Genomic DNA, 271,348 nt, shown 5'->3' on the forward strand with positions numbered 1-271,348 from the left:
ATCTATACCCTTGGGTAATACACTGTAATTAGCCATCTCAGAACCCCTCCTACTAGGCAGGCCCTTTAGCTGCTGCAGTGCCAAAGCACATTGTGTAGGGTCCTGGCTGCCCGTCAGAGTGAATTACATGACCCTCACACCCGGTAAAGGGTGAAGGGCCTTTTTAAGGGGGAACCTATCAAGGATTTATATTCTTCCCTCCCATTTAGTTAGTTATCTAGCTAACTCAAGGAAATTTCATTTCAGTTAGCTTATAGTCGGCGCAATATGGCGGCGAGACAGTAGGGAAAGTATTTGAACCAGATAATAGCCGTTAGCACCAGTGTGGGCAGCATGGGGAGTTCCAAACCGCTCTGATCCTCAATAGGCCTGCCTCTTTCAACCCCCCGGCTACCAGAACATACCTAGATTTCCCCCCCTTTTTGGGGTAATGTTTTCAAAGTAGGCCCAGGGAAAAAATAGACGTTAGGGCGTAAGCCAATCGGGGGAAGCTAGGACCTAAACTAGGGCTCATTATCTTTAAGACTGCTATTCCTTTGACCTGTTTTACTGGCAAAGCACCCACCTTCTCAGGTGGGACCTATGGCCCGAAGCCTGCTCGAGGAAGCAGGCCAAGCAGATTCACCCAGTGTCTATCCTGTTCACGCTTGTCTCCAGGTGGTGGCCCAACCTACGATTCTGGACGGCCGAGACGAGATTCGGAGCTCAAACATTCATCTGACATAGGTATGGCAGTCACCCACCGTTTCTCTCTTACTAAATTCCTTCCATTTCTCTCATTCATCTCCCAGTTTAACTCTTCCTTCCCAAACTCCTCTGTGTGACGGTGATCACATGTTTCTTGTTTCAAAAGCCCAATCGAAACCGATCCCATAACAGCGATTTTCTTATCATTATCTTCTGGGCTACAGCCATGGTTAGTATTTAATAACGTGCATTGTGTAATATTTTATAGGTAGACTTTCTCTCAGTTACTGAGCAGGGCTAACTCATAAACTCTCTTGCCAGGAGATATCGCCGGTCTGGCGCTTCTGTGTATGCTAAGCCTGACTGCCACTCAAAGTTGAAACCATTCCTGTCGCAGCACGATTGCAAGATTCCGTTGCTGGCCTCAGACATTTACATGGATTTTATTAGGCCTGAGTTCCCTCTCTTATGGATTACTCTACGAGACAATTTAATGTAGTCTTGGCCTAACCGTTATTATTATTATAACGGAATAATTGTATTGTACATTGGCCCTTATTAATTAGCTTACTCGCTGTCAATCACGCATTATTGCTCACTGTATATAATTCAAGAGCCTGGCCATTGGGTACCATTTTGCATTGCTTGGCTCCTTTGCTTAATTGCTAAATCTCTGTAAATAAACCCTTTAAATTGTAAAGAATTCTAATCTAAATGGCGACCTTACTCATTTAATTGTAACCAGGGAAAATCTAAGATAGGTTTCAAATAATCCTTCCTTTGTCTATAATCTGGGTGCACTTGGTTCCTTTGCAGGCATAAGTTTTAAATTTGTTCAATTCCTTCCCAACCATCGACGACCAGTTTATGACAATATATAAACATATATAAACATATACATATATATAGGGGTATATATATGTATATATATACATATATATACTGTATATATACATGTGATATATATATATTAATATATATATATATATATATATATATATATATATATATATATATATATATATATATTATATATATATATATATATATATATATATATATATATATTCTCAAAATTACGCGAGGTTAGGGTTCCGATACCCTCAAGTGTACAGAATTTTCTTCGTTGCAGTTTGGCATGGTCTTTAAAAATGCTAATAAATGTTTATTTCCAGAGTTTAAGTACTCAAATATGACCCTAATCATGTCCCAGTTGTTAAGCTAACTTTAAATAAACCAAAGTTAGTGTAATTTTATTTAAAAATTTAGCTTATTACCCTAAAAGAATACAGTAGATGGTTGATGATAATAATTGAGTACTGCACAGTTTCAAATAGCGATATACAGTAGCGACGATACCAATGCACCCCTAACTATGGATAGCTTTGTCACTGAGGTGTCAGTGCTTTACAAATACTAGGCAAACATCATGTGTCAGTCATAACAAAATTATAATCTACAAAATATCGAAAACATGTACATAGCTATTCAGAAGGTAGTACAGTGCAGGTAAAATTCAACTAATTCAAAATTATATACTGTGTTATAATGACACAGAGAAATAATAAGTTGTAAAAGTATGTTTTGAGCACTAATCTACGAGAGAGAGAGAGAGAGAGAGAGAGAGAGAGAGAGAGAGAGAGAGAGAGAGAGAGAGAGGAGAGAGAGAGAGAGAGAGAGAGAGAGAGAGAGAGATACTGTAATAAAAGTGAACTGCACTGCTTTTGTATCGCATTTTATGCAAATATATAAATACAAATTTTCCACTTGATTTTACATCAAAAAAACACGAAAAACTTAAAAATTAAATACACTTTGTACAGGTATCATCTGAAAAATGCAGTAACTAAGGGTATCTCATCTTGTAAAGTACACCAACTGAACATGCTGTACCATATGCACATACAGATTGCACCAGTACTTTTCAAGGTGAACAGAGAATTTTCAAAGAATGACACTTATACAACTCTAGTTACATCTCTGATATTACATTAAAGAATTCATTTTATCAAATGAGCAATGACTGAGAAACCTCATCTCAAGGTCATGTAAAGTCCTTGTGACAAAGACTTGCAAATGGATATACTAATGGTATGATATTTATGTACAGAAATATAAATATAAATTTTCCATATCGATTTTACAGTTAAAAGCATGAAAACTTATAAATGTACTTCAAACATTGTAAACACGCATTTTCTGCAGGGTATCATCTTGAAAAGTGCAATAACTTTGCAAATGGGTATCACATCTTGTAAAAGTACACAAAGTGAATGTGCTGAAATTACCTTGCATCATATTTGTGCATGTACAAAAATAAAAATAATACATTTTCCATACACTTTACATGAGTTACGAAATGCATTTTTCATAGAGATTTTACACATTAAAACATGAAATGCATTTTTCATACAGATTTTACACACAAAAGAATGAAATGCATTTTTTCATACAGATTTTACACATAAAAGCATGAAATGCATTTTCTATACAGATTTTACACATAAAAGTTGATGAAATGCATTTTTCTTATACAGATTTTACACATAAAAGCATGAAAACTTGTAAATTACTTCAAAATTAAACATCCACTTCTTGCAGGGCTTCTCGAAAATTTCTCTGCGGTGTCTGTGAAAAATCGCTGTATGCCCATTAGTCAGGTTCCAGTGAAAAGTTCTTGTGTGTGTGAATTCAAGCGCAACTCGAATCGCAGGTAAGATCAAGTGACACTGTATTGCGAATGTGGACCTTTCGGATTATACTGTATGCTGTCTATGGTGTGTTCTGGGTATATGAATATGTTTTTGATAAATACTTTAAGTGTATATAAATTCTCATTTTATTCATGTCCAAAGAGGAGGTAATTTTAATATTAAAGGTTAATGTATATTTATATTTAATGACTCAAATAATCTTCTAGCTCTAATTGGGAAAGAAGGTGGATGATTGTTTATAAACACATCTCTTAGTCCAAATAATTTTTTGGTTGGAGGATCATTTGTCTGAATTCTCAGAGCACTCTTCATTGTTACTAGCTCTCTATGGAGAGAGAGAGAGGTAGTTCACCACATTCAACTTGTAAAGAAGATGTTGGTGATGATCAGTGCCCTGAACATATTCTAAGGCCTTCATTAAGAACTGTGTCTAACAGCCAGTGTTGTGTCTGATGTCGAGCCACATTTCGCTCCATAGTCAATGATAGATGGTGCTGTTGCCTTTTATACAGTACTGTATGGTATGTTATCGGCTCCCCAAGTAGTGTTCAATAGTTTTTAATTAGGTTTAATGCTCTTTTACATTTGATTTCATGTATGTTATGTGGGATTTACAGTTCAAGTGAGTATCAAATACTAATCCCTGATTTTTAAATCTATTTCTTCACCTTTTTTCCACTTTTTATTTTTATAAAACATAGTGCTTGAGTCTTATGTATAGAAAATGTTAAAGCCCTACAGATGAGGACCATTCATCTATTTTTATTATAGTTTTATTAATGATTCGCTCTGCATGTTTTATGAGATGCTGAATAATACATGGCAAAATCATCCATATATAAGTTACTTTTAATTCTGATAGGTAGATTATTACTGATATCACTTATTGCTAAGTAAACAAGTGCCTACCAAGGATGCTTCCCTTGTGGAACACCATTTTCAAGTGGAAATGTACTTGACAATACATCATCAATTCTCACTTGAAAAGTGTGATTTGTCAGAAAGTTCTGCATAAACCTGGGTAAATGTTCACAAACGCTGTTTTTATGTAACGTTTTTAATACTGGATATCTCCATGTAGTATCATATGCCTTTTCAGTGCCAAAAAAAGACAGCTATAGTATTTTGTTTTCGTTCAAATCTTCTTCATATGTGGTCTTCCAAGTTAGATAGAGAACCGATGTAGATCTGTTACATTTTGACCTAAACTGAGTACCTCAAATGTGCCATGTTAGTCGAGCATTTACTATTTTCTCTAGTAATTTGCATACACAACTTGTTAAAGAAATTGGTCTGTAATTGTTTACATTACTGGGATCTTTTCCAGTTTGGGGATAGGAATAATTATAGCTTTACGCCATTCACCAGAAAATAAATTTCGAGGCCATAAGTGGTTATAAAACTCTAATAAGTATGTCTTTGCCAAAGGTGCTAAATGGCAGATCATTTCAAAACAAATACTGTCACCTCCAGGGGCAGATTTATTGCAGTTCAACACAGCAAATTCCAATTCTTCCTTATTAAATTTTCTATTATAATATATATCTTCTATTGTTTCAAAATTTATTGTTATTAATTCTACATTATTTTTTATTTGTGCAGAAATGTTCATCTAAATTTTTGTCACAACTTACTTTTGCTAAATTTTCCCATATTACATTACTTATTTCTTTAAGATCAAGTATTCTTTTCCCATCTTGTATTATGGCATGTCTACGTGGTTTAACATGAGTACTATTTATCTTCCTAAATTTTTCTCATATTTTTTGTATGGGAGTATTATTAGAGAGATCTGATATATATTTTCTCCATGAAAATATTCTTCCTTGAGTTACTTCTCTTTTAAATTTTGCAGATATTTTGTTATATAGAGGTTTTAATGTATCAATTTCTAATAATAATATCGTCATTGTTTGTAAAGTTCCTTCTAATATCGGTAATGTTTTGTTTATTTTACTGAACTTTCTATTCAAATTATCTAACTGTCTACCAATTTGGTGTTTTATTTTTATTAATGCTGTTAGTTTTTCAGACCACAATGGGACTTGGTGTTTTGTTGGGTGAGATTTTGATTTTGGTACTGCTTTATCAGCAGCATTTTTTATGAAATCAATTGCTTTATCAGCAGCATTTTTAATGAAATCAACAAGAAATTTATTAGTTTCATTATGGTCTTTCAAATATTCAAATGGTGGGATATTCCTGGCATGGAATTCATATCGCTCCCAATCTGCTTTATAAATGTTACAGTACACTAAGGAGTTACAGTATATTGAGGGACATGCTTGGTGGGGATTATTTTGTAATAATGAAATTATTGGGAAATGATAACTGTATGCAAGTCGTCAACTGTATCCCAATCCAATCTGTCTACTATGTTTGTTGTACATAGAGTTATGTCGATTGAGGAAAATGTTCCATGTGTTTTAGAAAAATATGTGCTGATTTTGTTATCATTTATACTGCACATGTCATATGAATCTATGAATTATTCTATTTTACTCCCTGCTCTATCTGAGTCTGTACAATTACAGTTCCACTTCAGGTTGTGAGGCATTAAAATCACCTACTATTAATATAGGTTCCTTGGCATTATTACATAATTTTTAAGTTTGTCAATGTCGTAATTTTTATTAGGTTGGTTGTATAAATTATAAATTATATAATTATCTTTTTTATTCAAATTTTAATACATGATATTTGTAAGTCAGCAATGTTTACAGATACCTTGTCATAAACTACTTTGTTATGTACATATATGGTTGTACCTACATTTCCTTCTTCTCGTGATGTTGATGCTAAAGGTATATTTACCTACTGTTGATATTGTTTTGTTGACATGTTGTAAACATAATATCACTGGTTCAAATTCTTTAGTAATCGCTGTATTTCTCTAGGTGTAATCTGGTCTGTAGACCATTTACGTTCCATTGTATAATATACCTACTATTAATGTAGGTTCCTTGGCTTTATTAAGTAAACTGGCCTGTAGACCTTTTATGTTCCACTATATAATATAGCTATTGAAAATATTATGTTACAGCGGTCGAGCTTTGCTTTCTTTTTGTGTTATCAACTTGGATTTTTTCTGATAATATACTCACGACATTCATTTGTTTTTCTTTATAATATACTAAGTGCTCAATGCACGTGCAACCTTTTTCATGGGTACCCAGATCTGTTGTTTCTTTTTTTCTATATTTCATAAAATTTCTTATAATGTTTCTTAAGCCATCTTTGGTTATGTTTTTGTTATTACTGCACAATTCTACAAAACAATCATTACATCCACATGTGTTTCCATGTACATTCCTTGCTTCATTTGCTCTTGTACCAATTATTGGTGATGGAGTAATAATCTCTTCTCCCTTGACTTAAACATTGTTATCTTCAACTTCAGTGTTTTGGATATCTGTATCCATAGGTTTTACTATTATTTTAGGAGATAAAGGTATATTCTTAGTTCGTTTTCGTTCTTGCTCCATTTTCTTTGTCTTTGGTTTAACCGATGTTGCTCTAATTATAGTTGGTTTTTTTGTTTTGGGTGGCATTCTCTCCAAAGGCCTTTTTTCATCTTTAATTTCCATTCCATCAAGACTTTCTTCTGCTTCTTCTGTAGTAGTATCATCATCTTGTGCTATTTGCATTAACATTTCGAATGAGTTGGATAACATGTTACCCATATCCTTTGCGCCTGTTTCTTGATTCTTTGCCATTTTAGTTTTTTCTTTAAAGCATTATTTTCTTCTTGAGATTTATTTTCCTGTGTTTTGTTACTTCTATCTGTAGGTATTTTTGTTTCATTACTAGTTCTTGTTACTGAGGCATATGCAAGTTTCTTAGCAGGATCTTGAATTCCTCTCACTTTCAATTCTAATTTAGCCTCTCTAATAGACATCCCTGTTCTTTCTTGTAGCATTTTCAATTCCATATTGTATATGTAATACATGCATTCTTTGGATCTTGCATGATGATTCTGCCTGCAGTTTATACATTTTGGTTCGTTGCAATTCCATTGTGTGTGACATGTTCTTCAGATCCACAATAAGCACATACAGATTCGTTTTGACAACATTTTTTGCATACCCATATTTACTAGTTTGGACACTGTAGTGGCTTTGGGACACGGCTTTATTTCTCTGCTTTGACCTAACACTTTTATTTTTTGGGGTAGATCTTGACCCTCAAATTTTATTTTTGTGATTTTTTACATTTTCTTATTATTTTGCTTACTCAGCATATTATATACCTCACAATCTTGGACTCTGGGATATCTTTTTAACCCTTAAACGCCGAGCCTCTATTTATGAAAGTGTCTGCTGTATGCCAACTGCGTTCAGGAGTTAGCGCCGAGTGGAAAAAAGTTTTTTTTTAAAAATCACAGCACGCTTAGTTTTAAGATTAAGAGTTCATTTTTGCTCCTTTTTTGACATTGCCTGAAGTTTACTATGCAACCATCAGAAATGGAAAAATATCATTATCATATATAAATATTGAAATATATGACAGCGCAAAAAAAAATTTCATATATAATTGTACACAAATCGCACTGTGAGCAAAACGGCTAAAGTTAATTAGTTATTTTTTTTCTTTGTATTGTACACGAAACTGAAATGATTTTGGTATATAACAAATTTTAAAACGATCAAAGCAACACAGAGAAAATATTATCACAAAATGATGCATGAATTCTTAATGCGCGGACGTAAAAAAGTTTTTCAAAAAATTCACCATAAATAGAAATATTGTGCTAAAGACTTTCCGTTTGTTGCAAAAATGAAGGTAATTGATTGAATATTACTAGACTGTAAGTGTTTTTGGCTTACAATTGCAGTTTTGACCATTTCAGTCGAGTTAAAGTTGACCAAAGGTCGAATTTTTCTATTTATCGTGATTTATATGAAAATATTTCAAAACTGATGAAAGCTACAACCATGAGTTATTTTTTCTTGTATTTTACATGAAATTGCGCACATTTTCATATATAAAACTTTATGTAACGACTCATATAAAACGGTGCAAACATTACGACAAAGTGACAAAAGAATTTCTGAGATGTTCGGCCGAGTTACCGCGCGGGCATAAGGAAAAAGTTTTTTTCAAAAATTCTCCATAAATCAAAATATTGTGCTAGAGACTTCCAATTTGTTGCAAAATGAAGGTAAATGATTGAATATTACTAGAATGTAAGAATTTTAGCTTACAATTGTGTTTTTCGACCATTTCAGTCGAGTCAAAGTTGACCGAAGGTTGAAATTTTTTGTAGTCGATGTACGGTACATCCGCTTGTCACCCGACAGACAATTTTAGTCGACTTACGATACGTCAAGTCGGCGTTTAAGGGTTAAGAGAGTCCAAGAGAATATTCTTTTTGATTGGTTCATCACTGTTCTCAGGAAGCACAATGGTACCCTGAATGCTATTCACAGTGTCATGTTTTTAATTTTTACATTTATACTATCTATTGTTGTTATAGACATATAGCCCTCAGACTGACGCTTTTTGTGGCTACTATAAGCCACGACTTTTCTCTTAGCTGTCTAAACGACATTTCTGTCGTTGAGTGTCTGTGTAATAGGTAGTTTTCTAACTTCAGAGCTGAAATTTTCCGTTCTGTTTCAAGGTTGGGTCAAGATGATATTTACTTCTTTTGGGTTTTTGTACTGGAGCATAAGGTTCCAGTGTAATTACATTATGATTTTGTTTTGATTTTTCTAAAGAAAGGTTGTCAGAGGAGGTTCCAGTGGTTGTCAACTGTGACGAGTTGCTACCATTAAAGGGTCCAGTGGTACTCAAATCCTTATAATGACTTGTTATAAAGACTGAGGGGAGAGAGAGAGAGAAAAAAAAAGTAAACCTGAAAACCTTAAAAAGATATCATCAGCCTTTCATGGAGTTTGTTCTCCCACCAATGGCACAAGTGAGAAACAACTCCCTAATGTCCACCCCCTACCCTACCCCACAGGGGGATGGCACAACATGATTAGAGTGGCCCAAGTGTAAGACAAACCCGCTTGCTAGGACTGAAGTGTTACAAGAATACAATCGTCCCCACCCTAATCACATCATGGGCAAACCTAATGGAATGCCGAGAGCTCTATCCCCAGAACCAGACCCCTTGGAATCCGTGGTCCAGCCCTAGTGAATAGTTCCGCCTTTGAGATATCAATCTGATGACTCTCAGGTCCAAACATTATCAGGCAGTTGATGGTTCCACCACAGTTCCCACTATTTAGCTTCGGATAACTGATTAGTTTTCACACATAGCTGTAAACGATATATTTTTAAGGGTAGTATTGTAAGAAGACTTTGAAATGATATTAAAGTGTTTTAGGATGATACTTTAAGGTATATTTGGTGTCTGAGCTATTAAAATAGGCAGTAATAAGCATTTTTAGAGGGGGATAACTTATCCCAGATTTTGCTTTTCATGGGTGGTTGTGGTCCCAACCCCAAAATTACAGGGGACACAATGCATACCTTTGGGGCCTTGATCCCTGGTCTGGAAGTGCGTCGGATAATCTCGAGTTCCAGATAGAGTCAACCCTGGTATACATGGGGAATAGGGACCACAAATGCCCACGAATAGCTGAAACCCACAAATACTTGACATTCACCTCTAAAAATGTTTATACTGTAACTGGCTATTTAAATAGTTCAAAAATCAAACCTCCCCACTAAAAATATTTATTTAAATAGTTCAAAAAACCAAACCTCCCCGCTAAAAATATTTATTTAAATAGTTCAAAACCAAACCTCCCCACTAAAAATATTTATAACTGCTTATTTTAATAATTCAAACACCAAATGTATACCTCCAAACTATCATCCTATACTGAATATACCTTAAACTATCTTCTAAAACACCTTAATATCATTTTAAAGTCACGTTATAACATTACCCTTAAAAATACTGTATATGGCTTACTGCTAAGTATGAAAACTTTCAAGTTACCACTGTTTTCAAGTACATCCATTTTCTCTCATACCTTAAACTATCATCCTACACAGATTATATCTTAAACTATTATCTAAAACACTTTAATATAATTTTAAAGTCATCTTAAAACATTATCCTTAAAAATATATGGCTTACAGCTAAGTGTGAAAACTATTCAAGTGACCCTATTTTCAAGTACAGTAGAACCCGGTCCTCGACTGTACTAGAACTCGACATAATCGGATTTCAACACGAAATGTTGAGTAAATTTTACAAGCTGGAGCTCAAACAACAAAAACCGGAATCCGACCCGATGAATCATATGATGTTTGTAGAAAAAAGAGTTTCGGGCAGCTGCCGCTAGTTGGCGTTGTTGGTGGCGTTCTTCCCATGCTTATTTTAGACATGTAAAGCCCACACATGCTGCTGCTGCTGCTGCTGTTGAAAAACAAGCCAGATTATCACATTAAATTAATAATACAGTATTTATAAGCCGAATTACTGTATGTCTGTTATCATAAAATTAAGAAAAATTTCCTAAATTACGTCGAACTCGGCAGCTTGTGACAGATATAAACAAACCACAGCCACCCTGGTGGTGTATCGCGTACTAATTACATAAACATTCAATACTTATGGTAAATTTCATACGGTCTACTGGAATAGTGTACAAAATCACTGTAAAACATCTTTCAGTAAATATTTGTTTATATCTGCCACAAGCTGCCGAGTTCCGAAGTAATTTAGGAAATTTTTCTTAATTTTATGATAACAGACATACAGTAATTCAGCTTATAAATACTGTATTATTAATTTAATGTGATAATCTGGCTTGTTTTCAATGTTATCATTATTAACAACAGTTTTCATGTGTACCCGTTGCAGTACATTCTGGTAGTGCCTATAGGCTACCTAGCCTAGCCTATGGCGCTCAGTCTATCATCAGTAATGCGGCCGCATTGGTCATAGGCCAATTTTTTTTATGCAGTATGCATTTAAAAATGTAAAAAGTGCTTCTGATACGGTAAGTTATTCAATTCTAACTTATTTAATTGTAATTTGTGTAAAGTTTTGTATAAAAAGGCAAGGTTGGGGTAATGACTGGTGGTCAGGAATGGATTAATCCATTTTCAGTTATTTCTTATGGGAGAAATTAACTCAGAATTCGACAAAATCGAATCTCGACACTTCTGGAGCAAATTAGCGTCGAGGACCGAGGTTCTACTGTACATCATTTTCTCTCGTACAGTATTGAAGCAGTACAGTTTTCTCTGTACAGTATAAAAGGAGACCCTGGAAAGTTAATTACTGTATACAGTACCTTAATATTTAATATGCATTGAAAAAAGAATACAGGCAGTCCCCGATTATCAGCAGGGGTTCCGTTCTGAGGGTGTGATGATAAAAAATTGATGCTAACCGAAAATCGGCAATTTCGGCGCTTTTTTGGGGCTTATCAGCGCCGAAAAGCACTGATTTTGGTTATCAGCACTTGGTTAGGTATATATCGGCGCCGATAAGCGGAAATCATCAATTTTACGCCAAAAATTGCCAATTTTCGTTGCTAGACAAGCGCCGTAAAACCGGATCGCCATTAACCGGGGACTGCCTGTACATTTTATTGATAGTTTACAGTGTTTACATAAATATTAATGTCTGAAAATTAGTAAATAATTTTTTACCATAAAAAATGTATTTAGCCATGAAAATAACATGAAAATACAGTAATTAGTGAATATTTCTAAAAAAAAAATCTGCAAATTACTGAATTTTTTGCAAATTCAGTGATGCATTCAACAGAAGCATCCACGAATAGGTGAAGGAGTGAATCCTGAACCGTGAATAGGCAGGGGTCAACTGTAACGATGATTCGGATAACCAAAGGATTAATGTACAGATTATGGTTCTTTTGCATGCTGAATATTTTTTAGTTTTACGGAATGTTTTTGTTGAAAACAAACTGTGCTTGTGCATTTACGAGAGCAAAGCTTAATTTCCGAAATCCAAAAATTCAAGAACTGAAGTGACATGCAGTACCACCCTCGTAGCAGCTCAAGAACTCTGGCGGCTGATTCGAAAACGTCCTGGATCATAGGAGTTGCCGGACCAAGGAGTGCCAGATTTAACAGGTCAGACAGTAACACTGTTTATTACCCTTAACCCTTTCGCCACCGGGACGTACACATGTACGTTTTTTACGGTACAGTAATAAAGACCGCGACGTACGCCTATATGTCTTTCATCCCTCCTCGAAAAGCAGAGCTGTTTTCTTCAGCTTGGATGGGTTTCAGGCATAGCATTGTGTACGAGAGAGGTGCAGAAGCTCCACCCACTATTCATTCTAGCCAATGAGTGTCCGATGGTCGTCGTGACGTCATATTCATATGGGATATTATAAGGGGTATCGTCCAGCAGCACATATCAGTGCGCCTCAAGCTGTTATGTATGAAACATTGTTACGGTCTTGTGAGTAAACCATTTGGATTCGAAGGCTAAACTTTTTCTCCTTTTGATTGCAGTTATTTTACAGGTTTTTTTTATTTTTCAGTATCATGATGTCGGATGATAGTATTTCAGATCCTGGGTAGGAATACCTGCCAGATCTGTCAGATGATTATAGTGATAGTTGTTATAGTTGCTTAGAGGATGACAGCGACACCGAGATTTTAGAAGACATTGAACCCATTGTCAATGAAGGTTGGCAGTTCATAACAGATCCATTTTGTGACAAGCGCCCAGACCCACCCCCCGATTTCACGGAGGGTGACAATGGGATCTCTGTTTGCACACCCGACTTCACCTGCCCACGAGATGCATTTTGTTTCTTTTTTTGTGATGATGATATTGACAGGCTGTGTGAATGGATGAATGCTCGGGCAGAGGAGTATTTTCGGTCAACAGGAAAGTGTACTATGTTTTTTGAAAACTTCTTTCAATTTTTTTTTACACTAACATGTAATTTTTATTATCATTATTTTTTCTGCTACAAGTTGTAGTAGTAGTGGTATTACTGTTGAATTTTTTATTATTATTATTATTATTATTATTATTATTATTATTATTATTATTATTACCAATGCCATAAACATTCATTGATGTATACTAACTGTTTACGTAAGAAAACTAGTATATACTGCTATTACTACTAGTGCTATTTTACTAATGCTTTACTACTTTTTCTGCTACTTTATTTCTACTACTTTACTACTATTTCTATTTCTGCAATTACTTTTTCCACTAAATATTCCTCTTTTTCGATATATATATATATATATATATATATATATATATATATATATATATATATATATATATATATAGATATATATATATAAATAAATAAATATATATAAATATATATATAATATATATATATATATATATATATATATATATATATATATATATATATATATATATATATATATGTGTGTGTGTGTGTGTGTGTGTGTGTGTGTAGATAGCCAATGTGGTGAAAAATATTCATTGGTATGTACACAATGTTTTCACATAAGAATATAAATGAAAAATATGAATAACAGAAAGTTTAGTGGGACCAAATGATGACTGATATACTTGCGGTCTCATGCGGTATGCAAGCGTTATGGTCAACAGGCCAGTGGCGAAGGGGTTAATGCAAGCAGTACATATGCAACCAGCTGTTGAATTTTATGGTGAAAAGATACAGAAGGGGCTACCCCACAACCTCCCACAACCTCCGATGGTCCTCGAGACTTGAGGATGCAATGTCCACCCAAGATGACAGCACTAACCCTGTCTGCTTAACTTGTCTGCCATAATACTCATCCTCCCAGGCATGAACTGTGGAAGGAGAGAGAGAGATGACCCTTTTTCTGATCCTGCTCGTAATGAGAAACAAGTACTCAACCTTGTACCTCCTTGGTTTCTCAAGTAAAACATGGTGTTTTCTAAGAATAACACCTTTCTGCTTTGAACTAGCTCTTCTTGAGCCACAAGAGCTTTCTCACCACTAGTATCTCAAGATGATTTATATGGAGCTCCCGCCCTCTGAAGACCAAACCTCTGTGACATCAGCCTGCTGCAACTGCTCCCCAGACTTCAGTCAATACGTCTGAATACAAAGTGAGGACTGGCCTCTTGAAATGGAGGGAGACTCCTTGTAAGAGATGAGGTCAGTGGCTCCACCAACTCAGAAGTTCAGACAACTCTCTGGGTACTTGAACCTGGAAGGAGTCTGGATGCACTTTCCTGTCCCAATGCTTCCGGAGATGAAATTGGATAGGTCTCATCCTTAACCTGGCTCCAGGCATCAGCTTCTCTAGAGATGCTACCTCTTGGCTGGCAAGGGAGTAAAGGACAAAAATTCATCAAAGGTTGACAAAAAGTTGCCTACATGCCTCTTTTTTCGGAGAAACACACAAAATTCTTGGTATGTATCAAATATCATCCATAGATACATAACAATTTGAGACAGTCAAGGGTGACTTCTGAAAGTTTATCATTATCTCCAGTATACTGTATTTGCCAATTTCAGTAAATAATCTTTTGCCCTCAAGATACCCTCCAGACTGGATGTGAGATCCATACCAATGACCAGAGGGTGGACCCATTTCTTCAACTGGGACAGGATTCTTATAAAAACTTCATGGGTAGGGCTGTACAAAGCACTTCACCAGAAAATGAAAACTTTCCTTGGAAGACAAAGCAAGGGTACTTTAGCTCTTCAACTAAACAGACACCTTGGGGTCTGCCTTCCTGAAAAGTAACGAAGATCATAAGTTATAGCCTGCACTTGAATACTCTCCAAATATGTTATGGCTAACAGCAATTCCACATATTTCCCAACCTAAACTAACATTCAATTCAAGAAATTTATTCTAAAATGTACCATATCTCAGATGGTAGCAAAGCAAAAACTAATCAAATTACTGTAGCTGATAAGTACAAAAGTCCGTTAAGTTGAAGTATCACTATATCCCCTTGAGGTGGGTTGAATCAGTACATAAAAGTATGTATCCATCATATCTACAGATATCATCCACTCTTCTTTCTGTATAGCTGCAAGAACCGAGTCATTGACTCCAAAGTGAACGGAGTCAGATGAATGGAAAGGTTCAATCTTCAGATGTCCCAGACTGGTCTCCAACTTCCAGGGGCTTTTAGAACAAGAAAAAATTTATTGGAAAGAGAAACCCACAAGATTCTTGTGTATAACTTGTTTACTGGTAAATATTTACATATTACTTTGATCTCGAGCACTTTCAGGTCCTAACTGTGACCCTTTTTCAAGAGATGAGGTCAGGCTGGTTCAAGGCCCAGCAATCTTCTGGAACTTCTTCTCCCTGTGCTGTCATTTATATGATGGCTGTCCTGGTTTCATTCTCTTGAGAGTTGTTAATCTCCTCATGTCGGTTTGATATCCTGATCTGATGGTCAGTGGTATTAATCCTTGTGGTATGTGAGTAGTCACCATTGGTCTGTTGGGCAGGAGACCTAACCTCCAGGTCAGAAGGGTCGATCTTAGCTTCTTTTAATATTAAAGATCGGCTTATGGGATCTTCTGAGGTAAATCCTTTGTTTCCTTCTATCACTTTAATCTCTCTGATGAGTGCCCCTTCCACTACCCTCCTATGACTGATGTTATTGCTTTTGTATATAAGCCTACTGTTTTTAAAATCCATCCTATGGTCCTTTTCCCAACAATGCCTAGCCATAGCACTCCCCTGTGAGTTGAGTTGTAATGCCCTCCTGTGTTCTTGGATTCTAGTCCTTATTCCCCTACCTGTTTCACCCACATATTTGTCTCCACAATTGTTGCAATTAATTATGTATACTCCCACATCATCTGCATTACTATCTTCTCCTTCCAATTTATTTTTACATACTTTGTTTTTTACGGTGTTGTCAAAGGTATACACAAATTTATATTTAATTTCTTTCATTTTTTATGTAATTTGTTTCATTTTAGGCATATAAGGGAGGGCAACTATTTCTGTGTAGGGACTACAAATAATATCAATACAGAATTCAATAGCAAGATTAACTACCTTAATGTTGAACAACACAGTGATTTAGCCCTGTTTCTCAGAGGAGTGATGATAGGGAGTAATGAAAACAACCTTGGAGATATCTTGCAGTGAGATTTAGCACCACTCTACAGAGATTAAAAGTTACAAAGATATTAGAATTATGAAAGCTGACAAAGGGGTAGCATTGTTATCATGAATAGTTCAGAATATAGGGAAAAATTTACAGGCTACTAGATGATGAAACTACACTACGCCAAAATAGAGAATCCTCCCACAGTCCAAAAGCTTCAGAATACCTTCAACCAGAATGTGAAGAAAATAATCAGTAAACTATGTAATGGGAAGGACACACTATGCAATAAATTATTCTTAAGTAAACTAACTGAACTTGTTCCCATATATGGCAGCCCCAAAATACACAAGGATGGCTGCCCACTATGCCCTATTGCTTCTTAGTATGAAATCTCCCAACAAAACCTAGCTGTGTGGTTTGCTGGAGAACTAGGAATATACTTAGGTAAATTTTCAAAATCACATGTTAAACATTCAGTAGATTTCATAGAGAAAGTTAAGAACAAGAATATAAAGGACATATGGTTAGTTTTGATGTAGTGGCTTTAGTTACTAATGTCCCCTTAGATAAAGTTTTAGAATTTTTTACAAACTAAGCATAATGAGGGCATTTTCAATCCAAACACAGAAATAAGTGTCTTCCTGGAGTTGATCAAATTATGTGTTAGTGATACTTATTTTACATTTGAAGGACAAGTATACAAACAGAAATATGGAGTAGCTGGGGTCCTCATTATCACCAATACTGCTAATATATATATGGAATATTTTGAGACTAATCTAGTTCCTAATATTAATGTCCCTAACTTGAAATTGAAAGGTTGGTGGAGATATGTGGATGATATTTTGCCATTCTGCAGGGTGATGAAAGTGAAATAGAAACTTTTCTAGGCGAACTCAATAGTTTTGATAACAATATCCAATTCACTCTAGAAAAAAAGTAACGATAATAAACTGCCCTTTTTAGACATCTTGATAGAAAGGAAAGAAATAGGATATGAATTTAGCACATAGAAAACCCACACACACAAACTCATATATTCATTTCTTCTCTTTCACAGTCATGATATAAAAATGGGTGTTCTAACAGGTTTATTTCTCAGGGCAATGAGAACGTGTGACCCTTGTAAGATAGATAAAGAAATAAATTACATTGATAAAAGCTTTGATACATTAGCATACCTGGAATGGTTCAGAAAAAGGGCACTCAACAAAGCTAGGAGGATTTTGTACAGGGAAAATACGGAGAGTACATGGAATACAGAAAACAAGAAAATAGTTTCCCTCCCTTATATGCCTAAAATGAAACAAATTACATCAAAAATGAAAGAAATTAAATATAAATTTGTGTATACTTTTTTGACAACGCCGTAAAAAACAAAGTATGTAAAAATAAATTGGAAGGAGAAGATAGTAATGCAGATGATGTAGGGAGAGTATACATAATTAATTGCAACAATTGTGGAGACAAATACGTGGGTGAAACAGGTAGGGGAATAAGGACTAGAATCCAAGAACACAGGAGGGTAGTACAACTCAACTCACAGGGGAGTGCTATAGCTAGGCATTGTTGGGAAAAGGACCATAGGATGGATTTTAAAAACAGTAGGCTTATATACAAAAGCAATAACATCAGTCATAGGAGGGTAGTGGAAGGGGCACTCATCAGAGAGATTAAAGTGATAGAAGGAAACAAAGGATTTACCTCAGAAGATCCCATAAGCCGATCTTTAATATTAAAAGAAGCTAAGGTCGACCCTTCTGACCTGGAGGTTAGGTCTCCTGCCCAACAGACCAATGGTGACTACTCACATACCACAAGGATTAATACCACTGACCATCAGATCAGGATATCAAACCGACATGAGGAGATTAACAACTCTCAAGAGAATGGAAACCAGGACAGCCATCATATAAATGACAGCACAGGGAGAAGAAGTTCCAGAAGATTGCTGGGCCTTGAACCAGCCTGACCTCATCTCTTGAAAAAGGGTCACAGTTAGGACCTGAAAGTGCTCGAGATCAAAGTAATATGTAAATATTTACCAGTAAACAAGTTATACACAAGAATCTTGTGGTTTCTCTTCCATCTTCAGAAGAAAACTGAAAGAAGTTTTTGTTTGGTTTAAAAATTTATTGTTAAACCCCAGGAAAGAACAGCCTATCTCTACTAACCCTTCTGTCATCAGAGAATCCGTTTCTTGCTGTATGATCTGGAGCTTCTCTTTGTAGAGGTAAAAGGGATGTCTATCAGAGCAGCCACTAGAGGAGGCTGGGGAAGAAAAGAAAGTTTGTAATCTTCCCTCAACACCTTCACCATCCAGGAATCCACCTCTAATCCTGCCAAACCAAATAAAAGGGGGTCAGCCTTTCTCCTACAGGGGCCTGAGAGCTTAAATCCTCCCTTCTGAGCAATAACTGGATTTTTTCCAGGACATTTTACATAATTTTTGGATGTCTGAAAGGACTGGCTTGAGGGAATGGAAGCCTTACTTCCTGGCCTACTTGAATTTTTTGGACTTTTAACTGAGAGAAGATAAAGTTAATGATGCCTAAATATCTAAGAGTAACAGGTCTAAGAATTGGTTTCTGATCTGATTTCTTTGCACAATAGTGCCTGAAGCTGAAGAATCCAACAACGCAGATAATGAGTGTTATGCAAATATATCAGCCTTCTGAGCTGGAGAAACAGAACAGGTGAGGAAGGAGCAAAGCTGCTCCTGCAATTTAGTTATTAAATTGGTGAAAGGGTGAAAAAACTCTCTGAGCATGTTGGATAGTCTTGTCTATACACCCCAAAAAGGTCATTTCCCAACTGTTGCCTCTCTAGAGGAACAGCCAAAACTATTTTCCAGAAAACTTATCCATATCTCTATAATCTCTCCACTTCTTACATTTGCAATAATTATATATCAATGACACTACCCGGCCAATTAATACAATCACTACATCAGTCACCGAACAAACAACCCTTACTCCTGTACCTGATGCAAAGTTCATGACTGTTGTAAGCCAACAAGTAAAGGCAGGCGATACACCCACTTACCTTACAAATTCTAGTGTATTTATCAATGTTATCCATAGAAAACATCCTAAAGAATCCACAAAGCCAATCAAAATCAAACCAAAATGCAAAACAATCCAGTCAAGCAACATACAAGCAAACTTAACAAAACTGTCCACTGGTCCCCTTACCATGATGACAAAAAATAAAACTTAGAACAATAGACACATGAACCAGGCAAAGAGAGGCAGTCAATATACAGAAAACGATCTCCATAAAATTTTGTGTTTACAATTTGTCATCCTCCTGACGGTACAAGACTTAACAGCTACCATAATACAGAGGTGAGATTCATTTAAGAAAGATAACATATTTTCACAGTCATTCCTAGTTATTTTCAAGTGTTTTGTGTTCTACGTACATTTATTCAATGATTAGAAAAAGTTAAGTCATTAGCTAAAAATTTCTCTACAATATCCACGGTGGACAATTGCTCAACACAAAATTGTCATCTATATATCTCTTCCAAACTGTAAAAATTAAGTCAAGAATATGAATGCAGAGTAGCAACGAAGTTGCAAATTAGTTAAACAACAAAGTTAATTTATCAACACTATTACAGTAACTCCTACAGATAAAGGGCATCAAAAAATTAATCAATCTCAACACTTACCTTGTTAAATCCCATAAAAAAGAGTTCATCAAGATGATTTTTGGTGCCACCTTATTTCCTTTCTCTGACATCTTTGAGCTCTTGAATCACATTTTCACTATAAGCTCTTGTCACAAATATGTATCGCATCAAGATGTTGTCTTTCTGAAAGAAAATGAATCTAGCTCCAAGACCAACTGGTTAAAACAAGTCATACAGCATGGAACCAAGGTATTTAAAGTACTGTACTGTATTAGGTCTACATTTCCTACAGAATACCAGTTCTCATAACAAACAACACCACAGGTTGAAAAGTGCTGTTTCAGATCAGCCAGGCTTTTAAATGTGGTGAAAACATCCAAGGCAACTCAGAAGTTCCTACACTTCTCACAAGCCACAACGGCCTTTCTTCACCAAACTCATACATAAAAAGTTACATTTTTTATAGCATAGTCGCTTGTTTCATCCTCAAGGAGTTACTTCCATGGTCTACCGAAGCTCCATGGTGACCAAACTAATATCAAAGAATTCTCTTCTAGTTGGTCTTTTTGGCCAGGTACTGTGTCGTAATGATTAACATTATAACACGTGCTGGAGTATATAATGGACTCAAAGATAAGAAGGCACTTTCTCTTATCTTCAGTGAAGCTTAACCCAGTTTTTCCAATGCCAAAAGAACCTGCAAGAAAGAGAAGTGACTACTGCGCATGTGTGTCTGCCCTATTGTTTACAACCAGGCCATTAAAGACCAAGGAGCTATTACTCTCTGCTGGTCTATAGCGAAGTCTGAAAAAATTAGACTTTTTTTCTCCAATTTCCTTATCGAGGATCATGGAAACATCAGAAATAGCAAGATAAGTGCTTAATATTAACTTCTAGTTAAAAATTTTAGTTTTAAAAATTGTTTATAAAGTCGGAACCCGACCCTGCTCGTTGATTGCTAGTTTTGTTTTGTAAGCAAATTGTTTTAAATAACTAAATGTTTCTAACTAAATGTTTTAACTAAAAGAAATTTCCACAACTAATACAGAAAATCCTTTCAGATTATATGATGTCTACAATAATCTAGGCAGTAAGTGAGAATAGCTTAGACTTGATTAATCCTTGCTGTCCAAGCCTCTATTTACAAAGGTGTCTGTCGATGTATCTTAGGAGTTAGGCCAAAGGGGAAAAAAGTTTTATTCAAAAAATAACAGCATGCTTAGTTTTAAGATTAAGAGTTCATTTTTGGCTCCTTTTTTTTTCATTGCCTGACGTTTAGTATGCAACCATCATAAATGGAAAAAAATATCATTATCATATATAAATATTGGAATATATTATGAGAGCATGAAAAAATTTCATATACAATTGTATACAAATTGTGCTGTGAGCAAACCGGTTAAAGCTAACGAGTTTTTTTTTTTTTTGTTATATTGTACACTAAATTGCGATGATTTTGGTATATAACAAATTGTAAAACAATCAAAGAACAGACAGAAAATATTATCACAAAATGATGCATGAATTTCGTAATGTGATGACATAAAAATCTTTTTCTAAAATTCACCCATAAATCGAAATATTGTAAGGACTTCCCGTTTATTGCAAAATGGCGGTAATTGATTGAATATTAGTAGACTGTAAGTGTAATAAAAAATTGCAGTTTTTGACCATTTCGGTCGAATATTAGAAGTTGACCGAAGGTCGAATTATTTCTATTTATCGTAATTTACATCAAATATTTCAAAACTGATAAAAAATGGCTACAACCATGAGTTATTTTTTGTTGTATTCTACATGATATTGCGCACATTTTCATGTATAACACTTTATGTAAGGCCTAATATAAACGGTGAATAAATTATACAAGGTTACTAAAGAAATTCTGAGATTTTCAGCAGTCACTAGGTGGAGATAAGAAAAAATTTTTTCAAAAATTCACCATAAATCGAAATATTGTGCTAGAGACTTCCTTTGTTGCAAAATGAAGGTAAATGATTGAATATTACTAGAACGTAAGAGTTTTAGCTTACAATAGCGTTTTTCGACCATTTCCATCGAGTCAAAGTTGACCTAAGGTTTAAATTTTGCACATCATGATTTATATGAAAATATTTCAAAACTGATAAAAGATACAACCAGCAGTTATTTTTGTTGTATTTACATGAAATTGTGCACATTTTCATATATAAAACTTTATGTAACGGCTAATATAAAACGTTGCAAACATTACGACAAAGTGATGAAAGAATTTCTGAGATTTTCAGCCGAGTTACAGCGTGTACAACATAAGAAAAAGTTTTTTTTAAATTCACCATAAATCGAAATACATGCTAGAGACTTCCAATTTGTTGCAAAATGAAGGTAAATGATTGAATATTACTAGAATGTAAGAGTTTTAGCTATACAATTGCGTTTTTACCATTTCGGTCAAGTCAAAGTTGACTGAAGGTTGAAATTTTGGCACATTGTGATTTATATGAAAATATTTCAAAACTGGTAAAAGCTACAAACACGGGTTGTTTTTTGTTGTATTTTACATAGAATTGCGCACATTTTCACAAATAAAACTTTATGTAACGGCTAATATAAAACGGTGCAAAAATTACGACAAAGTGAGGAAAGAATTTCTGAGATTTTCGGCAGAGTTACCGCTGAGGCGGATGTAAGGAAAAAGTTTTTTCAAAATTCACCATAAATCGAAATATTATGCTAGAGACTTCCAATTTGTTACAAAATTAAGGTAAATGATTGAATATTACTAGAATGTAAGAGTTTTAGCTTACAATTGCGTTTTTCGACCATTTCGGTTGAGTCAAATTTGACCGAAAAATTGAAATTTTGGCATTTATCATATTTATATGAAAATATTTCAAAACTTATAAAAGCTACAACCATGGGTTGTTTTTTTTTTGCTGTATTTTATATTTGAAATTGCACACATTTCCATATATAAAAATTTATAAACGTAATAAGCTAATATAAAAGGTGCAAAAATTAAAACAAAGTGACAAAGAATTTCAGAGATGCATTGCTGATGCTTTTATGGAAAGAAAGAAAAGATGTGCAGCTGGGTAACGCTTGTAAACAAAACAACAGCGTGATCCGTGAACCCCAGCATCCCCAAGGCATTGATTTAAAATCTTTCGAAAACTAGGCTCTATAACTATTTTTCCGTGAATATTTAAAAAAACTTTTTTCTAGTCGAGACTAAACGCCCACTCGCAACACAACAGATGCAATTTTAGTGATTATTCATTTGTCCAGTCGGATATATTTAAAATAGTGAATGTTGTCTGTAGCCTCAGTCCTAGGATTACGTTCCTAAGTGGCCTATCTTACAGCGCAGAATGTTTCAGATAATAACAATATCTGGGCAAAATAAATCGATAGCCAAACAATAAAGCTATGTTAGCTAAATTTTTTCCTTTACATGCCTGTGCACTTAAGCATGATCTAAAATAATCCAGGACTAGCCTAGGTATTACCTTTTTAAGTGATAACTTTTTACAGAACATCCCATTTTTGACAAAACTGTTGGCTTCAGACCAAATAACCTAGGACTAGATGAAATAGCAATCTGTGATGGATGAGATGGTAACCTTTATTCAGGCTACTTAAAAGTAATTATGTTTTTTATGTAACCCCTTTACCCTTAAGTGTGAATTGAATAATCCAAACTAGGCAGTGGCCTAGATTAGAGGTTATAGCCTGGCTATGAAATGGTTACACTGGCATAGTGAGTTTTGTTTTATATTGTAGACCAAATATCCTAGGATTGGATTTAAACAACAACCTGGGTTACACAAAAATAGCACACTGACTATAAAATTACATATTCATAAATTTCTGTTTTTATATAGCCTATACATTTAAGAATGATCTATAATAATCTGGATTAAATAATTCTGCTTGTGCATACAAACAAGAAAGAAATGTGAAACCTAGGATTGTATATAAACAGTACCAGGGCCATAAAATAACCTAGTTTTTTACTCTTGGGCCAAGCATATCTGTAAGGGGTAATACTAGTAGGGTCTTATGTAGTCTATATCCTTAAAGGCCTACAGACAATAAACCTAGAACAAGCAGTAGCCTAACCAGATTAAGTAGGAAACCCTTTTAAGGAATATCCTACTATTAGCCTAAAACAGCAATGGCTGAATATCAGCTAAAAGGGTAGTCTTGGCCAACCAGACTCTAAGAGGATTATTTTAAATAAGCCCAGAAAAAGGCAGTAAGCCTAGAATAGGCTAAGCAAGAACCTTCTAAGAAATCCTCTATTTTTAGCTTAACGTAGATTATATTATATGTATTAACCTAAGCTAAATAAAACAGTAGCTTGGGTTAGTTAAACAAATTAGTTCATAGCAGTTAGTCTGAATGGCATGACAATTAGAATTAAAAATTTCACTTAACCACTTTGCAAATGGACAAACAGTGTATAGGTAATACAGCCATATACAGGAATGAAAAAACTAACCTAAACCTTAGAGGGTTTAAGTCAACATAGATATTTAATTAAATGTACTGCAAACTGCCCAATTATAAACAAGTTAACCTGTAATATGGAAACTATATGAGAAACTACAGAAGTGTCCTCATTAAAAACAATCAATGCTAACCAGCTTCTAATAACAACTTGTTTTATATCACTATAGGGACACCATTAGGCAGCATCCTGAGTTCAAGTGTTCAGTAGCAAATTGCTTGGTTCACTTTTTTACCAGTTGGTATGGCCCATACCACCTGCCATGAGCATAGTCCTTGTAAAAAACAATGAAAATATGCTTGGTCGCCAGATGTGGGCATCATAATTTGTAGTATGCTCCTGGCAGCAAGTTTTAAATGGGCAAACAGCTCCTATTAAGCAGTCTCAATGGGTCCTAGGGTTCAGTAGGGGTGAGGAAGGGGGAGATTATATCTTTCTGGCAGAACTCTGGCAGCAGATATTTAACCCTTTCTCAGAACAACATCAATGTTTGGGCCAAAACCCAGTAACAACAATCCCAAGTACCTTGAACGTTAACCCTCCCACAGAGGAAGTAGAGGAATCTTTAAAAATGGGGCTGACATTCTTACTAAAGAATATGAGGTGACATTGCCAATGAAATGGCCCTGTTGAACCCAGAAGGCTCCATGGAACATAATTTAGCTGGCCAAGGGAGAAACCTTCCAGAAGGAATTCTATTCCCCATGCAGCTATCACTGCTGAATAGGATCTTCCCCAAAAAAGGTACTAGGATCCACCTAACTCTGAAACCATGACTAAATTTTTGGAAAATTACAGTAACTTACCTTTCTTCTGCCCTTGATCAACAGGCAGTTACAGTTCAGTTGCTGAGGCTCATTTAGATTGCACAAGCCCCAAAAAGGATAAGATTTTGTGGCAATTGATCAATTCGGCAGAAACTGAGTACCATTAAAGATGCCCTTGTTTTGCAAAAACGTCAATATATAAGGGACATAAAGTTGATTAGTCAAAAATAAAGTAAGTCTTTCATGTATTTCCCAAACAAAGTGAAAGTGCAGCAACATCCTGTAACCAAAAATAAAAATTTCTTGATACAAATGCTACCCAAACAAGGTCTAATGTTAGAAGTCCGACTGAAACAACAAAATGGCCTTTTGAATACAGAACTTCAGATCAAAACATAATAGGGCTCCAGTACTCACCCCTGATGATATTGATAATCTTTGGGAAGAAGCCTCAATTTGAAATTTCTCCCCAATGGCAAATATGTAATTAATGAGAAAATAACTCTGATCGAAGTTGTACATGTTATTTAGAAACAAGGCAGCATTCCCTAATACAGAATGGCACCTGGTACTCATCTTCACCAGACATGGAGAAACCACTAACAGAAACAGTTTTTTATCTGTCCCTATAGCATTAAAAGCTATAGAAATACCTTTTCATGTCAATGAAAATGGATCTCTACTTCCATTCTGAATAAGACCCAGTTGCTCACCAGGTAGCCCCCAGCCTTCTGTCTCTTCACTTTCAAAATTATTAATCACGGAAGACAGATTTTCAGAATTTGTAGTGACTAAAAACAGTCTTGACAATGGGAGAACTTAAACCATCTTATTGGTCATCCCAGTTTCAGGAAATTCCACCAAGGAATGGGCAAATCAAAAACCAAGTCAACGAAAAAATCGATCTCTACTTCCATTTAGAATAAGACCCAAATTGTTCACCAAGTACCCTCAGCCTTCTGTCCCTTCACTTTTGCAAAATTATTAATCATGTGAAGACAGATTTTCAGAATTTGTCAGTGACTAAAAACAAGAGACAATGGCAGAATTAAAAGCATCTGCCAGGGTCATCCCAGTTTCAAGAATTCCACCAAGGAATGAACAAGGTTACAACTCCCTTTTAAAACAAAAGCTCCTTTTAGATTTAGCTATTTTTTTTTTTTGGGACCCCTATGAGAAGATTCAGAGGGGACTTTTAGCATGGAAAACTAGAATTTTATGCTAGGCTCAAACTATTTTGGTATTATAACCTCTAACACCTTGCTAAAAGTTGCCACCAAAAGGCTTCCAGAAGATCACCAATCATTTTTGCTTTAGAGGCCAAAAGTCTTATGAGAACCCTATGGGAAGTACTCTTTTCTTCCTAGAATTTGAGGATAAAGGCAATGGGAGCACTGGAGGGCTACATCAAATCACTCTCAATGTCACTGCATTATTACATTCTAAACCCTTCTGTAAGAACCTGTTTGAGGAGTCTGTTGTGGCTCAACTCAACGAGCATGCCTGAAACAGAGTTGTACAGTGAACACTTTTCTGGAGAGGGGAAATTCAGAGGAACAAAATAACCCATAATTTCCTTTTACCCAACCCAAAAAAGGCTTGTCTTTGATCAGTAAAAACCATATAAGCCTTCAGTCACCCCTCCAGTTTTCCTCAAAAACAGGTAGGAGGTCAGAAGGGACGATTCTATGAAGGACAACAACAATGACAGAAAGGATATCCTTTTTACAAGGTCCAAAAGCCATCTTATAGGGAAAAAGGAAAAGCAACACCTGGAATGTCTATCAAAGGCGAAGGCATAGGAAGAGGCAGATACCAACAGGAATTATATGGTTGGAGGTCAGGGGTTTACGACATCACAGACAATGGAATTTTCCTGTGGGGACAGCATTATTTATATGTGCAAAAGGTCCAGTTAAAATGGCAATAGAGAAACATGCATATATTCGCCACCAAGTAACGATCTCTTCAGTGTCCTCAAAAGGATTCCTCCAAAAGAAGAGTGATCCTTGTCCAATCAACATTGAACAAGCACATTGTTTGCCAAAAGTTTCGGATAATTACCATTGCCTGCAAGTACATCAAATCATTCCAAAAAGGACTTGACAGTTTCAAAGATCTGAAAGCTGTATACAGGCACATCCCTATAGCCATTCCCCCTGCCCTTCCTATGTTCTAGATATGGAAAGACACGTTGACAGATTCTAAAGTCATGCCCTTTGACTAAACATTGCCTAAAGAATATTTTACAAAATCAGCAATGGTATTCATTCGAGAACACTCAAAAAAAAGAAATACCACTAACAGCCTGACCTAGACAACTGGTTGAAGTAAATGTAAGAAAAAGAGTGCTTGAAAACTTAAAGAGAAATGGTCAACGACTACAGTCAAAAGGTTTTATAATAAATTTGAAAAATTTTATCACGGGATTTGAAGACAATTTCAGTGGCTGGGACTGTGTTGAGATACTCTTCACGGTGACAGAAGAGCCTGTGATCTCCCCATCATACTCAAAACAGAATAAGGCAAGTTCTCAAAAGGTTCCTTGCAAAGCCCAGAGTTTCAGATGGCAGGAACATAAGATGGGCCTGCTGCAGTTTGCATCAGCAATAGATCCAATGCTTAGATTGCAAAATAATAAAAATGTGAACAAAATCTGGCTATCACATGCAAGAAAAAAACGATGCAGGACCGACCTCATGAAAAGATTTTAAAAGTTGGGGAGATACTTTGGCCTTAGATCTGGAAGGAAATCCTAAACAGGTCACCATGACTCCTCTGTTTCTGTGCGAAAGTGACACAACAACAAATGCCTCACTGACAGGTTTGGAGGACATTATAATGATCTTTTATGAGAGACGGAAAAGATCAGCTGATTTGAGTAATTCTAATATCAACTTTTGGAGTTGATGGCTGTCTTTTGTCTCGCAAAACACTGTGGCTCCAGAAGGGAAAAAACAACATAACTACAAAATCCTACATCAAGAGGTCGGATCATGTTCACCTATTTTCAATATGATAATGCTAGCCATCCTCTGGATGGTGCAAGAAGAAGTGGCACATGCCTGCAATTCACTTCATACAAGGGGTCTCCATTATAATAACAGACTCAATGGATTAGGAAAATGACAGCCTCAAAAGAGTGGATGTTGGACGACCATTTTCAAACAATAGCCAACATGCTTCCACAACCGGAAGAAGGACCTTTAGTTCGCTTTATATGCACATACGAGAATCACAAACTCCTAACATGTGTCTCCGAACTTGGACAGTCAAGCAACAGCAAGAGATGCCTTCCTGGAAAGACTGGAACAAGGAATAGAGGACGATATCTTTTTTTGATCCACTGTTCCAGATTTTTGAAGGTTTTGATAAACTTAACCTTCATAGGAACAGCTTACTTATAGCCCCAAACTGGCCAAACAGGCATTGGTTCCTCTTACTTCAACAACATTTCAAAAAGATCAATTCCACTATCATCCTCTGTTCTATCCCAGACAGTATGGAGGGAAAGTTGTTGGACGCACCTCCTTTCTGAGCCAAGACCTTTTACTGTATGGATTTTTAAAAATAACTTTCATGAAAGTTACTGACCCAAATTGCTAGGTACCTAGTGCTAAAATTTAGATGACATCATCTATCCAGCAATACCAGTCTGTACATTTCTTGAAGATATGGTTGAAACTGATATCCATGCTTTGAGCCCAGTTGAAAATTTAATATAGAAACACTTAATTTTTCTTATGCAGCATAAATCTCCCCTGTTTGACAGTATTTGCAGGATGCGTACTTTTCCCACCAAAAGCTAAAATACATGAATACTTAAAACCCTTCTAAAAACACTTACAACTGCCTATTTTGATAGTTCAAACACACAAAATCTCTGAAAAATGCTTATACAGATATTAGTAATTACTCATTTTATGAGGTTCCAAAAACCATCAAGTTTATTGGAAAACCTATCTAAAAATATAGCCTTGCCTACACTAAAATAGTTGACTCCACCATGTACTGTATACATCTATATAGGTAGCCTAGCCTACACTATAAGTTATACTTATATATATACTTTTGGTCAGTAATTATTAATATCAGCTAATTCTGTACAGTACTGTACTTTATATTCACATATGAATACCATAGATACACACATCAACATAATGAATATGCATCTTTTCATGGATCTTTTTTAAAATGTTATGTTTACAGTCATCATACCCTGAACTTAATCTCTGAAAATGAGTTTTTAGGTTCCAAAACCCTAAATTAATGATATCAAGGTGAATTTTTCGCTAAAAGTGGAATGGTCTCTGAAAATGCTAATAAATGCTTATTTCCAAAGTTTAAACGCTAAATATGACCATAATCATAGTAAAATTATTAAAACTTTTAATGAAATTAAAGTTACTGTAAATTTCATTTAAAAGCTAGGATTAATACATTAACCCTAAACAAAGAAAAAATGTTTGACATAAAAATAGAGAGTTGGAAGATCAAAACCATCTATACTCTCCCTTCTGACCGATCTATTTTTATGAAGTCTTCAACCTCTTTTTTTGTATAACTTTTTATTCTATTTTTTCTCTTTGTTCTGAAAATGCTTTTCATGAACAAACAGTGTTTTTTATTTTGAGTTAATACAACTAGTAAATATCATGAGATGCTTTGTTTTAGAACGTATTTGCCACACTGGTGAATTACACTAGACATATCTCAGGTAAAATTAGATCAATTTAAACTATCTACTCTGTTTTATCATAAAGACTGACCTCCAGAAAAATAACTTGGAAAAAATGTGTGAGCAACAATATCACCTATGAGAGAGAGAGAGAGAGAGAGAGAGAGAGAGAGAGAGAGAGAGAGAAAGAGAGAGAATATTGAGAGAGAGAGAGAGAGAGAGAGAGAGGCCAAATGATTACTTTAGAGACAGTTGAAATTATTTATCAAATTACAATTCAGAGACTAAGAGAATAACATGTTTTCAGAGAGAGAGAGAGAGAGAGAGAGAGAGAGAGAGAGAGAGAGAGAGAGAATATTGTCATTACCTCTGAAATATCAATCCAAATTATTTATGAATTATTACGGAGACAGAGAGAACAACATATGAGAGAGAGAGAGAAAGTTATTCTTACAGTTAGATATCAAAAGATGGAGATTTAGCAGTAAACTAACTTTAAATGAAATTAAAGTTACTGTAATTTCTTTAAAAGTTAGCTGAATTTAAACTATCCTACAGTACTGTAGTTATAAAGACATACAGAGAAATAATAAGTTGTAAAAATGCTGAGTGCTAACTATGAGGAGAGAAGTTGTACAGAGAGAGAGAGGTGAGATTGAGAGAGAGAAGAGAGAGAGAGAGAGAGAGAGAGAGAGAGAGAGAGCTGTCCAACACTTAAGAGAGTGAAATTATTTATCAATTATTACAGAGAAATATTTCTAAGTAACAATTAAGAGAGAGAGAGATATAAAGTTCTCCTAAAAACAGTGAAATTATTTATCAATTATTACAGAGAGAGAGAGAGAAGAAGAGAGAGAGAGAGATGAAAACAGAGAAAATTTGTTTGAGAGAGAGAGAGAGAGAGACTTTCTTACTTGAAATATCAAGCTGAGAGAGAGAACCATTTATTTTCTTATGTTAGATATCAAAATTGGAAATTCCTATTAAATGCTGGTTTTAAGTGAAATTAAAGTTACTGTAATTTCTTTAAAAGCCTAGCAAATAACATTACCCTTACAAAAAAAAATAAATGGTTAAGATACCAATATATAGAAATTTTGTGAAGATTAACATATACTATATTTTTCTCTCCCATTCCACTGAGTTAATTTTTAGAAGTCTTATCAACCTCGTCAATAAAAATAGAATTTTAATTCTGTCTCTTTCTGTTGGTTCTGAAATGCTCTATGTCTCCAAGTTTTAGATTTACGCATTTACAGTTTGTAAACGGTACAGGTAATAAAATTAGATCAATTTAATTATTATCTACTGTACAGGTAAAGACATATCCTGACAGAAAACGGTAATATGTAGGTTGCACTAACTACGAACAAGAGAGAGAGAGAGAGAGAGAGGTTACAAGAAACCTGACCACTAATCAGCAACAATTCCTTCTTGTCATGTTAAGGTGACACGTCTGACAGCTGATATTCAGCTCTACAGAAGATGAGGAAAAATATTTGTTTGTTTAAAATACAGTGAACCTCAAAAAAGCTACTTGAGGTTCGACAATCGCCATGATTCAAAAAAACTTCCTGATTTTTTCCATTACATTCATGTATATTATAAGAAAATATATAGCGATTTATTTTCCCATCTCAAAAATAGTCAGTTGATAATGAAGACCCAAATATTTCATTAATTCCATTAATAAAGGGATTTTGACAAAGGAAAATCTATTTCTGAGGAAGGTCCCGTGTCACCCGGTGAAATTCCATTACAGCACGAATTTCTAGGTATAACCTGCTAGATATACCAGAGAAAAAGAGCTTTCAGGAAAGCTGGGGTTACTACCCCCAGTCGAGCGTCTTCTAGGAAGACGTCGGTATAAGAAGGGGTGAGTGAAATACCACTACCACGGAAACCTACTCGAAAGATCTCTCCTTATCAAAACCCCGAACAGAGCGGTGAGCCGTTACAGCCCCACACCAAACACCCGCCAGGACGGCGACACCAGCGCCACCCACCTCATTCCATGCTAGCACTAACCCCAGACTTGGCATGTGCAAGAGGGGGGGAGTACTAGGTGATTCAGGGGAGGGTCACGGGTGACACGGGACCTTCCTCAGAAATAGATTTTTCCTTTGTCAAAATCCCTTTTCTGAGTCCAGTCCCGTGTCAGCCGGTGAAATCGTGATAGAGAATCATGCCAAGGCTGCAACTACCAGGAAAAAGAAATGGGGGGTAATCTGAAGAAAAAGGCAAAAGTTTTACCAAAATAATTTTAATTAAGGAATCTCTTCTGTGAGCAAGAATACTAAGACTAAGGCATACTAAATTTAAGGCACATTAAAAACTTAATACTATGAAAACACTGGGGAGGTCCCCGGCACGACGGAGAAGAAAACCCCAAAAACCTTAAAATTACTTAAAGCAAGGTGAAACATGAAATGTGCACAAAATAACTGCAAATATAACCTTAAAACTATACACGTAAACTTAGGCTAAACACGTAAGAGACAAAATCAATGAGCAATAACATATATATATATATCTGGGGTACGTGGAGCCAAATAAAAACTGTCCAGTACCCCATAAGAAAAACAATCATGGCATGTCAGATTACACTTTTTCCAACAACAGGTACAAGAAACATCAATATGAGGAGCCAGGCAGTGAGGCATAATCAACCAGGAGAATAAGCAGAAAAGTAAATGAGGCAGGCGGGCGGGGGAAAAGGAAAGGACAAGGATATGATTAATTAAGGTGGGGAGATGACACTTCCCACAGCTATGGTAGAAAATTTCAGGGCTTCGAGCGATTTTAAATAGTGGCGTTTAAACACTAGAGGTGATTTCCAACCCGTAAATTTAGATAACTTCTGAAAAGTCCATATTATGAAAGTAATTAATGGAAGTAGCAACTGCTCGAATATCATGAACCTTGGGAACTGAATCTGGGTTGGCTTGTTTAATGAAATACAGAATTTGTTGTCTTATAGCATTTAGTGAAAGAGTACCACCTTTCTCCCTGATAAAAAGAGGACCCGACTTACTCTGTGGAGTTCTTAAAAGGTAAGATTTAAGTGTATAAACTGGACATAAAGACTGGTCTTGAGGAAGGGGCACCACCTTCCAAGGAGACCACCTGTCCTGTGGGTCTTCGTTCTTAGCTAAAAATCTAGGGTCAGGGGAAAGGAGGACCTCTCCAGACGGGAGGAAGTTCACATAATTATCACCTCTAGTGAGAGCCGACAGCTCTGAGATTCTAGCACCTGAAGCCAAGCTAATCAAAAATAAAGTCTTCCTTAACAGATCCTGATAAGAGCAATGAAAGTTATCCATCTCTGATGCTAACTTGAGGACGTCATTGAGAAACCACGTAACAGACTGTGGGCGTGATACTGGTCTCAGACGAGCGCATGCTCTGGGGATAGATGAAAAATAGGAATCTGTAAGGTCGATTTTAAAGCCGAAAGAAATACTTTCTTTAATGCTGACTTGATTGTGGTAATAGTGGCCGGAGCAAGGCCTTTCTCAAACAATGATCTAAAGAAGGAAACTCCTAAATTAGCTGTCATGATTTTGGCTTCAGATGCTTTTAGGAAGGAGGCTAATTTTTTGACTGCTGAGTCATACTGTCTAATAGTAGAATCTCTTTTATCTGATTCTAAAACAGAGTGTTGACAGGGTCAATGTTTGCTCCTTTTGGGCTGCGAATTTTATAAAGTCCATAAAACTAGGGCATTCTGAATTCTTGAGGAAGCTGACACAGTCTTGGTTTGTACTGTCTGAGTCAGAATGGGCTTGGGAATCCGAAGACTCCAAATCCCAGTTCCTGAAGAAGAGGGAACCAATTGCTCTTCGGCCAATAGGGGCTACTAGGCTAATTGACCTTTGAATGTCCTGAGTTTGTGTAAAACTTTCAGCAGTAAATTTATTGGGGGAAAAGATAAATCTTCTCCCAATTGTTCCAATCTACTGTCATTGCGTCTATGGCGAACGCCTGAGGGGTCCAGGTTGGGGCCACATAACAGGAGCTTGAAGTTGCTCTCCGTTGCGAACAGATCCACTTGGAGGCCCGGAACCCGGCGGCAAATCCATTTGAAAGATTCCACGTCCAGGGACCACCCGTCTCCAACGGAGTAGTCCTGGACAGGGAATCCGCCACCACGCCCGCACCCCGCTAGGTGGGTGGCTGACAGGTGCCAGCCGTGCTTGTTCGCCAGGAGAAGATAGCAGCCATTACTTGGTTTACTCGGCCTGATTTGGAGCCGCCCTGTTGATGCAATGAACTACCACTGCGCTGTCCAATACCAACCTGATATGAATCCGGTTGGGGGCGGATTTTCTTCAGAGTTAGAAAGACCGCCATAGCTTCCAGGGTATTTATATGGAACTGCTGAAACATTGTGGACCACGTTCCTTGTACTTTTGTTTTGGTGAATATCCCCCAGCCGCTTAGGGAAGCGTCTGTGTGAACAACTAGTGCCGGAGGGGGAAATTGAAGCGGAACTGTATTGGACAGGCCCTTGACCGAGGTCCAAGGTCGCAATCTTGTCTTTAAGATTTGAGGAATGGAGGAGACCTTGTCTCTGAGCTTGACATTGGCTCGACTCCACCACACTCTGTTTATGTCTTTTAATTTCGCTTTTAAGAGCAGGTCTGTCACTGAGGCAAACTGAAGAGATCCCAGGACCCTTTCTTGGGACCGGCGGGATGCTGATGGATTTTTGAGGAATCTCCTGGTGAGAGATGCTATCTCTTTCCTCTTGGGAGGCGGAAGGGACAGCGTGTGAGATGACAGATCCCACTGGAGACCCAACCACTGAAACCGGGACTCCGAGTCAGGCGGGACTTCTCTCTGTTCAGTTGAAAACCTAATGACTCCAGGAAATTGATGACTATGGACGTAGCTTTCTGACACCCGAACTGTTGGTGCCCAAATTATCCAATCGTCCAAATATGCTGCTAGGGATATCCCTTGAGACCGGAGTTGTTGTACTACCGTGTCCGCCAGCTTTGTGAATATCCTGGGCGCAATGTTCAGACCGAAGGGCATGACCCTGAAGGAGTAGGCTTGATTCCCGAGTCTGAAACCGAGGAACTGAGAGAAGTTCCGCCGCAACCGGGACGTGATAATAAGCGTCTGAAAGATCGATAGAGGTGGTGACGGCTCCACGCGAAGTAGAGTCCGTGACCTGAGCTACCGTAAGCATGCGAAATTTGTCGCATTTTATGTAGAGATTTAGACGCGACAGATCCAGGATCACTCTTTGCTGATCGGAGTCTTTTTTGGGAACAGTGAATAACCTGCCTTGAAACTTTAGGTGCCTTACTTTCTTTATTGCTCGTTTGTTGAGCAATTCTGTCACGTAATCCTTTAGGATTGATGTGGGTGGCTGGTAAAACCTGGTTAGAGGAGGAGGGTTTTGATCCAGCTCCATCCTAGTCCTTTGGACACAATGCTGTGTGCCCAAGGGCTGAAGGTCCATTGGTCCCTGAACCAAAACAGGCGACCGCCTACCTGTGTTCTCTCAGTGGGAGGGAGCGGGTTTATTCCCCCTACCACGTCCAGGTCTTCCCCTTGGGGTGGTGTTGGGCTTCCTCTGTGAGGGGCTTTGCCTCTTCCTCCCCTTGCAACCCTATTAAGGCCGTGAAAAACCACGGCCCTCATATGTGGGGTTATGCGCCGGTGAGGCCATAGGAGGGTGCAGCTGGTTGGACCAGCACATACTGTTGGGGGTGAGCCTTGGAAGTAGAAGGCTGTGCCACTGCCGAGACCGGGACGGCTTGACTACCGCCTGATGGTGGGGCCTCTTATGCCTCCTGAACGTTTACTCCTCTCGATTGGGGGCGGCCGATTCTGGGGTCTTGCGCTTATAGGCCGAAATGCCCCAGCGAGAACGAAGACTCTGGTTGGCCCGTAGCCTCGGCCATAACATTTTGTGACCTCCTCTTCAGGGAAGAGGTTAGGTCCCCAGATCGAGCTTTTCACGAGCTTGTTAGGCTCGTGGCGGATAGTTGCATCGGCAAAGATGAACTTCCTGCATTCCAGTCTGGCCATGATAAACTCAAATAAGTCAGACTGGAAGCCTGCCAGCAAGGACTTAGCCAAAACCTGAAAAAAGGCTTCGTCCGAGCAGGAGACGGCAGTAGCTTCAGAAGGCATACGGAGTTCAAGGACCGGGCTAACTTAACCCGAGCATCAAACTCCGCTTTCAAAAGAGTTCCGGCAGCTTGGGGAGCTGCTCACTGAATTGTGTGGAAGCGCAGAAGGGGTCCAGCTTCCCGACAGTGAAAGTGGACGGGCGCTCCAACCAGAACTCATTACTTCCTGGGAAAACCAGGGAAGTAGGGTCTGTCTCCCTCAGCTGTGGTAACGGATTACCATCGAAAGCACGCTCGGGCCGTAGCCAGAGCGACTTTGTCCAAGCAAGGGGTGGGAAGGTTGTCTCCCAGGGCAAACATAGTGAAGTTGCCCTGAAAGGAGTCAACTTTTGTGTTCACTGCCTGCCACTCCGTCAGAGTGCGAGAAGAGCCGACTGAGCTTGGTCCCTAGGGACGATGACAGTCTCCTAGGAACCTTGTCTGACCGAATCCAAGCTTCCTCCGTAAGCCTCACGGCCTGGGTAAGGGGGCAGGAGATCGGGGGAAGAACTCCACCCTCCAACCGTCTCGTGCCAAGACCATCAAGTGTCAGTTTGCCATCATGTTGGATGGCCCGGAGTGCAAAACGCCAAGGGTTACCGACATCGAACGGCGGAGGTCCGCAGTGTCGGGGATAACATACTGTGGTTCGGCTGGGGTGGGTGAGCCATTCCCGCCAGTATGTTATCATGACTGGCCAACTTCTCGGAGATTTTGTTAAATCTCGAATCTAGGTCCTCCGTAAACGCTTATACAGCTGATTGGCAAAGGCCTCTGCGTCAAAAAGAGGCTGGCGAGGAGGGCTTGGTTTTGCAGCCCTCTTACTCGCGCCTTTGCTGGAGGAACCAGACTTGCTCCCGGAGGCTACAGGTCCTGAAACCTTAGCCTTCGACGGGGAAGGGCGATGCCTTCTTGGAGGTCGAGGACTTGTAGCCCTTCGCCTTCCATGAAGTCTTCAACTTCAACTTGGGGATAGCAGACGGAGCTCTATCACCCAAGGAGGAAGACTTCACAAAACCTGCAAAAGAAGAAATTGATGAAGCAGGGGAGTCAAATAAAGGGGGGGCGCCCCAACAACCTCACTTACCTCACCACTTACCACCTGGTCCTGCTCTATGTTCATTGGTTCCAGGTTAAGATCCATGGCGGCTACATCCTCCGAGACCTCAGCGAGAGGATATCCACTTGGGGTGGCTGGGTCGCATCCCGGATCTGCTGGATGATAGGGGTGGCAAGGTCTTCAGGCACTGCGGCCGCCACCCGTGCGCCGGGGTAGAGCAAGTCCTCAACCTGGCGTCGAGGACGTAGGGCTTCCCGACGGAACATTCCTGCCAAACCCAGCCACCCAGGCCCGGAGGGATTCCAAGGCAGACTTCTTGGAAGCTTCATCCGCCTGTAAGAAAACCAACAATTAGCTAAGAACGAAAACCATTCCGGGAACCTCATAAACAATATACAATATACAATATGAGGAGCATAAAGCAGGAGTAATGTAAAGACTGTCACTTACCGACTCATCCTGGACAGTTGTGCAGAGAGCGAAGCAAACCTCACAACCATCAGGGTGCCAGACAACCAGGTCATCCAGTCGGACCGCACAACCAGCGTGGGTCCGGCAAACTACGTGACCGTAAGGTTGTTGGAGGGAGGCGGTGCACCCCTCCTCACAGCGAACAGTCTGTAAGGTAGAAAAGTACATGAACCTCCCACCCTAAGCAAACTAAAGCTGGCAGGCCGGGAAACTCAACTGCAACCGAATACTCCGGCGGAGAAGAACTCCCTTATCATAAACTGGGCCAATAAGCTCTAAATTACATAGAGTGGAAGGTAAAGATTTCAGACCCCGGAGTACTCCGGGAATGAAGGAAAGAGAGACCAGGAACCAACCATAAGGGCTGCCAGTAAAATAACGGCGGAGCCCCGGGTATAGGACCGACTCACGATATAATATATATAATGAATAAAGGAGAATACTCCTGTAGATAAACAGACTTATCTAAAAACAAAAAAAAAATAATAACAGTAACAAGTGATGGTAAGAACTCAAGAGGACGGAAGGATCCGCTCCTCTATAAAATGAAAAACCTTCCGCCCTTACTTCCCCGCCGGAGAAACAAGACGGGTAAAATGCTCGTATGTTCATAACATAGGCTGAAGCAATATTTATTACCGTATCAACGTAACCCGACGGGGAGACGAGGAGTGACTCGAACACGTTCGAGTAAACAAACCACCAACCCCAATACAGCGATGCTAGGGACGATATGGGAGGGAGCGAATCCCTCAACCAACAGGAGAAGTCCCTGAACTCGGAGAAAACGCCATCTAGCGTCACCCGCACGAGTAGAGCAAGGCTGGAGAGAGGAGGAGGGGGGGGGGGGGAAGGAGGAGGAGTAGGCTACCAGGAAGGAACAGGAGACGGGGAGAAGCTCACCCGCTCAACTGCACCATACCTCCCAGACGATGAATCTTGGAAGGGTAATATGACTGGAAGCAACGCAACCCGAAGCCCGACTCCTACCTAGGCGAAGCTAATATGGACCTAACCTAATATAGGCTAGGAAAAGGAGGGCAGAAGGGAGGAGGAAGCAACAGGGAGAGAAATTTTGTGCCGAGAACCAACCGGGATCGAGAATGGCGGGCAAGGGGGCGACTAGCCTAGAGGAAACACATCCTAAGAACTCGATTCCCCCCAAATGGAGGAAGAGAACTAAGGGGCTCACTCTGCCCACCGAAAAACGATCCCGGAGGAAACAGCAACAAAACTCCCTCAACCTGAACTCCCCACCCAGGGCAAGGGATGGAAGCAAACAAGCCTACTCCACAAAATAATCATCACTCATAAAAACTAAAATGTGCTCAACAGAGAGCGTAGCCTACCACGGGAAGCGGTTAGATCTGAGGCTGCCGCCAACACCCGAGGTAAACAAACCAATAAAATAATAAAAAACATAAAACTAAAAGAGAGCACCATCTTCAAGCAAAAAATAATTAGCCTAGTAAGACCAAAAATAACAGGAACCCAACCTGGAGGGGGTACCTGGACGGGCATCACTCTCACAAAGGCCAGTAGGCCAATTGAAATAATTCATAAACAAAAAGGGGGAGCCACCGCAAGGAACCACCAGGAAGGGAACCAAGGGGGCAAAATCTATCTATAACGACGAGGAGACAACTCCAACTGAAAAGAACAGAAGGAGTCGCCTCGCGGTCGACATGGCTGGCGGGGGACGCCGTGGCGACATAATAAGATCTCAATATTTATGAAAATACGAGACCGTAACAGCCAAAAAATAGAACAAAACCCCACAAGAAGATGGTACTTAACTTGGAAATGGTAAAGCTGCTCGACGCCATCGCAGAAAGCAGAAAAATCCAAAATAATGGAGACGAGCACACAAAACAAACAGCGATTTCACGTGCTAGAAAATGGAATGAGGTAGGTGGCGCTGGTGTCGCCGTCCTGGCGGGTGTTTGGTGTGGGGCTGTAACGGCTCACCGCTCTGTTCGGGGTTTTGATAGGGAGAGATCTTTCGAGTAGGTTTCGTGGTAGTGGTAATTCACTCACCCTTCTTATACCGACGCCTTCCTAGAAGACGCCGACTGGGGTAGTAACCCCAGCTTTCCTGAAAGCTCTTTTTCTCTGGTATATCTAGCAAGGTTATACCTGGAAATTCGTGCTGTAATGGAATTTCACCGGCTGACACGGGACTGGACTCAGAAATTATTAATATCTGCTAGTAATGTTGGTTCATTGCATTATGACATATAATTCAGTACAAAATGAAATTAAACAAAAGATGCTTCACTGCAAATCGCGGATTTTTCAGAAATATTCATCAAAAATTAAAAATTAAAAGTAGATAAGCCAATTCGGGCAGCCATATTGGATGGAAAACAGCGATGTTTCATCATGTTACGTGAGAAGAACGGCTTACAACTAATGCACAAGACTGAAAACTTGAGATAATACCCACAGGCACTGACAAAGCACGTTGGAGTGGTACATAAGAGAATATCTTATCACTGAATGATGTTTCATCTAAATCACTGTAAAATTAATTAAAATCCGAATTTCATAAACGTAAAATATCAACTCAAGGATACTGTATACAGTCTCGTCCTGCTACTGTGCTGTACAATACACACCATTTCAATCTCTCAAATATGAATTACTGTATCAATAAACTTTTATGTACAGAATTAAAAATAATTTCATTGATAAATTTGTTTCTTTAGCAACTAAAAATTATTTTCCTAATTCTTTCATTAGTAGTGAGCAACTTCAGTCAGCTGATTCTCAGAACGTAAACATTACAAATATGGGACTATCTTTTTTTATGCATATTACTGTGATAGGAGATCAAAATAGTAATACAGGCACTGGGACAAGGCACGTGAGTGGTACATAAGAGAATATCTTATCACTGTTGATGTTTCATCGTAAATCACTGTAAAAATAATTAAAATTGATTTCACACGTTAGCAAACAAGGAATACTGTATACAATTTCATCACCAGCTTGTCAAACTTAGTCAAGACTTAGTCTCGTCCCAAGCTACTGTGCTGTAAGCAGTACAAAATTTCTCTTCACAAAACTGTATTTTTCTTTCTCTCTCTAACTTTAAGAGTCTCTCTCTGAATGAAATATGAATTACTGTATCATAAACTTTTATGTACAGAATTAAAAATAATTTCATTGATAAATTTGTTTCTTTTAGCAACTAAAAATTATTTTCCTAATTGTTTCGGTAGTAGTGAGCAGCTTCAGTCAGCTGATTCTCAGAACGAAACATTACAAATATGGGACGATCTTTTTTATGCATATTACTGTGATAGGAGATCAAAATATGTTTCAATACAGTAACCAGTGTTTAAGTGCATAGGAAGTGTTTATAACCAGTGTGGGAAAGGCTTACAGTAAAGCCTTTAAATATATACCATGTATATACAGTATATGCCTCCCCCAATGGAGGGGCCACTGCTACTTTAGCAGTTTCACTTATCATTCTGGCCCCTATTATCCGGATAGACGATATCACTGTGTAATGTACATGAGAATTTGCATTTATAGTTTTTTTATTATTATTATTATTATTATTTTAAAATTAGTACTTATTATTAGGTGAAAAATTTATTTATCATACAAAAAAATTAACATATACATGTACATATAAAAATTCATCTTGGTAAAATAGAGAGAGAGAGAGAGAGAGAGAGAGAGAGAGAGAGAGAGAGAGAGAGAGAGAGAGAGAGAGAGAGAGAGAGAGAAAATGATTACTTTTATTATTTAATGTTATTTAATTTACACATTAAAGCTTGAAAACTTATAAATTATATAAAAAATTAAACATACAGTGAACCCTACAGATTCGTGGGGATGTGTCCCACACGCCCCCTGTGAATAGGTCAAATCCAAATGAATGCTTAAAACCCTCTTAAAAACACTTAGAACTGCCCATTTTGATAGCTTAAACCAAGAAAACCCTGTAAACATGCTTATACCTGAGTATTTTAATAGTTTTATCACAAAAAGTGCATTTATTCATGAAAATTATATGAAAATACAGTAATTAGTGAATATTTCTCAAAAAAATACCGCTAATGGGCAAATTTTCCTACAATGATGGCTAGATATGTTCCACAGCTAAACCATTGAATGCGTGAGTCCGTGAACCATGAGAATGCGAATACGGGGTTTACTGTAATCACTATTGCATTGTTTCTCAGTATTCAAAAAAATTCGCGTGTTCAGAAAAAACTCAATGACAATTAGTTAGGTTCCAATGAAAATATTTCGAGTGTCTCCAGAATTTGCGCAACTCGAATCGCATAAGTTCGGGGGATTATGAATTTCATGTATCCAATAATATTGCATATCTTATTATACTGCCTTTGTATTATATATTATATCAATATTTTGGTTTGGAAATCGATTACGCTGAAATTCATTTCGCCTTTATTTAAATCGACATGTAAGTTTATTTTTCATGATGAAAAACTCAGTTCTGAGCGCTTTTTCTTGCATTTTAGTTAGCATAAATGAATCTCTAGATAATTTATTTATATGGGGTAAGTTACTTTTCATTATACTAGTGTTTTTAAGTCAAAATATAACTTAAATATGTCTCATTGTGACATTAATTTAGCTATTTTTTCGTTAATAGATGATGATGGCCATTTGGGAGCATGTTTGTTTTGTGTAAAAAATCAAGATTCCGTTCTATTTTCACTTTATTTCATCATAATTCGAGGTTTACATATTTATATTTTATCGGCATGAAAACAGCAGTAATATGTGTTCTTTCGTGTTAAGCAGTTTTGATTAAAATACCTTTCTCCAATTTTATTTACGGGTTAAGTTTCAACCATATTGCCAATGCACGATAATTTATGGTCATTATGATGGTTGAACACTGTTTTCAGCTTCAGCTACAACTTGCAGCTTGAATTTAGCAGTCCTTGGTGGCTGCCGGTCTTTTATCTGTAGTGAAAAAAGGATATAATGTAAAAATATATCAGTCCTATGCTACATAACGTTACTTATAACATAACTACCGTAATGATGGAGGAAAAGAAGATGGTCTATTGTAATTTGGTCTCTCTCACTGCCTGATTGTACACTGCTGCCTGTGCCCATGCAAAATTTAAAAATATTTTATAAATATTGTCATATTATTTATTGCTTACCCCATCGCAAAATCAATTATCAGTAAACTGAGCACTACCTGGTTACTCTGAGTATTTTAATAGTTTTATCACAAAAAGTACATTTAGTCATAAAAATATGAAAATACAGTGATTAGTGAATATTTCTTAGTGAAAAATACCGCGAATGGGCTGCTGAATTTTCCAGAATAATGCATATATACGTTCCATAGAAAAATCCGCTAATCGTTGAGTCCGCTACATTGTGAGAACACTTTAAAATGGGGGTTTACTGCAAACCCTTTAAAGAAAAAACGCCTTGCAGTTGCAACAGACGGCATACAAGGCTGCATTAACGGAACCCTTTGCTTTATGGATTCAGGATTGACTCCAGTATAGAATCCGGATAGAAGTTGTCATTTCCTTCTGCAGTCTTTTCTCTACAAAGGCCTGCTCCCAAAAGGATTCTAATTACTTGGTACCTGAACAAGGTGCTTAGACTTCATCAACCTCTCAATTCAGCGGACCAGTACAACCTCAATGCACATACTACAAAAGGAGATCTTTCTTTGTTGCATTTGCCATCTGGAGCTCGTATTAGTGAACTGGGCTCTTCTTAGATGGGGACAATGCATCATTTCTTTGGCAGCTGACCATCAATTATTGTCCCCTGGCCCATCATTTCCTGGCCAAGAATGAGGATCCTTTAAAAGGAAACCTATTCTTGTAAAAAAACTCAATTTAGCAGACAAGACATTATGCCTGGTTCAAGCATTTAAGGTTTACCTAGAATTCACGGCAAACGTCCCAGAGGGTCCTATTTTCCTACACCCTAGCACAAAAATAACCACTCTCCCTACAAGGGCTGAGAGATGATTGTAGTGTCTCTCATTAAAAGGCAAATCCACACTACTTTCCTAGGTCACATGATATTAGAAAGTAAGTATGTTGTTGGCCTTCTTCAGAAATGTCTCTTCTTCCAAGTCTCCAATCTATAGGGTGGTCATCCGATAAATTACTGCCATGCTCAAACAAATTCAACTGTAGGTGTCATGGTTAGTCCTAACCCCATAGGTGCTACAGCAGAAAACCAGGGTCATATTGATAGTGAGTATGCTAACTATGGCTGGAGAAGGCCCACAGTACTGCAGCCAAACCCACCATGATTAGGTAAGCCACTGTAGAACTACATCCTACAACGTAAGTTCGTGTATAGTTTCTTGTTCCTTGGTACCAAAACCTTCCTGAAGAGTATTTGGTATAAAGAATGGGACTTGACATCTGTGGCTTGACCATTTACCAGAAATGTTTTTTCCTTTGGGGTGTTGGGATTAAAATTTGAGAGCTTGAGAGCTTAAGCCTTTTTTTGTCACGTCAATTTCTTTGTAAACCTCCTGAGGACGTAGAAACAAGTGACTATGCTATCAAAAAAACAGGTTTTGATGTAGGAAAAACCTATTTTTGGTGGTTGCTGTTGAGCCCTTAAAACCCTCCCACTTCCCTGACAAAAAGGCATGGGATTTGGGCAAGATATCACCCTGCATTAACCAACAGAGAGTAATGGCTTATTGGTCTTTAATGGCCCAGTTGTATACATGAGGGCAGATGCACATGTGCAATAATCACTTCTCTTTCTTGCAGGTTCTTTTGATGTTGGAAAACTGGGTTCAGCTTCACTGAAGATAAGGGGAAGTGCCCTCTTATCTTTGAGTCCATTATATACTCCATCATGTGTTATAATGTTAATCATTATGACACAATCCCTGGCCAAAAAGACCAACTAGAAGAGAATTCTTTGATATTAGTTTGGTCACCATGGAGCTCCGGTAGACCATGGAAAGTAACTCCTTGAGGATTCAACAGCGACTACCAAAAATAGGTTTTTCCATTAGTCACCAAAACCTGTTTTATTACAGTTTAACAAGACCGCCTAGTCCCACTATAATAATGCTCTGTATAACATGAAGAAGCTGTGAGGGTGCAACTCCTATCACCATGTTTATCAAACAGACGAAGAAGGACCCCTAAAGCCGCCCCAAATCCCTTTGATGTCCCCCCATCCCCTAAGCACCTGAAGAAGTGCCTCCCATGTCACCTGAAGAAGGGGAACAGGCACCCCCAGAGGACAAGTAACATCCTCTGCTTTGCTGTGCAGTCATATCTTCATCGCCATTCATCGGACTGCACTGCTATTTCATCATCATCATCTTTAATCAAAAATCATCACTGGTGAGTACCCATATGACTTACGTAATCTTAATATGAAATATTTTTTATGTGCCTATGTATTTTGTTCTCTCTCTCTCTCTCGAATTGTTGCCAACAAAAAGGAATGGCTTGAATAGTAACTGTATGAAAGAAAACATGCATGTCTGAATACAGTATAGTGGGTAACCTGATTAATTTTCACGTTAGCTGTAGCAAATCGCTTCATTCATTTTTAAAATAATGCTGTAAGATGACTTTTGAAATTATATAAAAGTGTTTTAGGATGATAGTTTGTGTATTTGCATAGAATGATAGTTTAAGGTTTACATTTGGTGTTTGAATTATTAAAATAGGCAGGTATAAGCATTTTTAGAGGGACATGCAAGTATTCGTGAGATTTCAGCTATATGCAGGTTGTTGTGGTCCCTGTCCCCATGAATCCTGTGGGTCAACTTTAACTCAAAATTAATTTCTGTAGAACAATTATTCTTACTGTTTCCTGTACAGGACATCCTAAAGAAAAGAAAATGAGGTCACAATACCATGAAAACTCGCAAATGGGTAAAATACTAAATGAATGCACGCATGCACCGGCCTTCAAGACAACAAAAATTCTGCCAAGAGCTTAAACATTCTACACACACACACACCTGGTGGAGAACAGGTGAACTAGACAGTCCATTCCAGAAAGTCAAGCATTCTTCTTCTTTTTTCTTTGAGTGTCTATTGCACCTATGGTGTACCAATGTGAGCTAACTTTATCCATAGATAAAATTCATGCACAATAAAGAAACACTGCTTGAAACTAATGACATTAATACAGTGGTAATAGAATAAAAAAGATATGGATTCACTGGCACAACCTGATCAATGTGATGCAATTTCATACCTGCTACTAACATTTCCATTTATACCAACTAGCTAAAGCATTAAAAATGATGATACTGTAATTACCTGGAAATCACGAATTTCATAATAATCTCTTCCATATGATCTGTCAGTTATCTTGATGACTCTATCTCCCATGTACGATTTGTTGACACCCTGAAAAGTCATTCAAAAATCATTGGTAGAAGCAAAATAATTACGGTGCAATAATTAAAACTCCAAAATGCTCTGCAACACTTTAAACAAAATATTCAGGGGGAAAAAACACTGGCATTATCTCATTATTTACCATTATCTCATGATTTATTACTTTGAGGATATCATTTACATGACCATGCACAATATCAAGAAAAATCTCCTAACACATACATATTCACACAATTTATTCATTATTTCCAGCTTATGCTATTACAGTACATATAACAAATTTTGAACAAAAAATCTGCATTTTCCTAGGTATAAATATCACAGCCTTTTACATTATAGTTTTCATTGTGAGCTGGAACTGGTCAAAACCTGGTAACAGGGTAGCTAACCAGGTGGAGATTAGGGTAAGTGAGGGAGTATCTCTCACTCACCAACCGTTGCCTTCATGGTTCAGTGGGGACTAAAATATAAAAGGCTCTGGATGGTTACCCTGGAAAAATACATATTTGCACTTAAAATTTATTTGTTCCTACAACAATACAAACCATCACCTTTTACATAGGAGACTTACCCCTGGGTAGGAGGTCAGTGCCCTTCAACTGACTGGAGTTAAAAGCTACCATGGAACTGACACGATCCCAGTTCCCATGCAAGCAGAGGAAGACATGGCTCCTGTAACCTCCTACAGGTCTGATGAAATGGCTGGCAAGAGTAGTAGGACCCTGGGCCTGAGTGCCCTTCTATAGCATGCAGGAATGTTTCAGAGAATCATGGAAGGCAACTGAGTTCCACTATTACAAGTAAAAGGTTCAGGACTAAACTCTACTGTGTGACTTTCTCCCTCCCTATAGGAGAGAGGACAAGGGTGACGCTACCCTATCACAAATAGGGAAAGGATACCCAGAGTGTACTAACCTGTAACTAGTCTGACTCCAGCCAGCAAGTACTTGGTCCGTGATGTTGCTCCCAAAAAAAATTGAGGAAGGGAATCCAGTAATTCCACATTCACACCTCCAGACTTATGCCAGACCAAGATACATTGCATATACTGACTCTGTCCAAATGTGGAGCTCAGGTGACTGCACAACCTCTTGGGCAGCTACCACAGGTCCCAAGCAAAAGGCCAAGAGGAAAACCGTCCAAAGGATCAGGTCATGGTCCAATGCCTTCTTAAGGGGCTCATAGGGCATCCGTCTCAGGCTGGCAAGGACCTTGGTCACGCCCCACTTGAGGGGCCTCAACTCTGTGAGGCATGCTTCTTTTGAAAATGTTTTAACATGGCTGAAAGTTCCCAAGAAGCCAAGAGGTCTATACCCAAGGTCTGAACACTTGAGCAAGGGCAGCTCTGTAACCCTTGATCATATCCAATACAGAAAGGGCCTTCTCTGGTGTAAGAAGATGAGAAAGTCCGCTACTTCTTTTACAGTTGTCTTGAGTAGATTAAGACCATTCTCACTACACCAATGATGGAAGACCTCCCATTTCCTTGGTACACTCTCCTAACATAGGATGGGTGAGGGGGTTTTCTGAGGAGCTGCTTGTCTGTAGTTTCCTATTAATAAACAACCTTAACAATAGATGGAGCACCTGTAGCTCAGGCGCTTAAATATCCGGAAGGAGTTTTGTTTCCTTGTTTCATAGGCGATGAGTGAACGTAAAACTCCCATTGTTAACTACCTAGGCAGCCCTCCACTAACCAACTTGTGGGTTAAATGCTCTCTTTAATTATTATTTACTTTTATGTTAATTACTTTAATGCTATGTATGTATACAGTTCAGTATACTATCTATGTATTGTCCACTCATTATTCTGGAAATACTGTTAGAGAATTTTCATGGACTCTTAAATAAGTGTTCATATAAGTATTTCCAGAATCCCTCTCTCTTTGATACTCCATATTTCACCTGATGACCCACTGCGCTATACATGATGATTGCTGATAGTTTTCTACATGTTGTTGGCCATTTGGGTACTCTGCCTACTGTGGATTCCTAGGCAACATGTCACTTTGCCAACTGACTCCATAAAAGTGCAGATGCTATCTACTGCTGATTTTGTCTGATAGCTTTGCTTTATGTTGGCTCCAAGCGACTTCTCTTCTTTAATCATTCTGACTAAATGTATTGCTCTGCCCAATTATAATAGCTTACCATCCTTATTGTACGTGATTAATGTATATCTGTACAAGGGCATATGATATATATTTACATAAATATACGTATATCTTTATATTTCATTTTTCTAATTAATACCCAGTTTTTGAACCTATGTCAATGGCCCATCTAGAGCCGAGGGAAAATCTCTAAATCATCACTCAAAATCTTGATAAGTGGCGCAGAGAGTAGGATGTTTTTAGATTAACGATTTCTTTCTTTTTCATGTACAGTGTCATATGAGCAATACCACTGTAATGGAGTGGTGAGACAGCTGCTTTGTGTAAGACTTGTGTAAGACCTTGATTCATCTTAAGGTAAGGTGAATTTCACATTTTCACTCATATTAGGTTAGTGGAGTTTCTTTTAATCAAGAGAGAGGTGGTTTTGTTTTGTTCTGTATTGATTTAATGGTGAATATCATAAGCCTTCTGCAAGAGCAGTTTTCTTAATTTGGTTTGGTAGTTGTTTAAAGTGTGGAACGTGTGTGTTCGGGCAGGAATGAATAACAACCTCGCTTTCCGATAATACTTATTTTACCATGGTCATAGGATCCAGTTGCTTGTTAGGAATATGTAGGATGTTAATACTCTGGGTTTTTGTCTGATGATAGACACACCTGGTATGATTTCCTTAATTGTTATAATTTCATAGTACTTTTACAGTATACAAATTATGAATGACAGGTGATGGTCTTAGTACCCAGGCTAGTAATAGTTACTTATAAGTTTGGCTTTGGTGAAATTGCTTGCCATTAAGCTGAATGCTTTTGTGCAGCGATAATTTCTAATATTCTCCTAGCTTGTGAACAAGTAAAACCTCATTTTTTCTGTGAGATATAAATTACTGTTATTAGCTATGGATGTTTCTGCGTTATTGGATAAGGCTATTCCGCTAGATTCAGAAACTGAAGAGGCTCAGGTATTTGTTAAGGAACAGCTGAAAATTATGCATGATAGGGAAGATAAGTAAGCTGAAGACACGAGAAGGAAAGAAGAGATGGCCAAGGAGAAGGACATGGATGAGGAGAAGGATAGGGTTGAGAAGGATAGGAAGTTTAAGCTAGAAATTGCTCAGAAGGAGATAAAGGAGAGAGAGAAAGAGATGGAGGAAAGAGAAGGAGAGAATGCATGAAATAGAACTAGCTAAATTTAATGCAAGTGCCATTGATAGTAGTTCCATTGAAGAAGGTAAGCTCGTTAAACCTCTACCCAAAATTCCCCCTTTTACCACAGATGAGATAGATAGATACATACAAAGATTTGAAAGGATTACTGTGTTTTATAACTGGGACAAAGATGATTACCCCATGTTATGAGGATTTAAAACATGAACTGTTGAAGAATTTTCAGATTAATCCTAATGCTTATAAGAAGAAATTTAGGAAAATTGCACTGGAAAGTGGGGAAAGTTATGTTCAGCTTGTTTGTTGTATGCATCAGTACTTTGAAAGATGGTTAGAGTTATCTGACTTTTGAAGGGTTTGTGATTTTATGGCACTGGACCAGGTACTTGCTAATTATTCTATGGAATTAAGGGAATCCCTTTTAGAGAAACAGTTTTCAAGTGCTCATGAAACTGCTGTTTCTACTGATCGTTATATGATAGCTCATGGTCCTGTAAAATGTAAGAAGGTAAAATCTAAGACTACTGTCAATAAGGTAAAGAATTCAGATCTCAAGAACGTACACATAGTCATTTGTGTGGTCAGTCAGGTCACATTAAACCCAACCGCTCTGATAATCCAAGAAACTTTTCGAGAGATAACGGTAAGCCTCAGTCAGGAGTTCCCAATACTAGTGTTGCTTTATCCAGGGAAGAGAAACTTTCGAATTGCATCACTGACATCAATGGTAGCCTTTGGTTTTCTGGCCGAAGTGATTTTTGATATTGGCTATAATACCACTGTAACCAGGGAAGATTTGATTCCAAAAACACTATAAGTTGGGAAAAACTACTAAAGTTTATAATTTTCTTGGTATTCCTAGGTATCTACCTCACGTTAAGTGTACAGTGTGCTGATTTGTTAATTGGTTTAATTCCTAGCTTGAATAAAAATGTAATCGATGGATTAAATATGATAAATGGAGGCTATGAAAGAAACTCTCATGTTAGTAACTATGTCCCATAAGTTACGGTTGGCTAAACCAGTTTACCCTTGGTAAATAGTGTGCCAGTGTTCCTTATGTCACTATAGACCCTGAAGAATTTGCTAAAGCTCAATGTTCATGTCAGTCCTCAGAAAATGTCAGGTGGTGTGTGGAGTCAAAGGAAGAAATATCTTGCTGGAACAGAGATCTAAGATATGTGGAAAATAATGGTTTGATATACCAAAAATGTGTAGAGTAAAAATTCTGAAGATGTGGGACACAGACAAGTGCTAGTTCCTTCTAAGTTCTGGAATGCTATAAAGAAGCTTGGTCATGAATCCTTAATGTCTGGCCATTTTTCATCTAGAAAAACAATACATAAAATATCACATAAGTTCTTTTGGCCAAGCGCAAGGGCGGATATTTCTATGTTTTGTCAGTTATGTCATTCTTGTCAGAAATCTGGTCCATGGCATGTGGTGGCATGTGTTAACAGAAGGGGGCACCATCTTTCAGGAGTTAACAAGCTACCTCTGGAGATGGACAAGTGGTAAGAGACCTATGGACTGCTGCTAAAAGTCTGGTACATCCTGAACAAGAAAAACATGGCAGACTAGTTAAGCAGAGCAGATTAAGCAGCATTCTGCAGGTCATCAGACCATCACCTCTTCACACATAATACCTGATGAGCTGACAGGTTCCTACTGACTGCTAAGAACACGGATATGCCCCTGCCAACGCAAGCTCTGGTCTGGGATGCATACTCAACTTTCATGCTGAGTGAAGCAATGCCTGTCTAACTATTCAAGGACCAGAAGACACGGTGTTTGCAGACACTCCTTCTTGGCCCTGAGTACTAAATGAAGAGTCAGTCATAAACACAAATCTGAGGTGCAGAGTCCCCATAATATGATATTTTAATAATAAAAAGTTTGTTCATACTTACCTGGCAGATATATATATAGCTGTATACTCCGAAGTCCGACAGAATTTAAAAAAACTCACAGCACACGCAGTGGGGCCAGGTGGTTAGTACCCATTCCCGCCGCTGGGAGGCGGGTATCAGGAACCATTCCTGTTTTCTATTCAGATTTTCTAGTGCCACTGTCTCCTGAGGGGAGGAGGGTGGGCACTATGATTATATATATCTGCCAGGTAAGTATGAACAAACTTTATTTTATTATTAAAATATCATTTTGTTCATGAGACTTACCTGTCAGATATATATATAGCTGAATCCCACCACTGGAGGTGGGAAGAGACAGAATAGGATTTAGAAACAAATATATGTAGGCGATTGACGCCTTGGTTCCTTACCTGTTAGCATAGCTGACTTTGTGATTACTGTCACCCAAGCCTGCTTCTGCTTTACCAGAGTCTCCAGCAAGGTAGTGACCTATATAGCTGGTGAGTTCTAGATGATCTGTCCACGGGGCGTGACCACAATGGGACTAGATCATAAGACCATACTGTGAGGGCAAAAGGAGCAACGACCAACCACCTGACCGAGCCTAAGTAATAAAACTTAGTATAAGCTAAAGACTGGGACGTCCACCTCGGTGGCTAACCCAACAACCATAAAAACACAAAATCAAGATTAAAAATACTTCCTAACCTCTAAAGGATAGGAAGAGTATTGACAGAGCCCCAACATATGTTAGCATAAACGTATGGTCCTAGCGAAGTAGCAGTTTTCAAATGTCGTCTTCACGTCCCACAAGAAATGTGAAGCTAACACTGAATTACTTCTCCAGAAGGTGGTACCCAGAAGATCGCTTCAGGACATATTCTTCTGAAAGCCACCGAGGTCAGCGATAGCTCTCACTAACCAGCCTGACTTTCAGAAGTCTCATGTCGCTGTCTTGGCAGGAGAATGAGCCTCCCTGAATGTACTTCTTAAAAAGAATGTCAGAGCATTCTTGGACATTGGAAAGTCCGGCCTTTGACAGAACACCACAGATTGTCCGACGGGCCTCGGCCTTTCTTTGTCCTATCTAAGAAGAAAACAAGAGCCCTGACAGGGCACAGGACTCTCTCTTATTCTTGCTAAAGAATTTCTGCTAAATCCTTTGATCTCAAAACTCTTGGGCCAAGGGGTTGAAGGGTTCTTTCTTGGCGAGAACACATAGGGCTTTAGGGAGCATAAGGCCTTATGCCCTCTAAAGTCTATGTGCTTGTTGATGGCTTGAACTTCACTAACTCCTCTTCGTTGTCGCCAGAGCAGTTAGGAAAAAGCCTTCCTTGTCACATTCCTGAGGGAAGCCGAATGAAGAGGCTCGAATGTAACCGACTTCAAAAATTTCTAGGACGATATCCAGGTTCTAGAAGGTGTCCACGGATGAGGTACCTTAGAAGTCTCAAAGGACCTCAAGAGATCGTGAAGATCCTTGTTGTCGGCACTAAGTTAAGTCCAACTCTATGTCTGAAGACTGCCGAGAGCACATTTCAACGCCCTTAATTGTCGAGACTGCCAGCTTTTTCTTCTCCCTAAGATGAAGAAGGAAGTCTGCTATTTGTGGCACAGAGATCGAGGTTCAGGAAAATCCCTTGCTTCTGCACCCTTTCCTGAAATTGGCCCACTAAGATTGGTAGACACCAAATTGGAGGAGGGTCTCCTGGCGCCGGCACATGGCCCTTGCCACTGCTCATGAAAAACCCTCGCTCTCTGCCAATTTCAGATAGTCTGAACGCAGTCAGACTCAGAGCGGGGAGGTTTTGTGGTACCTTTCGAAACCTACATGATGTCTGAGCAGATCGGTTCTAAGGGGAACTTCTTGGGAAGTCCACCAGGAAGGAAATGACCTCTGTGAACCAATTCTGCCGCTGGCCAAAAGGGGGCGATCAACAGTCATCCTTGGCGTCCCTTCCGACGCTTGAAAACTTCCTGATGACCTCCCAGAATCTTGAAGGGAGGAAAGGCGTAAAGATCCAATCCCTTCCAATCCCAGAGGAGGGCATCTACCGCTACTGCTCCTGGATCTAGTAGGGAGAGCAGTAGAGAGGAAGCCTCCTTGTCCTGGATGTCGTGAAGAGATCCACCAAGGGACTTCCTCATAATCTCCACAGCTCCTGACACACCTCCTCATGAAGGGTCCACTCGGTTGGCGGAAGATGACGCTGCCGACTGAGAAGGTCCGCGTGGATATTCTCCACTCCTGCCACGAACCTCGTGAGAATCGTGATACCCCGAGCATGCGCCCAAAGCAGGAAATCCTACGCCAGTACAAACAGGGACCGGAGTGAGTTCCTCCCTGTTTCTTGAGGTATGCCAGGGCTGTGGTGTTGTCCGAGTTTACCTGTATCACTCGGCCTGACAGCTTGGCTCTCGAGGAAAAAGAAGGGCCAGCAGAATCGCCCCAAACTCTTTTGAGATTGATGTGCCAGGACACCTGTTCCCCTCTCCAGGTGCCTGACACTTCCTCCCCCCCTAGTGTTGCTCCCCATCCCTCCCTGGACGCGTGGAAAACAACACTAGATCAGGGCTCTGAAGGTGTGAGAAAACCCCTTCTGCCAACTTTGAGGGGACAAGCCACCACCTCAGGAGATCCTTGACTACGGAGAGATCCTCAGGGACTCCTTTAGATCCTCCTTGTTTATCTAGTTTTCCGCCAGGAAAAACTGGAGGGGTCTGAGATGCAGTCTTCCCAGGGAAACCAACTTCTCCAGCGAGGAAATGGTCCCCAGCAAACTCATCCATTCCTCACCGGGCATGTTTCCTTCCCCAGGTAGGATGGGACTTTTCCAAAGCATTGCTTGCCGTTCCTGGGATGGAAAAGCTTGAAAAGCCACTGAATCCATCTGAATCCCCAGAACACGATGGACTGCGTCGGGATCAGATGGGACTTTTCTTTGTTTACTAAAAGTCCTAGGGACTTTGTCAACTTCAAAGTCGATTTCAGGTCCTCCAGACACTTTGACTGTGAAGAGGCTCGAAAGAGCCAATCGTTCAGGTAAAGCGAGATTCGTATGCCCGCCAAGTGAAGCCATCTCGCCACATTTTCATGATGATCGTGAAGATTATGGGGCTGTGCTTATCCCGAAGCAAAGAGCTCTGAATTGGAACACTCGTCCCCCAGTACAAAGCTCAGGTACTTCCTCGACTGGGGATGTATGGGAACATGAAAGAAGGTGTCCTGTAAGTCCAGAGAGACAACCAATCTCCTGGTCTTAAATGCTCCTAGAACAGACTGGGACGTCTCCATCTTGAACTTCCCTTCGAAATGAAGCGGTTCAGTCCGCTGACATCTAGGACTGATCTCCATCCTCCCGACTGCTTCGAACTAAGAACAGTCGGTTGAAGAATCCTGGGGAGTCCAGCTCCAGGACTTGCTCCACAGCTTTTTTCTTGAGCATTTGCTCCAATAGGTCGAAAAGGGCTGTTGCTTCTCTTGATGGTAGAGGGCGACAGATCCCTGGGCGACGTGCACAGATGTGGCGTGTCGAGAAAGGGGATCTTGCATCCTCTCTCGACAATTAGAGGGACCAGGAGTCTGCCCTCTTGCTCTCCAGGCTCCCGCAAAAAAAGAAGCCTGGCTCCTACAGGTGTCTGGAGGCGCTGAAGGTCACTTTTTCCCCTAGGTTTAGGCGGGGCTCCGCCTCTGGAAAGAACCTCTTCCTCGGGGAGAGGATCTAGAGGAAGAAGCTCCTCCACGAAAGGGCTTCTTCTTCCTGGAGGTCTGAACTGACGAAGACGAGAAGGGACTTGGAGGCTGGGCGTCTTGACGAATGGGCCAAGAGATCTTGAGTGGCCTTTTCCTTCAAGACTGGCGGCGAGATCCTGATCAAAGACAGGGGAAGAGATGGCTAGACAACAGGGCGAACAGCAATTCTGCCCTCTGCGACGGAGAAACTGACTTAGTGTAAATTACAGTACAAGGCCCTCTTCTTCAAGAGGCCCGTACAAAGGGAAGCCAGTTCCTCCGAGTCATCCCTGACTGCCTTGTCCATGCAGATCAAGACGCTGGACAGCTCCCCAGGCTGATAGAGAAGAACTTCTAATCTTAATGCCTAAAGTCCCCAAACACCAGTCCAGGAAATAAAAGACTTCCATGGGACGAAAGAGTCCTTCAAATGAGATCCGTCTCTGACAAAGTCCACGAAACTTTGGTTGCAGATAGGAAGGACCTTCTGGGCGCGCGTCGACAAGGCTGGCGAAGACCCCTGGGACGACGAAGGAACACTTGAGCCGACGTCCTCTCCGGTCTCATACCACAAACCTGCCTTGTCGCAAAGCTTGGATGGAGGCAGGCAAAAGAAGTCTTGCCTTGGGTCTTTCTTTCCTCAATCCAGGTGTTAACCTTCTTGAAGGCCTTCTTCGTCGCCAGAGAAGAAGTCATCTTAACAAACCCCGACGCTCTCATCGTCTTGGACGAAGCAAACTGAGAAGGAGGAGAGAGAGGAGCCGAGGGTTTGAACTTGTCGCCAAACAAGTCCTTTAGAAGACCAGCTAACACCTGGTAGACCGTCGGAAGACGAGGAAGTAGGAGGCTGCTCAAACTGCAGGCTCCGACTCACAAGAGACTTCTCTCTTCAATGGGGAGAAACCAGAGAGTCTCCCAAGTCCTTTAGGAGAACGAAGACCTTGAGGTCCAACACGCAGAGAGGGATCTTCTTTTCCCAGCAGAAAGATTGCTCTGAAGCGTCACGTTGAACAACCAAAGAGGCGCTCTGATGAGCGCCCTGGCGAGCGTCCAGCCGAGCGTCCAGCCGAGCAGCGTCCTGCACAGCAGCAAGAAAGCGTCCCTGACGAGCAGCCACAGAAGCGTCCCAGGATAGCTGCTTGAGAGCGTCAGGCTGCAGCCGATCACCCTGGATGGCGATCCAGCGAGCGGTCTTTGATTGCTCTGAAGAGTCACGACGAAGGCAACCAAAGAGAGCGCCCTGATGAGCATCCTGGTGCGTCCCATCCGAGCGGAGATGGCGACGGCAGCAAGAGGCGTCCTGAGGAGACAGCTTCAGAAGCATTCAGGACAGCTGCTTCAAGTCCACGCTGCAGCCGATGGAAAAGCGTCCTTCACTCAAAGAAGACGAAAATACAACTGAGAAAGAGGACTGCGCCCTCTTCAACTGAAGCTTCTTGAAGGAGAGAGAATCATTCCAGGGAGTTCCACCCCTGCAAGCGGGAGAAGACGCCTGGGCGAGGGGAAACCTTTCTTCCTCATAGGAGCAAGAACGCACGATCCTTAGCAGCCTGGGGAAACGCTCAACAGATCCTGGCGAAGGGACGCCAGATTGGTGGAAAGCCCCAAAATAACCCTCTTGACGGAGAAAACTCGACATGTCCATTCCCAGAGTCCTGGGAGTCCGACAGAGGTCCAGGCCTAGAATTCGTTATGGGGGAGGATCTGAGAGGACGAAAGCAGTCCTTCAGGATACGTGTCTCGCACGCCGCACGATCCTCTGGCAGCCTGGGAAGCGACAACAGGTCCTGCCGAAGGAACGCCAGATCGGTGGGGTCCCCCTGTAACCTTCTTGAGGCTTTCGACTTGCCCACTCCCAAAGTCCTGGGAGTCCGACAGAGGTCCAGGCCTAGAGGCATTATGGGGCCGATCTGACGCCCCCTCCACTGCACTAGGGGATCACAACACTTACTGCACTTTAAAGAGAAATCACTTTGTTTCCAGAGCACGGATGGTGTTTATAATTTGTAACGTTCAACTTTTAGTATAAGTACCCTCCAAGCAAGTACACAACAAAAATAAATTAGGCCCCTTCCGCTCCAAATTGTCTTAAATTTGGATCAGGTGCAACATCAGAGAAGCTCAGGTTTACAGGAGAGGAATAAATATGACTCTTGCACAGCACTCCTGGAGGAAGACCTCCAGATCCTATCACGCTCCAACTTGTGGAACATAGGCAACAAACACCTTCCAGCTTGCATCCGACAAAGGTCTCACACTCCTTGCAGCGATCATTTAAGACAAACATGCCCCTACACCTCAAACAAACAGTGTGAGGATCTACCAAGTCTTCGGTAGCCTCACCTTACACTCATTCACACAACATACTCTGAAGCTAGCAGAACTAGATCCAGACATCATTCAAAGAGCAATCAAAATCAAAATCAAAACACAGTCCACAAAAAGCGTATGCCAATTCACAATCCAATCACGATGCAAAATAAAAACCAAAAGTCAAATCGAATACTTAAGTGAAAAAATAACGAGTTTACGAAATCCAAAGACAGAGGTACTGAAAACAGATGTTGACAGTACCGGCTACAGAGAAAATCTGAATAGAAAATGGGAATGATTCCTGATACCGCCTCCCAGCGGCGGGAATGAGTACTAACCACCTGGCAACCACTGCGTGTGCCGCCGAGTTTTTGAAATTCTGTCGGACTTCGGAGAAATACAGCTATATATATATCTGACAGGTAAGTCTCATGAACAAAAATAGAATTTTAGCATCCAAATAGGACACAGTGGTATCTTGCACAGATCACTGTCGAAAAGTCCTGTTGGAAACCAATGAGAAAGATTCGAACTGATGAGACTAGTAGTCCATGAGTCTCATTATTATAAAATCAGGACAACTTCAATCAAGACAGCATCCTCCCAAGTGTCAAACATCATGAGAGCCCTAACCCACCTGTTCCTACATCGATGTCAAACAAAAACATAACTAGAGTCAGCTCCGTCTGATGACTGACTTGTACAAACTAGGTGTTGAAATCCTAAGGACAAGAGTCATGCCCTCCAAAGAAGAATAAGACTGTTCACAGCCTCTTAGGAGTGTAAAAAATTCTCCCTTGAAGAGGTGAGATCTACTCAGTCCCAAACCCTTGGCCTATGGTTGAATCTATGCCTTGACAGCCAGGACCTAAAGAAGCTTCTTACAGCTAAGACTGGCAAGAAAGTACCATTACTGTTGAATAGGAGCTCTGACCCAAGAGACACCTCATCTCCAAAAATATCCATTGGAGACAGTCTTATCTTGGTACAAAGATGCTTGGGAAATGAAAGTATTCTGTAAACTCCTACATAGCCTAGTCTAGAGAGAGAAACCTCTCATCAGAGATAGTAGATACCCTCTAGTCATGAAGTGCCAGGGATCTCACTACCCAGTGATACCTCTCATGGGTGCCTGAAATTGACAGTTGTGCCAAAGAGGAAAATCAAAGGCACCTTGGACAACAGAGCTTTCAACTTTTCTAGATATCACTCATCATGGACATGTGAAAACCACCTGAGTATGCCTGACAACAAGAGGAAACCAACATCTTGTTGATTACCTTCTAAAAGGCAGAATGGCAAAACCTCAAGGTTATCCTCGGCAAGTATGAAAAACATCCTCCATGCTACTAAATCCAGTTATGGAGGGAAAACACTCAAGAGCTTCTTGCTGAGCATCAAAAACAAATAGCTTTTTAGCTTAGAATATGGGAACCTTGAACTACTCCTTGCCATACAGGTGTTTAGGGCCACTCCATCCCGTTACCTGTCTCTGAAGGTTGAACTGGTGTCCAAATGAAAATTTGAAAGCCCAAAATATACCTGGCCATCAGCTCCATAGTAAGGACTTCTCAACACTACAGAGCAATAAAAAGATGTGCACCTCCCCATCATTGAATGTATCCAAAATGAAGGCATTTCTGAGGAGGCACTACCATTGCAAACCTGTCATTCAGCCAGTCTTAATCTTCGAAAGAACCAAACTTCTTGAAACCCTAAGCCAGATGGGGGGAGATACCCCAAGGGCCAGCTTTCCCACGACGACAGATGAATTAGAATGAGTGCCAATGCTCAGATGAACTAGAACGAGTGCCAATGCTAAGAGGATTGTTCCTGAAAAGACAAGAACCTGCATACAACCTCCTGAATTTGCCAATGCAAGACTAATGAAAGATCCACTGCTGCCCAATCTTGTAGGTTATTGCAACTATCTCAAAGAGAGCAGTTGTCCTAGTGGCAAGCTATTTGTTATTCAAATCATCCAGACTGAATTACCTAACATAGCAAATAAAAACATCCCTTTACAAAAATGAGTTCAAGCTTTAACCAGCATAAACACCAAGTAAGACTTGGGGAAGGGGCTGCATGCCCTGAATGAATGACTTCCCCTCTCACCAAGTACAGTGGAGGTACCTCTGAGACAACCTATGGATGTGTTTATTTGAAACATTCCCATCCTAAATCCTCCCAAAGAAGAAGTAGCTTTCTTTTGACTCTGTGCCAGTCCTCAGCATTGCACACACCCTCCTATTGAAACCGTAGTCCTACTATATGCTGGGAACCTAAAAATATATAGAGCAGAAACAAGAGTAAAGGGTGTTGAGGACTCAGAAGGAGAACTCAGATACTCTTCCTGTAGGGCATCCACTTCCTTAGATCACCAACAAACGTCACTGTCATGCTGTAAAGTGACTTACAGGCACCCTCTTTCCAACAGCAGCTGGAGAGAAGAATGCTGCCTTTGCATTCTTCCGGGGAGCCTCAGGGCACTGCCTAGCATGAGCAGATGCTATTATTCAATTGCACTTCCTCTGCCACACTCTGCCATGTTCAATAAACGGACAAGTGAGCTGGTCAAATCATCAGTATCAGCACCTGACTCAGTGCCAAAATACCTAGGGATTTGAAACAACAATGTATCCCAACCTCCCAAACACAAGTTGGTCCCCAGGTTGATAGTGCCGCTCAAGCCCTTTCCTAATCCTGGGACCCAGGCCCTTCCTAGAAAAAGATGTGAGGAGAAAGAAAAGAGCACCTGCATGCTCAATTTTCTTGCTCACACTGGGTCTTGCTGACAAACTGCATGGCACCCTAGCCATTCTAGCTAGCCAGGCCAGTACCAGTTACACCTGGGTCCTGGGAGACCCCTGAACATTGCACCTGTGTTCAAAGTGCCAGGTAATGCTAGTGTGAGTCCCTTCTAGTCTTCCACAGAAAAGGCCATATGCAATCAGCCTAGCAGCCTTCTTACAGAAAAATCCACGATAAACTGCATCTGTCTTCATCCACTTGGAAGTTTTATTAGAGGAAGGAGAATAATTGTGGGAAAAAGCACAAATACCTGTTGCCACCAAGAAACCCAGTCTGAAGATAGTGGATGAGTTGTGCCAAAGCCCTGAAGAATCACTATAAAAGAAAGCGTAGGATTCCCTTGTCGCTTTGGTCATCCAACTGTGGAAGTACAAAGAGAACCACTAACACTTTGCACCCCAAAAACATTCAAGACCAGGCACAAGGGAAATAAGATGAATGACTGGGCCATGTTTAAACTTGTATGACCTGACCCAATACAAAAATGGGGTGAGAGCAGTTGCAGTGTTCCCCTGTTCCAGGCCATACAAACCCAAGACAAAGAGAAAAAACCCAACTGCCACATTTAAACCCCAAATCACAGTCTGGGCACACAAAGTAAAGAAAATAGGTTGCACTGCCGGCTTTTTTGCTACCCTGATTTACTGGGGTGAGAAGCGCTGCAGTGCTCCAACCCTGGCCTTATGGCTGTCATAAACAGAAATAACACTACTTGCTACTCCATAACCTAAATCAGAGATCAAATAACAGATGCAAATGACCGGTGAGAACAGGTCACCCAACTCCTTCCCTATGCAATCCTGAAGAGTCACTTAAGAGGAGTTGTAGTGCTCCCATTTCAGAATGGTGGTGGACAGCCCCAATAGACAGAAAGAACACTATTACCTGGCTGCCCACACAAACCCAAACCATATACTGTACAGGCAGTCCCCGAAGCCAAGCACCACTAACTGAAAAGCTTAGCTTAACCTTAAAAATACCGCTTACTTTCAAAAATCGATTTGTTCCAGTCGACCCCTGGCTATTCACGGACTCACAATTTACAAGGATTTTTCTTGGAGGAAAATATCTATAAAATTATTTGCAGAAAACTGACTGGATTCATGGATTTTTCGTGAGCAATACAGACAGTCTCAAGGTTACGATGGGCTCAGCTATGAAAACTTCAAGTTTAGTACTCTTCAAATACAGTCATCAAAACATTATTTCCTAAACAATGCATGTTCCAGGTTTACAACACTCAAAACACCAATCCAATGGAAGAAATATGGCTCCAAAATGGCAGAATGGTTTGTATTTTGGCAGGCGTCTTGTTGAAAAACTCAATAAAAATGCAGGATACACTGCTTTCAAGACACCCAAAGGAGTAAAAATGAAATTTTTATGATAAAATAACGTTTCACTTATACTTACCCGGTAGTTACATATAGCTGTCGTCTTTGACGTCACGGCAGTATTCAAATTTCGCGCTACCGCTTATCGTTACAAAAGGTGATCCCTCTACCCCCGCCCTCTATCGGGGTATCGGGAACCGTCCCAAGAACACGTCATAAGTTTTTGCCCAACTGCCCAGGTGAGGGGAGGAGGGAGGGTTATGATTATGTAACTACCGGGTAAGTATAAGTGAAACGTTATTTTATCATAAAAATTTCATTTTCACTTATACAACTTACCCGGTAGTTACATATAGCTGATTGGCACCTTGAGGAGGTGGGGCACTGGCAGCTAATAAAATTCTTGGAATTATCTACTTGCAACAAGTTAGACATAGGTTCCTTACCTTTAAAGGTAGCTGACTCAGTGGTTACTGCCTCTGTAGTCTGCTGGCCTTTATATTGTGCCGAGAGGATATAAGGGATCCGTGTGTCGGACACAATAAAAAAACAGTACCTGCCGTGAGAACATGGCTGCAAATGCGGACAAGTCTGATGCCCTTGATCAGGCGCAGTACAACGAACAACAAAACGAGGGATCACCTAACATTACCATAAAACCAATACCAAAGATTAAAACTGGAAGATACTAACACATCATGTATCTCCAGGCAACCTTAAAAAACAACAACCCCAACACCAAGGTGAAAATGTTAGTTAAGGAGCGGACTCCTTTTCACCCTCCCCCAACACCGTGTCAGTCGCAATAAAGGGCCCCAGCGTACTGCACTCTTCGAAAACAGTTTGCACGTCCACTAAATAATGCGATGCAAACACTGACTTGCATCTCCAAAAGGTGGACTTAACCAAGTCCTTCACAGATAAGTTTCTGCTAAAGGCTACAAAAGTCGAAACCGCTCTAACCTCGTGCGCTTTTACCTTAAGAATACTCATCTCCGAGTCAGCACACTGCTCATGAGCTTCTTTTATCAGGCTTCTCAAAAAGAAAGAAAGGGCATTCTTAGAGAGAGGCCTAGAAGGATCTCTAACCGAGCACCAGAGGTGGTCATTGGGACCTCTGAGCTTCTTCTGTTCTCTGAACATAGAACTTGAGAGCTCTCACAGGGCAGAGGTACCTTTCGGGTTCTTCGGGACCGACCAATTGGGAAAGGTCCTTAATTTCAAACTCTCTTGGCCAAGGTCTAGACGGGTCTTCGTTCTTGGCTAAGAAACCAAGAGTAGACATACATACTGCCTTCCCTTAGCAAAGCCTACTCTTTTGTCAATCGCATGTAGCTCACTTACTCTCTTGGCCGTAGCCAGAGCTACCAAAAAAGAGTCTTTTTCGTGAGATCCTTCAAGGAGATGTTCGCCATCGGTTCAAAGGACTGAGACCGTAACCATCTCAGCACTACGTCAAGATTCCACGCCACTGGTCTCTTCTGGTCTCTCTTTGACGTATTAAATGATCTAATCAGATCTGAAAGGTCTTGACTCAAAGACACTTCAAGACCCCTATGTCGAAAGACCGAAGCTAACATGGCTCTATACCCTTTAATGGTAGGTACAGCAAGCTTTTTCTCTCTGTGGAGGAACAAGAGAAAATCGGCCATCTGGGCTATAGACGTCGAAGAAGAAGACACGCCTTCTCTTCGACACCAGGACCTAAACTGTGTCCACTTCGCCTGGTAAACATTGTCAGAGGATTCTCTTCTTGGCTTCGCGATAGCTTCCGAAGCCTCTCTTGAAAAGCCTCTCTTTCTGATGAGTCTCCTGACAGTCTGCAGGCGACAAGATGAAGAGCGGACAAGTTTTGGTGGAACCTCTGAAAGTGCGGCTGTCTGAGTAAATCTGGTCTCTCTGGCAGAAGTCTCGGAAAGTCTGACAGTAGGTTTAGAAGGTCCGGGAACCACTCCCTGGACGGCCAGAATGGAGCCACCAGAGTCATCCTTACGTTTCGATGGCTTGAGAACTTCGAGATGACTTGCCGCAGGATCTTGAACGGGGGAAAGGCATACAGGTCCAGGTCCGACCAGTCCATGAACATTGCATCCACGAAAACCACTTTGTTGTCTGGAACTGGAGAGCAGTAAAGGGGCAGCCGAGTTGTTTTGTCGGTTGCAAAGAGATCTATGAGCGGACGTCCCCATATCTTCCAAAGCTCCTCGCAAACTAGGGGATGTAAAGTCCACTCGTTGGATAGGACCTGGTTCTTTCTGCTGAGAAGGTCCGCTGCTACATTTTCTCCCCCTTGAATGAATCTCGTTACTAGTCTGGTCCCGATCTCCTCCGTCCAAACTAGTAGCTCCTCGAGGTCTCGTAGAGGACCACGAGTGAGTGCCCCCTGTTTCCGAATGTATGCCAGAGCGGTCGTGTTGTCCGCCTGGACCAAGACGATTTGCCTTCCACTTCTTTTGAAAGGCTAACAGGGCTAAGTGAACCGCTTTTAGTTCCTTTCGATTGATATGCCAGTTTCTCTCTTCTCTTTTGCCACTGGCCCGAAACTTCTTTTGTCCCCATAGTCGCTCCCCAGCCCTTGTCCGAGGCATCGGAAAAAGAGTTAGGTCTGGGTTCGGAAGCTGAAGAGGAAGTCCTTGTGACAGCCTTCCTTCTGACCTCCACCAACGGAGGCACTCCTTTATCTTTTCCGAAATGGGGAATGTGAAGGAGTCCGGGAACTGTTTCCTGGGCCACTTCTCTTGCAGGTAAAACTGCAGTGGTCTCAGGTTCAAGCGCCCAGTTTTACAAACTTCTCCACTGAAGTTAAGGTTCCCACGAGGCTCATCCATTCGTTCGCGGAACAAATCTTCCTCTGCAGAAAGTCGTCGATCTTCTGCAGGCATGAGGCTATCCGTTGGTTGGACAGAAAAAAGCCTGAAAAGTCTGAGAGTCCAGACTCACTCCCAAATAGACAATCTGCTGACTGGGAGTAAGGCAAGACTTCTTCTCGTTGATAATGAGGCCTAGAGACTTTGTTAATTGAAGAGTCTTTGATAGGTCCTCCAAACAGCTCTCCTCGAAGCAGCTTTGAGCAGCCAATCGTCGAGGTACATGGAAACTCTAATTCCTTCCAGGTGAAGATGTCTGGCTACTGACAACAGGATCCTTGTGAAAACTTGCGGGGCTGTCGACAGACCGAAGCAGAGGGAACGGAACTGATAAACCTGTCCCTCGAAGACGAACCTCAGGAACTTCCTTGAAGCTGGGTGTATCGGGACGTGAAAATAAGCGTCTTGGAGGTCTATCGAAACCATCCAATCCCCCTGATGTAAAGACGCCAAGACCGACTGAGTTGTCTCCATGGAGAATTTTGTCTTCTGAACGAAGACATTCAACGCACTCACGTCCAGGACGGGTCTCCATCCCCCTGATGCTTTCGTAACCAGGAACAGACGATTGTAGAAACCTGGAGATAGAGGGGCATGAAGCAGTTCTATCGCTTCCTTCTCCAGCATGGCTCGGACTTCTGAGCGAAGGGCGTCTAGTTTCATGGAGTTGTGCGAGTACGCCTGTAAAGAAACTGGAGCCCCCACTAAAGGAGGTTTGGAAAGGAAGGGGATGGCATATCCTTCTTTTAAAACTTGGATCGTCCAAGGGTCTGCCGAGATCTGTTGCCACTCTTGCCAGAACCTTTGCAGTCTGGCTCCTACAGCTGAATGGAGGACAAAAGGTTCATTTCTTCTCTGGGGCCGTCGAGGTTCTAGGCGTGGCTTTGCCTTTTCCTCTGGCCCTGCCAAAAACACGTCTAGAGGGTCTTCCTTTATACTGTCCATACGAGAAAGCAGGAGACGAAACACCGCGCACAGAAGCGGTAGAAAGCACAGGTCTCTTTTCGCTTTCTTGGCAGACTGCGACAAAAGATCCTGGGTTGACTTCTGGGCTAACGCCTGGGAAATTGCAGCAACCAACTCTTGCGGAAACAGATGAGCCTTGTTTAAAGGAGAAAACAAGAGAGCCGACTTCTGGTTTGAAGAAACACCTTTTGCTAAAAGGAGCACCAAAGTTGCCTCTTTTTGAGAACCCCTGTCGTAAATAAAGAGGCCAGTTCTACTGCACCGTCGCAGATGCCCCTATCAATGCAATCCACTACTCCTACCACATCATCCAAGAGCTCGGAAGGAAGATTAAAATCCTTAATCTTCCTGGCTAAGGCCGCAATCGCCCAGTCCAGGAAGCTCACTATTTCAAGAGTCCGAAATACGCTCTTGAAAACTTGATCCAGTTCGGAGGACGTAAAGAAGACCTTCGCAGAATTAAGTGCGGTCCTCCTACTGGCATCCATGAGACTGGAGAAGTCCCCCTGTGCGGAGGCAGCCACACCCAGGGAAAACATTTCCCCAGTCTCATACCAACTCCGGTTACGGAAGGAACGACGAGGAGGGGGAAGACAGAAGACGTTCTTTCCAATTTCCCTCTTCTCGGCCAGCCAAGCATCCATCTTCTTAAGGCCTTTCTTCGCCGAGACGGACAGGACAAGTTTGGTAAAGTCCGAAGAAGAAACAGAAGCCTTGTCCCTCTTGTACTGGGACCCAGGAGACGGAGGAGCCGCAGGCGAGAACGAATCAGGGAAGTTCTCAATAAAGAACTTCAAGAGCTTCTTGTAGAAGAGAGAGTTGCGGAGACTTCTCCTCCTTACACTGCTCCTCTAAGCCCGAGAGGAGTTCGTCAGAAATTGGGGATAAGTCCAGCTGGACAACATCTTCATCCAAGTCTCCTTGAACTGAAACTTGAGTTACACGAGCGGGGGCTGGAAGGCTCGTGACATATTCTTGCTGTGTCACCGAAAGAGTTTGAGCCTGTTGAGGAGCCATCGGAGGCGCCAAAGGAGGCGCAGTTGATACAGCAACCGAAGGTGGCGCCAAAGGAGGAGCCGTCGGTACCACAACGACAGGAGGCGCCAATGAAGGCGCAGCGGCGCGCTACGGAGCGGCAGACAGAGTAGTCGAGGCGGGCGCCGCTGGTATCACAGGAGGCGCCAAAGGAGGCGCAATCGGCACAGCAGCCAAAGGTGGCGCCAACGGAGGCGCAAGCGGCGGCGCTACCGGGGCGACAGAACGAGGAGTTGAGGTGGGCGCCGCTGGCATCGTAGGAGGAGCCAAAGAAGAGACTTGATTTTTAGACAAAAGTTGTAAAATCGAGTCCAAACGGGCGTTAATTCCGTCAATCACAAGCTGTTGAGGTTCATCGAATGCTGGAGCAGGCGCCACAGGAACAGGAGTGACAGGAGTCGCTGGCGCCAAAGGAGCAGGCCTCTCAGATGTAACCGTCTGATAGGGAGGATCAGCCGAAAACGAATGAGACGAGTCCGACGAAGAAAGCCTCTCCGGTTCTGCCCAAAAGCTACAGGAAGGGGTAGGATCCTCCAGAAGAGCCTTCTTCTTAGGAATCTTCAATGGTGAAAGCAGACGAGACCTCTTCAAAGGTCTAGAAGCGTCGCGAAAACGCCAACCTCTAGGCGGGGAGGAACTCCAACTGGATCCACTCGACACTCTCCGCTCCTCACCTTTTCGGTGGTGAGGGCCAGCAGCCTGGGAAGCGGCAACAGGACTGCTTGAGGGGGCAACTGCTCGGGAGCAGGTCCCACTCACCTCCTTTCGGCTTTCGGCATGCCTTCTCCCTGGAACCTGGGAGCCTGACAGGGGCCTAGACCTGGGAGCGTGAATGGGCCGAGAAGCTACCTCCTCCACAACACTTACACAAGGCACAACACTTGCATTATCACTGCGGTCTACTAACCGCTGCAAATTGTCCCCCATTTTCTGCATGGAAGACATAAACGCATTAAGGACTGACACGGTATCAGGATTGGGAGAAACGGTGTCCGGGGTAGGTAAAACTACAGGAACTACAGGGGGAGCAGGGATAATAGGATTTACGAAAACCTCTTGACTACCTCCTGACCTCGAAGACCTAGAAGAGGCCTTCCTAATCCTATCTCTTTCTAGCTTCTTCATGTACTTCCCCAAAGCACTCCAGTCAGACAAAGTTAGAAGTTCACACTCGTTACAAGTCAAATCAGCAGAACATTTTTGCCCCCTGCATGAAAAGCACGAAGTGTGCGGATCTAAACTAAGCTTAACAAGCCTGGTTTTGCAGCCTTTGCTGCAAAACCAGATACCACTAGAACCAGAATCAGACATAATAGTCTAACTAATAATAACTCTCAAGCAATAACTAGCGCCAGCAAAAACAACAAACCGAGTACTTCACCAAAAAGGAATTAGAAGTTCGAATTGTTGAGAAATACTACCAGCAGCAGAACCGTATTACCGGTTCGGCACGGCAAAAACTAATGACGTGTTCTTGGGACGGTTCCCGATACCCCGATAGAGGGCGGGGGTAGAGGGATCACCTTTTGTAACGATAGCGCTAGCGCGAAATTTGAATACTGCCGTGACGTCAAAGACGACAGCTATATGTAACTACCGGGTAAGTTGTATAAGTGAAAGTATGGTTTTCTTACGATTTTCGATGGTATTTCAGACGACACCAGTCTGATATCGATCGGAAGAAATATGCATCCAAAACGGCAGAATGGTCAATATTTGGAGGGTTTTTTAAATGAAAAACTCAATAAAAATGCAGGATACATTGTTTACAAGACACCCAAAGGATTAAAAGTAAGGTTTTCTTACAATTTTCAACAGTACTTCGGATGACACCAGTCCGATGCCCATTGGAAGAAATATGCATCCAAACCGGTGGAATGGTCAATATTTGAAGGGTTTTTTTAATGAAAAACTCAATAAAAATGCAGGATTCGTTGTTTTCAAGACACCCAAAGATTAAAAGTAAGGTTTTCTTACAATTCTCAATTTTTATTCTATTTTTGTGACTAAATACATTTTTAATGATAAAAAAATGATTTACTATTTTCAAAGACTAATATTGTGGTAACCATAGCAAAATATCAATAAAATTTTAAATTAAAATCCCATGAAATCACAAAACTGCTTACCAATGTAATCACTTCATTCAATCTCACTCTCTCTCTCTCTCTCTCTCTCCCCTAATAATTCATGAATAATTTCACTTTTGAGATTTAAGGCCAACTGCCCATATTCTCTCTCTCTCTCTCTCCCCCAAATAATTACACTCTTGAGATTTAAGTAAACTGCCAACTGCTCTCTCTCTCTCTCTCTCTCTCTCTCTCTCTCTCTCTCTCTCTCTCTCTCTCTCTCTCTCTCTCTCTCTCTCTCTCTCTTTGTACTACATATATCCTTCACAGAAATATGGATTACTGTATATAAACATAAAAATATACTAAAATGCCATCATCGGTTTGTGTTACAATTTTTTTATTGCTTTGACGACATGATAACGGCTCGAGGAATTAGAAGTAGCTAATAACAGAGCTCATGTAAACCCCCTCTCCATGACGATAAACTATTGGCCAGAAGGACTGACGGTAGCCAATAACAACTTGTAACAACCGCCCCCTCCTCCACCTCTCGCTCTCCTTGACGACATGCTATTAGCAGGAAGGGTGAGATTTTAACCAACCACAAACCTTGTACCTCAAGGCCTTTGCATACATTAAAAGGAGGGTGAGTAGTATTTTTCCTCTCTGTCTTTCTGTGATAAGAGAAAAAGAATTTTTGACAAATTTTTGACAAATTTGTGGGAGATAGTGAGGATTAACCATGTTTTTTTATGATAAATAAATGACTAATCTAAAAATAAGTACTAATTTTCAAATATTAATAAGATTAAATAATAATAATAATAATAATATAATAATAATATACTGTAATTACAACATTTACACAGTTGAAAGTACTTTATTTCAATTTTTAAACAAAGAAATATCACTTCCGGTCTGCCCAAAGCTTTGAAGCTATGGTTTGTGTGCGTGTGTGTGTTCAGTGTTTTAAAAATGCGTAAATGTAGTATAAGGATATAACTAGAAATTCTAAATAAAGGGACAAAGAGAGAGAAACCTTTCAGTGATAGACATTGATAAATAGACAGAGATTTTAAGAAACGAACAGAGAGAGATAGAGAGAATAGAGAAACGAACAGAAGAAAAGGAAGAAGTTTGGAGTTTTGACTGTAATTTCATGAAAAAGCTAGACCTGACTGCTTATTCACCTTGTATCGAGGCCAACAAAAGGTGTTGTGTTTTAAAAGCCTGGGTTCAGTGATGTTTTGGAACATAAAGCAAAACACGAGTAAAAATTGTGAGTGTGTCGTGGTTACGAAGCCATATGACTGCTCTTAATCGAGTTCGTAATCACAAGGAATTCATAACAAAAAATTACATTTTTATTCTAAAATAATGTTTAACACATACTTACCTGTTAGTTACATATAGCTTTAGTCTTTGATGTCACGGCAAAATTTCAAAACGCGCGGCAGCGCCAGTCCGAATATCGGGTGATCGCCCTTACCTGCCCTCTGTTGGGGTACCAGGAACTATTCCAACATGCTTCAGAATAATTTGCCTACCTGTCCCCGTGGGGAGGAGGGTGGGCTTTCGTATATCTAACTAACAGGTAAGTATGTGTTAAACATTATTTTAGAATAAAAATGTCATTTTAACACATACAACTTACCTGTTAGTTACATATAGCTGATTGACACCTTTAGGAGGTGGGGCAATGACAGCTAAAAAGAGTTGTTGGAAACATCAAGGTTATTAATGTAGAAAATTTCTTAGTTCCTCACCTGCTAAGGTAGCTGATTCCACAGTTACTGCCTCAGTAACCTGCTATCCTTAGAGCAACCGCGGGGTATAATGACCTGGTCGCAGATTGCTTAAGCTGGGTATCAGTCACCTAGGACATGGCCGTGACAATACCACAAGTATGCCCCTGCTCAGGGCGCAGCACAAACATAATGAATTACAAAAGGGGTCACCCAACACCAAAGAAAAAAGCATAACCATAAAAACCAAAACCAACTGTGGGGTAAAACTATCCAACACTTACCCTCACAGACAACCGTAAAAACCTTCACACTCCAAAAAACAAGTAAGTAAAGGTAGGTTAATCCTCCTTTACCCCTTTACCCATTACCGTGCCAGATACAACAAAGGGCCCTAACGTGCTGCACTCATCAAACACTGTCTGCACTTGCGAGAGATAATGCAAAGCAAATACAGACTTACATCTCCAGTAGGTTGCTTGCACAATATCTTGAAGGAGAGCTTCCTTTATAAGCGAGAGAAGTAGAGATAGCCCTCACTTCGTGAGCCTTCACTTTACACATTTTCAAATCATTCTCTGAAATATTGGAGTGAGCTTCAGAAATCAGATCTCTAATAAAAAGGACATGGCATTCTTGGACATCGGTCTAAGAGGGTTCCTGACCGAACACCATAAGGAATCTGAAGGACCTCTAATATCTTTAGTCCTTCGCAAATAATATTTCAAGGCTCTGACTGGGCAGAGGAACCTCTCCTGCTCCTTACCTACCAATTCCGACAGACTCGGAATCTCAAAAGAGCAAGGCCACGGTGCGAAGGGGTCTCGTTCTTGGCCATAAAAACAGTTTAAAAAGAACAAATTGCTTTTAAAGCAGAGAATCCTACTCTCTTATCCAAGGCGTGGATCTCACTGATTCTCTTAGCTGTAGCTAACAAAACTAAAAAGAGGGGTTTCCTTGTAAGATCTCTTAAAGAAGAAGAATCCATAGGTTCAAATTTCTCATCAAGATTCCTACATCAAACAACAACTTTAGCATCTGACCTCTTAGAGGTACCGAAGGATTTAATAAGGTCCGTTATATCTTGGTTATTAGAGATATCCAAACCTCTGTGACGAAAAACAGTAGCCAGCATGCTACGATAACCTTTAAGTGTGGATACAGAAAGGTTCTTATTCCCGAGGAACAAAAGAAAATCTGCAATCTGCGTCACCGAGGTTCTGGAAGAGGAAATGTCATGATCTTTGCACCATGAACGAAACATATTCCACTTGGACTCATAGACCTTGATCGAAGATGGTCTTCTGGCTCTAGCGATGGATTGAGCCGCTTTCTTGAAAATCCTTTGCTCCTGAGTAGACGTTCGATAGTCTGAACGCAGTTAGCCGCAGACTTGACAGGTTTTCGTGAAATCTCCTGAAGTGGGGCTGTCTGAGTAAATCTACTCTGTTTGGAAGGCTCCTCGGAAGTCGATCAAGAGATCCATGAGAACTGGGAACCAATCCCTGGAAGGCCAGAAGGGGGCTATCAACGTCATTCTGGTGTTGGAGTGGTGCTGAAATTTCCTCAACACCGCACCTAACATCTTGAACGGCGGGAAGGCGTAAAGATCCAGACCCGACCAATTCAGTAGCATTGCATCCGTCTGGAAGGCTGCTTGGTCTGGGACAGGAGAACAGAAGATTGGGAGCCTGTTCGACTTGTTCGTCGCGAACAGGTCTACCAGAGGTTGACCCCAAAGTCTCCACAGCGACTTGCACACTTCTTCGTGCAAAATCCACTCTGTGGACAGAACCTGATGCTTCCTGCTCAAGGAGTCCGCTCACGTTGAGGGCTCCTTGAATGAATCTCGTTAGGAGCAGAATCTTGTGCTTCTCTGCCCACAAAAGGAGGTCTCTTGCTACCTCGCTGAGGGAGTAAGAATGAGTGCCCCCCTGTTTTTTGATGTAAGACAACGCTGTGGTGCTGTCTGAATGAACCAGAACTGTTTGTCCCTGTACGAATGGTAGGAAGTGCATGAGACTCAGGTGGATTGCTTTCAACTCCTTCTTGTTGATGTGCCATTCTTTTTCTGTCGCATTCCACAAACCTGAAATTTCTTTTACACCCATCGTCGCTCCCCATCCTACTTCTGACGAGTCTGCAAACAGTTCGTGGTTCGGGTTCGACGGAAATAGAGAGAGACCTTTCTCTAATTTTCTTCGATCTAACCACCACCTTAGATCCTCCTTGATAAAGTCCGAGATTGCAAAGGAAAAGGAGTCTGGAAGCGTTTTCCTGTTCCATTGCTCCCTGAGGTAGAATTGAAGGGGCCTCATGTGAAGTCTCCCCAGGGAGACAAACTTTTCTATTGATGCCAGAGTTCCCAGGAGGCTCATCCAAGCCTTTGCGGAACAGGTATCCATATCCAGAAAGTTCTGGACTTTTGCGAGACAGTCCGAGATTCTTTGATCTGACGGAAAAGCCAGAAAAGGAACTGTCTCCAGTCTCACTCCTAAATAGATTCTGGATTGTGAGGGAGATAGGTGAGACTTCTTCCAATTGATTAGAAGTCCTAGCTTCTGTGTCAAGTCGAGAGTTACTTTTAAATCCTCCAAGCACTGAGACTGAGACTGGGAACAGAAGGAGCCAATCGTCTAGATAGAGAGAGATCTTTATTCCTCTGAGATGAAGAGCTTTGGCAACAGTGGACATAACTCTTGTGAATACTTGAGGGGCTGTGGACAGACCGAAGCACAGAGTCCTGAACTGATAAGTCCTCTCCTGGAAAACGAAGCGAAGAAACTTCCTGGACGCGGGATGGATCGGAATGTGAAAGTAATCGTCCTGCAGATCTATTGAGACCATCCAATCCCCGGGACGAAGAGAATTGAGGACGGATTGTGTCGTCTCCATCGAGAAACTGGTTTTCTCCACGAAAAGGTTGAGAGAACTTACGTCCAGGACTGGTCTCCAGCCGCCTGAGGCCTTTGGAACAAGAAAAAGGCGGTTGTAAAAGCCTGGAGAGTTGACTTCTTCCACGATCTCTATCGCTCCTTTTAAAAGCATGGAGTCTACTTCCGCACTCAGAACTGAGCATTTTTCTAAGTTGCTGGAATATGCTGTCAAAGCTAAAGGTTCTGTTGCAAGAGGAGGCCTCTTGAGGAAGGGGATAGAATATCCTTCCTTTAGCACGGACGTGGTCCACTGGTCCGCTCCGATCTCCTCCCAAATTTGCCAGAACTGCTGAAGTCTGGCTCCTACTAGTGCATGGAGGACATGCAGATCACTTTTTAATTGAGGGTTTGATTGCCTTGGAGACAAATCTTGCTTTGCCCCGGAAACGAGATCCTGTACGGTTGAAGGGCCTGCCACGAAAGAGCCTATCTTGACTAACTTGAGTACGAGTTTGCGCTGGCAGAGAAGGTTGAGGAGCTTTTGGTTTACGAGTGGATTGCGCCAAAAGGTCCTGTGTGGACTTCTGAGTAAGGGATTTCGACACTTCGGCCACAAGTTCTTGAGGTAAAAGGTACTTCTTATCCAGAGGTGCGAAAAGAAGAGCTGATCTTTGAGTCCTAGAAACTCCACGAGTGACAAAAGAGCACCAAAGTTGTCGCTTCTTAAGAACTCCTAACGTGAAGATGGAGGCTAACTCAGACGCACCGTCACGAATCCCTTTATCTAAGCAGGACATAACAGAAGAGAAATCATCGAAATGCGCTTCTGAAAGACCAAAAGACTTTACCTTCCTACCCAAAGCGCCAATAGTCCAATCCATAAAACTGATGACTTCCAAAACTCGGAAAACGTTCTTCAAAAGGTGGTCCAACTCTGAAGGAGAGAAGAAAATCCGAGCCGAGTTCATCATCAGAGAACGACAAGTAGAATCAACGAGACTGGAGAAGTCTCCTGAGAGGAGGCAGAAGCTCCCAGAGAGAAAACTTCCCGTGTCGTAGCAAGCCTTCGTCTTAGTAGAAAGCTTGGAAGGAGGGAAGCAGAAAGTATGTTTTCCCTGATCACGTGTCTTCCAACCAGGAGTTCATTTTCTTTAATGCCTTCTTGGCTGAAATAGAAAGCACTAACTTCATAAAGGAAGAGGTAGAAGGCTTCGAGTCTCTTGCGTACTGAGAGAGAGGGGGAAGCCGGGCCGCAGGTGCAAAATCCTCAGGAAAATTATCAATAAAGAAGCGAAGAAGCTTCTTATAATCCGAGCGAGAGGAGTCTGCTTCGTCTACAGGAAACTCTTCCACAACTTCTTCCTCAGACGAAATAGGAGAAAGACCTTCCGCTTGCACATACACATCTTGTGAAGGAGGAGTAGGAGCCTGAATAAGAGCTTGAGGAGGAGCCTGAGCCTGAGTAGGCGCCACAAGAGGAGCCTGAACTGGCGCCACAAGAGGAGCCTGAACTGGCGCCACAAAAAAAGGAGCCTGGGATGGCGCCTCACCTGGCGCTACCTGAGGCGCTTGAGCCTGAGAGAGCGCTAAATCTTGAGGGAGCGCCTGAGCCTGACTAGGGCGTACGAGCCTGATCCTGAGCCTGAACAAAAGGAGGATCAAGAGACACAGATCGAGGAGGAGCTTTCGTACTGGGCGCTCCGAGCTCGAGACGAAGGAGGAGGCATCAAATACGCTTCAGAAGGCTTTGCTGGAGAAGAACCAGGCCTTCCGAGCCCGCAAAGAATGCTTCCAAGTTTCTTGTGCATCACTCGAAGAAAGTCACGAGTGCGACGAGGATCCAACTGGGGAACGATGATCAGCAGAGCCAGGATCGTGAAGAGGAAGAGGCGCAGAAGCCACAATAGGTTTACGTGAAACCAAAGGAGAAACACCGGGAAAGCTGGGCAATACCGAATGGGAAGTCTTATACCTCTTATGCACATGAGCCTTGCGCCTGGGAGAAGACTCTTCTGACGACGAAAATCTCTCCGGACTCTCCCAAAAACTACAGGAAGGCTCTGATAAGCGAAATGGCTTCTTCTTCTGAACCGCTGAAGGCGAAAGATTCCTGGACCTCTTCAATGGTCTAGACTCGTCGGGAAATCTCCAGCCTCTGCGAGGCGAATCACTGGAGCTTGAAGAAAGACACTTCCTTGAGTCGCCTTTCCAACGGCGCTCCGAAACAGCCTGGGAAACAACAGGACTGTTCGAGGGGGCAGCTGCTCGTGAGCAGACCCCACTCACCTCCCTTGGACTTTCAGCATGTCTTCTCCCAGGAGCAGGGGAGCTTGACAGAGGCTTAGGTCTAGGAGAACGAGTAGGCCGAGCAACCACCTCCTCCACCACACTAACACTTTGCACTGCACTTAAATTATTCACAATATTTTGGAAAGAATCCATACGCTCATGAAGGGATTTCACATTAACGCCAATATCCTCCATGGCGCCCACAATAAGGTTAAATCTGGCGTCCATCTGGACTTGATACTCAGACACGGTAACGGGTTCAGGGATATCAGAGTCAGGAATAGGAATAAGCCACGGGGATATTAATAGAAGTTTCCTGCATAGCTAAGGGAGATTCCGGTTTCTGAGAGAGAGAAGATGAACTTCTAGCTAAAGCTTTCCTGGTTCTATCTTTCTCAAGTTTCTTTACATACTTAGATAGAGCCTTCCAATCTTTTTCAGTCATACTGACACATTCATCACATTTCCTCCCATATGAACATTCCTGACCTCTACAAGCCACACAAATTGAATGAGGATCAAGACTAGCCTTGACCAACCTAGTCTTACAGCCTTTGCTGCATACCCTAAAGGTATAAGACCCAGAATCTGACATAATTATCAGAAAACCTGACTAAATAGGTGACAAAAATAAACTGGCAAAAGCCGCAAACCAACAAGAGAGTACTTCACCAAGTGAAAACAGCTCGATGTAGGCAGAAACAATGAAATTTCGCTCGAGTACCGACAACAATGTCGCCGGCGTGACGGCAAAATTATTCTGAAGCATGTTGGAATAGTTCCTGGTACCCCGACAGAGGGCAGGTAAGGGCGATCACCCGATATTCGGACTGGCGCTGCCGCGTGTTTTGAAATTTTGCCGTGATGTCAAAGACTAAAGCTATATGTAACTAACAGGTAAGTTGTATGTGTTAAATGCATTGTTACCTTAGTAGGATAAACAGCCACCAGAAATTATAGGTTCTGGTGACGTCAAAGCGACCCCTGTTTTGAAGGTGGTGCTTTTTCCAGAAGTCCACCTAAATGGGCTGTCTTTAGATTAGCCTAACCAACTAAGCATCTGCAGGGCCGGACCAAAACCAAGATTCCGCCTACAGGGGGGCCAAACACTTCCAAAATTCCTTATCAAGTCCAGTTGGGTAGCAGAGAAAGCAGAGAAGAAGAGGGAGGAGGAAAGGACAGCAGAGAGGGTAGCAGAGAAGCAAAGGGTGGGGTTGTAAGCCTCACTAACTGTGGGTGATAGAAGAAGACAGACTCACATTTGACACTCACTGTAACTTCGCACTGCAGTTCATTTGTATACTACTGTAACTTTCTTATTGTGTTAATGAAGCAAAGAAAACTACATTGTGTCTTCGTCAAATCTCCTGAAATACAAAAACACGCTACTACTGTACATAACAAAGCCAGAACGATAAGCATCTCTAAAGAAAGTAAATCTTCTTAACTTGACAACGAATAGCAGAAAGAAGAAATAAAGAAATAAAGAGAAAGGCATCACATAAAGGTAGAAGCATATCTTTGGAAGACAAAAAGAAAACTTTTTTGTTGTTGTCAGTCGCAGTTAAGAGAAATGGATTAACATTCCTCGAGAGATTAAAGTGTAAAATCCCTGCTAAGCGGGTCTTCTATGATGGCGACCCATTTTCTATGCTGCTCCTAGGATAATGGGTCATGCAGGATCAGCCATACCCAATCATTTAAACCGATCTATGTAATTATGTACCTGTTACTAACCTGTATAGCATATGTTTCTTTTGCTCATGTATCAGAATGTCGTCCTCTTCACTATTGTCCATTTTTGCAACTCAGAGTGTATTTATTCATTGTATTAATTGTCAAATGTTATTGACCTCAGGTCACCCTGGTTCTCATTGTATTCCTCGGCGCGATGTCAGTCCGCCACTATATAAACCGCCTGTGTCCTCAATAAATCAGCAGTAACTTTTTCCTGCTCGTTTCTTTAGCACCTCTTAAAAGTGGTGACCCCGCAGTGGTTTCCGGAGCCATTAGCGGACTCACACGGCGACGTAGTCTTGGCTCTAGGAACTACCCACGGCCCTAGCAGACTTAAGACGGCGCTGTAACCAGCGTTCGGGCATGCTGACTTTCGTCGGCAAATCACCAGCATCATTAACAGACTCACACGGCGCGCTCCCAAGTGCGTATTGACATGAGCATCCCACTCCAATTAAGAGGGCTAGAGCAAGCATGGACGCGGACATTCTCTCCCACATTCAGTTAACCGCGAACCTCGCGGACTCAGACGTTTACCTCCCGCTCATATCACCCGCGCCCTCCCCGCGTCAAGATTAACACGCTCCTCCACTCCGCTACTCGCGCCCTGCACGCTGCCTTGCCCGGCAGGACAAACAAAAGCTGCCGCCCTTCACACAGGGAAACCCATCATCGTGGCTGTACAGGGTCAAGGGTCAATTCAGGCTGGCAGAACTCACAGACGAGGTGCTGCATGCTGACGCAGTAATCAACGCCCTGCCGGAGGAGGTCTACAGGAGACTTGTCCCGTGGGTGTCCGCTGCACGCCCCCTCACCTACCGCCACCTGAAAACATCCCTCATCGAGACTTGCTCCCTGCCAGTCGCCGAGAGGGCCGCCCGCGCTCTCGACCTCGTCATCAACACGCAGCAGGACCAGAGCATCATGGAGTCGTGGGGCACAATCCAGGACCTCCTCATCCTACTCGGCACCAACAGCAATGGCAGGCAGTCCGAGATCAGCCTCTCGAGGGAGATCCTCCTCCACCAGCTCCTCCCGGAAGTCCGGACTCAGATCCTCGAGCCCTACACCACGCCACTCAAGGACTTGATTAGAATGGTGCAGCAGCTGACCGACTCTGCAAGGGCAGCAAAGCGGGCATCAGCGCCCGCACACCCCATCAGTTCCATTCAGCAGGAGGAGGGCGCAGAGGAGGAGATAAGCGCCGTCACCAGAAGGCGGCCACCATATCATCACAAGAGGAACCCACCAGGCCCTTGCTACTACCACCAGCGGTACGGCAAGGACGCCCGGAACTGCCAACCCCCGTGCTCATTCACCCATCCAAAAAACGGGGGAGGCAGCAGCCAACAGAACAGGCCGCCATGGCAGCAGAGGAACCCAGGAGCCCAAAACCACTAGGCTTCTATGTCCGCGACACCATCTCTGGCAGGATGATGTTGGTCGACACTGGGCCCATTAGATCAATATTTCCGCCATCCAGGGAGGACTGCAAGCGCCCACCGGACCAGGCTGCCTTCCTGACGGCTGTCAACAGGTCCCCATCCTCTCCTACAGCACCAGGCTCCTGTCGATCTCCATCCTTGGCTGGAGGTATAAGTGGAACTTCATCGTCGCGGACGTAAGGACCCCGCTCCTGGGTGCGGATTTCCTCGCCCACTTCGGGCTGGCAGTCGACGTCGTCGTAAGCGTCTCCTTGATACTGACTCCTGCCAGTCCCTCCCATTGGCAACGGGACCCAGCTTGCCTACCATCTGCTCCATCACCCCCACCAGTATGCCCAGCTGCTGAAGGAGTTCCCGACGTATTCAAGCCCGAGCTCCGTCAGGTATCCGGGGCCCCAGCAAAACATGGCATCTACCATCACATAAAGACGACGGGCCCCCTGCACATGCAAAGTTCCAGAGGCTTTCCGCGCGGCGCCTTCAGGAGGCCAAGGACGCCTTCGCCGAGATGGAGTTCATGGGCATATGCAAGAAGGCCTCCAGCCCGTGGGCCTCTCCCCTCCACATGGTGCAGAAACCAGATGGCTCCTGAAGACCCTGCGGCGACTAAAGGCGGCTCAACCTCGAAACTGAACTTGACCATTAACCCCTGCCAAACATGCAGATGCAGGACCTCACAGCCTCCTTCCACAGGGCCAAAATATTTTCCAAGTTGGATCTTTTAAAATCTTACTTTCAGGTACCAGTTGCTCCAGAAGATGTCCCCAAAACCGCCATCATCATGCCCTTCAGGTCCTACGTCTTCGCCTTCTCCACTTTCGGCCTGAGGAACGCGGGGCGACTTTCCAGCGGCTGATGGTGTAAAAATAGTTGATTGGAGAATGATACCTTCATTCAGGGAGAATAGTCTGATGGATTCTTACTTTTTGTCCCCATTTTTGGGGACCTGAATGATTGCCGTTTGTTAATATTAAATGTGAATTCTTAACTTTCCCCTTTTTGTATTCTAATTGGAATGTTAAATGTATTCCTTATAAGGAAACAGTTTTGTTTTTTCCAGGTTCGAGAGTTTCGACAAAGTGAAAGAAAACGGAGTTGTTGACACCGACAAGAGTCTTCAGTCTTGTGGTACCAGTCGGACAAAAGAACAGGTGTTCTTTCGGAGTGAATTCAAGAATTTTAAAATTCCAGAATATGAAGAAATTGATCTGAAGACAGAGAGATAAAGACTTCCCTAAAATTGATTTGAGATAATTCTAACAATGGACCTGAAGTTCTGCGTCTGCTATGTGGATGATATCCTTATATTTTCCAGGTCCCACAAAGAGCACCAGAAGACATCCGGGCGGTCCTGCAGCGCCTGCAGGAGAATGGCCTCGTCGTCAGATTTGACAAGTGAAACTTCGGCGTCGAGAAAGCTGACCTCCTGGGCCACGAGATATCCCCGGATGGCGTCCGCCCGCTCACATCAAAGGTCGCAGCAGTCACCAGGTTCCCCGTTCCCACCTCTGTCAAGGCTGTCCAGGAGTTCCTCAGGATGGTAAATTACTACAGGAGGTTCATCCCCGGGATCGCACACACCATGGCCCCCCTGACGGAGATCCTGAAGGGCCAACCAAATTCCTTAGTGTGGGGACCCAGCCAGCAGCAGGCCTTCTGCCTGACGAAGGCCGCCCTCGCCGAGGCAACCGCCTTGGCCCACCAGGACCCCACCGCTCCCCTCCAACCGATGACGGACGCCAGTAGTGCCGCCGGCAGAGCCGTCGTGGAGCAGATCATTGACGGTGCCCCCAAGCCCATCGCCTTCTTCAGCAAGAAGTTCAACCCCACAGAAGCCCGCTACATCACCTTCGACAGGGAACTCTGCGCAGTGTACCAGGTGGTCCGGCACTTCAAGTTCCTCCTGGAGGGTACACCCTTCACAATCTACATGGACCACCAGCCGCTGGTCCACGCCTTCACCAAGCAGGGGGACGCATGGTCTTCCAGGCAGCAGCGACACCTCGCAGCCATCGCAGAGTTCACCTGCTCAATCAAGTACCTCCCCAGCAGGAAGAACCCTATAGCAGACGCCTTCTCCAGAATCGAGCTCAACGCGGTGCAGCTCGGGATCAACTACGGGGACCTTGCCCGGGAACAGGCCACCGACCCGGAGACTCCAGCCTACCGCACCACCATCACGTCCCTGAAGTGGAGGGACGTGGCCCTCGCCCCCCGGGGGACCAAAACTCCTCAGCGACGTCAGCACCGGCCAGCCTCGCCGCCTCCCGCCACTGGCAGGTATTCGACGTCATCCACGGGCTGTCCCGCCCCTCCGGCAGGACGACGGCCAAGCTGCTGACAGAGAAGTTCGTCTGGCACGGAATGCGGAAGGACGCTAGGACTTGGGCGAGACAGTGTCTTTGGTGCCAAACCGGCAAGATAGGTCGTCACACCAAGTCTGGAGTAGGCACACCAAGTCTGGAGTAGGCGAGTTCCCATAGCCGGGGCAGCGGTTCGGCCACATATACATCAACGTCGTTGGCCCTCTTCCCCCGTCAGGCAGGGCCAGGTATCTCCTGATGATTGTCGCTCAACCAGGTGGCCCGAAGCGTCACCCATGCAAGAAGCCAGCACCAGTGCGTGCGCCGAGATCCTCCTCTCCAGCTGGATCAGCTGGTTTGGCGTCCCTGGACCACATAACCACCGACAGGGCCCTGCCTTCCTGTTCGAGTTGTGGTCCGCCCTGGCACGCCTACTGGGGACATCTCACCACACCACCATCGCTTACAACCCCGCAGCCAACGGCTTGGTGGAGAGATTCCACAGGTCCCTGAAAGTGTCCCTCATGGCCCGCTGCACTGCTGAGGATTGGAAATACCAGCTGCCGTGGGTCCTCCTCGGGCTGAGAACCGTCCCCAGAGCCAACAGCGAGCCATCCGCAGCACAGAAAATCTACGGGGAGCCCTCGTAGTCCTGGGCGAACTGGTCACAGAGGACCACCACAACCCGTCAGTCCAGAGGCTTCGCGACATAGTTGGCAAATTTGTCCCCTGTAAGCGGACGTACACCGACAGGTCAGTCACCTTCAAACCTCCCGACTTGTCCTCCACCACCCATGTCTTCGTCAGGGATGACGCCATCCCCCCACCGCTGACCATGCCCTACGGGGGCCCTTCCGCGTGCTGGAGAGGAACAGCAAGGCTTTCCGTCTCGCCCTTCACAGAAAACGACTGGGTGTCGGTCGATCACATCAAGCCCGCCCTCCTGGAGGAGGAAACAGACGTTACTGCACCGCACCCTCCGCCTGAGCAGCGTCTGCAGCCGGGCCGCCGCAGGAGGTGGCCACGAGACCGCCCCCGGAAACATCCGCCCACACCCGCAGCCAGCCGCTCCCACGCACAGCACAACCCCCCGCTCACTTCGCATAGCCGTGGCACTCTTCAACGCCCCAGCAGATACGTGGATTAATCAGACGTTACCCACGTCTTGGGGGGGGGGGTATTTGTAAAGTCCCCGCTAAGCGGGTCTTCTATGATGGCGACCCATTTTCTAAGCTGCTCCTAGGATAACGGGTCACTCAGGATCAGCCATACCCAATCATTTAAACTGATCTATGTAATTACCTACCTATTACTAACCTGTATAGCATATGTTTCTTTTGCTCATGTATCAGAATGTCGTCCTCTTCATTATTGTCCATTTTTGCAACTCAGAGTGTATTTATTCATTGTATTTATTGTCAAATGTTACTGACCTCAGGTCACCCTGGTTCTCATTGTATTCCTCAGCAAGACGTTAGTCCGCCGCTATATAAACCGCCTGTGTCCTCAATAAATCAGCAGTAACTTTTTCCTGCTCGTTTCTTTAGCACCTCTTAAAAAAGTGATAAACCTCTCTCTCTCTCTCTCTCTCTCTTTTGCCCATGCCAGCACAAGAATGGCTTAATGTAAGCCATAGTGGTAATTCTCTCTCTCTCTCTCTCTCTCTCTCTCTCTCTCTCTCTCTCTCTCTCTCTCTCTCTCTCTCTCTCTCTCTCTCTCTCATTTTGGGTGGAAAAGGGTACTAATGTTTAAGATGACTTGGAAATGATATAATTTCAAAGATGAATACAGAAGTTATAGGATAATGATTTAAGGCATACTTGATGTAGGATGATACTTTAAGTATACATTTGGTATTTGAACTTTCAAGATAGGCAGTCAAAGCATTTTTTGACAGGATTTTTGCTTTTCTGACAATTTAGCATTTTTTGAGGGGGGGTTTTAAGTATTCACAGATTTTAGTTATTCATGGGTGGTTGTGGTATGTATCCCCACGAATACTATGGGTCAACTGTAGTAACACTGAAAACCCAGCTTAACGGCGTCGTTTACCCAAGATTGGTGCCGAAATCCCCACTTAACAGTGCTGTTAACCAGAGATAGTGCCGAAAATCCGGTTAACAACATTGCTAACCAAGAGCCGTAATGCTGAAAAAGTGTTAACCGATGCTGCGAGTAAGTGGGGACTGCCTATGCCAGCAAACAAACCATGAAATCAGGTCACACAACCCTTTCTCTGTGCAACTCCTAGGAGTCATGGGAGAACGGGAACTCAACTCAATGTAAACCTGAAAGCTTACAGAGAGATGAGACAAAAGAAAACCTCAAGTCTGAGATGGGACCCAGTGCCAATCCTACCTAGGAAAATCAATCACTGCTGGAGAACAAGCTCCCCCGCTCTACCCCAAGAAGAAGAGCACACTGAAAGAAGCCTAAGGCCTCACATGCAGGGTGGATTCCCCCCCTCCAAAATCACAACCATAGTTACAAGAGTGGGGTTGAAGAGAAGAGAGATGAACTAGAAGGTGAAGAAAGGAAGGAGAATGCCTCTACATCCTTCCACCACTGTCAATACTTGCCTTATCTGCATGGCTGTTCAAGTCTGGAATCTCAAACACTAAGCCACAATGATCAGCAGAATATGGCTATATAGTCTACTTTCACCAACAGAATAAAAACTAAGGCCACAATAGAAGATTACCTTACTTAGGGCAAACCAAACTCTCGCGGTCCTTCCAAGTGGCCAAGTCTTACAACCTGAACAGTTAACATTTTATCCAGTAAATCACAGAATGACACAGCTGCTGTAAACAATACCAGAAGCTGCTATATTTCCGATGAAAACAGTGATCTTCTCAGCAAGGAAAACTAATCCAAACTCCTTGGAAGTATACTTATTTGACCAATGGGTTTGAATCATAAGACAAACACAGTCAAAAGGCCCATACAGGAAAGGGAATACTCAAGTTTATTCATCAAAAAATTTTAACAGCAAAGTTGGGGAGAGAGCCCTGAGAAATGTCTGAACTTGATGGTTGCTGGAAGCAATGTGGAGTGCAGACTAGCATGTGGGCAGGGTTTCCCCCTACCTGTCAGTAATTAACCACCTTGTCAATAAGTTTGAATGCCCAATTCCAGCTCACGCTTGAAGATAAATCTATATATACTGAACAAAGACTTGCAACTGTGTAAGAACAACAAAATTTTAGTTCACAATTATGGTCATTTTCAGTGGGAAAAGCAATCGCATCTGTTACAAATCATCTGGAAGCTAGTTATCATGATAATATTCATATTGGTGGAATTATACTGTTATCAGGAAGACAGCATTTTCTAACATATTTCAATTAAGAAAGTTCAGGTGTGTAGGTGTGCTACAAAGGTGTTAAGTATTAACATAGTGTTTTTAGGAGTATTTAAACCTGAGGACTCTACACAGAAATTACCTTCAGCACAACTGGAACCTGCAAATTAACTTCAAACAAGGTGGTATGGTAGTTAATTACTAAACGACCGGGTGGGGGAGTCTCACCTGCCTGGTCAGTTGAGTCACTTTACCTTTGGCCCAGATATAAGCTTGGTGTCAGCTTCAGGGGTGGCATGAGGTGGGAATTAACTATAAAGACCTCAGGTTTGTATAGTTAGGAAAAATATAAATTACTTTTAAAATTTGTCATTTGTTTCTATAAAATATACAAACCTTTCAGTCTTTATACATGAAGACTTACTTCTTGGTGGGAGGAAGCTGAGTAAGTTCCTGAACTGACTGGTAGTTCACCACACCTAGGTCTTTTTCTGGTCGAGAGATCAAGGAAGAAGACCGTGCCTCCAACATATTGAATGAAGTATAAGGACTGCATGTTCAATTGTCAGACTTCTGGGCAGTTTCTCGAAAAGATGAGTGTAAAAGCAGCATTCCGAGAAAAGTTTAGGTTGAATCTTTGTGTCGGAGACAATGAAAAGACCATGTATAAGCAATGGGTTAACAATGTCTGTCCCTTTCTTTCCTTGCTAGAGAGAGGGAATGGTTTGCTTCTATGCATCTTATCTAGATCACAGAATGGATACTAAGTTATAGAAAACTCACCTGCATCGACGCCAGTTCCAGCAAGTGACAGCTAGATAACTACCCTCTGCCTGCAGGGGAGAGTAAGGTTGAAGGAAAGAGGGAGGGGAGGAGGACCAGTCACTCACGAACACTCTCTTCTGTGACCATTCAGGCGAGATGTTGCCTGTCCACTTAGAGGAGCCAGGTAAGCTACACAACTTGTTGAGCAGCCACCACAGCACCCAAGGAAAACGTGTCTGGGGAATTGTGCACAATATCCCGAAAGTAGGAGGAGGTGAAAGTGGTTTGGTGCAACCACACCCCTGCCTTCAGAACCTAAAGAACCAACAGATTCTTCCTGAATGCAAGGGACGGACCAATGCCCGACTTCATGAGCTCTCGTCTGGAACATACTGGAATCCTCCTCGCCTGACGCAGAGTACGCCCATTTGATTTGTCTCAAAAAGCCAGAAAGAGATAGTGTTCTTGGGCACCTCTCTCTGGTTGAGCCAGTGCTAATGAGGAGTCGTCGACACTCAAACCTGGGATGGCAAATCCTCTTCAGATAGCACCAGAGCACAGTAACATCTTGTCTGGATCATTACCAACAAAATCCTCTAGGGGAGGATCGTAAAGACTCAAATCTTGCATCAGGGAACGATTGTTTCTGAGTCTTCGCTACCAAATCCAGGACGAAATACTGGAATCCTCCTCGCCTGACGCAGAGTACGCCCATTTGATTTGTCTCAAAAAGCCAGAAAGAGATAGTGTTCTTGGGCACCTCTCTCTTGGTTGAGCCAGTGCTAATGAGGAGTCGTCGACACTCAAACCTGGGATGGCAAATCCTCTTCAGATAGCACCAGAGCACAGTAACATCTTGTCTGGATCATTACCAACAAAATCCTCTAGGGAGGGGATCGTAAAAGACTCAAATCTTGCATCAGGGAACGATTGTTTCTGAGTCTTCGCTACCAAATCCAGGACGAAATCAAGTGTAACCAATCCCCATCCCCTTGAGTGTTTTACATCAAAGGAAAATCCGTGCAGTTCCCTTACTCTCTTTGCCAATGCCAGGGCAAGCAGGAAAACAGTCCTGAGGGCAGATCCCTGTCTGACGTCTCTCGTAAGGGCTTATACGGTGCACAAGTCAGGCTCCTGAGTATGAGTCACAGCCAACACAGGGGGGCATGAGTTCCCTGGGAAGGCAAGACCTTTCAAAGCTCTTCATCAGCAAAGAAATCTCCAGCAAGGAGATATCCATGCCCCTTAGGCATAGGACTAGGCCCAGGGCAGCCCTGCCCTTAACAGTTGAAACAGAGAGGAGCTTTTCTTGGCGAAGGAAGATGAGGAAATCCGCTACCTGCTGAATAGTAGCTCCAACTGGAGGGAGACTCCATCCACGACACAACCACAGAAGACGGCTCGTTTCCACTGGCAGACTGCAGCAGAGGACTGTCGCATGTATCCAGAAATCTCTGTTGCTGTGTGGGAGCAAGAAAAGCCTTTTGCTCACAAGAGATGTTGGATGGTCTCCAGCCATAAATTGCAAGTGACTTCACGGACTGGTGGAACTGTTTTATGTGCAGCTGACAAAGCAGGCTGTACCGGGGGGAATCTCGACAAATAGAGCTAGCAGGTCTAGATATCATGCAGCATGTGGCCACTTGGGAACCACCAGGGTCATTCTGGGGTTCCTGGTGATAATCACCCTGTTGACCACCAGGTGAAGCAGACAGAAAGGTGGAAAGGTGTAGGCATCCAGGTTGTATCATGGATGTTGGAAGGCATCCTCTGCTGCAGCCCATGGCTCAGAGACAATTGAACAAAACACCTGGAGCTTCCTGTTGTGCCGGGTGGCAAACAGATTGATCAATGGGCACCCCAAAGATTGAATTGCCTTTCCATGACATCCATGTGAAGGGACCACTCTGTCCCCATCACTTGACCCTTGCAACTGAACTTGTCTGCCACTACATTCCTCTTGCCTGGAATGTATCTGGCTGATAACTCTATCAAGTGTGCTACTGGCCCCTTGTGCACCTGCACTGTCAACTGGTGCAGCGGAAGAGACACTATGGCTCTTTGCTCGTTGACGTATTCCACTGCTGTGCTGTTGTCGCTCATCAACACCACAGAGTGTCCCATCACTCAATCCTGAAACTCTTGGAGGGCCAGGAAGGCCACCTTGAGCTTCATAATATTGATGTGAAGGTGCTTGTCATCTCGCTTCCACACACTTGAAATCAACAACTCCTCCAAGTGTGCACCCCATCCCTCAGTTGAAGCATCTGAGAACAGAAGGATCTTGGGAGGGAGAATGTGCAGAGCCACTCTCATTACGAGGTTCCTGTTGTCCAGCCACTAGGCTAAGTCCTGTCTCACCCACTTTGAGAGAGGGACTGGGAAAGATGGAGGATTCCATGCTGGAGACCATAGCTCCTTCATTCTCCACTGGAGAGAATGAAGGTGAAGCCGTCCATGAGGACCAGCTTCTCAAAGGACGACATGTGACCGACAACGACCTGCCACTGCTGAGCTGGTTGTTCCTGCCAGGACAGGAACATTTGCATTGCTTTCCTGAACCTGCTGATACAAGAGTCCAAAGAGAAGACTCTTGATGCTGCCATATCTATCAGCATGCCCAGGTACTTTATTCTCTTCTTGGTATGAGATCAGACTTCTCAAGATTTACCACAACCCCCAGGTTGCAGGGTAACTTGAGAAGGAAACCCCTGTCTTGGAGCAACTGCAGATGAGACTTTGCCAAGACTAGCCAAACATCAAGATACCTCAACAGACGTATCCCGTGCGAATGGGCCCAAGCTAACACAAGGGTGAACACTTGCTTGAACACCTAGGGAGTGGTCGAGAGCCTGAAACAAAGTGCCCTAAACTAAAATACAGGCAGTACTGGCGGCATCTATTAACAGCGTTTCGGTGTTACGGCGCTTGGCTAGTGACGTCGTTAACCGGATTTTTGGAGCCGATCTCCAGTTCATGGCGCCGTTAAGTGGGGATTTTGGCACTGACCTCCAGTTAACAGCGCTGTTAAGTGGGGATTTTGGCACCCATCTCTGGTTAATGGTGCCATTAAGCGGGGTTTTTAGTGCTATTATTGCCGATATTCAGTTACAGGCGCTTGGCCAGGGACAGAACCCCTACCGTTAACCAAGGACTGCCTGTACTGTCTCCCCAAGGATAAAGCAAAGTTACTTGCATGAGGACTGATGAATGGGTATTTGGAAATATGCATTGCTCATGTCCACCATAAGCATGAAGTCGCTCTCCCTGTTGGAAGCAAGGACTGAAAAAGCCATTTCCATCTCGAAACAGAGTCTGGCAAACGAATCAGTTCAAGGGGGAGAGATCGATGACTGGCCTCCACCCTCGAGGTGCTTTCTCCACGAGAAAGATTCGGCTGTAAAAGCCTGGAGACTGATCTGTCACAACTTCTACAGCGTGTTTTCTCAGCATCACTGAAATCTCCTCCCGGAGTGTGAGATCCTTCGGCGAGCCAAGTATGTAGGCCTGGGGTTGGACTAGTGTCAGTGAGGGGTGACTGAAACTACTAGGGAAGTAGATAGCTCTCCCAAAGGACATCCATTACCCAGGTCTTAGCTCCGTGTCACTGCCATGTTGCCCAATGGTTCAACAAGTAACATCCCCCCCCCCCGGCCCCAACAGCAGCTTGTGGAGGGGAATGTTGACCCTAGCATTTACCTCTCTTCTTCTTTCCCTTGCCTCCCTTCCCTTTACTGGACTGGAGAGGGGTGGAAAGGGGCATGGCTGCATCCTTCTTCACAGAGGCAGAAGAAGGCTGGGTGGTTCCTCAAGCACCTTTCGAAGCCTGGGGCTTCTAGCACCTGAGGAACTGCTAGCCGGACCCGAAGGCTGGGCCATAGTGATGAGCAAAGACCCGGAGGCCTTTGTCACGGGTGAACAAGTCGGTTGTTGTCCTTGACATGAAGTTTGTCCACCGCAGTCTACCTCCTCTTGACAGAGAAGAGAGGTAGAATCTAGTAACAGTCTCCATTTTCAAGAGCCAAAGCAGAGTCTGGGCCAACATACTTGGTGATCCGAGTGAGGACAGCTTCCCTCCTCTTCAACACCAAGTTGGCCCACAGGTTTGCCATCTGGTGGGCAAGGTAGGAGACAGCCCTACCACAAGATTGGCACAGCCTCCCGAAAGTTGAGTCCTCTGTGGGGTTGATGGAACCCATGGAAGCTGCATCCTTGGAAAATGTGAGACCACAGGTCCAGCCAGGAGACTGCCTGGATGGCTGCCATTGCAATGGCTTCCAGGCTCACTGCTTCCTGTTGTGTGAAGACTACATCTTCCACCCCAAAGAGACCCAGAGCTAAGCGAACCAAGTCCAGGTCAAACCATTTTGTCGGCAGTGAATCTGTCAAGGGCGCGTAGTACTTCTTCTGGTGAGGCAGAGGCGGAGGAAGTAGCATGGCTGAGCGATTAGACTGAAGCGAACTCTCCTCCCCAGAGACATGAGTTAACCTGATCTAAAACTCCTTTGACAAGCAAGGACCAAGGCAAGCCTACAGAAGCTCTGGGTTCCTTCTTAGGACCCAGCAGACTTCAAGGTGAGAAGGACAGTCGATGGACATAACCATGGTCCCTTCTCTGAAATAGTTGTGCTGGCGAATCAATGTGCCAATCTCCAAAAAGGTCCTCTGTATCTCGGGAGAATGTGTCTCTTAGGGCAGAGGACCCTCGAATCCTTCCAATCCCAGTCCTCCCTCGATACTTTCCTTGCAGGTGGGAGAACCTCACCAGAACCCCTGGCTCCCCGCTCAACCACTTGGGCATACGAACAGGTAGATCCAAGAACCTTGCCCCCTTAATAAGTCATTGCTGTAGGACTGTGACATGATGCGGCATCCCTATCACAGACCCTTCTGTCCGACTCACGATTCCTGGAACACCCCAAGGAAGTCGAGGGGACAGGAGAGAGGGAGCGAGTACCCTTACCCGTCCGGTTGCAACTGACGGTCCCAACATGAGATGCAGGCCCAGAGCGATCGCCCACCTGTGGTGGTCATGGCTTCAAGGATCTGGGAGGATGCCTCCTCTTATGAGAACATGGAGGGTTGGCTGTCCCGACGAGACTGCAGAAGCTCATGCGAACGTACACGAAGGCTCTTGGCAGCAAGCAGGCCCATTCGCATGAATGCAAGCGGGGCCAGCCCGGGGAGAGCAGTCGCACACTCTTGGGCATGAGCTTGCACTGTCCTCACAATGTACTCCAACCATCTCCAAGGCCGAAGCCTCCTGTCAAGAAGACGACTGTAAGGGGGACCTCCTTGAAGTGACTCCCAGTGAGCAGACCCTTGAGTCAGCAACACCTTTGCTGGGACCCTGGCCGTGTACTCGGGCAAGTAGGAGCAGGGGAGGGGAAGCACCTGCATGCTTGGACCCGTCCTCTCTTGCGTGCCTGAACTAGAACGCAAAGCTGACTCCTCGTTACTGGTCAAGGAAACTCAAGGTTTCACAGACACCTGAGCACCCTTACTCGAAGCTTCTGCGGTACATGAAGGTTCCGCGGAAGACCCCTCTGCTCGAATGTCCGAGGAGACTAGAGTAGAGGCAGGCACAGCACTCAGCTTGGGAGCAGAGCTCCAAGCAGAAGTGCTGGTCCGCGCACCCGTGGCCCCCCCCGAGTCCAAAGACCGAGGGGAGCCAGTGAGAGATCCCTGTGTCTGCCTTGGGGAGAGAGACACCCCTTCAGAAGACCCATTGTGGGCCATCTTCCGGGTGGGGAAAGCTACCTCCTCCTTCCTCCACTTGTGCACTTTGGAAGAGGAAGGGGAGGAGGCAGCAGCAGACGAAGACAACAATACCTGCCTACTCCTCTTCTTGGACTTCAGCTTCTTCTTCTTCGCCTTCTTTAAGAGGGTGTGGATGATCTGCTGCCCGAGGTTGGAGAAAGACTCCAGAACAGACTCCTGGGAAGCAGGGGCAGGCACCATGGAGGACATAACAGGAGCGTGAGTCTTGTACTACTGCTGGGGTTGTCAACACGGGGTTTGTGGACACACTTAAGGGTATCAAGTAGTTTGTCATCATAGTGACACTTGATGTGGTCACTGTGACTGCAGTATGAGTCACTGGAGGAAGTGCAAGGGCATGAGCATCTCACAGGTGACTGAAGATGCCCTGCATCGAGAGAACTCCTTGGAGGCCAAGTGACTGCCAGGTCTCCTGGAGTTCCTCCTCCTCCACACCTGGAAGGGAGGTCGTCCTGGCTTCCAGTCCCAACAACAATCTCCACCCGACAAAGCGACCAAAGACAACGAAGGGGAACCTCTCCCTAAGGAGTGGTAGCAAAGCAGGGGAGTTTCGCTGGCGGGAGGAAAGTATCTGAAGGATTAGCCACCTAGGGAGTCTTCGGGGCCGTGTTACCCTCAGATGACGACTTGGAGGCTTCTTCTGATACTGTACTTCCTCCTCAACAAATACCTGGACCGTTGCTCTGGAGTCCAGTCACGGCACTCCTCACACACAGAATTAGGGTTGCACTTATACCCCCAGCACGGTGTGCAAAGGGTAAGAAGGTCTACATCAATAGCCGAGCGGTAATGGATACAAGCCTTCTCGATGGTACCAGGCCACTTCTACCCATATTTCACTAAAGCAACCATACAGTACAAACACATAAACAGATGGAAAATACACAAGAATGAAACAATCCCACCAGGAAAGGAAGCGATGGTCACAGTCGTAAACAAGGCAAAACAACGGCAACCAGGGCAGAGGGTGGCGTAGCACAACCTCACCATAGCACGGCTGAGGGTAAGGTGACACACTGCTGACCAGGTTGGCTTCCAGCTGTGCTAAAGGTAATTCCTACATAAAGACTGAAAGGACTGTATTAGGAACAAATAAGGTTTATGTCCTGTTCTAAAATCTCAATACGGTTTTCCTGAACCGAAAGGGGAGTGCAAGGCGGAGCTAAAGAGGAAGCCTCAGTACAGTACTAACTAAAGCATTAGCAAAGGAAAAGCCTAGACTGAGTATAGATAACTACAAAAGAAGGACCTGGAGAAGGGGAAGAAATGACAGGTTGATAACCTGACCTAACTAATTGCTTCACAATCTAGCTACTTCCCTTCTCTTCCTATACTAATGATCTTAAGCAGAAAGTCCTTCAAAAGTCCATACTTCATCACATATATTCTCAAGATCACACTTAAAACCATTGCAGCCAGCATAAACTGTGTGTATCTCCTAAAAATCAACATTCTGCTAACAAAGTAATCATTCCTACAGAACCTGACATTCTTAGCCTTGATTCCAGTGGAGGCATCCTAGGAAAAATAAATGCACACTACCATGGTAGCAGAAAAAGCCATAAAATACCAACATTCGTCTATACCCAATGGCAGTGAGGAGAATTCTGACAAGAGCTTAAATATTTGAAACACACCTGGTGGAGAACAAGTGAACTAGACAGTCATCCAGGCAGCCATTCAATCTTTTTTTTTTTTAATGCTGACTCGCCTACTGGTCCGGAGATGTAAGCTAACTTTAACAGTATGTAAGACTCATCCTAAATAATAATACTGCAGCTGGTAAATACAGAAGTCCATTAAGTTGAGGTGTCACTTATAAAGTAAGACTTAATTATGAATGGGGTTAGGTGCTTCATAAAGTACTGCAGTTGCTCAAACATGCAAAGCATCAGTCAGTGCATTAAAGGGTACTCTGAATCTACAGTATTAGCAGTTGTTTAGGTATGTGACATGATTTTTGTTTGAGTGTGGTCTCCTGAAGGCATATAAGGGTCCACATAAATCTTCGCTGCTGTCACTGACTCTTATAATATACTTACCCCACCACGAAAAACAGCTGGTGATGTGATGGCATTGGCATGAATCAATTGAATCAGATCCTTGTACATACATCGAATATCTGAAAACAAGGAGAAAATATTCTAACAAATCATCTGGGTAAAAAAATAACAACATAGGTAATTGTGTCCCATTAATCTGATTTATAGTTTAAGCGCAGCACAAGACTGTTTCAAGTAATCAAACTCTCAATTACTAAAAACTTAAATAAATTTTTGTACATGTTTGGGCATGCACAGAGGTACTACATGAAGAATTCTACAGTTCTTGTTAATTAGATGTGTGAAAGAGCATAGTGGTTCTTGAAATATTACAAATTTTGAAAAACAATTTATATTTTTTCATAAGTATGCAAGCCAGAGCCTTTTGTAATGGAGTACCTTTCAGAACTATAGGTGTGGAAGGGATAGACATCAGATAAAGGAAGGAGGTTTACTTTGGGAGCCTTTTTGTATGTGGTCAGGGGTAGGAGATTGTCCGGATGTGAAGATGGTGAAATACTTTAAAAGTGGAAGATTAGGGCATTTGACAAGAATGTCTGAACTGCAAAGCACAAGCAGGTGTATGCAGCAATTGTGGCCAGCCTGATCATTTTGACTGGATGTGTGATAGCCTAGGGGTGCATGTTCAACATGTGAAGTAGTAAGCCATGCATCAGAGTGTGTTCAAATCAAGTGTGAACCCAGGTGTGAATGGGGCAAAAGAATGGACGGTAGAATCAGGGGAATAAGAATGAAGAGGGTTCATCAGGGTGAACCTTCAGTCTTGGTTGTGTAAAGTGCAAGTGTAAAGAATGTGAGAGAAGGATTTGCATGAATGTGTATAAATATGATGAAGAGCGTGAACAAGTGCTTAAGCATTAAGACGGTGAGCCAAAGTGGTATAAATGTAATATACTGTATAAGCATGTGTAAGAATAAATAGGCTACATAATAGAATTTCCACGTTGGAAGAAAAATTTAGCCAGAGATCAGCAAATCAATGATTGTCGGTGGAAAATGAAAAGACACTTCTCATTGGAGACGAAAATCTGCATGATGTGCGCCAATCTGATCTAGGAGACAACTGCACTGTGAAAACGATTAGGGACACCACTATGGATCTCGCAGGATGCTGGGTAAGCGAGAAACTTGACTGGATGCCCTCAAAGTGCATTATTTACTGCGGTAGTAATGACCTCATTGAAAAGATGGACATAAATCATATATTGGATGACCTAGGATCATTCACATCGGAACTGAAGCGCAAAAAGAGGACATCGATTTATATGTATGTGAACTCGTGCCCTATCTGAAAAGTGACCTGATAACACGATTAACTTGTATAATAACAAGTTTAGGGAATGGTGTTCCGTTAACGGAGTACACCTCGTTAAAACCAACTTGAGTTTCAGGTTGGGCACTGGTGAAGTTGATGATATGTGCTTCGATAATCAAGTGGAATCAGATTCCGTCCTGAATAGGTATGGTGTCATTCGATTACTATCGGTCATCAATAAACAGTGTAGCTTCCTGAAACTGAGTAGTAGTGCGAAAACCTGCACACAAATAGTCAAGACTTTTGATCATCATGATTCGGAATCTCGAACCCGCATCAGAAACAGTCACTTTTATAATCAAAGGACGTTTACATCGGAGCAGGTCAGAAAAACAAATACACCCCACTACCCTCCTAGGCCCATTAGACAAAATGACAGAGCTCATAGTAGACCTCAATATGCGGATTCGCCTCACCAAACACTCGCTAGACGTGATTCTCGATATGACAATACTCAAACAAACAATATTTACAAAAGAGGTTGTTATAATTGTGGGGAATATAATCATAGACAGTCGAATTGCCGTTATGACCATAGAATCAAATGTAACAGTTGTTATAACTATGGCCACAAGAGTCGCTTGTGCAATGTCATCAACGATTATTAGGTCAGAGGCCACGAAGAAAGTGCCGACAGCTCTACAAGGTTCGGGCCTGATAAAAGTGAACCTCTAACAATCAAGTGTTTAAACGCTCAGTCATTGCTTTGTCATTTTGAAGCAATAGAGTATATGTTGCAGGAAGAGGATATTGATATTTTATGCATATGTGAGACGTGGCTTGACCCATCATTGGATGATAAATTTATTAAAATACTTAAATATAATGTTGTCAGATGTGATGCTGGACGAGGCTCGGGAGTGAGTGTGTGTACATTCGAGAAAATCTGACCTTCTCAAAATTGGATAACACAGAGACGGAAGGTTCTGAGGGGATTGAGGATGTGTGGCTGTAAGTTCAACATAGGAAGTTTCCTTCTTTCATAATCGGCTGTACATACCGACACCCTAAGGCACCTGCGGCTTCCTTTTCATACTTGACGAACGTTTTTAAAACGTGTCTGAAAAAATAAGTCTATTTTTATCTTGGGTGATTTAAATGATAACCTTTTAGCGAAGGGAAACCATGTTTCCAGAATTTTTAAGAGTTTGGACCTGAAGCAAGTCATTGACAAACCCACAAGAATAACTGAGAGGTCTTCTACCTTGTTGGATGTTGCCGTTACAAATAAACCGGAGATGATAGTGAAAAGTGATGTCACGCCTAGCACTACAGCAGATCATGAAATAATATCCATTATCGTAAATGTCAGGAAGCCCAAACCTCAACCGGAAATAAGAACGTTCAGAAGCCACAAAAACTATGACCCAAATATACTCTGTGACATGTTGATGAGTAGAGTTCTAACTTTGAACGCCATAAGTAACACTGATGACGTCAACATTCAAGTAGGTATCCTCACGGATGTTTTCAATGGTTGCCTTGATCAATGCGCCCCGGTTGTAACGGCTGAAATAACTCGTCCCTTTGCCCCTTGGATTGATGATAACCTAAAAAGTTGTTTAGTAGAAAAAAAGGAATTACAATTTAAACTCAAAATCGACAGGGCTAACCAAGTTTAAAATAATCAATTCAAAGAGACTAAGAAACAAGTGGAACATTGCCTACGCACAGCTAAGAAGAACCATTTTAGAAACGAGTTTAATAAGAATAAAGGCAACAGTAAAGCTATGTGGCAGGTATTTGGAAACATGATCCCTGGCTTCAGACACAGGGAAAATAATAATCGAACTTTTGATGACCCTCTTAAGGCAGCGGAGGAGTTTAATCAGTATTTTGCCACTGTAGGAGAAACAGCTTTTAGAAAATCCCAAGAAGGTTTTGTAGAAATTGAAACAGAGCACGAAGAGGGAGTCATTAACAATGTTCAACCTTTACCAAATATCCCTGATTTTCGACCTCAACCTGTGGACGTTCACACAGTTGTTTTAGCATTCAAAGAGCTACATGAAACAAATTCGTATGGTTCAGACAGCATTCCATATAAATACTTAAAAGATTCCCTTCCTGTTTTGATCTTCTATATTACAGTTATCCTAAATACGTCCATTGTTACTGCTTGTTCCCAAAACTTTGGAAACACCCTCATGTCATTCCCTTGTTCAAAGGTGGCGATGCCGACGAGGTGGGGAATTATCGTCCCATCTCATTACTCCCAATTCTGTCAAAACTCTTGGAAAAAATCGTTGCCAGCCAGCTTATATTCTTTTTGAGAGTAACAAATTACTGGCAAACAGCCAGCACGGCTTTAGAGCTCGTTTATCAACGGAAACCGCGCTTATGCAAGTTAATGAGCATATATACGAAAACATCGACAACCAGAAGATATCACTCCTCTTACTACTCGACCTTTCCAAAGCCTTCGATAGTGTGTCACACCCAATACTCGTACACAAATGTAAACAACTACACATCGATGAGTTTTGGTTTAAGGACTACTTAACGGACCGAGTTCAGTCAGTACGAATAGGCTCAGTTTTATCATATCCTCAGGGTGTGGGTTACGGTGTACCACAAGGATCAATCTTAGGGCCTATACTGTTCCTAGTTTATATTAACGATATGGCAAAGGCATTGAGTAAATATCTTTTAATTCAGTATGCAGATGATTCTCAGATATTATTATCTGGAAAGATTAATGATCTTCAGGATTTACTCAATCAAGCTGAAATTGCTCTAAAAAGAAGCAAAAAATATTTTCAAGTAAATGGCTTAAATGTTAATGTGAAAAGACCCAGTGTATATTTATAGGATCACGCCAGTTAATAAATAAAATACCTTCTAACACAACAATACTTTTGATGAGACACATATCAAGCCATCTCAAACTGTCAAAAACCTAGGGCGTACTTATGGACCAATATATGTTATTCGATCACCACATCAATTACGTGATAAAAAAAGTAAATGGTGTCTTATTCTTCCTCAATCGCATAAAAGATAGACTCGATAAAACATCTCGCCTAACAGTAATAGAGTCGTTAGCCTTGAGCGTTATCAATTATTGTAGCAAGATCTGGGGAATGACGACCAAAGAGCAAATAGACCGAGTTCAGAAGGCTCAGAATTTTGCAGCTAAAATAGCTTAAGGTGGAGCGAGAAAATATGATCATGTGACACCAACCCTTAAGGAGCTACAATGGATGAATATCAAAACTAAAATACTTTTCGACCTCTGTTTGTTTGTATATAAAATTTGCAATCATTTAGCTCCCGACTGACTTTTTAAGTTTCCTACTGTGGGCAATGTACAAGGAAGACCCACTTGTCAGTCGAGCGACCTCTTTGTAAGACGAACAACTACTGACATGGGAGCTAAATCAATATCGATTAAAGGACCAAGGGTCTGGAACAACATTCCAACTAATATAAAGAATGCGCCTTCAAGTAAGCTTTTCAAAAAGAATTTGAAATCATACCTCCTTGAAAATAAATTACAATAAGACCAATTAAACTAGAATTTATTTATAACAAGTGGCTTGCTTTTCTCCTGATTTTTAGTCTTGACCGGCGTTTTTTGCTTGGTTTTTATCGTGCTGTGTTTTGTTATGGGTCTCACTAATCTATTACCTTGTAACTGGAATAGTACTTTCGTACTCAGATTTTTACGATCTTGAGACCTTGTTAGATGTACTTTTTAAAGAAGGAAGAGCAGTATGTAGTTGCTGAGGAGCTTTTAGATCTGACAATTTGTCGACGATTAAATGATTTTGTACTTTTACTATTGTATGTTGTATTGATGTATCCTTTGAGAGAAATGTAGAATAACCATTGTAAAATGGAAATAAAGTTTTTGATTTGATTTGATTTTGATTTTGATTCCCCACCTAGAATCCTCGCCAACTGAACAGCCTTATTAATGGCCGAATGTTGAATTTCTTCAGGAGAGAAGCCCCTGTAATCATGAACACACTCTGGCCACAACTTGTTCCAGCATGCATTCAGGGTCTCCTTCTTCATGTCATTCAGTGATCGGCTGATGATGCTCAGACATGTGGCAATCGTGAATTTACGCCAATATTCTTTTAGCGTAAATTCACTGTCACTGTCCATTACATTTACAAGGTGCTGGAGGGAGTTCCCGGTATAGAGTGCCTTGAAGGCATGGATCACGCCCTGGTCAAAAGGCTGGAGGAGAGAGGTGGTGTTGGAAGGGAGGAACTCAAACTGGACTCCCTTGTAAGAAAGATCGAGAGGGTGGCCACCAGCATTATCCATAATCAGCAATACCTTGAACTCCATGGCCAAGTTGTTCAGGTACTGCCTAACTTGAGGGATGAAGCTCTGATGGAACCAGTACTCTGTGAGGACGACTTTGGTGATCCAGGCCTTAGGGTTATGCATCCAGAACACAGGAAGCAATGCCTTGTTCTTATTCTTGAGGGCCCTGGGGTTTGCAGCCTTGTAAATGAGGCCTGGTTTAAGCATGAAACCAGTGGCATTCCCACACATGATGAGGGTAACCCTATCCTTCTGGGCCTTGAATCCGGAGGCTTTAGCTTCGTCGTTCATAAGGTATGTCCAGGAAGGCATCTTCTTCGCGGCTGCTTCAATGTCTGCAGATGCTGATTCGCCATGCAGAGTAACAGACTTTAGGTGGAACAGCTTTTGAAATTGGTGGAACCACCCCTTGCTGGCCTGGAAACCTTGAGGTGCTGATGATGGTCCTGCTTGGGGCTCTTCCCCCTCTTCTTCTTCTGCTGGTTCCTCAAAGCCTAAAAATTCTAACTCGCCTTCTTCAACGCCTTCCTCCGCCTGTACTACGTCGTCGCCTTCCTTAGCAGTTGATAACTGCTGGTAGAGTTGTCGCGCTTTCTCGCGAATGACGGAGTCGAGGGGCACGTTTTTCTTTCCAGCAGTCCTTTATCCAGATTGCCAGAGCAGATTCCATTTTCATGACTGTTTTATCCCGCACTGTTGCAACTGTCTTTGCACTACCGAAGTAGCTCATACTCACAGACTTGCGTATCTCCGCCTCTTTCTTCTTGATATATCTCACTGTGCTCTCATTAACACTGAAATGGCAGCCAACCGCAGCAAAACTTTTGCCATCCTTTGACATGTCAAGAAGTTTCACCTTCTCCTCGAGTTTCATAACAGTCTCCTTTCTTTTAGACTCTTTGCCAGAAGGCTTTGAAGGAGCAGGGCAATTTTTAGGAGGCATTTTAGGGTCGAATACTGCTGATGCACAACATTTTAGGGTCGAATACTGCTGATGCACAAAGATAAAAAATCAAAACGGACAGACGCACGGTTTCACACGGTAAGATGCTGTGAACTATACGCACAATCTGAGGAGGATGCCGTGGAGCGGTCTCCCAGAACTCCGTGTCGTGAGTTGGTTGTGAGTGTTCAGCCAATCAGCGCCAAGTGAACAGCCAATGAGCACCAAGGAAAACGAATGGTGCTTCTGGATTGGCTGCTTTGCAGATGACAGCCAATAGTGTGTCGAGTATCACTGGTCCTGGGTACACAGCGTCCAGCATCGCGAGTTCTTTATGTTTGCAGAGAAGTGCCTTGGGTGAAGCACTTTCAAGAAAAACAAACATATGTTATTGAAATTTTGCTGTGTTTACGTTAATATATTACAGTACTGTAATATTTGAAAATTAGTAAATCGTTTTTCAACTTACAAAATGTACTTACAGTAGTCATTAATATATACTTAGTACATACATGAAAATGCTACGTACCGCAGATGTAAACATACGTACCCTGCAGTATTCCTGTTGTCTTACGTATTTTAGATATGCTCTACGTACTACCCATAGTACTGTACTGTACTATGTATCATCCTAAAACACTTTTTGTATGTAATATTTAAAAATCTTCCTACAACAAAACATTTTATAAAATGTACGTACTGTATGCGCAGAAGATCAGTGTTAGTATATGTACGTGCAATCAGTAGTACCATGCATATACCGCAGCGGCAAATTATCAGCAAATGACCCAATATAACCCGTTTTATTGCTACCTCACGTTTGTGTGTTTTGCGTGTACAGCACTATGGCCTAAAAATATTTTTGAAACCGTGCACTAAGATGTCCTCTGAATGCTCTGCTTCTTCTAAGGCCTCTGGCCAATAGCCTACAATTACTGTAATGACTGATGAGAAGAAAGTACTGTAGACATGATTGTTTTGTTAAGAGAGGGCAAAAGTCACGGAGAAGTAGCAGCCCATTGCAGCATGACATTAATTGCGGTTGCCTGCATTGAGCATGAACAGGGTAAAATACTCATGCAGCCCTACTGTACCACCTTCGTTGCCATGTTCAAATACCTTAATGACAGTGCCTCCCATCATTCATCGTACTGCACAGCTAATTCATCATCATCATCATCTACAGCATACTGAAATCAACATTCATCACCAGTTACTACCCGTATTATTTAACTTTATTATTTATTATATTATTAAGGTACCCAGTGTAGTATTACATAATATTATTATTTAATTTCTATTACTATTGTATGTACAGTACTGTAGTACAGTATTATTATTGATTTACATGATTATTTAATGTTATTATACAATAAATATGAAAATACAGAATATTGCTATACGAAAAAGACAAAAACATCTGCATCTGCGAATATGGAGTTTCCTGCAAATATTTTTACAGATGTTCCATAGAAAAACCCGCGAATGCGTGAGTTTCCCACAAAATTTTTTTTAGAGGTTCCATAGAAAAACCCACGAATGGGTGAGTCCGCAAACCTTGAGAACGCGAATATGGGGGGTTCATTGTACTGTATTAGCAGTTGTGACTTGGACCATCGACAGATGGTCTCGTTTGTCACTTTTTCATACGATGACAAATTTTAAAAGTCCTGTAATTTGTATTTTTCTAACTTTACAAACCTGAGGTCCTTTACATTAGGAGTTACTTTCAGCGAAGCTGGAGTGGCCGTTAAACTTTTGAACAAGGTGGTGAGGCAGTTAACTACCATCCAGTAGGCTGGAGTCCCACCTGCCCAGATGTAAACATTCCAATTTGCCCTTCGGCCCAGATATTAGATTAAGGGGTGGCATGAGGTGGGCATAAAACTGTAAAGGACTTCAGGTTTGTATGGGTAGGAAAAATACAAATTACTTTTAAAATTTGTCATTTGTTCCTATACAATATACAAACCCTCAGTCCTTTACATAAGGAAGACTCACTTATTGGAGGGAGGAATCTGAGTGAGTCTCTGAACTGACTGGAGTTCGCTGCAATTGGGTTTCTCTTCCTGGTAGATAGAGCGAGGGAGAGTGCTGTGCCCTCTGACATTTTGAATGGAGTGTAAGAACTGCAAGATCAATTGTCAGACTCCTGGGCCTTTTGAATGAGTGAGAGAATCATAACCTCGTACGAAAATGGGCTAGGATGAATCTAAGAGTCAGTAACAGTAAGGCAATTAAAAGTATTGGGTCTGTCTTATTGTCAGGATCCCCTTCCTCCCTTGCTAGAGGAAGGGGTGGGATTGCTTCTATAAATCTAATGAAAGAAAATAGAACAGGTGCTCGATGTGACACTTACCCGCATCGGCCGCCAGTACCACCATGTGTTGGCTCAAATCCCACTCTCTGCCTTAAGAAAAAGAATGAAGGATGACAAGGAACGAAGAGGAAGAGAGGCCAGTCACTCATACAAACCCCTAACTTCCATAACCGTACACCTTAGGCGAGATGCTACCTGTCCTCTCAGCAGAGCCGGGTAAGCTACGCAACTTGCTGAGCAGCCACCACAGGTCCCAAGGAAAATGTGTCCAATTACTTGTGGGCAATGTCCTGAAGGGTGAAGGGCGTGAATGTGGTCTGTCATGACCATTCTCCCACCTTCAGTACCTGAGGAACCAACAGTTCTTCTGGAATGCGAGGGATGGACCAACGCCCCTGACTTCGTGAGCTTTCGGGCGGAAAGTACTGGTGTCTTCATCGGCAGCTTGCAGAGTACGCTTTCCCGATTGTCTCACAAAGCCAGAAAGAGATGTGTTCTTGGAAACTTCTTTCTTGGATGACCCAGTACTAATGAAGAATTGTCAACACTCAGGCTGGAGATGTTGAGTCCTCTTAAGATAGTACCGCAGCACTCTTAACAGGACACAATGGCATCTCATCTGAATCATTATCAACAAAGTCCTCTTGGGAGGGATCATGAAAAACTTGAACCTGGTGTCACGGACCAACGGGTTCTGAGTTTTTGCTATGAAATCTGGGATGAAATCGAGCGTAACTGATCCCCATCCCTCAAGTGTTTAACATCGAAGGAAAGTCCATGAAGTTAGCCTACTCTCTTCGCCGATGCTAGGGCAAGCAGAAAGACGGTCTTGAGGGTCAGATCCTTGTCTGATGACTCTCTTACAGGGTCATACAGCACACAAATCAGGCTCCTCAAAGTGAGAGTCATGTCCCACTCAGGGGCCTGAGGTCCCTGGGAGGGTAAGACCTTTCAAAGCTTCTCTTGGCGAAGGAAGACAAGGAAGTCCTCGATCTGCTGAATAGAGGCTCTGATCGGAGAGACACCCCATCCATGACACAACCACAGAAGACAGCCCATTTCCCTGGTATACCGCTGAAGAGGACTGTCTGAGGTATCCAGCCATCTCTGTTGCTGCTCAAAGAGAACAGCCTCTCGCTTGCAAGAGATGCTGGATAGTCTCCAGCTGTGAAGACAAAGGGACTGCACTGCTTGATGGAACCACACTACATGTGGTTGACACAGAAGGTTGTGCCAGGGAGGTACTGTATCTCTCTTGGTGCCTCAGAAAGAAGTACTAGCAGATTGGGATACCAAATGGCAAGTGGAGACTTGGGGGCCATCAGAATCATCCTGAGATTTAGGGTGATCAACACCCTGTTGATCACTAATCGAATCAGACAAAACAGAGGGAAGATGTAAACGTCGAGGTTGTCCCATGGGTGTTGGAATGTGTCCTCTGCAGTGGCCCATGGGTCTGGCACAATGAAGCAGAAGACTTGAAGTTTTCTGTTGAGCCGGGTGGCAAACAGATCAATGGCCAGAAGTCCCCACAGCTCGAACAACCTCTCTGTAATGTCTATGTGAAGGGACCACTCCGTCCCTATCACTTGATTCTGGTGGGTGAGCTTGTCTGCCACTACAGTCCTCTTGCCTGGAATGTAGGCAGTCCCCAGGTAATGGCGGGGGTTCTGTTCCCAGCCAAGCGCCGCTAACCGAAAATCGGCCATAATAGCACCAATGACATGCTTAACTGCACCATTAACCGGAAATCAGCACCGCTAACTGAGATTGGCACCGAAAATCCAGTTAATGGCATCACTAGACAAGCACCGTAAAACTGGATCACCATTGACAAATGCCACCAGTAAGCGGGACTGCCTGTATCTGGCTGACTGCTCTATCGAGTGAGCTATTGCCCACTCATGCACCTGCATTGCCAACTGATGCAGCGGGAGGGACACAAGGCCACCTTGCTTGCTGACATATGCCACACTCTGATGTTGTCGCTCACCAACACCATCGAGTGTCCCATCACTCGAACCTGGAATGCCTGGAGGGCAAGGAAGGCTGCCTTGAGTTCCAGGATATTGATGTGAAGGTGCTTGTTATCTTGGTTCCAAACACCCAAAACCAGCAACTCTTCCAGGTGTGCCCCACATCCCTCGGTTGATGCATCCGAGAATAGGAGTATGTTAGGAGGGGGAGTATATAGAGATACTCCTATTACGAGGTTCCTGTCGTCCATCCACCAGTCTAAGTCTTGTCCCACCTCTTCCGACAGATGAATGGGAAAGGACTGGGAATCTCATGATAGGCGCAGCTGCCTGTGAGGGACCTGCTTCTCCAACGGCGACAGGTGACGACGACCTGCCACTGCCGAGCTGGCTATTCCCGTCGAGACAGGAACAGCTGCGCTGCTTCCTGAACCTCCTGATGTGAAAGTCTGAGGGAAAGACTCTTGCTGCTACCATATCTATCAGCATGCCCAGGTACTTTATCCTCCACTTGGGGATAAGATCAAATTTCTTGAGATTTACTACGACCCTATGCTGTAGCAGAACTCAAGAAGTTGATCCCTGTCCTAGAGCAAGTGTGAGTGGGAGCTTGCCAGGACCAGCCAATTGTCGAGACACCTCAACAGACGTATCCCGTGCAAATGGGCCCAAGCTGACATAAGGGTGACCACTCACATGAATACCTGGGGAGCGGTCGAGAGCCCAAAGCAGAGTACCCTGAATAGTACAGTAATACTCCGAAATTGCGTGATTCGAGTTGTGCAAATTCACAGACACGCGAACTTTTCATTGGAACCTAACTAACTGTCATACAAAAGTTTTTCACAGACACATGAACATTTGCGAATACTGAGAAACCCTGCAAAAGTGTTTGTTTAACTTTTTATGTACTTTATAAGTTTTCAAGCTTTTATGTGTAAATTAAACAACATTAAATAATATATCAAAGAAATAATTTCTCTCTCTCTCTCTCTTATTGAAATGAGAGAATTTTTATAGTACATGTATAAGTTTGTTTGTTTTGTATGATAAATTTTTTACCTAATAATAAGAAAAATTTTCAAATATTAATAAGATTAAATAATAATAATAACAATAACAATAATAATAATAATAATAATAATAATAATAATATAACTGCAAATAAAAATTCATACGTGATACGTATTTTAAACAAACAAATATCTTTTCCTCATCTTTTGTGAAGAAGCTTGAAGGCAAAGCTGTCAGACATGTTACTCTAACATGACAAGAAGGGGGAGTGTTGCTGATTAGCAGGTCAAAGGTTTCTCTCTCTCTCTCTCTCTGTATCAGTAATAATTCATAAAAATTTCACTCTCTTAAGTAAGGACAACTGTTATCTCTCTCTCTCGTTCGTAGTTAGTGCAATCTAAGTATTACTGTTATTCTGTATGTCTTTACCTGTACAGTAGATAATTTTAAATTGATCTAATTTTACCTGTACCATCTGCAAGAAGACTTCTAAAAAATAGATCAGTGGAATAGGGAGAGAGAGAAATAGTATAATAATCTTCACACTCTCCTATATTTTTACGTCAATCATTTATTTCTTTTTGAAGGGTAATGTATTAAGCTAACTTTTATATGAAATTACAGTAGCTTTCATTTCATTTAAAAGTTAGTTTAATACTGAATTTCCATCTTTTGATATCTAAAGTAAGAATAACTTCTCTTCTCTCTATATCTCTCATGTTATTCTCTCTGTCTCCGTAATAATTCATAAATAATTTAACTTGATATTTCAAATAAGGGCAATACCTCTCTCTCTCTCTCTCTCTCTTTTGGTTCCTCATTGGAGAGGTGGGCACCGTTCTCAGCTAGCACTTTGCTGGTCCTGTGTTCAATTCTCCAACCAGCCAATGAAGAATTAGAGGAATTTATTTCTGGTGATAGAAATTCATTTCTCGCTAGAATGTGGTTTGGATTCCACAATAGGTTGCAGATCCCGTTGCTAGGTAACGAATTGGTTCTTAGCCACATAAAATAAATCTAATCCTTTGGGCCAGCCCTAGGATAGCTGTTAATCAGCTCAGTGGTCTGGTTAAACTAAGGTATACTTAAGTTCTCTCTCTCTCTCTCCCTAATAATTGATAAATAATTTCACTCTCTTAACCCTTAGTGGACGAATTGAGCTTGAGTGTGAAGTAAAACAGGTTTGTAGAGGTGGACGGATTGCGCTCCAGTGTGAAGCACAATTACGCACCAATGTTATGGTAACAATGTTTCGAAACAAAGGTGCCAATACTTCTACATGCTATAAATTCACTAATGGCAACTTTTATACAGACGTAAGAGCTAGGCCAGTATCAGTAATGCTTGTGACTTCAAGGGGAAGGTACCGCATCTCTCTCTCTCACAGGAGTCTTTTTGTAAATCTGCTTGTAAATAAATATACGAAGGGGTTGCTGTTGTTTTTTGTTTTTGTCTTTTACGATAGTATGTCGGTTGTAAATGTAATTTTACAAAGAAAATTGCAAAGAAATATTAGAAAAAGCAAGTAAAAGTAAAAATGACATTTTTATGATAAAATAACGTTTCACTTATACTTAACCGGTAGTTACATATAGCTGTCGTCTTTGACGTCACGGCAGTATTCAAATTTCGCGCTAGTGCTAGCGTTACGAAAGGTGATCCCTCTACCCCCGCCCTCTATCGGGGTATCGGGAACCGTCCCAAGAACACGTCATAAGTTTTTGCCCAACTGCCCAGGTGAGGGGAGGAGGGAGGGTTATGATTATGTAACTACCGGGTAAGTATAAGTGAAACGTTATTTTATCATAAAAATGTCATTTTCACTTATACAACTTACCCGGTAGTTACATATAACTGATTGGCACCTTGAGGAGGTGGGGCACTGGCAGCTAATAAAATTCTTGGAATTATCTACTTGCAACAAGTTAGACATAGGTTCCTTACCTTTAAAGGTAGCTGACTCAGTGGTTACTGCCTCTGTAGTCTGCTGGCTTTTATACTGTGCCGAGAGGATATAAGGGATCCGTGTGTCGGACACAATAAAAAACAGTACCTGCCGTAGAGAACATGGCTGCGTACGGACAAGTCCGATGCCCTTGATCAGGGCGCAGTACGACGAACAACAAAACGAGGGATCACCTAACATTACCATAAAACCAATACCAAAGATTAAAAACTGGAAGATACTAACACACCATGTATCTCCAGGCAACCTTAAAAAACAACAACCCCAACACCAAGGTGAAAATGTTAGTTAAGGAGCGGACTCCTTTTCACCCTCCCCCAACACCGTGTCAGTCGCAATAAAGGGCCCCAGCGTACTGCACTCTTCGAAAACAGTTTGCACGTCCACTAAGTAATGCGATGCAAACACTGACTTGCATCTCCAAAAGGTGGACTTAACCAAGTCTTTCACAGATAAGTTTCTGCCAAAGGCTACAGAAGTCGAAACCGCTCTAATCTCGTGCGCCTTTACCTTAAGAATACTCATCTCCGAGTCAGCACACTGCTCATGAGCTTCTTTTATCAGGCTTCTCAAAAAGAAGGAAAGGGCATTCTTAGAGAGAGGCCTAGAAGGATCTCTAACCGAGCACCAGAGGTGGTCACTGGGACCTCTGAGCTTCTTCGTTCTCTCAACGTAGAACTTGAGAGCTCTCACAGGGCAGAGGTACCTCTCGGGTTCTTCGGGACCGACCAATTGGGAAAGGTCCTTAATTTCAAACTCTCTTGGCCAAGGTCTAGACGGGTCTTCGTTCTTGGCTAAGAAACCAAGAGTAGACATACATACTGCCTTCCCCTTAGCAAAGCCTACTCTTTTGTCTATCGCATGTAGCTCACTTACTCTCCTGGCCGTAGCCAGAGCTACCAAAAAAAGTCTTTTCGTGAGATCCTTCAAGGAGATGTTAGCCATCGGTTCAAAGGACTGAGACCGTAACCATCTCAGCACTACGTCAAGATTCCACACCACTGGTCTCTTCTGGTCCCTCTTTGACGTATTAAATGATCTAATCAAATCTGAAAGGTCTTGACTCAAAGACACTTCAAGACCCCTATGTCGAAAGACCGAAGCTAACATGGCTCTATACCCTTTAATGGTAGGTACAGCAAGCTTTTTCTCTCTGTGGAGGAACAAGAGAAAATCGGCCATCTGGGATATAGACGTCGAAGAAGAAGACACGCCTTCTCTTCGACACCAGGACCTAAACTGTGTCCACTTCGCCTGGTAAACATTGTCAGAGGATTCTCTTCTTGGCTTCGCGATAGCTTCCGAAGCCTCTCTTGAAAAACCTCTCTTTCTGATGAGTCTCCTGACAGTCTGCAGGCGACAAGATGAAGAGCGGACAAGTTTTGGTGGAACCTCTGAAAGTGCGGCTGTCTGAGTAAATCTGGTCTCTCTGGCAGAAGTCTCGGAAAATCTGACAGTAGGTTTAGAAGGTCTGGGAACCACTCCCTGGACGGCCAGAATGGAGCCACCAGAGTCATCCTTACGTTCCGATGGCTTGAGAACTTCCAGATGACTTGCTGCAGGATCTTGAACGGGGGAAAGGCATAAAGGTCCAGGTCCGACCAGTCCATGAACATTGCATCCACGAAAACCGCTTTGCTGTCTGGAACCGGAGAGCAGTAAAGGGGCAGCCGAGTCGTTTTGTCGGTTGCAAAGAGATCTATGAGCGGACGTCCCCATACCTTCCATAGCTCCTCGCAAACTAGGGGATGTAAAGTCCACTCGTTGGATAGGACCTGGTTCTTTCTGCTGAGAAGGTCCGCCGCTACATTTCTCTCCCCTTGAATGAATCTCGTTACTAGTCTGGTCCCGATCTCCTCCGCCCAAACTAGTAGCTCCCTCGAGGTCTCGTAGAGGGACCACGAGTGAGTGCCCCCCTGTTTCCGAATGTATGCCAGAGCGGTCGTGTTGTCCGCCTGGACCAAGACGCATTTGCCTTCCACTTCTTTTTGAAAGGCTAACAGGGCTAAGTGAACCGCTTTTAGTTCCTTTCGATTGATATGCCAGTTTCTCTCTTCTCTTTGCCACTGGCCCGAAACTTCTTTTGTCCCCATAGTCGCTCCCCAGCCCTTGTCCGAGGCGTCGGAAAACAGAGTTAGGTCTGGGTTCGGAAGCTGAAGAGGAAGTCCTTGTGACAGCCTTCCTTCTGACCTCCACCAACGGAGGCACTCCTTTATCTTTTCCGAAATGGCGAATGTGAAGGAGTCCGGAAACTGTTTCCTGGGCCACTTCTCTTGCAGGTAAAACTGCAGTGGCCTCAGGTTCAAGCGCCCCAGTTTTACAAACTTCTCCACTGAAGTTAAGGTTCCCACGAGGCTCATCCATTCGTTCGCGGAACAAATCTTCCTCTGCAGAAAGTCGTCGATCTTCTGCAGGCATGAGGCTATCCGTTGGCTGGACAGAAAAGCCTGAAAAGTCTGAGAGTCCAGACTCACTCCCAAATACACAATCTGCTGACTGGGAGTAAGGCAAGACTTCTTCTCGTTGATAATAAGGCCTAGAGACTTCGCTAATTGAAGAGTCTTTGATAGGTCCTCCATACAGCTCTCCCTCGAAGCAGCTTTGAGCAGCCAATCGTCGAGGTACATGGAAACTCGAATTCCTTCCAGGTGAAGATGTCTGGCTACTGATAACAGGACCCTTGTGAAAACTTGCGGGGCTGTCGACAGACCGAAGCAGAGGGAACGGAACTGATACACCTGTCCCTCGAAGACGAACCTCAGGAACTTCCTTGAATCTGGGTGTATCGGGACGTGAAAATAAGCGTCTTGGAGGTCTATCGAAACCATCCAATCCCCCTGATGTAAAGACGCCAAGACCGACTGAGTTGTCTCCATGGAGGATTTTGTCTTCTGAACGAAGACATTCAACGCACTCACGTCCAGGACGGGTCTCCATCCCCCTGATGCTTTCGTAACCAGGAACAGACGATTGTAGAAACCTGGAGATAGAGGGGCATGAAGCAGTTCTATCGCTTCCTTCTCCAGCATGGCTCGGACTTCTGAGCGAAGGGCGTCTAGTTTCGCGGAGTTGTGCGAGTACGCCTGTAAAGAAACTGGAGCCTCCACTAAAGGAGGTTTGGAAAGGAAGGGGATGGCATATCCTTCCTTTAAAACTTGGATCGTCCAAGGGTCTGCCGAGATCCGTTGCCACTCTTGCCAGAACCTTTGCAGTCTGGCTCCTACAGCTGAATGGAGGACAAAAGGTTCATTTCTTCTCTGGGGCCATCGAGGTTCTAGGCGTGGCTTTGCCTTTTCCTCTGGCCCTGCCAAAAACACGTCTAGAGGATCTTCCTTTATACTGTCCAAAAGAGAAAGCGGGGGCGAAACACCGCGCACAGAAGCGGTAGAAAGCACAGGTCTTTTAAGCTTTCTTGGCAGACTGCGACAAAAGATCCTGGGTTGACTTCTGGGCTAACGCCTGGGAAATTGCAGCAACCAACTCTTGCGAAACAGATGTGCCTTGTTCAAAGGAGAAAACAAGAGAGCCGACTTCTGGTTTGAAGAAACACCTTTTGCTAAGAAGGAGCACCAAAGTTGCCTCTTTTGAGAACCCATGTCGTAAATAAAGAGGCCAGTTCTACTGCACCGTCGCAGATGCCCCTATCAATGCAGTCCACTACTCCTACCACATCATCCAAGAGCTCGGAAGGAAGATTAAAATCCTTAATCTTCCTGGCTAAGGCCGCAATCGCCCAGTCCAGGAAGCTCACTATTTCAAGAGTCCGAAACACTCTCTTGAAAACTTGATCCAGTTCGGAGGACGTAAAGAAAACCTTCGCAGAATTAAGTGCGGTCCTCCTACTGGCATCCATGAGACTGGAGAAGTCCCCCTGTGCGGAGGCAGCCACACCCAGGGAAAACATTTCCCCAGTCTCGTACCAACTCCGGTTACGGAAGGAACGACGAGGAGGAGGAAGACAGAAGACGTTCTTTCCAATTTCCCTCTTCTCGGCCAGCCAAGCATCCATCTTCTTAAAGCCTTTCTTCGCCGAGACGGACAGGACAAGTTTCGTAAAGTCCGAAGAAGAAACAGAAGCCTTGTCCCTCTTGTACTGGGACCCAGGAGACGGAGGAGCCGCAGGCGAGAACGAATCAGGGAAGTTCTCAATAAAGAACTTCAAGAGCTTCTTGTAAGAAGAGAGTTGCAGAGACTTCTCCTCCTTACACTGCTCCTCTAAGCCCAAGAGGAGTTCGTCAGAAACTGGGGATAAGTCCAGCTGGACAACGTCTTCATCCAAGTCTCCTTGAACTGAAACTTGAGTTACACGAGCGGGGGCTGGAAGGCTCGTGACATATTCTTGCTGTGTCACCGAAAGAGTTTGAGCCTGTTGAGGAGCCATCGGAGGCGCCAAAGGAGGCGCAGTTGATACAGCAACCGAAGGTGGCGCCAAAGGAGGAGCCGTCGGTACCACAACGACAGGTGGCGCCAATGAAGGTGCAGCGGCGCGCTACCGGAGCGGCAGACAGAGTAGTCGAGGGCGGGCGCCGCTGGTATCACAGGAGGCGCAATCGGCAGCAGCCAAAGTTGGCGCCAACGGAGGTGCAAGCGGCGGCGCTACCGGGGCGACAGAAAGAGGAGTTGAGGTGGGCGCCGCTGGTATCGTAGGAGGAGCCAAAGAAGAGACTTGACTTTTAGACAAAAGTTGTAAAATCGAGTCCAAACGGGCGTTGATTCCGTCAATCACAAGCTGTTGAGGTCCATCGAATGCTGGAGCAGGCGCCACAGGAACAGGAGTGACAGGAGTCGCTGGCGCCAAAGGAGCAGACCTCTCAGATGCAACTGTCTTATAGGGAGGCTCAGCCGAAGACGAATGAGACGAGTCCGACGAAGAAAGCCTCTCCGGTTCTGCCCAAAAGCTACAGGAAGGGGTAGGATCCTCCAGAAGAGCCTTCTTCTTAGGAATCTTCGATGGTGAAAGCAGACGAGACCTCTTCAAAGGTCTAGAAGTGTCGCGAAAATGCCAACCTCTAGGCGGAGAGGAACTCCAACTGGATCCACTCGACACTATCCGCTCCTCACCTTTTCGGTGGTGAGGGCCAGCAGCCTGGGAAGCGGCAACAGGACTGCTTGAGGGGGCAACTGCTTGGGAGCAGGTCCCACTCACCTCCTTTCGGCTTTCGGCATGCCTTCTCCCTGGAACCTGGGAGCCTGACAGGGGCCTAGACCTGGGAGCGTGAATGGGCCGAGAAGCTACCTCCTCCACAACACTTATACAAGGCACTACACTTGCATTATCACTGCAGTCTACTAACCGCTGCAAATTGTCTCCCATTTTCTGCATGGAAGACAAACGCATTAAGGACTGACACGGTATCAGGATTGGGAGAAACGGTGTCCGGGGCAGGTAAAACTACAGGAACTACAGGGGGAGCAGGGTTAATAGGGTTTACGAAAACCTCTTGACTACCTCCTGACCTCGAAGACCTAGAAGAGGCCTTCCTAATCCTATCTTTCTCTAGCTTCTTCATGTACTTCCCCATAGCACTCCAGTCAGACAAAGTTAGTAGTTCACACTCGTTACAAGTCAGGTCAGCAGAACATTTTTGCCCCTGCATGAAAAGCAAAAGTGTGCGGATCTAAACTAAGCTTAACAAGCCTGGTTTTGCAGCCTTTGCTGCAAAACTGGATACCACTAGAACCTGAATCAGACATAATAGTCTAACTAATAATAACGCTCAAGCAATAACTAGCGCCAGCACAAAACAACAAACCGAGTACTTCACCAAAAAATGAACTAGAAGTCCGAATTATTGAGAAATACTACCAGCAGCAGAACCGTATTACCGGTTCGGCATGGCAAAAACTAATGACGTGTTCTTGGGACGGTTCCGATACCCCGATAAAGGGCGGGGGTAGAGGATCACCTTTCGCTAACGCTAGCGCGAAATTTGAATACTGCCGTGACGTCAAAGACGACAGCTATATGTGACTACCGGGTAAGTTGTATAAGTGAAAACTTTTTCTTACGCCCGAAATGGCTAACACGCCTGAAAATTTGTAGAAATTCTTTCGTCATTTTGTCGTAATTTTTGCACTGTTCTATATTAGATGTTACATAAAGTTTTATAAATGAAAATGTGCACAATTTCATGTAAAATACAGCAAAATACAACCCATGGTTGTAGCTTTTATCAGAATAATCCAGAGGAAATTTGGAAATATTTTCACATAAATCACGATTACTGCCAAAATTTCAACCTTCGGTCAATGTTGACTCGACCGAAATGGTCAAAAAAACGCAATTGTTTGCTAAAACTCTTACATTCTAGTAATATTCAATCATTTACCTTCATTTTGCAACTAATTGGAAGTCTCTAGCACAATATTTCGATTTATGGTGAATTTTTGAAAAAATCTTTTTCAAAATCCGCGCAGGAAATTCTTTCGTCACATTGTCGTAATGTTTGCACCGTTTTATATTAGTCACTACATAAAGTTTTATATATGGAAATGTGTGCAATTTCATATAGTATACAACAGAAAATAACTCATGGTTGTAGCTTTTATCAGTTTTGAAATATTTTCACATAAATCACGATAACTGCCAAAATTTCAACCTTCGGTCAACTTTAACTTTACCGAAATGGTAAAAACGCAATTATAAGCTAAAACTCTACATTCTAGTAATATTCAATCATGTACCTTCATTTTGCAACAAACTGGAAGTCTCTAGCACAATGTTTACGATTTATCAGTAATTTCTGAAAAAAAAACATCAACTCTTCGTCTGTATTTAACTATAGGCTTCTCTCAAAATTCTTTCCTCACGTTGTCGTAATGTTTGCATCGTTTTATTAGTCGTTACATAAACTTTTATATATGAAAATGTGCGCAATTTCATGTAGAATACAACAGAAAATAGCTCATGGTTGTAGCATTTCAGTTTTGAAATATTTTCATAAATCACGATAACTGCACAAAACAACCTTGCAAGTCAACTTTAACTCGACCGAAATGGTAAAAACAAATTGTAAGCTAAAACTCTTACATTCTAGTAATATTCAATCGTTTACCTTCATTTTGCAATAAATTGGAAGTCTCTAGCACAATATTTCGATTTATGGTGAATTTTTGAAAAAAATTTTTTTCTTATGTCTGGTGCAGTAACTCGGCCTCTGAACATCTCAAAATTCTTTCATCACGTTGTCGTAATATTTGCACCGTTTTATATTAATCATTACATAAAATTTTATATATGAAAATGTGCGCAATTTCATGTACAATACAACAAAAAATAACTCATGGTTGTAGCTTTTATCAGTTTTGAAATATTTTCATATAAATCACGATCAATAGAAAAATTTGACTTTTGGTTAACTTTAACTCAACCGAAATGGTCAAAAACTGCAATTATAAGCTAAAACACTTACAGTCTAGTAATATTCAATCAATTAGCTTCATTTTTCAACAAACGGGAAGTCTTAGCACAATATTTCGATTTATGGTGAATTTTTTAAAAACATTTTTTACGTCCATGCTAGTGAACACAATTCATGCATCATTTTGTGATAATATTTTCTCTGTGTTGCTTTGATCGTTTTACAATTTGTTATATACCAAATTCATCCAATTTAGTGTACAATACAAAGAAAAACAAAATAACCATTAAAATTTAACCGTTTTGCTCACAGCGCGATTTGTTAAAATTATATATGAAAAATTTTTTTGCACTGTCATATATTTCAATATTTATATAACTGATAATATTTTTTTCATTTCTGATGGTTGCATACTAGACTTCAGGCAATGACAAAAAAAAAAATGAACTCTTAATCTTAAAAACTAAGCGTGCTGTGATTTTGAAAAACCTTTCAAGCAAAATGACACCGCTAACTCACCCGAACGCCGCAAAGTTGTGGAGAGGTTTTTGTAAATAGAGGCTCATCAGTTTAAGGTTAATTGATCTAAGAGGAACCCTTGTTCTTCCTCTTTGAGTTTGCCAGTCCTCTATAACCTCCTCTACCTCGAAAGGGCATTCCACCTTGAAGACGAAGTCGATTCTCAACTGGCAAAGCAACAGTAGCCTCTCTTGTTCTTTTTGGAGGACTGAGCCAGTAAATCCTGCATAGATTTCTTCTGAAGAGCTGCAGAAATCTCCACCAACAGCTCCTCTGGAAACAAGTTCTTCTTATTAAGAGGTGCAAACAAGAGATGGAACGCCGACCTCTGAATTCTTGACAAGCCCTTAGTTATAAGGAAAGAACACCATAATTCCATCTCTTTTTAAGAATGCCTAAGGAAAACAGAGCAGTCAGTCCCGAAAATTTCGTTGATAACTCCTAATCTTTCACATTAATTTTCCCGAATTTCTGTAAATGTCTCCTCATCTAAAGAAGAACATGTCAAAATCTTACGGCCCAACACTCCAATGGACCAGTCCAAAAAAACTGACCACTTCAAAAATACGAAAGATGTGCATTCAACAGGTGATCCAGTTCAAACGTCAAAAACATAACCTGTGCATCTTTTTCATGGATCTTAAAAACTGAACGCCTCTACATTGTTTCCAATAAGCGTATATTCTCCCTGGGAGGTAGGCAGAAACTCCAAAGAAAGGCTTTGGTCTCGTAGCAGAGTCGTCTCCAAGGCGTCAATCTGGAAGGAGGAAAAAGTTCAGAAGACAGTCTTGCCCTGCTCCCTTTTCTTAAGTAGCCATGCATCGATTCCTTTTAGTTCTTTCCGAGCCGAAAAGGACAAAACAATCTTCGTAAGTTGAGAAGCACTCTTCTTCCAATCCCTCGAAAGACAAGAGTCCAGAGAGGAAGGCGCTACACGAGAGAACAAATCCGGAAAACTCTCAACGAAGAATTTCAAAAGTTTCTTGAAGGCGGTGGAATTGTGACTCTCTTGTTCTACTTCCTCATCGTCTGCTTCAACTGCTTCCTCTTCCGAATGTGTATGCGAAACAACTACAAATTTGAACAAATCTTGGTCTGCCCAGTAGTTTTGCCAAACCCAAAATCTTATCCAACTTTATTTGAATGGCATTCGTCGAAAGATCCTCAATTTCCTGCTCGGAAATCCGTGTTGGAGAAGTCGAACGTCTGGCAGACGAGTGGCGAGTTAGCACCAACGAACGAGTCAGGGTTTCGGACATAAGAGTGCGCTTCTGATACTGGCGCTCAGGCGTTATTCCATCATCCAGTCAAAATGACTGCTTTTGCGCCTCCACATCAAGCGAAATCCTCTTACCTTTCTTATCAGAGGATAAGCGGCGCCTTGGAGCAAGTGCCTGTGCTCTCTCAACGTCTCAGGAAGGCGAAAAAACCTCCGGAGCCTCCCACCAGCTACAACCAGGGGAAGTAGACCTATGAATAAGCGTTCACTTCTTAGGTACCGCTTCAGGCATGACACCGCGAGACCTCTTAAGCAGACGAGACTTCGTCCGAATACCATTGGTGTCTGGGCAAGGATTCTCCCGAACTCAATAGGTTCGTAAACTCTTCTCTGGATACGCCTTTCCAATGGTGCTCCCTAGTGGTCTGGGAGTCGACATCAGATCCGCCTGAGGGGGCGACTACCTGGGAGCAGACCCCGCTCGCCTCCCCCTTGGGCCTCCAGTATGCTTCCTCCCGGGATGGGAAGTCTAGCAGGGACCTTTGCCTAGGAGCACGTATTCTAGCCTAATAGCCACCTCCTCCACTTCACAAACACTAACATTTGTCACTTTATCCTCCAAGGATTTTACAGAAGCTCCCAACTCCTCAACTGCTTGGAGCATTAACGAGAATTTCACGTTCACACGGGCTTCGGGGCTGGTCACAGCATCGGTTTTGGGTGAAAGGAGATCGGGTGAAGGAACAGGCTGATTAATAGGAGGGGTGTTAATGGGAGACATGGAAAGTTCATGATCCTGATTACCTACTTCCTTAGAGGAAGCCCTAACTGCAAAAATAGAAAAAGAAGAAATCAGAATCTAATTTTTTCACCCTAGTAGAATAAATTTTCCACTTCCCTTCATCCCAACCACTACAGTACATTCATCACATGTTAAATCCGGGTTACAGTCCTGACCACTACAATTAGCGCAAAAGGTATGTGCATCATAAATTTCTTTAGTTAATCTACTTTTGTACCCTTTGCTGCAAACTCTAATTGCCGTTCTTACCTGAGCTCGAGTCTGACATACTGCAAAGAAAAGAGGGTAGCTAAAATAACACATGCTGGAAAGGATGTAACTGCTTGTCCTTACTAACTCCTAAAGACAAAACACTAAGTACATCACCAAATTCCAATAAACAGAATAACCCTGAATTCTAGCAGCTGCTGCAAACAAGTGTGAACAGCACAAGCCGGCAGAAACGACTGAATTTTTGTGTTAAAGTAATTCCTCACTCCTCCACCATGGACAGAGGGGGTATCTCCTAGCCGCCATATTGTTTTTTGTTTTGCTGGTGCAAAATTTGAATTCTAGCTGCCGTTCAGTTTGAAACAATAGCAATGTAACTACTGGGAAAGTTACATACTTAAAATTATAAATTATACAAAAAATGAAACAAACACTTTTGCAGGGTTTCTCTGTATTCGCAATTTTTCATGTGTCTGTGAAAAACTCGTGTATAACAATTAGTTAGGTTCCAATGAAAAGTTTGAGTCTGTGAATTCGCGCAACTTGAATCACGCAAGTTCAGGGTATTGCTGTACTGGCAGGAAGTGTCAAAGCACCTGAATGCTGTCACTTTCTCCCTCGCTGTACCTAAACCAGAACGGGGAGCGGACTCTCCAGTGCTGGTTTGGGGTACTCAAGACTCCGTGGAGGCTCAAGTACTCGGAGTGACTCAATCTTGTCGAGCACCCGACACTCCCAAATCTCGTACAGGATGAACAACGGGAGCGGTCTCCACCCGAGTGTCCGAAGAAACTCAGGAAGAGACAGGCACAGAACCAGTCTTAGAAGCAGACATCCCAGACCAGGTTTCAAATGAGCAAACTTTGGAAGCTCGCGCACTTAAGGCTCCCGAAACGCGAGACCCCAGTGGGGTACGCAACACAGTTCCCAAGTCCAAAGAATGGGGAGAGCCAATGAGAGATCCCACAGCTTCCCCTGTGGAGAGAGGCAGCCCCTTAGAAGTCCCATGGCAGGCCTTCTTGGGGATAGGGGGAGAGGCAGCCTTCTTCTTCTTCAGCCGGGAAGCCTCAGAAGAAGGGGAGGAGGCAGCAGACGACGAAGTCAAAGATGAAGCTGAAGAAGACAATGATGATGACACTTTACGACCCCTCTTTTTTATTTCTTCTTCGACATCTTTAAGCTGGCGGTCAGGTCTCCCCATCCAGGAGGGGAGCAGCAGGAGCCACAGGAGCATCCAGCACAGCTTGGGGAGCAGGAGCAGCCAGGACAGCTGGGGCAGCAGGAGCAGCAGGGGTGGCAGAAACAGCAGGGGCAACAGGTTCAGGAGCAGCTGGGGCAACTGGAATAGCAGGACCAAATGGAACTGTAAAGGCAGTAGGCAGAGAGGACACTGCTTACTGGGGAGCAGGAGCATGCACGGCAGTCTGGTCCACCACCATCGGGGTCATCAAGGTTGGGAGGTGAGTAGACTTCGACGTGGGGACCTTTGCGAAGGCCATTAAGGTTACAGTTATCGTAGTGGTAGTGACAGCAGCATGCATCACCATAGGCAATTCTGAAGCACGCAATGGCTTCTTTGTGCCAGGATATCTTGCACTGATGGGGCGCCTGAGACCCAAGGAGATCCACATCTCATGGAACTCGGCCACCCCATGAAGCTCAGCTACCTGACCTGAAGAAGGAGACAAAGTTGGGTAAGTGGAGAGAGACCCCTCTTGGTCCAAGGGAAAAATTTCCTACTTGGAGTGAGCAGAGGCCCCCAAGAAGAGATCGTCTTGATGTCCCCCTGCCCCAACAATTTTCACCCGATGAAGCGAGTGAAGCTCAAGAGGAAGAGATCGCTCCGGAAGGAGAAACAGCCAAGAGAGGAAGTTTGGCAGGAGGGAGAAATGGGGAAGAAGGGTTAGCAACCAAAGGTGTAGTCAGCGGCATGTACCCCTCCGACTACTCTTTGGAAGCTTTTCTCCTATACTGTTTTCCTTCCTGTAAACTTCATCCACTGCACAGGCAACCAGGAACAACACTCAGCACAAGTAGATTCTGGGTTACAGTCGTGCCCCCTGCAACTTGTGCAGAGGAAATGAGGGTCAACATCAATGGTGATCGGAAGTGGGTGCAACCCTTGCCATCAACACAAAGACACCCGCTGGCTGATGGCCTTCCGTACAGGTCTAGATGGTTTGCATATTATACAAATATCAAACATACAAGCAGAACTTATACACACAAAAGAAAACAAGAAAGATCTCACCAGAAAAAAAGCAAAATGGCAATCAGGGTAGAGTCAGCAAACACATCTGCATCGTATGACGGCCGAAAGCAAATTGGAATGTTTACATCCGGGCATGTGGGACTCCCGCCTACCAGACAGCAGTTAACTGTCTAACCACCTTGTTCAAAAGCTTAACGGCCATTCCCATTTTTATAATAAAATAAAGGTTTATATATACTTACCTAGTAATTGCATAGCTATTAGTTCACTTTACACAGCAGCTTGAATTCAAAATTTCGCGGGTAACACTTCGCACGTCTGTGTAGGTGACCAGTTCCGCCCACTAGCGGGAATACAGTTCATGCCTTATGTCCATCAGCTGGGAGGAGGGTGGGTTCCAATCATGTAATCTTGGTAAGTGTATGTAAAACTATTGTATTATAAAAATGTCATTTTTATATAAGTAACTTACCAAGTAATTACATAGCTGATTCCCACACTGACAGGAGGTGGGATACATGGACATATTCTACTCCAAAAACATTATGTAATGAAACTGATAATAGAAAAAACTGCTAGCATTGAAAACCAATGCTTGTCGTTACCTATCAGCTAAGAGGGCTACTGAGATACTGCCTCTAGTAGGTGCTCATCTTAACTCGTTGTGGCGCGGTTTTATAGCCATGGGTTGCCTCCCACTTAGTAGGAACTTTGCAGCGAAGGAAGTACTCTGATGGCTAGTAAAGCTTATGTGCTCACCCTTGCCCTGGGCGTAGCACCAAAATAAAAACCAGACAAAACTGTCACCTACACAGAGATAAAACCACAACCCATCCACTGCAAGTGGTGGGTGCTTCAGGTACAATGTACCCCCTGGCTCCCCCAAAAAGCTCGACGCCTTATTACAAGGTGAAGAGACAGTAGGCAAAGATAATCCTATGCTTTCTTCCATGATACCATGCCAATCACTAGAAATGGTCTCAAGGCACTGAAAGATTCAACACTGTTTAACTTCCATTAAAAATAGTGAGAAACAAAGAACAATTACATTCCCAGTAGTTAAGGCAAATTGGATGGCAAAATACCAACAAAATGTATGCAAGCTAAAGAGGCAGAGGTTACCATGGCATCTTTTAGCTTTACTTAAAAGAAGGCAAACTGCTCTCTCAATTCTGAGTGTGTCCCAAGTTATAAGTCCATGAGGGCAATACAGTAAACGCCCCCGTATTCGTGGGGGATGCATACCACACAGCCCTGTGAATAGCTTAAACCCACGAATACTTAGAACCCTTCTAAAAACACTTAGAACTGCCTATTTTGATAGTCTGAACAAACAAAACAAACTAAAAATGCTTATACAAGTATTATCCTACTTATGATGGGGTTAGGTTCCAAAAAAAACCATCGTTTGTTAGAAAAAACATAAGAAATACCAAAATGTATCTTGAACATAGCCTAACCTACAATAGGATATTCGGTACCATGTATGCATATATGGTAGCCTAGCCTATACTATAAAGTATACTCTATACATACCCGGTATAGTAATTATTAATATCAGCTAATTCTGGAGGTTCATGCAAAGTGACTTATGATAATTCAGTGCAAAGAGAAATTGAATAACAAGAATTAGCTTAGCCTACACTATGGTACATTGTATACATATATGGTAGCGTAGCCTACATTATACTGTACTCTATATTCACATATTGTATTATACAAACATCAACATAACGAATATGCATCTTTTAAAATGTTATGCCTTAATTCACTGTATCCAATAATATTGTATATATTCTTATATTGCTTTTGTATTATAAATTGCGGTCATAGCGATCAATGTTTTGGTTTGGAAATCATTTATGCAGTGTTTATTTTGCCGTATTTAATTCAGTTCAAAGAGCTTCTCTTGCTTCCAGTTAGCATAAATGAATCTCTAGATACTTTCTTTATATGGGGCAAGGTTATTTTTCGTTATACGAAGTGTTTTTAAGTTGAAATATAACTAAAATTTGTCTCGCTGTGAAATTAATATATCTATTTTTTTGTTAATAGATGACAATGGCCATTTGGGGATGTCTGTTTTGTGTAAAAAATTTCAAGATTCCGTTCACTATTTTCACTTGATTTCATCATAATACGAGCTTTACATATTTATCGTTTCTTAGCGTAAAAATAACAGTAATGTGTTCTTTCATGCCCAGTAGTTTTGATTAAAATACTTTCTCTCCAATTTTAATTACGATCGGTATTAATTGCTTACCCCATTGCAAAATCGAATTATCGTAAGGTGAATTATCATAACTCGAGCATTACCCAAGTATTTTAATAGTTTTATCACAAAAAATGCATTTAGTAATGAAAATGAGATGAAAATACGGTAATTAGTGAATATTTCTCGGTGAAAAATACCACGAATGGGCGAATTTTCCGTGAATAATGGATAGAGACGTTCCACAGAGAAATCCATGCATACGTGAGCCTGCAAATCATGAGGTCGCGAATATAGGGGGTTTACTGCACATTCTAGTCAGTGAATGAAATGGATCTTGCCATTTCACCATATGTAGAGGACGGTCCTCTGAAAAACTCCAAAAGGACAGATACGTCCCTATTCTCCCACAGAGCTGGAGAGGGCTTGAACGCTCAGAGAATGATCTGGTGTCAGGCTGTAGCTGGCGTCAGAAGCACTGAGTGCCAGTTGAGCTAAAAACTCGGGACTGGTGGGCACTCGAGGGGGCTAGCAGGCACCCTTGGTAAGTAGTGGGCGCCCGTGGGAGCTAGTGGGTGTTCGTGGGAGCTAGCAGGTGCTTGTGGGAGCTGGTGGGCGTTAAGAGCAAGAGCTGGCTCCAAGCTGGGCGCCAGGCAAGCTGGGAGCCAGACAAACCAGAAGCTTGTGGTTCTAGAAGCTCCATAGCTGGCACCAGACTGTGGATGTCGCCCAGTGAACTAGGCAACAGGCAAGCTAGATGACCAGGATCACTTGAAAAGAAAGCGAGACATGGAGGATGACTAAACTTCCAGTAGGACTATGTGGAATGGAAGTAGAGATGCAGAGGGCAAATATAATTCTAGTAGGACTAAGTAGAATAGAAGTAAAGGACAAATGAGCCTGAAAGCTAAGGATGAAGATGCTGCTCTGATGTCCTTGACTTTCGCTTAAAAGGCAAAATGTTTCCTTAAGCATTTAAAAATAAGCCCTTTCAGGATGTGATCTTAGTCCAATTCTGTTCAAGTAAAAACCTGAAAGCTGTAGCTGGGCAGAAGGTTCGCCCTTCTTCAGTCAATGATATCTGTTAACTTCCCAAAGGAGCCGGGACGAATCTAGAGCTTGAATAGATCTTCGTTATGGCTAAAAATCCCAAGGTAAACAAGGAAAAAAGCATCTCCCTGTGAAAATACCTTCTTTAAACGATGACTTGGATCTCACTAGTGTGTCCTAGTTGAAGGTAGAGGTCACTAGGAAGGGTGTCTTCTGTGTCAGGTTGCCAGGAAGCAGAACGCAGGGAATCAAACAAGGGACTTGTCAGTCATTCAGTATACATCTAGGCTCCAGAAGACTGGATTCCTTCCTCGCTTGGATGCATCAAAGACCAGATAAGGTCGTCAAAAGCTAGGCCCGTGTTTAAGGACTTAGTTAAGCAAAAGATCAATACCCTTTATTGGTGGAGTATGGAAGATGTAGATCTCCTCAGTTACAGAAGGGGTATCCAAAAATGGGCCACAGATGTCTCCAAGAAGAGGGGTAGAGACTGCAACCCCAGCTTCAAAAAAGGCCCACTTAGACTGGCAGACGGGGCTAGAAGAATGAAATCTGCAACCACACTAGCTTAAGCAATAAGACTAGCAGAAAAACCTTGTACTGGTGCTTTCTGAAGCTTTGAAGGTTCCTTGAGGTGGCAACTAGGAACATAGACGGTCTGCCCCATGGACTCCACAGTTCCCGCCACGCAAGGGGACGTAAGGAAGTACTGCTCTCAGTTCATCTACAAGAACTTTAGACAACTTGAATGAAACTGAATCCGATCTGTTAACAGTAGAGGTTCTCTTGCTTGGAGAGAAAATGAGAGAGAAAATGAACCTTTCTCCTCTATGTATATACTTGGAATGAAATCTCATCTAGAGAGAACTACCGCAGTCCAGGTGTAAACGAAGATCAAGAAGCACTGAAGCTCCCAAGAGAAATGCTTACAGTTCTCTAACATATGTGAGAAGGATCCATTATTTGGAGCACAACCCGGAAAGTTTCTGGTTATCTCGTGGGTTCCTCGACCAAGATCCAAGGTGTGAAGCAGGAGACTAAGTTCAGGCTTGGAGGAAGGGAGTTCCCTACTTCATCTATGTATGCACAGCCACCATTGCAGGTCCGACTCATATGAAGTTTGTCTAACTTGACTAACATCTTGGTGGACAACAGAGTCCCCAGAACAGTAGATTCATCCACTAATGTTCCAAGAAAGAAGAAAAAACAAGCAGGGATTCTCTAGGCTGATGGAAAGCCTGAAAACTCCAAGAGTTGAGACTGACATCCAAAAAGCTGACTCTTGCAACAGCAACTGTGTTCTGAGGAAGAGGTGATATAGGTCTGTAGGCAAAAATAACAGGGCTGATTGCGACTGTGTTGCTCTCACAGTAGAAAAGGAGCTCTCTTCTCGAAATTCCAGAGAAAAGAGAGCAAAGCTCTAAAACCCATCTCAACTGTCCTTGTCCACACAGGACAGGAATAAGGGACAATATGAGGCGATGTCTCTCAGGAAACACTTGGGAGTCCTCTATCTTCTTAGCCCGTGCTCCTGCTGCCAGTCCGTGCCCCTGCTGCTAGTCAAGAAAAAACCTTCTACTTCAAAATCCTGACAAGATCTCCAACAAGGAGGTCTTGTTCCGTTGAAGCACCAAAGGGAGCTAAGTCCAAAGACAGGTGTCTTGCTCCCTTTTCAACGAAAGTCAAACTCCCAACTCCCTGAGAGACTTCTTGGAGGATGATGAAAAAATGCCAGAGGAGGGAGGTTCCTTCACGAGGCTCATAAATTCGGGACATAAAAGTCCCTGTCTGCAAAGAACAGGACTCTGAGACACTAATTGTCACTTAAAAAGGGAGCAATGTCGGCTCATCTTGAACCCTAGGCAAAGGTGAGACAGACAGAAGAGAGCCAAAACGCTTGTGAGCGGTCTGTATGGCACTCAGAGGCGGGAGTCTGATACTGAAGAGTTGGCGCCTGGTGATCGGAGACTGGTGCTGGTCACCTGAAAAGCCAGAGCCAAGCATTCAATCAGAGACTGGCGCTCAAGAAAGAACAACAGTGTTCCTCGCAAAGATGGGGGCCAAGTACTAAAGAAGAATTGACACCAGACCCTAGAAGGCTGGCGCCAGGCATGAGAGCAGACGATGGGAGCTCTGAAGGTTGGCACCAGGTACTAAAGAGAGTGCTGAGCACCCAGGAACTGGCATCCAGGAATAGGCACTGAGAGAAGAAGACCTGGTGCCAGACACTAGTAGGATGGCACCAAGTGATAAGGAAGAAGTCAATTCGATGAGAGATGATAACACTCCACATCCTTCAAGAAGCCTTCCCAGTGGCTGTTTGCCGATACCTAGGAATGCACTACAGGTTTGACTGAGGGGGCGACTACCCATGGGCAAACCCCACCGACCTTCCTTGGACTTCCAGTATGCCTCCTCCCAGGTATAGGGGAGTCTGACAAGGATCTTCGTCTAGGAGAGTCAGCAGGATGAGCAACCACCTCCTCCATTACACATCGACCAAGATGCTTTTTCAGTGGCTGCCTGTCGATACCTGGGACTGTGCAACAGGTTCAACAGTGGGGGCAACTACCCGGGGACTTCCCACCAGCCTCCATTGGAATCTCAGTATGACTCCTCTCAGGTCTAGGGGAGTATGACAGTGACTTAGGTCTAGGAGAACTGGCGGGCCAGATAATCACCTCCTCCACTGTACAACACTCACTTGCAGGGTTAATTTTCTGTTAACCCAGACACAAGACTGGCAATGGTATGGGAAGGAAGCTAGGGAGCCAGGTGCAGAAGCTAGTGGATAAACACATACGGCTAGTAGGAGAGAAAAAGGGTATGTCAGCTTTGTACATGCCTGGCTGACTGCTAAAGTTGCCGCCTGTGGGCGCACTTGGGCATTCGGGCACTTATGGGCACCTTGGCTGCACAGAGCATGAGCTAGTGCCAGATGGTAGATGGCACCACTGGGCGTCACCTAGCTCTCATACCACGACCTGACCTCAGGCTGAAATGGGCGCCAGTGTCTGCTTCTAATTACTGTAATTGTGGAACGTTCATGACCTGCGCATCAGCCTAGATGCATGTTATCCTTGCACGGGAGAAATGAGAAATTCCTCAGAAAAAAGGTACAATTTCGTAACTGTACTGATGAAGCGAGTACTCTACACAATATACTGACGACGAAAATACTGGGACTGATTCTCGGCCGACGATAAAGTGTTGCTATAACTTGTTACAGTAAACCCCCTGTATTCGCGGGGGATGCATACCACATGCCCCCCCCCGCCCACGCGAAAGCTAAAATCCACAAATACATAAAACCCCTCTAAAAACACTTAGAACTGCCCATTTTGATAGTTCAAACACAAAAAAAACCCTCTAAAATGCTTATACTCGAGTATTTTAGTAGTTTTATCACAAAATGATATTTTAATGATAAAATAAAGTTTGTTCATACTTACCTGGCAGATATATATATAGCTGTATTCTCCGAAGTCCGACAGAATTTCAAAACTCGCGGCACACGCAGTGGCCGGGCAGGTGGTTAGTACCCATTCCCGCCGCTGGGAGGCGGGTATCAGGAACCATTCCCATTTTCTATTCAGATTTTCTAACGCCACTGACTCCTGAGGGGAGGAGGGAGGGCAATATGAATATATATATCTGCCAGGTAAGTATGAACAAACTTTATTTTATCATTAAAATATCATTTTGTTCATGAGACTTACCTGCCAGATATATATATAGCTGAATACCACCTTTGGAGGGGGGTAGAGACAGCCAAGAATTAGGAAAAAACCAATTATTGGTAAAATTATTTTGGTTCCTTATCTGATAGCGTAGCTGACTGAGTGGTTACTGTCACTCTAGTCTGCTTCTGCTTTACTAAAGACCCCAGCGAGGTAGTGACCTATATAGCTGGCGACTTCTAGATGATCTGTCAACGGGGGCGTGACCACAATGTGACTAGATCATAGACCATACAAAGAGGACAAAAGAGCATTACTAACCACCTAACCAACACCTAAAGCGTTAGTTTGCAAAGGATTGGGAAGACTGCCTCCAGTAGTCGACCCAACAACCATAAAAACACAATTAAAAAGGGGATAGGATCAGAGTTACCCCCTGTCCCCAAGGTTGCTGAAGCAGCAATGTATGGTCCCAGCGAAAAGCAATTTTCGTATGCTACCTAAACATCTTGCCAAGAGTGTGAGGCAAACACCGAATTGACTTCGCCAAAATGTGGCACTAAGAATGTCACAGAGTACCATATTTTTCTTGAACGCCATGGAGGTAGCAACTGCCCTCACCTCGTGAGCGTTAACTCTCAACAACTTGAAGTTGGAGTCGTCACAACCAGAGTGAGCGTCCTTAATGACGTCCCTAATGAAGAATGCCAGTACATTCTTCGACATAGGTTTAACTGGTTGCCTCACAGAACACCATAAAATATCCAAGGGACCACGAGTGTCCTGTGTTCTTTTAAGGTAGTACTTGAGAGCTCTAACTGGACATAGAACTCCCTCAGGTTCCTGTCCAACAAGGTCTGCTAAACCTTTAATTTCAAAGTGTCTAGGCCAAGGGTTAGAAGACCTATCATTCTTAGCCAAGAACTTAGGGCTTAAAGAATAGACAGCATTGTGTTCCTTGAAGCCCACATGACGGCCTCGAACTTCGCTCACTCTCTTCGCCAGAGCCGCGAGGAATGCCGTTTTTTTTAGTAACATCCTTAAGAGATGCAGAGTGGAGAGGCTCAAAAGGACTAAACATCAAAAACTTGAGCACTACGTCCAAGTTCCAAGCAGGGGGAATTAGCTGAGGAACCTTGGACGTCTTGAAAGAGCTCGTAAGATCGTGGAGGTCCTTATTGTCAGACAAATCTAATCCTCTGTGTCTGAATACAATCGAAAGCATGCTCCGATAACACTTGATAGTCGGAACTGCTATATCGAGTTTTTCTCTTCTCTTAAGTAAAGGAGAAAAACTGCAACCTGGCTCACAGTGATAGAGGAAGAGGAAAAGCCCTTCTTTCTACACCAACCTTTGAAGGTTGCTCACTTCGCTAGATATATCCTTAGATGAAGAACTTCTGGCTCTAGCGATGGCCCGTGCCACCTGGCCAGAAAAACCCCTTCGCTCTGACCAAGTTTCGATAGTCTGAAAGCAGTCAGGTTCAGAGCGGGGAGATTCAAAGATATCTCGTGAAGTGGGTTTGTATGAGCAGGTCTGCTCTCATAGGAAGGGTCCTCGGAACGTCTACCAACAAGAAGAGAAACTCCGAGAACCAGTGGTTCTGAAGGCCAAAACGTGGGGATGAGAGTCATCCTCGTCCCTTGTGAGGCCGCGAACTTGCGTATGACTTCTCCCAGAATTTAGAACGGGGAAAAAGGCGTAAAACATCTATTCCCGTCAATCCCAGGGAAGAGCATCTATCGCAACTGCCCCAGGGTCGAGTACAGATGAGCTTTATAGAGGGGAGCCTCGCTGTTCTTGAGGTCGTGAAAAAATCCACAAGATGGCGACCCCAAATTTTCCAAAAATCTTGGCAAACCTCCTGATGAAGGGTCCATTCCTTCGGCAGGAGTTGATGGCGCCAACAGAGCAGGTCTGCTCGAACATTTTCGACCCCTGCAACAAAACTTGTGAGAATCGAAATGTTGCGAGCATAGGCTCAAAGAATAATCTCTCTTGCAAGGCTGAACAGGGAACAAGTAGTATTGTCCGAGTTTGCTACAACTACACGATTGCAAACTTGGACCTCAAGAATTGGCGAGCTAAAAGATAGCCGCCAAATCTTTGAAGTTGAAGTGCCAGGACACCTGTTCCTCTCTCCGGTTCCTAACACTTCCTCTCCCTCTAGTGTTGCCCCCAACCTGTTGACGACCCGTCAGAAAAACAACACTAGGTTGGGGTTCAGAAGCTTGAGGGAGACCCCTTTCTGCAATTTCGTTGGATCGAGCCACCACTACAGATCCTCTTTTTATACTGTATAAGGAAGAATTCTCAATTCCTCTTTCAAGTCTTCCTTGCTTTGCCAGTTCTCCAACAAAAGAACTGAAGAGGCCTGAGATGCAGACTCCCCAGAAAACAAACTTCTCCAGCGAGGAAATGGTCCCCAGCAGACTCATTCCTTCCTTCACCTAGCATGTTTCCTTTTCCAAGAAGGCCGAGACTTTTCCGTACATAGAAGTTGCCGTTCTTGCGACGGAGATGCTATAAAAGCCGCTGAATACATCTGAATTCCCAGACACAAAGGACAGTGAGGGGATCAGCTGCGACTTCTCCACAGACCAGAAGTCCCATGGACTTCACGAGTTGCAGAGTCAACTGAAGGTCCTCCAGATACCTTCGCTTCGACGACGCTCAAATCAACCAGTCGTCCAAGTAGAGTGAGATCCTGACGTGCGACAGGTGCAACTGCATCGCAACGTTTTTCATGAGACGTGTAAACACCCTCGGAGCAAAATGTGACGCCAACAGCATCTGGTGTTCCCAGGCGGTCACCCATCCAAGTACTGACCAGACCCAACGTTGCTTAACTTCGCTGATCGGACGAGAAGCGGTGTTTTCAACGTGGTATGGCCGTTGAGCAGAGTCCAAAGCAGAGAGCCCTGAACTGGTACGTCTAGTCCCCCAAGACAACCTGAGATACTTCATCGAACGTGGATGAATTGGGGCGTGAAGATAAGTATCTTGGAGATCCAAAGATACCATCCAATCCCGGGATGAAGGGCTCCTAGTATTGACTGCGAGGTCTCCATCTTGAACTTTTCCTTCCGGACCAAGTTGTTCGACCTGTTGACGTCAAGACGGGTCTCCAGCCTACTGAAAGTTTTGGGACTAGAAACAATCTGTAGTAAAATCCCGGGAACACCGAGTCCAAGACCTGTTCCACTGCTCTCCTCCGCTCGAACATCTGTTCGAGCAGGTCAAACAATTTTCTGTTTGACAGGAAGGCAGTTGGGAAACAAAAAACAAAGGAGGAGGAGACAGGAAGGGAATCAAGTAACCTCTCTCTAACAGTAGGAGGGACCAAACGTCTGCCCCTCACTCTTTCCAGGCTTGTGCAAAATGAAGCCTGGTTGCAAAGGGAGTCTGGAGATGAAAGGAGTCACTTGCTACCTCTCTTGGAAGTGACATTCCTTCGGGAAAAAACTCTCTCTCGTGGTGCGGGTCTCGTGTTGCTTCCCATGGAAGCCCCTTTGTTTGTAGGCAAATATTTAGCTTTCGTTTACTTTTTGTATCATTGAGATCGGTGCAATCGTTAAGAAGGAGATGCAGTTTGAATGTCGATAACTTTAGTTTTGAGAAAAACGATATTTTTTGCTTCTCTGTGTATTTATTTGCTTGCTGTTACACAGTTTGATGTTTTTATGACATAATGAAAAGCCAAAAAATAGACCTGCAAAGTAATATAACTTCGCTAAATGAAGCTAAATGAAGCGAGTGTCAAAACACGGCTCAGGTTGGGCAGCGCAACATCTTCCTTAGTCAAGCTCTGAGCTGCTACTGACTGACTGCCACTGACTGCCCTGCGGCATTCCTGTCTTTCGCTGATGCGTATCATGCGTACTAGGTCCACAGGGTTGCCATAGATCGCATTAGATATTATTATTTCATAGCTAAAAGGAAATTACCACCGATATACTGACAATATCATTACATTATACGAAAAATGTAGTTTGACTATGATAGGGTTACTGTTTTGTTTATAACTCCTAACTGTGGCGAACTTTTAAATAAAACTTTCTGAGAAGATAGTCAGGATATGGAGAAGATAGTCAGGATATGTATGATGCCATATATAAAATATCCCAGAAAATTGATTTCCGATTTTTTCGTCAAACGCTCCCCTTAAGACAAAGACAACTGCGAAGGTGGAGAGAGAGGAGCCGAAGGTTGAAAAGTCTCAGGAAACAGATCCTTAAGAAAAAAAGCCAGAGTCTGATAATCAGAGGAAGAAGAAAACGAAAGAAGTTTCTCTTCATACAAAGGCTGTGACGAAAGAGAATGTTCTTCCGCAGCTGGCGGGTCTTGAGTGAGTGGAGAAAGTAGTTCGATTCGCCCGATCACGTGGCGGGAACTCCCGCGAACGAAGAAGACGTCAACTAGAGTACGTATAGTAAACATAAAAAATGTGGAACGCTTCACGATTAGCGTGTCATCCTTGCGCAGGGGCCATGCTAATCTTCTCTGTATCGTTCCAATTTTAGTATATGTACTGCCGAAGCAAGTACTGGCTAAATTAAGAAGGACATCAGATGTTGAAGCGGGTAGTTGTTTGACATGATGAACAACTGGAGCGGCGTCAACACAAGACTTGAAGCTATACGGCGAAGCGGCGCGGAGCGTCATGGCGTGACGCGCGAGAGGCTCCGTGGCAAGTACTAGAAGAGAGTCACAGCTGGCGCGCGGCGTCATGGCTAAGCGGCGCCCGAGGTGAGGCGCGTGAAGCGTGAGAAGCGCACGAAAGAGCAAGACGCGCTCCTGGCGCGAGACAAGAGAAAAGTCCAACACCTCAAATCGGGGAAGACGAATAGGAAGCCACTAAACACTCTCTCTAGACGACAGACGAGAAGCCCCAAAACATCTAGTAGACGAGGAAGACGAAGCAGGAGACGAAGGTGAAAGTCTGTACCTCTTACAGGCAGATTCGAATCTTGAAAGGTTCATGAGAGCATCCAGCTGTTGTTGCAAACCCAACAAAATCTGACGCGTTGGAGAAGCAACTCTCTCGGGAGAAGGGCTGAACCTGAGAGAAGGAAAGGGGCGAGAGACGTATACTTCCTTCCACAGGGGAAGAAGCTCTAGCCCTTGCCTTAGCGCGACAGGGGGGTCGAGTAGCGTCATCATTCGAAAAACACTTTATTCTCTTCTGCAGAGGAATAACCACGCAACTTTCGGGGAAGAGTACAAACGTCTAGACTCTAGAGGAAGAGGACGTGAAGCGTCCTCTCCTCTAAGCTTCTCTTAAGAGGGCGAGAGTCCAACCGAGAGCTCCAACCCCGAGGCGGGGAGGACGTGTCGGAGGACGAGAAGCAATCCTTCAGGATGCGTGCCTGAGCACGATCCCTGGCAGCCTGGGTAGCGTCATCAGGACCTGCCGAAGGGACGCCAGATCGGTGGGAAGCCCCCAAGTAACCCTCATGCGGCTTTCGACATGCCCCCTCCCTGGTCCTGGGAGTTCGACAGAGGTCCAGGCCTAGAGGCATTATAGGGCCGATCTGACGCCCCCTCCACAACACTAGGGGCACTAGCACTAACACTATGCGTTTGAATTGCATTCACTTTAGTTTCAAGAGCACGCATTGACTCCACACGAGAGCCAGGGAATTACCTTCTGCAGCAACAAACTACAGGGTTAGTACTAAAATTTACTACAGGGTTACTAGTAGGAGAAAACCTGACTGTCCATCTAAGGATGCACTCTAGGAGGAAGATTTCCTCAGCCTATCACGCTCCAATTTAAGCATATAGGCTTCATATTTCTTCCACTCACCCTCAGACAATCCCACACATTCATTACCGATTATCATAGAGCATTGAACACCCTTACATATCATACATAAAGAGTGAGGAACTATCAAAGTCTTGATAGCCTCACCTTACATTCACCCAAGCTACAGACTCAATAGCTAGAGGTAAGACATCTTAATTATAAGAAAAGTCAAAAGCAAAATCAAAAACGGTCCACAAAGAGCGTATGCCAAGTCACAGATCCAGTCGAATACCAAAAACAACCAAAATACTTAAGTGACAACAAATTTCGAAATCCAAATGGCGGAGGAACTGACAACAGATGTTGACAGTCCGGCGACAGAGAAAATCTGAATAGAAAATGGGAATGGTTCCTGATACCGCCTCCCAGCGGGCGGGAATGGGTACTAACCACCTGCCCGGCCACTGCGTGTGCCGCGAATTTTGAAATTCTGTCGGACTTCGAGAATACAGCTATATATATATCTGGCAGGTAAGTCTCATGAACAAAATGTGCATTTAGTCATGAAAATATGAAAATACAGTAAATAGTGAATATTTCTCAATGAAAAATACCGCGAATGGGCAAATTTTCTGCAAATAATGTGAATATACTGTACGTTCCACAGAAAAATTTGTGAACAGGTGAGTCTATGAATCATGAGACAGTGAATAAAAGGAGTTTACTGTACTTGTTGACACTTATCTAAGTCTCACACCACTTCCAAAGTGCTTGCAGGCCTCCATTATCAAATTACTGAGCATGCATCATCACACTGCATGTTCCACATTCACTGCGTGATATTCCATATCTCAGCATTGATAAACTAATAAGTTTAAAGTTCATTTGAAAGACTTCAAATCCTCAAACTGCCTCAGCTCATGACAAAGCTTGCTATATACTCTAGGAGCTGCGAAATAAGCACCCTTCTCTCCTTACTATTTTCTGCCCCTACACTTTCAATTCTCTGCCAGGAAAATATAAGGTAAGGTAATATTATTTACTGATGGCTAGCAAGTATACAGTAAATCCCCTGTATTCGCCAGAAATGCGTACCACACCCCCTGCGAATACTTAGAACCATTCTAAAAACACTTAGAACTGCCTATTTTGATAGTTCAAACACAAAAAAAAAAACTAAAATGGCTTATACAGGTATTATCCTACTTACGATGGGGTTAGGTTCCAAAAACCCATGGTTTGTTGGAAAAAACATATCTCGAATATAGCCTAGCCTACATTAGGGTATTCGGTATCATATATACATACAGTAAACCCCCCGTATTCGCATTCTTATGGTTCGCGGACTCACGCATTCGCGGGTTTCTCTGTAACATATCTAGTGCCATCATTCGCAGAAAATTCGCCCATTTGCGGTATTTTTCACTGAGAAATATTCACTAAATTACTGTATTTTCATATAATTTTCATAAATAAATGCACTTTTTGTGATAAAACTATTAAAATAATCAGGTATAAGCATTTTTACAGGGTTTTTATTGGTTTAAGCTATCAAATTGGGCAGTTCTAAGTGTTTTAAGAGGGGTTTTAAGCATTCGCGGATTTGACCTATTCGCAGGGGGGGTGTGGGACGCATCCCCCCGAATACGGGGGTTCACTGTATATGGTGCCTAGCCTACACTATAAAGTATACTCTATATATATATGGTATATAGTAATTACAAATATAAGCTAATTTAAGAGATTCATGCAGAGTGACTTATGATAATTCAATACAAAGAGAATAACAAACAAGAATTAGCTTAGCCTACACTGGTATATCATATACATACACGGTAACCTAGCCTACATTATACCGTACTCTATATTCACATATTGTATTATACAAACATCAACATAACGATCTTTTAAAATGTAAAGCCTTAATTCACTGTATCCAATAATATTGTATATATTCTTATATTACTTTTGTATTATAAGTTGCGATCATAGCGATCAATGTCTTGGTTTGGAAATCAATTACACGATGAGTTCATTCCGCCGTATTTAACTCAGTTCAGAGCGCTTTCCTTGCTTTTAGTTAGTGTAAATGAATCTCCAGATACTTTATTTATTTGGGGCAAGGTTATTTTTTGTTATACGAAGTGTTTTTAAGTCGAAATATAACTTAAATACGTCTCGTTGTGAAATTAATTTAGCTATTTTTTTTGCTAAGAGATGACATTGGGTGTTGGGGGCATGTTGGTTTAGTGTCAAAAAAATGAAGATTCCGTTCACTATTTTCATCTGATTTCATCATAATACGAGCTTTATGTTTTTATAGTTTATCGGCATAAAAATAACAGTAATGTGTTCTTTCATGCCCAGTAGTTTTGATTAAAATACTTTCCCTCCAATTTTAATTACACTCGAGTTTCATCCATGTTGCCGATGCACGATAATTTATAGCCATTAGCAGCTTGAACATTGTTTTCTCAGCTTCAGCTACAACTTGCTGCTCAAATTTCGCAGTATACTTCCTTGTCGATTTTTATCCATACTGAATAAGGGTATAATGTAAAAATATATCAGTCCTATTCTACTCAACGTCATTTATACTATAACTATGGTAATTATTTATTACTGTACGATGGTAAATACAAGGAAAACGGTCTCTTGTTATCTAGTTTGGTGATAACCAAAACAAGTGTTTCTCGGTCGGTTGTTTATGGCTGTAAGCATTTATGCAAGAGTATAACGTTATTAACAGTACTTTTATCATTCACTTTTGCTTTTAACTAAAAGATGGGATACAGAGATGGAGGAAAAGAAGTTGGTGTATTGTAATTTGGTCTCTTACCGCCTGATTGTACACTGCTGCCTGCACCCGCGCGAAATTTCAAAATATTTTATAAATATTGTCGTATTGGTATTAATTGCTTACCTCACTGCAAAATCAAATTATCGTTAAGGCGAATTATCGTAACTTGAGCACTACCTGAGCATTTTAATAGTTTTATCACAATTAGTCATGAAAATGAGATGAAAATACAGTGATTAGTGAATATTTCTCAGTGAAAAATACCGTGAATGGGTGAATTTTCAGCAAATAATGTGTGTATACGTTCCATAGAGAAATCTGCGAATAGGAGAGTCCGTGAATTGTGAGACCACAAGTACGGGGCGTTTACTGTACTAGGTTTGGTAAACAAACATAAAATGCAAAACTTTGGCCTAAAGGAATGAAAAAACATCCAAGAATTACTTTTAAGGTAATTATATAATGATGACTTGTGAACAGTCTACGCCCTGTAAACCCCACTGATGTAAAAATTTGGACTAAAGGAATAGCATAAGATGCAAGAATTACTTTTAGGGCAAAACTACATCGGCTGCTTGCAAGTAGCCTAGGGAAAAAAAAAGTTTGTCTGAGTTAGCCTAAAAGAATAATGTAACATTCAAGAATTACGTTATCATTCAAGAATTACGTTAAGGCAAATAATCGGCAGCTAGCAAGTGCCTATGCCCAGAAAACACCATTTGAAAACTAATTTTAAGGCAAAATTATACTGAAGGCTTGCAATTAATCTGTCTAAGATGTAAGAATTACATTTGAGGGCAAGTAGCCAAGGCAAAAAAGTTTTGCCTGGATTAGCCTAAAAGAACTACGAAACACTGAAGAATTACTTTCAAAGCAATTATGTCGGCGGCTTGCGGGTGTCTATGCCAGGAAAACACCATTCGAAAATTAATTTCAAGGCAAAATTATACCAAAGACTTGCAAGTAATCTTGACTCAGTAAACAAAACATAATGCAAAAGATTCAGCTCAAAGGAATGGTGCAACACATACGAGGATTACTTAAGGGCAGAGTTATTATCGGCGGCTCACAAGCCTAGATGTTAACAAAAGACTTTTAGACAAAAATTCTGATAATGAATCAACTTAATAACAAAAACAAGGAAAAAACTCATCCTGAGATCTCATGAAGGTTACTATTACATGTTCCAGTGGATGTGTACACCACAGAATTCCAGATATTACATCCAGAAAATAATGAATAAAGCTGCCACCATACTTGGTGTTCAACCAAGAACGGCAGGAACAGATTGAGGTTATCTGCTACAGTCATTCCTAATATTCCCGCTAGTGGGGGGAACTGGCCGCCTACAAAGACGTACAAAGTGTTACCAGCGAAATTTTGAATTCAAGCTGCCATATAGAGTGAAGTAATAACTATGTAATTACTTGGTAAGTTACTTATATAAAATCCTTATTTACAGGACCGAGGGTTTGTATACTGTGTAGGAACAATTGTATTTTAACAGAAATCTTTCATATTCACAATTGATCCCTGATCCCCTTTTCCTGTCGAGAGCAACCAGATTTGCTGAACAGCAGCACCAATGCAGCAAATGTGCCTCGTTGTTGAGCTTCTCAGTTCCATAGATCCTTTATTCCTCACCCGTTGGACTGTGGAGCAGTCTCTCTGAGGATGTCATGCAATTTGAACTTCAGAAGTTCATGCAAAGATGCAATGCATTACTACCCTATTGCTATTCTCCTTGCATTTTAATACATTTTTATCTACTTATTAATCTACTTTTACTTTTTAATGAGCGAGATCTTTTCTTTCTATATTTCCCTTTACCTTCTCTTACTTCCTAATGAGCACCATATACTTCGGAAGCCTGAATTTCAAGTCAATGGTCCCTGTGGGCTTGTTTCATATGAATAGGGTTCATCTGAATAATAATAATAATAATAATAATAATAATAATAATAATAATAATAATAATAATAATAAAATAATAAAATAATAATAATAATAATAATAATAATAATAATAATAATAATAATAATAATGTAAAGAACTGAGGTTTGTGTTTGTGTGGGAAAAAAATTTAAAAAGCATTTTCAAAAGTACACCAGTGAATTAAACTGAAAAACTTACTTGAGTCTCCTATAAAAAGAACCCCCCTCCTCCTTAACAGCTTCTTAACATCATCAGTTCTAAAGATGTCACATGCCATGTCATTCAAGCTCTCAGCAACCTAGAACAGAATGTTGGTGGTTTGAAATATGTCTCAGATAAGCTTACATTATGGTATGAGCTTTAGTAAATTTTCACTTCCATACCACAACCACTCCCATAAGTGCCTATATATGTCAAAGCACGCCTACAGTCTTGAACAGTATCATACATTTAAAATAACAATTTTTGAAAGTAAACATGATATTTTTATGATAAAATAAAGTTTGTTCATACTTACCTGGCAGATATATATATAGCTGTATTCTCCGAAAGGGACTGACAGAAATTCAAAAACTTACGGCACACGCAGATGGGCCAGGTGGTTAGTACCCATTCCCGCCGCTGGGAGGCGGGCATCAGGAACCATTCCCATTTTCTATTCAGATTTTCTAGAAACTAGAACTACTGTCTCCTGAGGGGAGGAGGGCGGGTACTATGATTATATATATCTGCCAGGTAAGTATGAACAAACTTTATTTTATCATAAAAATATCATTTTGTTCATGACACTTACCTGACAGATATATATATATAGCTGAATCCCACCATTGGAGGTGGGAAGAGACAGAATAGGATTTAGGAAACAAAACTATGTAGGCGACTGACGCCTTGGTTCCTTACCTGTTAGCATTGCTGACTTCGTGATTACTGTCACCCAAGCCTGCTTCTGCTTTACTAGAAAACTCCAGCGAGGTAGAGACCTATAAAGCTGGTGGAATCTAGATGATCTGTCAACGGGGCGAGACCACAATGTGACTAGACCATATGACCTTACTTTGAGGGGTAAGCGACAAACTAACAACCACCTGACCAAGCCTAGTTACGTCAAAAAGGTTAACATAAACTAAGGACTGGGGCGACCACCACTGGTGGAGACCCAACGACCATAAAAACAACACAAAAATATTTAAAAACACACCAAAACAAAACTAAAGGAGAGGATGAGAGTCGCTTTCTGTTCCCAAGATCGTATTTGCGGAAACGTAAGGTCCCAGCACACAGCAATTCTCATAGGACGTCTTCACTTCTGTGAGATAATGAGAAGCAAAGACCGAATTGCTTCGCCAAAAAGTGGCACCCAGAATGTCATTGAGAGACTGGTTTTTCTGGAAGGCCACTGAGGTAGCAATGGCTCTCACTTCGTGAGCCTTAACCTTCAAAGTTCTCAAATCTTCGTCTAGCACACTGGAATGGGCGTCTATGATGGTGCTTCGTAGAAAGAACGCCAGGGCATTTTTCGAGAGAGGTATATCAGGCCTCTTAACGGAGCACCAAAGATTGCTAGAAGGACCTCTACAATCCTGGGTCCTCTGCAAATAAAATTTTAGAGCCCTGATAGGACACAGGGTTCTCTCAGGTTCTTGTCCAGTGATGTTCGTCAAGCCCTTAATTTCGAAGGACCTGGGCCAAGGGGAAGACGGGTTCTCATTCTTTGCAAGAAAAATAGGGCTCAGAGAACAGACAGCATCAGGGCCTCTGAAACCTATAATCTTGCTGAACGCTTGATTAGTTCACTAACTCTCTTAAGCCGTCGCCAGAGCAGTTAGGAAAATAGCTTTCTTGGTTACATCTTTGAAGGAAGCAGAATGTAAGGTTGAAACCTCTCTTCACGACATCAGAGAGATTTTGAACTACATCTAAATTCACAGAAGGTAACCCAGGGAGGCTACCTTAGACGTCTCAAAAGACCTAAGAAGATCATGAAGGTCTTTGTCCGACAGTTCAGGCCTCTATGCCTGAAGACCGTTGACAAGCACACTCCTATAGCCTTTGATGGTAGGGACTGCCGAGTTCAAATCCTTTCTCAGATAAAAGAAGTCCATATCTGGGATAGAGAGGTCGTGGTGGAGAATTCCTGAAGTTTACACCACTTCTGAAAATGAAACCCACTTAGACTGGTACACTGCGGCTGGAAGGCTCCTGGTGTTAGCGATCGCCTTAGCCACTGGTCTAGAAAAACCTCTCGCTCTGAGCAACTTCTCGATAGTCTGTGCAGTCAGACTCCAGAGCAGGAAGATTTTTGTGAGTACCTCGAAGTGGGGTTGTTGAGAAGATCTGTTCTCAAAGGAAGCGTTCTTGGAAAGTCCTACGAGAGACATGACCTCTGAACCACTCTGCTGAAGGCCAAAAAGGAGCGATTAAAGTCATTTCTCGTCCCCCTTCTGGGGCTACAAACTTCTGACGACTTCCCAAGAGTCTTGAATGGGGGAAGGCGTACAGATCTAGACGCTGATCCCAGAGAAAGGCATCTATTGCTAGGGGCTCCCGGGTCGAGAACTGGAGAGCAGTAAAGGGAGGCAGCCAGTCATGAAGTTGCGAAAACGTCCACCAGGGGGCGTCCCCAAAGCTTCAAAGATCTGACACGCTATGCGTTCAGAGTCCATTCTGTTGGCAGCAGCTGTTTAATGGAGCTGAGAAGGTCCGCGCGTACATTCTCGACCCCTGCTACAAAACGAGTGAGAATCGTCACCCGGCGAGAATGTGCCCATAGCAGGATCTCCTTGGCGATCAAGAACAGGGACCGAGAATGAGTACCTCCCTGTTTCTTGAGGTACGCCAGGGCCGTGGTGTTGTCGGAGTTGACTTGAATCACCCGACCTTGATCTTGAGAGAACTGAAGAACCCAGGAAAATCCTTTCAGTTCTTTTAGATTTATGTGCCAGGACACCTGTTCCCCCTTTTCCGGTGCTGTTGCTTCCTCCCCTAGTGTTGCTCCCATCCCGACATGGGCCGTCGGAGGAAAACAACACTAGGTCAGGGCTCTGAAGATAGAGAGACCCCTTCTGCCAACTTTAAAGGATCAAACCACCACCGAAGATGGTCCTTGACAGAGAGAGATCCTGAGGAGATACGTCTAAGTCCTCCTTGTTCTTCCAGTTGTCCACAAGAAGAACTGTAGGGGTCTGAGATGCAACCTCCCAGGAGGCTCAAACTTCTCCAGTGATGGAAATGGTCCCCAGCAGACTCATCCATTCCCTCACCGAGCATGTTTCTTTCCCCATGAAGGCCGAAACTTTTACAAAGCAGTGCTGCTGACGTTCCTGGGATGGAAAGGCTCGAAAACCCGCTGAATCCATCCGAATCCCCAGATAAAGAATGGACTGAGAGGGGATCAGATGCGACTTCTCTAAATTCACAAGAAGTCCCAGGGACTTTGTCAGTTTCAAAGTTGAATGCAAGTCCTCCAGACACCTTTGTTCCGATGTGGCTCGGATGAGCCAGTCGTCCAGATAGAGCGATATCCTTATGCCGGGCAACGTTCCTCATCAGGACTGTGAATACCATAGGAGCTGTACTCAGTCCGAAACAGAGAGCTCTGAACTGGTACACTCTTCCCCCCAGGACAAACCTCAAATACTTTCTCGACTGAGGATGAATGGGGACATGAAAATCTGGCGTCCTGCCGAATTAGAGAGAGAGACCATCCAATCGCCTGGTCGCAGTGCGTGATAACCCGACTGGGCGTCTCCATTTTGAACTTTCTCTTTGACGACAAGTTGTTCAGTCTGCTGACGTCAGGACTGGTCTCCACCCCTGACTGTTTTGGAACCGGAAGGGACGATTGTAAAAACCTGGAGACTCAGATCCGGTTTCGCTCTATGGCCCTCTTCTGGATCATTTTCTTCCTTGAATAAAAGGATCTGTTGCTTCTCAGACGGTAAGAAGCGACAGATCTGGGAGTAGAGGACAGGGGGGGGTTTTCGAGGAACGGGATCCTGTAACCTTTTTTGATTACCTTGAGGGACCAGGAATCCGCCCCTCTTACTTTCCAGGCTTCCGAAAACAGGAGAAGCCTGGCTCCTACTGGTGTCTGGAGGTGAGAAAAGTCACTTCTTGCCCCTTTGGGAAGAGAAGGGGCTCCGCCTCTCGGAGACCTCTTCCTGTGGTCCTGGAAGGGAGGAAGATCTCCCACGAGAAGGGCTTCTGTCTCTTCGGAGAGTCCTTTGCAGGCATTAGAGAGGGACACTAGGACGTCCTGGAAGACTGAGCAAGGAGATCCTGAGTAGCCTTCTCCTTAAGGCTGGAGGCGAGATCCTTGACAAGCGGCTGGGGGAAGAGATGGCTAGAAAGAGGGGCAAAAAGTAACTCAGCCCTCTGAACAGGAGAAACCGACTTGGCAGCGAAATTGCAGTACAAATCCCTCTCTTCTTTTAGGAGGGTTGTACCAAATGAGAAAGCCAGTTCATCAAACGCCATCCCTGACCTTGTCCGTGCGACAGTACCTGGACAACTCCCCCCCAGAAATAGAATCCGGACACTCACAGTTCACATGAGTCCAGGCCCCCAAGCACCAGTCAGAAAGTTAAAACCTCCATAGACTTGAAAAGGCCTTTCAGATGGTGGTCGGTCTCCAGAAAAGTCCAAGACACCTTCGCCGAAGAAGAGACCTCCTTGAAGCATCAGCGAGGCTGTAAAATCACCTTGAGAGGGAAGAAGGAACTCTTGAGCCAATTTCCTCCCGTCTCATACCACATTCCAACCGCACAATCTAGACGGAAGAGCGAAGGAAGATTTTCAGCAGAGACTTCTATCTTCCATCCACGCATTGACTCTCTTGAGAGCTTTTCCCCAAATAGCCAGAGAAGTCTTCATTTTGGCAGGAAGCCGGGCGATTTCCTCACCTTGAAGAAGCTAACTGCGAGAAGGAGGGAAGAGGGCAGAAACTGAAATTTATCCCAGAAAAAGCTCCTTAAGCATGCTAGCCAAAACCCGGTAGTCGGAGAAAAAGACGAAAGAGGGGCTGTTCTTGTTCTGCAGTCCGACTCCTGAGACAAATCAGCCTCTTAAACAGGAGGCAACAGGAAGAAGTCTTCGGGGCTAGAGAGAGACAAAGACCTTTGGGTCCAATTCGGCCCAGAGACACTCTTCTGAAGTGGGAAGAAGCATGAAAAATCCGGAACAACTCGTACAGGGCGTCCTGAGGCGTCTGACGGCGTCGGCGTGCAACACAAGCAGCCCGGCGTCCTGAAGAGCGTCCTGTCTCTGGCTGCCCGGGCGTCCTGGCGAGAGTCTGGCCGGCGAGCGCCGGGCGCTCTTGGCGAGTCCTGGCGTCGTGCAGGTCGGGGAATAACGAAGCGTCGGGAGCGTCCTGCGAGCGATCAAAACGAGGCGAGAAGCAGGAGGAGAGGCAAGAAAAGGCGTCTTGCGTGGGCTTTCTTACTAGCGGCAAGCCTGGCTGCAAGGCGTCCTGATCAACCAGCGAGTCGCAGCAGACAGGAGAGGTGATGATCCATGAGCGATGAGGGCGACTACGAGAAACCGCGGGGAGAGAGACGAGCGAAGAGAAGAGGAGACCTCTTAGATCTTTTTAACTGGCAGCGACAAATCCTTGCGGCGCCACGAGGCTCCTTCTCCTTAGCAGCGAAGGAAGCTGCTTTGCACGCTGCATATCTTGGATCAGGCGGCTTGAGAAGGAGGAAGCCCTCTCAGGAGAAGGGCTGCTCTTATGAAGAAGAGAGAGCGTCCTCCTCCTTCTACCAGGCGACAGAGCTCTCTTCTTAGTGCCGGGCGTTCAGCAACGTCCTCCTCGAAAAATCCTGGTCCTCTTCCTGCGGCCGTCTCGCAGCCAGTCGGAGAAGATTCCAAGGCACGAGAAGAAGAGGAGAAGCGTCCTCTTCAACGCGGCTCTCTTGAAGGACGAGAGTCCAACCGAGACCCCTTGATGGAGAGGACACCTCGGAGGACGAAAAGCAATCGCCAAGGATCAGCGGCGCGAAACGATCATAGCAGCCTGGAGAGCGTCAACAAGGCCTGCGGAAGGGGCACGTAGCAGATCGGTGGGGGTCCCCGTAACCCTCTTGCGACTTTCGACATGCCCATTCCTAAGTCCTGGGGTTCGGCGGAGGTCTAGGCCTGGGGCATTGAGGGCCGATCTGACGCCCCCCTCCACAACACTGGGGATCACTACACTTCACTGCACTTTGTTCGCCAACGCAGACTCCAAGTGCAGATGGAGTTCAAAATCTGCGCGAGACCGTACCTTCCATGAGCGCCAACCCACAGGGTTAGAAGGCGACTCTACAGGAAGGAGAAGCATTAGTAGGGTTAACAGGAGATAAATTAATACCCTGACTCCACCTACCGACACTCTGGAGGAAGACCTCCTTACGATCACGCTCAACTGCGAAGCGTAGAATCGTGGCCTTCAATCAGAATCGAACTAGCGATTCACACTCCTTGCAGCGATCATCCAACATACAGACATGCCCTCTACATCTCATGCATACTGTGTGAGGGTCTACCGAAGCTTTCGGTAGCCTCACCTTACACTCCTTCACAACACACACCCTGAAACTAGCAGAACTAGATCCAGACATCTTGTTCAAGGAAAAGCCAAAACCAAAATCAAAACAGTCCAAAGAAGCGTATGCCTATCCACAAAGCCAAAGTCAAAAAACCAAAGACAATCAGAATACTTGAGTGGAAAACTACGAAATCCAACTGTGGAGGTATTGACAGCCAGGTGGTGACAATACCGGCGACAGAAAATCTGAATAGAGAAAATGGGAATGGTTCCTGATGCCCGCCTCCCAGCGGCGGGAATGGGTACTAACCACCTGGCCCATCTGCGTGTGCCGTAAGTTTTTGAATTTCTGTCGGTCCCTTTCGGAGAATACAGCTATATATATATCTGTCAGGTAAGTGTCATGAACAAATGTATTTTTCCTAACTATACAAACCTGAGGTCCTTTACATTAGGAATTACTTTCAGCACAGCTGGAACCAGCCGTTGAACTTTCGAACAAGGTGGTTAGGCAGTTAACTACTGTCCGGGAGGCGGGAGTACTGCCTGCCCAGATGTAAACATTCCAATTTGCCTTTCGGTCCAGGTATCAGACTGAGGGGTGGCATGAAGTGGGCATGAAATGTAATGTAAAGGACCTCAGGTTTGTATAGTTAGGAAAAATACAATTTACTCAAAAAAAATCGTAACTTGTTCCGACATGGTATACAAATTGTCAGTCCTTTACATTAGGAAGACTCACTGGTTGGAGGGAGGAATCTGAGTGAGTCTCTATGAACTTGTTTGGAATTTCACCACCTGTCTTCCCTTCTTGCTCGATAGAGCGAGGAAGGGAAAACTGCCTCTGACAAAATGATCAAGTTGTAAGAAAAGCGAGATCAATTGTCACACTTCTGGGTCCCTTTGCATGAAAGGGGAAGCGTCAGTCCATGCAAAGTAGGCTAGGAAGAACTTTAAGTCAGTGACATTAAGGCAATCACAAGCATTGGGTTTGTCTTATTGTCATGGTCTCCTTCACCCCCTTGCAAGGAGAAGGAGTGGGGTTGCTTCTATAATCCTGGATGGAAACAAAATGGAAGCTCTAGTTGAGTGCTTACCTGCATCGACCGCCAGATCTAGCGTGTAAATCCGTCCGCTCCCACTGCCTGTAGGAAGAGTCGAGATGAGGAGAAGGATGAAGTCAGTCATTCACAATCATTCCTCCCAATCACAACCGTACATCTTAAGTGAGCATAACCTGTCCTGTTATTGGGGTAAGCTACACAACTAGTTGAGCAGCCACCATGGGACCCAAGGAAAAAGTGTCCAAGGACTTGTGTGCAACATCCCGAAGGTAGAAGGAAGTAAAGGTAGTCTGTTGGGACAACACGCCTGCCTTCAAAACCTGTGGGACCAACAGGTTCTTCCGGAATGCAAGGGACTGACCAGTGCTGCTGACTTCGTGAGCTCTCGGATGAAAAGCGTACGGGTTTTCGTCTTCTCAGCAGCATAATACGCTCTCATCATCTCAAGAAGCTTGAAAGAGGATGTGTTCTTGGACACTTCTTCCTTGAGTGGGAGCCAGTACTAACGAAGAGTGGTCGACCTCCAGGCGGAGAATGCCCGAGTACTCTTCAGATAAGCATACAACACTCCTAACAGGACACAGTAACATCTCATCTGGATCATTACCAACAAAGTCCTCTAGGAGGGGACATGAAAGACTCCTGAAATCCAGGACGAAATCGAGCATAACTGATCCCCATCCCTAGGTGTTGGCATCAAAGGAAAATCCCGTGCAGTTCGCCAACTCTCTTCACTGATGCAGGGCCAGCAAGAAGATGGTCTTGAGGGTGAGATCCCTGTCCGACGACTCTCGTAAGAAACTGGCGTACAGTGCATGAGTCAGGCTCCTTAAAATTAGAGTCACATCCCATGCAGGGGGCCTGAGATCCCTGGGTGGGCAAGACCTTTCGAAGCTTCTCATCAGGAGGGAAATCTTAAAGGACGAGGAGATATCTACACCTTTCAGCTGCAAGACTAGGTCGCGTGCGGCCCGGTAGCCTTTTACAGCTGAAATGGAGAGAAGCTTCTCTCGGCGAAGAAAGACGAGGAAGTCCACGACCTGCTGAACAGTAGCTCCGGCTAGAGAGATACCCCGTCCACGACACCAACCACAGAAGATGGACCACTTTCCCTGGTATACCGCTATGGAGGATCGTCTGAGGTATCTGGCCATCTCTGTTGCTGCGCGACGCAGAAAGCCTCTCGCTTGCAGGAGATGGTGGATAACCTCCAGCCGTGAAGACACAGGGACTGCACTACCAGGTGATACCGCTCTATGTGGGGTTGACACAGCAGGTTGGGCCGGGGAGCGGGTCTCTCTCTCGGCGCCTCGGAAAGGAGGGCTAGCAGGTCAGGATACCAAATGACCTGCGTTTGGCACCACCAGAATCATTCTGAAATTCAGAGTGATCATCACCTGGCTGATCACTGCCAGATCGAAACAGAAACAGGAGGAAAAGAGCACAGGCGTCGAGGTTGTCCCACGGGTCCTGGAGCGTGTCCTCGCCCAGTGGACCCATGGAGTCCGGCATGACTGAACAGAGGCCTGAGGTTTTCTGTTGTGCGGCGTGTGAATGGACCGGTGCTGGGAGCCCCCATGAATCGAACAGCCTTTCCATTGACTTCCGGGTGGAGGACCATTCGTGGTTCACTTTTTTCTGTAAATGTGTTTGGCTATTATTTGTGTCCAGCAAATTGCCTATGTTGTCTCTGTCGGGAATGTCAGAGAGGCTCTTTTTTATATAATTCAAGTACGTTCTTTAGTAAAGTAACCTATGTAGAAATTCTGAGGAGGAACCGGTGGCTTGATGAGACATGAGGGCAAAAATGCATCTCTCTCGGGCATATCATTGAGGTAAACTAAGCACTCTCAAGTCATCACCTCCCCAGCCAAGTTGTTCATTTAAAAATCGAAACAAGTTCCTTTAGTAAGCTAAATTAATCCCTTCACATTTTTGCCATTCGGGGCTTGATATAGTTAATGTTCATTTAAAGTGTAGCCTGATTGTTTGGAAATAAGTTTTGTGCAAAATTGTAACTTTTAGAGGCATGTTTTTTTAGTTTATGGGGTTTTGTATGAACTTTCAGCATTTGTACCAACTGTGTAGTCCTTGTGTGTTAATGTATGTTAAATTTAATTAGTCTATTTTTTTTTTTTACATAAATTTGTAAAGCCCTGACTGATCTTGATGGAACTTCGCTTCTATGTTTGCTGGTAGTGTCCTTCAGGCCTGACCATCCCAGTCCCATGCCATCAGGGACTTAGAACCTTCCCAGTCGTAGTGGAAAATTCATGACTTATGGTCCTTCAAACTGCTGGATGGTCAGTATTGGTGAGCATTAGGAATATCCAACAGGTGATGGTTTTTCGAGTTGGCTGAGGAAGTGGCGAGAGTAACAAGGGCATAATAGAAGTTCAGAGTACAGCGATCATTGTTTTTTCGCAACACGGAATTTAGATGTGAATTGAAGCAACATGGCTGTTGCAAGTAACTTGCAGGCCAGTTCACTGGTTGCTTTACTGACAGATGTGGTGGCAGAAGCCCATCGTGAACTGTTGGAGACACGCACTATGGCAGTGTACCAGAATCTGAACGATCACATTTGAGCAGATGAGCAAATGTTGAGAAATTTCTATTTGACCAATAGAGTAAAGTTGGAATCAAGCTTTGGTGTCAAATTTGTCAAGCGCTCGATGGAGCGAATAATCATAATTGCCTTCTCCTTGCAAATTGAATTCTTGCTAGCAAATCAACATGGATTAGATTGCCAAAGGTGAAGAACTTCCTTAACCTGTGTTTAATGGTGAGATTAGCAAAATATGAAGTTTCCTTAATAAAACTAATATTGTCTTACCTGAACACCTGAATTAACCTAGTTACCTACCAGCCTTATATCCCAACTCATTTACCCACTAAGTGGGTAATTAACTGTCAGCGTTACCAGCGCTTACAAAATCTAACAAATGAGTTACCTAGTACCAGTTGGCAGCGCTGCTGCAAGTCCGACTGTGTATGGCCGAGAACCCCAATTGCGTTATTCATTAATCAGATTGAAGTGGGGAGGAGGGTGGGAATCATTCAGGTGTTCAGGTAAGTATTACAATATTGGTTTTATTATGAAAACTTCATATTGCAATACACTCCCTGAACACCTGAATTAGCCCAATTAACAAAATTTAGTGGAGGTGGGTTCAATTAAGTCAGACCGACCTACCAACAAGTAAAGCAGGTAACTCATTATCGTCTATTCTGCATAAAAACAACAACAAACCTCACCTGGTAGTCTACTCAACAGGTGGGGATGCCTGGAAGGAGAGAAATTGCCCTTGCGTCAGTCTCGAGTCATGGTACTGGCACAGGTCGAGCTACTTCCATGTGGTATTCAAGGAAAAAACCTCCCACGGAAGAGGGAACTAACTCCCATGAGGCTAATCAAGCCTCGCATGTAGTGAGCCTGTGAACCTCCCATGTGGCTGTGGTAGCCTCTCATGTGTATGGAGGAACGAGTCTCCCATGTGGCTATTGTAGCCTCTCATGTCTGTGGAGGATAAGTTGAATGTGCGATCGGGCTTCCGGATCATTGCCGTCCGTTGCTGTCGATGCTGTACCGAGAGGTTGAATAAATCTGGCTATCACCTGGTTATACCTATCCTCAGTTTCGTAAAAGAATTCCGATTCACTGACAAAACTACTCCCCTATCTTATGCTGTCTAACCTTGCCCCTACTCTCCCCACCCCCACCTTTCATCTACCCTTTACTAAAGAATTGAATTGGCCGCCACAAAAGGACCCACCCAGTAACCCATATCCGACGAGAAATGAAAGTCCTTAAGGTAGAAGGAAGTGAAAACGATACTGATTTCAAGTAGCTGCCTACCAAGATTGCCGACACCGAAATTCTTGAGAAATGCCGACGATGTCGCTACCCCTCTAATACTATGAGCTCTTGGGCGTTCCAGAGGTTCGATGGTTCGAAAGAATTCGAAGAATTAGCCCGGCGCTTGTTGTATTACCTGTCTTAGGAAAAACTAATAGCATTCTTGAGATCGAGTGTGAAGGGCGTCTGGGAAGCGAATAACGTTCTCGGGTGAGGCAACATCTTTTCTGTCAAACGATAAATAGCCTTCAGCGCCCTGACCGGACATAATAGCATTTCTGAAGCGTCACCTCCACGAAATCTTCTAAAGGCGTTACTCTAAGCGCTCTGGGTAAGAGATTGATTCGATTCCAGTTGCTTCACAATTCCGGCAAATATGACAGAAAAATATCTTTCCCTGAGAAACAGTTCTTGGAACAGCTCGAATCTCTCCTACTCTTCTAGCTGTGGCCAGAGCAACTAGAAATATCTTTTCTTCGTTAACTGTCTTAATGATAGTGCTACAATGGCTCATATTCTGACAACCTAAGGAGAAGTCAATATGCAGCTAAATCCGCGATGGTACAGAGGAAAGAACTGGGCGTTCTATCTTAAAAGACCTTAGAGATCGTGAAGTATTCTGCAATTAGCCAATTCCGGGAGATGAAAGCGGAACATACTACTCGCGCATTGATCTGTAACGGCGATCGTAGAGTACAGAAAATTTTCTTTCCTCGAAAAGTAGAAAGTCTGCTATTTTCATACCGTTGGTAGTGAAATGCGATGACATGGTTCCGGCACCAACTGCGATAAACTGCCCACTTGGCCTGATATAGTTTTCTGGATGATCTTCTCAGACAGAAAGACAGTTGGCGAGCCACTGCTTTAGAGAGTCCGGCATGACGTGCTGCTCGCTGGATAGTCTCCACGCAGCTAGCTTCAGCACGCGGAGGTTCCAGTGGAAGTGATGGAAGTGCGGCAGTCTGAGAAGATCTTTCCTCTCTGGAAGGAAAACCGGAATCTATTAGTAAAATCGAGAGAGGTCTGGGAACCCAAGGTCTTTAGAGGCCAAAAGAACAAATCAGCGTCATCTGTGTTGTAGGAGATCTGAGTTTCATCATAGCACTTGTTGAATCATTCGAGCGGAGGTATGCGTTTGCGTGTCGTTCCAGAATCTGCTGCAACATGGCGTCCGTCCGAACGACATGGGATCTTCTACTCAGGGAAAAGTATATTGGGGCGAAAGATTTTAGTCGTGGCAATTGGTCATGGTTGCTGGACATTTCTTCAATAGAAGTTGAACTTCCTCCTGCACTAACGTCCATTTCCCCTGAACCTCTTGCGACAGGCTTGAGTCCGCCAAGCGTTGAGTTTCCCGATACGAATTGAGAGCGAGTAGTCCTGTAACTCGCACCAGCGGAGGAATCTCTGAGCGACTGATTCAAAGGATTTGTGATTTGTCCCCCCCTCCTTCTTGGTATGGCCACAGCGATTCGTTGCCATAAAGGCGCTACCGTCCTGTTGCTTAACTGATCTGCGAAGCAACTTAGAGCCTCTTCTACTGCTCGTAGTTCTCTGTGGTTGATGGACTCCCTCCGATCCTCCAGGGTTGCTCCCCAACCCTGATCCGAGGCATCTGTGTACAGATGGAAATCTGGAATGGGGGAGTCAATCTTCGCCGATAATTCAGATATTCTTCTGTTTGCAAGATCCTTCAGCCAGAAATCGTCCCAGACTATGAGCAGCGTTCTGCTTTAAAGAATCCCAGCGATTCCTGAGACATGCCTGGAAAGAGAGCATCGAGGCGAGACCCTGGAGATTAGGAGAGAGAGGGAGGCCATCTGCCTTGCGCTCTTCCATGCAGCTTACAGGTTGCGCTCTGTTCGATCCTGAATGTTTCTAGTTGGCTCAAATTGCCAAAACTGGTTCCTCCGTCGGAAAGCCCTCCAAGCGGCTGGCGTCCTGAATCGTTATCCTAAGTATGTTTTGTCTGAGCTGGAATCAAAGAGCTCTTTCTAAGTTGATGCGTATTCCCAACTTTTGACACAAATTCAGTAAGAATCCTCGCCTGCACCTGAAACTTCCTCTACTGGCAAGCCTGCTGAACTAACCAATCGTCAAGGTATAGCCTCATCCCTGAAACCCGACGATGCATTATCTCTGAGCGGAGGCATCGCCTCGTAAAGACCCGAGGTGCTGTGGTCAGACCGAAGCAGAGGACTCTGAACTGAAATGTTCCAGTTGGACCCGAGAATCGAAGGAACTTCCGAGATTCCGGATGGACCGGAACTTGGAGATAGGCGTCCTTGAGGTCCACTGAAATCATCCAGTCGTCTCTCCGGACCGACCGCGCTTCCGACTGAAAAGTTTCCATATGAAACCGGAGATGATGAACCGGTTGAGACTCGAGATCTATGATGGGTCTCCAAGATCCTCCGACTTGAACCACAAAAATCCGACTGTAAAACACCTGGGGAAGAAGGGCGGGTTCTAATGCCCCTTTTTCCCAGAAGGGCTCAGACTTCTGCTGCAATACTATTCCCCTGATGGAGAGAATAACTGGGAAGATGAACGGTGAGCTGGATAGAGGGGCAGGGAACGAAAGGGACTCTATGCCCCTTCCTTAACACCTCCACTGCAACTCTCGCGCCATGCTCCTTCCAGGATTCCCAGAGATGAAGCTAGGCAACCTCCCTACGGTGCAGACGAGGGAAGTGTCTCCTATTTCCGAAAACCCTTCTTAAGGACAGAAGGTTTCGGATCTGAAGCGGAAGCTGAAGTCTTGGATGAGAAACGGACTTTCTTAGGGGACCTGGTTGGTGATTTGGAACGGGTCCGCTTGGCTGGAGATGTCATCCTGGAACCTCTCGGAGAGATCCTAGAGGACTGTGCTGCCACACCGAATCGCGGCTTGCTGTGACTCGGCTGAAGAAGAAACTAGCGAAATTTACCATCAAGCTACATCTTCCTCCCTGAAGAATGTTGCTGAGCACCAAGGTGCTCTCAGCAGAGCCCTTTTGTGAATATCTGGATAATGCGGTGAGTGTTTCAGAAGAAATCCCTCCTTTCTTACGAAGAAGTGCATTTACAACGGCGATATATTTGCCCTGATAAGCCCAGTCCATTTGACACGAAGTGATGAGATTGTCGAACAAAACGGTCGAGGAGAATAACCGTCCTGTTTGGAACCCCATTAAACCAGATAACATCCACATCGAATGGGATAGAACCTCCGACTGAGAACAAAAAGTGTCTTCAAAATACCCTTCTCTGTGTGAGCAAGCTTGATTCGAAGAAGGGACCCTACCTAGATAGAAGAGCTTCCACTGATTCATTAAGAGGTACCTAACACCCGCCCAGAAGGGTTACCCGCAACCTTGTAAAGCCCTTACGAGAAGGAAGTAGGAGGAATCCTGCCTACCCGACCCAGTGTCACGTAACACCTACGATCTGCCTCCCTCAATGCCCCTTGCTCAGACACGGCCCAGACCAAACTAGATTCTTTGGTGCATGAGCCATCACTGGTTTAAATGCATAACCAGTGACTCAAACATCGCCTGATTAGGTTGAAAAGGTTCTTCAGACCTTGGACTGTGGGTAAGAAGCATAGATAAAGTCCTGTCACGCTTGTATTCGTTCTCGTTCGCTGAAGAACAGGCTTCGATGCGGATCCTCTTTTCGCAAGAGAAATCCTTATCAGAAAGGTCCGACCCGAGTCAGAGACAGAGACGAAACAGGCTGACCCTAAGCTGGATCCAGTTAACCCGGAACGAAATACCTGATGCGCAGACGCACACCTGGGGAATCAACGCAATGTTGCGGGCAGCGAGAAAGGGTTGCGCAAAACGGCACTCTCCAACAACGGTGGAGCTACGCCTGACCAGACACACCTGGGCGAACCACGCCCCCTCCAGAAAAGCGGGCTTACGCAATACTGTAACTTGAACTAGGCTGAATAACAGAAGCATGCGGATGAGGAACCGCAGCAGCAGACACTCCGCTATTTGCGGAAGAAGAACAAGGTGGGAAAAAACCCTGCTGACCCGCAACCGAACCCGAACCTACAAAAACCATCCTAACTGGAGGAACAGGGCATGTTGGAAGGTAGAGAAGGAAGGTACAGTGGAGGGAAGAGAGAAGAAGCAGCCACACTCGGGGAAACCACCGGGAGACCCTGCCGATGACGTCATACATGTAGGGGAACACACGAACGGACGAACTCACAGGAGTTTCGCGCCCAGGAAACCTGCGGTGCCGAACCAAGCGGTGTGGATGATAGGTTGCCGAAAACCTAGCCTGGGTGATTGTTGAGACTACGGGGCCGAAGCAGTGAACAGGAACAGTCGCACTACTAGATGTCATGCAGGCTCCGGCGAAGTACCTGATTTGGAAGATTGTCGAAAGCCAGTCGTTAGCAGTGTTCGGATGATGAGAAGAAACCAGTCTCGAAGAATGACCAAGCGGAGAGGACAGAAAAAGCCATAGAAGATTTGAAATCATAGGAGAAGAGATGTCGTGGATACAGAAGAAGCCATAGATTTTAAGGAAAGAAAATAGACCAATTCTGTTCCCCTGATAATCCTGTAAAGCATCATTGTAAATTCAGGTAGATTTTTAAAAGCTTATGCTCAAATATGTTAGAAAACCCAATATTAAAACAATTTCTAACCAAGTCTGTAGCCTTTAGGAAGCCCCAACAGATCAGCATTATACTCTGCAATGTTCAGCAATTGATCTATTAGTTGGAATCTGAAAGGGACGAGTTTGTCGGGGAAAACTGGAAGAAGAAAGGGATACTTTCCAACTGTCCACACTAGAAGAGCAAGGAACAAAATTGAATCATCCTCTACCAAATTCGCAACCTTTGTTGCAGAGAGCCTGCGGGAAAAGAGCAGCTGTTGGATCCAGCAAGAGCCGCAACCTTGTGACACTGACTCAAACTGCACCTTCAACTTATCTTCTAGTTGCTTTACTACACCGTCCTATCTCTAACTGTCTGCGTCAATCCTAAATTAGATTTTACCTTAGGACTTACGTTACCAGGGTGAAAAGGAAATCTGCTGCTGACTCTCCTCATGCAGAGGGCCGGTAGATCCTACCTTTGAGGTTCACGGTTCTCCATGACCCCGGCACCGTTAGGAATTTGATTCTGGAACAGGCAGGGAGCTGAAAAGCAGTGGGTTCTGTGTCCTATTAACTTTTTCCTGATTTATATATTAGTTTTGACCTTGAAACTTGAAAACAAACTAGACATGCTGGCTGACAATTTGTCTTCTAATTTCCTAAATAATTCGACTCTAAAGCCTCTTTGTCAAAACCTGAGTTTCTACCGCTGAATCCCGCCGTTTACTCTTAGAAGCTAAATGATTTCCCTATGCTTGAGATAATCCTCCATCTGTTGTCGTACATGACCTACACTCGTCCACTCATGATGGCTTCACATTGCTCACCTTCACACCAATTTATACAACGAATGTCTGTCGTTTTTAAGGGTACTCATCCTTTTCTTGCAGGCGATTGCCGCGAGCGATGGGCTGCGGTTTCTCCAGCGGTAGCGATCTCCGTCGTCGGCAGAAGCAGATGTGGAAGCCGAGGAGTTGTCCAAAGGTACAGTGTCTTATCCATTTATCATTTCAAAATCCAGCCAGGCCAAGTCAAAATGGGAAAAGAACAATCCAGGAGAAAGGGCGATCCAAAACCAGTCAAGTCGTTATCCAATCCAAAAACGAAAGTAAAGGGGGTCGGGCTTATAAACAGAATTTCGCCTGATGTAGGACAAGTCCTTATGGCACGGCGAACAAAAAGCAATTAGTTCTCGGCCATACACAGCCGGGACTTGCAGCAGCGTTATGTGATGCGCTAGGTAACTCATTTGTTAGGATTTTCCTGTAGCGTTAGTAGCAGCGGTAGTTAATTACCCACTTAGTGGGTAATGAGTTAAGGGATATAGTTCAGGCTGGTAGGTAACCAGAACAATTCAGGTGTTCAGGAGTGTATTGCAATACACTACTTTTAGAAAATGTTTAGATAATGTAACTAAGTTTACATATTTTCTTGGTGCCCTCGAGAAGAACAGCGTAGAAGTACAGCCAAGGATTTAAGTCATAAATAATGCTAACTATGATGTTACATTAGGGTTATTGGAAAATTACTATGTTGTCAGCAGCAAACGTTGTTGTTTTACATCGGCAACACGCCAAAATTTTGTTTCTAAATTCAACGCATAGATTTTAAAAATTTCCGCACAGAGTTGACAGTGTTGTTAGAGCAAATTAAACACTTGAGTACAGTAGATGTGGGGCAGGGAATGGTCTGAATTTAATTAATCAGAAGCTCTCTCAAGGCGATGTCGTAAAGTTATGAATTGCAGAAGTGTGATTACACTTGAGATGAGTTTTTGAGGCACTTTTATTTCCTCATTAGGAGTTTGGAGGACGATGCGTTGCAAAAGGGAGAGGGGCGAAATTCATGAGACCTAAGACAGTTCCATTTCAAACCTTGTACTAGAACGTTGTCCATTCTGCCAAGGTGACATTTAGCCAGCGACTGTAACAATCACACCACTGCTGAAGACTAAAGGTGACAATTAATGTATTTCCGTAGGTGCTTTAAATGTTTAGACAAGGGCCATAGTAGCACTCAGTGTAATAAACAGAATTGTAAATTGTGTAATGGTTGACATCATAACTTAATTGGTAGTAATAATGCTTTCAAGCCTCAGTCAAATGCACCTACCAGGCAGTTCAACAATGTAAATGATCAGAGTCAGTCATCAAGTCATGTCACATCTCAGTTCCTCGTTGGACGAGTTGGTAGAGTTCTCGACTAGCACTCTGCTAGGCCTTAGTTCGAATTTATTTCTGGTGATAGAAATTCATTTCTCGCTATAATGTGGTTCTGATTCCACAATAAGCTGTAAGGTCCCGTTGCTGGGTAACCAATTGGTTCTGCCACTCATCGATCTAAATCTGGGCCCAGCCTAGGAGAGCTGTTGATCAGCTCAATGGTCTGGTTAACAGAATATACTTACTTTTACATGTCACATTTAAGCCAGCAAAGGACCAATGTAGAGATAGAAAATCCAAGGGTTCTAACGTAAGTTCTAAGGTGAGTAAGAGTAAGTGGGAAGAAAGAATTGTGATGAAAACCTGTGTGAAATGCAACGTCGGTAAATACACGTCAGATCATTTGTTGGTATAGTACAGCAGTGTCGGCTACCTTGTGCCTTGGGGCTGACAGGCTCTGACCAGTGTTTTTACACACCGGGAGCCAACATAGTTTTGTTTTCTAGTTGGCTGGCAAAAATTAAAGTTGCCAGTAATAGAGACTAGCCCAGAAATTAAGTTGCAGTAATAAAGACTAACCAAAGTTAAAGTTGTGATAATAAAGACTAGCCCAGAAGTCAAGTTGCCAGTAATAGACTAGCCCAGAAACTAAAGTTGCCGGTAATGAGACTAACCCAGAAATTAAAGTTGCCAGTAATAAAGACTAGCCCAGAAATTAAAGTTGCCAGTAATAAATTGCTTGAAATTAAAGCTGCCAGTAATAAGTAAGTCACCCTTAGTACCTGCCATTGGTTTCTAATGTTGTTGTTGCTTAAACTCGATTTGGTTTCTTGTAAAGTTCAGATGGGAAATAGGGTAATAAGGACAAAATTGATAGTGCATGACAGTGTGAACACGCCCATCTACAACTTGGGCCTAGTTAATGTAAGACATCATTTGCAAAACAAAGGGTACAAAATGGCAGACGAGGAAGATCATAATCGCGTGTTAAAAAATGTGAACATACTGATCGATTGCCTTCTTTAATCCCACTTCATCCTTAGTATGGACAAGTGTGATGGAGTCAGTCTTTTCATGACTCATCCAAGGGTATCCCTTTATGACTTATGGGAAGGTCTGCCAGTGGGCACTTAAGTGAGTTGACACAGCTTCCGTGAAAGCCTTGCGTGTCTGCCAAACAGTAGAACCGAGCCAGGATGTCGATGAGCGATTGGCGACTTGTCGATTGATATCAGTCCCAAGAGCAATTTTATATCTCTGAAACGTAGCCATTAAGAAAGTAAAGGAGCAGTGTAGTGCAGATTGATCCAGGGTTATCAAGTAGAGTCTCCCTTTGCCAATGAACAACGTCCAAGTGTCAGTACAAGTAATGCCATTGCTCACTAAATGCTTTAGAAATGAGAGATTTGATCAAGATCCCTAGTTACTGAACCACTTACGAGCAAGTCCTTCAGACTTATCTCGAGACTTGGGGTTCATATAGGAAGTCCCCAACTCCAAGAATGAGCTACTACATGCCTCATTTTGGTGTTAAAAAAGAGAGTTCTACTAACCCCCTTAGGATCATGTGCAATGCCTCCTCCAAGTCAAAGGGAGGAATCTCCTAGAATGACTGCTTGTATCCAAGTCCTAGTTAAGTTGAGTTTATATATTTTTGTTAATATCTAGAGTAAATCTATGCACTAACTGCTGACATATCTACAGCTTTCTGCCGAGTCCCCCTTGATCAACAGGACACCAAGTATGCTCGATTCTGTGGTATAAACACCCGTCAAAGCAGCTACCTTTGCTTTTCCGGGGTCGTGGTATTTGGAGTCTGACAGTCCTTTTCTCCAACAAGTCCCTTCAGACTCATTTGGGAAGCTGGGAGGGAAGAGTTGACAAAATCGTCTTAGCTTGTTTGCAATTATATTGCCTATGTACTGAGGAGAAATGTGGGATAATTGTTAGCTGTTAAACAGCTTTAGATGACTAACATGCCACTGAGGGTGGGAGACTAACAGCCTTGCTTAATTGACGGGTAGGAGTTGAAGAGCCCTCTGAGATTTCTGTATTAGGAATGTTATGGCACAGGGTAGTGATTGGATGTACTTTGAAACCCTTCAAAGGGTGAGATTTGCCCTAGTAACTGGGTTCCTACAAAGCGTAGGATCCTTCCCTTGATGAAGTATCGAATTTTGATCCATATAGGCTGGTCACTCCAGCGTGTATGTTGTTGGGGAAAGTTGTTTTTGCAGAAACTATGGGAAGAAGGTATAGGATGGGATGATGTTCTCGACACAGAAAGACGAACAGAGGCTATGAAAATCTTAGAGGAGCTTGTCAATGTGCATAAGTTGAAATTTAAGAGAGGAATTTTGACAGGTGAATCAGAAATTCATGTCTTTACTGATGTCTCCGTAAGGCATGGGGCAGTAGCCTATGTCAGAGGAGAAGTAAGGAGAAACTAACCTGTTGACTGGCAAAATGAGAGTAACCCCTAGAAACATAATGGTGACCATACCTAAATTAGAGTTATTAGTCTTGTTGTACAGGAATTGGTTAGGTAGAAGTTTGAAAGAATTTATTAAAAGTCAGTACAGTTGTGTTGGACTGACAGTAAGGTCAAGCTGTAGCAGACCAAATAGCAAAGAGGACAACAGGAATGTGTTTATAGCTAATAGGGTAGGAGAGGCTAACTCTCTTTTACAGGAGTGTGGGATGATTCTGAAGCATGTGCTGACGAAAAGTAATCCAGCAGATCTTCTGTCCTGAGGGACCAGTATGAGAGCTAACAGACAGCCAGTTGTAGCACCGAGGACCCCAGATACTAGATGAAGCCTTGCTAAGCCAGGCTAATAAGCATGTTGTTGCTGCCCTCCATGAACTACAGGAAGAAATAGCCATGATACAACCAGCAGACATCTGGCCTATAATGGGGAATGTTGTTGGTGCGATAGTGGGTATTATGAAAATTGTGTTGAAATTTTTAAAAAGTAATGCTTATCCATTTTTAAACCTGTTTATTGGGAATAAAGGCATTGTTGCCTTCCAGTTTGTAGTTATTTGGAAAAAAGGATCTAGTATCCAATGATATAACTAATTTTGTTAACCAGTTAGGTTAGTTTTGGTTGAATTATAATATACCCTCAAAATAAATTAAAATAACAGTAAGGAAATACAGATCATTTAATCTTGTTACCCATAAAGGTAAATAGTACAAATCATACCCAAGACACTTGCATACCCTAAACATGCATTGTAGCATGAATTCGCTTATACAGCAGCTATTTTTCGCCAGGAATGTTGGTGTCCGGGATTGAGATGTTTGGCGAAAAGGTGGTAGGCGGATGTGTAGCTTGTATTAAATCCTTCAAGCCCCCTCTACACCACCCACCTCCCCCACTGCTCCCCATTGCACGAACACAGATGCTCATGGCCATTTGCTTGTATTGGTCGCCCACACTGGACCTATCCAGGTGAAGGAGGTTACATCCTGTTGGTAGCTACTGCATGAGCAGCCGAGCCGTTCGCCGATTGCTGTTCGACCCTCAATGCTGCCACCTTCATCTTGATGTTCAGGAGACTCGTTGCGACATACGGGACAAGCTGCAGTATCTACAGCGACAATCACCAAACCCTCCACGCCACCAGCACATTCCTACAGGACATCTTCGATGAAGACGAAACTTCGACAGTTCCTGCGTGAGCACAAGTTACAATGACATTTCCAGACTCCGCGATCTTCCATGGAAGGGAAGAAGATTCTTCAGCGCTGTCGGGTTGGCAAACACCCCCTCGAAGTATCTTTCAGGCGCAGAATCTTCAGCGAGCAGGTCTATTACATTAGTAGAGAAAGGAGGCCAAGAAGCAGTGGTAAACAAGAGAGGCCTCTTATGTATACGGCGATGGCCGGGGAGACAAGTTCTTATGCCCTCTCGCCTGATTTGGGGATCCATGATCCAACTGACATCACCTGTTGTGCAACCTGAGAATATGTATCGCACATCGACGACGCAGCAGATGCATCATCAGTATTTCCATCTCACCAACACCCTGCAAATGTTTTGACATTAGTGGCAGATGGAGTACTTGAGTTCATTACAGGAGCGACACAACTTCCTTGTGGGACCTAAATCTTTACTGAGTGTTGGAAACATTGTGTTGGTGAAACTCGACCATAGAAAACGGAGTCACTGGCCATTGGGTAGAATTGTTGCCGTCTATCCAGATGACGATGGAGTTGTAAGCTGTTAATGTACTCTATGAACACATCATTCCCCCTTGAAATGAGTGCATGCGAGGATATAGAGGTGAAGAAAAATGGCGATAATGAACACATCCATGAAGTGAATGAGAAGGACCTTCGCGCAGTGTAAGAATTGACAAAGAAGGAGAAAGTGTAGTTCTTGCGAAAATAGTGAACTTCGCTGAAGCCGAGTTAAATGTACGCAGAACAAATGGACACTGATACAAGTGACGAAACGAGACCAAAATGAAGGGGCAGCAATAGCCCAAGGACTTAAAATGCAAGAATGGGTTAGGAATGGCGATGTATGGTATGATATGAACCCAAGATAAGACAGCTAATGCAGGTTGTAGGAAGGTTACAGAGGATTTGAAGTGATAGGAAATGAGTGTTATCAGCATTGTTGCTTTGTGCTACTGAAACGCGGCACACAAGCATGTTTGAATTGAATGAAATATAATATAAATCCCTCTGCACGACACGAACTAGGTGTCATTGTGTTTTGTGAGAGTGATTTGGTTGTTATTTTGAGTGTTGTAAGTCAGTCGCGCGCTACTTCAACTGTAGCGCTGTAATTGAGTGCAGCCTGCGACGAACCTCCAACCTTCGAGCCTCACCTGCCTAACTTTCCCGTTGTTGTCCCGTTCGGCCAGAAATTCTGGTGTGGAGTATGTCGTGAAAAAATTGGATCTGTTTTTTCTCGGCAATCTTTCATAACGTTCAGGGTAAGCGCGAGGGAGTGTGAAAGCAAGCAGCTGAGTTCGTGGTTCACTTTCTGTAAATATGTTTGGTTATTTGTGTCCAGCAAATTGCCTGTGTTGTCTCTGTCAGGAATGTCAGAGGCTCTTTTATACTAAATTCAGTACGTTCTTTAGTAAAATAACCTTGCAAATGCATCTTTCTCGAGGGCATATCATTGAGGTAAAGCTAAGCACTCTCCAAGTCATCACCTCCAAAGCCAAATTGTTCATTTTAAAGTCAAGAGCGGGTTCCTTTAGTATGGTAAATTAATCCCTTCACATTTTTGCCATTCGGGGCTTGATATAGTTAATGTTCATTTAAAGTGTAGTCCTAGTGTTCAGAAATAAGTTTTGTGCAAAATTGTAACTTTTAGAGGCATGTTTTTTTGAGTTTTATGGGGTTTTGTATAGCTTTCAGCATTTGTAACCGACAGTGTGGTCCTTGTGTGTTAATGTGTTAAATTTAATTGGTCTATTTTTTAGGTAATTCTATATATTAGCTCTGCACCTGTTTTTACCTTTTCAACTGGTTTTTTATACACTTTTAGGAGTTCTGATACTGGTGGTGCATCTGTTTGTTGTTGGCTAAATGGAATGTCCCTTCGCTGTGTTTAGTACTGGCCTGGGGGTTGATTTTATACATTAACAAGTTATTGCACTTGCCGGACCGGGATACGAACCGTTAGAAACAGACATGCCGTGCTCTGTCTTGTGAAGATCGCGTATGGAAACCCCTTGTTGGGTGGACTTCAGGGTAATTCTAAGCCGGCTGTCCGCGGTGAGCTAGACTATGGCAATTGACGTTTTTCTATGTTATTTTACTTCCTTTACAAAAAGATTTGAGTAACATTTTGTCGGCCGGATGTAACTAAACTGTAATTGACCTTTGAAGACTACACTACCGACAGGGTGGATCTAAGCCGGCATTCCGCGGCGAGCCAACCTAACATACCATAGGGATGTTTACTGGTTACAATTTTGCCATATTAGTTATTGAAGAGGTGGGTGGTGGGCTCGTGGCGGAATAACATATGGGCCTAACCGGCGTTGGGCAACTCAAGTAGTGTAGTCTTCAAAAGGTCAGTACAGGTATAGTTACCGCTGGCGGTATTATTCATATGGACATTAATTGCTTTCAACATAAAATATAGGTTTTTCTGTTGTATTATGATGTGATTTGAATGATTTTGAAGTTTATTTCCATCGCAAATGAATACTTATCCTTCCCCGGCAAATGATATACTGTATACAAAATTAATAAAATTACGACTTGTCAGAATACCCCCTCTCCATAGCTAATACGGCAAACTGTGTTTACTGATTACCCGGTTTGCCGTATTAACTATATGGAGAAAATTCTGACAAATCGTAATTTTATTAATTTTAACATACAATATATCATTGCCGGAAAATAAGTATTCATTGCGATGAAATAAACTTACTACTCAAAATCATTGAAATCATCATGTATAACAGAAAAACCTGCTATTTTATGTTGAAAGCTGATGTGTCGCAAATGAAAATGTCCAGCTGGCGACAAAATATTGCTTTAAATTCATAATAGTAAAATAATAGAAGAGCATCAATTGCCATAGTCTCTGTGACAGCCAATAAATCTGCCGGGGTTAATTGCAGGTTGGTGAACTTCGGCGTCAAAATGAAAAGTAAATTCATAATTAGCAACCAAACTGTGGAAAAAGTCAAGTTATAGTGCTGTCGAACTACCTACAGTTCTACCATTTTAAAATAAAAATTGTAAAACCCTGCCTGATCTTGATGGACCTTAGCTTCTGTGTTTGCTGGTAGTGCCCTTCAGGCCCCTGACCATCCCAGTCCAGCCATCAGGGCTTAGAACCTTCCAGTCGTGGGGAAAATTCATAATTCGTCCCAAATGAGAACAGACTCAAACTGCCCTATGATAATAAAAGGAAACATGCCTAGGCCTAGGCCTACCATACAGCCACTTGAACAAAAGCTTAGGGTTTAACTACCTGTGCCAAGCATATACCCACTGAATCCTTAAAACTTCAAAGATCAAACTCTCAAATGTCTGCAAACTTTTTACTAGGAGCCTAAAACCTCTAGGCCTATGTACAGGCCCTATTTTTTTCCAACACTGCTAAAACTCAGCCTTGGCCCACTGTAGGGTAGACAAAGGGTCAATGAGTTCCAGCAAGAATAGAAAAACCTAACGTTTACATAACAAACATATAAAAAACTTTGACCTATTCATTGTGAAAGAATTACAGGAACAAGAGGAAGGAACGGTGGGAAATTTCTATGAGAAATATTACCTATCGGCCGAAAGTGAATTTGCGAGCAGGGAGCGCAGAAGACGACACCAACATAAGTTACACAATGCAGTGGCTCCACGACCACGACGGGCGGCGTCGAATTTTCGGAACGCTCTAGGTTCACGTGTGGGCTGAGGCTCTGGCTTTGCAACGGCGCCTCAGTTGCTTGTATGGCTGTTCCTCATTTGAGCATTTGCTTCTTCTACCTTCTTTTGCCTGTGCCTGAGAGAGCTGAAACTGAAAAGGCTCTGAATACAAATCGAAGTCTCGGAAGCCAAGGGACTGATAGACTGCTCACCAAGAAATGGACAGGATAAAGGCACAAATCAACCACGAGGACTACAGAGAAATCTTCCTTTGGCATCAAAGAAAGGCCCAGTAATCTCTAATCAAGAGAGGAACCATTGGAAATATTAAATACTTACATAAAAGCCTATTCTGATCTGCACACAGAGACAACAAAGATTTGAGTGTCTTAAATGACAAGATCAACTCTGTAACATGATCATGTACAAAGATGACAGTGCAGCTTTTATGAAAAAAAGTTATTTATTTACAGAAGACGAGAAGGGCTGATATAGGAAACATAAGAAAGGTGGACTGTCAACTCCCAATCAAAAATATTCTAAAAAGATGATAAAAAACACATCGAAATATACAAAACCAGAAAATAGAAATGACACATCGTAAGGAAAATGGTCCCTTGGTTGAGATTTGTATGGGAAACCATTCCTAGGGATGCATGGCTATAATTAAGAATTGTGAACGTTCGCCTTTGGGACTGCCAAGGGTGTTCGAAACGTACCTGTTGTGAATCCCGTCCAGCTGAAAAAGTCTGTTTCATTCGTCCGCTAGGGGCTGGGGCAAGGAAGGAGTAATGCCTATTTACTGTAGTTATGTCCAGCCCTCCACAGGGATAATTCCCTCTCTGGCGGGCCCTCGTACATTTTCATAATAATGTGCTTCTTATATTTTATAATTGTCTTTCAGTGTTTTCACGTCAGTATCGTGGCTCCTGCAGGATAGGAGAGTCTTTATTTCTTTTTTTTTTATTTGCTTTCTTCTTATTAATTTGCACAGAAGATTATTAGTCATAGCTAGATCCGTATTATTTTTCACCTTTGACACATATTCTTTATATACTGTGCACTTATTGCCATCATATGTTTCATGTTTAGTATCACTATAACCTTTCTTTACACAATTTTTACACCCGAAGATGTTGGTAGCACATTTATGATTTGTGATTTTCACCACATCTAGGGCAAGCTTGGTCATATCTACAATTTGCTGCGCTGTGACCAAATTCCTGACATTTATAGCATTGAATGGCATGTAACAGTCGAATACTGCAGCAGCTATGTAGTGTACACAATTTGTCACCTCTATCATAGATAGCCTTTCGTATTTGTGGCGTGCATTTGATGATACAGTGTTTATATTTGTCCTCTTTGGCTATCATTTCCTTTACAATTTTCAGGTCGTCATTTTCAGAAATGAGGCTACCTATCCATGGATTTTTCTTTAGAATGTTATCGATAATGTTATCTTCATCCTTTAGTTAGAGCTACTTTTATTTTTAGGTTAAGTTTACCGCTATAATTTTACTGATATATTGCTGATATTACTGAATCTCATTTTTTGCCTTTCTGGTTTTCTGTCTGAAATCTTCCAAATAAGTGTCTATCTCCTATTTGTTTTAATCTGTTCAACTGGCGCCGTTATTTTACTCATAATTTGCCGCTTTTCATTAGCTGCTATGCTCTCTTCGTTTGTAGATTTGATCAGAAGCACTTTTTTTGTCTTTAGTGATTCAGCATAAGTTTTGTCCATGTTTGTCATGGTCTTTACATCTTTATCAACATTATCAATTTTGTTTTGGATTTCATCTATCACTAGTTTTCTGAGCCGAATCCTGAATCAGCTTTGTTAATATCTCTGTGTTTTCTTTTATTTCTTCAAGCTCATCTTCAATGAAGTTTTGTGTGTTCTTTGTTCAGGCCTCTTGCAGTTATTACAGATGTACAATATGTTCTCACTACGAAGTATGGGGCATTCATAATGGAGCCAGTAAGTTACTTTGCATACGCAAAATGAATTTTGTAGCTCCGAGCAGAAAATGGTTGGTTTATGATTTCGCAAAGGGATCAATCTGTTTTAAATGTAACAGAGTAGTGATTTGGAGGTTATTCAGTAGACTTTGGTCCCCTTTTGCAATTTACTGATAGGTTTCACATGATCTAGGGTCATAGACTCCGCAGGAGGATTTAGAAGATCTCGGCTAGCTAGAAAAGCAAATAAAATACAAGCAGCCCAGATGGAGGGCATTCCCAGTAAACTAAAGCCCTAATCGATGACATTTCTCTCTCTCTCTCTCTCTCTCTCTCTCTCTCTCTCTCTCTCTCTCTCTCTCTCTATATATATATATATATATATATATATATATATATATATATATATATATATATATATATATTATACACACACATATATATATATATATTAAATATAAAAACACCGTATCGTGCCTCTCAGTTATTAATAGATTGATCCACAGTAACACTCTTGTTTAGCAAGACGAATGGATCTGCAGAAATATTTACAAAGCTTAAACTTTCGTCCATCCTACTGTTGTCTTGATCAGTAAACTAAACGAGACACACATCAATGGTGAGGAAACAGAAATAAAAATAAACAAACTGAAACGGATAAACGAGGTTAAAATACGCGAACAAGTCACTGGGTCGTATTCCTTTCAAGATTTCTCAGTGATCTGCGAGGCTTCTCAGTGATCTGCGAGGGGGGACAAAACGCTGGTCTTCTTCCCGAATGATATCTTGAGAGTCGTTATCCGAAATGGTAGTTTGATCAACAGACTCTGGAACAGAAGGTAGTACACATTTCTGAAATTCTTAATTCTGGCCTTTTGCAAATCTCTTCACTTAAAAGTAAATTATTCATAATGCCAGTATTCCCCTCAAAGGTGTCATTTAAAGTGATGAGTGCTCCTTCCACAATCCTCCTAGTGGTCCTATCCGCACTCTTATAAATAACTTTGCCTCCCTGAAGTCAATGGCATGATTAGAATCCCAAGTGTGCTTAGCAATGGCGCTGTAAACATTACCCAAACGGCAGGCTGCAATATGTTCCCGTTTCTCTGGTCCAGGGAACGACCACTTTCTCCAGTACAGCTGTAAGGTGTCAAAGAAACGAGCAGGTAAAAGTTACTGCTACTTTATTACAGATCCAGGCAGCTTATATTGCAGCCACGACTGGCCTTCGGCCCCCTTGAGAGACAATGGAATTGACTGTGACCTGAGGTCGAAACAATACTTAATATGCAGTGAACGAGAACAAATTACAATACAAAACACAGAGCTACAATATGGATACAGTCTTGATGCCTGTGAATGAAGAAACATGTGATACACAATGTGTGACATTTGTATAAATACGCATAAAGTAAAATGATTAAAATCGTGACCTGGCACGTTTTAGGCGTGACTAATTGAGCTTGAAGAAATGAAGTCACCAAAGCAAGCTCCAGCGGAGACTTAATTAATGGCGCCGCGAAAACACTATCCTGGCGCCGATGTGGTGACTTTACAATCTCCCAAGGCGAGGGACGCGTCTGACTAATCCTGTATCTGCTGGGGCGCTGAAAGTGCAGCGGCTCCTTATGAAGATAACGGAGGGCCTCCCGCCTGCGAGCTGCTGGTTGGGCGGTCCCTTCCGCAAACCGGCTTGGCGCCTGTGGGGGTGAGCGTGCTGGAGTGCGGTTGGGCGGAAGGGGTGCTGCGTGCATGCCGGGACTCTCCGACAGGAAGGCGGGCTTTGCCGGTCTATATGAAACGGTGTCCTTGCCTGGGAGTGCCAGCTAGAGCATGCTTGCTGTTCGTTCCAGCAGCGGAAGGTCCCCTGTAGGGCTTGGTTAGTGGTGGACTTGGGCCAGTCGACTCTGTGAAGACGTGGGTGGCGGATGACGGCTGTGGTGGCATGAAGGTGGTTGCTTTGCCGATGTATGAGCGCCTGCAAGGGCGAACTTGCGGCCACATCGCAGGCCTCTGCAGTGATGAGGTGGCGTTGTCCCGTCTGACTCTCCCGGCACCCGAGGGTTCCCGCAGGTTTGTTCAGCTGGGATGGGTGCGTTGGCTCTGGGCGGTCCTCAACCCGAGGAGGACCCACGGCAGCGATGTTTCCAGTCGGCGATGCAGCGGGCCATGAGGATGACTTTAGGGACCTGTGGAACCGTTTGACCAGGCACGTTGGCCGCTGGGTTGTCTGTGCAGCCAATTGCTGTGGTGCGTGGTTCCCAGCAGTTGAGCGACGAACCACAACTCGGAGAGGAAGCGGGGCCTATCGGTTGTGATGGTCGGGCAGCGACGGCTAACCCAACTGAGAGAGCAGGGCCTCGGCGCCGCCCGGCGCTGGCGGTGGCTTCTTGCATGGGTGTGGCCGGGCCACCTCGTCCCGACGGTCTACCACCGTCAGGAGGTATCTGAATCCACCCTGATGGGAAGGGGTCGGCGGCGTCGATGTGGATGTGGCGGCGGCACCTGGCTGTAGGAACTCGCCTACCCCGACTGGGTGTGACGACCCACCTTACTGGTCTGGCTGGGCACTGTTTTGCCCGGTGGTGAAAGTCATACTGCACCCGTGCCAGGCGAACCTTTTTGAAAGCAGTTTGGCGTAGTCCTGCGGAGGGTGTGAGAGCCGTGAATTATCTTCGAATACCTGGCGGCGTGAGGCTGGAACCAAGGCGGGGCTGACCTGTGCCTGCCTGATGTCACAGGCAGGCTGGGGCCGCCCAGGGGCGGGCGTCCCGCCACTTGAATGTGATGGCGGTGCGGTATGCTGGGGTTTCTGCCAGCGGCCTGTTCCTGGCAGGTCCTGGTAATCACCAAGCTGCACTGCGTTCCAACTCGACTCTGGAGAAATCTGCGGTTTTCTTGCGGGGAGGTACCTGTGAACAGGTAAGTCGGCTATGGCTGAGGTGGCGCTGCTGTCTGGAAGATATGCGTCCCCTGCCGTGAAGCGTGAACCAGTGGCTGGTGGTCTGTGAAGATTGTGAAGGCGTCACCAGGAGGAACTTGAAGTTGCCAGGCTGCGCGGTGCATGGCGCAGAGTTCCCTTCTCGAAGGTGCTGTGCGGTCTCTCGCGGGACTGAACCTTCTTGCTGAAGAAGGCGATGGGCTGGGGGCGCCGTTGATGATTTGCTCCAGAACAGCACCGCAGGCGACGTTACTGGCGCTCTGTCGTCAGCTGGAGGGGGCCTTGGGATCTGGTGTGCCAAGGCGGTTGCCTTGGTGAGGGCGGCCTTCGTCAAGGAAAAGGCCTGCTGCTGGCTGGGTCCCCAAGACAGGGACTTCGGTTGGCCTTTAGGACTTCCGTCAGGGGGCCGTGGTGTGCGCGATCCCGGGGATGAACCGCCTGTAAAGTTTACCATCCCAAGGAACTCCTGGACGGCCTTGATGGAGGTGGGTGTCGGGAACTTGGCTACGGCTGCTACTTTCGATGTAAGAGGGAGGACGCCTGTCGGAGACACCTCGTGACCCAGGAATTCTGCTTTCTGGACGCCGAAGGTACACTTGTCGAAACGGACGACGAGGCCGTTCTCTTGGAGGCGCTGGAGAACTGCTTTGATGTGTCTCTGGTGTTCGCTGAGACCTGGAAAATATGAGAATGTCGTCGACGTAGCAGACGCAGAATTTTAGGTCCCCAGGATGCTGTCCATGAGCCGCTGGAAGGTGGCCCCGGCGTTCCTCAGCCCGAAGGTGGAGAAGGCGAACACATAGGACCCGAAGGGCGTGATGATGGCTGTCTTTGGTATGTCCTCTGGCGCAACAGGTACCTGGGAATAAGATTTAAGAAGGTCCAATTTAGTGAATATTTTGGCCCCGTGAAAGGAAGCATGTTGGGTAGAGGGTAGTGGTCGGGCTCTGTTGCAATGTTGAGCCGCCTGTAGTCGCTGCAGGGTCTCCAGGAGCCGTCCGGTTTCTGCACCATGTGGAGGGGGGAGGCCCATGGACTGGAGGCTTTCCTGCAGATGCCCATCTGTTCCATCTCCGCGAATGCTTTTTTCGCCTCCTGAAGGCGCTGAGGGGGAAACCTGCGGAACTTCGCATGTGTCGGGGGCCCTTTAGTCACTATATGGTGGTATATGCCGTGCTTGGCTGGGGCCCCGGGGACTTGGCGAAGCTCGGGCTTAAATACCTCAGGGAACTCCGACAGTAGGTGTGCATACTGGTGGGGGGCGACGGCGCTGATGGTGGGTCTGGGTCCCGCCGTTAACGGGAGAGACCGGCAGGAGTCGGTATCGAGGAGGCGCTTGCGCCCCACGTCGACTAGCAGGCCGAAGTGCGCCAGAAAATCGGCCCCCAGGAGTGGGGTTCCTACGTCCGCGACGATGAAGTCCCAGGAGTAACTCTGGCCAAGGATGGAGATCGACAGGAACCTGGTGCCGTGGGAGAGGATGGGGTTCCGTTGGCGGCCGTCAGGAAAGCGGCCGGGTCTGGTGTCTGGTTGCGGTCCTCTCTGGATGCTGGGAAGACCGATTTAAAGGCCCCTGTGTCGACCAGCATCATCCTGCCGGAGACGGTGTCGCGGACGTAAAACCTACTGTTTTGAGGCCCTGGGTTCTTCGGCTGCCATGGCGGCCTGTCCTGCTGGCCACCGCTACTCCCGTTTTTTGAACAGGCGAACGAGCAGGGCGGCAGGCAGTTTCGGCGTCCTTTCCGAACCACTTGTGGTAGCGACAGAAGCCCGGGACCTCCATCTGCTGTGGTTCGGTGGACGTCTGTTAGCGATGGCGTTGACGGGCTGCTCTCGTCCTCTTCAGGCTGGACGGAGCTGACCGGCTGTGTGGCCGGTTTTAGCCGCTGTGAAGCCTTGACGGAGTCTGTGAGGTGTTGCGCCATCTCTATGAGGTCCTCGACAGGCATGGTGTAGGGGTGAGCGATCTGGTTGCGTGCCTCCGGGAGGAGTTGGCGAAGGTAGATTTCCGTGTGAAGCTTATCTCCTGCCGCTTCTTTGTGCCACCCAAGTCTGGTAGTGACAGGAGATCTACGACCATGCCCCAAGCGTCTCTTGAATTGAGGTCGTGGCGTGGGTTTATGGCAAGGTCGATAGCACGGGCGGCCCGGCTCGGCGATGGGCAGGAGCAAGCTTCGAGGAGGAACTTTTTGTGGTGCTGTATGTGAGGGTGTGTTTGGTACTCGCGAGATGAGTTTTCTGTACACGTCCCCGGAAGGGCGTTGAGCACTGTGTCGGCCTGTAGGATTTCGTCCGTCAGGTCCGCGATTCTGAAGTGGCTCTCCACCCTGCGCGCAGCCACATCGATGGGTTCCCCTGCGAAACGGGCGGCAGCTTTACGGTGAGGGCGGCCCGCGATTGTGTTGCCCGCCGTCGTGTGTTCGGGCGCTGGTGTGGAGTTGCGGGAGGGCCTCGATGCGGGGCGGGCGCGGGTGTGATGGGAGGTAGGTAAACCTCCGAGTCCGCGGGGTCCGCGTTTAACTGCATGAAGGAGGGGATATCCGCGTCCATGCTCGCTCCTTTGACCCCTTACTGGAGTGGGGTACTTTCGCGTCAGTACGCACTTTCATGCGCCGTGTGGTTCCGCTAGTGACGCTGGTGGGGTACGCCGACGAGTCAGCACGCTCAAACGCTGGTTACAGCGCCGTGTTTAGGCCGCTAAGAGCGTTTTGGAGAAATCCTGGAGCCAAGACTAAGTCGCCGTGTGAGTCCGCTAATGGCTCCGGGATACTCCGGGGTCACCACTGTATGGTGTCAAAGAAATGAGCAGGTAAAAGTTACTGCTACTTTTTATTACAGATCCAGGCAGCTTATATTGCAGCCAACTGACGCCGGCCCGCGAGAGACAATGGAATTGACTGTGACCTGAGGTCGAAACAATAAACAATAATATGCAGTGAACGAGTACAAATTACAATACAAAACATACAGAGCTACAATATGGATACAGTCTTGATGCCTGTGAATGAAGAAACATGTGATACACAATGTGTGACATTTGTATAAATACGCATAAAGTAAAAATGATTAAAATGCGTGACCTGGCACGTTTTAGGCGTGACTAATTGAGCTTGAAGAAAATGGGAAGTCACCAAAGAAAACAAGCTCAGTGGAGACTTAATTAATGGCGCCGCCGAAACACTATCCTGGCGCCGATGTGGTGACTTTACACAGCATTTGTCACAGTTTTTACAGCCTATAGCATATACTCCGACATCGATGTTTGGTTTTCTACAACTGTTCTTGATAATTTTCTTTCTAAGAGCATTGGGGTATTGAAAAATTACACTATACCCATGTATTTCTTTTCTTAGATTATTAGAAACTTTTCTTAGGTTATGATTATGCAGAAGGGGAAGGGGTTTAAAATTAGTAGTTGAACGGTTTTTCCTTGGATTATAAAAGCATTCTCCTGGCTCTAGAAAGATTTTTGTCGGTAAAAAACTAGGGGTAACAACTTTTTGAAACTGGTAGTCAAAAATTCAATTTCCTGGTCAATGAAACTAGGGTCAGAAACTCGTAACACTCTAAAAAAAATTGGTCAGAACGTTACTTTTGGTTTTCTCATCATGATATGAATAAAAATGTATGAAAATATTTGTGTGAGTACTTTTTCTGAAAACAGAAAATTTAAAAGACTTATCTACATCATCCCGGTGAACAACCAAATCTAAAAAGGGCAGGCGTTTATTGACTTCCCTTTCCACTGTAAACTTGATGGACGGAATAAAACTACTCAGTTATAATAGATTTGGTTGTTCACCGGGATGATGTAAATAAGTCGTTTAAATTTTCTGTTCTCATGAAAAGTAGGCTGCTCGCACAAATACGTACATATATTTTTATTCATGTCATGACGAGAAAATCAAAAGTAGTGTTCTAATTAATAGCTCCCTCCATCGTGAGTAAATGATTTCATGAGAGAGAAAGTCTTTGTGTAAATGAATGCTGACCTGGAATTCTTTTCCAGAATTCTGTTCTCCGGGTCTTCGCAATCTGTCCCTGCCCTTGTGAAACAATTGCCTTAGAAGACTCATTTCCATTGTAAAGACGTCAGACGTCTCTTCATTTCGCATCAATCACGTTCATGCATCACACATATTAACATGTCAAGAATCTCATGTAAACATTCATATGTAGAAATTCCTGGCCTTTCCGCCGATATATATTTTATCATTGTATGTCTGTTATGTCTCTTAAAATTGCCACTTGTTTGACTATCAACAAACACAAATTGCTTAGAGTGCGGGTCACGGCAATCGGAGGTCGGGCACTACGTTTCAGTCTGCACTCTGCTATTTATAGCTGAGCCCGGGTAAATAAAGCAGTTAATACCCAGTTCGACCTTTTTTGTCCTTACACCATCTTGCCACGCGCAAGATACTTCTGCAATCGACAGTCTACAAGGGCCACATGTTAGCCCCTCAACATTATTGTTGAGCTAATGGAAAATAATTTTATCAGCCAGTCTTAAGCGGTTTATAAGATTAGTGTCAAACTTTTATTTATTTGCTAACTGTAGTTACACTTCTTATGGCACATTACAGGTGCCTTGATTGCTGAACTGCTAGCTTGTCCATAATAATTTCTACTTGTAAATCTGTTCTAAGGAAGGTACTGACTGACATGCTGGCTGGTTGTTGCCTAGTCTAGTTTATTACTGCTTGATGTACAGCATCTTCACAGAGGCTATTGGCTGGTGAGAGCCACAACATAGTTACTACTCTGACAAATCGAAACAGGGATTAAGTTTAGGTGTCTGTGTTTGTTCACAGACAGAAACATACATACAATTTGATACAGAAGATTCAGTTGAACATTATGAGAACATGATCAGAGCACTTACATAGCAATGCAAATAGTGGTGATAATAAATGAAATGTGACAATAATGGTTACAGAGAAATATGTATAAAAGTTGTATGGGAGAAGTTGCGTTTCTTTGACCGTGTGCTCTTTTCATCAGATGACTCATAGAAGAGAAAGTTCATCTTGGTTGTTGGTCTCCTGGCAGGCCACACGTGGTCGGTATAAATACTGCCCCCTTTCCCAAGACAGGCCCAACAATTGAAAATCATTTTGTTGACCACGTCAAGGCTGGGTCATTCATACTTTCTCCCGCCTTGGTATTGGCAGTGAGTAATGGGTGCGACGGGTCATCCTTGTTGCCTTCGTTGCTGGTACATCTGCTTGGCTTTTGTGTGAGAATACCTTACTCATGATATCCAAGGATGACTTGGGTTGGCTGCCCGCAGTGGGCAGTGTGATGAACCACCGCAGCTGCCTGTAAAGGTGCGGCGGTTGCTCATCTCCTCTTGGAGCCCCACCTGGTTGAGGAATTTCTTGACTCTCAGGGCGGGCAGCAGGCTGAAGGATGACATCAGCTGATCCTTCGGTAGCCAGCTCGAGGATGCCGTCCAGCAGGAACTTGAGGACAGCAGCAGGCTGAAGGATGATGTCGGCTGATCCTTCAGTAGCCAGCTCGAGGATGCCGTCCAGCAGGAACTCGAGGACGGCATCCGGGAAGGTCGTTCCCACCCTGAAGAACCATGCCTCTGGGTCGCGGGACATAAACGGCAGTAGGTGTGTGGAGAAAGCGGTAAGGGCTTCTTTGGCGAGGTGGGTCATCTCCGTGGGTCGGACATCTCTCGTCGGCCGTTCGGGTCACCAATGCAAGGGTACCGACTGACATGCTGGCTGGTTGTTGTCTAGTCTAGTTTATTACTGCTTGATGTACAGAATCTTCACAGACTAGTGTTCCCAAAACACCATCACAAAATTTCCCAAGCGCGAGGCTAAAAATTCCCCAGATCAGACCCAAATTCCCCAAAATATATTTTCAAGGGAATTCATACTACCAAGCACGAAGAGCATGGCATTTTAAGATCTGCTCTGTTGACAGTTTTACAAAACAACAACTTGACAGACCTTTGAATGTCTTTGAGACAAACCCTGAGGCTATAATTATAAGATTATAGGGTTGTTTTTCATTTCTCGGTATTTTAATCTCCTTCCTATTCCGTCCTGATTAGGATTTGTCTTCAGTCTATTTCTTCTCCACAGCCAATGAACAATAACATATTTTTCCTATTTTTTTTACAAAGATTTACCGTTCTATGTATAGCCCATTAATAGATATTTAATATTTTCCTCTACACAAGAAAAATCATATAGTATTTACATCTAAGTAACTGCAGGGGTAAGCTGTTTGTATAATGAACTGGCGCTCTCTCTAAGATTCCGTGCTGGCACAAGCCCACCTTAATCTAACAACAACTCCCTCTTTCTTCTAAATCTTATTACTATTTTTTTTAACATATGTCTGTATCACTACTTAGTCAATAATATTGTGTAATTATTCCAGTTTAACTATTTTGTCTTTACTTATGGATGTACATTTATCATTCTTTTGAAATTAGATACTCAAAAGTAGTTAATTAATGCTAGAGATATATGAGAGAGATCTGCCTGTATACGATTTTTTTTTTTTTTTCTCACTCGTCCAACTTACTCTGTTATGTATAACTGAATCACGAAAATATGGAACGTGATGAATATATAAATAAAGATAAAATCCACGAAGGAAACGGAAACACTGGAGTGCTGCAGGGCCTTTCGACACTAGTCCTTTACTTAGCAGACTGCTAAGTAAAGGACAAGTGTCGAAAGGCCTCGCAGCACTCCAGTGTTTCCGTTTCCTTTGTGGATTTTATCTTTATTACTCTGTTATGCCTTATTTCATATTTCCTTGCCTACCAATTTATTCTTTATCTATGGTGTTAAGAAATCAAGATATTTGTAGGAAGGGGAAATGCCTCCAAACATACTGTGACCGCCAAAAGTGGCTCCGTGGAAACAGTCTTAAGCTGCTTATCTGTGGATTTAAACGCACGTGGACATTAAACGCCTCGAAAGGACCCAAACAGCCCCAACAGAGAGCATTCTAGAAGAGGTATAATTTCTGTCCCTTTCTTATTCTCTTTGTTACTTAACGTATCTTTTATTACTCATTTTAAGACTATTTCCACTAATTTTTTCCTTTTCTATTTCTTATTTGACATTTGTACTGTTATTCCAAAATAGTGGTTCACTTACCTAGTTCATTTAGAAGCAATCATATGATATTGAATGTATGCATAAAGGAAAAAGGGTAGTTGCAATAGGCTGGCTTTATGAAAAAACAAAAAAAGAAAATGCTGAAAGTTCTCATTTACTAATAAATGTATTGGATGTACACTCTTAAACTCTGCGATCAACAGATACAAATCTATTTCAGAAAATAATATCTTTCCTTAATAAGAAGATATCAAATAGAAAAATACATGTAACATTACAAAGGGTTCTTTGGAATTATATTGCATGACTAAAAATTGGAAAAAAGAAATAGCAGTATACTAAACTATTAAGAAACTACTAAAGTATGAATATCATTTAAGTCAAATGCAGTATAAAACTGAAAATGGAAGATATCAAATAAACAAAAACCAGTCTCTACTCCTACAATACTGTATACAAATAAATTCAAGAAAGCATCTTTCTACAATGAGAATACAATACAGTATATCAAACAAATAATTCTTGGGAATTATATTGCATGGCTGAAAATTGAAAGAAAAATAGCATTATACTCATCATACTACTATTTAACTAAAATGCAGCACAAAACTAAAAATAAAAGATATCAAATAGACAAAAAAGAATTTCTATTCCTGCAATACACACATTGCACATACATACTCTATATATGATTATTATTATATACATTTTCTAAAGAAAAATTTATTAGACATTTAAGCGAATTTTTCAGATTTTTTTAATGATCTGATGAGCTTCTTCATCAGTAGCATTTGAAACTACAGACTTTACCAATTTTAACAAACTGGGATGATCATGCAAGTTTAATTCAGGAGATGAACACTTACTTGCTGCCATCCTCTCCTTTGCATGGAGCAATCCTAACAGACTTTCTTTTGAGGCGGTTTCTATGATCAGTTTTGAAGGTACTGAACAACCTGTCTACAGGAACATTAGCAAAGGGGAGAGATAGCATACATCCAACAACTTTACGCAGGTTCCCATACTTGAGATCACCTTGATAAGTTGTTTGGTTTAAACGTTCTTTCCGGAACTCAACATCTGATTGTTGAGCACGGGGTAAGGACTCCTCTAAGGGCTTGCTTCCTCCATTCACTATCAACACTTTGCAAATCAGCTACATCCTTCAAAAAACTAAAGGATTCATAGAGACCTCCCAGAGATGCAGGCTCACACTTAGAGGCATTTGAAGGAAGCAAAAACTCCAAATGATCATACCTAGGATGCATCACTTCAGAAAACCTCACCCTGATTTGCTCGACCAGTTCGACCAGAAAATTCAGACAAGTCATACGGACCTGCATTACCCCTTCTGGGTTATCTTTCCAGCATTCAGAAATATTTAGTCTGTTTTTAGGATCATTAATATCAGTATTGAAGGATTGCCTTGCTTAACGATATCCATTCTTAAGAAGTCTACCATTACTTGCCTCAAAAGTTTTATTACCTCTGCTCTAAGCATATGAAGCAATGGAGCTGAACTCTGAAACAGAGTATTGAAAGAATTGACCTTAGCAAGCTGGAAACTAATAAACTCTAGTTGAGCTTTATGAAATGGATTATTCAAAAGAGATAGGAAGTTTTTTTAAGGTGTTTGAAGGATCTGTATTGTCAAGAACCTTTTCAGAGAAATACAGCTGAAGGGCAGGCCACTGCTCCAGCACTCGGTTCACAGCTTTTTCCATTGAAAGCCATCGAGTCTGTGACAGACTCAGTAGGTTATGTACGGGAACATCACAGAATTTCTGAAACTCCTCAAACTGATGCCTTCTATTGCTAGACCTACTAAAATGTGCATAAACATTTCGCAACATATATTCCAGAGACACAGACATTTTCACACAAGCATAAGAAGCACAAAGATGAATCAGATGGCAGCTACATTTTATTGCAGCAACATGAGGAACTTCCTTCTTTAACATAGCTACTACACTCCCTTTATCACCAAACATAGCATTAGTGGTATCTGAGGCATAACCAATTAGGTTGTTTAACGGAATATTTCTTTCACTTGATGAGTTCTTAATAGCCTCATATAGATCAGCAGCAGTACTGCTACTAACTGGTATTAGATAAAAAAAAAAAAAAAAAAAAAAAACTGAGCAATGGACCGCATCTGCCCTTTATCAAAATATACCACGACCAGCCCTAATTGTTTTTCAACAGATACATCGGTTGTCTCATCTGGAATTGTGCTAAACTTTGTCGAACGTAATTTCTCTATCAAATCTTTTGCAAAATATACACCTAACCCCTGCCTTACAATATTACTGCACTTAATTTTACAGTCTTAGATTTTTCAGTGCACTGTTCTCTGCTGTATTCTTGGGAGCACTTGACTGCAACACGTTTACTAAAGGTTTAGCTAAAGTAAACGGAAGGTTGTGTTCCGCAATGAAAGCTGCTATATGTACTTCTGTGCTTTCTTTATAAACACATTGTTTTGTCTGATTAAAGAATGACTCCTTTACAGATGGGGTTTCTTGTTTACTTTTCATATTTGCTAGGTGAACTTGGCTACAACTATGTTTAAGTAAAGAGGAACGATGACAAGGAACTTTTTTCTTGCACACTGAACAATCTGCATCGCTTGCATAATCTTTAGGAGCAACAAGCCATCCCTTGAATTCTTTTGGATTGAGCCACTCATGTCGAAATTTTTGTTTATACGAGCCTCTCGGCTTCTTTGAAACTGGCTCCTCTTTATCCGTATGTGGCGAAACTACATGCTTTTTTTCCGTCTTAAAGTGTAGTATCTGCTGTCTAACCTAGAAATACAATAGCTTTGGCTAATATCTATTCCTGATAAATAACAGCGGTAGGGTTCAGGGTAGGCATATAGGCAATCCTAAAATAACAAAAGTTAATTTTAGAACTTCTAATATTAAGTACATATAAAAAGTTAGAGAAACTGCCTATATTCTAAGCTAGGCCTATCCAATTTTTTAGGCTTGATAAAGTTATTGAATTTCCCCTTCGGGTGACTGGGCCTTTGCTAAGTTGGACAGCACAGTGCTACGTTGGTTTAGGCCCAGGCTTATCTCATCCATAAAAAAATAACTAAATTCTAAATAATTTATAACATACCTTCTACAGTTGTTTAAATTGTCCCGCCTCTAAGGTTGAAGGGAGAGCAAAGGTCACACGCCGCTCTTGTTTCGTTTTCGTCTCACACACCCAGTCTCAGACGAACACACTACTACTTAGTCTCACACGTGCACGTGTTATGATTGTTATTGTTATTTCCTCAAGGCGGCCGCGACTGGGAAGGTGGGGGGGGTCCTGTGCGGAGCAAACACTTCCCCAACTCTCACCCCCCTCCCCACCCCCACAACCGTATGTCTTCCAAAACAAAGGCTACAGAGGGAGAGGCCATAGTTTTGTTTTGGTCGGCTGGCGATTTTTTTTTTTTTTTTTTTGCTTAAATGTTACTAAGTTTTCACTGAAAACCTATTCAAATTCCCCCGATTTCCCCAAATTTATCAAATTCCCCAGATTTTCCCGAAAAACATTCAAAATTCCCAATCTGGGGACAAATTCCCGAAAAGTGGGATCACATTTTTAATTAAATTAAAAATAATAATAAAAATACCGGCTGGTGAGAGCCGCAACGTAGTAACCAAATCGAAACAGGGCGTCTGTGTTTTTTCACAGACAGAAACACATATAATTTGATACAGAAGATTCAGTTGAACATTATGAGTACATGATCGGAGCGCTTACATAGCAATGCATATAGTGGTGATCGTAAATGAAATGTGACTATAATGGTTACAGAGAAATAGTTATAAAAGTCCTATGGGAGAAATTGTGATTCTTCGACCGTGTGGCTTCTCGTCAGAGGGCTCATGGAAGAGAAAGTTCATTGGTTGTTGAATGTTGGTCTCCTGGCGGGCCACATAGCCTACGTGGTCGGTACACTATAAATAAATTAATTTAATCTAACCGACTGGGCTGAAAGGCGACCTTCCCATTTTCTTTGAATAGATGTAATTTCAAGGCAAGTCATAATATTAATTACATTTATTGCTTATGTTCCGAGATCTAGGTGTTGGCCCCTAAGGCACAATTACATTCAAAATTCAGTTTAACTCTTCCAACTGGACTCAAAACATAACAGTGTCGATCTTGCCAGGTTTCCTAGTTAAGTAGTACCGAGAATTAGCTTTGCTATTACTATAATAGTAATTCGATTCCATTATTCGCAAGGCTTAAGATAAAGGGTGACAGAATCAGAGCTAAAGATAACAAGGTAAGGGTTATTGTTTTAATTGTTATAATATTAAGGATACTTTGGGGACAGATAAGGAGGAAGTGTTTTAAAAGAAGTGATTTGTAGCTAATTTTTGAGTTATGGCATAAAGGTGAGAGCGCCAAAAAGAGTTCTTAATTTAGCGATGCAGAATAAATGCCCGCGAAATTTTGCGTTGTAAGAAGTGTAGCAGAGGTGTTGACGACACCAGCACACTGAATTTAGGCAGAGCTTTGCCAGGGATTTATTGCATGTGTTAGCCGTGAACAGTTAGCTAAATATGTTGTTCGAAAACATTTACGACAGAGGAAGTGTATAATTCCTTTGTCAGTGAAGTGAAGTCGAAAATTCGTGTTTGTAAAAATACCATGTGTGACAACTCCTAGCATAGCATTAGGGGCATGCGCGTCCCATTGTCTAGCTCTTCACAATTCCAAGACAGCCAAATCCAGTTCAGATTTTATTTTAATGTTTTAAGTAAAGTAAAAGCATTGTTGATGTTTTAAGTTAAATAATTCGAGCCTGCCTACCGGCACCAATCATTCGGTCAGAAAATTTTAAGTGTTCTTTTCCCAAGATTTTAAATCACTGATCGAGTATTGTATGAGGTGGTGACGTCACCAGTAGCCAACAGAATTGTTCTCCCGTGCGTACTGCGTACCCTGTTCCACTCTCATTGTTCGTTCGACGCTGAGCAAAATTCCATTTCTTTTTGCACCCTAACGTAAAACCTAAAGAAGAAATTTTGATAGTAAACTGAAAACCCTTTCCACCATATAACTTGTCATGACGGGAGCTAGGTATTAAATTAAGTAAATTCCAAAAGTAAATTTTACAAAGTAATGTAGTATAATTGTTCAAGGCAAATTATCTTAAAATGAATTAGAGTAAATTAAAAAAAAAAGCAACGAGTACTTCCCAACACAAATACGCTCTCAGAGAGAGAGAGAGAGAGAGAGAGAGAGAGAGAGAGAGAGAGAGAGAGAGAGAGAGAGAGAACTCATACTCTTACAAAATCACCAAAGAAAGTTAATAAGGGCATAATAATAAGTGAGTATTGGAGAATAAACTCATTTAATTCATAAAACCAAGGGCAATAATTTTCCATTAATTATAGGCTAAAAACTTTGATCTTGATCCCCATCAATTCTTCCCTTTTACTCATTCACACATAGCTGCGCGAAATTGTAGGCTATACACGCCCGTGTTTATTGTAATTGTCTCCAGTACCTATTTTCCATATTAAGCGCTTCAGCCAAAGGAGTAAGCTCTCGTGTGTTACGAAGAAAGAACATACAAACATTTAATAACAGTTATTAACTGTCGTGCGCGAGTGGGTTTTCCTTATCCAAGACTTGCGTATACCGCAAGCATCAAATCACACGTTGAGTGCAACCCGAAAACTTTCCTTTCCTCATGTCAGGAAGCAGACTTCTTTTCCTCATGTTAGGCAGCAGCCGCTAGTTCTTAGAACTAGCGTCCACGGGTGCAAGCCAAAGGGTTTCCCCTTCCACAGTGCCACTAATCTGAGGCACTGCCAAACGACTAGGTTACTGAAGTGCTTACCTTTCACTTTCTCTTTTACTCATTGGACACGCTCTACCTCGGGCAGAGTGCCATTTCCTTCAGCGCAATTTGGTTGTACTGCCTCTTAGTGTTGTTCCCCGGAACACACAGGCACCCTAGTGCCACCAAGAGATAGTCCTCAAATCATTGCCCCTGCACCTGTACCTGAGATACAGATTGCCAACAGTGTATCCGCCCATAAGGATCTTTGCTCCTTCAGGATTGCTCTGCTTCATCAGCGTATTGGCCCATAAGGATCATTGTTCCTTCAGGAGCGCTCCATCAGTGTGAACCCTGTACGGCACACTCAGACACAGTGCCACCTTATTGAGAAGGTGCCATTTCAACAAAGTGCCACCAAGTTATGGGACACTTCCCAACTGTCACAGGCCCCTTTCCATAAACGTCCTAAAAGACTAGAACCATATTGTTAGAGCAATGCCAAGCCCTCATGAACATGGGCAAGGATGTAGGTTACACGGGACAGGAGTTCACCCAGTGGGTGAAAGAACAGCTAGATGACATAGCCTACTCCAGCAGGAAAGAGCAGAAAGATAAGATCTGAGGAAGTACGAAGAAGCTAAGGCAGCAAGAGACCTAGCTCTCAAGGAGAGTGAGCTAGATCTCAAGGAAAGGGAGCCTTGAGCTGGAGACGGCTCGAAAAGAAAGTGCCGAAGCTTTAGCTGCCCAACAAGCCTGCAACCCTACCCTGCTGTGCCTAATACTCAAATATCTAGTATTAATGCTCTGATTCCTAAATGGACAGAGAATGAGCCAGAGGCATGGCTGGAGGAAGTAGAAGCACTCTTTGAGAACTACACCACTACCAAGATGGAGAGGGCCACACTGCTTGCCAAGGACATGGACAGCAAAGCCAAAACTGCCCTCCACTCGCTGGACAAGAGTATGAGAGGAAACATGCTAGACGTTCGACGAGTGATCGCCAAAATGTATGAGATCACCCCAGAGAGATGGAGAGACAGAGTTTTAGAGGTCTTGCCAAGGAAGTTGGTTGGGCCTGGGCTGAATGGGCCTATCATAAGACCCAATCAGGACAATGCTGGCTCAATGCCATGGCGTGCACAGAGTTCTGGGACCTGTTAAAATGGATCATGCTGGAGGATCTCTTCCAGTGTGTTCCTGACCACTTGCTGTGCACCTCAATGACAAGCAGCCTAAAACACTCACAGAAGCTTGTCGTATGGCCAACGACTGAGAGACCTTTAACCTGTAAGGTGTCAAAGAAACGAGCAGGTAAAAGTTACTGCTACTTTATTACAGATCCAGGCATATTGCGGCCGACTCTGGAATTGACACCTGAGGTCGAAACAATAAACAATAATAGCAGCCACAAAACATGGACATCTCTCAGAATCAACTAAAGTAAAAATGCCTGGCAAAGAACAGACAAGCTCAGCATGGTAAACCCTGGCCAATGGTGACTTTACAAACCCATCTCACAGCAACTTCTGCAAGAGAACAGTTGGTCAATGTGCAACCCAAGAGAGTTGGTCACCCCGAATCTGAGTGCTGTGTTAAGAAGGAAGTTAACCAGCAGCACACTCAGAAGGACACCAAAACCTCCACTCTATCCACTACCAACTAATCGTCTCCACCAACAGTCACCATAGGGAAATCAGCCGATCCACGGGGCACCTGCAAAGACTGGAACTGCAGGGTACTATACTGCTGGATATCCTGGTTGCCCAAACATTTCCCCTCTACCAAGCACGTAAACCTGATCAGAGCAACGACCTCCGTGGCCTTGCCACCAGATATGTCTCAGCCCAAGTGGGTGTGGACTCAGTCCGTCTCAGTGGCACCCCTGGATGGCTCTAGCCTACCAGTGAACCTGCTGGTTATGGCAGACACTGGCTCAGACATTTGCCTGATTGACTGGGCCCGAGTGCCAGCCAGTGCCACTGTAGATGAAAAGACCAGGTGGACAATGACTTGGACAGAAGAGCAGACTAAGACCATTCCCACAGTTGAACTTCAGGTGACAACCCTTGGAGCATGCAAACTCACCACATAGGTGTGATGAGCAAAATCAGGCACGGAGTAGAGTTCCTGTTGGGATGAGACCTCCTCTGGGGATGTCCTTCCCCAACGCCACTCTGTTACCTAGCTACCTCCACCAGGAGAGGCCTTAACTCCAAAATCCCCTGACCGAGACGCCGACACCGTGACAGGCATGCCACCATCAGCAGTACCTACTCACCAAAGTGGTCGATAGAAGGGGCACTCTCTGTGAAACTCCAGGCCCAGTCCTCACAAAAGGATGGCCACCAAAGTTTCCTCCCTCACCACAAAGGGAAACTGCCAGAACCAAGTACTGCTGCAAGACCTGTAACATAACAGGGCACCCCAAAAATTGGTTGGGGTACCTAGTAAGCAAAATGCAGTGGACACCAGGAACAGAACCATCCCAAGAGGGTCTGCCCTCCACCTCAGACAGGAATCTCTGTCTGACGCTACCTCAGGTACACTGAGGGGTTTTGCAGCCCTGGGTCCCTCGTCAGGCATGCCTGACTCCAAATCTCTGCCAGTGCCACTTGAGAACACTGAGCAGTGCCAAGCTCCATCAGTCTCGGATGTTGAGCCTCCACTAACCTTAACCCCTGTGCCTGGCCCTGAGTCAGTGCCAGTGCCAGCTCAAAATCATGTCACGGGTCCTCCTACGGGAGATCCTCCAAACCTCACAGCATTGATCATTGCCAACTGTGAGCCTCGGATCCTCGACAATTCTTTCTCACAATCACCTTCATCTGCCAAGGATGAATCTCTGGCAGACCTTAATATTTCATCTTCTTTGGTCGACCAGGAACTGTCCAGCCAGGATGCAGAAGCTGTTTCTACCCTTATGACAGTTGTTGCAGCAGACAAAGTAGGGAGCCTCCCCAGAGCTCCTAGGGTTACCTCTGATTCTGCTCCTGATGGCACTTCTGGCCTTTCACTAGAGCCAGTGCGCTTGTCACCTATTAGGAATGGCATAGCCAGACCTTGGAGGAACCCGAAGAGGAAGAAAAAGCAGCAGAGGAGACTCAATTAACCCATAAGAACCACAAGCTTTCCTTGGCACTCGTGTCCATTGGCACAGTGCCACTTTCCATCTCAGAGTGATCCTGGCACTTACCCAGAGGAGGTAGCCGGCATGATCTCTGCCCAAGTAGACTAATACTTAACACCCTAGGATACCTTGTAGTACTAACCCTGGTAATAAACTCATGATAAAACTGTCCAATATTCAAATTGGTACATGCCTGACTGCTTAGCATAATTAACCCTTCAGGTTGCTCATGTCCGAAAATATTGCATGTGATATTTCGTAAAGGATTGTGTAATCTGTAAATAATTACATTTAGTTAGGTCAGTGTCATTTAATTTAGTGCCAGGGCAGTAGGATAGTAGAGCATGTCAACAAAACACAATTTTCCATGTACCCTTCACCTAGGGATAAAGTTCCTCTGTCGTCAAGACAGCCAGTAGAAGTCTGTAGATGCCGTTGTCTAGTGTTAGGTTCTGCTGTAGTAAGTAAGTTAGTAAAACTAGTATCCCCTCCTAGCAGTTAGGTAGGTTATTTTAATTAGCTGCATTGCAAAAGTAAGACTCATCTAGGAAAGCTAAATGACAAATCAAGATGAATAACTTACTTAGTTCAGGCCTTCACCCCCAAAAAGGGAGTGAATGCCTTCTTAAAGGGGGGAGCTCTTACGTATTTATAGAAATTCATCTCTCCAGCCCGTTTGCTAGGAAGTCAAATTTCATGGTGGCTGGAGGAGACCTCCACTAAGGGGGACAGAGTGTAGGCGTCCTACCCCACTACCGTATGATAGTGGGTGACAAAAAGCCAATAGGGCACAAGGACAAGTCATGATAGTAAATGGGCCGCTAGGCTGACCCTTAGTTAGTCTTAACTATAAGACCTATTTCCCTTTGACCTTTGTGCTGGCTGTTATTTGCTCCTTTAAGATGTACCACTGTCCTGTGCTCACTACGAGAGTTAAGGGGACGATTCCGTTACCTGGATTGCTCTCACTCCGTACCCTGACTCCGAAGTGCAAAGTCGCTTCACTCTTAACAGCACTAAGCCTGGTGCTTTTCTGTCCTCCTCCCACTGGCCACGTGTTGGGACTTCTGTGGCCTGAATCCATCTTTTGCAAGCGAGCTCCATGCAAAGATGCAATAAGGTACACCTAGAAGTAGCAAATAATGCCAGTGTTCTTTTCCTATTCCTGGATTTCTCACAATTTTCAGTATTTCCAACTTTTCATTCTCCCAAGCAAAGTCCTTTGTTTCCCACATCCTAGCACACACATTTTCCCTCACGACTTGGTCCAAGCCTAAATTAAGTTTGTTCTGTGATAATAATTAGAGCATTCCCACCATAGTGTTACCATCTGCTAATTAAATCTAATTAATAATTCCATCCATCGTGAATAATCAATTTCATGTAAGAGAAAGTCTTTGTCTCCAGTACCTATTTTCATATTAAGCGCTTCAGCCAAAGGAGTAAGCTCTCGTGTGTTTCGAAGAAAGAACATACAAACATTTAATAACAGTTATTAACTGTTATCTGGCTCTTCATGTTCTTTCCCTGCCCTTGTGAAACAGTTGCCTTAGAAGACTCATTTCCATCTTGCCATGTGCAAGACACTTCTGCAATCGACAGTCTACAAGGGCCACATGTTAGGCTCTTCAGTGTTATTGTTGTACTCATGTAAAATAATTTTATCAGTCAGTCTTAAGCGGTCTATAAGATTTGTGTCAAACTTTTATTTATTTGCTAACTGTAGTTACACTTTTTATGGCACATTGCATGTGCCTTGATTGCTGAACTGCCAGCCTGTTCACATTAATTTCTACTTGCAAATCTGTAAATAAATTTATTACATGGTGGCCTGAGGTAGAGGGTTAATAATACAACTGACTAACCATTGGCTTTAATGGTATATCTTGCTACATCTTGTGGCTACAAAATTCGGCGGGCTTATTCTCATCACAACCCACAGTGCACCACAGACAAGCAGTGCTTCAACATGCACAATACCCTATGCAAGGTTAATACACAACAGTTCCTTCCCCCAAGATAAAACATAAAGCTAAACAATAAGCATCAAGAAAAACCCATCATGAGCATAAAATAAATCTTCACAAATTCAATTTGTCAGGGGGTTTAACAACTGCTTGATCTCCTCAAAACTGGAGTATGGGGTACACATGATTCATCCCTTTCATTCTTTTGAACAGCACATGGTACATCATTATCAGAAGATTTACACAACCTTCAGAGACTACAGGTAGATTATCGTTACAAGATTCATCTACACTACTGGAAGAAACAGCATGTGAGAAAGAATCCTTAATTGGATTAACAAAGTTACTAATAAATCTAGGCATTAATTGGTCACGGTGTCTCTTCCAGAACATATTTCCAAAATTATGAACTTGCACAAGATAATTTCTGGAGTGGCTATGGTTTACCTGGGCAACCCTACGTTTGGCCAGTTTTCTAGTCAGAACCTACCACTAGATGGCGGTAAGGTCTGAGAAGAAAACTGGTGGAACGATACACAACAAAAATGGTGGACAGACAAAAACTGTGGAGACTGTGCTTGTTAGCAGTCTTTTTATACATGTCTGCTTTCAGTTTCGGTGTAGCGGAACGGCGCTACGCGCCTTATCCACTTTTTGACTGATTCCTGGCAAGCACGTATATTCTGGCAAGCGGTCACATTGCGCTGCGCGTGCTAACCACAGGGGTTATGGGGGGGGGGCGGGGAATTGTACCCCTAAGTGTTCCTTCCTCACACTATTCACACAGACCAATAAAATTGCCTAAAAGGCCACTTTTCATCAGAAACAAAAGCAATTCATTTTCATTGTCAGATAATTTCACCAAATAAATAATAGTCACCGGGTTTGCAGCGGCAAATTGAATGTGAGAGGGATAAGCAGATGCCATGTTAACAGTTTGAATTCTGTGCCAGAATGGTTGCGCTGGGTTGGGTCGTCGCTGGGTCGGGATCGAACTACTTACCTGTGCGGAGTGGTTGTTGTGCGGTTACCCGGATAAAGGATAAACTACCCCAATTTCTTACTCCTAAAACTTCTGAAATTTTTCCCTAACCCAGGACTCTCCTTTTCCAAAATTTTTGCGAACACTGCAACTCCAACATTATACTTAGAAGTTTCCTGAGAGAACAATTTCTTTGATAAAACTTCAAAATCTCTATTTCACTTAGAATGGACCTTAACCGATCCAATTGTTGTTTTAAAGGAACTACCAAACAGTAGTTCAGCAGGTGACTTTCCAGTACAAGGGTGTGAACTTTTTCTATAATTGTACAAGGATCTACAAAGCCAAGTGTTTAAAGATCCACCCTTAAACTTCTTCAAGCCTTCTTTAAAAGCCCTCACAGCTCGCGCAGCTAAAGAGTGCAGGAGTTATAAGACGTACACCATTTTTCTTATAAAAAGCCTTAATCTCTTCAGAAACAAAATATGGTGCGTTATCTGATACACTTTCGTCTGGAATACCAAAATCTGAAAAGAGTTTCCTAGGCAACTCAATAGTAGCATTTGATGTGGTTGAGGAAGTAACATGGGCATCCATAAACTTAGAAAATGCATCTACAGTATAATCAAAAGAAAATACTTATTATCCACATGTCCAGCATAATCTAGACCATGCTTTACTAGGTGACGGTCAAGAAAGAACAGGAGCTTGATTTGGATGGTAATTAGTATAACAAATATGACAACTCTTTGTAACTTCTGCAATATCTTGATCAATCTTAGGCCACCAAACCCAATTCCTAGCTTCTGCTTTTATGGCATTTATACCATTATGACCACTATGTAAGTGATCCAACACTTACACCTCAATGGAGTGGGTATGACAGTTCTGTTTCTATACAGTACTACATCATCATAGTATACAAACTAAGATCAGTTTTCACGGAGCCATACTCAGACAATCTTGAATCCCCTTTAGACCAACCAAACTTAATACACTGAATTATTTGATTTAACACTTCATCCCTTCTAGTACATTTCTATATAACCTCAAAAGAAAATTCATCAAAATCTACTGCTTCTGTAAAGTCCCTGCTCAACGGGTTTTCTATAGTGAACCTCCCATTTTCTACAGTGCCTTTCCCATGAACTTAGGTCATGCTAAATGGCCATATTTTATCTATGTAAAATTGTATCTGTTACTTATTCATTTGTGCCTGTTTACGTTGTACATGTGTCAGAACATTATTTTGTCCATTCCTGTAATTTTATTTTTACATGTTTTTTGTATTTACCTGTCCTGTTTTGCATTATGAACAATTGACCTCGGGTCACCGGTATCCTATTGTATGTCTTTGTATGACGTCTGCACGCCGCTTTTAAGCGGCCTGCTCTCTCAATAAAATAGCAGTACATGTCCTCCTGCTCTCTTCTTTAGCACCTCTCACACTTCTACCAGTTTAATATATTCAACAGTGGTATGAAACTCAGTATCATCCTTAATAGGCAACCTACTAGTACATCTGCCACAAAATCCTCTCTGACTGCCTTATAGAGAAGGTTAAAATCATGCTGAGACAACAGTAAAGCGCAACGCTGAATACGTGCATTAGCTTGGTGTGGAATTTGACATCCTTTACCAAATAAACCAAGTTATGGTTTGTGGTCAGTCCTAGCTTCTAACTTCCTACCAAGTAAGAAATATCTAAATCTATTTAAAACAAAAAGTAACGCAAGGCCTTCTTGATCTATCTGAGTACAGTTCCGTTCAGTTGATGTAAGTTTTTACTCACAAAATACACAGGAACCTCTTTCCCATCAATCCTCTGTAGCAAAACACCACCAACTCCAATGGGTGAAGCATCAACTTCCACAATCAATGAACTTTCTCCACCATAATTACATAACAATGGACTTTCAGCCAAATCTTTTTTCACAGTTTCAAAAGCAGTTTGTTCAATTCTACTCCATTTGAACTTTGCATTCTTTTTCAACAGGCCATACAAGGGAGCACACTTACTAGAGAAATTCTATATAAACTTATAGTAATACGTAACCATACCAGGAAATGACTGAACTTCTGCAACAGAAGTGGGAGATGGAACATCTAATAGGCTATAGCTTGAGCCTTTTTAGTAGAAGGTCTGGTTCCTTCACCAGAAATATGATAACCCAAATATTCTAATGAAGATACCTTGACAGCAGACTTTTTCTTATTAATCTGAATATTATGCTCTGGCAAAATATCTAAGACTTTACTAAATCTAAGGTCATGCTCCTCTTCAGTTTCTCCACTGATAATTATATCATCTAAATATGCACTAACACCATCAACATCTCATAACAAACCAACAATAAAGCTTTGAAAAATACCAGGGGAAGAAGAAAGGCCAAAAGATAACCTTTTAAACTTATGTCATATTTACTTCACCTTATGTCATACTTACTTATACTACTCGTGGCTTTACATGTCAATTGTCCTGGCTTACATTCGGAGGCTACCATTCATTTTAGGACAATTAACTCAGACTAGCCTATATATAACGACTCAATCCTGGGCATAGGCCAAAAAAGTGTAACACACCGGCCTATGTTAATAAACCTCGGACTACTCTTAGCTTGAACTGGTACTTGACGTCGTAGACGGACGAATCTTCATTTTGTAGTTAGGGTTGAGGGAAACGCAGACTTCCACGGGTTGTTTAATGCTTCTCAGTAGGTTACATGGTGTAAACAACTTATTCCTAATGTTCCTTCCATAATTGTTAGAACTTCTTTTTACATAGGTACTTATACTGGTTCTTGTACAGATACCCTATACTGGTTCATGTAAGAACGCCCTAGACTGGTTCCCTGTAATACAAGAAGTTCATTTAGGACAGCCATCTTGTGCCAAACAGCATGCAGTCCTTAGCCTAGGCTATGCTGTGCTCATGCCTAACTTAACTGTTACATTACACAGTTAGCCTGGCTTTTCATGCATAAGAGGTGCAATTGAAGTCAAGAATTGATATTTATTCATAAAATTATGGAAGAATATCACACATTTTAGCATACGGTTAGTGGCACTGCAACCACATGCAAGCTCATCATGTTGCAACTTAGTAACATTACCATAACAACTCTCGGTAATTTACTGTTACATTAAGGCAATGATACACAAGAACACTATTAAGTGTTATGGCAACATGTACAACATAAACTAAGATATGTGCATACCTTTTACAAGGGAGAAATATGGCATTTCAAATGAAAATAAGGGGAACTACATCCCTTTCCCCTCTAAAGTCGCCAAACACGTCTTGAACAGTGCGAGTTGAGCTTACGCAACTAACGCACTTGGTTGAACAGATTGCTGTAAAAATCGTTCAGATAGTGATCAAGACAATCTCAAATTTGGCAGTGGTTAAGACAACTTATTGATAAGATGAAAACCAAGATGGCGGCTTTTCCAGTCCACCAATTATGAAGGGTATTGTCATTAATTCAAAAGAAGGATTTCCATCATTGGATGGAACAAACCAGTTTTTTTTTTAAACCCAAGTACTTTTAGGTTAGGTTCATCCAATGTTCCATACCACACATTTTTTGAAAACGATACTAAAATGAATTGTTTACCAAGATGGCGTAAAATGGTTCATCAATCTTTTTTAATGGATCCACAGCACAAGCAGACATAGATTCAACTCCTTTTCAGACAGAAATTTAAAATGAGCAGAGTTATCATTCATAGAGTAACAGTTTAACTAATATGCTATTTTCAACTGAAATGACAGACTGAATTATATCATCATACAACATTGTGTCAGCAAGATCTCAACCATAAACTCAGAAAAGAAACAGTTCTGTGGTTTCTAAACTTAAAACAATCTAATCACCTTTCAACCTGACACCTTTGAAAAAAACCTAGGATTGGTTTCTTATGACACCTTGTAGTGCTCAAACAGATTATCTACTGAAGATTTCTGTCAATCTTTATTTACATTACATTTGCAAGTGCAACAGAGCCCATCAGGTAAATACCAAGCTTACCCAGCAAATCTTTACACCTTTTGAAGCCTTATTTGCAAAACAACATAAAAAAATCTGTTGACATTATGATTGGCTAAGGGCGAACATTGGTTTCCAGAATGTTAATATTATCATATGCCTTTAAATGTTTCTTACCATCTTCAATAGCTAAACCTAAGGGTTCTCTTGGCTTATGGCTGACACTGGGTGGCACCAGAATCAACCTCAACAGAACAATTTGGTCGCTAGTCACGCTTGTGTTGGAGGAGAGCTTACAGCATGGTGGAATGGCCTAAAAGTTTATGCCCTTTGTTTTCTGTCAAACAAACAGTTACTGTAGCATCATCAACTGTTTTAGCAGTGCTGGATCTTTCATACATAATATGACAAACAGATTTAGGACCTTTTCAGGTCACTTTTACTTCCCACTCTGAGAGGGTAGTGACTCAGTTTGGAGAACAAGTGGAGGCCTCTTTCTGAGATGTGGTCCATGTCTGCCAGGCGGTCTTTTGCCCTTGCATTTCACAAGGCTGACACTGTATCACAGCCTGTGAACGAATGGAAGAAGAGCATGCCATTCACCTATTACTGGCCCAGAGAGTCCAGGCAGGTCATGCACAGCAATCCAGCGCAGGCTCTGGCCTTGGCCAAATGCCACCCATTTCTCTAGCCCTAGATTGTGGAAACAATAAACAATAATATGCAGTGACTGCAACGAATTACAAGAACAATATCTGTGTTACAATTGCTTTAACAGTGATGGTCTTGGCTGAATGAAACTGTGGCATAATGTGGCATGGATAAAGATGCGGGTGTAAAAATGATTAAAATGAGAGCACTTTTCCAGTCCCTGAAGACTAGCCTCAGCTGAGTGCTGAGGACAGCAGAAAAACAAGCTTTCGGAGCAATGACAACATTTGTGGCACACATCTGGGCAACTTTGTCTTTACAGAACTGGAACAACTCTGTCTTGTTGGCATTAATGTCTTAGGAAATTGCGCCAGTTGGATGGAATTGTGTTCTTGTCTGTCACCTTGGCCTTCCTCCTTGACCACGTTTGGAGCCTGGTCTCAGCTTTGAGGCTGGATGGGTGATTGTATACATCAAATACAAGATGTGATGATGTGTACTTGCTGCTATAGGGATTGTATCACAGGCAAGAAGGTCGCAAAGTGCATAGCCCTCAAAGGTCTTTCCTTTTCTTTCGAAGGAAAGTGCCATGGACCAAAGCTGATCCATCTACAATGAGGACATCAGTCTTTGGTTCCCCTGTCTTCTAGTGTAACATGACTCTCCAGGACCGAGGTCAGCTGAGACTTCTGACATGTGTACAGCCTACCACCCTCACTAAGGGAAGCTGGGAATGTTTGATTCTCTGTTGAAGAATTCCTGCAGATCACATTCATGGCTCTGACAGGATATAAATAGCTTTGAGAAAAGCTGGCAATCCTCCTTCAGAAGTTTTCTGCTTTGACTGTTCTACAGGAGGGCAGCTTCTTGCCTGAAGAAGTCAGTTCTGTTCTTCTTTATCGGCTCAGCGAAGGAGACTGCATTGTTTGCCAAAGAGTCTGAAAAACTTCAAAATTTAGTGGCCGCTCTGTCAAGGTGTGTCTGTAGAAGTTCTGCTGAGCTGGGGTGGGCAATGTCTTTGTTGTCAATGGAATACAGATCCTGGCTCTCTTCCTGAAAAGGACTTCCCAAGTGTTGCAAAGCCAATGACAGCTTGCTGACTCTCTCCAAGAATGTCTTCTGCGCATGAGGTGTTTGTTCATGGTGTGTTGTCTGCTCATTAGACTCTTTGAATTGAACCTCTGGGGAAGTATGCAGACACCAAGCGGGATGTGATCTCTGGCCCAGCCACCATCCATCTTCTGAGTGCTGACGGATCTTCACTCAGCCCAATGGTCTGGCGCCATCAGCCTTTATAAAGGCATTGGTCTGCTCATGAGCTTGGTCAAGAGCCATTGCTGAGAACAGTTTGGCGACTGGTCTTGTGCACAACAAAGTTGCCAGGATGATGAACTCCCTTGTGCAACTCTGGCTGGAACTCTCTAGGGTAAGCATGTCCCTGAGGTGAATAGGCAGCCAACGAGCATAGTTTGTATTATTGTTGGAAAAGAAGTAGGGTATCAGCTCATGCAATGCCTGGCAGTAGAGGACAAAATTGGCGTTTCACGGGTCAGGACCTGATCAGTAGGAATATCACAAGTTCCATAGACAACACCATGTGCTCAACTCGAAGTGGAACTGTGGACTCTGCTTTTCTTGCGAAGGTCACACCACAGGTCAAACTCTAATGCCTGCTCATTGTTGTTTGCTTTCTCAGCACAGTAGTCAGTGTACCTGTCCTCAGGAGTTTGTACAAACTAGAGGCTGTAACCTGGTGGCTGCCGTGTCCTGATTGTTACACTTGCAGCTGACAGGAAGGAAGTTCTGCAGTTCCAGATGAAGCAACTCCTGCCTCCACCAGAGCTCCTGTCCAACCACTGCCATGAAGAAGAGTACCAAGGGATGTCATTGCTGCCATCTCAATGCAGACCACCAAACATTACCAGATACTTGTCTTCGCCATACTGATCAGGCCACTGCCACTGCACCTGCTGGTTGCTACGGCATTGCCTTGGCTGATCAGCTGTGATTATGGGTATCTGGCCAGGGTTCAGAAAATCAGTGACATCCTGCACTTTCTGCATCACGTGGACTCGTAGCAACAGAATGAGCCTGATCACGCAGGAGATGAAGCAATGAAGTTATGGTTACCATCCCAAAACTCTGGGCTTCCTTGATTGAAGCGTGATGAGCTGACCACGTTGCTTCACTGCATCATCTATTTCCTGGGTGACTAAGACCTTGTCTAGCCACTGATACTCCAGTGACCCTGAACCCAAGATATCTGTGGGTGGCTTTGGTATTGCAGTTGTTTGGTGGACGACAGGGTTCTTTGTTTGAAAAGGAAGCTGGTGAGATGTTTTGAATGTGTCCTGGTGTTCAGGCAGACCTGGAAAATCTCAGAATCACGCAAACTTTAGTTGCTGTCTTTCCTGTCCAGTGTTCTCCTTGGTGGGGTGCTGAAATATGGAGATGCTAGTTCCATGGAAGGAGGAGAAGGCAGTAGTTGCAGATGGGTTGTGGTCGATGAGAGTGGCCTCTATGCCATCACCTTCATCCAGCCTTGCTGGAAATAAGATTATCAGTGGCATTTCATTAATTTCACTGAACATGGGAATGTTCCTTTGCCAGCATTGTCTTACCCATCATGGTCTAGGACATGATGACTCGGGTTCCGTGATGTCAAGTGCTCACCTCTTTTGTCCTTCTGACAAAGACAACACAAACTCCAGTTTGTTTTCTGCACCTCAATATTGATTGGCATCACATTCTGGATGATTTCACTTTTGATTAAGGCCGAGGGGTTATCCTTTACCACCTTAAACAAAGCACACATTCCTGTATGGGATTCAACTAGGTTCGGCTCTCCTACACCTAGCCAATCATTCATCCAGTGCCATTTAAGTCCCATGTGATCTGTACACTATCCGGTAAGTATATGAACCATCATGTACAGCCCCCATACCCTTTGGCTCGGCTTGAGCACCTCTGGGAACTCCTGTCTATTCAGGTGCGGCTATCTAACTATAGCTGGTCTGGGGCTGGTAGCCATTTGGGACACTAAACTAAACTATACTACAACTACTAGTCTAAGACTACAGGATTAGTAAAAATCTGGATTAGCTGGCACTGAACCCCATGCTGAGTTACACAGCAGTGATGTCCGGCCAGTGTGCCCTGGTTGTGTGCAGACATACACTCTTTTACATTTATTAATTTTCCTTCAAAATTGATGAGTTATTCGAAAGAGTTGGCCTCCTCTCTTAGGATGCTAAAACCACAGAAACCAAGATCCATGCTTAAAAGCATCATCCTGTTGAACGGGCATTATTTCCCATTATAATTATTGTTTCTACCCTTTTTCGGCAGCCATATAGCCCCCATATTTAAAGGTAAACTGCTGGGCGGCAGAAACATAATATTCACAAGAAATAGTATGGAAGAGCTTTACCATATTGCTAGAAGCAAATACATGCCATTCTAGTGAAAAATTAGCCAAAATCTGTCGTCTGTTGGCCATCTTGGAATTTGGCCAGCCATATTAAATTTTTTGGCTGGCCAGCTGACCTTTTCTGATAGAGGGGAACTTTAAAGAGCACTTGTGCAAAATTTCATGCTTGTTTCACTATCTGAACGATTCTTATGAAATATGCAAGCGATCTGCTGCACTACTTGGTTGAACTTACGCACTTACGCACGCGCACACTTATCTCATAGACAATCTCAATTTCAGTGGTTAAGTCAACTTATTGATAAGATGAAAACCAATTCGTTTTTCCAGTGACCAATTATGAAGGGTATTGTCATTAATTCAAAAGAAGGATTTCCCTCATTACCCTTAAACAAACCCTCATGGGTATTAATTACCAAGTACTTCTGGCTCTCTTCATCCACTGGTGTTTGTAAGTAAGCATTTTTTAAATCGATAGTGGAAAATGTTTTCCCTTTACCAATCTCTGGTAATAATTCATCAATCTTTGGTAATGGATACTGATCACAATCTAGACATTGATTCAGCTCCTTGAAATCACCACAAATACGAGCAGAGTTATCAGATTTCATAGCAGTAACAATAGGAGCTGCCCATTCACTTGAACTGACAGACTGAATTATATCATCATTAACCCAAGTCAGCAAAGCATCCTCAACCATAGACTCATAGTGAAAAGAAACAGTTCTGTGGTTTCTAAACTTAAGTACTGAATCACCTTTCACATGAATTTTGGCAATCAAACCTACAATTGGTTTCTTAGGGTCCACCTTGTAGTTATCAAACAATTCCTGAACATTTCTGTCAATCTTATTTACATTAGGTGAATTAACTATGCCCATCAAGTAAATACCAATTTTACCCATCAAATCTTTACCACAGGGATTTGAATTCTTATTTCCAACAACATAAAAAAAATCTGATTGACATTATGATCATTATAAGCAACATCTACAGAAACATTTATGTTAATATTATCATATGCCTTTAAATGTTTCTTACAATCCTCAATAGCTAAACCTAAGGGGTGAGCCCAATCTTCGCTTATGGTGCTAACTGCAGCACCAGAATCAACCTCAACAGAACAATTTGGTCGCTAATTGTCACCTTAATTTCATCTCTTACAGCATGAACAGTGGTAACAGGTAAAAGTTTATCTTCACTGTCACTCCAAACAGTTACTGTACATCATCAACTGTTTTAACACTTTTCCTCTTCTCATGTACTACAGATTTATGACCACTTTTCTGTACATCACTTTTTACTACTACTTACAACAGCTGTACAAACTTGTTTTAAATGCCCCGTTTTTCTGACATTGGTTGCATACCCTATCTTTAAAACGGCATTTCACACTATCATGAGGGTATCCACAGTGTTTACAAGAAGCAGATTTCTTAATAAATTACTTCACCTGTTGTACAGGGAGTGAATTTTTAGGAACAAAAGCTTTCTCTAAATTCAAAACCCTTTCAAAAATCTGAGTAGAGGTCATGGACTTTAAATCTAAGTTTGAAGCAACCAAATTGACAATTTTTTTTTTTTTTTCTTTATGCACACACACACGAGTGTGTGTGGTTGTTCTGCATTGTGATTATACCAAAACCAATATAATTCCCGGTATCCATACTTATCACAAGAGCATGAGGCAGTCGCAACTAAAGTGTTCTGACTAAGTGTTCAAAATGGACATAATTATATCAGTCGATAAAGAAAGCGCAAAGTGGAAACACTTTTCCTAAATCAGATCAACTGAAGTTGCATCATGAATCAGATTACCCTACTGTGATACTGTCTTCGACAAGAAACAATTTCGTCTGACGACTTCAAAAACCAACATATCAGATGTCAGCGATTTATAACGATATCAGGAAGTCGCTGAGCTATCTCAATATATTGGAAGAGTTCCCCAAGAAAAATTAAAGAAAACGAAAATCAAACACACACACTTGTTTTCTATTTATCCTGATCGCTACTGAACAGAGGGACTCGGGGATTACGTGAAATGATCAGGCCTCTCCTTCACTGGCGTCAAACTCTAGGATCTGCGATGAAAGTTTCAGGATGTAGGCCAAGTCGAGTCAGCCTCCAGTGTGGATGATCTGACAGACAACTAACGTCATTTGAGGGGCATTTCTTTTCACAGGAGTAAACTACTGAGATTTGCAAACGGATTTGGTGAATGAAATAGATGCTTTGATGATTCTGAATCAGAGAAAGACACACACACACACATATATATATATATATATATATATATATATATATATATATATATATATATATATATATATATATATATATATATATATATATATGTGTATGTGTGTGTGTGTGTGTGTGTGTGTGTGTGTGTGTGTGTGTGTATGATGGATTGAGTGACATACTGGCTGGGTGCTGTCTTGTAAGAGGTGCAAAAGAAACGAGCAGGTAAAAGTGACTGCTGCTTTATTACAGATCCAGGCAGTTTATATAGCGGCAGACTGGCGTCGAGCCGCGAAAGCCAATGAGATTGTGTGTGACCTGAGGTCAATAATAATTAACAATAATATACAGCGAGCAAGTACAGTTTACAATATAAAAACAGACAGAATTCCAATGTGAGTATAATCTTGATGCCTGAGAATAAAGAAACACAAGATACACAATTGATAATAGGTGATCAAATACATATATAGTTTAACTGATTGAAATCGCGTGACCTGGCACGTTAGGCGTGACTAACTGTATGGCGAAGAAACTGGGAAGTCACCATGAAACGTGCTCAGCTGGAGACTTAATTAATGACACGCTGAGACTCCGCTGGCTCTGTAGGTGACGTTACAAATACTCCCCAAAAGACATGGGACACATCTGATCAGTCTGCATATCTGCTGGGGCGTTGAAGGGTGCCACGGTTGCATGAGGACAATGGGGGCACGCCCTGTGCGTGCGGCTGTGTGGCTGCAGGTGCGGGCGGTCTCTTCCTGGGACGGCCGCGCGGCCACTGTTTGCGGGGACCTGGCTGTGGCAAAGGGCGGGCAGGCAGGGGGTGCACTGCGGTGACGTCTGTGTCCTCCTCCAGGAGGGCGGGCTTTAACCGGTCTATTGAAACCCAGTCGTTCCTCCTGGGAAGTGCTAGCAGGAACGCCTTGCTGTTCCGCTCCAGCACGCAGAAGGGGCCCCTGTAGGGCCTGGACAGTGGCGGGCAGACGGCGTCATCCCTGATGAAGACGTGGGTGGTGGATGGTAGCCCTGGCGGTGTGAAAGTGGTCGACCTGTCGGTGTACGTGCACTTGCAGGGGGCGAACTTGCCGACCACATCATGGAGCCTCTGCAGTGACGGACTGTGGCGATCTTCCATCATGAGTTCGCCCGGGACTACGAGGGACTCGCCATAAGTCTTTTCAGCTGTGGAAGGGGTGCCGTCGGCTCTGGGGGCGGTTCTTAAGCCGAGGAGGACCCACGGAAGCTGAAATTTCCAATTCTCGGCGGAGCAGTGGGCCATGAGGGACGCCTTCAGCAACCTGTGGAACTGCTCGACCAGGCTGTTGGCCGCCGGGTTGTATGCCGTGGTGGTGTGGTGCATGGTCCCCAGCAGCTGAGCCAGGGTGGACCATAATTCGGACAGGAAGGCAGGGCCCCTGTCGGTTGTGATGTGGTCTGGGACGCCGAAGCGGCCGACCCAACTGGAAAGCAGGGTCTCGGCACACGCGCTGGCGGTGGCTGCTTGCATCGGTGTGGCTTCGGGCCACCTTGTACATCGATCTACCACCGTCAGGAGATATCTGGACCCACCTGATGGGGAAGGGGCCGACGACGTCGATATGTATGTGGCCGAAACACCGCTCTGGCTGCGGGAACTCGCCTATTCTGGACTGTGTGTGACGTCCCACCTTGCTGGTTTGGCATTGCAGGCACTGTTTCGCCCAGGACGTGGCATCTTTCTGCACTGCGTGCCAGACGAACTTCTTTGACAGCAGCTTGGCCATTGTCCTGCCGGAGGGATGTGAGAGGCCGTGAATGATGTCGAACACCTGGCGGTGGCGGGAGGCTAGGACCAGGGGGCGGGGCTGACCAGTACTGATGTCACAGAGGAGGCTTGGGCCCCCGGGGGCGAGGGGCACATCCCTTCACTTAAGGGACATGACAGCGGTGCGGTAGGCTGGGGTTTCTGGATCTGCGACCTGTTCCCTGGCGAGGTCTTCGTAGTTTACCCCGAGCTGCACTGCGTTCAGCTCGATTCTCGAGAGGGCATCTGCTACAGGATTTTTCTTGCCGGGGAGGTACCTGATGGAGCAGGTGAATTCGGCGATGGCTGAGAGGTGTCACTGCTGCCTGGAAGACCATGCGTCCCCCTGCTTGGTGAAGGCATGAACCAATGGCTGGTGGTCCGTGAAGATTGTGAAGGGTATCCCTTCTAGGAGGAACTTGAAGTGCCGGACTGCACAGTACATCGCACAGAGTTCCCTGTCGAAGGTGCTGTAGCGGGTCTCTGTGTGGTTGAACTTCTTGCTGAAGAAGGCGATGGGCTGGGGGGCGCCGTTAATGACCTGCTCCAGGACAGCACCACAGGCGATGTTGCTGGCGTCCGTTGTCAGCTGGAGGGGGGGGCTCTGGGGTCGTGGTGTGCCAAGGCGGTTGCCTTGGCGAGGGCGGCCTTCGTCAGGGAGAAGGGCTGCTACTGGCTGGGTCCCCACGACAGGGACTTCGGTTGGCCTTTGAGCACTTCCGTCAGGGGGGCTGTGGTGTGCACGATCCTGGGGATGAACTGCCTGTAGAAATTCACCATCCCGAGGAACTCCTGGACGGCCTTGACGGAGGTGGGGGTGGGGAACCTGGTGACGGCTGCGACCTTGGATGTGAGTGGGCGGACGCCTGCCGGGGATATCTCGTGGCCCAGGAAGTCAGCTTTCTGGACGCCGAAGGTGCATTTGTCGAAATGCACGACGAGGCCGTTCTCCTGGAGGCGCTGTAGGACTGTCCGGATGTGTTTTTGGTGTTCACTGTGAGACCTGGAAAATATGAGGATGTCATCAACATAGCAGACGCAGAACTTCAGGTCCCGAGGATGCTGTCCATGAGCCGCTGGAAGGTCGCCCTGGCGTTCCTCAATCCGAAGGTGGAGAAGGCGAACACGTAGGACCCGAACGGTGTGATGATGGCGGTCTTTGGTATATCCTCTGGTGCGACAGGTACCTGAAAATATGATTTTAGAAGGTCTAATTTAGTGAATATTTTGGCTCCGTGAAAGGAGGCCGTGAGGTCTTGCATGTTGGGCAAAGGGTAGTGGTCGGGCTCCGTTGCGATGTTGAGATGCCTGTAGTCGCCGCAGGGTCTCCAGGAGCCGTCCAGTTTTTGCACCACGTGGAGGGGGGAGGCCCACGGACTGGAGGCCTTTTTGCAGATTCCCATTCGCTCCATCTCTGCGATTGCGTTTTTGGCCTCTTGAAGGTGCCGTGGGGGAAGCCTCCGGAACTTCGCATGTGTAGGGGGATCCTTAGTCATTATGTGATGGTAGATGCCATGTTTGGCTGGGGCCCCGGGGACTTGGCGGAGCTCAGGCTTGAATACCTCAGGAAACTCTGTTAGCAGCTGTGCATACTGGTGGGGGGCGACAGAGCAGATGGCGAGTGCCTTGGGTCCTGTTGCTAACGGGAGGGACCGGCAGGAGTCAGTGTCGAGGAGGCATTTACGCCCGACGTCGACTGCCAGCCCAAAGTGTGCAAGGAAGTCAGCCCCCAGGAGCGGGGTCCCTACGTCCGCGACGACGAAGTCCCAGGAATAACTCCGGCCAAGGATGGAGATCGACAGGGGCCTGGTGCCGTAGGAGAGGATGGGGGATCCGTTGGCGGCCGTCAGGGAGGTGGTCGGATCCGGTTTCTGCTTGCGGTCCTCCTTGGATGCTGGGAAGATCGATCTAAAGGCCCCTGTGTCGACCAGCATCATCCTGCCGGAGATGGTGTCGCGGACGTAGAAGCCAATTGATTCTGGGCCCCTGGGTTTTTCGGTTGCCATGGCGGTCTGTCCTGTAGGTTTTTCGGTTGCCATGGTGGTCTATCCTGTTGGCCGCCGCCACCCCCGTTTTTTGAACGGGCAAAAGAGCAGGGCGGCAGGCAGTCCCAGGCGTCTTTGCCAAACCGCTTGTGGTAGTAGCACAGGCCCGGGGAACTCCATTTGTTGCAGGGCGGTGGTCGCCTCCTGGCGACGACGTTGACACTCTGCTCCGCGTCTTCTTCCTGCTGGACGGAGCTGACCGATTGTGTGGGCGCTGTTAGCCGCTGCATAGCTTTTACGCAGTCTGTTAGGTGCTGTGCCGTTTGGATGAGGACATCGAGGGGCATGGTGCAGGGGTGAGGAATCTGGGTGCGGACCTCCGGGAGGAGTTGGCGAAGGTAGATCTCTCGCGACAGGCTTATTTCTTGCTGTTTTTTGCTGCCGTCGAAGTCTGGGAGTGAGACGAGGTCCTCGATCATGCTCCATGGATCTACCGCGTTGAGATCATGCCACGGGTTGACAGCGAGGTCGATGGCGCAGGCGGCCCGCTTGGCGATTGGTAGGGAGCGTGTCTCCAGGAGGGCCTTCTTCACGATGTGGTATGTGAGGGGGTGGGCACCGGACACCTGCGAGATAAGCTTTCTATATACCTCCTCCAGAAGGGCATTAAGCACTGTGTTGGCCTGCAGGATTTCGTCTGTTAGGTCCGCTACCCTGAAGTGGCTCTCGACCCTGTACAGCCACGTTGTTGGGTTCCCCTGGGTGAACGACTGCAACTTTACGGACAGGGCAGCCCGTGACTGTGTTGCCGGGCCCGGGATTGTTCGGGGTGCAGGCATGGGTGTGGAGGAGCATGAGAGCCTCAGCGCGGGGGAGGGCGCGGGTGAGATGGGAGGAAGGTAGGCCTCCGAGTCCGCGAGGTTCGCTGTTAATTAAACAAGGGAGGGGACGTCCGCGTCCATGCTCGCTCTTTACCCTCTTACTGGAGTGGGGTACTCGCGTCAAAACGCACTTGGAAGTGCGCCGTGTGCGTCCGTTAATGACACTGGTGATTTTGCTGACAAGAGTCAGCACGCCCAAACGCTGATAACAGCGCTGTCTTTAGTCCGCTAAGGGCGTGAGTAAGTTCCTGGAGCCAAGACTGAGTTGCCGTATGGGTCTGTAAAGTCACCACATCGGCGCCAGGATAGTGTTTCGGCGGCGCCATTAATTAAGTCTCTGCTGAGCTTGTTTTCTTTGGTGACTTCCCATTTTTTTCAAGCTCAATTAGTCACGCCTAAAACGTGCCAGGTCACGCATTTTAATCATTTTTACTTTATGCGTATTTATACAAATGTCACACATTGTGTATCACATGTTTCTTCATTCACAGGCATCAAGACTGTATCCATATTGTAGCTCTGTATGTTTTGTATTGTAATTTGTACTCGTTCACTGTATATTATTGTTTATTGTTTCGACCTCAGGTCACAGTCAATTCCATTGTCTCTCGCGGGTCGGCGCCAGTCGGCCGCTATATAAGCTGCCTGGATCTGTAATAAAGTAGCAGTAACTTTTACCTGCTCGTTTCTTTGACACCTTACAGTGGTGACCCGGAGTATCCCGGAGCCATTAGCGGACTCACACACGGCGACTTAGTCTTGGCTCCAGGATTTCTCCAAAACGCTTTTAGCGGCCTAAACACGGCGCTGTAACCAGCGTTTGAGCATGCTGACTCGTCGGCGCACTCCCACCAGCCGCCACTAGCGGAACCACACGGCGCACGAAAACCGATTGACGCGAGTACCCCACTCCAGTAAGGGGTCAAAGGAGCGAGCATGGACGCGATATCCTCCTTCATGCAGTTAAACGCGACCCATATTGCGGACTCGGAGGTTTACCTACCTCCCATCACACCCGCGCCGCCCGCATCGAGGCCCCCCACAACTCCACACCAGCGCCCGAACACACGACGGCCGGGCAACACAATCGCGGGCTGCCCTCACCGTAAAGCTGCCGCCGTTTACGCAGGGGAACCCATCGATGTGGCTGCGCAGGGTGGAGAGCCACTTCAGAATCGCGACCTGACGGACGAAATCCTACAGGCCGACACAGTGCTCAACGCCTTCCGAGGACGTGTACAGAAAACTCATCTCGCGAGTACCCAAACACACACCTCACATACAGCACCACAAAAAGTTCCTCCTCGAAGCTTGCTCCTGCCCATCGCCGAGCGGGCCGCCCATGCTATCGACCTTGCCATAAACCCACGCCACGACCTCAATTCAAGAGACGCTTGGGGCATGGTCGAGATCTCCTGTCACTACCAGACTTGGGTGGCACAAAGAAGCGGCAGGAGATAAGCTTCACACGGAAATCTACCTTCGCCAACTCCTCCCGGAGGTACGCAACCAGATCGCTCACCCCTACACCATGCCTGTCGAGGACCTCATAGAGACGGCGCAACACCTCACAGACTCCGTCAAGGCTTCACAGCGGCTAAAACCGCCACACAGCCGGTCAGCTCCGTCCAGCCTGAAGAGGACGAGAGCAGCCCGTCAACGCCATCGCCAACAGACGCCCACCGAACCACAGCAGATGGAGGTCCCGGCTTCTGTCGCTACCACAAGTGGTTCGGAAAGGACGCCCGAAACTGCCTGCCGCCCTGCTCGTTCACCCGCTCAAAAACGGGGGCGGCGGCCAGCAGGACAGGCCGCCATGGCAGCCGAAGAACCCAGGGCCTCAAAACAGTAGGTTTTTACGCCCGCGACACCGCCTCCGGCAGGATGATGCTGGTCGACACAGGAGCCTTTAAATCGGTCTTCCCAGCATCCAGAGAGGACCGCAACCAGACACCAGACCCGGCCGCTTTCCTGACGGCCGCCAACGGAACCCCATCCTCTCCTACGGCACCAGGCTCCTGTCGATCTCCATCCTTGGCCAGAGTTACTCCTGGGACTTCATCGTCGCGGTAGGAACCCCACTCCTGGGGGCCGATTTTCTGGCGCACTTCGGCCTGCTAGTCGACGGGGCGCAAGCGCCTCCGGATACCGACTCCTGCCGGTCTCTCCGTTAACGGCGGGACCCAGACCCACCATCAGCGCCGTCGCCCCACCAGTATGCACACCTACTGTCGGAGTTCCCTGAGGTATTTAAGCCCGAGCCGCCAAGTCCCCGGGGCCCCAGCCAAGCACGGCATATACCACCATATAGTGACTAAAGGGCCCCGACACATGCGAAGTTCCGCAGGCTTCCCCTCAGCGCCTTCAGGAGGCGAAAAAGCATTCGCGGAGATGGAACAGATGGGCATCTGCAGGAAAGCCTCCAGTCCATGGGCCTCCCCCCACATGGTGCAGAAACCGGACGGCTCCTGGAGACCCTGGGCGGCGACTACAGGCGGCTCAACATTGCAACAGAGCCCGACCACTACCCTCTACCCAACATGCAAGACCTCACGGCCTCCTTTCACGGGGCCAAAATATTCACTAAATTGGACCTTCTTAAATCTTATTTCCAGGTACCTGTTGCGCCAGAGGACATACCAAAGACAGCCATCATCACGCCCCTTCGGGTCCTATGTGTTCGCCTTCTCCACCTTCGGGCTGAGGAACGCCGGGGCCACCTTCCAGCGGCTCATGGACAGCATCCTGGGGACCTAAAATTCTGCGCTCTGCTACGCCGACGACATTCTCATATTTTCCAGGTCTCACAGCGAACACCAGAGACACATCAAAGCAGTCCTCCAGCGCCTCCAAGAGAACGGCCTCGTCGTCCGTTTCGACAAGTGTACCTTCGGCGTCCAGAAAGCAGAATTCCTGGGTCACGAGGTGTCTCCGACAGGCGTCCGCCCTCTTACATCGAAAGTGGCAGCCGTAGCCAAGTTCCCGACACCCACCTCCATCAAGGCCGTCCAGGAGTTCCTTGGGATGGTAAACTTCTACAGGCGGTTCATCCCGGGATCACGCACACCACGGCCCCCTGACGGAAGTCCTAAAAGGTCAACCGAAGTCCCTGTCTTGGGGACCCAGCCAGCAGCAGGCCTTTTCCTGACGAAGGCCGCCCTCACCAAGGCAACCGCCTTGGCACACCAGGATCCTGCTCCCTCCAGCTGACGACAGACGCCAGTAACGTCGCCTGCGGTGCTGTTCTGGAGCAAATCATCAACGGCGCCCCAGCCCATCGCCTTCTTCAGCAAGAAGTTCAGTCCCGCAGAGACCCGCTACAGCACCTTCGACAGGGAACTCTGCGCGATGTACCGCGCAGTTCGGCACTTCAAGTTCCTCCTGGAGGACGCCTTCACAATCTTCACAGACCACCAGCCACTGGTTCACGCCTTCACGAAGCAGGGGGACGCATGGTCTTCCAGACAGCAGCGCCACCTCTCAGCCATAGCCGAATTTACCTGTTCCGTCAGGTACCTCCCGGCAAGAAAAATCCTGTAGCAGACGCCCTCTCCAGAGTCGAGTTGAACGCAGTGCAGCTTGGTGTAGATTACCAGGACCTTGCCAGAGAACAGGCCGCTGACCCAGAAACCCCAGCATACCGCACCGCCATCACATCCCTCAAGTGGCGGGACGTGACCTCGCCCCCCAAGGCCCCAGCCTGCTCTGACATCAGCACAGGCCAGCCCCGCCTTTGGTTCCAGCCTCACGCCGCCGCCAGGTATTCGACATAATTCACGGCCTCTCACACCCCTCCGGCAGGACCACGCCAAACTGCTTTCAAAAAGTTCGTCTGGCACGGGTGCAAAAGGACGCCACGGCCTGGGCAAAACAGTGCCTGCAGTGCCAGACCAGTAAAGTGGGTCGTCACACGCAGTCGGGGGTAGGCGAGTTCCCACAGCCAGGGCGCCGCCGCCACATCCACATCGACGTCGTCGGGCCCTTCCCCATCAGGCGGATCCAGATACCTCCTGACGGTGGTAGACCGTTCGACGAGGTGGCCCGGCCACACCCATGCAAGAAGCCACCGCCAGCGCAGCGCGCGCCGAGGCCCTGCTCTCCAGTTGGGTTAGCCGCCGGTGTCCCGGACCACATCACAACCGACAGGGGCCCCGCTTTCTCTCCGAAGTTGTGGTCTGCCCTGGCTCAACTGCTGGGAACCACGCACCACACCACCACAGCGTACAACCCAGCGCCAACGGCCTGGTCGAACGGTTCCACAGGTCCCTAAAGTCATCCTCATGGCCCGCTGCACCACCGAGGACTGGAAACATCAGCTGCCGTGGGTCCTCCTCGGGTTGAGGACCGCCCCAGAGCCGACGGCACCCCATCCGCAGCTGAACAAACCTATGGGGAACCCCTCGTGGTGCCGGGAGAGCTCGTGACGGATGAACGCCACTCCCCATCACTGCAGAGGCCCGCGACGTGGCCGGCAAGTTCGCCTGCAGGCGCTCATACATCGACAAAGCAACCACCTTCATGCCGCCACAGCTGTCATCCGCCACCCACGCCTTCGCCAGAGTCGACGCCGTCCGTCCACCACTAACTAAGCCCTACAGGGGACCCTTCCGCGTGCTGGAACGGAACAGCAAGGCGTTCCAGCTGGCACTCCCAGGCAAGGACGACTGGGTTTCCATAGACCGGTTAAAGCCCGCCTTCCTGTCGGAGAGTCCCGGCAGCGACGCAGCACCCCTTCCGCCCAACCGCACTCCAGCACGCCCTCACCCCGCAGGCGCGGCCGCCCAGGAAGGGACCGCCCAACCAGCAGCCTCACAGGCGGGAGGCCCTCCGTTATCTTCAAGGAGCCGCGGCACCCTTCAGCGTCCCAGCAGATACAGGGATTAGTCAGACGCGTCCCTCATCTTGGGGGAGTATTTGTAAAGTCACCATATCGGCGCCAGGATAGTTTCGGCGGCGCCATTAATTAAGTCTCCGCTGAGCTTGTTTTCTTTGGTGACTTCCCATTTTCTTCAAGCTCAATTAGTCACGCCTAAAACGTGCCAGGTCACGCATTTTAATCATTTTTACTTTATGCGTATTTATACAAATGTCACACATTGTGTATCACATGTTTCTTCATTCACAGGCATCAAGACTGTATCCATATTGTAGCTCTGTATGTTTTGTATTGTAATTTGTACTCGTTCACTGCATATTATTGTTTATTGTTTCGACCTCAGGTCACAGTCAATTCCATTGTCTCTCGCGGGCCGGCGTCAGTCGGCCGCTATATAAGCTGCCTGGATCTGTAATAAAGTAGCAGTAACTTTTACCTGCTCGTTTCTTTGACACCTTACAGGTCCGCTAATGGCTCTAGGACTACTCTGGGGGTCACCACTATAAGAGGTGCAAAAGAAACGAGCAGGTAAAAGTGACTGCTACTTTATTACAGATCCAGGCAGTTTATATAGTGGCAGACTGGCGTCGAGCCGCGAAAGACAATGAGATTGTGTGTGATCTGAGGTCAATAATAATTAACAATAATATACAGCGAGCAAGTACAGTTTACAATATAAAAACAGACAGAATTCCAATGTGGGTATACTCTTGATGCCTGCGAATAAAGAAACACAAGATACACAATTGATAATAGGTGATCAAATACATATATAGTTTTAACTGATTGAAATCGCGTGACCTGGCACGTTAGGCGTGACTAACTGTATGGCGAAGAAACTGGGAAGTCACCATAGAAAACTTGCTCAGCGGAGACTTGGCGAATGACACGTTCGCTGGAGACTCCGCTGACGGCTCTGTAGGTGATGTTACAGTCTAGCTTATTGGTGGTTTCTTGCTGAATGAATGTGCAGATTCTTCGAAGTTGTTATTGGCTGGTGCGAGCCGCAAAGTAGTTTCTACACACAGACAGGGCAAAACAGAGATTGTTTTGGACATCTGTGCTTGTGGACAGACAAACAGATGGCGATTGTGAGAGACATAATAAACGTACAATGGTAAGACATATATCAATGAAAAGGCCGGGAAATTCCACATATGGACATTTGCATGAGATTCGAGAAAGATTAATGAATACAATGCAGTAGCATAATATATGTGAAATGGCGAGACGTTTGGCATCTTCACAAACAGAAACATATATACAGTTGACACAGAAGATTTGGTGGAACATTATGAGTACATGATTGGAATGTTTGCATGGCAATGCAAGTGTAAGAGACCCATCACACCGATGGCGGTCTCTTTCGAGCACACGTGTGTGTGCGTGCGTGCGTGCGTGCGTCATATCTTCTGAGGGACCCAAACTAAAGAGGGAACAAGAATATCCCGTTTTCTTTCAAGGAATGCAACTTCTACCCTACAATATTTCCGTCTGTTTCTCCCTAACCATTGTTGTCTTGATATATGTACAATCACCACTACTTGCATTGCCATGCAAGCATTCTAATCTTGTACTTATAATGCTCCACCGAATCTTCTGTATCAAACTGTATGTATGTTTCTGTTTGTGAAGACGCCAAACGTCTCGCCATTTCACATATATTATGCTACTGCATTGTATTCATTAATCTGTCTCGAATCTCATGCAATTGGCCATATGTAGAATTTCCTGGCCTTTCCATTGATATATGTCTTATCACTGTACGTTTATTATGTCTCTCACAATCGCCATCTGTTTATCTGCCGACAAACACAGATGTCCGAATCATTACCTCTGTTTTCCTCTGTCTGTGTGTAGATGCTACTTTGCGGCTCGTACCAGCCAATAACAACTTCGAACATTCTGTACATTCTGACAATGCCTCCACTCTACAAACTGAACTAATTGCCATTGCAAAAGCTCTAGAAGACTCTCAGCATAGGCAGGGAAACACAACAATTCATACTGACTCAAAAGGAGTATTACAGGCTATAAGAAAAAGCAAAAGAAAACATCAGACTTCTACCAAACATATGGGCAATCGCAAGCCTCCATCAAAACAGGAACAGGCAAATAACGCTAAACTGGATTCCAAGCCATGTGGGAATCCAAGGAAACGAAGAAGCAGATTCTTTAGCAAAAAGTGGGTTGCTACACAGAAACATTAGTATCAAAATCACCCCCTCGCTCACACAAGTGAAAAACAAGGCAGCAGCGCACTGCCAACTGCAGGAAGAAAGCAAAGTCAGAAGGGCTGTTTTCGGTGGCTCAAAAACCGCCAAATGGTACATGGACACCGTAAACCTAAAACCACACAGTATAATGAAAGACATGCCACGGGCCCTAGCAGTCATAATCCATCGGCTAAGGCTAGGATACCAATGCACATGGCAAAGAATAGTAGACAACCCCCAACCATGCAAGTACTGTGAAACAATCCCAGAAGAACCCCTGGAACAGTACCCTCTAGACTGTACAGAAACAGAACAGTTAAGAACAAGATATGAAAGAAATGAGAGAACATCTACCCAAATGATAAAGCACATGCTGGCAAACTTTCATGAATTTGCAGGGTTCCTATGCTCCTACCCTCCACCACGGTAACTCTAAAGAATCCTTACCTTTAACCACCCGCTCTCCTTCCCAATTCTTAAATCAGACACAACAGACCTGACCCCTACTTTAAACCAGACAACAAATCAAAAGCCACTCCATCTCATCTCTAACTGCTGACTCTTTAGCAATCGCTCTCTCCCCTATCAAAATCACCTTTCATCCACTACAATCAACACGCAGCAAATGCACAAAACACATACACACACAAGAATTAGGACCGGACAAGGAATATGGCTTTAGATCATCACAAGCTAGCATACTAGCTACCTGTGCCTACTACTCAAGTTCTTCTTTTTCTCCATTTGTTGGCCTCTCCCACTAGCCAACACTCACTGCTATCATACTTTTATCCTCATCTGAGGGGTACCTTAGGGTTCAAAGAGGTTGCAACCTTGCCTGTTAAATCTTTTCACTTCAAAATCACCCCCACCAAAATCACTTTCATGCATCATAATAAAGTCTTCATCTAACCTACCCACCTCACAGACTCATCATCAACATAGAGTTACGGGCTGCTCTCAGAGCAAGAGCCCGTGCTGGCACAAGGCCAGCTAAATCTGAAACAACATGTACATTCATTCAGTAAGGAACCACCAATAAACCAGTCAACACCCAGCCAGTATGTCACTCAATCTCCTGTCCTTACAGATTACTATTTTACCAGTGTTAAGGGTGGAGGACGCAGAAATTGACTACAAACTGTTGCATAATCGTAAGTTGGTGATATCGTGTGTTCTAGCTGCATTGCTATATAGTAATTTTCGTGACAATGAGTGTTGCCAGATTCCTGAAGTGCAGAAATTTGAGTCGTTTCAAGGAGAAGCAATCTCCAAGCGTTGAAATGACAGTTTGACACATGAAGCTGCAGAGTAAATGTGGAATAAGCATGATTTGTGTCGAGGTCGACACAAGGTGGTAGCTGAGCCCTGTTTCAGTTAGTACATGACAATGTAGTTTTTTTTGTGGCATTCAGCGCATTTCAGCGCACAGGTGAATGCCTGATGATCTGCGGGCTCAGCACGGGGGATGACTGAACAAAATACCACCTTAGATACAGCCATGCCAGCAGCTTGTGAGCGGAACGGCTCATCAGCATCTTGTCTCAAATATTCTGGAAGCTTTGTCCGGTTAGCACCCGAATATGTGTGTCGTGAAGAAGGGGTGTGTACATTTGTGTGTAGTAGAAAGCCATGCATTCGTTTTGGAGGAGCCGAAGTACGATTTCTCTGGGGCCCAAGTTCCTTGCTGTAAGTTTGTTTCATGGATAGTCATGCACATGCTCATGCATGACCATGCATAGATGTGTAGACACACCAACAACTGTACATGGCCATTATGGGATGTAGCCAGTTAAGTGAATTGGTGACATAAAGACGTAAAATTAGAATGGAGACTGAATAGTGATTGGGGTCTGAGATGGGAAGAATCCCTCTTATAGTTCTTGTGACTGATAAAATGTTTGGGAAGACATTCATTTACCTGTTTCTTTCCATCTTAGTGCTATGCTTATTTACTATTTTTAACCTGTCATGTTAAATTTGCAGAATAAACTATTTTTGTAAACACAGTTTAATTTTTCCACAAGCTAGATGTATGAGAATTTAGGATTCATGAGAGAGAGACAGAGAGAGAGGACTGTTTGATCACGTCTACCAACCATATAGGTAAGATAACTGTAGGATTATTCTGTGGTATACACACACACAATTATATATATATATATATATATATATATATATATATATATATATATATATATATATATATATATATATATATATATATATATATATATATATATATATATATGACAGAAGTGTCCAGTGTCTGTTCTTCAAATCAAACCTGATATCTAAGTGCTTGTCCCGGAGTCTTAGGCACCATTTATATATGGGGGGAAATCGTCCACGATCTGTTCTTCAAATCAAACCTGATATCTAAGTGCTTGTCCCGGACTCTAGTGCACCATTTATATATGGTGACCCCGGAGTGTCCAGTGTCTGTTCTTTAAATCAAACCTGGTATCTAAGTGCTTGATATTTGATTACCAAACTTACCATTTATTCAACAATTATAGTTACCTCACAAAAGCCAGACACCTGAACCCTCATCACACATACAAGATGACTGATTTCTCTAAAGGCAACAGTGATCCCTTATAAAACTTATCAATCATGAAAGAAAGCAGATTAAGTTCATTAAACAGGTGTGAGGTAAAATCTAAGGGCATCACTCCATTAACATTATAAAAGTTCAAATATTTCTATTTATTTCATTTCCCTGGTTCGAGCTCACTTCAATTACTTGAAGGAAAACATCTCACTTACCACTCTATCTCTAATTCAAATCAAAATTACTGGTGGGTCAATGAATGAAACTCTGATATAATATTTTAAATACAAAAATTTATTTCTAAATTCAAAGATTATACATGACATTAACAGTCTCAGGAAATTTATTATTACTTGAAAAATTGGATTAAATCTGAATTAATCATCAGTCAAAATTAATTCAGAAATTAATTTATTAATTCATCAAAAATTATTCAAGAAAGATTTAAATTTTAAATAACAAAACTTGATTGAAAGAAAATATACTGTAAGTAAATTAATTCCCATGTGTTAAACAAAATAAGGCAAATAAATCAATCATATAAAAATGTGGATACAAAAGACACAGAAATACACTCTGCAAAAGATTAAATATCAAAAAATGTAAAGCAAAAATTAAGGCAATACCAAATACATCACATATATGCATAAAAGAAAAATTCTTCAAAAGACAAAGCATAAAACATATAACACGAAAAAATATTAAAAAAGTGAAAAGGTATCTTTACATATAACCACTCTTAAATATTTTTCTTAGTGCACTAGAAACCCACAATTATGTTTACAATACCTTGGTACCAAATTGCTTCGTGTTTTTAACCAGGCGCCACAGTACACACACACTTAATAAAATACACTGTTCAGATAACTCAGACACATTTACTAAGGAATTAAACAGTTAAAGGATATGAGTGACATCGTCTATCTAAATATCAATTACGTTAAAACAGGACATTCGTAAAATCCCGAGAGCGAACGAGCGAGCGAGAGAGAGAGAGAGAGACGCGGAGCAGAAAAACGCAGCTCCTTTCCACAACGCTTTTTGGTCTCTGAATGTGGGCCCCTTTTAGATGCAGAGGGCACAGTCTATGGGTGGAAAGAACAGGTCCCAGACGATGTTTTTATTTTAAAACTCTTTAAAATGATAATTAGAGACAAAGTGGAATTACAGTTAACACTAATATTTATCATTACATAGTTTCAGAACAAGAGAATCTCTAGTTATTATAATAAGAATGGAAAACATCGCTTCACATAACATTCCTCAGTGACGTTCGGCAACTTTCGTAATGGAATTTTCCACCCCTAACACCTTGTACTCTAATGGATTTAATCATATGAGAACTCTTTTACAGTATATGCGTATCTGAACACAAAATCATAGTTATACTACAACTCACACATAAACACGGGGAGATTGCTGCATTACGAAAACCACAGCATAAGACTCCTCCCCCCAGAAGATTGGTTATCCCGGGGTTGAATCCAACGATCCACAACAGGATAAGTAATCAGCAACCACATTGTTCTTACCCGAGATATGCTGTACCTCAATATTATAGGGTTGCAAGCACAGAGACCACCGAGTGAGTCTCTGGTTGTGATTCTTGATCCGCTGTAAAACGTGAGCGGATTGTGATCAGACAGCACTAAAATTTCTTCATTCCTAGGTCTGTTCACATACACTTCAAACTTTTTCAATGCTGTGATTAAGGCTAGAGTTTATTTTTCTATCGTGGAATACACTTTCTGATGCTTTTTCAGTTTCAAGACATGAAACATACGGGATGCAAAAGTTCACTTTCATCTTCTTGAAGTAGTACAGCTCCAATTCCACAGTCAGAGGCATCAACTTGTATCACAAATTTCTTATTGAAGTCTGGAGCCCAAGTACTGGTCTTGAAGTTAAGATGGCTTTTACCTTCTCAAAGGATTCTTGACATTCTGTAGTCCAAACAAACTTAGCTTTGGGACTAGTTAAGTCTGTTAAGGGGGCTACTACAGCTGAGAAATTCGGGCAGAAACGTCGATAGAATCCTGCCATGCCCAAAAATCTCTGTAGCTGTTTTCTAGTAGTAGGTGGGGTAGCCTTACGGATACCCTCTACATTAGCACTTACTGGAGCGAGAATGCCTCTCCCAACTTCAAACCCAAGATACTGCACAGTTGCCTTCCCGAACTCACTCTTCTTTAGGTTGACTGTTAGTTCTGCTTCCCTTAGTTTCTTGAAAACTTTCCTCAGGATCTTCAGATGTTCTTCCCATGTTGCAGAGTAAATGACTATGTCATCCAAATATACACCTACTCCTTCTATGGACCCTAGCAGTTGATCCATCACTCGTTGAAACGTTGCAGGTGCATTCATCAGACCAAATGGCAGAACAGTATACTGGTACAGTCCAAAAGGAGTAATAAAAGCTGACAGCAACTTAGCATTCTCATCTACGGGAATTTGATAGTATCCCTTCAACAAGTCTATCTTGGAGACAAACTTGGCTTGCCCAACATTATCAAGTAACTGATCTATAAGAGGCAAGGGATAATTATCAGCCACACTGATGGAATTCACTTTCCTATAATCAGTACACATCCTAAATGAGCCATCCGGTTTCTTCACTAACACACATGGAGAACTGTAGTGACTTGAACTGGGTTCTGCTAATCCATGCTGTAACAAATATTCAACTTCTTTCTTCAAAACATCTCGATGATAAGGTGACAGGCGATAAGCTCTCTGCTTGAATGGTCTGCCATCTTCTTGGATCTTGATCTCATGCTTGATCAGATCAGTACACCTAGGTACATCTGCAAATAGTTCTGTGAAGCTTCTAATCACTTCACACAACTCACCACCTTGCTCAACACTCAGATGTTTCAGTTTATCCTCCAAATTTTCCAAAATTGAAGAATTATTCATCTTGCTTTCCGCTCCCAATTCATATCCATTGTCATCTTCTGTAGTTGAAGTTGTCTGGGTTATTGACACAGTTTCCATTTTGGTTTCTGAGAAGTAAGGTTTTAAGAGGTTTACATGTACCTTCCTTTTTCGTCTTCGTCTTTCTGGTGTTTCAATTACATAAGTTCTATCACTTAACCTCTCAATTATCTTGTAAGGACCTTGAAACTTGTTGGAAAGGGGAAATCTCTTGACAGGTAAAAACACTAACACTTGCTGACCAACACTAAAACTTCTTAGCTTAGTCTTCTTATCATATCTCCTTTTCATTTTCTCTTGACTCAGTTTCAGATTTTCTAAAGAGAATTTTCTAATCTCTTCCAATCATTTCCTCAAGTTCTTTACATACTCTCCGTGGACTTCCACTTGATTTTCTTCCCAATTTTCTGTAAGAATTTTCAACGGTCCTCTTACTTCTCTACCAAAAATCATCTCGTTAGGTGAACAACCCATGCTTTCTTGATAAGCATTCCTAATTTCAAATAACATCAATTGTACACCAACATCCCAGTCTCTACCTGACTCAGAACAATACTTAGTCAGCATACTTTTCAATGTCTGGTGAAACCTTTCCAAGGCTCCTTGAGTTTCTGGGTGATATGCAGTGGACAACTGTTGTTTCACTCCTAACAAGTTCATCACATCCTGAAACAGTTTGGAAGTAAAATTGGTTCCTCTATCACTTTGTACAATTTCAGGTATCCCAAACTTTGAGAAAAACTCCACTAGTTTCTCAGCAACTATCTTGGCAGATATGTTTCTAACAGGGATTGCCTCAGGATACCTTGTCACAGGACACATCAATGTTAACAGATACTCATGACCCTTCTTCGTCTTCGGCAGTGGTCCAACCATATCTATAATCACCTTGCTAAAGGGTTCTCCCCTAACTTCTATAGGTTGTAGGAGGGCTTTCTGAATGGTTTCATTTGGCTTTCCAGCTATCTGGCAGGTATGACATTCCCGACAGAACTTGCTAACATCTTTGTGAAGTCCAGGCCAGAAAAAATATTTCATGGTCTTCTCCACAGTCTTCCTGATTCCCATATGTCCAGACTCATGAGCTACTGCTACTACTTGCTTCCTCAATGGACGTGGGATCAAAATTTGATGATATTCGCCTCATTCAGCATCTCCTGGTATATCTGCAGGTCTATGCTTTCTCATCAGCAAACCTTCCTTCAGATAATAACAGGTAGGAGTTTGTTGCATCTCTTCTTGATCAACAACTCTGAAAAACAACTCAGCTAAGGATACATCCTTCTTCTGTAGGTCCATTAGCTTCTCCCTGGTCACCTGACCAACTTCAAGGGTTGAGCTCTCAGTATCTGCTAACTCACCTACTGTAGTTTCACTGTCATCTTCAGGAACATCTTGACTACTCAGAGTCTCTTCAGGGACGACAGCTTCTTCTTGGGAAACCTCTTCTTGGTCAACATTAGGGGAAGTATCATTTCTCTGGAACAACTCTTCTAAGCTCAATGATCCTTCTTGAGTGGGTAAATCCTCAGTCTCTTCACTTGCAGGCATAGTCCTCTTCATACTCCTAGTAGTCACACAGCTAGGAAACAGGTGGGGGTTATTCTTCTCCAAATCTACTGTAGGACTAATCCTCAATGGTTTATCTGTCACTATAGGACAAGGAACAAATGGCACACTACCAACTTCATTCCCTAACAGAACATGTACACCTTCAACAGCCAGTGAGTCCTTTACAGCAAAATCAACATCTCCTGTCACTAATTCACATGACAGGTGTAAGCGGCATATAGGAGTTACCTCTTCTCCTCCTATACCCTTCAAAATAACAGAATCTCCTGTAAGATTCTCCTCCAACTGGGGGTGAGCACCACGGACTACCACACTATGGTTGCTCCCTGTATCACGTAACACCTTGACTGGTACCTGCACACTTCCTCCTGGAGTTGTCAGCGTACCCTCGTAGATATATGGCTTAAAAGCCTCCAAACTGCTCAGCCACTCACTGCTTGAAGTTACATTTCCACTGGTTGCTAAACATTCAGCTTGTTTAGTCTCAGTCTTCACTGGAGTTTGACTCCTCCCCACATTGTTCTTTGTAGTCTGTTTCACCTGGTCATTTCTTACTACTTGACCAACTGGTTTGGACTGCCAATGTGTCTGATGACACTCGCGACTGAAGTGTCCTGCTCTTCCACACTTGTAGCAGACAACATTAGGCTTCTGCAATTGCCTTGCAACATTATTATATGAGGATTTTACATTAGGTTGCTGAGGGATATTACCCTGCACTGACTTGGTATTACCACTTGTGGGATTCCCATTAAATCTGCTCCTGAAATTTGGGTGAGACCTAAAACCTGTGCGTTGATTCGGGTACTTGACATTATAGTTCCTTCTGCTGCAAATGATATTGTAGTCCTCACTAAGTGTAGCAACTTTGTCAAGCTTATTCACCTCTCTCTCTCTCAAATAGGCTCTTATGTGTTCAGGAAATCCCCTAAGATATTGTTCAAGAACAACTAATTCTTCAAGATCTTCAAATGTTTTAACTTTAGCAGCCTCCAACCATCGTTTAAAACCTCTTCTCACTTTGTACGCATAATCCAAGAAAGTTATCTGGTCATCCTTTCTCAAAGATCTGGATCTTTCATTATAATATTCAGTGGTCATCTGGTAAACTTGTAGCACATTGTGTTTGAGTACCTTGTACTCTTTACACTGATCAGCTGATAAGGCTAAATAGGCACTTCTTCCTTTACCAATGAGAACACTCTGCAACAAGACTGACCATTTATCCTCTGGCCATCCCATTCCTGCAGCCACTTTTTCAAAGTGATCAAAAAACTCATCTGGAGCTTCTTCTGTAAACTTTGGAATTAACTTCTGCACTCTTACTACATCAAATACAGGGTCTGAATCACCTTGAGTAGGGTTAGATGGTGTTACGGGCAATTCAGCTGTAGCTTTCAACCTTTCCATCTCTCTCTTGTGTCTAGCTATTTCTCTTAATTCTTCAGCAGCTTTCTCTTCTTCTCTTTCTTTTCTTTCTCGTTTTTCTCTGTCTTCTCTTTCTCTTTCTGCCTGCATTCTCTCTCTTTCAGCCTGCATCTTCAGCTTAATCAAATTTCCTTCTGCTTCTAGACGTCTAAGCTCTGCTTCTGCATCACTTTTCTCTTTCTTTTGCCCATGTTTATCTATAAGTTCTGCCTCAGCTGCGTTCAACAATTCTTGAGCATCTCCGAGCTCCTCATCTATTTTACCAGAGTCCATCAATGCCTGGATTGCAATGAATTTTATTTGTGCCTTTACCATGTTGGCAGACACCTGACCACCATATGCTACTGCTATCTCACTCCACTGTGCTTTAGTCAGAGTGATTTCAGATAACTCTTGGATGGAGGGATTTGCTAAAACTCTTGAACATCGAAGGGAGCCATCTCTCTCAGTTAATCAACTAACAATTCAATATGACAACAATTCAACACAATAAAATGCAAAAACAATTATATGGTCACTCTCCCAAAATGCAAAAAACAATTATATGGTCACTCTCCTCATAAAATAAAAGAACTATATGGTCACTCTCCTGATAAAATATGTCCCTAACACCACCAGTATACACCAGAGTGATATTTGTGATCTGTTTTCCCGGGGTCTTGGGCACCACTTATATATGTGACGAAGTGTCCAGTGTCTGTTCTTCAAATCAAACCTGATATCTAAGTGCTTGTTCCGGAGTCTAAGGCACCATTTATATATGGGGGGAAATCGTCCACGATCTGTTCTTCAAATCAAACCTGATATCTAAGTACTTGTCCCGGAGTCTAGTGCACCACTTATATATGGTGACCCCGGAGTGTCCAGTGTCTGTTCTTTAAATCAAACCTGGTATCTAAGTGCTTGATATTTGATTACCAAACTTACCATTTATTCAACAATTATAGTTACCTCACAAAAGCCAGACACCTGAACCCTCATCACACATACAAGACGACTGATTTCTCTAAAGGCAACAGTGATCCCTTATAAAACTTATCAATCATGAAAGAAAGCAGATAAAGTTCGTTAAACAGGTGTGAGGTAAAATCTAAGGGCATCACTCCATTAACATGATAAAAGTTCAAATATTTCTATTTATTTCATTTCCCTGGTTCGAGCTCACTTCAATTACTTGAAGGAAAACATCTCACTTACCACTCTATCTCTAATTCAAATCAAAATTACTGGTGGGTCAATGAATGAAACTCTGATATAATATTTTAAATACAAAAATTTATTTCTAAATTCAAAGATTATACATGACATTAACAGTCTCAGGGAAATTTATTATTACTTGAAAAATTGGATTAAATCTGAATTAATCATCAGTCAAAATTAAATCAGAAATTAATTTATTAATTCATCAAAAATTATTCAAGAAAGATTTAAATTGTTAAATAACAAAACTTGATTGAAAGAAAATATACTGTAAGTAAATTAATTCCCATGTGTTAAACAAAATAAGGCAAATAAATCAATCATATAAAAATGTGGATACAAAAGACACAGAAATACACTCTGCAAAAGATTAAATATCAAAAAATGTAAAGCAAAAATTAAGGCAATACCAAATACATCACATATATGCATAAAAGAAAAATTCTTCAAAAGATAAAGCATAAAACATATAACACGAAAAAATATTAAAAAAGTGAAAAGGTATCTTTACATATAACCACTCTTAAATATTTTTCTTAGTGCACTAGAAACCCACAATTATGTTTACAATACCTTGGTACCAAATTGCTTCGTGTTTTTAACCAGGCGCCGTTACACACACACTTAATAAAATACACTGTTCAGATAACTCAGACACATTTACTAAGGAATTAAACAGTTAAAGGATATGAGTGACATCGTCTATCTAAATATCAATTACGTTAAAACAGGACATTCGTAAAATCCCGAGAGCGAACGAGCGAGCGAGAGAGAGAGAGAGAGACGCGGAGCAGAAAAACGCAGCTCCTTTCCACAACGCTTTTTGGTCTCTGAATGTGGGCCCCTTTTAGATGCAGAGGGCACAGTCTATGGGTGGAAAGAACAGGTCCCAGACGATGTTTTTATTTTAAAACTCTTTAAAATGATAATTAGAGACAAAGTGGAATTACAGTTAACACTAATATTTATCATTACATAGTTTCAGAACAAGAGAATCTCTAGTTATTATAATAAGAATGGAAAACATCGCTTCACATAACATTCCTCAGTGACGTTCGGCAACTTTCGTAATGGAATTTTCCACCCCTAACGCCTTGTACTCTAATGGATTTAATCATATGAGAAGGTGTTAATCTCAGCAAGTTTTGAAAATGGATTAACAACCGCTCTCTATATAACGAACAAGGCTCTCAGTCTCTCTCAGCTCGACGCACACCGCCCCTTCTCACAAACTACACAGAGCGCAATCATTTTACCTACGCTAACTCTTTTACGGTATATGCGTATCTGAACACAAAATCATAGTTATACTACAACTCACACATAAACACGGGGAGATTGCTGCATTACGGAAACCACAGCATAAGAATATATATATATATATATATATATATATATATATATATATATATATATATATATATATATATATATATATATATATATATATATATATATATATGTAGAATCTACTGGTCACTTTTACCAGACACATATGTAATTCTAATAGCCACAATGCCCTCTTAACTTTTCGAATTCTTCGCGCATTTTTGGATGTGCTTGTAACTACGAAGACTGTGATTGCTGGTCGCGGGACACGAACCCGCGACCGGCAATCACAGTCTTCAATTTCTTGCGTCTGGATGTAGCCTACGGCTTCGTAGTTACAAGCACATCCAAAAATGCGCGAAGAATTCAAGAAGTTAAGAGGGCATTGTGGCTATTAGAATTATATATATATATATATATATATATATATATATATATATATATATATATATATATATATATATATATATATATATATATATATATATATATATATATATATATATATATATATATATATATATATATATTGTTAAGAATAAACATTCCTCCCTCCCTTGTAAAGTAATTTCAGCAATCAAATTCGAATTAATATTTTGTTCCTCTGTCTTTTGAATCAGCTAGGCATCAGTATTCCTCACCTACCCCCCCCGATGTGAAAACAATACTCCCAACCCCCTTTCCCCCATTGCGCGATGGGGAGCCATGTAGGGATTAGGAAGGGCAGAAGGGCATTTAAGGGCTGGTGGAACAGGTAATTTTGCTTCTATAGGCATATTAAGATAAGTGTGCTTTTCCCATACCCTCCTTGCTGGCTTTCTTGGCTTGCTTGCAGGTACAGCTGGGCCCCCCCCCACCCCCCAAACGCAGAATGCGCTCTGTTTTCCAAAAAGCAGAGAGTGAACTCCCTGACTCCATCTCAAGCGGATGCTCCTTTCTCCGCTGGCGTGGCGATTCGATGACAGCCAATTCGATTGGAGGCACCTATCACAATCTGAACAGGTTCGTACGTTGCAAGTAGTCATTTAGCCAAAATTTGAGCTTTCAAAACTATTCAATAAACGCATTACAGTCGCCATTTCTTCCGAGTTAACGAAACGTTTATACTGTAAGAGCCCGACACCGTCTCTTCCAAACACACGTGTGTGCGTCATCCATCGGAGGGAACAAGATGGAACAGGAGCATCTCGTTTTCTTTCTCTGACGGAACGCGACTTCAACCATACAATACTTCCGTCTGTTTCTCCCTAACCATTGTTGTCTTGATGTATGTACAATCACCACTACTTGCATTGCCATGCAAGCATTCTAATCATGTACTCATAATGTTCCAACGAATTTTTCTGTATCAAGCTGCGTGTATGTTTCTGTTTGTGAAGACGCCAAACGTCTCGCCATTTCACATATATTATGTTACTGCACTGCAGGCCTACTCATTAATCTGTCTCGAATCTCATGCAATTAGCCATATAGTAGAATTTCCTAGCCTTTCCATTGATGTATGTTTTAACATTGTACGTTTATTATGTTTCTCACAATCGCCATCTGCTTGTCTGCCGACAAACACAGATGTCTGAATCTTTCACCTCTGTTTTCACCTGTCTGTGTGTAGATGCTACTTTACCGCTCGCACACGTCAGTAACATCTCCGCAGATTCTGTACATTTATATACGGGCTGCTCTAAAACAACAATGTACATTTAGATTCAGTAAGGAACTACCAATAAACCAGTAAACACCCAGCCAGCATGTCACTCAATCTCTCGTCCTTACAACACAAACGTTAATGAAACATTAGCAGTACTGGCGGCATAAAATCACTAAATGATGCCTCTGACGAACAATGCTGACTTTTTCACTGCTTTTGCACGTAAACAGAACGAAGAACCCATCGCAGAATCCAATTTGTATTCTGCAACGAGAATTAAGTTATACATTACTTGTTACAATAATTTCGTTTGGCAGACTTTGAAACAGGCATCATTTCAGATTTTTGAGGGGGGGTGGGGGCGAAGGCAGTTTGGCGAGAGAAAAATTACTAATCACCTGTTTTTTTTTTTATTTTGAGCTATTTTATGTGCTTTTTGAAGCACATAAAATAGATAGACAGATATAACTTAATGTGATGACACATTTGAATTTCGGTAGGAATAATGGAAAACCAGCTGCTGTTACTTCTTTGGGCTTGGTGGGGCAAGTTGAGGCTTGGGGGGGCAACTTGAGTGGGGGGCAGTTGACCCCCCTACTTTGAAATGATAGAATCGCTTTGGCTATGAATAATTCAGCGGACGCCCGTGAGATGAGTTAATCAAGTAGTTCATGTGATGACTACAGCTCGTTCTTTTTTAGGCATTTACTTATTCCTGCAACTCGAATATCTTTCTTTTTCTGCTTTTGGATTTATGTGTCTGTGTGTGTATAAACAGTCACTATAGTCTATTTCATTTCATCCGTCCACTCACCAACGTGGTTTCAGATAGATGTACGGTCTAGAACAAGGTTACCATAGTCTAGAAAGGGTACATGTGGTATACGCATAGCTGGCTCGTGATTGGCTGAAATCAATGTTTTCGATATCGTATGCTTACTGTGATAAAGATGTAAACTATTTCTTCAGTAATGCATCTGAATTCTTATATATAAAAAAATGCGCACCTTCTTATTTAGATGTTAAACATGCCGATTTATATCGATAATATAATAATATAAGAAACACGAATGATGAGTTTGTAACATGCAGTCAACTCAGGTCAAACGCGAACGAAATATGGACTTTAAATAACCATGTTTTAACTCATTGTAGGTAGACAAAAGCTTTTTTCTAATAAGACCTTGGCTGTAAATTACATGAGGATGCTATTTGAAATAGCATGAAATATTGTTGTCTGAGGCTGTCGGGGGAGATGAATAGAACAGCCACTGCGGTATTGGCTAGAAGGCGAGAATTTTCTGTTGATACATGGCGAGATTGCAATGGTATTGCGGTTTTCTTTTCTGAACACTACATGTTTATATTATTTTTTCCTGTATAAACAAGGAAATATAATATAAACATGTAGTGACTGGGCACTTTCGGAATTATTTTGCCAAATTACTTATCGGATAAAAGGCGACGATCGTGGCATCGACGAGATCACCGCACAGGAGGCTGGAGAAATTTCTTTCCAACATAAGGGGAAAATGGGTGGGCTTATAGTATCTGAAGGGCATTTAAAACATAACATGAACCTTATAGATGAATTATCCAAAATTAACGCAAAAGGCTGTAAATTTGCAAGTTTGAATGTAACTTCCCTGTTCACTAACTTACCAGTCAAGACGACGATGGAAGTAATAAAAAGGAATATGGAGGAAGGGGTTTATACATGCGACCTAGATCATGACGCTTTAATAAAACTGCTAACACCGGCCCTCAGCGTTAATGTTTTCAAGTGGGGCGAAAACCATTACATACAAAAAAATGGCGTGGCCATGGGTTCGAGTCTTTCATCAATTCTAGCTAATATCTTTATGGAATGGTTTGAACAGGAAGAGGTGGGCAAAGTAAATAAAGGGAACTTAAATATCGTAAAATGGGTAAGATACGTGGATGACATCTTGATTATTTACAAGGGAGAAAGGGAAGATCTACACAAGTTCCTAGAAAACATAAATAAACTAAATGAACACATCAAGTTCACCACAGAAGAAGAGAAGGAGGGAGAAATTCCTTTCTTGGATGTCCTGGTAAGGAGGGAAGGGGAAAATTGAAAATTCAAGGTATTTAGGAAGAAGACACACACCAATTCATACATACATAGGTTCTCCAGTCATAGGAAAGAAATAAAAATAGGAGTAGTGACAGGGCTGGCCATCAGGGCTTATAGGATTTGCAGTCCCGAATTTTTAGACAAAGAGCTGGATTACTTGAGGGAGAGTTTTAGGAGATTAGGCTACCCTAAGTATTGGTGGGAGTGGACACACATCAGTGCAAGGAAAAACTATTTTGGTGAGGGGGAAAGGACAGAAAAGGAACATTTGGTAGGGAAGAAAATAATTACAGTCCCAGACAACAACTCTATTGCACTCATCAGCAGAAAGCTAGATAATTTCAAATTGATATGCAGCTACAAAAACACCATTAGGAATAAAATAGTTAGAAACAAAAAGTCGGTAGAGGGGGAAGAGATTAAAGGGGGGGGGTATATATGGCAGCGTGTCTAGACTGTGAAGAAGGGTAGTATGGCGAAACTGGCAAATCATGTAAAGAGCGAAGCAAACAACACCTGCAGAACATAAGGTATTATAATCAGACGTCGGCAGTTGCCAAACACTGTTGGGAAAATGACCATAAAATAGACTGGGAATATATGAATTTTCTGTACAAGAACACCAACAAAATGGCCAGACTGGTTGTAGAGAACGTCTTCATAACACGCACCAACAACACAATGGCAGGGAATGTAAGGTGTCAAAGAAACGAGCAGGTAAAAGTTACTGCTACTTTATTACAGATCCAGGCAGCTTATATAGCGGCCGACTGACGCCGCCCGCGAGACAATGGAATTGACTGTGACCTGAGGTCGAAACAATAAACAATAATATACAGTGAACGAGTACAAATTACAATACAAAACATACAGAGCTACAATATGGATACAGTCTTGATGCCTGTGAATGAAGAAACATGTGATACACAATGTGTGACATTTGTATAAATACGCATAAAGTAAAAATGATTAAAATGTGTGACCTGGCACGTTTTAGGCGTGACTAATTGAGCTTGAAGAAAATGGGAAGTCACCAAAGAAAACAAGCTCAGCGGAGACTTAGTTAATGGCGCCGCCGAGACACTATCCTGGCGCCGATGTGGTGACTTTACAAATACTCCCCCCCCCAAGACGAGGGACACGCCTGACTAATCCCTGTATCTGCTGGGACGCTGAAGGGTGCCGCGGCTCCTTGAAGATAACGGAGGGGCCTCCCGCCTGTGAGGCTGCTGGTTGGGCGGTCCCTTCCTGGGGCGGCGCGCCTGCGGGGTGAGGGGCGTGCTGGAGTGCGGTTGGGCGGAAGGGGTGCTGCGTCGCTGCCGGGACTCTCCGACAGGAAGGCGGGCTTTAACCGGTCTATGGAAACCCAGTCGTCCTTGCCTGGGAGTGCCAGCTGGAATGCCTTGCTGTTCCGTTCCAGCACGCGGAAGGGTCCCCTGTAGGGCTTAGTTAGTGTCGACTCTGACGAAGACGTGGGTGGCGGATGACAGCTGTGGCGGCATGAAGGTGGTTACTTTGTTGATGTATGAGCGCCTGCAAGGGGCGAACTTGCCGCCACGTCGCGGAGCCTCTGCAGTGATGGGGAGTGGCGTTCATCCGTCACGAGCTCTCCCGCACCACGAGGGGTTCCCCATAGGTTTGTTCAGCTGCGGATGGGGTGCCGTCGGCTCTGGGGCGGTCCTCAACCCGAGGAGGACCCACGGCAGCTGATGTTTCCAGTCCTCGGCGGTGCAGCGGGCCATGAGGGATGACTTTAGGGACCTGTGGAACTGTTCGACCAGGCCGTTGGCCGCTGGGTTGTACGCTGTGGTGGTGTGGTGCGTGGTTCCCAGCAGTTGAGCCAGGGCAGACCACAACTCGGAGAGGAAAGCGGGGCCTGTCGGTTGTGATGTGGTCCGGGACGCCGGCGGCTAACCCAACTGGAGAGCAGGGCCTCGGCGCACGCGCTGGCGGTGGCTTCTTGCATGGGTGTGGCTTCGCCACCTCGTCGAACGGTCTACCACCGTCAGGAGGTATCTGGATCCGCCTGATGGGGAAGGGGCCCGACGACGTCGATGGGATGTGGCCGGCGGCGCCTGGCTGTGGGAACTCGCCCCCCCGACTGCGTGTGACGACCCACTTTACTGGTCTGGCACTGCAGGCACTGTTTTGCCCAGGCCGTGGCGTCCTTTTTGCACCCGTGCCAGACGAACTTTTTGAAAGCAGTTTGGCCGTGGTCCTGCCGGAGGGGTGAGAGGCCGTGAATTATGTCGAATACCTGGCGGCGGCGTGAGGCTGGAACCAAGGGCGGGGCTGGCCTGTGCTGATGTCACAGAGCAGGCTGGGGCCTTCGGGGCGAGGGTCACGTCCCGTCACTTGAGGGATGTGATGGCGGTGCGGTATGCTGGGGTTTCTGGGTCAGCGGCCTGTTCTCTGGCAAGGTCCTGGTAATCTACACCAAGCTGCACTGCGTTCAACTCGACTCTGGAGAGGGCGTCTGCTACGGGATTTTTCTTGCCGGGAGGTACCTGACGGAACAGGTAAATTCGGCTATGGCTGAGAGGTGGCGCTGCTGTCTGGAAGACCATGCGTCCCCTGCTTCGTGAAGGCGTGAACCAGTGGCTGGTGGTCTGTGAAGATTGTGAAGGGCGTCCCCTCCAGGAGGAACTTGAAGTGCCGAACTGCGCGGTACATCGCGCAGAGTTCCCTGTCGAAGGTGCTGTAGCGGGTCTCTGCGGGACTGAACTTTGCTGAAGAAGGCGATGGGCTGGGGGCGCCGTTGATGATTTGCTCCAGAACAGCACCGCAGGCGACATTACTGGCGTCTGTCGTCAGCTGGAGGGGAGCCTTGGGATCCTGGTGTGCCAAGGCGGTTGCCTTGGTGAGGGCAGCCTTCGTCAGGAAAAGGCCTGCTGCTGGCTGGGTCCCCAAGACAGGGACTTCGGTTGACCTTTTAGGACTTCCGTCAGGGGGCCGTGGTGTGCGCGATCCCGGGATGAACCGCCAGTAGAAGTTTACCATCCCAAGGAACTCTTGGACGGCCTTGATGGAGGTGGGTGTCGGGAACTTGGCTACGGCTGCCACTTTCGATGTAAGAGGGCGGACGCCTGTCGGAGACACCTCGTGACCCAGGAATTCTGCTTTCTGGACGCTGAAGGTACACTTGTCGAAACGGACGACGAGGCCGTTCTCTTGGAGGCGCTGGAGGACTGCTTTGATGTGTCTCTGGTGTTCGCTGTGAGACCTGGAAAATATGAGAATGTCGTCGACGTAGCAGACGCAGAATTTTAGGTCCCCCAGGATGCTGTCCATGAGCCGCTGGAAGGTGGCCCCGGCGTTCCTCAGCCCGAAGGTGGAGAAGGCGAACACATAGGACCCGAAGGGCGTGATGATGGCTGTCTTTGGTATGTCCTCTGGCGCAACAGGTACCTGGAAATAAGATTTAAGAAGGTCCAATTTAGTGAATATTTTGGCCCCGTGAAAGGAGGCCATGAGGTCTTGCATGTTGGGTAGAGGGTAGTGGTCGGGCTCTGTTGCAATGTTGAGCCGCCTGTAGTCGCCGCAGGGTCTCCAGGAGCCGTCCGGTTTCTGCACCATGTGGAGGGGGGAGGCCCATGGACTGGAGGCTTTCCTGCAGATGCCCATCTGTTCCATCTCCGCGAATGCTTTTTTCGCCTCCTGAAGGCGCTGAGGGGGAAGCCTGCGGAACTTTGCATGTGTCGGGGCCCTTTAGTCACTATATGGTGGTATATGCTGTGCTTGGCTGGGGCCCCGGGGACTTGGCGGCTCGGGCTTAAATACCTCAGGGAACCCGACAGTAGGTGTGCATACTGGTGGGGGCGACGGCGCTGATGGTGGGTCTGGGTCCCGCCGTTAACGGGAGAGACCGGCAGGAGTCGGTATCGAGGAGGCGCTGCGCCCACGCCGACTAGCAGGCCGAAGTGCGCCAGAAAATCGGCCCCAGGAGTGGGGTTCCTACGTCCGCGACGATGAAGTCCCAGGAGTAACTCTGGCCAAGGATGGAGATCGACAGGAGCCTGGTGCCGTAGGAGAGGATGGGGTTCCGTTGGCGGCCGTCAGAAAGCGGCCGGGTCTGGTGTCTGGTTGCGGTCCTCTCTGGATGCTGGGAAGACCGATTTAAAGGCTCCTGTGTCGACCAGCATCATCCTGCCGGAGATGGTGTCGCGGACGTAAAAACCTACTGTTTTTGAGGTCCTGGGTTCTTCGGCTGCCATGGCAGCCTGTCCTGCTGGCCGCCGCCACCCCCGTTTTTTGAACGGGTGAACGAGCAGGGCGGCAGGCAGTTTCGGGCGTCCTTTCCGAACCACTTGTGGTAGCGACAGAAGCCCGGGGACCTCCATCTGCTGTGGTTCGGTGGACGCCTGTTGGCGATGGCGTTGACGGGCTGCTCTACGTCCTCTTCAGGCTGGACGGAGCTGACCGGCTGTGTGGCCGGTTTTAGCCGCTGTGAAGCCTTGACGGAGTCTGTGAGGTGTTGCGCCGTCTCTATGAGGTCCTTGACAGGCATGGTGTAGGGGTGAGCGATCTGGTTGCGTACCTCGGGAGGAGTTGGCGAAGGTAGATTTCCCGTGTGAAGCTTATCTCCTGCCGCTTCTTTGTGCCACCCAAGTCTGGTAGTGACAGGAGATCTGCGACCATGCCCTGCGTCTCTTGAATTGAGGTCGTGGCGTGAGTTTATGGCAAGGTCGATAGCACGGGCGGCCCGCTCGGCGATGGGCAGGAGCAAGCTTCGAGGAGGAACTTTTTGTGGTGCTGTATGTGACGGTGTGTGTTTTGGGTACTCGCGAGATGAGTTTTCTGTACACGTCCTCCGAAGGGCGTTGAGCACTGTGTCGGCCTGTAGGATTTCGTCCGTCAGGTCCGCGATTCTGAAGTGGCTCTCCACCCTGCGCAGCCACATCGATGGGTTCCCCTGCGTAAACGGGCGGCAGCTTTACGGTGAGGGCAGCCCGCGATTGTGTTGCCCGGCTGTCGTGTGTTCGGGCGCTGGTGTGGAGTTGCGGGAGGGCCTCGATGCGGGGCAGGCGCGGGTGTGATGGGAGGTAGGTAAACCTCCGAGTCCGCTGGGTCCGCGTTTAACTGCATGCAGGAGGGGATATCCGCGTCCATGCTCGCTCCTTTGACCCCTTACTGGAGTGGGGTACTCGCGTCAAGTACGCACTTTCGCGCGCCGTGTGGTTCCGCTAGTGACGCTGGTGGGGTACGCCGACGAGTCAGCACGCTCAAACGCTGGTTACAGCGCCGTGTTTAGGCCGCTAAGAGCGTTTTGGAGAAATCCTGGAGCCAAGACTAAGTCGCCGTGTGAGTCCGCTAATGGCTCCGGGATACTCGGGGTCACCACTGTAAGGTGTCAAAGAAACGAGCAGGTAAAAGTTACTGCTACTTTATTACAGATCCAGGCAGCTTATATAGCGGCCGACTGACGCCGGCCGCGAGACAATGGAATTGACTGTGACCTGAGGTCGAAACAATAAACAATAATATACAGTGAACGAGTACAAATTACAATACAAAACATACAGAGCTACAATATGGATACAGTCTTGATGCCTGTGAATGAAGAAACATGTGATACACAATGTGTGACATTTGTATAAATACGCATAAAGTAAAAATGATTAAAATGCGTGACCTGGCACGTTTTAGGCGTGACTAATTGAGCTTGAAGAAAATGGGAAGTCACCAAAGAAAACAAGCTCAGCGGAGACTTAATTAATGGCGCCGCCGAAACACTATCCTGGCGCCGATGTGGTGACTTTACAGGAACACCGGAAACGGCTTTGAAGACAGCATATCTAGAAAAATCGTATACTCCACAGTAGCAAGGAAACGAAGGAAAAACGCAAGAGAACGCATGGAAAGCGGACACCTGGAAGAAGAAGGGGGCACAGAAAGGCCAAGATCACGAGGGGGTGGGGGTCACACAGGAGGAGCCAGGCGATTGTAGGATTAAAAGTACCCAGCACACAGATATAAATACAGCTGGACTACACGTCTGGTCACTGTACGGATACTTGATAATGTGGACTGTTTGTCCAAGAAAGCTTGTAACTTTTTCTGAATAAATACTCCATTAGATACCATCCAGTTTGAATGAGGTCCTTTTAGTAATATATATATATATATATATATATATATATATATATATATATATATATATATATATATATATATATATATATATATATATATATATATATATATATATATATATATATATATATATATATCAAAACTGAGGGACAGAGGTGCATGTGTGTGAAATTATTTGGAATCTTCTTCAATAGGCCTATTACTAATGCAATTGAAAATGTTGCTTTTTCTTTAGGTACTTGGCCATGGGATGCTCTATTACCAAATTGCATTATGGTTACCGCTGGAATATCAACAATCTCAGGCATATTGCAGAAAGTGTGTGCAGTGATATGGGCAAGACTGAAGACCGTGCACATGCCAGAGATGTCGAAGGAGAGGTGGGAGGAAGTGACAAAGGGGTTTGAGAAGTATGCAAATTTCCCTAACTGCATAGGTGCTATTGATGGAAAGCACATTAGGCTAGTCCAACCAAGAGGTTCAGGATCTCTGTATTATAATTATAAGTCTTTCTTTTCAACTGTGTTGCTAGCAGTATGTGATGCTAATTACTCATTTACTTATGTGAATATTGGTGCATATGGAAAAAGCGGTGATTCAGCCATTTTTACTCATTCCTTGTTATACAAAAAGCTTGTGGAAAATACACTAGATGTACCTGACCCAAAGCCTATTTCCACTGATGACACAAGATGCTTACCTTATGTAATTGTTGGAGATGAGTCCTTTGGAATTATGGAAAAAGGTTATGCGACCATACAGTGGAAAGCACCTATCATACAAGAAGAAAATATTTAATTACAGATTGTCAAGAGCACGTACAGTAGGTATATAGAATGTACATTTGGTATCTTAGCTAATAAGTGGCACATACTCCATAGGCCTCTCAATGTCGACATTGACTTTGCTGAGGATATAACAAAGGCATGTTGCATATTGCATAACTATATAAGGGCAAGAGATGGTTATAGGTATGAAGATATACTTTATCAACCACCTATGGTAGGCCTACTGTACATGAAGGTAATGTTCCAATAGGAGGCATGTCTGAGACCTCTGCCCGAGACAGATATGCAGATTACTTTGTGAATGAAGGCAAACTCGAATGGCAGGACAGAATGATTTAGGAAAGTTTTCAAGTCTGATAAAGAACAAAAAAGGATCAAATATAGTCTTCCTAGTTATTAGAAATATGTTTGCTGTAAATATAAGATTATATTGTAAATGAAAGAAAATGTGAGTTTCAGGATATAATGCTTTTGTATATCCATTGATGATATACAAACATAAGTAATAAAGATGTGTTATTCAGTTAACTTACCTAGGTTTTCTTTTTCCTTCATATCTCCAGAAGTGCAGAAAAGATCCACAATTTCTTCCCAACACTTTTTCTTGACTATTCTGTCTCCGTACTCTTGAGATTTCATGTCCCAAATCGACGGGCGTTTTTCAATTTCATTTATGAATAAATCGGTACCAAAATGATTCCTCTCCATAGTTAACAGTTGACAGTGACAGCGATGCAACAGTGTGCGTGACTGTGATCATGGGGACCAGGCGTGGTGGCTAGGGTTGCTATGGTAACGCACAATCTCTTTTCTCATTGGTAATGCACAATCTCTTTTCTCATTGGCTGACACACAGCCAATGATGGCACCTGCTGTCTTCAAAAAGCACGGTTCACCGCTGTGTGTGAACAATGTCATTGACTTGTATGTACCTCGACCTGCCCGGCAATCACGCGTTGGTGAGGGGAATCTTGCTACTGCAGCGTATTGGAAACTGCAGCAATAAGCCGCGGTTATGTGTGAACGATTCCATAAGCTAGCACTGAACAATTGACAGCGCGTATCTCGCCTTGCAGTTAAAAACGCCGTGTGAACATGGCCTTAGGGTTGAGCCAACTCGGGAGCTACGAAACCTCAGATCCGAATTAAGACAAAGTCCTTCTTCTTAGCACCAGAATCGCCCACAGATTGCCGTCTGGTATAGGAAGACCCACCCCCGGACAGGACCAGTCTCCAGAAGGCAGGGTTCTTTCCAGGAATGGTTGTATCCGAGGAGACTGCCTGGAGGAAACCAGCAGGTGCCGTCTAAGATCACTGCCTCTCATTGTGGAAGAGAATACCCTTCATGGCAAGGAGGAGCAGACAGAGAACCCAGTCTGGGTGAAGCAGAGTCAGAACAGCCTACAGTCAGCAAGACCCTCTGAGGCAAGAAGAATTCATACTCTGTAGAGGCAGGGGAGGAGCTTGGTGTCTCGACCTGAATGAACTCCTTGTCTGAAGAAAAGTATTCATCCAGTTGAGAACGCTCTCACAAGCAAGGACCTCGGTGGTCCCCAAAATTCTCAGCCCTGCCAGTAATACCAGCAGGAGAGGCAGACCATGAATGATAATCAACCAAAGGAGATTATTGCCACACGAAGGAAGAAGAGCTCGTGCCAAGGCAAAGCACTTTCCTGGGAAGAGCAGAAAGTTCACTTGAACAGTGCCGAGAACCTGATTTGGACAAACCGAGCAGGGCCGAGCCGAGCCGCACTGAACCCAGCCGATCACGTGAACGCGATCCAGACTGGGTGGTAAGTGGTGGACTGGGAGGCAGGTGGGGAGAGCCGAGCCAGTCTCGCGAATGCGACCACAGGCTGGATGGGGCGAGCAAACCGAGTCAAGCCAAGCTGATCGCACGAACGCAATCGGAACTGTATAGGCCAGAACTCGTCTGCCATAAGCTAGCACTAATTTCCCAAACTCTAAACTCCTTCAAGGCCGAGGCCCCTCGAGGAGAAGGTTTAAAGGTGAATTTTGTGTCTGCTATCCTGCATGCTCAAACCCTAAGGTTCAAGACACGAAGGTGAAACCTGGTCAAGTAACCGAAGCAGCTGGCAGGCAGTATCGAGACACCTGGGCATCTCAGCACCAAGACACCTGGGTGTCTGGGCACTTTCTCTTGTCCTGTGCCTCTTGCCAGGAGAGAGCTCATGATTCATAGAATTTGAGCGACCTATGAGACTCATAAAAATTGGGAGAGGCTGCTTTCGGCTTCCTAAGAAATCGAAAAGAGCCAGGCACAGAACCAGTCTTAGACGCAGACTTCTAAGACTGGCAATGAGGAAGGGCCTCTCGAGGCTGCGCTCTTGCAGCCCCCGAAACGCTAGACCTCGGAGGAGAATACAAATCGGTTCCGACCCTTAACGAAAGAAACTTGTCTCCCAGAAGAGTCAGTCCCTTATAAGTCCCGCAGGACTCCCGAAGGGAATCTCTTTCCTGCTTCTTCTGGTGCTCAAAATGATAGGATCGAGATACCACGCTGGGAACCAGACCAAGCACTGCTAAGCACTTGGGGAGCGCTTGTAGTGCTGGCAGGAAGAGCCAAGACACCTGGGTGCCTCAGCCCTTCTCTCACACTGCTCCTGAACTGGGCTGGGGAGAGTACTCTCCAGACCAGATCGGGGTACTTGATATTCCACAGAATCTCGAGCACCCTGTGCGGCTTGCGAACGAGCGTCCGAAGTAGCACCCGTCTTAGAGGTGTAACCTCTAGGACTGGGAACAGTAGCACAAACCAAGGTCTGTGCGCCAGTAGCTCACAAAACACAAAACCCAGGGGTATGCAAATTGGTTCCCGAACCCGAAGGTCGGAAAGAGCCAACGAGAGTCCCTAAACTTCCAAGGACATCAAGGGGGAAGAAGCAGCAGCTTTCCTCTCCTTCAGTCGACAGAGGTCTATCCCGTTCCCAGGACCCCCACAAACCTTGGGAGAGGAAGGGAAGAAGCAGCAGAAGACAAAATCAAAGGTAAGTTGAAGAAGACGGCGGCTACTTCCACGGGGCGACTTCCTTCACTTCACTCCGACATCTTCTACAGGATGGTGGACACGAAACATCGTAACCTCCAGGCCAGTAGGTAGGATCACAACAGAAGCGGCCCAGGACACGACCACCAAGAGAAGCAGCAGGCGCAGTCAGGACAGCCGATGCAGGAGCTACGGAAGCGGTTTGGAAAGCAGGAGCTACAGCAATGGCCAGGACCGTCACATGAATGTCACCAGCAGCAACAGGAACGATCAGGACAGCTGCGGCAGGAGACCAGGAAGAGCTGCCCAGAGACTGTTGCTGAGTCAACAGGAGCATAACACAGGAAACAGCAGTGGCAGACAGACCACAGATACGCCAGAGGCAGTGCCACAGCATACATGAAGGCCAGCAATGACAGTGATCGATCCACATTGGCAGGAACAGAGTTGGAATGATCCCAATGTGGAACTATGCCATTCCAACCAGGTACTGTGGTTGATCCCAAAGCAACACTGTATGAACGTCGGGACTCCTTCATGCAAAGATATCCCAACTGAGATATCCAGCCAACTACTGCGTGTCTACAATGCTCACTGTTAACCTGAAAGAAAAAGCAAAGGTGATTAGTAGAGGGAGACCCCTCTCGCTCCATGGGGAACTGCCCTAAGCAACGAGAGGAGGCCCCTGAGAAGAGGTCGCCCGACCACCCATGCTCCACCAACCCCCTCACAGTCTTTGCCCGATGAGCGAGCGAAGAGGGCGAAGGAGAGAGATCTCTCCCGAAGGAGAGAGATCTCTCCCAAAGGAGAGATGAGGAAGAACATACAGGGAGAGAGAAGGAAGGAGGGGAGGGCACCGTGGGAGTGAAACTTACCAACAACACCCACAACCTCCCCCCCACCAACAACTCTATAGCACAGGCGGCAAAAACAACACTCAGCACAAGTATAAAGGAGCGCAAATTTTTTATGTCCTGATCAATGAAGGGGAGCGAAGATATTACATCCCAATCTAATATCTCCGAATGTACAGGGGAATGCCTTCAGTATCTAAATAAAGGACTACTGGAAGAGAAGCATTACCACTCGGTTATTACACCCCTCTAAATACGCCCTTGGCCATCAAACCCAAAACACAGACACAAGGGAATGACAGCTTAAGCAAGGCTATCACAAATCGTGGGTTGTATATTAATAAATATCAAACACATGCAATATATACACAAAAATACAGAAAGATCCCACCCGGATAATAAAGAGCTTAACGACAGTCAGACAAAGAGATCTGAAAACACGTCTGCAATGCATGACGGCCAAAAGCAAACTGGAATGTTTACATCCGTGCAGGCGGGTATTCCCCATCTACCTGACGGTAGTTACTGCCTAACCACCTTGTTCAAGAGTTCAATGGCCGTGTCCAGCTTCGCCATAAGTAATTCCTAATGTAAAGGACCGATGGTTTGTCTATCATGTCGGAATAAATGAGACTTTAAAACTGTCACTAATTCATCAAAACATACAGCAGAAGGCAATCTTGGTGCAGTTAACTTACAGATTGTAGCTAAAGTATCGACACCAATAAACGATAACAGTATTGCTCTCTTGGCCTCTGCTTCTGTAATTTCACTGACTTGACAGTTCATTGTAAATCAATCTAACCAACAGCCTGACTCAAGCTTGTCTGGGTTAAATTCAGGCATTCGTTTGGACATCATCTTATTTTTGATGGGTCGTGGAAAAAGGAAAAAAATTATGCCAGCACACCGCTGAACTGCAGTGTAGCTAGACCTAAGTAAGCCTAACTTCTCCAGTAGCGTTGGCTAACTCTGCCAAAGCTACTGAGGCTAGACCAGTTTCTTTCCAACAAACCTGTAGTTTCCTACTTCCATCGACGCCACTGTAGTATTTTCATCAACCAGACTAACTACAAGGTAGTCTGACAGAAACATGACGTGGCATTCCAAGTTGTATTCACAACTTGAACGAATACATTTTAGCAAAGTGTGCAATGCTGAAAGGCGGGAAGTCGAAAGCCAAAAACAACAAACGGCCGCTTCCCAGCTTAAACAACATGCACAAAAGAATACAGACATTATTTCCAAGTGATGTTTCTCATTCATTGGCAATGCATATCATTAAGTATATACATTAGAAAGTAAGGTAAACTAAATTTCACCATTAATACTAATTAAATATTAGTTTTCTTTATTACCAAGATTAGAGGGATAATATTACGTTATTTGTTTACCATTTATTGAAGTACTTTTTCTCATATTTACATTTGATGATGTACTTCACACGTATATCGATATGTTTGCTCTGCTCTCTAGCAGCAGATATGTGAACCACTGGTGTAAATAAATATCCTCTGGCTCTTTGAAACGAAAATTTTTGCGTGTTATTTAAATCCCCACACATTTAATTTATCACTTTAAAACAAGTCCTACGATCTAATGTTATGGGTCCAGCTCTCGACTGTGTTTCAGTGGTGATGAGGATAGATATGAGTTGTGGGAGGAAAAGTTTTGTGGTTATTTAACAACATGTAAGCTTCACGATGTTCTAACATCTGATCCCCCCACCCAGAGAAGAATTGCAAAGTATAGGGTGAACTTGTTCAGTTTTTGGACGACAGAAGTCTCTTGTTAATAATTCGAGATGCCAAATATGATGGTAAGAAAGGTATTGAAATCCTCAAAGACCAATATCTAGGAAAGAGCGTGCCTAGAGTACTGAATCTACACTCAACTCACTACACTCTAAATGCTGGAGAGTGAAAACGTGACTGATTATATGGTTAAAGCAGCGACAGTGGCAACTTCACTCAAGTCAGCCGAAGAGATACTAAGTGATAGGTGCTCCTACACGATATACAAACTTTTTGGTCTTTATTATAGGAAAAAATTACCATCAGCGTAGCTGGAACTGGCTGTTGAACTTTTAACAAGGTGGTATGGTAGTTAACTACTGAACGGCCGGGTGGTAGTCCTGCCTGCCCTGTTGGCAGAGCCTCACTTTACTTTCAGCCACACCTGTGAGTGGTTGTGCTTCACTGCCCTCTGCCCTGCTTGCTATTGCTTTTGCCGTGTTTCTTTTTGGAACATCTCTTCCTTTCCTGGTGGAATTTTTTTTTTGAGTGATTTATGTATTTGTGTGTTTGCCTGATATGGATCTGGAAACCCACGAGTCATTTGAGCCGATGGAGCATGAGTTGGTCACCAAGCACAAATGCCCTGGTATCGCAGATAAGGCGTGTAGCCATTATTGCTTGTCTGTAGATGGATGTTGGTCTTCATTTCCTTTGCACATCGTACAGGGGATTTGAGTGTAATCCTAACTGTTTGTGATGAGTGCTGTGACTGGACTCCAGAGTAATGGACAACGTATTCGTTGAGGAGGAAGTACCAAAAGAAACCCACCCAAGTCATCATCTGAGGGTAATAGGCCCCTGATAACTCTCTTGGCAAGTGATCCTTTAGATGCTTTCATTCCACCAATGAAACTTCCACGCCTTGCTGGCTTTCCTTCGAGAGAGGTTTCCCTTTCATTGTCTTTGCTTGCCTTGTCGGAAGGAGATCATTGTTGGTGGACTGGAAGCCAGGATGACCTCCCTGTGGTGGCCTCCGTTTGTTGCTCGGGGCAGGGGGGCAGGGGGGGCATGCGGGAAGAGACTCCCTCAGTGCGAATGTAGGCAGGCCTCCAACCCGACTTTGTTTCCAGGTGTGGAGGCGGAAGAGCTCCAGGAGACCTGGCAGTCTCTCTGTCTCCAAGGAGTTCCTTCGATGCAGGGCATTCTGAGTTGGAAGAGCTCCAAGAGACCTGGTAGACTCTGTCTCCAAGGAGTTCCTTCGATGCGGGGCATTCCAAGTCACCGAGCTATACATACTCCTACCCCCTCTCCTGTGACTCATGCCTCTGCAACAGTCACTATGTCAACTGTCATGATGACCACCAACTATTTAATGCTCATGGGTGTGTCCATGCACCCCACTCTGACAACCCCGGCTGTAGTGCACAAGACTGCTGCTCCTGCTTTGGCCTCTGCGGTGCCCATACCTGCTCCCTGAGAGCTTGTTCCTGAGCCTTCCACCAACCTTGGGAAGCAGATCCTTCACACCCTCTTGAAACTGGTGAAGAAGAAGTAGTCTAAGAAAAGATCAAGGAGAGTGTCATCTTCATCATTGTCTTTGTCTGCTTCTGCATCCTCCCCTCCCTCTTCCAAAGCCCACAAGCGGAGGAAGAAGGAGGTCACTTCTCCCTCCCAGAAGAAGCCCCAGACTGGGTCTTCTGAAGGGGTGTCTCTCTCCCTGAGGGGGAGTATTGTAAAGTCCCCGCTCAACAGGTTTTCTGTGGTGAACTTCCCATTTTCTGCAGTGCCTTTCCCACAGGCCTGGGTCACCCTAAATAGCCACATTTTTATCTGTGTAAATATGTATCTATTACCGATTTATTTATGCCTGTTTTCGTTGTACATGTGTCAGAACATTATTGTGTCAGTTCTTGTAATTTTACATTTCATGTCATTTGTATTTACCTGTCCTGTGTCACATCGAGAACAATTGACCTCGGGTCACCTGAATCCTATTGTATGCCTTTGTATGACGTCCACACGCCGCTTTAAAAGGTGACCTGCTTTCCCAATAAACAAGCAGTACTTGTCCACCTGCTCATTATTTTGCACCTCTTACATAGGAACTGCAAGATCAAATGTCAGATACTGGACCTTTTCACATGAGTGAGGAAACGTGACTCATATGAAACAGGCTGGAAGAATCTTAGAGTCGGAGGCAGTAAGAAAAAGCTGAGATAGGGTTTCCCTTATTGCCAGACTCTCCTCCCTCCCCTTGCTAGAGGAAGGGGCGGGGTTGCTTCTATGACTCTAGAAGAAAAATAGAACGGGTGCTCGATTTGTAGTCTTACCGCATCAGCGCCAGGTCCAGCACATGTTGGTTTGAGTCTTATTCTCATCCCGAAGGAGGAGAAGTAGAAGGACGGGGAAGGAGGAGGAAGAGAGGCCAGTCACTCTCGGTATCCTTCTCACTTCCAGAACCAACACCTTAGGCGAGATGCTACTCGTCCTCTTGAAGGAGCCGGGTAAGAAAACACAACTAGTTGAGCAGCCACCACAGGGCAAAGGAAAAAAAGGTTCCAAGGGCCTGTGGGCCAGACCATAGGAAGACAAGAGTGTGGTCTATGAGACGTCTTGCTTCCAGCCCGACAGAAACTTCCGGAATGCAAGGGATGGACCAAGCCATCGGCTTTGTGAGCTCTCAGGTGGAAGGTACCGGTATCATCGTCGTCAGCTGCAGAGTACCTCCTTCGATCGCTTCATGAAGCCAAGAGGAAGATGTGTCCTTAGACACTTCTTCCTTGGGAGAGAGAGTACTAGCAAAAATGTCGACGACATCCAGGTTAGGAGTGTCCAGTCTTTTTGGAAAGTACCACAGCTCCGTAAAGGACACAGTAATGAATGATCTGGATCATTGATACAAAGTCCAAGGAGGAGGGGAACAAGGACGCCTCGAACTCGACAATAGATGCTGAAGGATTCGGAGTCCACCTACGACATCTGAGGAGTCGAGGTATTGATCCCCTTCACCTATTCTTCCATCTTCTGTGCCAAGGCCGGAGCAAGATGAGAGATGGTCCTCTCGTAAGGTCACGTGCAGCATGGGACAGGAACCCTAAACGAGTCACATGCCACCCAGGGAACAGTTTCCTAGGACAGCAAGACGGAAGAAGCTTCTCATCCGTAGCTAAATCTTGACTGAGGAGAAGAAGGCTACTTCAGATAGAAGATTAAGTCGCAAGGGCCTACATTCTTCACAAATGAAATGGAAAGAAGCAACCCTTGACAGAGAAGACGAGAAGTCCAGACTTGAAGAGCGACTCTGACCTAAGAAGGAGTTCTGCAACGACACCCACCAGCGAAGACGGCTCCAGTCCCTGGGAGTGTTGCAGAGGACTTCAAGAGATATCCAGCTATAGCCGCTGCCGCTCGGCGATAAAGCTTATGCTTGCAAGGGAAGCTGGAAGGTCTCCCAGTCCCGAATACACTGGGAGGTACTGCCTGAAGAACTGCTTCTTGTGTAGCTGCTACAGGAGGTTGGGTCAAGCAGAACTCTTCTCGCTGCCTCGGCTATCAGGTTGGGCGAGAGGCGAAGTCTTCTGGCATTTGCCTGTAACTCGGGGTGAGCAATGCCTGAGAACCCCTAGCGAAACAGACAAATACAGAAGAAAAATGTAGATATCAAGTTTCCCAGAAAGACAGCATGCCTTGTTGTAGCGGCCCCTGGGTCTGGTGTGAAGGAACGAGAAGAAAAAAATTACCAACTTGTGAAGGAAGGCAACAGAAAGACTGTAGGGATTTCTCAGTCGAGCAATCTCTTTGAGAGTCTTCAAGTGAGCAACATAATCCATCCCGATCACACAAACCCGAGGCCAAGCTCTCCTGCCAATACATCCCCAACAGGGATGCATTTGGCTAACTGAGATGTCGAGTGCGCTATAGAACACTTGAGTACCTGCAAATGTCGACAGATGAAACAGGAGGAAAAAATGATTCCCTCTTGTTTGTCGACTGTGGTTTGTTGTTCAACGTACCAGTGAGTGTCGCAAAACTCATCCTGAATTTTTGGAAGGCCAGAAGGCTGCCTTGAGCCCAAGATGGTGATGAGAAGGTATTAATTATCTCAGTCACACACCTTCAAGACAAAGTCTTACAGGTGTGCATCTCTTCCTTGATTGGTGAATCCGTAAGTAGAGACACGATGTGAGGGGAATATGCAAGCATATTCAAAGGTTCCTTCAATCAAACATTAGCCTAACTCCTTCCTCATACTTCGAAGAGGAAAGAAGGATGGAGGAATGGAAGCAGACTTCCATTCTCTGCCATGGGGAAGCTTCTGCAAGATGACAGGATACTGAGACAATTAGCTCTAGCCAGGCTGGCATTTCCTGAATCGGGAGCATGGGAGAGGAAGCGGGATGAAAAGAATTGCCGAGACATGAGGGAAATAGATACTTCTCCTGAAGGAATCCATTCCCAGGTCTCGGCAATGTCACCGCCACGTCAAGAGACTTGATAAGTATCATTTCACCCAGGCATCTGGAGTAGGAGAACTTCTTCCTGGTTGATACTTCTTTCTCTCTTCCCTAATCCCTTATGGGAAAGAGGGTGGAAAGAGACACAGTTATGCACACTTTCCTAGAAGGGTAGGAGAGGCTATGTTCTGCAATCTTCTATCGAAGCCTGGGACCTCTTAGGAGTTGAGGGGGGGAGGCTGGCTTGAACTCAAGGTCGAGTCGAGATGACTAAGACCCAAAGGTCTTGGCCATTGTCCAAAGGACAAGGCAGTGCCCTGGTATGAACCTTGATTACCGAGGTATCTGGCAAATCTTTGCAAGAGAAAGGCAGAACTAATTAAGGTTCGTTCCTAAGGGTCGAGCCAACTCGGGACTTACAAAACCATAGATCCGAATTGGGACAAAGCCCTTCTTCTTAGCACCAGAATTGCCCACAGAACTGCAGTTGGCCAGACCCTTCGAGGCAAGAAGAATTCATATTCTGTCAAGGCAGGGGAAAAGCTTGGTGTCTCAACCTGAATGAACTCCTTCTCTAAAGAAAAGTTCATTTAGTCAAGAACGCTCTCGGAGGCAAGGAACGCAGCAGCCCCTGACACTCTTGGCCCCTCATGAACTGCAAAGGTTGTGAGTGATGAAGATGTTCATTGGAGGAATCACGATCCTGTCCCGGGGATCCTCGTGCTGACGAATCGGCGTGAAGTTCTCCGAAAAAAGAGTGATCGCAACTTGAAGAAGAAGGCCCTCGCTGCTTCCAAAGCGTGAAACTCCTGTATCTCTGCCCTTGGATAAAGCCTTGACAGATCCCATGAAACCCTCCTCGACTACTTGGTTGTACTACAAGACAGTCGGGGGACCGACACCCAAAGCATGCCAGGAAGCCGAACTCTGAAGAGCTCTCTCTGTCTGTCTCGCGCCTCTTGGCACAACCGGGAAGAAAAGAGAACAGGTGAGGAGAAAGAGTACCCCTACCTGTCCTGCCAGTAAGACCAGCAGGAGAGGCAGACCGTGAGCGATAATCAACTGAGGGAGATTACTGCTACACAAGGGAAGAAGAGCGTTTGTGCCATGGCAAAGCTCTTTCCTGGGAAGAGCAAAAAAAGTTCACTTGAACAGAGCTGAGAACTCAATTCGGAAAAAATCGAGTGGGGCCAAGCTGAGCTGAGCTGATCACGCGAACGCGATCTAAACCGGGAGGTATGCAGTGTACGGGAGGCAGGTGGGGCAAGCCGAGCTGAGCCAAGCCAGCCCAGTCTTGCAAGTGCAACCAAGAGTTGGGCAGGGTGAGCAAGCCAAGCGAGCTGAGTTGAGCCAGTCTCGTAAGTGCTACCAGGGGCCGAGCCGAGCCAATCGTGTGAACACAATCGGAACTGGACAGGGCGGAACTCGTCTGCTGTGAACTATTGCTAGTTTCCTGAACTCTAAACTCGCCGAGGCCCCTCGAGAAGAAGGTTCAAAGGAGAATTCTGTGTCTGCTATCCTGCATGCTTGAACCCTAAGGTTCAAGACACAAATATGAAACCCGGCCAAGCAGCAGAAGCAGCTGGCGGGCAGTATCGAGACACCTAGCGTCTCGGCACCCAGACACCTGGGTGTCTCGGCACTTTCTCTCGTCCTGTGCTTCTCGTCAGGAGAGCGCTCGTGATTCATAGAATTCGAGCTGCCCAGGAGACTCCCAAAAATCGGGAGCGGCTGCTTTCAGTTTCCTAAGAGATCAGAAGAGCCAGGCACAGAGCCAGTCTTAGACGCAGACTTCCAAGACTGGCAACGAGGGTGCGGTCTCGAGAGGCTGCGCTCTTGCAGCCCCCGAAAAGCCAGACCCCACAGGAGAATGCGAATCGGTTCCCGCCCTCGGGCGGGAAGAGCCAACGAGAGAAACTTGTCTCCTGGAAGAGAGTCACCCCTAGAAGTCCCGCAGGACTCCCGAAGGGACTCTCTTCCATGCTTCTTCTCGTGTTTGAATCAATAGGATCGAGACACCAGGCTGGGAACCCGACCGAGCACTGGCAAGCTCTCGGAGTGCTTGTGGTGCTGGCGGGAAGAGCTGAGACACCTAGGTGCCTCGGCCCTTTCTCCTGCACCGCTCCCAAACTGGGCCGAAGAAATATTCTCCAGACCAGATCGGGATACTCGATATTCCATAGAATCTCGAGCACTCGGGGTGGCTCGCGAATGAGCGCCCGAAGCAGGCCCCCGTCTTAGAGGCAGAACCTCGGGGACTGGGAACGGGATCACAAACCGAGGTCTGTGTGCCCGTGGCTCCCGAAACACAAAACCCAGCGCTCTGCTAATCAGTTTCCTAAGCCAAAGGTCGGGAAGAGCCAACGAGAGACCCACTGCCTCCTGGGGAAGGAGGCAGTCCCTACATGTCCAAGGGCATCAAGGGGAAGAAGCAGCCTTCCTCTCCTTCGGCCGACGGAGGTCTGTCCAATTCTTGAGACCCCCTTGGACCTGGGGAGAGGAAGGGAAGACGCAGCAGAAGACAAAATCGAAGATAAGATGAAGAAGACGGAGGCTACTTCCACAGGGCGACTTCCTTCACCTCCACTCTGACATCTTCTACAGGATGGTGGACATGAAACATCATAACCCCCAGGGCAGTCAGGCAGGAACACAACGGAAGTAGCACAGAACACCACCACCAGGAGAAGCACCAGGCATGATCAGGACAGCTGACACAAGAGCTACGGCAATGGTTCGAAAGGCAGAAGCTACTGCAACGGCCAGGAACGTCACTTTCCACAGGGCAACTTCCTACACCTTCATGCCGACATCTTCTACAGGATCGTGGACATTGTAACCTCCGGGGCAGCTGGCAGGAACATAACGGAAGCAGCCCGGGCACAATCGCCAGGAGAAGTGGCAGGCATGATCAGGACAGCCGATGCAGGAGCTACGGCAGAGGTTCGGAAGGCAGAAGCTACTGCAACGACCAGGAACGTCAATTCCACAAGGCGACTCCCTTCACCTTCATGCCGACATCTTCTACAGGATGGCAGACATTGTAACCTCCAGGCCAGCTGGCAGGAACACAATGGAAGTGGCCCTGGGCACGACTACCGGGAAAAGCAGCAGGCATGATCAGGACAGCTGATGCAGGAGCTACAGAAGCGGTTCGGAAGGCAGGAGCTACTGCAACTGCCAGGAACGTCACATGAAAGAAACCAGCAGCGACAGGAATGATCAGGACGGCTGCGGCAGGAGACCAGGAAGAGCCACCCAGAGACTGTCGTCGAGCTAACAGGAGCGTAACACAGGCAACACCAGGAGCAGATGGACCACAGATATGCCAGAGGCATTGCCACTGCACACATGAAGGCCAGCAATGACAGCAATGGATCCACATCGGCGGGAACAGAGTCGGAACAATACCGACGTGGAACTATGTCATCAAGCCAGGTATTGTGGTCGATCCCGAAGCAACACTAATGAACTCTGGGACTCCTTCATGCGAGATATCCCCTGAGATATCCAGCTAACTACTGCTGTGTCTGCGATGCTCACTGTCAACCTGAAAGAAAAAGCAAAGATGATTAGAGAGGGGAAACTCCTCTCGCTACAAGGGGAACTGCCCTATGCAGTGAGAGGAGGTACCCAAGAAGAGGTCGCCTGACTGCCCACCCCTCCTTGCGGTCTTCGCCCGACAAGTGAGCGAAGAGGGCAAAGGAGAGAGATCTCTACTGAAGGAGAGATAAGGAAGAACCTACAAGGAAAGAGAAATAAGGAGGGGAGGCCACCAAGGGCATCGTGGAAGCGTAACTTACAGACGACGCCTGCAACTCCCCACCCGCCCCGCAACTCTCTCAGTGCACGCAGTGAAAACAACACTCAGCACAAGTAGGGAGGAAGTAGTCATGCCCTTGTACATGGAAGGCGGAAGCCCAGGAAGGGAAGCGAACTCTTACGTCCCGATCAATGTAGGGGAGCGAAGATATCACGTCCCAATCTAATATTTCTGATTGTACAGGGGAACGCCTTCAGTATCTAAATAAAGGGTTACTGGAGAGAAGCATTACCACTCGGTTACGCTCCTTTAATTTAGCCCTTGGCTGTCAACCCAAGACACAGCGCAGGGAACGACGGCTATGCAAGGTTATCACAAATCGTGGGTTTGTATTAATAAAATTCAAACACAATATATACACAAAAACACTTTAAGATCTCACTGGGATAATAAGAGGTTAACGACAGTCAGGCAAGGAGATCCGTAAACACGTCTGCAATGCATGACAGCCAAAAGCAAACTCCAATGTTTACATCCGGGCAGGCAGATATTCCTGCCTACCTGGCGGTAGTTACTGCCTAACCACCTTGCTCAAGAGTTTAACAGCCGTTTCCAGCCTACGCTGAAAGTAATTCCTAATGTAAAGGACCGACGGTTTGTATATCGTGTCGGAACAACTGTATATTTTTATTATGTAACACAATATATGTATCCCTGTACTATTTCATGTTTAATATAACCTCAGTAGTATAGCTTTATTATGTAAATTGCTCTCACAATTTAGGGGAGTCATTGTCACTGTCAGAGACAGCCATGAAGACTTTGTGAGAAGCATCACCAACTTGTGATGGGTGGCTTCTTCTTAATGTTAGGAAACATCACCATTTGTGATGGATATCTTTTTCTTGAAAAAAAGCCCGCCTGTTGGAGAGAAGCGGCTTGGTTAGCGGAAGAGTGAACGCCATGAAGGGCCCAATTTGTGGTATGAAATTCTCTTATTATTGTTTGTAAACTCGTTTGTATTCATAAATTTTTTCTACCAACTTAGTACCGAAACATAAGCACTCAAAATTATCTATTTCTGTTCCTAAAGTTATCTTCACACATGGTCCATTGTTAGACAAAATAAAGATGAGAATAACGAACTGTGTCTCTTTGGACCACGAAGCATAATACATAAGGCAACATCATGGCACACTAGAAGGCAGGTGGATGAAAACAAAGTCAAAGGTCTCCATCACACCTCCACATCAATTGTCCTTGATGTACGTTCGGAGGCTACCATTCATTTTAAGATAATTAACTCAAGACTAGCCAATACATAACAACCCAATCTTGGGCATAGGCTAATACAAGTGTGGCACACCGGCCTAGGTTAATGATAAACCTGTAAAGTACCCGCTGAGCAAGTTTTCTGTGATGAACCACCCGTTTTCTTCAATATCGCTCCTATAGGATCGGTTCAAGCAGAATTAGCCATAGTTTTCCCGTATAAATATGTATCTATTACTAATTCATTTGTATCTGCTTCTTTTGCACATGTGTTAGAACGTTGTTATGTCAATTCTTGTCAACTCACTTTTTACATTACTTGTATTTATCCATTGTAATTATTGCCGAGAGTAATTGACCTCAGGTCACCGAAATTCTATTGTATTCCTCTGTGTGACGTCCGCACAGCGTTTTATAAGCAGCCTGCTTTCTGAATAAAGTAGCAGTACCTGTCCTCCTGCTCATTATTTAGCACCACTTAAAAACCCAGGCCCACTCTTAGCTTGAACTGGCACTTAATGTTGCAGACGGACGAATCTATTTCTGGTTAGGGCTGAGGGAAAGGCTGACTCCCATGGTTTTATTTTAATGTTTCTTAGTAGGAGGATACATAGTGTAAACAACTTATTCCTAGTAGACTCCTTCCATAAATGTTGGAACTGGTTCCTAAACTGGTAGGCCTACTGTACAGGTACCCTATACTGGTTCCCTGTAATCCTATACTGGTTCCCTGTAATGCGAAAAGTTCATTTAGGACAGCAATCTTGCTCCAGACAGCATGCAGTCCTTCGCCTTGGCTATACTGTACCCATGCCTAACTTAACTGTTACGTTACACAGTTCCCCTGGCTTTACATGCGTAACAGGTGGAATTTAACTCAAGAATTGACATATTCATAAAATTATGGAAGAATATCGCACATCTTAGCCTACGATTGGTGGCACTGCAACCATATGCAAGCTCATCATGGTGCAACTTACGCAACATTACCATAAAAACTCTTGTAATTTGCTGTTACATCGTGGTAAAAATACAAAAGAACACTATTAGGTGTTTTGGCAACATGTTCAATATAAACTAAGATAAGTGCCTACCTTTTACAAGGAAGAAATATGGCATTTCAAATGAAAGTAAGGGGAGCTACATTCCTTTACCCTCTCAAGTCGTCGTACACGTCTTGAACAGTGCGATTTGAGCTTACGGAACTACGCACTTAGTTGAACTTACGTACGCACACTCGATCATAGACAATCTCAATTTCGAGTGGTTAATTCAACGTCTTGATAAGCTTTTCCAGTCCGCCAATTATGATGAGTATTGTCATTAATTCAGAAGAAGGATTTCCATCATTACAAACAGATCTGCAGATAGAAGGATATTAGCTATCAATTCCTCTTTACTGCCTTGGTAGGCTGTGGCTGCTGCACAAATCTATATCTATTTGCTTTATTTTGTGCCCTTTTTATCTGTTCTCTGAAGCTTTTGTCTTTCATGTTGTTGATCGTTACACCCAGGTATTTTATCTGCTTAACTATTTTTATTCTCTCTATGTGCTGAATATTTTCTACATCGTCAATACTATACCAATCGTCGAATATTGTCAAGAGACCCATGTAAAGATAAACATTAAGGTTTGCTCATGAGCACCGAAGACATGTCACCGACCTCTCGGGTAACAAATTAAAAAGGAAAGCCACAAGCATAGAAGAAAAGAGATACCATGACGAAGCTTATTATAGGCAAAAACAAAAAGTACAGATACAATAAAGAAAACATAGAAAGAAAAGGTTAGGAATGAGATATTGAATGACAAAAACAGACACAGGAAAACCTGGGAGTATATAGACATGCTGAGAGGTGAAACCACCCCCAAAAAAGAATACGGCGAAGATAAGCAAGAGATTAAGGAAGAAACCCTAGCGAAAGAGCTTGTAAAATTCTGGAAGAAAATATACCCAAAAGAAGAAAACCAAATAAGAGAGATATGGAATGGGAGCAAAAAAGAGCAGTAGTATAAACACGACATGGAAGAAATGATGAAAAGAACAATAGCAGGATTAGGACAGCATATGATACACCACACATCATTAAGAGAACACAGGGATGGAATGTATGATCTAGCAAAAACAGAAATTAAATCCATGGAAGAAGTCAATAGGCTATAAGTGAAGATGTGAAAAATCAAAACTTGAGAAAATTAAATCAAATAAAGCACTAGGACCAGACAGGATGAAAACAGTTCTGTTCAAACTGTTCTAACAAAGCACCAACCTTAAAAGAGAATTGGCAGGACGTTTAAACAACATATTGAAAGGCAGGAATACACAGAACAGCTGGTTCAAGTCAAAGATCTCATACAAATTGCATTAACTAATGTCTCATATAAAATTTTCATGGGGATCCTGAAAACCAAAATAGAAAAGCATATTAGAAACATAAGGAAAACACATGAACTGCATGCAGTCAGGCTTTACTACTCAAAGAAGAGGAATTGATAATTTGTATATGTTAGAATATTGCATACGGGAAAGGTACAGAAGAAAAGACCCGTTATTTGTAATATCAATGGACTTCCAAAAAACATGTGACTCAGTTAACAGAAAAAAGCTCATAGAGGTCATGATGAAATATAGGCTACATGCAGAGGTATTAAGTGCAGTAGTAAAGATACTGTGAGGTTCAAGAGAAATGTTAAAAGAGAGACTGATTCTTTATTATTCTCGACAGGTGTCTATAAAGCAAAAAGCGGACGGAAAGGTAGCGGGCGACCCAAGGCCCCCCGCTGCGTCCATACAGAATTTGTGTTTTCTGACAAGCATAAAAATACGTTACAGGGAATATAAAAGGTATATATACATATCGGTGGAAAGGCCGTACAATGGTGCATAAGTTGAGGTACATAAAGAATCTGAAATAATGACAGATAATGTACATGACGTGATTAATGTACATATGAAGGGAGAAACACAAGAAAGGAGAGGCGATTTGACGCCCTTACAAATACTTCCCTCACAAGACAATAATTAAAGGAGCAATTAATGGATGAAATAACATTAATCACGAAGGCGCTGGGCCAGTCAGAGTGGGCCCCTGCTTCTGGAGAACTGTGGGTGCGGGGTGGAGCTGACACCTGGGGTTGGCTGGATGAGTTTCCTGGGCCGCCCCAGGTATTGAGAGGGGGGGGTCTTGGGTGCCTGCCTTCTTCTTCGCATACTTTGCTGTCCAACAGGAATGCGGGTTTCACCCTGTCGATGGTGATCCAGTCCTCCCACCTGTGGATGTCGAGGAGGAATGCTTTGCTGGCTCACTTGATGACTCCGTGGGGCCCCCCTGTATGGCCTGGTTAAGGGCAGCTGGTGGGTGTCCACCCTGACGAAGACGTAGGTGCAGGAGTGTAAGGCGGGTGGTCTGTAGGTGATGGTTCTGTTTATTAAGGTCTTGTGGCAGGGTGCGAACTTCTGTGCAAGTTCCCTCAACCTCGGGAGGTGGGTGTTGGCGCCATCGGCCGACAGCGGGAAGAATTCTCTGGGGACGGCCAGTGTTTCCCTGTAGACTTTCTCAGCAGGGAAGGCGTCGCCATTTGCTTTCGGTGTGGTGTGGAGACCCAGCAGGACCAACGGCAGCTGTTCCTTCCACCTCTCGTTGGTGCAGCGCGCCATGAGAGCTGCTTTAAGAGAGCGGTGCGCCCTCTCGACCATGCTGTTCACTGCGGGGTTGCGTGCCATTGTGCTGTGTAGAGTTGTACCCATCAGGCATGCCAAGGGGACCCAGAGCTCTGACAGGAAGGCAGGACCCCTGTCCATAGTGATGCTGTCTGGCACTCCAAAGCGGCTGATCCAACTGGAGAGGAGGGCCTCTGTGCATGATGTTGTTGATGCTTCATCCATGGGGGTTGCTTCAGGCCAGCAAGTGGAGGGGTCTATGATAGTCAGGAGGTATCTGACTCCCCCCGACAGCAGAAGGGGCCCGACGATGCTGGTGTGGATGTGGCCGAACCGTCGACAAGGCTGGGGTAAATCGCCGATCCCGGACTCCGTGTGCCAGGATGTTTTGCTCGTCTGGCACGGGACGCAGCTCCTTGCCCACTGGTGGACATCCTTGTTGATGCCGTGCCAGATGAACTTGTCAGTCATGAGGCGCGCCATTGTGTGCCCCAATGGATAGGAGAGACCGTGGACTATGTCGAACATGTACTTTCTCCTCGAGGCGGGCCCCAGGGGGCGTGGGCAGCCTGTGCTGGTGTCAAAGAGGAGAGTTGTCTGAGTTTGTTAAGGGCACATCTTTCCATTTGAGAGCCGTCACTGCGGTCCTGTAGTCCACCGTCTCTGGGTCTGCTGCTTGTTCTCTCGCGAGGTCTTCGTAGTCGATGCCAAGGTGAAGGGATTGGTTACTACTCTTGACAGAGCATCAGTCACTGGGTTTTTCTTGCCAGGAACGTAGTTTATGGTGCAACCGAATTCGGAGATGGCGGTCAGGTGCCGCGTTGCCTTGCAGACCACGCGTCCCCCTGCTTTGGAAAAGGGTTTGTGATCAGTTAGGAATGTGAATTTGGTTCCTTCCAGCCTCACAGCCTGGTAGATAGCCAGCAGCTCTCTGTCGAAGGCGCTGTAGCGGGTCACAGCTGGCAAAACTTGTGGCTGAAGAAGGCCAAGGGCTGGGGTGTGCTGTTCACCAGCTGTTCGAGTACTGCACCGAAGGCGATGTTGCTGGTGTCCGTTGTCAACCTGAGGGCAGCAGCGGGGTTGTGGTGAGTTAAAGTGGTGGCACTGGAGAGGGCCCTTTTTGTCTGAATGAATGCCTGCTGCTGCAGAGCTTCCCATGTTAGTGTTTTTGGTTTCCCCTTCAGGATAGACGTCAGGGGTACATGATGTGGGTGATATCTGGGATGAAGCGCCAGTAGTAGTTTATCCCGAGAAACTCCTGAAGGGCCTTGATGGTTTGTGGTTCCGGGAAATTTTCTATAGCTTTTACTTCAGAGGTGGTGGGGTGCACTCCTGCTGGGGAAATCTCGTGGCCCAGGAAGTCTACTTTTTCTTTCCTGAAAATGCACTTGTCAAACCTGACAGCTAATCTGCTGCCCTGCAGGCGTTTCATGACGGTGCGGACGTGGTGAAGGTGTTCCTCTGGGGACCTGGAGAAGATGAGAATGTCATCGACATAGCAGATGCAGAAAGGCAGATCTCCCAAGATGGTGTCCATCAGGCACTGGAATGTGGTGCCTGCGTTCCTGAGGCCGAAAGTGGAATAGGAAAATGTGTAGCTCCTGAAAGGTGTGATGATGGCGGTTTTTTGGACATCGTCGGGATGCACAGGGACTTGGGAATATGACTTCAGTAAATCCAACTTGGAGAAAATTTTGGCTACATGGAGGGTCCCCGTTAGGTCCTGCATGTTAGAGAGGGGGTAGTGGTCTGGTGTTGTTACTAAATTCAGGCACCGATAGTCCTCGCAGGGCCTCCATGAACCATTGAATTTCTTTACCATGTGGGAGGGAGATGCCCACGTGCTTGGTGCCTTTTTACAGACGCCCATACGTTCCATCTCTTTTTGTGAAAGAACAGGGAGGCCTGCAGGTTCTGGCATTGGTCCCAAACTTTCTATGGTAGAGGCACCATGCCGGGTTTGACCATGTCCCGTGCTCCCTGAGTGGCGTTCTCTTCTTATAAACGGCGTTGATGTCTCTGTCATTGTGGCCATCTTCCTCTGACAGGTTGCAGGCTTCCAGGGCAGTGGTTGCAAGGGTGGTGGTGTGTCGAGGCCTTGGTGGCCTCATATAGTTTCTGGACGTCGTCAACTAAGGCATCCATGTCTAGTTTCTCTGCACCCCTTATCTGGTGCCAAGCTTCCCGCTGGAGGTGTAAGGTGTCAAAGAAACGAGCAGGTAAAAGTTACTGCTACTTTATTACAGATCCAGGCAGCTTATATTGCGGCCGACTGACGCCGGCCCGCGAGAGACAATGGAATTGACTGTGACCTGAGGTCGAAACAATAAACAATAATATGCAGTGAACGAGTACAAATTACAATACAAAACATACAGAGCTACAATATGGATACAGTCTTGATGCCTGTGAATGAAGAAACATGTGATACACAATGTGTGACATTTGTATAAATACGCATAAAGTAAAAATGATTAAAATGCGTGACCTGGCACGTTTTAGGCGTGACTAATTGAGCTTGAAGAAAATGGGAAGTCACCAAAGAAAACAAGCTCAGCGGAGACTTAATTAATGGCGCCAAAACACTATCCTGGCGCCCGATGTGGTGACTTTACAAATACTCCCAAGACGAGGGACGCGTCTGACTAATCCCTGTATCTGCTGGGACGCTGAAGGGTGCCGCGGCTCCTTGAAGATAACGGAGGGGCCTCCCGCCTGTGAGGCTGCTGGTTGGGCGGTCCCTTCCTGGGGCGGCCGCGCCTGCGGGGGTGAGGGCGTGCTGGAGTGCGGTTGGGCGGAAGGGGTGCTGCGTCGCTGCCGGGACTCTCCGACAGGAAGGCGGGCTTTAACCGGTCTATGGAAACCCAGTCGTCCTTGCCTGGGAGTGCCAGCTGGAACGCCTTGCTGTTTCGTTCCAGCACGCGGAAGGGTCCCCTGTAGGGCTTAGTTAGTGGTGGACGGACGGCGTCGACTCTGACGAAGACGTGGGTGGCGGATGACAGCTGTGGCGGCATGAAGGTGGTTGCTCTGTCGATGTATGAGCGCCTGCAAGGGGCGAACTTGCTGGCCACGTCGCGGAGCCTCTGCAGTGATGGGGAGTGGCGTTCATCCGTCACGAGCTCTCCCGGCACCACGAGGGGTTCCCCATAGGTTTGTTCAGCTGCGGATGGGGTGCTGTCGGCTCTGGGGGCGGTCCTCAACCCGAGGAGGACCCACGGCAGCTGATGTTTCCAGTCCTCGGTGGTGCAGCGGGCCATGAGGGATGACTTTAGGGACCTGTGGAACCGTTCGACCAGGCCGTTGGCCGCTGGGTTGTACGCTGTGGTGGTGTGGTGCGTGGTTCCCAGCAGTTGAGCCAGGGCAGACCACAACTCGGAGAGGAAAGCGGGCCCCCTGTCGGTTGTGATGTGGTCCGGGACGCCGAAGCGGCTAACCCAACTGGAGAGCAGGGCCTCGTACGGTGACTTCTTGCATGAATGTGGCTTCGGGTCACCTCGTCGAACGGTCTACCACCGTCAGGAGGTATCTGGATCTGCCTGATGGGGGAAGGGGCCCGACGACGTCGATGTGGATGTGGCTGAAGCGGCGCCCTGGCTGTGGGAACTCGCCTACCCCCGACTGCGTGTGACGACCCACCTTACTGGTCTAACACTGCAGCCACTGTTTTGCCCAGGTCGTGGCGTCCTTTTGCACCCCGTGCCAGACGAACTTTTTTGAAAGCAGTTTGGCCGTGGTCCTGCCGGAGGGGTGTGAGAGGCCGTGAATTATGTCGAATACCTGGCGGCGGCGTGAGGCTGGAACCAAAGGGCGGGGCTGACCTGTGCTGATGTCACAGAGCAGGCTGGGGCCTTCGGGGGCGAGGGTCATGTCCCGCCACTTGAGGGATGTGATGGCGGTGCGGTATGCTGGGGTTTCTGGGTCAGCGGCCTGTTCTCTGGCAAGGTCCTGGTAATCTACACCAAGCTGCACTGCGTTCAACTCGACTCTGGAGAGGGCGTCTGCTACGGGATTTTTCTTGCCGGGGAGGTACCTGACGGAACAGGTAAATTCGGCTATGGCTGAGAGGTGGCGCTGCTGTCTGGAAGACCATGCGTCCCCCTGCTTCGTGAAGGCGTGAACCAGTGGCTGGTGGTCTGTGAAGATTGTGAAGGGCGTCCCTCCAGGAGGAACTTGAAGTGCCGAACTGCGCGGGTACATCGCGCAGAGTTCCCTGTCGAAGGTGCTGTAGCGGGACTGAACTTGAACTTGCTGAAGAAGGCGATGGGCTGGGGGCGCCGTTGATGATTTGCTCCAGAACAGCACCGCAGGCGACGTTACTGGCATCTGTCGTCAGCTGGAGGGGGGCCTTGGGATCCTGGTGTGCCAAGGCGGTTGCCTTGGTGAGGGCGGCCTTCGTCAAGGAAAAGGCCTGCTGCTGGCTGGGTCCCCAAGACAGGGACTTCGGTTGGCCTTTAGGACTGCCGTCAGGGGGGCCGTGGTGTGCGCGATCACGGGGGATGAACCGCCTGTAGAAGTTTACCATCCCAAGGAACTCCTGGACGGCCTTGATGGAGGTGGGTGTCGGGAACTTGGCTACGGCTGCTACTTTCGATGTAAGAGGGCGGACGCCTGCCGGAGACACCTCGTGACCCAGGAATTCTGCTTTCTGGACGCCGAAGGTACACTTGTCGAAACGGACGACGAGGCCGTTCTCCTGGAGGCGCTGGAGGACTGCTTTGATGTGTCTCTGGTGTTCGCTGTGAGACCTGGAAAATATGAGAATGTCGTCGACGTAGCAGACGCAGAATTTTAGGTCCCCCAGGATGCTGTCCATGAGCCGCTGGAAGGTGGCCCCGGCGTTCCTCAGCCCGAAGGTGGAGAAGGCGAACACATAGGACCCGAAGGGCGTGATGATGGCTGTCTTTGGTATGTCCTCTGGCGCAACAGGTACCTGGAAATAAGATTTAAGAAGGTCCAATTTAGTGAATATTTTGGCCCCGTGAAAGGAGGCCGTGAGGTCTTGCATGTTGGGTAGAGGGTAGTGGTCGGGCTCTGTTGCAATGTTGAGCCGCCTGTAGTCGCCGCAGGGTCTCCAGGAGCCGTCCGGTTTCTGCACCATGTGGAGGGGGGAGGCCCATGGACTGGAGGCTTTCCTGCAGATGCCCATCTGTTCCATCTCCACGAATGCTTTTTTCGCCTCCTGAAGGCGCTGAGGGGGAAGCCTGCGGAACTTCGCATGTGTCGGGGGCCCTTTAGTCACTATATGGTGGTATATGCCGTGCTTGGCTGGGGCCCCGGGACTTGGCGAAGCTCAGGCTTAAATATCTCAGGGAACTCCGACAGTAGGTGTGCATACTGGTGGGGGCGACGGGCGCTGATGGTGGGGCTGGGTCCCGCCAAGTTAATGGGAGAGACCGGCAGGAGTTGGTATCGAGGAGGCGCTTGCGCCCCACGCCGACTAGCAGGCCAAAGTGCGCCAGAAAATCGGCCCCAGGAGTGGGGTTCCTACGTCCGCGACGATGAAGTCCCAGGAGTAACTCTGGCCAAGGATGGAGATCGACAGGAGCCTGGTGCCGTAGGAGAGGATGGGGTTCCGTTGGCGGCCGTCAGAAAGCGGCCGGGTCTGGTGTCTGGTTGCGGTCCTCTCTGGATGCTGGGAAGACCGATTTAAAGGCCCCTGTGTCGACCAGCATTATCCTGCCGGAGACAGTGTCGCGGACGTAAAAACCTACTGTTTTTGAGGTCCTGGGTTCTTCGGCTGCCATGGCGGCCTGTCCTGCTGGTCGCCACCACCCCGTTTTTTGAACGGGCGAATGAGCAGGGTGGCAGGCAGTTTCGGGCGTCCTTTCCGAACCACTTGTGGTAGCAACAGAAGCCCGGGACCTCCATCTGCTGTGGTTCGTGGACGTCTGTTGGCGATGGCGTTGACGGGCTGCTCTACGCCCTCTTCAGGCTGGACGGAGCTGACCGGCTGTGTGGTCGGTTTTAGCCGCTGTGAAGCCTTGACGGAGTCTGTGAGGTGTTGCGCCGTCTCTATGAGGTCCTCGACAGGCATGGTGTAGGGGTGAGCGATCTGGTTGCGTACCTCCGGGAGGAGTTGGCGAAGGTAGATTTCCGTGTGAAGCTTATCTCCTGCCGCTTCTTTGTGCCACCCAAGTCTGGTAGTGACAGGAGATCTACGACCATGCCCCAAGCGCCTCTTGAATTGAGGTCGTGGCGTGGGTTTATGGCAAGGTCGATAGCACGGGCGGCCCGCTCGGCGATGGGCAGGGAGCAAGCTTCGAGGAGGAACTTTTTGTGGTGCTGTATGTGAGGGTGTGTGTTTCGGTACTCGCGAGATGAGTTTTCTGTACACGTCCTCCAGAAGGGCGTTGAGCACTGTGTCGGCCTGTAGGATTTCGTCCGTCAGGTCCGCGATTCTGAAGTGGCTCTCCACCCTGCGCAGCCACATCGATGGGTTCCCCTGCGTAAACGGGCGGCAGCTTTACGGTGAGGGCGGCCTGCGATTGTGTTGCCCGCCGTCGTGGTGTTCGGGGCACTGGTGTGGAGTTGCGGGAGGGCCTCGATGCGGGGGCAGGCACGGGTGTGATGGGAGGTAGGTAAACCTCCGAGTCCGCGGGGTCCACGTTTAACTGCCTGAAGGAGGAGATATCCGCGTCCATGCTCGCTCCTTTGACCCCTTACTGGAGTGGGGTACTCGCGTCAGTACGCACTTTTTGTGCGCCGTGTGGTTCCGCTTAGTGACGCTGGTGGGGTACGCCGACGAGTCAGCACGCTCAAACGCTGGTTACAGCGCCGTGTTTAGGCCGCTAAGAGCGTTTTGGAGAAATCCTGGAGCCAAGACTAAGTCGCCAGTGTGAGTCCGCTAATGGCCCGGGATACTCCGGGTCACCACTGTAAGGTGTCAAAGAAACGAGCAGGTAAAAGTTACTGCTACTTTATTACAGATCCAGGCAGCTTATATTGCGGCCGACTGACGCCGGGCCGCGAGAGACAATGGAATTGACTGTGACCTGAGGTCGAAACAATAAACAATAATATGCAGTGAACGAGTACAAATTACAATACAAAACATACAGAGCTACAATATGGATACAGTCTTGATGCCTGTGAATGAAGAAACATGTGATACACAATGTGTGACATTTGTATAAATACGCATAAAGTAAAAATGATTAAAATGCGTGACCTGGCACGTTTTAGGCGTGACTAATTGAGCTTGAAGAAAATGGGAAGTCACCAAAGAAAACAAGCTCAGAGGAGACTTAATTAATGGCGCCGCCGAAACACTATCCTGGCGCCGATGTGGTGACTTTACAGAGGCACTGAAGGAAAATTGCTTTTGTTAGGTCTATCGTCCTTTTCCTCCTGTTTTCGTTGCGACCTGGGAGTGTTATCAACCACCGCAGTTGGTCCCAGGCTTCCCTGGGTAATGCATCCCCGAGGGGCTGGGATAACAGGTCGAATGTGTGCTGTACTCTCTCTGACATGGGCATGGAGTAAGAATTCAGCAGTGTGTTGTTTTTTAAGTCCGTGTATGTGACTTTATCCGGTTGCGTGTTCAGCCAGGGCGAGATTCTCTTGAATACTTCTTCCGGGAGCGCTGTCATGACTATGTCTGATTTGGTAGCATCGTCTGAGATACACGCCATGCGAAAGAGCGCGTCTGCATGACGGAACCATGACACCGTGTTTTGCCGCGAGAACGAGGAAGTTTGACTGTGTCTGGCTTTGTTGGCGAGAGAGCAAACAGACGATGCTCGCAGGTTCACATTGAGGTTCTGCTTCTGACATCTTTACTTCTCACATACCAAAACGTGGAAAAATGCACCGTATTGAGTCCATTAACGGTGCTGATTTGTTCGAGTGGTTGAACGAAGTGCCAAAACATGCCCTTTTGTGTACTCCATATTTAGTCCGTTAATGGCATGGTTTCCGCCAGGGAGGGTGCTATCAGAGGCCTAAACTTTATGCCGTAGTTAGTCTGCTAAAGGCTTTCTGATGGTAGGGTGCAGCCGTCATTAGTCTGTTAATGGCTGGGCCAAAACCACGTTACCTGTCCCTGACCCAGGGTTGTAAGGGACCTCATTTTGATCCTACAGGCATGTGTGTGAGAATCATCCAACGGACGAAAACAAGACAAAGCATCCTGCTTTCTCTCTCTCTCCCTCCCGTGCATCAGCTGGAGGGGACCGCTCAAAGGAACACAACTTCTACCATACAATATTTCTGTCTGTTTCTCTCTAACATTTGTTGTCTCGATTCATATACAATCACCACTACTTACATTGCCATGCAAGCATCCCAATCATGTACTCATAATGTTCCACCGAATCTTCTGTGTCAAACTGTATGTATGTTTCTGTTTGTGAAGATGCCAAACGTCTCGCCATTTCACATATATTATGCTACTGCACTGTATTCATTAATCTGTCTTGAATCTCATGCAAATGTCCATATGTGGAATTTTCTGGCCTTTCCATTGATATGTGTTTTATCATTGTACGATTATTATGTCTCTCACAATCGCCATCCGTTTGTTTGTCCACAAGCACAGATGTCCGAAACATAATCTCTGTTTTGCCCTGTCTGTGTGTAGAAACTACTTTGCGGCTTGCACCAGCCAATAACAACTTCAAAGAATCTGTACATTTATTCAGTAAGGAACTACCAATAAACCAGACAACACCCATCCAGTATGTCACTCAATACTTTCCTTACAGGGTCATCAGTGTGAGGTTCAAGAGAAATGTCAAAAGAGAGACTGATTCTTTATTATCCTCGACAGGTGTCTATAAAGCAAAAAATGGAGGGAAAGGTAGCGGGCGACCCGAGGCCCCCCGCTGCGTCCATACAGAATTTGTGTTTTCTGACAAGCATAAAAATATGTACAACATTCGTTACAGAGCATATAAAAGGTAGATATACACATCGGCGGAAAGGCCGTACAATGATGCATAAAGGTGGGTACACACATGCGAACCGAACCTTGTATTGTAACCGATTCTTGTAGCAAAAACGCAAGTGTGGACGGTTCCTTGAACCCGAACCCGTGAGGTTCGAGGCTCCGTTCGCCCTCCGTCCCGGCAATTGTCGGATTTTGGGCCCCGAATCAAAGGGAGGTCTCTTTGCACATTACTCAGTGCGTCGACGGGACCTGTATTTTCACGCGTAACAACAGAGGTTGCTGAACTTGTTGACACCGACTATGAACAAGGCCGTCCATAGTAGAGTCCCTTGTTTTGGTCAGTCTCATGCCCTTGGTGTAAGTACGTATATGTCTACCATGGCTGATTGGAATGAGGAAGAGGTCCTTCTTGGAATCTCATGTCAGCGAGTAATTCCCGACCACTGTATTCTACCCTTCTAGTATATAACCTTGATTGCCACCATATTCTTTTATTTCGCTTCATCTTCGTTAAATAATGTATATAAATATCCGCGGCAGCTGGTACTTGCATGGTGGCCTTCGTCGGTAAACAACCCGGACAGAGACAGACTGATGATCGCAGTGGATTGCAATGAAGTTACATGCTTAACGTGGTTACGGTTCGTCCTCAACATTTTGACACCTTGTAACAGTATATGTGTAACTCAGTTACACATACAAGGTTCGGCTCTCATGTGTGTACCCACCTTAAGATGAGGTACATAAAGTGTTGGTGTTCAGTTTATTTTAGTCCACCTTGAGTATGTTTTTCATTTTCTTTGTAAGCCAAGTGTTGTCATAAACACTAGATGTTTTCATAAATGTTGATGTTGCAAAACTGCATTTTCCTTTATGCCTAATTCGCAGGTCTGTAATATTTTTATTGAGTTTCTTTAAAGGAGTAGTGACATTTATTTGTGTATTATCTTTTTCAAAAGTGTTTGGCTGTATCGTATTGATAGTCCGCTGTTTGTTGTGTGTGTTTGACAGATTGTTGGAACTCCAAAAAGCCAAAAGCCTAGCAACTCCGCGCTTCATTCTTGGCTTATTCTGTCGTCATGTAAACCGTGTATTGTACATTTTTACAGTGAATAAAAGCCAACTGATTATGAAGATATAATCTTTGCTTCCAAACCAACCAAGTTTTAACAATAAAGAATCTGAAATAATGACAGGTAATATACATGACGTGTTTAATGTACATATGAAGGGAGAAACACAAGAAAGGAGAGGCGATTTGACGCCCATACAATATATACAAATGACATAAGTCTGTAAGAGGTGCAAGAGAAACGAACAGGTAAAAGTTACTGCTTGTTTATTATAGATTCAGGCAGTTTATATAGCGGCCGACTGGCGCCGAACCGCGAAAGACAATGACATTGAGTGTGGCCTGAGGTCAAAAACAATTAACAATAATATGCGGCGAACAAGTACAATTTACAATATAAAAACATATAGAACTTCAATATGGATACAGTCTTGATGCCTGCGAATAAAGAAACATATGATACATAATTTATGACAGTTGGACAAATACATATAAAGTTGAAATGGTAGAAAATGCGTGACCTGGCACGTTAGGCGTGACGAATTGAGTGTGAAGAAAATGGGAAGTCACCAAAGAAAACTTGCTCAGCGGAGACTTAATTAATGACGCCTTCGAAGCACTCCGCTGACGTCGATGTGGTGACTTTACAAATACTTCCCCCCCCAAGACATGGGACACGTCTGACTAATCTGTGTATCTGCACGTCTGACTAATCTGTGTATCTGCTGGGACGCTGAAGGGTACCACGGCTTCTTGAAGACAACAGAGGGGTCTCCCGTGCGTGAGGGTGCTGGGCTGCTGGTGCCGGCGGCCCTTCCTGGGACGGCCGCGCGCCCGCCGTTTGCGGGGGCCTGGGTGTGGCGAAGGGCGGCTGGGCAGGGAAGGTGCTGCGGTGATGCCGGTGCTCTCCTCCAGGAAGGCGGGCTTTAAGCAGTCTACTAAAACCCAGTCTTTCCTCCCAGGGAGTGCCAGCAGGAACGCCTTGCTGTTCCACTCCAGCACGCGGAAGGGGCCCCTGTAGGGCCTGGTCAGTGGCGGGCGGACGGCGTCGACTCTGATGAAGACGTGGGTGGTGGATGACAGCTCTGGCGGTGTGAAGGTGGCCAACCTGCCGGTGTACGTGCGCTTGCAAGGGGCGAACTTGCCGGCCACGTCGCGGAGCCTCTGCAGTGATGGGGTGTGGGGATCTTCTGTCACGAGCTCGCCCGGGACCACAAGGGGCTCCCCGTAGGCTTTTTCGGCTGCGGACGGGGTGCCGTCGGCTCTGGGGGTGGTTCTCAAACCGAGGAGGACCCACAGCAGCTGATGTTTCCAGTCCTCGGCGGTGCAGCGGGCCATGAGGGACGCCTTCAGGGATCTGTGGAACCGTTCGACCAGGCCGTTGGCCGCCGGGTTGTACGCCGTGGCGGTGTGATGCTTGGTCCCCAGCAGCTGAGCCAGGGCAGACCATAATTCGGACAGGAAGGCGGGGCCCCTGTTGGTTGTGATGTGGTCCGGGACGCCGAAGCGGCTAACCCAACTGGAAAGCAGGGCCTCGGCACACGCGCTGGCGGTGGCTTCTTGCATAGCTGTGGCTTCAGGCCACCTTTTCGAACGGTCTACCACCGTCAGGAGGTATCTGGACCTGCCTGATGGGGGAAGGGGCCCGACGACGTCGACATGAATGTGGCCGAAGCGGCGCTCTGGCTGCGGGAACTCGCCTACCCCGGACTGCGTGTGACGACCCACCTTGCTGGTCTGGCACTGCAGGCACTGTTTCGCCCAGGACGTGGCGTCCTTCTGCACCCCGTGCCAGACGAACTTTTTTGAGAGCAGTTTGGCCGTAGTTCTGCCAGAGGGATGTGAGAGGCCGTGAATTATGTCAAATATCTGGCGGTGACGTGAGGCTGGAACCAAAGGGTGGGGCTGACCCGTACTGATGTCGCAGAGGAGACTTGGGCCTCTGGGGGCGAGATTCACGTCCCGCCACTTAAGGGATGTGATGGTGGTGCGGTAGGCTGGGGTTTCTGGGTCAGCGGCCTGTTCTCTGGCGAGGTCTTGGTAGTTTACTCCGAGCTGCACTGCGTTCAACTCGACTCTGGAGAGGGCGTCTGCTACAGGATTTTTCCTGCCGGGGAGGTACCTGACTGAGCAGGTGAATTCGGCTATGGCTGAGAGGTGGCGCTGCTGCCTGGAAGACCATGCGTCCCCCTGCTTGGTGAAGGTGTGAACCAATGGCTAGTGGTCCGTGAAGATTGTGAAGGGCGTCCCCTCCAGGAGGAACTTGAAGTGCCGGACTGCGCGGTACATCGCGCAGAGTTCCCTGTCGAAGGTGCTGTAGCGGGTCTCTGTGGGATTGAATTTCTTGCTGAAGAAGGCGATGGGCTGGGGGGCGTCGTTGATGACCTGCTCCAGGACAGCACCACAGGCGATGTTACTGACATCCGTCATTAGCTGGAGAGGGGCCTTGGGATCCTGGTGTGCCAAGGCGGTTGCCTCGGCGAGGGCGGCCTTCATCAGGGAGAAGGCCTGCTGCTGGCTGGGTCCCCAAGACAGGGACTTTGGTTGGCCTTTGAGAACTTCCGTCAGGGGGGCCGTGGTGTGTGTGATCCCGAGGATGAACCGCCTGTAGAAGTTCACCATCCCAAGGAACTCCTGGACGGCCTTGACGGAGGTGGGGGTTGGGAACCTGGTTACGGCTGCTACTTTTGATGTGAGTGGGTGGACGCCTGCCGGGGATACCTCATGGCCCAGGAAGTCTGCTTTCTGGACTCCGAAGGTGCACTTGTCAAAACGGACGACAAGGCCATTCTCTTGGAGGTGCCGCAGGACTGCCCTAATGTGTCTTTGGTGTTCACTGTGAGATCTGGAAAATATGAGGATGTCATCAACGTAGCAGACGCAGAATTTCAGGTCCCTGAAGATGCTGTCCATGAACTGCTGGAAGGTCGCCCCGGCTTTCCTCAATCCAAAGGTGGAGAAGGCGAACACATAGGACCCGAACGGCGTGATGATGGCGGTCTTTGGTATATCCTCTGGTGCGACAGGTACCTGAAAGTATGATTTAAGAAGGTCCAATTTAGTGAATACCTTGGCTCCGTGAAAGGAGGCCGTGAGGTCCTGCATGTTGGGCAAAGGGTAGTGGTCGGGCTCCGTTGCAATGTTGAGACATCTTTAGTCGCCGCAAGGTCTCCAGGAGCCGTCTGGTTTCTGCACCATGTGGAGGGGGGAGGCCCATGGGCTGTAGGCCTTTCTGCAGATTCCCATCCACTCCATCTCTGCGAATGCCTTCTTCGCCTCCTGAAGGCACTGTGGGGGAAGCCTTCGGAACTTCGCATGTGTCGGGGGTCCATTAGTTGTTATGTGATGGTATATGCCATGTTTGGCTGGGGCCCTGGGGACTTGTCGAATTTCGGGCTTGAACACTTTGGGGAACTCCGTCAGCAGGTGTGCATACTGGTGGGGGGCGACGGAGCTGATGGTGGGGGTGTTGGGTCCCGCTGTTAATGGGAGAGACTGGCAGGAGTCAGTATCGAGGAGGCGCTTACGCCCCACGTCGACTAGCAGGCCAAAGTGTGCCAGGAAGTCGGCCCCCAGGAGCGGGGTTCCTACGTCCGCGACGATGAAGTCCCAGGAGTAATTCTGGCCAAGGATGGAGATCGACAGGGGCCTGGTGCCGTAGGAGAGGATGGGGGATCCGTTGGCGGCCGTCAGGAAGGTGGCCGGGTCTGGTTTCTGGTTGCGGTCCTCCCTGGATGCCAGGAAGATCGATCTAAAGGCCCCTGTGTCGACCAGCATCATCCTGCCGGAGACGGTGTCGCGGACATAGAAGCCTACTGGTTCTGGGCTCCTGGGTTTTTCGGTTGCCATGGCGGTTTGTCCTGCTGGCCGCTGCCACCCCCGTTTTTTGAACGGGCGAACGAGCAGGGCGGCAGGCAGTTTCGGGCGTCTTCGCTGAACCACTTGTGGTAGCGACAGAGGCCCGGGGAACTCCATTTGTTGTGGGTCGGTGGACGCCTCCTGGCGACGGCGTTGACGCCCTGCTCCATTTCTTGTTCCGGCTGGACGGAGCTGACCGACTGTGTGGGTGCTTTTAGCCGTTGTGTGGCGTTCACGCAGTCCGTGAGGTGCTGTGCCGTTTCTATGAGGTTGTCGAGAGGCATGGTGTAGGGGTGAGGAATCTGGGTGCGGACCTCCGGGAGGAGCTGGCGAAGGTAGATCTCCCGCGTCAGGCTTATTTCCTGACGCTTTTTCGTGCCGTCGAAATCTGGTAGTGAAAGAAGGTCCACGACCATGCTCCATGCATCTCTTGCGTTGAGGTCATGCTGTGGGTTGACGGCGAGGTTGATAGCATGGGCGGCTCGCTCGGCGATAGGTAGGGAGCACGTTTCGAGGAGGATCTTCTTCGCGACGTTGTATGTGAGGGGGTGTGTCTCGGGCACCCGTGAGACGAGTTTTCTGTATACGTCCTCTGGGAGGGCGTTAAGCACCGTGTCGGCCTGCAGGATTTTGTCCGTTAGGTGCGCCACCCTGAAGTGGCTCTCGACGCTACGCAGCCACATCGTTGGGTTCCCCTGTATAAAAGGTGGCAACTTTATTGTGAGGGCGGCCCGCGACTGTGTTGCCGGGCCATGGAGTGTTCGGGGCGCTGGCGTGGGTGTGGAGGTGCGGGAGGGCCTCGGTGCGGTGACGGGCGCGGGTGAGATGGGAGGAAGGTAGACCTCCGAGTCCGCGAGGTCCGTGGTTAACTGCAGGAAGGAGGGGATACCCGCGTCCATGCTCGCTCCTTTGGCCTCTTACTGGAGTGGGGTACTCGCGTCAGAACGCACTTTCGTGCGCCATGTGGGTCCATTAGTGATGCTGGTGGGTTTGCCGACGAGAGTCAGCACGCTCAAACGCTGGTTACAGCGCCGTGTTTAGGCCGCTAAGAGCATTGGAGAGTTCCTGGAGCCAAGACTAAGTCGCCGTGTCGGTCCGCTAATGGCTCCGGGATACTCCGGGGGGTCACCACTGTAAGAGGTGCAAAAGAAACAAGCAGGTAAAAGTTACTGCTGGTTTATTACAGATTCAGGCAGTTTATATAGCGGCCGACTGGCGCCGAACCGCGGAAGACAATGACATTGAGCGTGACCTGAGGTCAAAACAATTAACAATAATATGAGTACAATTTACAATACAAAAACATATAGAACTTCAATATGGATACAGTCTTGATGCCTGCGAATAAAGAAACATATGATACATAATTTATGACAGTTGGACAAATACATATGAGTGGTTGCTGTTTATGTGTTACAATTAACAATAATATGCAGCGAACAAGTACAATTTACAATACAAAAACATATAGAACTTCAATATGGATACAGTCTTAATGCCTGTGAATAAAGAAACATACGATACATAATTTATGACAGTTGGACAAATACATATAAAGTTGAAATGGTAGAAAATGCATGACCTGGCATGTTAGGCGTGACGAATTGAGTGTGAAGAAAATGGGAAGTCACCAAAGAAAACTTGCTCAGCGGAGACTTAATTAATGACGCCTTAATTCGAAGCACTCCGCTGACGTCGATGTGGTGACTTTACAAGTCTGAGAGCTATGCCTCAATAATGTAGAACAAAAAGAGCTAAATGTAGCAAATGAAATAAGGCAGAGGTGCAATGGTCCAACTATATTCTTCACATATTGATAACTTACTTGATAATCGAAAAATTAGAAAGTACAACGAAAGGTTTCAGAAATTAAGTTATAAAGATAGTGGTACTATTATGCGCAGACGGTGGATTAATCCTAGGACACACCCTTGAAGAAATAACAAAAGCAATACAAACCCTTAAGGAAATAGCAAGAGAATGTGGCTTAGGTATAAACAAAGATAACAGCAATGTATTAATATTTAGCGATTGGTATAGTATTGGCGATGCAGAAAATATGCAGCACATAGGAATAAAAATAGCTAAGCAGATAAAATACCTAGGTGTAACGATCAACAATGTCGCGAAAAAGTTCAGTGCACGGGTTTTTTTCGCTTCAAACTCCCGCCGATTCTACGGGCTGACAGAATGGCGGGAACTGTTATTGCACATTTTGTTGAAACGCACGTACGGCCGCAGTATGCAACATCATGTTTCGTCTTGTTGCTTGTTTGAGTGATTTGTTGTGGGTTTGGGGTCCTTAAGCCTGAGTAACTGGAACTGAGATAGCCCAATAAGCAGCCGCCTAGACAGGGAAGTAAGGCTGTCGCGAGCTGTTGTCTCGGGGCTTGTCGTGCCAGAGATCCTGTAAGAGGTGTCAAAGAAACGAGCATGTAAAAGTTACTGCTACTTTATTATGTTGTTGTTGTTTTAGATTTAGCTGGCCTTGTGCCAGCACGGGCTCTTGCTTCTAGAGCAGCCCGTAACTATATGTTGATGATGAGTCTGTGAGATGGGTAGGTTAATGAAAACTTTATTATGATACATGAAAGTGATTTTGGTGGGGGTGAAAATTTGAAATGAAAAGGTTTAACAGGCAAGGTTGCAACCTCTTTGAACCCTAAGGTACCCATCAGATGAGGATAAAAGTACGATAGCAGTGAGTGTTGGCTAGTGGGAGAGGCCAACAGATGGAAAAAAAGAAGAATTGAGTAGTAGGCACAGGTAGCTAGTATGCTAGTTGGTGGTGATCCAAAGCCATATTCCTTGTCCGGTCCTAATTCTTGTGTCTGTATGTGTTTTGTGTATTTGTTGGGTGTTGATTGTGATGGATGGAATGATAGGGGAGGGGTGATTTCTAAAGTCAGTATTTAGAGATGAATGGTATGGATTTTTATTTGTTGTCTGGGTCGAGTCTGTTGAGTCTGATTTAAGAATAGGAAGGAGGGTGGGTGGTTTAAGGTATGGATTCTTGAGTTATCTTGGTGGTGGGTAGGAGCATAGGAAGCCTGCAAATTCATGGATGTTTGTCAGTATGTGCTTTGTTATTTGGGTAGCTGTTCTTTCATTACCTTCATAACTTGTTCTTAGCTGTTCTGTTTCTGTACAGTCAAGAAGGTAGTGTCACTACTTTATTACAGATCCAGGCAGTTTATATAGCGGTCGACTGGCGCCGGACTGCGGAAGACAATGATATTGACTGTGACCTGAGGTCAAAACAATTAACAATAATATGCAGTGAACGAGTACAATTTACAATACAAAACATACAGAATTTCAAAATGGATACAGTCTTGATGCCTGTGAATGAAGAAACATACGATACATAATGTGTGACATTTGTACAAATACGTATAAAGTTAAAATGGTAGAAAATGCGTGACCTGGCACGTTTTAGGCGTGACTAATTGAGTGTGAAGAAAATGGGAAGTCACCAAAGAAAACTTGCTCAGCGGAGACTTAATTAATGACGCCTTCGAAACACTTCGCTGGCGTCGATGTGGTGACTTTACAATCCCATTGGTGACAGACGCGTGGGTTAGGCTCGTAAAGGTTTGTGTAAAGTTAGCAGCTGTGAGTGTTCCTATGTATTTGTAATGAGAATGATTGGGTAAGAATAACTGTTTGGGCGTTTGTGTGCTGCGGTGACATTTTGTTGGTTGTGGTTAGATTCCAGTGGTTTTGTAAGGTGTCAAAGAAACGAGCAGGTAAAAGTTACTGCTACTTTATTACAGATCCAGGCAGCTTATATAGCGGCCGACTGACGCCGGCCCGCGAGAGACAATGGAATTGACTGTGACCTGAGGTCGAAACAATAAACAATAATATACAGTGAACGAGTACAAATTACAATACAAAACATACAGAGCTACAATATGGATACAGTCTTGATGCCTGTGAATGAAGAAACATGTGATACACAATGTGTGACATTTGTATAAATACGCATAAAGTAAAAATGATTAAAATGCGTGACCTGGCACGTTTTAGGCGTGACTAATTGAGCTTGAAGAAAATGGGAAGTCACCAAAGAAAACAAGCTCAGCGGAGACTTAATTAATGGCGCCGCCGAAACACTATCCTGGCGCCGATGTGGTGACTTTACAAATACTCCCCCCCCAAGACGAGGGACGCGTCTGACTAATCCCTGTATCTGCTGGGACGCTGAAGGGTGCCGGCTCCTTGAAGATAACGGAGGGGCCTCCCGCCTGTGAGGCTGCTGGTTGGGCGGTCCCTTCCTGGGCGGCGCCCGCGGGGTGAGGGCGTGTTGGAGTGCGGTTAGGCGGAAGGGGTGCTGCGTCGCTGCCGGGACTCTCCGACAGGAAGGCGGGCTTTAACCGGTCTATGGAAACCCAGTCGTCCTTGCCTGGGAGTGCCAGCTGGAACGCCTTGCTGTTCCGTTCCAGCACGCCGGAAGGGTCCCCTGTAGGGCTTAGTTAGTGGTGGACGGACGGCGTTGACTCTGACGAAGACGGGGTGGCGGATGACAGCTGTGGCGGCATGAAGGTGGTTGCTTTGTCGATGTATGAGCGCCTGCAAGGGGCGAACTTGCCGCCACGCCGCGGAGCCTCTGCAGTGATGGGGAGTGGCGTTCATCCGTCACGAGCTCTCCCGGCACCACGAGGGGTTCCCCATAGGTTTGTTCAGCTGCGGATGGGGTGCCGTCGGCTCTGGGGGCGGTCCTCAACCCGAGGAGGACCCACGGCAGCTGATGTTTCCAGTCCTCGGCGGTGCAGCGGGCCATGAGGGATGACTTTAGGGACCTGTGGAACCGTTCGACCAGGCCGTTGGCCGCTGGGTTGTACGCTGTGGTGGTGTGGTGCGTGGTTCCCAGCAGTTGAGCCAGGCAGACCACAACTCGGAGAGGAAAGCGGGGCCCCTGTCGGTTGTGATGTGGTCCGGGACGCCGGGCGGCTAACCCAACTGGAGAGCAGGGCCTCGGCGCACGCGCTGGCGGTGGCTTCTTGCATGGGTGTGGCTTCGGGCCACCTCGTCGAACGGTCTACCACCGTCAGGAGGTATCTGGATCCGCCTGATGGGGGAAGGGGCCCGACGACGTCGATGTGGATGTGGCCGAAGCGGCGCCCTGGCTGTGGGAACTCGCCTACCCCCGACTGCGTGACGACCCACCTTACTGGTCTGGCACAGCAGGCACTGTTTTGCCCAGGCCGTGGCGTCCTTTGCACCCCGTGCCAGACGAACTTTTTGAAAGCAGTTTGGCCGTGGTCCTGCCGGAGGGGTGAGAGGCCGTGAATTATGTCGAATACCTGGCGGCGGCGTGAGGCTGGAACCAAAGGGCGGGGCTGGCCTGTGCTGATGTCACAGAGCAGGCTGGGGCCTTCGGGGGCGAGGGTCACGTCCCGCCACTTGAGGGATGTGATGGCGGTGCGGTATGCTGGGGTTTCTGGGTCAGCGGCCTGTTCTCTGGCAAGGTCCTGGTAATCTACACCAAGCTGCACTGCGTTCAACTCGACTCTGGAGAGGGCGTCTGCTACGGGATTTTTCTTGCCGGGGAGGTACCTGACGGAACAGGTAAATTCGGCTATGGCTGAGAGGTGGCGCTGCTGTCTGAAGACCATGCGTCCCCTGCTTCGTGAAGGCGTGAACCAGTGGCTGGTGGTCTGTGAAGATTGTGAAGGGCGTCCCCTCCAGGAGGAACTTGAAGTGCCGAACTGCGCGGGTACATCGCGCAGAGTTCCCTGTCGAAGGTGCTGTAGCGGGTCTCTGCGGGACTGAACTTCTTGCTGAAGAAGGCGATGGGCTGGGGGGCGCCGTTGATGATTTGCTCCAGAACAGCACCGCAGGCGACGTTACTGGCGTCTGTCGTCAGCTGGAGGGGAGCCTTGGGATCTGGTGTGCCAAGGCGGTTGCCTTGGTGAGGGCGGCCTTCGTCAGGGAAAAGGCCTGCTGCTGGCTGGGTCCCCAAGACAGGGACTTCGGTTGACCTTTAGGACTTCCGTCAGGGGGGCGTGGTGTTCGCGATCCCGGGATGAACCGCCTGTAGAAGTTTACCATCCCAAGGAACTCCTGGACGGCCTTGATGGAGGTGGGTGTCGGGAACTTGGCTACGGCTGCCACTTTCGATGTAAGAGGGCGGACGCCTGTCGGAGACACCTCGTGACCCAGGAATTCTGCTTTCTGGACGCCGAAGGTACACTTGTCGAAACGGACGACGAGGCCGTTCTCTTGGAGGCGCTGGAGGACTGCTTTGATGTGTCTCTGGTGTTCGCTGAGACCTGGAAAATATGAGAATGTCGTCGACGAGCAGACGCAGAATTTTAGGTCCCCAGGATGCTGTCCATGAGCCGCTGGAAGGTGGCCCCGGCGTTCCTCAGCCCGAAGGTGGAGAAGGCGAACACATAGGACCCGAAGGGGGCGTGATGATGGCTGTCTTTGGTATGTCCTCTGGCGCAACAGGTACCTGGAAATAAGATTTAAGAAGGTCCAATTTAGTGAATATTTTGGCCCCGTGAAAGGAGGCCGTGAGGTCTTGCATGTTGGGTAGAGGGTAGTGGTCGGGCTCTGTTGCAATGTTGAGCCGCCTGTAGTCGCCATAGGGTCTCCAGGAGCCATCCGGTTTCTGCACCATGTGGAGGGGGAGGCCCATGGACTGGAGGCTTTCCTGCAGATGCCCATCTGTTCCATCTCCGCAATGCTTTTTTTTTTCGCCTGAAGGCGCTGAGGGGGAAGCCTGCGAACTTCGCATGTGTCAGGGCCCTTTAGTCACTATATGGTGGTATATGCCGTGCTTGGCTGGGGCCCCGGGGACTTGGCGAAGCTCGGGCTTAAATACCTCAGGGAACTCCGACAGTAGGTGTGCATACTGGTGGGGGGCGACGGCGCTGATGGTGGGTCTGGGTCCCGCCGTTAACGGGAGAGACCGGCAGGAGTCGGTATCGAGGAGGCGCTTGCGCCCCACGTCGACTAGCAGGCCGAAGTGCGCCAGAAAATCGGCCCCCAGGAGTGGGGTTCCTATGTCCGCGACGATGAAGTCCCAGGAGTAACTCTGGCCAAGGATGGAGATCGACAGGAGCCTGGTGCCGTAGGGAGAGGATGGGGTTCCGTTGGCGGCCGTCAGGAAAGCGGCTGGGTCTGGTGTCTGGTTGCGGTCCTCTGGATGCTGGGAAGACCGATTTAAAGGCTCCTGTGTCGACCAGCATCATCCTGCCGGAGACGGTGTCGCGGACGTAAAACCTACTGTTTTTGAGCCCTGGGTTCTTCGGCTGCCATGGCGGCCTGTCCTGCTGGCCCGCCACCCCCGTTTTTGAACGGGTGAACGAGCAGGGCGGCAGGCAGTTTCGGGCGTCCCTTTCCGAACCACTTGTGGTAGCGACAGAAGCCCGGGACCTCCATCTGCTGTGGTTCGTGGACGCCTGTTGGCGATGGCGTTGACGGGCTGCTCTACGTCCTCTTCAGGCTGGACGGAGCTGACCGGCTGTGTGGCCGGTTTTAGCCGCTGTGAAGCCTTGACGGAGTCTGTGAGGTGTTGCGCCGTCTCTATGAGGTCCTCGACAGGCATGGTGTAGGGGTGAGCGATCTGGTTGCGTACCTCCGGGAGGAGTTGGCGAAGGTAGATTTCCGTGTGAAGCTTATCTCCTGCCGCTTCTTTGTGCCACCCAAGTCTGGTAGTGACAGGAGATCTACGACCATGCCCCAAGCGTCTCTTGAATTGAGGTCGTGGCGTGGATTTATGGCAAGGTCGATAGCACGGGCGGCCCGCTCGGCGATGGGCAGGGAGCAAGCTTCGAGGAGGAACTTTTTTGTGGTGCTGTATGTGAGGGTGTGTGTTTCGGGTACTCGCGAGATGAGTTTTCTGTACACGTCCTCCGGAAGGGCGTTGAGCACTGTGTCGGCCTGTAGGATTTCGTCCGTCAGGTCCGCGATTCTGAAGTGGCTCTCCACCCTGCGCAGCCACATCGATGGGTTCCCCAAGTAAACGCGGCGGCAGCTTTACGGTGAGGGCGGCCCGCGATTGTGTTGCCCGGCCGTCGTGTGTTCGGGGCGCTGGTGTGGAGTTGCGGGAGGGCCTCGATGCGGGGGCGGGCGCGGGTGTGATGGGAGGTAGGTAAACCTCCGAGTCCGCGGGGTCCGCGTTTAACTGCATGAAGGAGGGGATATCCGCGTCCATGCTCGCTCCTTTGACCCCTTACTGGAGTGGGGTACTCGCGTCAGTACGCACTTTCGTGCGCCGTGTGGTTCCGCTAGTGACGCTGGTGGGGTACGCCGACGAGAGTCAGCACGCTCAAACGCTGGTTACAGCGCCGTGTTTAGGCCGCTAAGAGCGTTTTGGAGAAATCCTGGAGCCAAGACTAAGTCGCCGTGTGAGTCCGCTAATGGCTCCGGGATACTCCGGGGGTCACCACTGTAAGGTGTCAAAGAAACGAGCAGGTAAAAGTTACTGCTACTTTATTACAGATCCAGGCAGTTTATATAGCGGCCGACTGACGCCGGCCCGCGAGAGACAATGGAATTGACTGTGACCTGAGGTCGAAACAATAAACAATAATATACAGTGAACGAGTACAAATTACAATACAAAACATACAGAGCTACAATATGGATACAGTCTTGATGCCTGTGAATGAAGAAACATGTGATACACAATGTGTGACATTTGTATAAATACGCATAAAGTAAAAATGATTAAAATGCGTGACCTGGCACGTTTTAGGCGTGACTAATTGAGCTTGAAGAAAATGGGAAGTCACCAAAGAAAACAAGCTCAGAGGAGACTTAATTAATGGCGCCGCCGAAACACTATCCTGGCGCCGATGTGGTGACTTTACAGTTTCTTTGAAGTTGAGGGCAATTGCATAGCCCACGTGTTTCGTGTTGCAGGTACAGAGGTTGTAAGTTCGTTAGTGCGTTTATTTTGGGGGGGGAGGTTATGTGATTGTTATGTAAGGGTGATGATTGAGATGGTTTTATTTTTGTAAATAGACAAAACCTGGTACGTGACTCGTTTATCCTTGCATGGGAGCTAAGTCACTTTCGTAATTCATGGGTTGATCGTGCAGTCTATCGGCACAACGAAAATACAGTGACGTCTGTCGAGGAAATTCCCGACAAACAATGTGAAAGTCTTTCAGAGAACAGATAAAAAGGGCACAAAATAAAGCAAAGCAGATGGCAAATATGGCTAATGCAGTCATCAGCAAAAGCTGTAGCAGGGCGAAAGTAGGAAAAATATATTGGAAAGGATTAACGATGCCACCCTTCATGTATTTCATGAAAGTCACGAAACTTGACGAGAAAACCATAAATGAACAACAAAAGGTAGACAAGTATATAGAACAATCCTGAAAGCACCAAGATACAAAGCAGGTTGTGCCTTAAGATCCGAATTAGGATCCTCTTCCTGCCACTCGACAGATATGAAGAATAAACCATTCTATCTGAAACACACACCAGAGAATGGTGGAAATAGGC

General features: G+C 44.7%; 2 protein-coding genes, 1 long non-coding RNA gene and 2 other non-coding genes across 6 annotated transcripts; 1 reads left to right on the forward strand and 4 right to left on the reverse strand.

Annotated features, from left to right (window-relative positions):
• Nucleotides 1-20,105: 20,105 nt before the first annotated feature.
• LOC136851247 (PC-esterase domain-containing protein 1B-like) lies at nucleotides 20,106-177,451 on the reverse strand. Of its 2 annotated transcripts, none has more exons than XM_067125204.1 (5): nucleotides 176,858-177,451; nucleotides 136,372-136,471; nucleotides 92,588-92,667; nucleotides 45,938-46,027; nucleotides 20,106-20,245 (listed from the first exon to the last, which is right to left on the reverse strand). In XM_067125204.1, the coding sequence occupies exons 2-5, from the start codon at nucleotides 136,448-136,450 to the stop codon at nucleotides 20,153-20,155; spliced, it is 342 nt and encodes a 113-aa protein (XP_066981305.1). In that variant the 5' UTR covers nucleotides 136,451-136,471; nucleotides 176,858-177,451; the 3' UTR covers nucleotides 20,106-20,152. The 2 variants fall into 2 exon arrangements, with proteins under 2 accessions (XP_066981305.1, XP_066981304.1); XM_067125203.1 differs by lacking the exon at nucleotides 176,858-177,451 and adding an exon at nucleotides 161,646-161,876.
• Nucleotides 128,471-128,589, reverse strand: LOC136851648 (5S ribosomal RNA). The gene has a single exon (XR_010856942.1). It is a non-coding gene; the product is annotated as a 5S ribosomal RNA (ribosomal RNA).
• On the reverse strand, nucleotides 130,131-130,236 carry LOC136851649 (U6 spliceosomal RNA). Its single transcript, XR_010856943.1, has one exon. It is a non-coding gene; the product is annotated as a U6 spliceosomal RNA (small nuclear RNA).
• Nucleotides 177,452-188,297: 10,846 nt separating the features above from the next.
• Nucleotides 188,298-188,914, reverse strand: LOC136851150 (uncharacterized). The gene is made up of 2 exons (XR_010856789.1): nucleotides 188,826-188,914; nucleotides 188,298-188,459 (listed from the first exon to the last, which is right to left on the reverse strand). It is a non-coding gene; the product is annotated as an uncharacterized lncRNA (long non-coding RNA).
• A 39,883-nt stretch (nucleotides 188,915-228,797) lies between these two features.
• LOC136851001 (uncharacterized) lies at nucleotides 228,798-229,322 on the forward strand. Its single transcript, XM_067124975.1, has one exon. It carries the CDS (start codon nucleotides 228,798-228,800, stop codon nucleotides 229,320-229,322), a length of 525 nt encoding a protein of 174 aa, XP_066981076.1.
• Nucleotides 229,323-271,348: the final 42,026 nt, after the last annotated feature.

Source organism: Macrobrachium rosenbergii, chromosome 23 (assembly GCF_040412425.1).
Source record: "Macrobrachium rosenbergii isolate ZJJX-2024 chromosome 23, ASM4041242v1, whole genome shotgun sequence".
In the NCBI taxonomy this organism is placed as follows: Eukaryota; Metazoa; Arthropoda; class Malacostraca; order Decapoda; family Palaemonidae; genus Macrobrachium; species Macrobrachium rosenbergii.

Coding starts and splice junctions, on each gene's coding strand:
- LOC136851247 (XM_067125204.1), bottom strand. CDS start 136,450: ATGGCATGTGACATCTTTAGAACTGATGATGTTAAGAAGCTGTTAAGG. Junction 46,028..92,587: donor CAGCTGTTTTTCGTGGTGGG/GTAAGTATATTA, acceptor ATGACTTTTCAG/GGTGTCAACAAATCGTACAT. Junction 20,246..45,937: donor ATGAAATTCGTGATTTCCAG/GTAATTACAGTA, acceptor ATTTTCTTTCAG/AAAGACAACATCTTGATGCG.
- LOC136851001 (XM_067124975.1), top strand. CDS start 228,798: ATGGTTACCGCTGGAATATCAACAATCTCAGGCATATTGCAGAAAGTG.